Source organism: Plecotus auritus, assembly GCF_963455305.1.
Source record: "Plecotus auritus genome assembly, chromosome: 13".
Classification (NCBI taxonomy): domain Eukaryota; kingdom Metazoa; phylum Chordata; class Mammalia; order Chiroptera; family Vespertilionidae; genus Plecotus; species Plecotus auritus.
In genome coordinates, this window is record NC_137779.1 from 11179372 (window position 1) to 11461466 (window position 282095).

The following is a 282095-nucleotide window of genomic DNA, read 5'->3' on the forward strand; positions in this document are numbered from 1 at the left end:
AAGGTTTATGTCAATCAGTGTTGAATATTGATGAAATATAACAAATAGTTTCAACTTTCGTTCAGGGAGGATTTATTATTGCCAGACAGTGGGCACCACGCATTGTGACTGGTGTTTTATTTTCATTGAGTTTTTATTTTATTTATTTATTTACTTACTTACTTTTGACAGACAACTGTTTAGTTTTTATTTCATAATCATAAACTTAACTCTGCAATCCAGCTAGACTGGGAAGGGGTAAGGAAATTATGTAACCCAATAAACTGGCAAGAGCACAAAGATTATGGAACATTCCAAGCAAACTGGACTGAAGGGGTGCTCTCCTGAGCGACAGAGGAATGGTCAGGTGGTAAAGATAAAACACAAGTCAAATTTATTAGAGTTGTCCACAGTCAGCAATGGTGTCTTCTTGCTGGTCTTGCCATTCCTGGACCCAAAGCGCTACATGGCTGTCACAATATCCAGGTCTTCTGTCACCTGGCCGGAGACCACGTGCTTGCCATCCAACCACTCAGTCTTGGCAGTGCAGATGAAAAACTGGGAGCCGTTTGTGTTAGGCCCAGCATTTGCCATGGACAGGATGCCAGGGCCTGTATGTTTCAGGATGAAGTTCCCGTCCTCAAATTTCTCCCCGTAGATGGACTTGCCGCCAGTGCCATTATGGCGTGTGAAGTCACCACCGTGGCACATAAATCCCGGAATAATTCTGTGAAAGCAGGAACCTTTATAACTGTGCTCAGAGCATGGAAGTTTTCTGCTGTCTTTGGAACTTTGTCTGCAAACAACTTGAAGGAGACGTGGCCCAAGGGCTCGCCATCGACAGCGATGTCGAAGAACATGGTAGGGTTCACCATGGCTGGTCACGGGCAGCTTCAGAGTGGCGGTGTCTGCAAAGCCTTTATTGAGATTTTATTTTTAATTTAATAAATCTTTATTGTTCAGATTATTACAATTGTTCCTCTTTTTTTCCCCCCATAGCTCCCTCCACCCGGTTCCCACCCCACCCTCTGCCCTTACCCCCACAACACTGTCCTCATCCATAGGTGTACGACTTTTGTCCAGTCTCTTCCCGCACCTCCCACTCCCTTTCTATGCCTCTAATTCTATTATATTCACCAGTTTATTCTGTTCATCAGATTTTTTATTCACTTGTTGATAGACATGTATTTGTTGTTCAAATTTTTATCTTTACCTTTTTTTCTTCCTCTTCTTAAAGAATACCCTTCAGCCCTGACCAGTTTGGCTCAGTGGATAGAGCATCGGCCTGCAGACTGAAGGGTCCCAGGTTCGATTCCGGTCAAGGGCATGTACCTCGGTTGCAGGCACATCCCTAGTAGGGAGTGTGCAGGAGGCAGCTGAATCGATGTTTCTCTCTCATCGATGTTTCTAACTCTCTATCCCTCTCCTTTCCTCTCTGTAAAAAATCAATAAAATATATTAAAAAAAAAAAAAAAAGAATACCCTTCAGCATTTCATATAATACTGGTTTGGCGGTGATGAACTCCTTTAGCTTTTTTCTTATCTGTGAAGCTCTTTATTTGACCTTCAATTCCGAATGATGGCTTTGCTGGGTAGAGTAATCTTGGTTGTAGGTTCTTGCTATTCATCACTTTGAATATCTCTTGCCACTCCCGTCTGGCCTGCACAGTTTCTGTTGAGAAATCAGCTGACAATCGTATGGGTGCTCCCTTGTAGGTAACTAACTGTTTTGTTTTGTTTTTAATATATTTTATTTATTTTTTACAGAGAGGAAGGGAGAGGGTAGAGAGCTAGAAACATCGATGAGAGAGAAACATCGATCAGCTGCCTCCTGCACACGCCCCATCGGGGATGTGCCCACAACCAAGGTACATGCCCTTGACCAGAATCGAACCTGGGACCCCTTAGTCTGCAGGCCGACGCTCTATCCACTGAGCCAAACCAGTCAGGGCAGTAACTAACTGTTTTTCTCTTGGTGCTTTTAATATTCTTTGTCTTTTGCTCTTGGCATTTTAATTATGATGTGTCTTGATGTGGTCTTCTTTGGATTCCTTTTGTTTGGTGTTCTGTGCGCTTCCTGGACTTGTAAGTCTATTTCTTTCACCAGGTGGGGGAAGTTTTCTGTCATTATTTCTTCAAATAGGTTTTCAGTATCTTGCTCTCACTCTTCTTCTGGCACCCCCATAATTCGGATGTTGGTATGCTTGAGGTTGTCCCAGAGGCTCCTTACACTATCTTCAAATTTTTGGATTCTTTTTTCTTTTTGCTTTTCCGGCTGAGTATTTTTTGCTTCTTTGTATTTCAAATCTTTGACTTGATTCTTGCAGTCCTCTAGTCTGCTGTTAGGTCTCTGTATAATATTTTTTTATTTCAGTCAGTGTATGTTTAATTTCTAGTTGGTCCTTTTTCATATCCTTGAGGGTCTCGCTAAATTTATCGGCCTTTTCTAGAAAATTCTTGAAAAACCTTATAACCGTGTTTTTGAACTCTATATCCAGTCGTTTGTTTTCCTCCATTTCTTTCATTTGTGATCTGTTTCTTTGTCTCTGCATTTTCGCTGCTTCCCTGAGTTGATAGAGTAGCTTTGTGTGGTAGGTGTCCTCTAGGGCCCAGTGGCTCAGCCTCCCCAGTTACCTGAGGTGGACACTCTTGGTACACACCTTGGTGGACTGTGTGCTCAGCCTTGTTGTAGTTAAGTCTTGATTATTGTTGGTATCACTGGGAGAAATTGACCTCCAGGCCATTTGGCTGTGAGGATCAGCTGTGTGTATGCTGGGAGAACTTCTGTGCTGGAGACAGCCTTATGAGACAAGACTTGCAAAATTGCAAAAGCCTCTGTGCTCAGCTTGGATGGGGCGGAGTCTCAGGGCTGAGTAGAAGCTTTGTCCTCCCATCAGCCCTGCCCTATGAGGCCCCTGGGTCTCAGTGTCCCTTGGTAATCGCTGCAAGCACCTCTGAGAGAAAGCCGCCCTCGAGTTTCGCCTGCTGCCAGACAGTCCAGTTTCTCCCCGAATGAGTCGGGGTTCCCAGAAACTTGCCTGGAACTGGAGTTCAGCGCAGTTGGGAGCTTCCTTCTCCCTCCCGCTTTAGAAAGCCGCCTGTGCACATAGCCGCCCATCCTCTCCACGGGCTTGTGCGTCTCCGTACCTCAGCCTTTTGCAGCTCCTCTGATTCTCAATGCGCTTTCCTCTTTTCTTCTAGTTGTAGAATTTCCACTCAGCCAGCTTTCCCGTGGTTTTGGATGGTGTCCGTTTTGTCTTTTAGTTGTAGTTTTGATATTGTTGTGCGAGGCAGCAGTTTAGGTGTTTACCTATGCCGCCATCTTGGTTTCTCCCTCATTGAGATTTTTTTAAAAAGATATAGTTTTATTGATTTCAGAGAGGAAGAGAGAGTTAGAAACATCAATGATGAGAGAGAATCACCAATCGGCTGCCTTGGGCACGACCCCCACTAGGGATGAGCCGGCAACCTGGGCATGTGCCCCTGATTGGAATAGAACCCAAGAGCCTTCAGTCCACAGGCCAACGCTGTATCCACTGAACCAAACCATCAGGGCTTTCATTGAGTTTTGAGTGCTAGACTTTTTAGTAAGTATGAAGCACCTACTGTGCGGTTCTACCAAGGGCTTATGAACAAGTTTGCAGCGCCTACTCTGCGCCTTGTTTTTTGCATATATCACATTTAAAGGTGAAAGCAGGGAGTGAATCTAAATGTTCTGTGGGAGCTCTAGTCTGAGTGAGGGGTGCACACCTGAGTTGGGAGAGAAGAGAAGGCGGAAGCCTCTTCCCCAGGTGGACTGCAGACCCCGGGCGCCCCCAAATGGCTCGGGCAAGAAGGGGAGGGAGGTCAGTCTGAGAGCAAGATGGATTGAAGGCGATGTGAAGTGCCCCAGACCCCGGCTCCCAGGGCTGCGGGGCGGTGGGCGGGGCCAGCGGTGGGCCGGGCCCGTATTGTCCGCTCCGCGGGGCATGCCGGGAGCCCCGCCCCCAACATGGCGTCTCACTGACAGTTGGCTGCCGAGCGCCAGAGGCGGATCCTGCTTCTCAGGGCGGCGGCGGCGGCGGCGGCGGCAGCAGCGGCGACGGGGCCGGGGTCTCCAGAGCGAGGGGCTGGAAGGATGGCGGCTCGGACCGCCTAGGGCGGAGCTGCACGGACGAGACGGCGAGCGGGGCGTTGCAGGAGGGCGCGCCTGCTGCTGCCATGGACTGGTGAGCGCGGCGACTCCTGCTCGCGTCTCCCCGGGCCGGGCGACTGCTCTTCTCCGTCAACACCTCAGCCGGGGCCATGGGCTCGTCGGCGGCCGCGGCAGCTGCTGCGGCGGCGGCCGCGGACTCGGCGCAGTGGCTCTCGGTGAAGGAAGAGACCATCTTTCTGCATGACGGGCTCATCCGCGTCACCGACCTGGCCGAGCTGCCCAGTGAGATCCTCGGGGCCCCGGAGGCCGCCGATACCGACTTGGAGGTGAGCGCGGCTGCCCCCTCCTCTCCGCCGTCAGAGGAGCCCATCCGCCCGCACCCCTGGGGTCGGCTCTCACCGCAGCCCCGAGCCCCCGGGGGCTGCCCGGGCAGGTGGGAGAGCGCGCCCGCAGCGCTGCAGACCGACCGCCTCCCTCCCTCGCTCCTCGGATCCCAGGCCCGCCGGGGATTGCATTTGTGTATTCATTTTGACACCAGCATTTTATTAGGCTATCACCCGGCACGGCCTTCACGCCCTGGAGGAGCCACTGCCGCCTCCCCAGCCTTTTCTCTCCTCCCCCCACCACGGACCCCAGGACTCACTTCACGGGCACACCCAGGCTGCTTAGCTTTGGGGACATTTTCATTTTAATGTCATTTCATTTAATGTCACCCCTCTTTCCTTACCCAGTTCTGTGTTGATTTTCTTTTCTTTTCTTTCTTTCTTTCTTTCTTTTTTTTTTTTTTTAACCACGGTGGAGGTTAGTGGCTGCTGCCGGTCCGCGATGGGCAATCCAGCAACTGTGTGTCATGCCTCTGATTGACACGGGGCCTTTGTCAGGGAAGCGGACGGTGTGGACCGCGAGGGGATGCTACTGCGGCCCTCCGTGCGCTCTCCGCCCAGGGTCACGGGCGCTTTAGGCCGCAAGGCCTTTTTGTGAGCGCGCGGGTCGCCGCAAAACCCAGGCGTAGGAGCCCTGGCAGGTGCAAAAGCAAATCTCAGCAATTGTGCTCCTGCTTTGGGGGCAGAAGGAAACCAAATATGCTTGGGTGATGGGAACTTTCCATCGACTTCCCTTGGCTTCGCCTTACCCAGAGGTGGGAATGCGGGCCGAATCGCTTCTTCGAGGCCACCGATGCTGACACTGCTCCCCCTTCACTGTGTGGGATAACATTCTGACGTGTAGGTAGCACGGGGTGTCATGAAATTCTTATTGACAGCAAAAAAGGCTCTGTGGGGTAGGGCGCAGAGAGGATAGCCTGCCTTCAGGCTATAAACGGAATGCGAGGAATCTTTGTGTTTTTCGGGTTTGCATGCACTTTGGCTTTGGGCACAAGGAACATTTATGGAAATGGATTAAAACCCATTACTGCCCCTTTCTGGAAACGGCAGTGATCGGATCGCGTTGGCTGAGACCTTTCTTTGGACGTGCCTGAGATGCGAAAACGGTCCACTGTATTTTTCTGTCTGGATTTGAGGTTGAGGTTGCAGCATTCTCATTGTGAACTCTTAATTGATTTATTTTACAGTTTGGCCACCAAAACAGAGGAAGATACGAGTTGCTAGGGAATTCCTAACATTGAATCGTAGTTTTATTGTGTCTCATTTGGGCTTGCTCTATAAAAAGTAAGGTGTGTCTGAGTGTCTTATCTGCTTGAAAACTCAGAGAGGTAATATGCTGTGATGGTGGAATCTTTTAATTTAATTGGTTCTATTGTTCGAGATATGGGAAGTGGATGCTCTTTGTTCCTTAGAGACCAATCTAACTTCACAGGTCCAAAAAATGTATATATGCAATTTATTTATTTTTTTAGGATTAAAAAGAGCAGTAGTTAAAAATACTTTAACTGTTAAGTTGGTTTTCCTAAGATGTTTACTGTATAAATGTGTTGAATGAATTTGTCAGCCGTTTCTACAGAAGAATGATTTTAAAAAGAAAGAACATCTCTGGCCTGATAGATTAAAAAAGAAAAAACACCTTGAAAAATTTATGGTTTGACCCCTCAGAAACCAATATGTGTAAGGGTGATAAACATTTATGACTGGCAGTTGTAAAGAACTTTTTTCATTTCTTTACATGTTATATAGGCTACATAGTATCAGTAGAAGTGGGTAGCTAAGAATGTTTTTGTAGCTATTAGATTTGTATTTGTGTGGGTGTGTTCATATTTAATTATTTAATTATGATAATAGGGATTAAGTGAATCCTTTGTGTCTGGCCTCATCTTACTAAATTCTCAAAAGGATCCTAGTAGCTACATGTTGTTACTCATTATAACAATTGTAAATATTGCACCCATTGTACAGAAAAGGCAAGAAAAGTGAAGAGTAGGTATGTGACTTGCTCAAGATCACACACAGAGAAGAGCACCTGGACCAGCCGTGGGCAAACCACGGCCCGTTCGGCTCTTTTATCCAGCCCGCGGAGCCGAAAGAGCGGAGGGTTCTCTTGCTCTCCCCTCCACTCCTTTACTTTGAATTTATATTAGTTCACACAAACACTCCATCCATGCTTTTGTTCCCGTCCTCCGGTCCAGTTTAAGAACCCATTGTGGCCCTCTAGTCAAAAAGTTTGCCCATCCCTGAGACATTAACCTCAGGTCTGTTGGTCTCAAACACATCTGCTCCTGATCATAATATTCTACTACCTTCATGCATATATGATATTCATATTTGTAACTACTTAAAATTTCACAATTGGCTGAAGATAGGGTAGTAAACAGATACCTTAATTTCCTTTCTAGTAACATTCTTTTTTAAATTTTATTTTTCAATTACAGTTTGCATTCAATATTTCTATTAGTTTTAGGTGTGCAGTATAGTGGTTAGATAATCATGCTTTTTACAAAGTGATCTCCCCAATATTTCAAATAACCACCTGGCACCTTACTTATTACAATATTACTGACTATATTCCCTATGCTGTAATTTACATCCCTGTGACTATTATTTAAAATAAATATATTTTTATTGATTTTAGAAAGGGAGGGAGAGAGATAGAAACATCAGTGATGAGAGAGAATCATTGATCGGCTGCCTCCTGCACGTCCCCTACTGGAGATTGAGCCTCAAATATGGGCATGTGCCCTGACTGGGTATCGAATCAGGACCTGTTTTATAGGTCGACCCTCAACCATTGAGCCACATGGGCCAGGCCCCATGACTATTTTGTAACTACCAATTTTTACTTCTTCTCAATCTCTTCACCTTTTTCACCCAGTCTCCAAACCTCCCTTCCATCTGGCAACCCTTAGTCTGTTCTCTGCATCTGAGTCAGTATTTATTTTGTTTTTTAGATTCCACATATAAGTGAAATCATATGGTATTTATTTTTCTCTGTCTGACTTATTTCACTGAGCACAATACCCTCTTGGTTCATCCGTGCTTTTGCGAATGGTAAGATTTCATTCTTTTTTTATGGTCAAGTAATAGTCCATTGTACATACAGTATGTACCTCAACTTTTTTATGCACTCCTCCATTATAGGGCTCTGGTAACATTATTTTTTAACATTTGAGAAAGATTAGAGGTTCATCAACCTTTTAAAGACTAACTTTTGAAATGCTACCACCCCTATGAATTACTCTCTTTCATGCCTCTTTTTCCAGTGGACATTTAGATGAACAATGGCCATGTGTTGTGTTTTTTTAAAACAGCCACTTTAAAAAAATTTATTTTAGAGAGAGAGGAAGGGGAGGGGAGAGAGAGAAAGAGAGAGAGGAAAAGAGAGAAAGAAAGAAAGTGGGAGAGAGAGAGACTTGTTTTTCCACTTATTGATGCACTCTTTTGTTGATTCTTTTTTTAATTATTTTTTATTTATTTCAGAGAGGAAGGAAGAGGGAGAGAGAGATAGAAACATCAATGATGAGAGAGTGTCATTGATTGGCTGCCTCCTGCATGTCCCCTACTGGGGATTGAGCGCGCAACCTGAGCACGTGCCCTTGACTGGAATGGAACTCAGGACTCTCCAGTCTGCAGTCCTATGCTCTATCATTTGAGCCAAACCGCCTAGGGCCATTGGTTGATTCTTGTATGTGCCTTGACCGGGGAATGAACTCACAACTGATGCTCTAACCAACTGAGCTACTTAGCCAGGGGCAATGGCCAAATTTCCACTGGGGTTTTAGAGTTCTATAGAATCCTTCAGTTAACAATTTTGCATTTTGGGAGGTGAGACTCAAACTAAGCCAACTAATATATGGTTGTCAACATTAATGTATAAGACTGCACTAGCAAGCTTTTGTGATCTTGCTTCCCAGCAACTGTCATCAGCCTGTCTCAAATAAATTCTTCTTCTTCTTTTTTTTTTTGGTTAATCCTCACCCGAGGAATATTTTTCCATGGATTTTTAGAGAGAGTGGAAGGGAGAGGAAGAGACACAAAGAGAGAAACATTGATGTGAGAGAGATACATTGATTGGTTGCCTTCCACATGCACCCTGACCAGGGGTTGAGCCTGCAACCTACATACGTGCCTTTGACTGGAATTGAACCTGGGACCCTTCAGTCCACAGGCCCAATGCTCTATCCACTGAGCCAAAGTGGTTAGGGTTCAAATGAATTCTTACAAAAATTTAAAAATAAAAAAGACTGCACTAGCTGAAATACAGTTGCAGAATTTTAGAGCAAGAAGATGATTAGCAATAATTTCTTTCCTTTTAGAGAGAAGTTATCTGAGATTAGGAGAGATTATGACTTGGTCCCTGTAGTGTAGCTAGTTAAGGAAGAGCAAAGGATTAGACCCTTGCTTTCCTGCCTTTGAATTCCAGTGTTCTTTTCACTCTGTAAGTGCTGCTCAAAGTTAAATGTTAATATGAAAAAAGAACCCATCCTGAGAAGTAGATCAGCATTAACTTAGCATTTTAATTTAAGCAAAAGATGAACATTTGAATTAAGAGTTTTTCCTCAGTAAATTATAAAGGAAGGTGTGTATATATATATATTGATTTCAGAGAGAAAGGGAGAGGGAGAGAGAGACAGAAACATCAGTGATGAGAGAGAATCACTGATCAGCTGTGGGGATCAAACCCACAAACCAGGCATGTGCCCCTGACCAGAATCAAACCACAGGCCGATGCTCTATCCACTGAGCCAAACTGGCCAGAGCTAACGGAAGGTATTTTGTTTTTGTTTTTTAAATCAAATAGTGTTTAATCAACAAATTTATTCAATGAGTACTTGTGGAATTCAGGAGTGAAATAGGCCCTCTCTCCGAGTGTTAGGGGAATAGCAGGGGATAAAAAAATTCTTAGTCCTAGCTGGTTTGGCTCAGTGGATAGAGCATTGGCCTGCAGACCAAAGAGTCCTGGGTTCGATTCCAGTCAAGGGCACATATCTAGGTTGCAGGCTCTTCCCTGGCCCTGGTTGGGGTGTGCAGGAGGCAACTAATCGATGTGTTTCTCTGATACCGTCTTTCTCTCTCTTGTCCACTCTCCCTAAAAATCAGTCGAAAAATATCCTCGGGCCCTAACCGGTTTGGCTCAGTGGATAGACTGAAAGGTCCCAGGTTCGATTCCGGTCAAGGGCATGTACCTTGGTTGCGGGCACATCCCAGTAGGGGGTGTGCAGGAAGCAGCTGATCGATGTTCCTCTCTCATCGATGTTTCTAACTCTTTATCCCTCTCCCTTCCTCTCTGTAAAAAATCAATAAAATATATTTAAAAAAAATAAAATACATTTTTTAAAAAAAAGAAAAATATCCTCGGGTGAGGATTAACAAACACACACACATGCTTTTATTTTAGTGGGAGGATATAGACAATAACGAATAATCAAATATACAATATACATATACTCTACATAAATGTCAAATGATAAGTGCGGTGGAGAAAAGTATAGCTGTTTTACAGTGAGTGTGGGTAGGAAAGGAAAGCCCAGGATGGCATTTGAGCAGAGACCTGAAGGAAGTGAGAGAGTGCCATATGGCTACTGGGGAAAGCTCCTTCCAGACAGGACAGCAAGCCAAGTCCCTGAGAGGGAAGCATCCTGAGCATCCTTAGCTTGGAGCTCTGAGCCCAGTAAGCAGAGGGAAGAGGATAGTGATAGGAGATGGGGGTATGGGTGATGCAGATAAGGTAGGGCCTTGTAGATAAGGACTTGGGCTTACTTCGTATGAATTAAGAGTGAGGCTTTTTCTTGGCCTTAAAAATAGTTATCTGTATTCAATTTTACATTGCTGGCAAAAGCAAAGAGCATGTAGGAAATTATTTTTAAGTGTTGAAATAAATATACATTTAAGAGAAATAAAAAAACAACAGTAGTCCTAACCGGTTTGGCTCAGTGGATAGAGCGTCGGCCTGCAGACTCAAGGGTCCCAGGTTCAGTTCTGGTCAGGGGCATGTACCTTGGTTGTGGGCACATCCCCGGTAGGGGGTGTTCAGGAGGCAGCTGATTGATGTTTCTCTCTCATCGATGTTTCTAACTCTCCCTCTTCCTTTCTCTCTGTAAAAAATCAATAAAATATATATTTTAAAAAAATAACAGTAGCTCAAAAATGCCCACTCAGATATTGAATTTTGCATTATATTTTATAGGACATTAGTCTTTTTTTAAATGAAGAATTTATAAGGGAAAAGCAACACAATAGCTCATTTGTGAAAGTTTCTGCTTTCTATCGCATTTTTCTTTACAAATTCCAGGTGGGGACAGGCATCATACATATGGATGTTGACAGAGATACTAATTGACTTGCTCAATGTGGCCAAGGTATTCTTTACCCCATAGTAAAAATTAGATTAATTTTGAACCCAGGCATTTTGGTTAGTGTTTCTCATTTTCCATTGTGTGTGTTTATAAGTACACCTTCCCCTGCCTCTGCCACACATACCATTAAAGGACTTGAACATGAATGTTCATGGCAGCTTTATTTCTGTTTGCCCAAAACTGTTCACCGAAAGGTGAGTGGATAAACAAGTGTGGTATATCCGTATGGTACCACTCAGCAATAAAAAGAAATGAACTGTTGATATTCACAACATAGATTTATGCTGAGTGCAAGAACCCAGTCAAACACCATAAGATTTCATGTATATGGAAATAATAGGAAATGCAAACTAATCGGTAGTGACAGAAAGCCGATCAGTGTTGACTGGAGATGGAGGCAGGCAGGAAGGGATCCTTGAAGGGATTGCAAAGGAGCATGAGGAGACTTTCAGGGTGACGGGTAGGTTTCCTATTTTGGTTGTGGTGATGGTTTCATGGTTCTATGGTTGTATGTTTCATGTGTCAAAATTTATCAAATTGTACACTTTATATGTTTGCCGTTTATTTTATGCCAGTTACACCTCAATAAACAAATAAACAAAACCCACACAGGCCTAGAATGCTTTCCTGATATTTAGGAAATGAAAAAAGGCTCAGCAGGGCTTTCTGTTTCTTTCTTGTTTGTTTGTTTGTTTTTTGTTGTTGTTTTTTGCCATGTCAGGAAGGGAGGTTTGGTTTTGGACCTGATCAACTGAAATAGTCAAGGCTTTGAATACTTAGGATATACTTAACTGAAATGTTTGAGACACTATTTAGATCTATAAATGTTGATCTGTTCTCTAGGAGGATACTACTAGCCTGTTTATCTTTGGTCAGAATTCTTTGGAAAGTGTTTGTGTACTTTTATTGAATTCTAAATTCTAGATTTAGAAATGTTAGTGAATAAATGAATAAACTACCTTTGTTCACCAGTAAATTGACCACCATGTAATTAATGAGCACTGGAAAAAGAGTTACTGAATCTTGGTGCAGTGTTCTGTGAGCTTGGGCAAATGGTTTGAAAGCTCTGAGGCTTGGCTGGCTAGATGTCAAGTTAGAATGAAGTATCTGAGGACTGTGGGAGGCAGTATTGTCGGGAGGTCAAAGTCAGGTTTAAAGAGCCAGATTGGGGTTGAAATTCTAGCTCTGCCCCTCACTAGCCGTGTGACTTTGGGCAAATTCCATACCTTTAGTAATCCTTGGTTTCTTTTTCCACTGCAGCTTCTTTGTCATAATTGTCACCATCTCTACCATGGCCATGACAACAGTGTCAGCATATTGTGTCCCAGACTCAGTGCTAAGCACTTCCCATGCATTAACTCATTTGGTCCTCACAAAAACTTTATGAGTATGAGGTTGATAGTATTGTTATCCTTATTTTACAAGTGAGGAAACTGTGGCACAGAAGTGGAGTAATTTGACAAAGGTCATACTCTTTAGTAGCAAAACTGAGACTGAAAGAGATCTGAGTCAGGGCCAGGGTGCAGGCTCTAAAACCATTGTGCTAGGCTGCCTCATCATCTGTAAGAGGTGGACAGTAATAGGGTTAATATAAGGGTTAGCTGTGGAGGAATGTGATTATGTATGCTCAGTGTGTGGACTCTCTATATGGTGCTCTGTTGCTGAAAGGTTAGTTTGTGCTTTTTCAGTCAGTGCTTATTGTATATGAAAGCAAACGATCCCATCAACAGCATTTTTTTCTCTCTAGTAGTGGGTAGTGGAGGTAGTGGTGTGTGTGTGTGTGTGTGTGTGTGTGTGTGTGTGTGTGTGTGTGTATGAAAGAGAAAGAGAGAGAGAGATCCTTCTGGAATTTGCTTTTCAATTTATTTGCAATATGGCTAGGTAGATAATAGATAGTCTTCACTTCACTTTTCCTCTAATTGTATGTCTAAGGTCTTGCTAAATAAATCAGTTTTGATTATTATCTGTCTTCTTGGCTTCCATATTGACTGTCACAAATAATACCTGTTGGCCAGGACTACTGGATAGATTGTCATCCACCTGTTCTTTCCCAAGTCATAAGGTGTTTGTGGTGATAATTACGGAAGGACTGTCAACATTCTTGAAAATGCCCTATGCTTTCTCCTCCCCGCTCCTCCCTCTTTCCATCTTGTTTTACAATGGTGGTTGTGGGTGAACACAAGGAGTGTGATCTGCTTTGCAAGATGTTTAGTTAATACTTGTAGACATGTAAATAACAGCAGGTGATCAATTATGGGACAAATGGATAGTTATTTCAGAAGGAGAGAAGACAGCAGAAATAGTAAAACTTTTACTTTGATCATACATTTTTAACATACCTTATGTATCTATTACATTTTTAGAAACTAATACATGAATACATTCTTAAAAAATGGAAGCAACAGATGAAACTGAAGTTCCTTTTTGACTACCATCCCTATTCCTTGTCTCCATCTACTCCCCACCCAAGTTAAATCAGGGAGAAAATTGTTTGTATATTCTTCAAGACTATTTTTGAATATGTATGTTTATGTGTGTGAATATACAACACTTTGTGATGCTAGACCTGTCTTCCTGTAACTTGCTTCTTTAAAAAACTCAATGCTCTGTTTTGGTTTTTCTATGTCTTTATGTATAGATCTACCACCTTTTTTAAGTGTTGCACAAGACTCCAGAAATACCATAGTTTATTTAGCCATTGTTCTATTGATGGGCGTCTTGGTTTCCTGTTGCTGTGCTAACAAAGTATCAACAACTTAATGACTTAAAACAACACAAACTTATTCTTTTACATTTTTGGAGATCAGAAGTCAGAAATGATTCACATTATGTTCATGTGAAGTGTTGGCAGATCTGGTTCCTCCTGGAGACGCTAGGGGAAAATCTTTTCCCTTGCCTTTTCTCAGCTCTAGCGCCCTCCTGTATTCCTTGGCTTGTGGCTCTTTCCTCCATCTTCAAAATCCATCACCCTATTTTATGATCTGTCATCATTCCTTCTTCTCTGACTGACTCCTCTCACATCCTTTTCCCTAGGACCCTTGTGATTACATTCAGAGCCCAATAATCCAGCTTTCTCCATCTTGAGATCTTTAATCGCATCTGCAAAGTCTCCTTTGCCATCTACAGTCACATCCATGGGCTCCAGGGATTAGGACATCTTTCAGGAATTCTTCATACTGCCATAGCAAGTATTTTGGTTGGTTTCAGTTTTTCACTGTTAAAAATGGTCCTTTTGTGCATATTTTTGAATGCTTGTTTGTACACATATGGGAGTATTTCTCTAGAGTAGTCCCTGAGAAGTAGAATTATTGGGTCATGCATGGGTGACCATTTTAAATTTTAATAGATACTGCCCAGTTGCTCTCCAAATGACCATACCAGTTCATACTCCCAAGTAACATTGCTTGATAGGACTTCTTTTCCTCAAATCCCCATAGAGATGACTTTAGAATTCATGGATTTGCTTAAATTTCTCATTTGTTTAAGCCGATAGCTTGCACTTCAAAAATGAGTCCAGTAGGTGTAATTGGGCACCTGGAAATGCAGGCTGGCCAGCCGAAAGGAGCCAGAGTTTTCTGTTCCTACTGCCTAGCTGTTATCACATCCCTGCAGAGCACTTCTCTTGTGGTGTGATCTCCTTGGACTCCTGGCATATACTCATTTTGGTCAGTAATCCAGTTAATACAGACCATGTCCATATATAGACAGGAGAGAACAACAGCTTCTTATTCTGATAGTCTGGGTTTGCTGCCAGAGGCCCACAGAGCGAGGGAGCTGCCCACTCTGGGAAGAGATGCACTGGCCCCTAGAGTGTGTTCAGAGTGTACAGCAGTTGTTACACAGACTATTTCAACTCAAATCCTCTTAAATCTTCTCTTTTACATGCCAATATAAGGAGCAATTTTTTGGTTTTGACCTATATGAAAAATAACTGATATTAAATTGATTGTATTTTAATGCTATGCAAAACTTAAAAAAAAATAATTTAGCCCAGCCAGTGTGGCTCAGTGGTTGAACATCAGCCTGTGAATTAGGAGGAGGTCACAGTTGATTCCTGGTTGGGGCACATGACCAGGTTGTGGGCTCAATCTCCAGTATGAGCATGTAGGAGGTGGCCAATTAATGATTCTTTCTCATTATTGATGTTTCTCTATCTCTTCCTCTCTGAAACCAATAAAAATATATTTAGAAAAAAAGGACATTTTAAAAATAAAAAAATATATATTTTATATTTTATTGATTTTTTTACAGAGAGGAAGGGAGAGGGATAGAGAGTTAGAAACATCGATGAGAGAGAAACATTGATCAGCTGCCTCCTGCACACCCGCTGCTGGGGTTGTGCCCGCAACCAAGGTACATGCCCTTGACCGGAATCGAACCTGGGACCTTTCAGTCCACAGGCCGACGCTCTATCCACTGAGCCAAACCGGTTAGGGCTAAAAATAAAATATTTTTATTGATTTTTAGTGAGAGAGGAAGGGAGAGGGAGAGAGAGAGAAATAAACATCGATGGGTGAGCACAACATCGATTGAATCAGCTGCCTCTTGCACACCCCCGACCTGGGATCGAGCCTGGAACCCAGGCATTGACCCTGGATTCTGGGCATGTGCCCCCACTGGGAATCGAACCAGCAACCCTTCAGTACATAGGATGATGCCCAATCAACTGAACACTCTGGCCAGGGCTATGCAAAACTTTTTTGATTTTAAAGAAGTAATGCATGAATGTTGCAGAAAATAGAGAAAATACTTAAAAGAGTAAGAGGGAAAAGAAATATGCTTTTTAAAAAAATATACATTTTATTGATTTTTTACAGAGAGGAAGGAAGAGGGATAGATAGTTAGAAACATCGATGAGAGAGAAACATTGATCAGTTGCCTCCTGCACACTCCCTACTGGGGATGTGCCCACAACCAAGGTACATGCCCTTGACCGGAATCGAACCTGGGACCCTTGAGTCTGCAGGCTGACGCTCTATCCACTGAGCCAAACCGGTTAGAGCGAAAAGAAATATTCTTTGATTGCACTACGGTCACATCTGTAGGTTCCAGGGATTAGGACATCTTGGTTGGTTTCAGTTTTTCACTGTTAGAAATGATTCTTTAGTGCATATCATTGCATGCCTATTTGTGCATACATGGGCGGGGTTCTCTAGAGCAGTGGTCACCAATCAGTGGTTCGCAGACCACTGGTGGTTGGTGAGGTCCGAAAGGTTGGCAACCGCTGCTCTAGAGTAGTTCCTGAGAAGGAGAATTGTTGGGTCATGGGTGACCTTTTAAAATTTTTACTATACAAAACTTTATTTATTTATTTAAATATATTTTTATTGACTTTTTACAAAGAAGAAGGGAGAGGAATAGAGAGTTAGAAACATCAGTGAGAAACATCGATCAGCTGCCTCCTGCATGCCCCCTACTGGTGATGTGCCCGAAACCAAGGTACATGCCTGCCCTTGACTGGAATCAAACCCGAGACCCTTCAGTCCGCAGGCCGACGCTCTATCCACTAAGCCAACCCGACCAGGGCCAAAACAATTTTTTACTATATTAATTAGTTTTTACTATTTTTTTTTCTTTAAATTAAAAAGTGTTTTTATTGTGACAGTTGACATTCAGTATCTTATATAATAAAAGGCTAATATGCAAATAGTCCCCTCAACCAGGAGTTCAACTGGGAGTTCGACCAGGGGGTGGGGCCGGCCCGCCAACCACCCGAGGCCCCTCCCCATCTGCCCTGGCCCGATCTGCCCCCATCACCGGGGCGGACCCCACCCATGCATGAATTCATGCACTGGGCCTCTAGTTATTTTATATTAGTTTCAGGTTCTGTTTTCTTTATATATAATTGGGATTATATGCTTTTTGCAGTTTTGTATTCTTTAATCACTTATTGGAACCATTTTGTCAAATAACTTAAAAACATAATTTTTATGGTTGTATAGTAATTTATGGATATACTATAATTGTTTTGCTGCACATTACTGCCTTTTTTAAACATCTGTTTTAAAGATAACTTAAGCTTATAGGAGGCTAAAAGATTTTTAGCATTTAGAGTGTTATTTGTTTGATGAAGTTTGATAAATTATAAATTTGTAGTAATTATTAAAGTGTGTTTCTGCAACCCGGTACTATTGACAGTTTATAATTTAAAGGGATGTTTATAGTGCTAAATTATTTCTCTCCAGATTATGTAGAATATTTGTGTGGAGCTTTGAGTTTCTAAAGTGCTATTAAGCACAATTGTGGAATAATTAATGTTCCACAATGAGATACTTGGAGTACACACTTGAATCCCTAGTGTTTTTTGCTGAAACCTGAAGATGACTGAATTACTAGGTCATAGCACAGTGTATAGCAATGTTAGATTAACAGTAAGGAGATTCATCATTTGCAAATTGTTTTATGCAAATTATAGGTTTAGTAATGCTAATAACTACAGATGTAGCATTCAAATAGTGGTTTTACACCAACAAAATATTAACGTTTAGCTTGTACTAGTATTTGTAACGAATCTGATCCTGTTTGCTTTGTGCTCTGTAGTTTGCATTACTGATTTCAGAACAACAAAGTCTAATATAATAGATATAGCTATTCACAGAACAGACTGGAAAACCTGGATCTCCTATCTCTATTGATACGTTTGCTTTTCCTTACTGTTGAAATAAAATAATTAAGAATGTTAAAGGATACTCTGTGTCAATGCATTTTCATCAAAACAGTGGTACATAATAGAATTACCCTCTTTATTTCATGATACTGATTCCTTCCTGATCATTTAGGTGTGGGACAGCTGAAAGACATCAACTGGTTTATTTAATTTAGAAAGGAGCAAAATGGCCCTGCCTAGTGTAGCTCGGTTGATTGAGCATCATCCCATGCGCCAAAAGGTCAATGGTTCAATTCCCAGTCAGGGCACATGCCTAGGTTATAGGTTCAATCCCCGGGTCAGGAGGCATCTCATTGATGTTTCTCTCACATTGATGTTTTTCTCTCTCTCCCTCTCCCTCTCTAAAATAAATAAAAACATTTAAAAAATATATTTTTTATTGTTGATAGTATTACAAATATCTCCTGTTTTCCCCCTTTACCTTTCTCCTCCCAGCCCCTATCCATCCACCCAGGTCTTCAATGCCCTCCTGCCCATGTCCATGGTAAAAACATTAAAGAAAATGGGTAGAGAGGTAAAAATACATTTGGGGAACTTTGAAGAAAGCACTATTTTTAAAAATATTTTTATTGATTTCAGAGAGGAAGGAAGAGGGGGAGAGTGAGATAGAAACATCAATGATGAGAGAGAGTCATTGATTGGCTGGCTCCTGCACGACCCCACTGGGGATCAAGCACACAACCCAGGCATGTGCCCTTGACCGGAATCAAACCTGGGACCCTTCAGTCTGTAGGCCGATGCTCTATCCACTGAGCCAAACCAGTTAGGGCTAAGAAGAAAGCACTTTTTGGATGAGCTTATAATAAAGCAGCATTTCCTTTCCCTCAGAGGTTCTGAATCTGACTAAGGATCCATAGGCTCCCCAGATAGAATTCAGAGGGTGTGTGAACTTGGGTGAGATAATTAAATCTTTAATTAAACCAGCTTTTTTTATTCAAAAAGCACTGAGTTCCGCCCGACCTGTGTGGTTAGTGGTTGAGCTTTGACCTATGAACCAGGAGGTCACAGTTCGATTCCTGGTCAGGGCACTTGCCCAGGTTGTGGGCTTGGTCCCCAGTAGGGAGTGAGCAGGAGGCAGCCCATCAGTGATTCTCTCTCATCATTGATGTTTCTATCTTTCTCCCTCTCCCTTCCTCTCTGAAATCAATAAAAATATATTTTTAAAAAGACATTGAGTTCCTTTAGCCTGTTGTCACTACTAAGAACTTGGAGACTTTTAAAATTACTTGGGTAAACTAAATACAGCATGGCTACTCAAAGTGTGCTCCATATACCATAACTGTCTGTTGCCTGTAATGACAAGATAAGCACAGAAATGGAGAGTAGTAAGTATTTAGAAATTTCATCACAGTTGCTAGACTAATTTTATACCTGCTGAACTTAATTATAGAACTTTGGACTTACAGCTTGTGTCCCTTTTTCTTATTTATTTATTTTTTTAAAAAATATATTTTATTGATTTTTTACAGAGAGGAAGAGAGAGGGATAGAAAGCTAGAAACATCGATGAGAGAGAAACATCGATAAGCTGCCTCCTGCACACCCCCTACTGGGGATGTGCCCGCAACCAAGGTACATGCCCTTGACTGGAATCGAACCTGGGACCCTTCAGTCTGCAGGCTGACACTCTATCCACTGAGCCAAACTGGTTAGGGCTAAATATATTTTTATTGATATCAGAGAGAAAGGGAGAGGGAGAAAGAGATAGAAACATCAATGATGAGAGAGAATCATTGATTGGCTGCCTCCTGCACACACCCTACTGGGGATCGAGCCCGCAACCTGGGCATGTGCCCTTGACCGGAGTCAAACCAGGACCTTTGAGTCCACAGGCCAACGCTCTTTTCACCCAGTCAAACCGACTGGGACTTCACTTTATATTTGTAATAATTGATTTTCATTCTATTTTACAAAAGTTTTGTTCTCCAGTGGATCAGAAAGAAACTCAACTGGTTCTTCACCATAGATAGTTTGAGAAGCACTGATGCAAAATATCTAATACAGTGTTTGGCACATAGTAGGCTCTCAAAAACCAATAGCTTCCTTGTGTCTTAAAAGTCTACATTTATTTTGGATGGAGTAGCAGATGAATGAAACATTCTTTTCTAGAAATAAGATAATTGAAATTGGCATGCTGGTTTTTAAACACAAGTAGCTCAGTTTTTTTCCTAGCCTATGATTTAAAGAAAGATTCACATGTAGTAGACATGGGAGGCACATTTGTATTGATTTATGTAGCTACTTTATACCATTTAACATATTGCTAGACCCTCAGCTCAGCAAGGCTGAAGGAACTTAAAACTTCTTGGTAGTTAGCCATATCCATAAATATTTGAATATATCATAGCAGATTTTATATATTGTTTTATTGGCTAAGAGAAAGAAAAGATCTAGTGAGAAGCAATGGGACTTTTGTCAGTTTTATCACGCCATTCAGCTTTTGAAAAGTATAGGAATGATATTATTTAGCCTTCCCATTTTGATGCAATTTAGTGCACATGCAGTGACCCTTATAATTTTAGTGATCTTTGGCTATTCCTTGGAATTAGAGTCATCTTGTCTTGATTTTTTAAATTGAATCAAAATGTAGTTGAGTTTATGTATGATACAATACATATAGACAACCAAAAGCTGTTAGTTTACTGTGGTGTTTACAGGTTTGAGGGACATATTTTGCATACTAGTCAGGATCATGAAATGCCAACTCCCTATTTAAAGATAAAAAAATGTCAGTGACTGAGCCAAGTGACACAAATGTCACACCTTTCAACATTCTGTTTATAATCTAAGAATCTTTGAATCTTTAGAAATGAGATCTCTTGGACTTCTTAGGTCTCATTTTGGCACATTTAAAAAATTATCTGAATGTTGAGAAACCTGACTGCATAGCTTTTTTGTTGGCGATACCATCCATCTCTGTCATAACCATACACATAATGTAAGAGGAGAAATCTTTACTCACGTGATGAAATGGAGTGACACATTACATATTTTTTAAAATTCCGTTTGGAACATCCTTAATCTTATGCTTAGTTAAATATAGAATAAATATTTGTTCTGTAGGGCAGCGTTTCTCTTTGTTTTGGACCTTATTTTTATTTGTATAGGCTCACATTCTTTTTTTTTTTTTTTTTTTAAATATATTTTTTATTGATTTTTTACAGAGAGGAAGGGAGAGGGATAGAGAGCCAGAAACATCGATGAGAGAGAAACATCGATCAGCTGCCTCCTGCACACCTCCCACTGGGGATGTGCCTGCAACCAAGGTACATGCCCTTGACCGGAATCGAACCCGGGACCCTTCAGTCCGCAGGCCGACGCTCTATCCACTGAGCCAAACCGGTTTTGGCAAGGCTCACATTCTTAATATTTGCAGTGTTTGAAACTGAAGTAGGACTTGAAATAACCAGCAAATACCATGGTGGAGAGTAGTTTTGTAGTGATGACTCAAAATAATTTGAGATTTAGGTGTCGTTTCTGGTTTTAATAGGAGCATTTGAGTAACACTCTGGTGCCCCCCCCCCCCTTTCTGTCTCTTTTAGGAGCCAGACTAAAGAACAGAAAAAAGAACAACCATTATTAATCCTCTCTTGCACATATTACATTTTGGCAAATGTTGGCTGATGGGATTAAGATTATCCTTCACATTTAAAAAGTTATATTTCTGTAATATTATTAGCAAGCAGGTGGATCCTAGCGGGGGCAGGACATGGAGATGTAGTCTAAAGTTTAGAATTTATATTGGGATTTTGCTTTGAGACATGAGAGGATCTGGTTGTAGTTTCTTAAAATAACGCAGTTTATCTCTGTTCAGCAGTCATTGTTGAACCCCAAGGAAAAGCCACCTTTGGGGAAATATGAAAGACAAGAAACTGGCACTTTTTTAATGGCATAATAATGTTTTTCTGCGAGAGAGATGATAAAAACAGTCTGTAGGCAGGTTAATTTCAGAGCCTTTTCTCTCAGGTAGCATGGTTAGAGTTTAGGGAAATAGTACAAGTTTGACAAAATACCCATTTGCCTAGAAAGGTACCAGGTAAGAATTCCTCACCTGTTCTTAAATCGCCCCTTGACTGTCACGAAGCCGTGTGCTTGTTCTTGGAACTTTAGAGCTGTCGAAATAACTTTGCTAGAGAGATCAGCATAGTTTTAACCTGGGATTGGTGGCTATCTAGTCAGGTTCTTAGCTCTTAGGAAATCCTCCTATTAGTTCCCACGGAGTTGTCATTCTGTTTTGGTCTGGGCTAACGCAAGGACTTCATCCTTGTCACGGATGTTTGCTAAATGAAAACCATGGTGCTTCCAGCCTTTAACAACTGCCTGTCTTATAGAAATTCGGAGGTTTCCTTCATTGCAGACAAGGTCTTACTTATCGAGCAACACACCAGTTTCTGCTGTTGGGTTTTTGAGGATCAATTAAAGTTATGCTCTGTGAGTTTAAAACTCGGGTTGATAGCTGAAAAATTCCCCCTTTGCTTCCTGTATTTTCAAGTGCCTAAATAGAACCGATAAATTTTTTGTTACATGGCTATGCCATTTCCTGCCCAGCTCTGAGGCCTCTGGTCTTCCATTTGCTTCAGACAATCTTTTTCTAGGTTTTTGTTTCTTCATGAAATGAGTTTTCTTTATATAAGAGCTTTGCTTTTCCTTATTATGGTCTAAAAGCTTTTTTCAATGTTTTAGAGAATCCTTCAAAAGCAGAGTTGGTTTTTTTAAAATGAAAGAAAGCTCTATTTCTCTTCTTTATGATAGCATACTGATGTGATTCTAGTCAGAAGGTGCTTCATGTGCTTTTTCACATTATAGCTCAATTTCTTGTTCTCCAAAAGACAAACGGAGTTTCAGTCTCTGAGAAGGAAAAATCCAGTCATGGCCTCCTGGTTCATAGGTTGATGCTCAACCACTGGGCCACACTGGCCAGGCTTGTTTTGAGAATTTTATAAACCTGCTTCCAGGTAATGGAGGAAAGATGGGTGTTCTTGCTCTAAGTCAGTGGTCGGCAAACTCATTAGTCAACAGAGCCAAATATCAACAGTACAACGATTGAAATTTCTTTTGAGAGCCAAATTTTTTAAACTTAAACTTCTAACGCCACTTCTTCAAAATAGACTCGCCCAGGCCGTGGTATTTTGTGGAAGAGCCACACTCAAGGGGCCAAAGAGCCGCATGTGGCTTGCGAGCCGCAGTTTGCCGACCACAGCTCTAAGGCATAATTTGGCAGCTCAGAGATTTATGATGGTCCTTACTATTTCCTCTCATCCTTTCATCAGCTTCTCATTGTTATTCTAACATTTGAATGAATGCAAGTAAATAGAAACAAATCAAGAAGTAAAGTCCAGCCCTAACCGGTTTGGCTCAGTGGATAGAGCTTCGGCCTGCGGACTCAAGGGTCCCAGGTTCGATTCTGGTCAAGGGCATGTACCTTGGTTGCGGGCACATCCCCAGTAGGAGGTGTTCAGGAGGCAGCTGATCAATGTTTCTAACTCTCTATCCCTCTCCCTTCCTCTCTGTAAAAAATCAATAAAAATATATTTAAAAAAAAAAAAAAGAAGTAAAGTCCAGCTCAAAAATAGCTTTATCATTAAGTGCAGCTTCTGTTTGTATAGGAACTGTATAGTGCTATATTATCTAAAAAAAAAAAAAAATCCTCAGCAACTTCATGAAGTAAAATCTATCCCCCAAAAAACATAATTACAAGTTTTTACTTTTCTATGTAATGTAATATTCAGTGACAATAATTCACTCATATAACAGAGTAAGTTTTCTCCTTAGATTCTTCTGTTCCAGCCCTGCTAGTCTTAGGCTTTTTCATTACTTAGGAAGATGATAGTGAATAATATGTTTAAATAGTTAAACTCCTAGGCTAGCAAGGATTGTACCTAGTGGTCTTGTTTTGGGTTATTTTTTGTTTTTCCATGTTTTTACTTTTAAGGGACTTAATGTGACCCAAACTAAATAGATGTCTAATGTTTATTGATGATTTTCTTGTTCCCAAGTCATATTGAAACTATGGCATTTACTCCGAAATATTTAAAAAGTGAGGCATTCTGTAAATTAAAACAAAACAAAAAACTTCTAAATGGGAAAAATTCTCAATTTCCCCATAACTGCATGTGCATTTGAGGATGAGAGCTCCTCCTCCTTCTTACTACCCACAGTGTGGTATGTTTACTGAATATTTGTGTGTGTGTGTGTGTGTGTGTGTGTTTTAATATTTATTGATTTCAGAGAGGAAGGGAGAGGGAGAGAGAGATAGAAACATTAATGATGAGAGAGAATCATGGATTGGCTGCCTCCTGCATGCCTCCCCTACAGGGGACCAAGCCCGCAACCTGGGCATGTGCCCTTGACCAGAATTGAACCGGGACCCTGTGGTCTGCAGGCCAACGCTATGCACCGAACCAAACCAGCTAGGGCTGTTTACTGTATATTTGTAAATTGAATGAAAACCAGCATATTCGCGAGAATGGGCATGCTAGGCATGTACCTTCTTTATTCACATTTCTGAGAGGTATCTAGGTATGGGTCATTCTGTTTTTATTTTAAAGACTAGGAAATCAGAGGAACGAAAAGATTAGTGACTGACATAGCATGGAAATTTTTGTCTCTTAAACACATTGAGCAGTAGTTTATTTGTTAAGCTATGTTACTAAGTAGGTACATATGATGTCCTTGGTAATGAAACATTTCTTGCATTGCCACAATTTAAGTCAGGCAACATAAAGTAAAACTATGTAAAAATACTGTGATGATTTTCTGTGACTTATTAACGGGGGGTGGGTGGGCAGAGGGGTGTTGAAACAACTAAATACACTAAATTAGAACCTTTCACTTTTACCCTCTTGCCTGGAAATTAAATTTCTGTTTATTAAAGGAGGAGATTCATTGGAATCTGTCCAGCCACTATGAATGGTTTATAGACAGATCTAGAAATCTCAAGTTGTCTCTGTAGTCCTCTTTCCTAAAACACTCACCTAGGTTTTTACTATTAAAAGATGATTAAATTGGTTACCTAGAGAAGACCTTCGTGATGTTAAGCTGAATTCTGAGGGCCAGCTGTGCCCCCTTATCTGCGTCCTTGCAGACTCTGAACACACCCCACCTGGCATATTTGGCGAGAGGTGATAGTGTGTCGGAGCTGATGTTGAGCCCTGCCCCTTCAACTTCTGCTCTTACAGTAAGCTTATATTACTTAGAAGTGAGAGATTGGAATTCTATGTAAACACAAATAAAGCAAATCAGGGGCGGGGCGGGGGGAAGGAGGGAGGTGAGCAAGGGCTGCCTACTTGATGCATCTACACAGAAAGCTGGGTTCAAGATCGTTTAGATCTGCAAGAGAGAGAAAATAAGCCCTTACCCGAACTGAGCTGATGGCTAGACTGGGAAATGAAGTGGGTGATCAGTGAAGGTGATGACTTATCTGCCATTCATACCCAGTTGGATTTCTGTCACAGAAGTGAGCTCTTTCTTAGGGAAACTAAAAAGCCCTTAATGTAGATTGAACCACAACTTGGTATTTGGTTCTAGTATGACTAAGCTGCCATGCTAGCCAAGGGTTGATCCAGCCCTCACACAGAAAGATCTAATACCTGGGAGGATAAAGGGTGGTGTGACGTGTGGCCAAAAGCATTAGCATCATAAATCAGAGCAGACAGTACAGCATGTAGAGAATGAAATTGAGGGTGTGTCTTGCTGACAGCCTTAGCTTTTTATATTGGATTTTTTTTCTAATGAAATAAAGTCTTATTCACTTGAGGGTACACTAAAGATGTTTGCTTCTTTTGAAGCCTAGAAAAATGAATTCTTCCAAGAGCACTAAAGCATAAAGTTCATTAGATAGAAATGCACTGAGAGCCCTAGCTAGTTTGGCTCACTAGATAGAGTGTCCACCTGCGGACTGAAGGGTCTGGGTTCCATTCTGGTCAAGGGCACATGCCAGGATTGCAGCTCCATCCCGGGTGTGGGGTGTGCAGGAGGCAGCTGATCAATGAAAATTCTCTCTCTCATCAATGATGTTTCTAGCTCTCTCTCCCACTCCCTTCCTCTCTGAAATCAATAAAAATATATTAAAATATATATATACTGAGAGATTAGGAAGGACCTCTTTTACTTCATTGACTTCATATCCTTAATAAAGAAAAACCAAATAGGCACTTTAAACCTCTAAGAATGAGAAGTACTGCTCTCAAAATCAGTGAAATCAAAGCATGAAGTTATACAAAATAATATTTTTCCCTAATAGCATACACTATTTCTTCCAAAATGATTATTACTTTCTTCCTGTGAGAATGGCATGTTTATTTTGGGGTTTGAGTCTAAAAAAGATTTGACACCCAAATAAAAAGTGCTGTATTTTTATTACCATTAGCCTTTCCAAATTTTTTTTTCAGAAATACTAAAATTGTCCTGCTGGTTTGGCTCAGTGGATACAGCATTGGCCTGCAGACTGAAAGGTCCCAGATTCGAATGCCTGGGTTGTGGGCTCGATCCCCAGTGCGGGGAGTGCATGAGGCGCCGGTCGATGATTCTCTTTCATCATTGGTGTTTCTATCTCTCTCTCCCTCTCCCTTCCTCTTTGAAATCAATAAAAAAAAAATATATAAAATATTAAAATTATTCAAGGTATTCCCAACATACTCTATTGCTTTTCTAGAATAAATAGGCTTTTTTCATCAAATTCACTTTCCTCCTTTGCCCTCAGCCCTTGCCAAAGAAAAGTCCTTCTATACTTGTTCCCCCTTTTTTACTGCATAACACTCCAGGTACTGTTTCTAGGAAAAGATTAAGATGAATACTTATTTCCCGTTGACCACCATGTTTATACTACCACAGCTGAATTCTGGAACAGTTTCTTTTGCCATCTGTTCTCAGCATGGATAAGTTGAGATTCGTATAACCAGAGAGAAGTGAAATTAGATGTTTCCTTTGATTTCATCTTTCCCAAGAAGCATGGCTTATCTTTGCCAATTTGACTCTTCACTGGAGAATAACTTAACATGGAAATACCACTTCAACAGATTTATTTATTTTGGGATCTATTTAAAAAAATAATTATTTATTGTTGAAAGTATTACACATGTTTTTCCTTTTCTCCCATTGGCCCCCTCCAGCCCGTCCCTGCCCCCCACCTCCACCCCGGGCCTTCACCACCCTATTTTCTGGCCATGGGTTATGGATATATGCATATAAGGTCTTTGGTTGATTACCTCCTACCCACCTACCCTCCCCTACCTTCCCTCCATGATTCCACACTCTTTTCCATACTTCCATGTCTCTGGATCCACTCCGTTCATCAGTATATTTTTTTACTTAGATTCCACATAAAAGTGAGCTCAAGTGATACTTGTCTTTCTCTGACTGACTTATTTCACTTAGCATGATACTCTCTAGGTCCCTTAAAGGGTAAAAGATTCTTTTTTACTGCTGCATAGTATTCCACAGTGTAAATGTTCCACAGCTTTTTTATCCACTCATCTACGATGGGCACTTGGGCTGTTTTCAGATCTTAGCTATTATAAATTATGCTGCCATGAACATAGGGGTGCATACATTCTTTCTGATTGGTGTTTTTGGGTTTCTTAGGATATATTTCTAGAAGTGGGATCGCTGGGTCAAATGGAAGTTCCATATTTAATTTTTTGAGGAAACAACATACTGTTTCCATAATGGCTGCACCAGTCTGCATTCCCACCAGCAGCGCATGAGGATTCCCCTTTCTCCACATCCTCCCTAGCACTTGTCATTTGTTGATCTGTTGATGTTAGCCATTCTGACAGTGTGAGGTAATACCTCATTGTCGTTTTTTATTTGCATCTTTCTAATGATCAGTGACTCTGAGCATTTTTTTGTCTCTTGGCCATCTGTATGTCCATTTTGGAGAAGTGTCTATTTAGGTCCTTTGCCCATTTTTTAATTGGATTGTTTGTCTTCCTTTTGTTAAGTTGTGTGAGTTCCTTATATTTTTTGGATATTAACCCATTATCAGATGTATCATTGCCAAATATGTTCTCCCATACAGTGGGCTTTCTTGTTGTTTTGTTGATGGTTTCTTTTGCTGTGCAGAAGCTTTTTATTTTGATGTAGTTCCATTTGTTTATTTTCTCCTTAGTTTCCTTTGCCCTAGGACAGTGGTCGGCAAACTCATTCGTCAACAGAGCAGCAAACCGCGGCTTGCGAGCTGCAGTTTGCTGACCACTGCCTTAGGAGATGTATCCGTAAACATATTGCTATGAGAGATGTCTGAGATTTTGCTCCCTGTGGTTTCTTCTAGGATTTTTATGATTTCCCGTCTTACATTCGAGTCCTTTAGCCATTTTGAGTTTGTTTTTGTGTACGGTGTAAGTTGGTGATCTAGTTTCTTTCTTTTTTTTTTTTTTTGCATGTATCTGTCCAATTTTCCCAGAACCATTTATTAAAGAGGCTGTTTTGACTCTATTGTATGCTCTTGCCTTCTTTGTCAAATATTAATTGAGCATAATGGCTTTGGTAGATTTCTGGGGTCTCTGTTCTGTTCCATTTGTCTATATACCACTTCAACATATTTTTAAAATGTTGATTTGGGGGTATTTTCTTCTAGGTTTCTTTCTTTATAATTTTTAAGTACTAAATATAGTTTAATCATTTTCCCCACGATGTTATATCCGTTCTCCCACTCACACCCCACTTCCAATTCAAAGACAATTTGTGCTTATTGTACACAACTTAGAAAATAAAGATAAGAAAACAAGAGGATTATAATCAACTGTAATTTCTTTACGGTTAAGATTTTGAACCTGTTTCTCTTCTTTCCAAACCCCTCTTTCTATAAATGCACAGTATATACACACACCTGCATTTATGTATAAACCAACACATATGCACAATTTCAAAGATAGGATTATGCTCTACCTAATATTTTAGTGACTATAAGTTTTTGGTCCACAGTTTTGTGTGATACAACTTTCAGAATAATCATAAAGCCTATTTCCAGGACATCCTAGAGTCTACATAATGAAGCTTATTTTTCTGAACCATAAAATTGATTCGTTCTCTAACTCTTGCTTTAGAGGTTACTCTGAAAAATAGATTAATTATGCTCACCCAGATAAAATATATAGTCCAGTGACTTGAATAAAGTTTTTCCACCTGCAATTTGAATGCTTGGCCTTTAAAAACATTCAACCTTTATGTTCACTGGGCTTTACTTTTTAAAAAATATATATTTTATTGATTTTTTACAGAGAGGAAGGGAGAGGGATAGAGTGTTAGCAACATCGATGAGAAAGAAACATCGATCAGCTGCTTCCTGCACACCCCATCCTGGGGATGTGCCCGCAACCAAGGTACATGCCCTTGACCGGAATCGAACCTGGGACCCTTGAGTCCGCAGGCTGATGCTCTGTCCACTGAGCCAAACCAGTTAGGGCTGGACTTTACTTTTATATCTCCATGATCTGTCCAAGCTAATAAGTGAACTATTTTGCCCTAGCTGGTTTGGCTCAATGGATAGAGTGTCAGCCTGCGGATTGAAGGGTACTGGGATGAAGGATTCCGGTAGGGCACATGCTAGGGTTGCGGGCTCAATCCCCAGTAGGGGTTGTGCAGGAGGCAGACAATCAATGATTCACTCTCATCATTGATGTTTCTATCTCTCTCTTCCTCTCCCTTCCTCTTTGAAATCAATACAAATATATTTTTTTTAAAAAAAGAAGTGATCTATTTCTGCCCAGAGGATTATAATCAACTGGGACAGGGACCTGGCAGAACCACTTAGGTCGACAGCCTGAAAAAGCTCAAGCAGGGAGTTCTGTGTATTGTCCTGTTACACGTCATCCATTTAAATGGAATGTGTTTATAGTTCATATGGCAAACAATTGGCATGAGAGCAAACACAGCTTGGGCCAACATACTGTCCTTATGTTCTAAATCAGCAGTTCCTAACACCTGCCTCGGGGCCCCCTCTCCTTCTGCCCTGCACATTGCTGCATTGGGAGAGCACAGTGACTGGGGAGAGGTGCTGTTTCTCAGCTATGGTGGAACAGAAGGATGTTTGTGAATCATAGCTCCAAGTTCTGTCCATGAGGGGGCCAATATTATTCCTAATAGCTGATGGTTAGTGGTAGGTAACTGACGTGCAGGTAAATTCATTTTACATGATTTGTATTTAAATCACTAGGTTATTCCCAATACTGGAGTTTCATTTTTCAAAAGGAACTACTTCCGACGCTAACTAATTTTTCATCAGAGATTTTTTTTAGCTTTATTTGTGCACCAGAGGCCTGGTGCACAAATTCGTGCACCGGTGGGGTCCCTTGGCCTGGCCTGCGGGTTCGGGTGGGATCAGGTGGAAACCTGCTCTCCGACATCCCCCGAGAGGTCCTGGATTGCAAGAGGGCGCAGGCCAGGCCGAGGGACCCCACCGGTGCACGACCGGGGCAGGGAGGGACGCAGGAGGTTGGCCAGCCAGGGAGGGACTGCGGGAGGGCTCCAGGGCATGTCTGGCCTGTCTCACTCAGTCCCGATCATCTGGACTCCAGCAGCAAGCTAACCTACCGGTCGACTGTCTGCCCCCTGGTGGTCAGTGCGAGCGGTTGAGTGGCCTTAGCATATCATTAGCATATTACGCTTCATTTGGTTGAACAGCCAACTGGACACTTAGCATGTTAGGCTTTTATTATATAGGATAACTAGCAAGAGATTTTAAAATTCAACATTTGTCACCCCATGAAATATATAAATATATATTTTATGTAATAAATACATAGGTTTATGAAAAAATAAGATGTAAAAAATTTAGGTCCATAGGATTGCAAACTATCGTCAGAGGTCAAATTCAACCCACAGAGGTTTTGTTTGGCATGTAGAATTTCAAAAGTACTTGAATTTGAGTGCCTCTAGAAGGTACATGCATTTTCCAGTTTACTGTGGACCTCACTGTTTTTGTTTTTGGTGTATGTTTTTATTGATTTCAGAGAGGAAGAGAGAGGGAGAGAGAGAAACATCAATGATGATAGAGAATCATTGATCTGCTGCCTCTTGCACACCCCCTACTGGGAATCGAGCTTCAGCTCAAGCATGTGCCCTTGACTGGAATTGAACCACAACCCTTCAGCCCGCAGGCTGACACTATTCACTAAGCCAAACTGGCTGGGGCCCTCACAGTTTTCTGTATTTATGTGTATATGAAATACTAATCCAAATAATTGATAACCTGTTTCTCCTAGGAAAGCTCTTATTTAGGAATATGAAATTCCATGTCTCCTTTTCTCCTGATTTTAAAAATGAGAGCAACTGAGTGTGGCTGTCATTGAGCACATTCCCCTGCTCCCTTCTCCTTTCCCCAGACTCTGAATTCATGGTTGGGGAAAATAAGCTGCCAGTAACTCTCAGAGCAGTTATGGAGACTGTAGAAATTCAGGAGACATGGCAGCCTCAACACAAAAGCTTTAGCTCCTGCTTCATGGAGTGCTCATTTCTCTCTCTCTGGAAACCCAAGAGTCTCTTCAACCAATAGATTGTTTTGATTTTATTTTGTGTGTTTTTTGTTTTTGGAAAGTGTAGAACCTGTCATTTAAACGAGGGACAATTTATATTCAGTAATAGGTTTCATCCCAAACGAAATTTTGGGTGGCAGTGGAGAGAGGGTGGACAGGGTTTTCTAAGTCATATTTGATAAGAATCACTGGGCTATTACTTATACAGATTCCTACGCCCTCCGATGGAAGGTGTAGGGTATGGGGATATAGTATGTTTCTCTAACCAGTGTGTAAGGTGATTTTTAAAAAATATATTTTTATTGATTTCAGAGAGGAAGAGGGAGAGAGAGAGACAGAAACATCAATGATGAGAGAGAATCATTGATTGGCTGCCTCTTGCATACCCCACACTCACTGGGGTTCGAGCCCACAACCCAGGCATGTACCGTGACCTCCCGGTTTGTAGGTCATCACTCAACCACTGAGCCACACTGTCTGGGCCCTAAGGTGATTCTTAGCATGTGTGGGAAACACTGCTGGTGTGCTTCAGAATTGAGCTCTGAGTTTAGAGATTGCCTTTTAATCCTAGTTCACCGTTTACTAATTATGTGACCTTAGCCATTGGCTTAATTTTCTAAGCCAGCTGTTTTCTTATTGTAAAACTAGAGGCCTGTTGCACAAAATTCGTGCATGGGTAGGGTCCCTAGGCCTAGCCAGCGATCAGGGCTAATCTGCAGAGTGACCGGCGGGGTGATCAGGGGGCCCCTGCTGGCACCCGCCTTGGCTGGCCTGGCACTGCCCACTCGCTGGCCCTGCCCCTGCAACTGCCCCTGGTTGCCTCCCTCTGCAGGGCGACTGGCGGGGCGATTGGGGGGCCCCCCCACTGCCACCTGCTTTGGCTGGCCTGGGGCCTGTGGGCTGGGGGCAGCTCCTGCATTGAGCATCTGCCCCCTGGTGGTCAGTTCGCCTCATAGTGACCAGTCGTTCTGCCAGTCGTTCCGCCATTCAGTTGATTTGCATATTAGGCTTTTATTATATAGGATGAGCACAACACTGCTACTTACCTATCTTATGCTATGATTTTCCAGATAAGGAAAATGGAAATGGAAGCTTCAGCATAGCTTCTGGCACATAAACATTGTAAATGCAGCTCCCTCACTACCAGGCTTCCTGTGTGCTCTAGAGCCTATAGGAAAGACTATTTGCTTTCTAGTCTTTCTAAAATAACTTCTTACAAAAGTTGTACATGTTCTCTGGAGAAAATTAAAAGAAAAATATAAATTATTTGTACTTTTTTCATGAAATTACTTCCACTTTCTGTAGATAAATGTTATAATGTGATTAATATATAGTCAGTAATTTTCTTTTGTAAAATACTTAATTGTCCTCAAATTGCTTATTTTGCTATTTATCTTTGTGTTTATTATATTTTTAAGGTTTGCTTTTATTGCTTGATTTGTTTTTGTTTGTGCTTATAGATAAGGTGTAGAGGCTTGCTTATTGTTTTTGTGTTGTTCTTGATTTTTTTCTTGATACAAAACTTTTGTATGCAGTAGGGAAATCTCGAGACCGTTCAGAGATCTACTGCCAGATTTGTTTCCAGTCTCCTGTGCTTTCTATTAGCACCTGTGTGCCTCTGCTATTTTCAGCTTTTTAGAGTTTAGCTAGTTTTGGAATTTGTTTTTTGGACAGAGGTATTTTTTTAAATTGTGAGACAGGACCTATAGCTAAGCAGTGAATGCTATATTTTTCAGATATCGAAGGTGAAGCTATAGGTTATGAGCCAGTTTAGGTTTCTAATGTTTAAATGAGAGGGAAACAAATGGATGAGTAAAACTTTAGGGTTGATAGTCACGTGTAATTACTTTGGGTGAGCAATATTTGACATGTGTTAATTTCATCAGAAAGTTTTGCCTTTTGATATAAACCCATTTTAGCCAGTAATTTCTGGATTTGTCCCTGATTTCTAAGGTGTGAGTTGAATATCTAAATATTTAATGTGGTTAAGCTTTATGTTACCTTCTTTTTAGTGATTTATTGTTGCACTCCTTGTTCCCAGTCTCCAACGGTATATTAAATCTTAGCTAGTGTGGCGAGCCGGCACAGCCATGGCATACTCAGCCCCACTCAGCCTTATGTGCCGTACCAGCTCAGCCAGGTTCGGTGAGCCTGAGTGGGGGCAGTGAAGGATTGAGAAAAGACAGACAAGAGAATAAAAGCTGGGTGTGGGTGGGTCGCTTTCCTCTCTGATGGAGTGCTAGCGACAGAGCCACGGCCTGTAAGTCGTCTCTTTATTTCATAGCCAGATTCCACGAGGCAAAGTAAGGGCTTGGTTTCAACGTTCTCCTGGGTTTCAAAGCTACTCAATTACATGCACCTGAATTCTGTCAAGCCCACATCACTCAGCCACATGGGGCCACGTGTTCAGACCATAGGTTCAAGCTTACAACTACAGCTGTTGGCTATAATTGTGCTGGGAGGGCTCTGCCCTCCAAGCTGGGACTTGCATGTGGCAATGAAGGACTGTGCCCTCTTATTAGTCCGAGGCTTGAACCTGTCCAAATACTGTAGCCGCTCCCCACAAGCTAGAAAAGGTACATTTAATTTTAGCTAGTTGGTTAGTTTTTCTGAACATTCGTTCTTTGCAGACTGAGGAAGACAGATGGATTTGAATTCTAAAGTGGAATCTTGATTAAGTAGAAGAAATAACCGGTAAAGTGATAGATGAGGTTTCCAGGCAGTTTTAATTAGTCAGGCACAGCTGTGAGTGGGAATTGATGAGAAAGGCAAGATTCAGTGGCATGAAAGATGCAGCATTTCTCATGTTTCTTAGATGTGGTTAGGGGTCAGCCATGGTGATCGGTAATTTTTATTGAATAGTCACTGGGTGCATATTCATGTCCAGCCAAACAGTTACCAGCCGTGGGTTTAGAACTCATGCACCGATCTTATCATCAGTGTATGAAAGATACTGACTTCAGCTTTCTTGTTCATGTTGTCTAGAAGGTGAGGTTGGGAGTCTCAGGCAGAAGTTGTGCTGATCTGGGGGTGCATTAGGATTTGGTGCCTCATTGTGCCTCTTGCATTCTGTTGTTCTGTTTCTTTGGGGGGCATGCAAGTGCACTCCTGGGTAGCGTTTTTAGTCATTCACTCATTCAATAAATATTTATTGAGCATCTATTTTGTGCCAGGTTTTCTGATGCTTGGGATATCTTAGGGGGAAAATTGACAAAGTTGTAAGCTATATTGCTAGAATTTGAAATAAATTTGAATTTGAAAAAGATTTTTTTCAAGTAATATTAACTGAAGTGATGAGTGCTCACTACATGCCAGGTGCTGTGCTCTGTGTCTTTTTTTTTTTTTAATATATTTTATTGATATTTCACAGAGAGGAAGGGAGAGGAACAGAGAGTGAGAAACATCGATGAGAGAGAAACATAGATCAGCTGCCTCCTGCACACCTCCTACTGTGGATGTGCCCGCAACCAAGGTACGTGCCCCTGACTGGAATCGAACCTGGGACCCTTCAGTCCACAGGCCGATGCTCTATCCACCGAGCCAAACCAGTTTTGGCTGTGCTCTGTGTCTTATTTCAGGAGAAACAAATCAAAGCATACTGAGATTTTCAGTGCAGAAGATGTAAAGATGAATGAATCAAAGTCTGCACCTTTGAGGAGTTTACAATCTATCAGAAGCCTTCTTTCACATAATACTTATCCATAAAACTTGTATTCTAGCCCTAGCCGGTTTGGCTCAGTGGATAGAGCATCGGCCTGTGGACCAAAGAAGCCTGGGTTCGATTAAGGTCAAGGGCACGTGCCTCGGTTGCAGGCTCCTCCCTGACCCGGGCCCTGGTTGGGGCTCGTGCAGGAGGCAACCAATTGATGTGTTTCTCTCACACTGATATTTCTCTCTGTCTTTTCCTCTCTCTTCCACTCAGTGGAAAAATATCCCCGTGTGAGGATTAAAAAAAAGAAAAAAACCTTATATTTTAATTGAGAATATGATTAGACTCCCTTCTGTGCACAATTCTAAGGATCAACAAACTTTACAAACTAGGGCTCTCTCTATCCTATGGGAGATTGGGTCACCACAATTAATGTCAGATGGGCTTCCTGAATGCTCTCAATCAAGTGGGTACACAGAACAGTTTTCTCAATATCAGCCGGATGATTTATGTTGTGAGGGCTTCCTGTGCATTGAGGATGTTCCGTAGCATCCCTGACCTTTAAGAGTAGCACCTCTATACTTGTGACAACCAAATGTTATATCCTCTGGGAGGCAGTCTTTGTCCACCCTCCTACTCCTGCCACCTTTTAAGAGTCTCTACCGTCCTAGACATTAGTCTCCCTAGACAACCAACAGCTCCTTCCAGAGGCAGATGCAACTATAGCATCATTGAGAGCTAAGCTTGTGCATCAGCTCATGCTGTTCCTAAAAATAAGAAGCCCTTGAGCTATGGATACCTTATACTGGTAATACTTTCATTTTACAGTGATGCCATCTCTAGAGAAACCACTAAGTGCTAGTCAACACTGGATATAATTATCTTGGTCTGCTTTATAGGGCTGGAATAATAATAGGAATTACAACATTTTTTACTAATATATAATATATATTCAAACATATATATGTAAGGTATATATATCTTTTGGGAAGAACTTTTGAATATATATTCCCCAAAAATGTATACACACACTTTGAATAATTATAAAGTAATTGTTTATTAAAATACATTTCATTTTCAAAATTGAGCTATCAGCTGATAAAGTGTGTATACATTTTGGGGGACACCCTGTATATATATTCTGTGATCCCATCACCCAGTTAAGAAATAAATGGATTCTTAACTAGTACCTTTAAAGCCCTGTGTGTTCTATAATTTAACCATCCTTTCCATGTAAGAAACCACTATCCTGAATTTTGTTTTTCTTTTCTTCGTTGTTTTTTAAAAAAATATTTTTATTGTTTTTAGACAGAAAGGGAGAGGGAGAGAGAAATAGAAACATCAATGATGAGAGAGAATCATTGATTGGCTGCCTCCTGCATGCCCCACACTGGGGATCGAGCCCACAACCCAGGCTTGTGCCCTGACCAGGAATCAAACCATGACCTCCTGGTTCATAGTTTGATGCTCAACCACTGAGTCAAGCCAGCCAGGCATCAAGAATCTTTACTTTTTTTTAAAAGTAAATACATCCAGGAATTCTGATAAATACTGAATTTTCATCAAAGTTCCCTATTGTGCTGTGCATCCCAGTAACGTCCTATTTTTGCTTCTTGAGCAATAATGTCATCCTTTTCCCCGTAGCAGCCCTTCAGTCTTACGAAGGCACTCATCTCTTTTCTAGGCCACACATCCTCAGTTTCTTAACCGTTTCTAATGTGACACGATTACCAGGTTAGTCAAATCATCCTCTCCTGGACACACTCGAGTCTCTTAATGACATCTTAAAATGAGGTACTCTGGACTGAACAGGATATTCCAGTTATAGTTTGACCATTGCAGAATATAAATGGGATTATTACCTCCCTTGCTACAGACAATGGAATTCTACTAATGCATTTTAAGATTGCATTAGCATTGTTTTAAACAGTGTTGGCTCAAAAGAAGCACGTGTTAAATTCAAATCTCCTTTACCGCACCCCCAGCCCTTCAGCTTTCATCTAGTCAAGTCTTCCTTCTTGTAGGGTTATCCAGAAAAATTCCTTTCTTGGTGGTAATCGCTCTAAAATAAGGAAGTATCTGTAATGTTCTAACAATCGTTTAGCGGTTTCCACTTTTTCAGAGCAATCCTTGTACATCATTTCCTTTGATCTTAACAGTGATGTAAAATAGAAACAGGTGTTACCTGTTTTACAGATGTAGAAATACAGACTGAGAAGATTTAAGTAAAATGACTGCGGGAAACAGTTATTTGCAGAGGCTGGGCTTCACCTAGTCCCCCTAACTCAGTGGTCGCCAAACTCATTAGTCAACAGAGCCAAGTATAACGATTGAAATTTCTTTTGAGAGCCGAAAACCGACTTCTGCTCATGGGCCATGAAGTTTCAACCGCACTGTACATGCGCACCTGCACGTGGTATTTTGTGGAAGAGCCACACTCAAGGGGCCAAAGAGCCGCATGTGGCTCTCGAGCCGCAGTTTGCTGACCACTTCCCTAACTCAGTGGTTTGCAATCTTGGCTGCACACTGCTTTCACCTCTGGAGTTAAAAAAAGAAAGAAAGGGCTGAAACCGGTTTGGCTCAGTGGATAGAGCGTCGGCCTGCGGACTGAAAGGTCCCGGGTTCGATTCCGGTCAAGGGCATGTACCTTGGTTGCGGGCACATCCTCAGTGGAAGGTGTGCAGGAGGCAGCTGATCGATGTTTCTCTCTCATCGATGTTTCTAGCTCTCTATCCCTCTCCCTTCCTCTCTGTGAAATATCAATAAAATATATTAAAAAAAAAAGAAAGAAAGAAAGAAAGGAGGGAGGGAGGGGAGGAGGGAGGAAAAGCCTAGGTCCTCTCCCCAGATAATCAGACTAGGATGGGGCCCACTCATTAGTACTGTTTGTTGTTTTTTATTACAATTGACATACAGTATTACATTAATTTCAGGTATACAACATAGTGATTAAACATTTATAGACCTTATGAAGGCTCATCCTGAGAAGCCCAGTACCCATTTGACAGCATACATAGTTATTACTATATCATTGAACTATATTCCCTGTGCTGTATGTTACATCCCCATGACTGTTTTTATAACAGGCGATTTGTACTTCTTAAACCCTTCCTCTGTTTCACTCATCCGCCCAGCCCCGTTAGAATTATGAAAAAGCTCTCAAAGCAATTCTAATATTCAGCCAGGCTGAGGACCACTGCCCTAACTCATATTCTGGTGTCCCCTTCTTCTAGCGCATGTGTTTTCTTCATCGAATTAAAAGGCTCTTGTGTGGAAGAGAATAGTATTTTTCCGTTGCTCCAGAATGCAGAAGTATAATCAATCCAAGTGAGGAGTGTTATTCAGATATACAGTGGGAACCAGCTGTATGTCCTAAGATAATTATTCTTGGAATTTATGTATCTTCTCATTAATTTATCAAATGTTTATGTGGCCAGACGCAGTGCTAAGCTCTGCTGATACAAATATGAATAAGATATGGTTTTCCCCTTTCAGTACTCACAGTTAAAAGAGGGGTGCACACTGTAAATAAACACAATTATAGTAGAGTGTGGTGTTACACATATTGGACTTGTATAATTTCTTTACTTTTTTACATTTTTATTTAAAAACTGTCAACAGTGATTTTTTCTTACTAAAACATGTTTATGCTAAGTATTTGAATATATCACACCATGGTAGTCTTTATGTTGTGATGTAATTCAAGTAATTAACAGATAAAGTTGGTTTTGGAAATACCTTTTTTCTTTAAACACTCCAAGTAACATTTATAATAGTATTAAAACCATTTTGAGGAGTTTATTCTTCATCTTTTTCCAAATTTTATTCTGTTGATTATAAACATAGGAAGATGATCTGTATTGGTTCTGCCATGAATTATATTGGTGAAAAAATGACTTGATAACATGAAAAGATTTTGATGCCCTGGATCAACTTTCAATTTTGAACATTACTCCCTACATCTCCTTAATGTACATCCTTTATTAAAAACAGCAGACATTTTTTTCACATAGTTTGTTGCTGATATGCTGATAGAGGTATGTGCTAGATACTATGGAAACATGGAGAAGCTAATTCTGGAAAGGGAAAGAGGGAGAAAGAAGAAATCAGTTTCTCAAAGTAGGTGGCAGAGCTGCATTTTGAAAGATAGGTTGGATTTTAGACTGACAAAAGATGAAAGTTGGGAAAAGGCCAGGACAAGATGGAACTTTCATGCAAAAGTTTGAATGGTGACTTCTTATATGTTGAATCCTTACAGTTGTAACAATCCTGCTATCAATAGCAGTTATAGAAAGGTCTGGGAAAAATCACCATTTCTTGGAGAAAGTTTGTCAGAGCTGAGCCAAATAATCTGTAACAAATCAGGGTCTATTTCTAGTTTTGGCATCAAGCTATGGGCTTAAATTTATGAATTAAAGTGTGAAACTTAATCCTGGTTATCAGTTAAGTTAAAGACCCTTTTTAAAAAGTTGTTGAAAGAGAATGTGAATGAACATATATTTCCAAGCTTGGATAAAGTCATGTAACTTCAGGGTCTAATTTAATGGATAAGGGATCCACTCTTGATATAGGCTTTCATATCAGAGATGGAATTTCATCTCATTTTACTTGGTTCACATGAGAACTTTCTGATCTTCTTTGAATTACCATATGCAATTCAATTTGGCCATGATTGCCATCTATATAATGTGAAAAATGGTAGGAAAATCTGTAACAGGGTTTAAAAATTCACTCCAACATTTGAAAATGAAATGTATTTTAATAAACTTTATTTAAAAGTTTTGTTTTGAGGTTGCAAGTCTGGCCAGTTGGTCTGCTTTGAAATAATCCAGGTGTAAAAGCCTTTTATGCTGACAGGTTCATATAATGAATTGAATGGGTTAATGTACCATACTAGGTAGTTTAGTAATATAATTCATCTATTTGGAGCCTGAGTGATCCTGAGATTTATTTAATATATTTTTATTGATTTTAGAGAGGAAGAAAGAGATAGAAACATCAATGATGAGAGAGAATCATTGATTGGCTGCCTCCTATATGCCCCCTACTGGGAATCGAGCCTGCAACCCGGGCATGTGCCCCTGGCTGGAATCGAACCTGGGACCCTTCAGTCCACAGGCCAATGCTCTATCCACCAAGCCAGACTGGCTAGGGCCTGAGTTTTATTTTTTATTATTTTTATTTTTTAAAAAAAATATATTTTATTGATATTTTACAGAGAGGAAGGGAGAGGGATAGAGAGCTAGAAACATCGATGAGAGAGAAACATCGATCAGCTGCCTCCTGCACACCTCCCACTGGGGATGTGCCCGCAACCCAGGTACATGCCCTTGACCGGAATCGAACCCGGGACCCTTCAGTCCGCAGGCCGACGCTCTATCCACTGAGCCAAACCGGTTTTGGCGAGGGCCTGAGTTTTAAATACAATTTACTCTTGGAGAGTGAGAGGTTTTATTGTTCATTGATAGTTCCCACCATCTATGGTGGTCTTACCCATCCCACCCACTACCCAGCCTTTCTTCCTAATCAGGAATATAATCAATCCTATGTTGAGATAAACTGCTTCCAAAGTACAACAGATGGAACTAAGAAGTGATTTAAGAGCCCTAGCTGGTTTGTCACAGTGGATAGGGTGTCAGCCTGCTGACGGAAGGGTCCCAGGTTTGATTCCAGTCAAGGGCACATGGCTGGGTTTCGGGCTCGATCCCCAGTAGGGGACATACAGGAGGCAGTTGATCAGTGATTCTCTCTCATCATTGATGTTTCTGACTCTTTTCCTTCCTCTCTGAAATCAGTAAAAAATATGTATTTTTAAAAAGTGATTAAGTACCATTTTCTTCGGTACTTGTGATTATACTTTGTCAGATATGTCCCCCAAACTGTAAATATATCTATTGTAGCACTATCTGATTACCAGTTATTTAAAGACTAGTGGCCCAGTGCATGAAATTCGTACATGGGGGGGGGTGTCCCTTAGCCCGCCCGGCACCCTCTCCAATCTAGGACCCCTTGGGGGTTGTCTAACTGCCGGTTTAGGCCTGATCCCTGTGCAATCTGGGACCTCTGGCTCCTAACCGCCCCCAACTGCTCCCCCCATCCCTGCTGGCCTACTCACTCCCAACTGCCCCCCCTCCTGCCAGCCTGCTCGCCCCCAACTGCCCTCCCCTCCTGGCCTGATCGCCCCTAACCTCCTCGGCCCCACCACCATGGCTTTGTCCTGAAGGTCTTCGGCCTAATTAGCATATTACCCTTTTATTAGTATAGATAGTATTTGCTTGTGAAAAACATCAGCTTGTTATGACTGCCTTTTAAAAAAATTGATTTGGGAAAGAAGAAAGAGAAACATCAATTTGTTGTTCCACTTATTTATGCATTTATTGGTTGATTCTTATATGTGCCCTGACCGGGGAATTAAACCTGCAACCTGGGTATTATGGGACGATGCTCTAAACCAGTGGTCAGCAAACTCATTAGTCAACAGAGCGGCAAACCGTGGCTCTAAATTACAGAGCTACCCAGCCAGGCGTGGGCCATGACTGCTTTTTTAAAAATATAAACTATTTAACGTATCACTATCGTTTCTTTTTTTTTTTTTTAAATAGGGACCCCCACTCCCATGATTCTATTACCATAATTACCAGTGACATTTCAAACTTGAACAAGCATGTTTTACATAGTCCTATTATAGGGTATATACAGTTTTATACTGCTTTTTGTTGCTGTATGGCTAAGATTTTTCATTATTGCATAATATTCCATTGTGATGCATTATAATTTAATCAAACACTTCTCTTTTGGACATTGAGATGGCTTCTACTTTTTCCACTATAATAAGACCCAATGAACATCTTTGTACATTTTTTATTTCTGTAACATTTCTTCAGGGTAAATTTTTAGAAATTGGATTACTTTCTATTTCTCCCAGAAGTAGGCTTAATATATCTTTTAGCTTTTTACTTACCCTTTTTGGGGAATTTTATCTCTGCTCTTCTATATCTCAGATTTGGCTGGCAAAGAATATTTTGCCTACCTTTTATTAGCTCTCCAGATGATTGTTGTTGTTTTAGCTTAAAAACACATGTCACGTATGATAAAATTACAGTGAGGGTATGAGTTACTTTGAAAGTTATTCCCTTAATTGAGGTGACTTGAGCATTATCTCCAAAGTACAGTTAGTGACCCTTCCTTCTGATTAAGGGTGACAGGGATCTTCCCTTTTTCTTAAAGAACTCTTCTCTCTTTTAAAGAAAAGAATATTAATTTTCTAATGACATTTTGGTATTTTATCTTCTTGGCGAAGAGCTGTTACTGAGGGCGGTGGTTTTATATGAGAACAAATCATTTAATATTCATAAGGACCAGAATAGATCCTCCAGACTGACTTACTAAAACCCTAAGGTATGATATCTTTATAAAATGATTTTAGGCCATGACCTTCAAACTTTAGAAATTCTTAAAAAATGGCAGCATAGCGGACAGTTCTTAGTGTTCTAAAAGGGCCATTGAAATGCTGAGAAGTCTAATGGATTTCTGAAAGCAGTGTGTGTGTGTTAGGTACTGCTAAATCAATACACATAACAGTCACTTAAGTGTGTATATTATATAATATTTGGTTAATTATATTATAACTCATATTGTTTCAGAATGTCTTTCAAGTGGAATGCTAAAAATAAGCTGAAGTACTTATAAAAATAGAACCATCAGAAAAATGCAGAAGTATATTATATAGTTTTTTTCAGTTACTCTTAATATTTGAAGTTAGCCATGGACTCTGTCATACACATTATTTTATGAACAAGGAAATACCACATTTCAGAAGCTCTTATGTTTGAGATTGATAAAAAAAGAATAGCTGGGTTTAATGTTACCAAGTTGTTCTTTGATTCTTTTTATTTGTTATTTATTTTTAATTTTTAAAAATGTTTTCATTTGTCTCCTTTTAATCTTTTTTCTTATGAAATTTGGATCATATGTTTTATCTGTTGTCATATAATATCATATAGTTAATTATCCTTTGTAATGTTGCATGTGGCTATTAGTATTCCACCCGTGTTATATTTTAAATGTTCTCCTATTATAATTTGTTAGAAGTAATGCTACAGTGAACATTCTTGCATTTTATTTTTCTTTAAATGTATCTTTGTGAGATGTTTCTAGGAGTAATGTTACTTACCAAAATACAAGAATATTCTCTCAGACTTAAGAAATTTGCCAAGATTATTATTTTATTTAGTTGCTGTGTATTTTTAAATGTGCTTCGATTCTTGAGTCTAATAAAAGCCTGTATTGCATTTTTTAGTAGTTGCTTCATATAACGTAAGTAGAATGTCAGTGTACCTTAAGTAAAAATATATATGGAGCACATGAATTTTATATCAAAGAGTTGTATTGTATGAAAATCACATAACCAATGTTGGAAAGTTTTTTAAAAAATGCAACTTTTTTTTTGCTTAGATGTTCATAACTGGGAAGGTAATACAATTTAAAGTTGTGATTTTTTTTTTTTACATCATTCAATCTTTGGTTGTTGATCATCATGGTGGAAGCTGATTGCTGATTTTTTGAAAAAAGAAAAAAGGGCCCAGCCGGTGTAGCTCAGTGGATTGAGTGTTAACCTTGGATCGATTCCAGGTCAGGGCACATGCCTGGGTTGTGGGCTTGATCCCCAGTGTGGGGTGTGCAGGAGGCATCCGATCAATGGTTCTCTCTCATCATTGATGTTTCTATCTCTCTCTCCCTCTCACTTCCTCCCTGAAATCAATAAAAATATATTTTTTTTTAAAAAAAAGGAAAAAAGGGCATTCTAATTTCCTTGGATATGAAACAGCTTTAAGGTATATGATTGCCCTTGAAAAGTGATAATTTTTTAAGGAACTTGTGTTATTTTATCAATTGCCAGGTGAAAAATAACCAAAAGGGTAATTTGTATTTGATGAATCTCGATAAAAGGTAGGGAAATCGTTTTGTATGACTTGATGGTAAAGAACATTTAATCATTATTTGCATGGCTCTAGCTGGGTGGTTGGGTGTCATCCGTACAGTAAGGTTGCAGGTTCCATTCCTGGTCAGGGCACATATGGGAGGCAACCAATCCATAGATGAAAGCAACAGTGAAAGCAGTACATAACTTTTTCTCTATTGTTTCTTTTTTTAGATTTTAACATTTGAGACCAAGAACCCGATGGAATTAGCAGAACGTTTGCGCTCTGTCTGTGGGAATCAGAGTAATGCCTATGCCCGCCTGCTGGAATACCGCCTGAATGCCTTGCGAGGACTGTGGAATGCCCAGCGCCAGCTGGCCTTGGAAGAACAGCATGAAAGGGAAAGTTCGGGTGATGAAGAAACGTTGGCCCTGCTCAAACGCCAGGGCTTGTTGCAGCAACCCGAGCAAGCTCCCTTCACATCCCGGATGGGGCTCCTGCTGGTCTTCCCCCTTATTCAGTCCCAGAGTAGAACAGACCCCTCTCTCTGTAACATTACTGCTGAGGTGCTATTGAACTGCCTTCGCGACTGCCAGCCTTTGAGCTTGACCAAGGAGCCTGCTGACTGTCTCAATGGAATTGAAACTTTGCTGTGCTCTTGGCTAGAGGAAACTTCTGACACAGGCCGACACATCCCTCATAAGCAAAAAGAAAATGCTGCTGCTGCCCTGGTGGCTTTGGCATGTGCCAGGTAAGGAAAATCAAATGTACCACTTGGTGACCTTGTGACTGCTGCCACTGCCTGGGTTGGGTGAGTGAATCAGAGAGCAAGCATATTTGATGGGAGTCTTAGCATTCAGAAGGCCTCCTCTGTCTTCAGTATTGAATTTCATGGCCTTGACAGTACATAAGATGCTTTCTCACCAAAACTTGGCACTAGCAGCCTGAGCTGGAACCTAAGTTCAAGTTTTTGCTTTCTGCTATACCATGATAACAGCTTGAACAGCTTGAAATGGAGAATCAACCCTTGCCATTATCTACTCACCCCTGAGATGATTAGTATTTTCCATCAGGTAGTTTGTGGAAGGTGTTCTATCTGTGTTTCTTCTGGAAGGGCAGTTAAAAAGTTTATAGATCTTTAAAAATTTTTTATGTGTATTTATAACAAGTGCATTAGCAGGTGAGTGGGTTTTTACTTACCTGGACTCAGTCACACTGACTTGGTCACAAATTATATTTTTGGACCCTGATGTTGCCTCCATCATTTAATTGAAAGATCTCTCTGTATATATATCAAGATTTAATAGTGTGCTGTTCTTTGTATGTAAGTTGATGTTATTGATCCACTGTCAATAGGAAAAGTGCTTGGAGTTACTTTTCTGGGAGAAGATTTCTACATTCTCCTGCCCAGTATCCTGTATGATCACTGGCACACATTTGTGAGAAAAAAGATTCACTACCCTTGCTTTCCTCGAAGCTAGTTGTCTAGAGACCAATGGTCTGACAGATTAGTGTCACTATTTGTCCTTCTTCTTCAGAATTTTTTTGATTGGGTTCTCTTCTTTTTTTTTTTTTTTAAATATATTTTATTGATATTTTACAGAGAGGAAGGGAGAGGGATAGAGAGTTAGAAACATCGATGAGAGAGAAACATCAATCAGCTGCCTCCTGCACACCTCCTACTGGGGATGTGCCCGCAACCAAGGTACGTGCCCTTGACCGGAATCGAACCTGGGACCTTTCAGTCTGCAGGCTGACGCTCTATCCACTGAGCCAAACCGGTTTCGGCTCTCTTCTTTTTTTTAAAGCCAAGGGTATGTGAGAAAATTCTTCTTGGAGAATTATGAAGTTCTTAGCAAAGTTTACATGAGAGTGAGAGTGAGAGGGGCAGACAGCTAGCAACAAATACATGTATAAGAAAATTTCAGAGAGGGATAGTCACTGTAAGTGAACAAATCAGGTTATTTTGATAGAGAATGGCTAAGTGGAGGTGGGGACAGCATTAGCTAATGATACCAGGGAAGGACTGCTGGAAAGGTGACATTTGAACTGAGGCCTGCATGATGAGGAAGAGTCAGCCACGCAACAAAGCCAGTGACGGAGTTCCAGGCAAGAGGAGCAACAGTGGCATGACTCTGATGCTCCTTCTGTGCTTCGGGGAGTGAGGGACAGCAAAGTCAGCAGGGTAGCTGGAAGGCAATGGTAGAAGGAGAGGAGCAGGAGATGAGGTTTGCAGATCACGTAATGGCTTAGGAGCCACGGGAGGAATTTTTTCTTAAAATCTGATTTGAGTCCAGCAAGTAAATAATGCCTTAAAGCTGGTTTAAATGTTCCAGTGTGCTTTTGCCCTTTTATTTTTTTAAAAATATTTTATTGAGTTTTTACAGAGAGGAAGGGAGAGGGAGAGAGAGTTAGAAACATCGATGAGAGAGAAACATCGATCAGCTGCCTCCTGCACACCCCCTACTGGGGATGTGCCCGCAACCAAGGTACATGCCCTTGACTGGAATCGAACCTGAGACCCTTCAGTCCGGAGGCCAATGCTCTATCCACCGAGCCAAACCAGTTAGGACTGCCCTTTTATTTTTTTAACCTCATTACACCCTAGGAAGGTATCCTGCCCTATTGGACAGATGAAGCAGTAAAAATCCATAGGAGTTAGGTGACAGAACTGAGATGGAATAGTAAGTGAGTCAAAGCCAGATTTCAGATCCATGTGTCCTGACTCCTAACTTGTGTTTTTACATTCCACTAGAGGGCCAATGCACAAAATTCATGCAAGAGTAGGCCTTCCTTCCCCCGGCTGCTGGCACTGGCTTCCCTCTGGCACCCAGGACCTGGGCTTCCCTTGCAGCCCCCGCTTCAGCTTCGTCTGAAAGGTGGTCCGGAAGGATGTCCAGCCTAATTAGCATATTATGCTTTTATTATTATAGATCTGCTGCCTCCCTGTCTTATACTGGTCTTTGGTTTTGATTCTTTGGTTTTATACTCTATCTGCTGCCTCCCTGTCTTATACTAGTCTTTGTTTTTGTTTTAATTTTTTTAAAATATATTTTTATTGATTTCAGAGAGGAAAGGAGAGGGAGAGAGAGATAGAAACATCAATGATGAAAGAGTCATTGATCAGCTGTCTCCTGCACGCCCCCCACTGAGGATTGAGCCCACATCCTGGGCATGTGCCCTTGACTGGAATCGAACCTGGAACCTTTCAGTCCACAGGCCGACACTCTATCCACTGAGCCAAACTGGCTAGGGCTAGTCTTTGGTTTCGATTCTTTGGTTTTATACTCTATCTGCTGCCTCTCTGTCTTATACTGGTTTTGGGTTTTGATTCTTTTGATAGTGAAAGGGGCAATTAAGAGGAGGACTCTAGGCCTACTCAGTCCATTAGGTATTCCATTTCTTTGGGGTTTAGGCATGTGATACCTAGCAATTAAAGCCTTGGCTAAGAGAATAAGGCAGCAGTCCGAAGTCACCCATCTGATACAGGCGATCATTTAGATCAGGAAATGTTCTTGTGCTGATTTATACTTGGGCTTTAGCCAAGTAAGTCTTGGGCATCTTAATAGCACCTTCTTTTAGATCCTGCTGATCGTATTATGGACTTCCCAGAGCCTCCAGCCTTGGGAATCAAAAGGAAATCAGGTAGTGGTGACCTCTGAAGTATTATAGTCCCAGCGAGGGAAGCTCTCAGTATAAAGTAGTAATTATTTGAATATATTCCTTTTTTGATATGATGGGCTTCAGTGAGATGTATGTAAAATGGATGAACCTAACAAAGATATTAAAAAGTTAATCCTGGAAATACAGTTAGACTTTAAATATAACCTGCTCCTATGAAATCTCTCCCCTAGACTAGAGAATGACTTGATGAAAATAGTATCCAAGAATAATAGTCACATGGCCTTTGTACTGAGCCTTATGTTTTGAACTTTTGTGTTAGGGGAAATTATCTACCTTTACAAATGCAAGAACATATAATTGACTGTTCAGATGGTGCCACTCACATACTAAGCAAGTATACTTTATACAACACATATGGTTGGCATAAGCAGATAGACACATTTGGAACTTTTCTCATTTGGTTAATAAATTTAACATCAACAACCTTCTTATTTGACTTTTCAATTTTGATGATTTTCTGTTCCTTCCTTTTATTTTTAGGGGATCATTGAAAACTTTTGTCCATACAGTTCATCTGTTACAGAAACAGACTGATCTAGGGTACCTGCCTGTAGCTGATGTGCTGTATAGGTAAGTTGTCACTTTGGATCCTTACCCTCCTTCTACACAAGGGAGATTATTTATAAGATCTCTTTTAATAAGTAGATTGCTAGACTCTTATCAATTAACGATTCATATATTTTTTGTGGCTTTGTTTTTAATTATCTTAAGCCTTATAATGACATAATTTACAATTTTGTGTTGATGATCTGTTCTCTACTTTAATCCTAATAAGCTGGCAAAATCACACACATATATAGTAAATGGATAGCTGTTCAAGACAATCCTGAATTATAACTTAGTCTGACTTAAAGGATTCACAAAGTTTGCTGCTATATCTTGTCAAGCACCTGACCTTAAAGATCATCTATAATATGTAGACATGTTAAGTACTTTTTATTTGATATTATACATAAACCATACTAAAATGCTTTTCATTCAGTAAAAGGCAACAGTTTAGATACAGGGAATTTTATTAAATTGGCATAGTTGGGGCCAAAAAGACAAAATGGTCACTGCCAGCTTATCTGCAGCCTTTGCCTTTAACAGGCTGATGAACACAACTTGAAACACAAGCAAGTCTTGCAGATCTAAGGGACAGTGAAGGGATTTCCTCAGAATTTAAACGTATTAGTACGACCAGTCATATCAATCTAAATCTAAATCAGTCTCCTACAGGTTCTGAGATGACACTCACCGCCTCTGTGAAAAGTTGAATACTACGAATCAAGTCCAATCATATTTTTAGAAGAGAGGACAGTGATAATGCTTGCTGAACCAAAATTACCATTGAAGCTCAAAAAGCTGACTATATCATTTAACCACAAGCCAATCTTATTTAAATCAGGACTACACAAAAGAAATGTTCTATTGGCCATTCATGATCTGAATTCTGGTGTATGAGATCAATTTAAATATGGTACACATAAAAATGTCATGAGCGATTTGTAATAAATAAGGTAGTGACCAACTGTTAGTCATTAGTAGCTTTTTTGAGATAAGCTACCAAGTCTGCCCTTTCTGCACTCTTCTTAATGCCAGTGAAGATCACTTTTGTTCAAGGGATGTACTTCTTGGGATTCTCCAACTATTCCATCAGTTTAGCCTCTCCCCAGGTGATACCTTTGTTCTTGTTGGCATCCATGTAAGAAAATCCAGGGCCCTGGCTTTCTGGCCTATCTTTCACCCAACTAGACCATGGAGATTTGGCCCTGTCTTGTGCTTGCCTCCCATTTCTATAGTATGGCACTGGGCACACTTCTGAACAAAACTCTTCTTGCCTTTCTCAAAATCACCCATTTTTAAATCGCTTGTTATTCTCACCGGACATGGAGGTTCCCACTTGCAAGCCGGACATCCAGGACACATCCCACCACACCCACGTCCGATTCATATATTTTTACATTACAGTTTACATTCAGTCCTTGTTTGTATTAGTTTTAGGTGAATAGCATAGTGATTACACAATCATGTACTTTACAAAGCGATCCTCCCAAGTAGACTGGCACAATACTTAGTTATTACAATATTATTGACTATATTCTTTATGCTATACCTTACATTCCTATGACTATTTCATAACTACCAATGTGTACTTCTTAATTCCTTCACTTTTTTCACCCAGTCTTCCAACCTTCCCTCTGGCAGGCATCAGTCTGTTCTCTATGAGTCTGTTTCTATTTTGTTTGTTCATTTATATTGTTCTTTAAGCTTCCACATATAAATGAAATGATTCATATTTTTAAATAAGTATATTATCATATTTATCTCTTGGAGAATTTTGTCTTCTTTGAAAGTGTTCCTAGAGTATGTTATTTATTTAATTTTTTAAAATATATTTTTTTATTGATTTCAGAGAGGAAGGGAGAGGGAGACAGAGATAGAAACATTAATGATGAGAGAGAATCATTGATCGGCTGCCTCCTGCATGACCCCTACTGGAATCGAACCTGGGACCCTTCAGTTCACAGGCCAACACTCTAACCACTGAGCCAAACCGTCTAGGGCATGTTATTTTTTCATTTTTGTGGGCTTAAAAAAAAATTGCAGTAGCTTGTAATTAATTCTTATTGTAGATTTTGAGGTGATATGTTAAGGTGTAGAGAAGAAAGATAAAATCATAATCTTTTAAATATATATATATATATATATATATATATATATATATACTTTTTATTGATTTCAGAGATGAAGAGAGAGTGGGAGAGACAGAAACATCAATGGTGAGAGAGAATCACTGATCAGCTGCCTCCTGCATGCCCCCTACTGGGGATCAAGCATGCAACCTAAGATATGTGCCCTTGACCGGAATTGAACCCAGGACCCTTCAGTCCGCAGGCTGACACTCTATCTACTGAGCCAAAGCAGCTAGGGCTCATTCATAATCTTATTACCCAAAGATAACCACTCCTAATGCTTTGGTATTCGTGTTTCCCAATTCATCTCTCTCTCTCTCTCTCTCTCTCTCTCTCTCTCTCTCTCTCTCTCTCTCTCATATATATATAAAATATATACATTTTACATACAGCTGTAATTTTATCATAACATTTCTAAAAGCACTGCTTTGTAAATTTTCAGTATATAAAATATATTGTGAATTTCATTTCAGATGTATAATGTCTTTGTAAACCTATTATAGCTTTCTGCTTTTTGAGATGGAAGGTGGCCTTTTATTTTCTTGCCAAAATGGATAGTTTTGGTGTGTTTGTGATTCTCCATTTCCCTTTTTAGGCTGTTGCTTTTGGAAGGGGGGCCTGGATCTCCCTCCTGTTTGCTTGGTGGCAAACACATAGTGTCATGGGGATATGAAGACATGTTGCCTGCACCAGATAGTAACACTGGCTCCAGTTCTGAAAATAAAGGTAATGTAAGGGTTTTGGTCCTCTGATTGAAATTAATATGTGAAAAGAATGGTTTAAGATAATTGTGGCAAACAGTTTAGATATAAGTCTGTGTTCCTTTTAATTAAAGAGCTCAGGATTCCTATACAATGTGTTCATTGTCTGCTTTATCGGTCACAGTATAATACAAGCTGATATTCAGTGAGGTAAGAAAATGGATAGGTTTTATTAGTGCCAGGAAAAGGTATCATCCATACACTTCTGCAAAGAGCCATGAATTACTTAAATTGGTTCCTGGGTATTTGAGTTCGGGCATGGGAGCCTTAAGTTGAATTTTTATGTCCATGAATAGAGTATCAGGTCTTTCTGCCTGATACTGTTTCTTTTAGTAATTTATTGTGTGTGTGTTGATGGTGAACCCTCTCATCCTAAAAGCAAAACGATGAGATTGTTCAAGGGAGCATGAATTGCTAAGTATATTTTTAAACAAAGTAGGCTGGATTAAAATGTTTTTACAGTTTCACAAGTATTACATATCAGTTTATTCTGTGACCTCAGTGAAAATGGCAGAAGCTCTCTTAATTGACTGCACCTAACTGACTTGCCGTTGAATTCAGCCTCTCTGTTAGCTGGGTAGACATGCTGTCCAGTGCCCTGGCACACCCATGCTGCTCTCCGGTAGAGTTTCAGGCCTGTCAGGAGTCCACCTTACTCCCAGACCTGTTTGTTATTGTAATAGGTACTTGTTATTATGATTATATCGTTAAATATTACCTTACCGATGAAATAGGAGCTTTAAAAATGATTACCCACTTTAACTCTTTGTTTTTTGAGGAACCACTAGGTACAAATTACACTTGTCTCAGGTTTAGTATACTGATTTTTAAAGATAACAGCGTACTCGGTACTACTTTGAGTGCAGTGACATTGGATTCCCCTAAAATGACAAGTAGTAGACAAACTCCACTTATACATAGTGAGTGGAATGATTATGAAAATAAATACTGAAGGGCTTATTTATACGCTTTTTTAAAGACTCTCTTTATAAGTTAGTAAAACATTTACTATCATATAGAGATACAGTGTTTATCTTAGGGGAAGATATAGCTAAGGGGAAACATAGTTGCTGTTTTTATTTATTTTTTTATTATTATTTTTTTAAATATATTTTATTGTTTTTTTACAGAGAGGAAGGGAGAGAGATAGAGAGTCAGAAACATCGATGAGAGAGAAACATCGATCAGCTGCCTCCTGCACACCTCCTACTGGGGATGTGCCCGCAACCCAGGTACATGCCCTTGACCGGAATCGAACCTGGGACCTTTCAGTCCACAGGCTGACGCTCTATCCACTGAGCCAAACCGGTTTCGGCTATAGTTGCTGTTTTTAAATAGAAGAGCACTTTTGTGCTGTGTTGCTCCAGAAATTAAAATTAGGATCTCTGGATGGAAAATCCAAAGAAGCAGATTTTAGTTGAATGTATATTATTAGTATGTGAGAATAATATCATTTACCATTATGGAACACTGGCTTTGAACTTGAGTGCAATATGGGTGTTAACCTGTGTTATCTCATTTAACCTTCATAGTAATTCTTGAGGTACACATTATCCTCATTTTATGGATGAAGAAATGAAGTTCAAAGAGGCCCAAGGTCAACTAATAAGTGCCTAGAACTCTTAAAAGCTCACGCCTTTTTTACTATAAAATCATATCGTATTTTTTTAAATATTTCTTTATTGATCTTTTTTTATTTTTTTTAAATATATATTTTATTGATTTTTTACAGAGAGGAAGGAAGAGGGATAGATAGTCAGAAACATCGATGAGAGAGAAACATCGATTAGCTGCCTCCTGCACACCCCCCACTGGGGATGTGCCCGCAACCAAGTTACATGCCCTTGACTGGAATCGAACCTGGGACCTTTCAGTCCGCAGGCTGACGCTCTGTCCACTGAGCCAAACCGGTTTTGGCTCTTTATTGATTTTTAAGAGAGGAAGAGAGAGAGAGAAACATCAATGATGAGAGAGAACCATCAATTGGCTGCCTCCTGCACAGCCTCCACTGGGGATCAAGCCCACAACCCGGGCTTGTGCCCTTGGCCGGAATCGAACCTGGGACCCTTCGGTCCGAAGGCTGACGCTCTATCCACCGAGCCAAACCGGCCAGGGCTCATATCATATTCTTAGTCATTTCAGATTAGAATTAGGAATGTGTAAATTGGACTCAATATTTTTGCTATTCCAAAAAAGAAAAAACATTGGCAGGCAGAACCAGGTTGTCCTGCTAGTAACTATCTGACCTCCTTCTCTGATCTTGGTCCCTGACCCTACATGCATTTTGGATGTTTGCTGTGGGGGTTCTAGCCATCTTCCCTGGAAGTCACATAGAAGCACTTATTTTAGAAGTGGGAGATTATCTTTCACTCAACTTCCTCTAAAGAGAAAGCACGTTTATAATCTTATTAGAAAAGCATTTAGCCCTAGCTGGTTGGGCTCAGTGGATAGAGCGTCGGCCTATGGACCAAAGGATCCCAGGTTCAATTCCGGTCAAGGGCACATACCTTGGCTGCAGGCTTCTCCTGGCCTGAGCCCTGGTCAGGGTGTGTGCAGGAGGCAACCAGTCAATGTGTTTCACTCACATCGATGTTTCTCTCTGTCTTTCCCTCTCTTTTCCACTCTCTGTAAAAGATCAATGGAGCCCTGGCTGGTTTGGCTCAGTGGATAGAGCGTCGGCCTGCGGACTGAGGGGTCCCAGGTTCGAGTCCAGTCAGGGGCATGTACCTTGGTTGCGGGCACATCCCCAGTGGGGGGTGTGCAGGAGGCAGCTGATCGATGTTTCTCTCTCATCAATGTTTCTAGCTCTCTATCCCTCTCCCTTCTTCTCTGTAAAAAATCAATAAAATATATATAAAAAAAAAAAAAAGATCAATGGAAAAATATCCTCGGGTGAGGATTAACAAAAAGACAAAAAAAAAAAAAAAGAAAAAGAAAAGCATTTATATAACTTACTTATAAAAAATGTTTCAGATGCTGACTTGGGACGCTGTCTCACTGCAGACGGTCTTTACCTGTATACCACTAACTCAGTTGGAAGAGGAGTAAGCAAACTGGGCTCTGGATTACATGGTACTCTCAGGTGAGTTGCATGGAATTTGCTGAATTATTTGGCTGGAACATTTCCTCCTTATGTAATCCTCTGTGAAGAAAACATGAGGGTGCATGCTGACTCTCCATAGACTGACTGATAATAAGTCTGAACACATTCATGTGATTCTGGTTTTCCACTATTGTCACCCACCCCTCTCATTCTGCTAGTGCAGTGGTTGGCAAACGGCGGCTCGTGAGCCGCGGTTTGCTGCTCTGTTGACTAATGAGTTTGCCGACCACTGACCTAGACTCTCGATTCCAATAATTACAGGCTGTTGTTGTTCCTTGTGATTAAGCCCCTATCCCAGTGGTCGGCAAACTCATTAGTCAACAGAGCGGCAAACCGCTGCTCACGAGCCGCATGTGGCTCGCGAGCCGCTGTTTGCTGACCACTGTGCTAGTGCATTTCAGCTTTGTTTTGGCTCTAAAGAGTCTGATAGCCCTAGGATCATTGTTTTAACCAGATGTTCCTCTATGATTAGAATTACTATAATATTAGTTTTTTCTCCATGTTGATAGATGGACATTTTTTCTAGTTTAGTTTCTTTGTCCTTGGATTTGATCTTGGCTTAGCAGTGATTTTCAGTTGGGATGTAAGATCTATGAATTGCTGACAAAAGAAACCACAGTTTGAGATCCTTTTATATATTTAACTAGGGGCCCAGTGCACGAAATCGTGCACCTTGAAAGGAACTGTGGGCTGCGAGGCTGCGGTGGGCACAGAGGTGGGTCTTGGCCCATCCTCTGCGCCCCCGCCCAGCCCCTCCTGCCATGGCCCCCACTCCTCTCTCTGCTGACAGCCCTGCTCCCACCACTGCCACTCCCATGTGCTGCCAGCTCCGGCCCCGGCCCCGCTCGCACCCACTGACAGCGCAGAGTGATTGGGGCCTGCGCCAGCAGCAGGTGCGAGCAGGACCGGCGCCATCAACGGGTGCAAGTGGTGGCTGCTGCTCCGATCACCCCTCAGGAGCAGGGGGAGGTGGAGAAGCCCTTAGGGGTATTTGGGGCTGGCAACCGCTGCTTGCACCCGCTGACGACACCAAGCGATTGGGACCAGTGCCAGGTGCCGGCCAGCAGGTGCAAGTGGGGCCGGTGCTGGCAGCGGGTGCAAGCGCCAGGCATGACCATGGCGCACGGGAGCAAGGAATTTTCAGTAACCACCAGAGGCTTTCCCCGATGACAGCAACTGGCACTCACCTGCTCCACCATCCCACCGTGGCCAACGCCCACATGTTCCACCCTCTGCTGCCTGCTGCTGATGCCTGCCATGTTCCACGCACACCCCCTGGTGGTCAGCGCATGTCATAGCAACCGGTGTTTGGTTGTTCAGTTGTTCCGCTGTTCAGTCTATTTGCATATTAGGGTTTTATATATACAGGTTAGACCTTTTCCCCAACTTTTTTTTCTCTTCGCGAGTTTGTTGTGAAAAGTTAATATTTGCCCTAGTTTTTCAGTCCAAAAGCTAATGTAATATATTCACTCGCCTTCAAATTGTTTGCATAGTTAGCCATTTAAAAACATTAGGCTTTTAAAACATTAAACGTTTAGGAAAATTTTTTTGTCTGTTGTGGCTTCAGACCCAGCCGGGCAACCCAACTTAAGTATCTTTCTTTTCCTACAGAGGTTTTGTATACTGCCGGAACGAGGAGCTGGAACCGGGATGGGTTGCTTTTGGCAATGGCAGTCTTCTCCACCGGCCTGTATCTTTTGATAATAAACCTCACTCCCTTTTCCAGGTCATTGACCAGAATACCCTTCAGGTAAACAGAAAACCAAGGCATTGTCTTTACGTTTCGGAGACAGTAAGGGAAGTTCTTCAGAAGTAATAACACAATTGATGTAGTTTCCTGCCAGAGTGCATCCTTTGAATTGTCATTGTCTGGGCATTCTGTTTTGTTTTGTTTTGTTTTGTTTTTGTCTAGTGTCTAGACTTTCTCACATGGTTTGAGTGAATGTGTTCCCTAAGAGTTTATAAAGCCAGCAACAAATTTTTATTATTAAAAAATTTTTCTAGAGAATCAGAGATGATATAAATGCCAGCTGCTGCTTCTCCGCCTTCTCCTCCTCTTCCTCCTCCTCCTCTTCTTCTTTCTCCTCTTCTTCCTCCTCCTTGTTCTTCTTTTTCCTTTTCTCCTTTTTTTCCTTATTATTATTGCCAGATCTGTTCTGGGAAGACATCATTTCCCTATTCAATTAGTTCTAAACAACCTTTCTGAGAGAATGGGAGCTTTAAAATGAGTTTAGATAGAGTCATTGTGTGAGATGGGTTAAGAGCTCATCTTTACTGCTCTAATAGCACTCTAGCAAAGCACTTGCTGCATCATACCGAAATTACCTGCTCTTGTGTCTAATCCTCCCCAAGACCGTGCACACCTTTAGGTCCAGAGAGAGCCTGTCTTATTCATCTTTGTGTCCCTAGAATGTAGTATGTGTGCCTAGCATGTGATTGATGATGATAAAGTACAATGTCTGTATACCAGGCCCCGATCTAGGCAATTTACATACACTTGTGAGGTGTAATTATGGCAGTTTCATCATAAACATAAGGCAAATGATGCTAAGCACATTGCAAGTAGTGTTTATTGTTGAATGGAGGAATGTAGCTCACAGAGGTTAAGTATTTGCCAAAGGCCATACAATTATGGCAACATGAGAACTTGAATGCATGGTTCTCAGCTCTAAAATTTTAGTTCTTTGTGCTATAACTTTCAACCAAAATTGAACTGGATGTTTAGAGTTATCATCTGTGGAGTGGTTGCCCTGACAGTAGTTACATCCAGAATTTAAGTGGGATGTTGCATCTCTCTGTCACTCAATTGTGTCTTTCCTGGAGAGCAGAGACTGAATCTTATTCACCACTGTGTCTCCAAAGCACATAGTAGGTGCTTAATAATTGTTAGATGAGTAAAGTGAACACATTAACAAATAGATGCCCAATTGCCTTTGTTTCTTATCGCTAATGCAGACAGATAAGAATATCTCCTATATTTGTTTGAAATAAGGTTATAAGCCTGGAAATTAAACAGATGTTAAATCTTGGAACATGGTTCACATTTGAAGTGATGTCAGTTTCCCCTGTGTTGTTGCAAAAACTCAATATCCTATCTAATAAAGAGGGAATATGCTAATTGACCATCACTCCGTCACAAAGATGGCTGCACCCACAGCTGAGGCCAAGTTTCCATAAGGAGCCTTAACGAGCAATCAGCAGGGACCTGAGGCTACGCCCTCCCCTACCTGGCAGGGCTTGACAGGGGACCTCAGGCTTTGCCCCCCGCCTGGCAGGGCTTGACAGGGGACCTCAGGCCTTGCCCCCCACCCGGCAGGGCTTGACAGGGGACCTCAGGCCGCACCCCCACCCCGCAGGGCTTGACAGGGGACCTCAGGCCGCAACCCCCACCTGGCAGGGCTTGACAGTGGACCTCAGGCCATGCCCCCCACCCGGCAGGGCTTGACAGGGGACCTCAGGCCGCACCTCCCGCCCCAGTGCTAGGCCAGGGGACCTCAGGCCACACCCCCCACCCGGCGTGGCTTGACAGGGGACCTCAAGGTGCGCTTCCCATCCTGGTGCTGGGCTAGGGGACCTCAGGCTGCTCCCCCCGCCCCAGCGCCAAGCCGGTGGACCTCAGGTCACGCCCCCCGCCCCAGCACCAGGCCAGGGGACCTGAGGCTGCGCCCCCCTGCCTGGCTGGGTTGACAGGGGACCTCAAGCTGTACCCCCCACCCAGTGGGGCTTGACGGGGGACCTCAAGGTGCACCCCCAGTGCTGGGTCGGGGGAACTCAGGCCGCGCCCCTGCCCAGCGGGGCTTGACAGGGGACCTGAGGCTGTGCCCCTTTCCCAGTGCTGGGCTGGGGGACCTGAGGCTGCAACCCCTGCTGATGGGGCTTGACGGGGGACCTGAGGCTGTGCCCCCTCCCAGTGCCAGGCCGGGGGATCTGAGGCTGCACCCCCCTGCCTGGTGAGGCTTGATGGGGGACCTCAGGCAATGCCCCCCACCTGGCGGGGCTTGACAGGGGATCTCAGGCCATGCCCCCCGTCCTGGCGCCAGGCCAGGGGACCTGAGTCTATGTCCCCTGCCCAGCAGGGTTTGACAAGGGTGGGACTGGCTAGGTCTGGATCCAGCCCAGTGGGGTGGGGGGACGGCCGGGTCTAGGTCTCACGCAATTTTGAGGCTCATGTGGGTGGGCGGGGACTTGACTCTGGGTCCCATGGTGTGCCCCAGACTCTGACAGGAGGAAGGTTTTCATATACATTTTATTAATTTTCTTTCATCTCTGACACTTCTATTATAGAGAAAGGGCAAATAGCAATATTAAATTATTTCCTCTAATTAATCCCCTTTTAATGTGTACGGATTTTGTGCACCAGGCTACTAGTTATCCAAGAAAGCAGTGTTGTCATTAACTAGATACGTGCATCAGAGCAATTTGGGGATAGCTTAGGCCAATCAGTAGCTGTCAGCTTTCTAAATTTCCTGGCACAATAAGTTTCAAAGTGTGGTTACAGCAATTGAATGACTGTAACTTTTGACGTAGACAAAACAGATCTGGAAAAAATTCATATGAAATTAGTTCAGGGTTCAAAAGTAATCTTAGGAAAACTAGTGACTCACCCAGAGGTGGAGCAACTGAAAATTGTTCTTACTATACCCTGAAGGCATCTGACCTCTAATTATGTTTATTTTGGGATTTTCAGTTCTGTTCCTACTCTTGGATTTTTAAAAAACCAAGTCAGCAGTTTTCTTAGTTCTCATTTTCTCTCATATTAAATGCTTTTCTCTGGCAGTAAAAATTAGTATGTAACTTCACATTTAATGTGAAATAATGCAAAACTATTCATTATGCTGAAACCAAAGATGTTTACTAGGTGGTATTAGAAACACATGCCTTCATGTCTGACATAGAGTACTGGTGTTTGTCTCCTCTGGATGGACTTGGTGAATTTCAGTAGCCCTCATGTGCTAAGTTAGGATTTCGCATGTGCCTTCATTATTTTAAAGCTTTTTTTTCTCTTTCCCCCTTCTCCCTATTCTCTGCTTTCCCTTTTGCCTTTTCTTCCTTCCATATTTATTAAATAACTTTAAGCTAGACTTTGAATTAGGTGCTAAAGATATAAAGATGAATAAGATATAGTTCATGTCCTTTAAGTATAATTAATAGTCTTAAATTCATTTACTAAGAACATTTCAGAAAGTACTATTTTTCTGAAATTTTGTGTTTTTTAATTTTATTTATTTATTTTTTATATCTTTTATTGATTTCAGAGAGGGAAAGAGAGGGAAAGAGATAGAAACATCAATGGTGAGAGAGAATCATTGATTCGCTGCCTCCTGCACACCCCCTACTGGGGATCAAGCCCGCAACCCAGGCATGTGCCCTTGACCGGAATCGAACCTGGGACCCTTCAGTCCACAGGCTGATGCTCTATCCCAGTGGTCAGCAAACTCATTAGTCAACAGAGCCAGCTATCAACAGTACAACGATTGAAATTTCTTTTGAGAGCCAAATTTTTTAAACTTCAACTTCTTCTAATGCCACTTCTTCAAAATAGACTCGCCCAGGCTGTGGTATTTTGTGGAAGAACCACACTCAAGGGGCCAAAGAGCCGCATGTGGCTCACGAGTCGCAGTTTGCCAACCACGGCTCTATCCACTGAGCCAAACCAGCTAGGGCTGAAACTTTGTTTTTAATAAATGTTTGATAAAACACATATAGCAGAGTCAAAGTGTTTAGTAAGTACATTTTAAAAAAATGTAATTTGAATTAATCTCAAGCATCTTTTTATCTGTTGCATGGCCAGTTGTATGAGCTTTTATGTTTTTGTCATGTAATTTTCATATATTATTCTTAGAGATAAATATTGGGTTTATTTTGCCCAGAAAGCCTATTGAATTCTCATCTTGGAATTAATAATATTAATGATGAACTGATAGAATTAATCAGAATTTATGTCATATTGATGAAGTTTTCCTTCTTTTTGTGTCCAGGTATGTCAGATGGTACCAATGCCAGCTAATCATCTCCCTGTTGGCAGCACTATGAGCACCGTGCACCTTTCTTCAGATGGTACTTATTTCTATTGGATCTGGTCTCCTGCCAGTCTGAATGAGAAAACACCTAAGGGACATTCTGTTTTCATGGACATATTTGAACTTGTGGTAAGTTTTACTTTCTCACTTTGTGTATTGAGAGACATTTCTGTTTGCTTTCTTTTTATATTGGTTGACAAAGGACCTAAGAAACTTGGAGTATGTACAATGTGTTTACTCTTGCCTCAAAATTGATTTTTCTCTTGGATATTTTGAAGGTTTCTTTGTTTGGACCTGTATGGCCAAATAAAGTCTAGCTTTCTGAAGGCCAATTTGGCAAGAGAATGGAGATAACAGTACTTAAAGTGTAGATAGTGGAGTTTTTAAGTAGAAATGATCAGGGGGCTTGTTGGAAATGTGGAACTAAACTGCAATAATAAGATTGGGTCTATTGATAGGTTTTGGAAGTCCCTGAAAAAGATGACAATTAAAATTGTGAGAAGACAATTATTTATTCATTAGATATTAGCAGGCTGCCTGAGAGCCAGGCAGTGTTTTATCTGGATGGTGGGAATTCAGTGATGGGCAAGGTGGATAGGATCCTTGCTCAAATGGAACTTGTATTCTGGCTGGTTGGGTGGGTTGGGATAGTGATGGTGGAAAGAAAAAAAAAAGACAAAAACTATAAACAAGTGAGCAAATAAGTAGATAAGATAATTTTAGGTGGTGAAGAAAAAGTTGTAGTTAACCAGATGAAGAAGTTCAGTAGAAGGGTAGGGAACATTCAAGGAAGAGGAGACCACAAGTGCAAAGGCCCTGTGGCAGGAGTGAGCATGCATGTTTCAGGAAATGACAGTGAGCTAGAGTGGTTGGGATGCAGAGAGGAGAGCTTGGAGCAAGAAGAGGCTGGGGGCCATGGCAGATATGCACTGTCCAGTGTGGTAGCCTGTAGCCACACTGGCTGTTTAAATCTGTATTAATCAGAATTAAATAAATTTAAAACTTTAGTTGCTCAGTTGCATTAACCACATTTTTAGTATTCAGTAGCCATTGCGACTGGCTAGTGGTCACCATATCGAGCAGCAAAGACATAGAACATTTCCATCATCAAAGACAGTTTTATTGGACAGTACTTATCTAGATTGTATTTGCAAAGACTTGTAAAGGAAAAATTGCCCAAGCCAGGTCTGTGACCAAACCTTTTTTCATGATGTGATTTACAGCCTCCTTCTGGGAAGAAATTAGCATTCCTGAAAATAAAACAAACATTGAAGCCATTTTTCTAATGAATTTCAATAGGGTTAAAACTTGTTCTGGGAAACCAGTCATCCATCCTGCCAGCTAACAGTCAGTCAGGAACCTAGTAACCTTTCACTAGACATGCTTTTCCAACTGGTTTCTCAGTATTCTCTAATCATTCATTATCTTTTCTTGTCAAATGTCTCTGCCAGAGTGAAAGTCTGCATTGATCTGCTAGAGATTGTACTACTTGAACCTGTGTTCAGAATTAAATTGTCAGAAAATCTGTTTCGTTTTGTCTTGCTTGTTTTTAAACACACTTACGAGCTGGTTAAAGGACTTAGGTTTTATCCTAAGTGTAATGGGAACACATTGAAGAATTCTCCCTTTCCCTGACATGCTTTTGTTAAATTAAAAGAAAAAATTGTACAAAGAAGTACGTGTGCATGGATTTAAACTTTGGGTAGCATATCCAGGTTCATACTGAGAAGTGAGAATCCCTTACCCCATCCCCTTGCCAGCGCTGGTTACAGTTTTTTGTTCTTTGTATCTCCAAGTAAATGGCTTACATTGCTGTTTCTTGACTATGAACTCCATGTATTGTATGTTGATTTCTTTTTGCTGTGATAGATGAGGATTTGGCTTAGTTTTTACTCTTTTCTTATTCTTCCTAATGTATTTACTTCATTCATTTTTAAAAATATGTATTTTTATTTATTTCAGAGTGGAAGGGAGAGGGAGAGAGAGATAGAAACATCAGTGATGAGAGAGAATCATTGATTGGCTGCCTCCTGCACCCTCCCACACTGGTGATTGAACCCACAACCCCAGCATGTGCCCTGATCAGGAATCCAACCATGACCTCCTGGTTCATAGGTTGATGCCCAACCACTGAGCAACATGGCCAGGCTTTATTTCATTCATTTTAATTCCTCTTTCAGTTGTGTTTGTAGCTTATAATTAAACCTTTATTTCTTGTTCCTCAGCTCTAGGCAGTATCTCTTATGCGTTTACTTTAGAAGATGGAGGTGGAGTGTCCCTTCTTATCTTCAGTGTGGGAAAAGCCAAAACTAAAAGTGTGTTCAGGGGGATCCCAAGAAGAAGAGAGTTGCTTAGAACTTTGGGATTGGAGGCGTCAGGTGTGGTGCTGTGCCGCTGGGAGATGGGGTTGTAGGTTAAAGTTGATAAAAGGAACTGCCCCGCCCTGCCAGTGTGGATCAGTGGATTGGTGCCATCCTATGCACTGAAAGGTTGCTGATTTGATTCCCAGTCAGGGTACATGCTTAGGTTTCAGGATCGATCCCAGGTAGGGGGCATGCAGGAGGCAGCTGATTGATGTATGGCTCTCACATTGATTCCCCCCCCCTCCCTTCCTCTTTCTCTAAAATTCAATAAAAATATATTTTTTAAAAAAGCCAAGAATGTCAAACGAAGGACACTGGTCCAGATTAATGAAGAATGCCCACACCATGGCACATCATCCTGAAACTTCAGATTATCAAGTATAAAGAGAGGATTCCAAAGCTTCCAGAAATAAAATAGAATCTTATACAAATGATATAGAGTTAGAAAAGCACCATGTTATTCAATAGTATTACTGGATATAAAAATGGAGCAGGGCTTTCAAAATTCTGAGGGAAATCATTAGTCAACAACCAAAGTATCAATCAAGTGTAAAGACAACATAAAGGTATTTTTAGATGTATAGCCGTACGATCAAAAGCCCATAACTGCTCTGGAGGAAACAGAGCAACCAAAATAGCCCCTCCCAGTGGCATGAAATACAAAGGGGGGGGAGAAGGAGCCTGCTGTAGATGAAGAGAACAACCTTTGAATCACCTTTGGAGTCTGAATCCAACCAACAAACTGTAAATTAAAAAAACACCTTTGGAGACTATTTGGAACTTGAATATAAATTGAGTATTCGATGAAACCATGGGGTTATTCTTAATTTTTTAAAAAATAAGTTTTTATTGATTTTAGAGAAAGAGGAAGGGAGAGGGAAAGAGCAAAACATTGATTGGGTTGCCTCCCATATGCACCCCATCCGGGGACTGACCCCACAACCTGGGCATGCGCTCTGACCAGAAATCAAACTAGTGACCTTTTGGTGCACAGGATGATGCTCAACCAACTAACTGAACTACACCAGCCAGGACTCTTAATTTATTTTTAAAGTATAATAATGGTATTGTGGTTCTATGAGAAAATACCTATTTTGAGAGATGTGTAGTAAAATATTCAGAAGTGGAATTACATGATGTCTGGGATATGTTTTAAGATGCATGAGCAACAAAAGAGGCAGATAAGTTAAACAGGTGTGGCAATATCTAGATTATAGTTGAATCTGGATGATGGGTATATAGAAATTCTTTATACTACACTCTGTTTTTGCATATGTTTGAATTTTTTCCTCATTAAATAAAAATTTTTAACTACCACTAGTTTAGAAGCTTCTAAAATGCTGACTTGAGAAGCTAAACGTAGCTATCTGGCTTACTGCCTATGATACTTTCACATCATGAAACACTGTGTAGCCATTAAAAAGTATGAGGCAGATCTGCATAGACTGAAGTAGATTGATTTCCAAGTGACATTGTTTTGTACAAAAAAAGGCTGTATTTGCTGCCTGCTGTGTATTGAAAGTTGGGGTAGGGAGGCTGGTTCTTTCTGCTATTGTCCTCCTATATTAGTGGCTTTCCTCTCTCAATGGACCACTTACTACAGCATACAGATATGTGAGAGCAGTGGTCGCCAACTGGTGGTCTGGTCCGCGAGGTCCAGAAGTTTGGCGTCTGCTGCGTTGGAGGATATCCTGTCTTTAAAAAACAACTCCCTTGACCCACACCTGCCTCCACTCCCCTATTTCTGGTGTCCCTTTACAGCAATGCTCTTCAAAGAGTTATTCCTACTGTTTTTATGTCCTTTCCTCTCTATTCTCTCTTGAACCCACTTTATTCAGTCTTGTATCCTTATCACACCACCAAAACAGCTCTTCTCAAATCCACCAGGGACTTCCTCATTAATAAATTCAAGGTCAACTCTTAATTTGACTTGACCTTTTAGGAGTTTTTAATGCGGTTTACCGCTCCCACATTCTTGAAATTGTTTTCATTTGCCTTGTGGGACACCCCATAGGACTTCTATCACTGGTTGTTCTACTCAGTCTCATCTTTCTTCCTTTTCAACAATCACATGTGCCAGAACCTATTTTCAGGGCCCCTGCTATTTCTCTAACTTGCTCATTGATCTCATCCTGTCTTATAGTTTTAAACACCTCTATAAACTGATGATGCTCCTATTTGCTTCTCAGCCAAAGCCTGTCCCCAGAACTCTAGATGGGTATCGATGTGGGTGTTTATTTGTATATGCATAGAATATGAGACTTTCCCTGCCCCTCCCATGGGTTTTCCTGTTTCATTTAACGGTATCTGTGACCTGCCAGTGCTGGCCAGAGACCTTTGGTGTCACTCTTGATTCCGCTTTTTTTCCTTCTCAAATTCTATGTCCAGTCAGCAGATGCTCCTGCTCTACCTTCAAAGTGTATCTCAAATCTTACTACCTCTGTAAAGGTGCTGCATGATTTGGGCCCCCTCTTCACCTATCACTCTACACCAACCACACTCCTGCTCTCATGCCACTCTAGCCACAACTGGCCTCCTTGCTGACATGCCAAAATACCCAGTGTGCTCCCATCTGGGGACATTTGTACTGGAACCCTACAGATAACCACATGGCATATTCTCTCACTTTTTAGGTCTCTGCTCAAATATCACCTTATCAGAAAGACCTTTCTTACCAATCTGTATAAAATATTTCATGTAAAATAAAATCATGTCTCTTTTTATCTTTTTTGCCCTGTTTTATTTTTCTCATGGCTCTTATTTTACCCGTTATTTGCTTACTTCTTCACTGTCTCCCTTGCCTAGAATGTCAGCTCCAGGAGGGTAGGGATTTTGGTCTCTTTTGTGTACTGCTGTGTTCCTAGGTCCTAGAACACTGCCCAGCACACAGTAGGTGCTACTCTGCACACCTCCTTCCTGGCTATGCTCCTGAGTTTGCTTGCTTTCTCTTGCCTCTTCTGTTACCAAATTTTTACTTTGGATTGCTTTGCTTTTTATTTGCTTCTTATAAGCCTTGCCACTTTGTACTCCTATTCCCTTTTATCTCTATACCCCACAGCTGCAGGCCAGCCGTGGCCACCTTTATTGGTGGCACCAGTTTCTGAGTCTCCAGCCAGATCCAGGAGCCTAGGTCTGGAAGGGGCGTGGGATGCAGAGCAGCATGAGATATATGTGAGAAATTGGACAGCAAATGGAAGTGGAGAAAAGGGATGGTATTGCCATGGGCCACCAAGCTTGTGTTTAAGATCTAGAAACCTGTGAATATTTGAAACCAGTAAGTTAATAGAGAGGGAGATACTGGCAATGAAGGAGCAGACAAAATTAAGGGAACAGTTAGAGAGGAGGCAGAGCTGGAAGACTTAACCTTAAATGACATGAAGTGAAGTGCTTCTTCCTCTGAATTAAGAGGAAACGAACAATAATGAGGCTGAAAACAAAGATTCTGAGTTGGAAGAGAGATGAGTGTGAGCAGCTTACAGTAAGTGGTCTGGATCTTCGTTGCAATAAAGATTGCCAAGTGGTCTGCTTAAAGTCAAGCTCAAAATTGGTAAAGGAATTTTGAAATCACCACTCCAGGGATTTTGCTGGGGAATAATCAAGTGATGAATGAGGACCTGCCAAGCACCAGCAAGGATCCAGTTGATGTTGGCATATATTTTTAGCAAACAAAGTCTGCCTTTCTCTAGGACTGCTCCTCCACTGCCCAAGCAGCTGGGGCTAATGTTAACTGCTGTTAATGCAGAGTTTGGGTTTTAGCCACTAATTCAATTTCAAGAAGACATTACCCTCCTAGTTGTACTTCATATTAATAGTAAATCAAAAACTGATTTGTTTTCCTCTCGGTGTACTTGTACCTGTCAGATGCTTGTAATTAGTGAGAGCTGCCTGAGGAATTCAATAGAAGGAATTTTAATCAACGACCTTTTGTAGAATTTATTAAACTCGGCTCATTACTTTTAGAAACTGGGCTATTATGAAGAATGAAAGCTCTCAAACTTAGCATGGCCTTTCCTTTGTTCTCAGTAGTTTCTGTGGAGCACTTAGGCTTTGAGGTTTACCCCTACTCAGGTACAATTTTTGGAAATGGTTTTGCGCAACTAGATAATGCAATTCTCAAATAGAAACTTGCTAACTACATGGAAATAGATGTCATTTAAGGACCTCTTTTTTTTTTTAAATATTAGGTTGAAAATGGTGTGTATGTTGCCAGTCCACTTCAGGAACGCACAATTCTAATGAGAAAAGAGGGTGAGTCTGCGAAAAGCATTAATGAGATGCTTCTTAGCAGACTTTCCCGCTACAGAGCTTCCCCATCCGCTACGCTGGCCGCCCTCACTGGCTCCACCATTTCCAACACACTGAAAGAGGACCAAGCAGGTATGCTGCCCTTCGCTTACCACCTGTTAGCTTGGATAGCTCCATTCAGCTAGATATCTATAATTTAAGATTATTTTTTAGAGCAGTTCTAGGTTCACAGCAAGCTTGAGAGAAAGGGACTAATATTTCCCATATACCGCCTGCCCCAACACATGCATAGTCTCCCTCATCAACATCCTGCAGCAGATGGTATAGTTGTTACAACTGATGGACCTATGTGGACAAATCGTCATCACCCAAAGTCCATCATTACCTCAGGTTACATTCTTTGGGTTTGGACAAATGCATAAGGATAGGTAGCCATCATTATAGTGTCATAGAGAGTAGTTTCACTGCCCTAAAAATCCTTCGTTCTCTGCCTACTTATTCATCCCTCCCCATCCCCAAATGCTGGCCATCCCTGATTTCTTTTATTATCTTCATATTTTTCCAGAATGTCATATAGTTGGAATGATACAGTATGTAGACTTTTCAGATTGGCTTCTTTCACTTAGTAAGATGCATGAAATTTCCTCCATGTCTTTTCTTGGCTTGATGAATAATTAGTGAGAGCTGCCTGTGGATTCAGGCAATAGATATATTTTTTTAATTTTGTAAGTCTGCTTGAGCCAGACTGACGACTCATGCCAGGGAGCAAGACCTCAAATGCTCCCCAGGCAGCACTTTTTATTGAGCACTTGCAGTGCACCATACAAAAGCACTTTGCTTTACATAATTCACCTTTTTGTCTCTTTCCAATCATTGCCCATTTTTTTAAATTCCAAGCTTATACATGTTGTTGGCTATGGATATGAATTAGCATGAATCTGTAATAATTTAAAACAGCTTTATCTTTAACTCTAAACACCTTCTCATCAATTGATTTTATGTTTAGCACATGCTTCATAAATGTAAAAAGCTCATATTTAACATTGTCTCCACCAAATACAATCTTGACCAAGCAAGTAAGAGGCAAACCTCCCACAGCAGAGATTACTTTTTCTAGAATTTCATTTAGTGTTTGTACTTTAATATTTCAGAATGGATGATACATTTATAGAGTTTGAAAAGTAAAGACAACATAAAAAGTTATATGTAGAGAAATCTTGGTGTATTCTATATTTTGCCCCCAACCTGCCCCCTATAAGTAACTATATTAATCTTAATCTTTACAGACTTCTTTATGCAAATAAAATTAAAGACAAATTTGTGTTCTTCTTTTCCTCCTATTCTTAATAAAAGGTCACCTACTAAACACACTGTTCTATACTTTTAAAGCAGGCGTTCTTAACTGGGTGGAATAAACAATCTCCCCCATGGTTTTAAATAACGTATGTATCCATCATAATTTTCATCAAATTTTTGAGGTTATCTATAGCCCAGAAAAGATTAAGAACCATTATTCTTGAAGAGTTTACAAATTACATACCCAGCTATGTGAATTTATACCAAATCATCAACTGAAGTAAAAAATAAGGGTAGAAAAAAAATGAATCTGGATTAATGTGTTTAATGAATTTTATGCAATTTTATGCTTTAATTCTTTTATATATTGAAATGTTAGGAAGAGAAAATATTTGTGATTAATTCATTATGAGACTATCAAATTAAATACTTACTAGTTTATATTAGAATTTAAGAAGGATACTATTTTATTTCCACAAGTTTCAGGAGGCTTGAAGCCAGGCTAGGGAGCCAGAAGATCATTCTTTTTTCCTTAGCTTGTTACTTCCTGTTTTATTTTCTGAATTTGGATATATTCTTGTATGAATTTGGGGACCCCTTATTATCTTCTGATCTGTTTTGCTAACCAAATTAATGTGTGTAAAATATTTCTACTTACCACTTTCATTCTTCTCATCAGCAAATACTAGCTGTGGGCTACCCCTAAAAATGCTTCGGAAGACGCCCATATATACCTGTGGCACATACTTGGTGATGCTGGTCCCACCTCCAGGGGGATCAGGCAGCTCCGCCACCCGGTCTCTTTTTGGTGGAACAAGTGGTTTGTCGTCTTTAAAAAGTAAGTGAATTTTATTTTTGACATTTCTTCTGTTTTGTTGTCAACTTTGTTGACATTTGGGTTGTTTATACTTTTTGGCTATTTTGAACAATGCTAACATTCATGTACAGGTTTTTGTTTTTATTTCTCTTGGGTTTATACTTTGGAGTTGAATTCTGGGTTAAATGGTAACTGTATGGTTACCCTCTGGAGGGACTGCCAAACTGTTCCCAAGGGGACTTCACTATTTTCCATTTCATCAGCAATATATAATGGCTCCAATTTCCCTATATCCTTACCAACATTTGTTATTTTCCCTTTTTTTTTTTTTTTTAATTATAGCCATCCTAGTGGGTATGAAGTGTATCTCATTGTGGTTTTGATTTCTATTTCCCTAATGACTAATGATGTTAAACATCTTTTCTTGTGCTTATTGGCCATTTGTATATCTTCTTTGGAGAAATACCTATTCAAGTCCTTTGGACATTTTATTTATTTATTTATTTTAAATACATTTTATTGATTTTTTACAGAGGGAGGGAGAGGGATAGAGAGTTAGAAACATCCATGAGAGAGAAACATCGATTCAGCTGCCTCCTGCACACCCCCTACTGGGGATGTGCCCGCAACCAAGGTACATGCCCTTAACCGGAATCGAACCCGGGACCCTTGAGTCCGCAGGCTGATGCTCTATCCACTGAGCCAAACTGGCTAGGGCCCTTTGGACATTTTAAAATTGGGTTGTCTTTTTATTGACTATTATTAGTCTTATGAAACTCTTTTTAGTCTTCTTGACATGGCTTTTTCTCTCAATTGAAATTGGCCCTGTTTGATTTAAAGGAGGTCTTCACTGGGCTATTTTTTCGCTAGGATATAGCTTACACAGGGAGTCTATTTTAGACCAACAAATCAATAAATACTGAAATTCCTTCTGTGTCCTCTTCCACATTGGTCACTGGGGCGGGCGGGGGCAGGGGGAGGGTTACTCAGCAAGTAGAAGTGGTGCTAGCCTTGAGGAGCTCATAGTCTGGTTGGGAGAAATGATGTAGTTGTGAGAAACAACTGGAAAATGATATCGATGGTGTATCAGTGCCTGGACTGTGGGTAGCTGATAAAAGTGCTGCGGAATCAGAAAAAAAGGGTCATTGAGGGGTGGGGTGGAAGGGAGTGACTAAATGAGGTCTTGAGTTTAAGTTATGAAAAACGGGTATTATTCATATAACTGGCCAAGTGGGGGGAAAGGCATATGCATGGTGAACATAGGTATAATGAAAAAGATTTGGGGAAGATCATTTTGAGCTGTGCAGGACAGAACAGTAGAAAATAGAACAGAAACAAAGGGCATAGTCAGGCATGATGAGGATCTGGATTCCTAGGGTGATGGGAACAAGAAAAACAAGCTCAAGTGACACGGCTCGAATTTTATGTTTGAAAGCGGGGGAGAAAATAATATCAATAGCAGCTAGTGCATATGAGCTGGTATAGAGCCTGGACATATTTTAACTTGTTTATTCTTCACAAGAACTGTATAAGATTGGTACTTTAATTACCTTCACTTTGCACATGAGGAAACTGAGAGGTTTAGTAAATTTCCCAGGATCACACAGAAGTGGCAGAGCTGTAATTCAAACCCAGACACCTAGAGCCATACTTGTCGCCACTACATTATCCAGTGTGAAGGGAAAAGGCCAAAGCGTCTCCGAGTTTTAGAGTCCCTGCCTGGAAGGACGGCAACCGAGCTGTTTGTGTCCACTACCCTTTATTGAGCACCGACTATATGGAAAGAATTTCTTGTAAATGTTACCTTGTGGTGTTAATGATCATAACTCCTTTTGCTAACCTGTATTGAAAAAAGCCTTTAGGCAAAAGTGGCCATTTAAAAACCACTTTCAAAAATATGGTTCACTATTTAGGAATATATTTTGTCACAGTTTTCTTTTTGTGGTCTTAATGTGTATATTCTGTCTCCTCATTGTTACCATCAATAGACAACAAAAAGGGGTGATTTTTATGACAGTCTGGTTAAGAGTCTCAAGTTTAAACTTTGAAAGTATACTGACCACCATTTTAAGGCTTATTAAACAGCTTAATGTTTGTTTCCGAAGTCCTAGCCTCTAGCTTGGTGTATAACATTTCGGATGGTCAGTTCACAAGTCGGGCCGATCTCATAGATGCCGCTGGAAGCTCACTGGGGCGTGGTGCTCTTGTACCAGGACTGGGTAAGAACTAAATGCCCACATCTTCTTGGAAAATTCAGAGTTTTAGCAGTATCTCTCAAAAAATCTTGCCAATTTCCTGTGGTATTCCAGTTTCCTGGAAGGAAAGATTTTTTTATACTACTGTTTAATGGGGGTTAATATAAGAAATTGCCATGTGAAATTCCTCTGCATAAGTTGCTGTTGAAGATATTGTCCATTAGGTTGCGTAATGATGCCTATAACAAACTCTTCAAAGTTCATGCAATTAAAAGGTTTATTTCCTGTGAGGAATTGGTATACTTCTTATTGTTCGAAAATGAGCATTATGTAATATTTTTCTCTTTGCCTTGGCTCCTAGGAAGCTCATATCTTAAGTTTTGGGCTTAGTTACTAAGGCTTTTATTGGGTGTTACATTAACTAGTCCTATTAACTAGTCCAGATTTTAATGTAAGCCATTTAGATATTTTTTAAAAAATATATTCTATTGATTTTTCACAGAGAGGAAGGGAGAGGGATAGAGAGTTAGAAACATCGATGAGAGAGAGAGACATTGATCAGCTGCCTCCTGCACACCCCCCACTGGGGATGTGCCCGCAACCAAGGTACATGCCCTTGACCGGAATCGAACCCAGGACCCCTCAGTCCCCAGGCCGATGCTCTAGCCACTGAGCCAAACCGGTTAGGGCCATTTAGATCTTTTTGGGAATGAAAAAGGTCACTCATAAGTCAGTTACTGAGAACTGTCTCTTCCATGAGACTTATTCATTTTTCACATAGGAGTTAAGCAAAATAGAAATTGAATCCTGCCTTTTTGTTGAGCCCCAGTCTAATGCTTTGCCAAGTAAATATATGGGAGTAGGTGTGGATTGTCAGCATTGGGGAGAACCCTGGCCTTACCATTCTTTGGCAGTGCTTATGAGAACTTTGTATACAGCAGGGGATGACATGACAGTTGAATAAAGAATGCTGTTTTTGCAGGTGCCTGTTACGATACAGTGAACAACATGCTGTGGACCTGCTCGAATGACTATATCGATCAGTGGTGCAATCCCGGGAATCAGGCCTTCCATTACGTCTGCCAGAGACTCGGAGTCAGCCACATCATCCCTGAGCCCAGAGGTGAGGCGCACTCAGTCTTATAGGAAGAGATTTTCCCTATAAAATAGCAGAGGACAGCAGCAGAGGAAGTGAGAACATGGCCCAGGCAACAAAATGGGTCAACAGCCTTCCCTCTTGGAACTTAGAAATCTATCCTTGCTATCTGATTGGTTTATGATTAAGGAAATAAGTGTATAAATAATCGAGCTTTTGAGGTAGTCCATAGACTTTTTTACAGGAAAATTACGTTTTTTCTGCAATTGTCAGAACTTTGGCATAAAAATTGCTTCTTTATTTGTACTTGGCATGGGATTATATGCTCTTATAATGTTTTATATATTTTTTTTCTAGTGACTATGCTTTTATTTTATTTTTATTATTTTTGGTTTTTTAATTTTTTTAAATTTATTTTAATAAATCTTTATTCAGATTATTACAATTGTTTCTCCTTTTTCCCCCCATAGCTCCCCTCCACCCAGTTCCCACCCCATCTTCTGCCCTTACCTCCCCCCCACTGTCCTCATCCATAGGTGTATGATTTTTGTCCAGTCTCTTCATGAACCCCCCATATCCCTTTCCCCCTGAGAATTATCAGTCCACTCCCTTTCTATGCCCCTGATTCTATTATATTCACCAGATTATTCTGTTCCTCAGGTTTTTAATTCACTTGATTTTTAGGTTCACTTGTTGGTAGATATGTATTTGTTGTTCATCATTTTTATCTTTACTTTTTTTCTTCTTCCTCTTCTTTAAGAATACCTTTCAGCATTTCATATAATACTGGTTTGGTGGTGATGAACTCCTTTAGCTTTTCCTTATCTGTGAAGCTCTTTATCTGCCCTTCAATTCTGAATGATAGCTTTGCTGGGTAGAGTAATCTTGGTTGTAGGTTCTTGCTATTCATCACTTTGAATATTTCTTGCCACTCCCATCTGGCCTGCATAGTTTCTGTTGAGAAATCATCTGACAGTCGTATGGGTGCTCCCTTGTAGGTAACTAACTGTTTTTCTCTTGCTGCTTTTAATATTCTCTCTTTGTCTTTTGCTCTTGGCATTTTAATTATGATGTGTCTTGGTGTGGTCCTCTTTGGATTCCTTTTGTTTGGGGTTCTGTGCGCTTCCTGGACTTGTAAGTCTATTTCTTTCACCAGGTGGGGGAAGTTTTCGGTCATTATTTCTTCAAATAGGTTTTCAGTATCCTGCTCTCTCTCTTCTTCTGGCACCCCCATAATTCTGATGTTGGTACGCTTGAAGTTGTCCCAGAGTCTTCTTACACTATCTTCAACTTTTTGGGTTTTTTTTTTGCTTTTTGCTTTTTGCTTTTTCGGTTGAGTGTTTTTTGCTTCTTTGTATTTCAATTCTTTGACTTGATTTTTGTGTTCCTCTTGTCTGTTTTTGGGTCTCTGTATAATATTTTTTATTTCAGTCAGTGTATGTTTAATTTCTAGTTGGTCCTTTTTCATATCTTCGAGGGTCTCGTTATATTTATCGGCCTTTTCTAGGATATTCTTGAAAAGCCTTATAACCGTGGTTTTGAATTCTATATCCAGTCGTTTGTTTTCCTCCATTTCTTTCGTTTGTGATCTGATTCTTTGACGCCGCGTTTTCACTGCTTCCCTGAGTTGGTAAGGTAGATTTGTGTGCTAGGTTTCCAATATGGCCCAGTGAGTCGGCCTCCACAGTTAACCTGAGGTGGACACTCTTGGTACACCCCTTTGTGGACTGTGTGTACAGCCTTGTTGTAATTAAGTCTTGATTGTTGTTGGTATCACTGGGAAGAATTGACCTCCAGGCCAGTTGGCTGTAAGGATCAGCTGTGTCTATGCTGGGAGAAGTTCGGTGCTGGAGACAGCCTTATAGGATTAGACTTGCCAAATTGCAATAGCCTCTGTGCTCAGCTTGGATGGGGTAGAGTCTCAGTCTTGGCTTCCCGTCAGCCTTGCCCTTGCGCGCACGTGCGCGCCTTCAGTCCTCCGCCTTCCCCGGCTCCCGAGTCTCCGCCAGAGAGTCCAGACTCCCCCACAAGCGTGTGGGTCCCCAGGGGCTCGCCTGGAACTGGGGTTCAGTGCAGTCAGAACTGGGGCCCAGTGCAGTCAGGAGCCTCTGACTCCCTTCCACTAGGGAAAGCCTGTGGCAACCTCTGCAGCCTTTGTGCGCACTGGCACGCGCGCGCCTTCAGACTTCTGCCTTCCCCAGCTCCCGAGTCTCTGCCCGAGAGTCCAGACTCCCCCCGTAAGAGCGTGGGTCCCCAGGGGCTCGCCCGGAACTGGGGTTCAGTGCAGTCAGAACTGGGGTTCAGTGCGGTCGGGGGCTTCCTTCCCCCTTCCGCCAGAGAAAGTCAGCCAGGCTCTCAGCCACCCTTTCTCTCTGCGCGCACAAAGACCCTTTGCCGTATCTCCAATTCTCTGTGAGCTTTTCTTTTTCCTTCTAGTTGTAGAATTTCCACTCAGCCAGCTTTCCTGTTGTTCTGGATGGTATCCGATCTGTCTTTTAGTTGTAGTTTTGAAATTGTTGTGCGAGGCAGCAGTTTAGGTGCTTACCTATGCCGCCATCTTGGTTTCTCCTCTATAACGTTTTATATTGATAACTTATTTATACATAAGCTTATAATTAGATAGAATTATCAATAAAGGATCTTTATATTTCTTAATATTAAAATTTCCCCCCCAAAATGTGTTTATTGGCGTGGTTTCCCCCTCATCTTGATCTGGGGTGCTTTCAGTGCTGCTTTTCCTCCTGTTGGCTAACAGGACAGTGGAGCAGCCAGCACACAAAACCACCGTTTGTGCTCGGCTAAAGAGGGTGGTGATTTCATGGGTTCTGGGCATTTCCCATCCGTGAGGTAGGAATTGGGCTCTGCACCTGGCCCGTGTGTTTCCTCTGCTTCTCTTCTGGAAAGGGATGGAGGTGATCCTTAGCGAGAGGCATGTTGTCGAGAGGCATGTTGTCATGGGGAGGTGTCACTGCCAGAAAGCAAAATTAAGTTAATAAGTACTTAAAATCTCCTGGCATTGAAGTCAGCTCTAGTGGTATGGAGGGGTGAGTAGCTCAGCAAATTCTCTCCCTATAAAGCAATAATAAAACTGACAAAGTGTCAAAAACAACTATTTCTAGGCTCTGGAAATTGACAAAGGCATACACCAAACCGAGAAGTGGGTATTCATTTAAAAACAAACAAAACCTGAACTCTGTGGTGGAAGTCTGTGGTGTCCTTAACTGAGGATGCTCCCATCTCCCACCTCAAGCTTGATCAGCTCAATAATTCCAACAGGTTGGGGCAGATTGTGTAAACCAGCATCTTTGTGGCCAGAGGGGGCTGACTTGATTTGGAGCAGAGCATGGGGAAAACACATGCCCGCAGCACTCTCAGTAAAGACTAATAGTATGAACTTGAATTCTATTGTTGTAAGATCAGGGACTCAAAAGACACAGGATCCGTGGGCCCCAGTCTGGTGTTAGGATTAACACTTAATCGAAAAGTTTAGTTTTGGCAAAGTTTACCTTCTCTTCAGTTTCCTTGAGTCCTTTTCTCATAGTTCCCAGTGCCCACAACCCTTTTGCAGCTGTAAGGTTCCCCCACCCAGGCCTGCCTCTCCAAGATTACCTGCTTTCCTGTTCTTTTTAGGCAGTTCATTTCAGCTGTTTTAGCAGAAAAAAAGCAATCTTTTTTTTTTTTGGTACTTTGCCTATTTGAATTTTCACCTCCATTTCCTGAATTTGTTATTATATAAGATGCTTGTCAACCCTCACAAGGTTGGATCAAAGGCTGTTTAGGCTGTGGTGACTAAAGGAGGTAAAAACGTTGAAGTGTTGTGGATCAGGGAAAGATGGTGAGTTCTACCATAGAGGAGCCATAGAAGACGGAGAGATTTTATTAAGATGATTACCAGCATGGGCTCTGAGCTGAAATGGCCTGAATTCAAGTCCCAGCTTTACCACTCAATAGCTGTGTGACCTAGAGTGAGTTACTTAACCCCCCTGACTCTTGATTTACTCCTTTACAAAACGGGGCTAAAATAGTCTAAGTTTATAATGATGTTGTAAGGTAATGCATGCAAAGCATTTAGCTGATTTTTAAGATATAGAAAGGGTGGTAGCTACTTATGCTCTAAAAAAAAAGAAAATTCCCAAGTGTTGTCACTCCAGGACTTTGGCAGAAAGAAAGATTCTCTAGCAGTAGCTGAAGAGACTGGAACCAAGATACTCTCTCCTAGTGTGTGTGTGTGTGTGTGTGTGTGTGTGTGTGTGTGTGTGTGCACGCACACCTTTTGTAGGTCAAAAGACTGCTCCTTGGGGACTGCCCACAGAGGTGTCTTTTCTCACTGAGTTTCCTTTTTATTTTCTAGGAGAGGCTATAACCACGAATGAGGTTATAAACCAATTATTGCACCACGTTGGTGCGATGTGCATACACCAACTCAATCTTCTTGCTACCAATCCAAATCTTCCAATCACAAGTGTCCTGGGCAAACAGCATCCGATCGAAGCTCACCATCTCAGCAGTATTTGTGACATTATGGAGAAGGCCATGGTTAATGGAGACACCTGTATCATACGCTGCATTCTTGTTGTCTTTCAGGTAAACACACTGTTTTGAGATAAGATATTAGAGAAAAAAACACACACCTTGGCTTCAGCCAGCTAATTTCTACCAGAAGAAAATTTAATAACATTCCTGTTTTGCATCTTACCACATCCTAATCCTAGGACTAGGATTATCATCATATTCATTGCACAGCAGTTAATGGAGTATTGCTATATGTAGTTCATTGTCACTTATCTATGTACAATATTTACTGTAATTATACCATTACACAATAGAAGAGATTGTGGTTAAAAATCTATTCATAAGAATATCTACATGTACTTTCTCTAGAGGGATAATTTTATCCCCAGTAGAATGAGCACTTTTAGACATGCCCTTTATGTTTCTGTAGGTGGTATTTAAATTTTTCTTCAGCCCACAAACTGAAAGGAATCGAGACATCATTCGACGGTCAGGATTGCTTCTTTGGCAGCTGTTGATGGCACCAAAAGATCAAATTTGCCCTGAAATTCAGAAGGAAGTCTGCCTTGCCATCAGGTAATCAGCAAGTAATTTTCATAGTGCTCTTTTCAAAATGCTTCCCTTGCGTTGCATCATGATCTTCCCGGCCAGCTGGTAGCATAGACATCTCTTCCCCTATCCCATCCATTACCCTCATGAACAGAGGATAATTCAACTGGACAGAGGCTATGGCCCCACTCCCAGAGGACCCATGCCATCTAGCAGAGTGTACCTAGCAGAGTTTATGGACCATTTTCTAACATCATCATTGGATCGTAAAAAAAAAAAAGACACACAAAAAAACCCTTTAAGTGGATGTTTTGATGGTTTATAAGTGGATGTTTATCTCACTTGAGAGAAAGTATGGCAGGTTGGTTAAGAAGCCGGCTTTGGCAGCAGGCAGATCTGGGTTCTAGTCTTTGCTCTGCCATTTACTGGCTATAACCTTAAGTCTTCTGTTTGCTCAGTTATGAGTATAAAAATAGGTTTGTGAGATTTTAATAAGATAAGGCCTGACACAAAGTAAGTGCTCAACAATGTTAACCTTTTAAAAATCTACTTAAAACCTTGTTAGTCAAGAGGGCAGAGTTTATGGACCATTTTCTATTGTCATTTAATATACACATTAGTACAATGAGCTTTTATCCAGGAATATAGCCTTATTATGACCAAATATAATTTAGTGACCAAGAGAGAACTAAATGCTTGGTCTGGAAGTACCATATGACAGGGGTGAGCAAAGGGGGAGGGCAGTTTTTCCTTCCATAGTAGATCATGCTTTGGGTCTCTTTTTGTTGGCCATTAAGGCAAAAACTAAAATCTAGTGCCACAAGACAGCTTCTGGGGCTGATGGTTATTACCTTTCACTATCTTAATGATGGTGATGTTTTCATGGGTATATACATAGGTTAAAACTTACCAATTGTATACTTATTATATGTTAAATCTCATTAAAAAAATAAAAAATTCTGGTGTATTTGCAATACCATTTTTGGGAAAAGCTGAGAATTAGAAAGTCCCCTTCTCAAAAAGTATTTTGGAGGGCACAATCTGCATATATAGCAGCTTTGACTCCATTGATTTTTTTTTTTTATAGTTCAATTCTCTTTAACTAGTTCTGCATCTGGCCTCATTGAAGTTATTACTTTGGTAACTCACAGACAAGAGAAAAATAGGGAAACCATCAGTGGACTATATCACAACATGAATTTAGATTCAGCTGCTTTTTAGTGATGAATTGTCCCTCAGAGTGCTATGTAACCAAACTGGCATGTTTATAAAAATAAAAATTTAAATAGAGTTTGGGTTTTCTAGAACATTTGTCTAAAAGCATTTGACTTTTCTGTCATTTCAGCTCTGGTTTAAATATCTTGTACCCAGGTGAAACTGAAATCAATAACTTACTTAAGCTGGTCTTAACAGAAGGTGAGAATTATTATTCTTTAATTATCCTTGAACTACCATCTTTTTTTGTCCCTAAGGAAACAACTGGATAGTAAGATAATAGATTTTTTTCCCTTAATATCTGTTAGTCAGCATTAATTTTTAAAATGTATCTGCACATATGCCAACACTTCAACTGGATTGGAAACAGAAACCATGTTTTATGTTCCTTCAAGCTCTAAAAACCTTTCTCTCTCCTCTGCTTAGAAACTGTACCTGCTTGTAGATTTTTAATGAACATTAAAGATAATGACTTCTTGGGGATCTCTAAGCCAGTTTTTTTCCACATATTAAAATGCAACTTCAGTCCTAGCTGGTTTGGCTCAGTGGATAGAGAGTGGGCCTGTGGACTGAAGGGTCCCAGGTTCGATTCGGACACATGCCTGGGTTGCAGGCTCAATCCCCAGTAGGGGTGTGCAGGAGGCAGCCAATCAATGATTCTCTCTCATCATTGATGTTTCTATCTCTCTCTCCCTCTCCCTTCCTCTCTGAAATCAATAAAAATATTCTTTTAAAAAATGCAACTTCAAAGTTAGACTGAACAACAAAATTCACCATGCCAAAGATACTGCATTTATAAGCAACATTAATTTAAGGAGTTAGAAGTCACACTTTATGATATATCAGTGGGGTAACTCCACTTAAATCAGGATGCACCAGTTAAATAAGTCACATTGGCTGTGATGTGTTCTTGCTTCTTGCTTGTGTAAGGTAAGTACAGGTGTTGGGTGCTAGGTTATCGATAATCTGCTTGTTAAAAAAAACTTTTTTTTTTTTAATAAATCCTTTTCTAAGTGTAAGTACCAGGGTTGTTTATGGAGCTTTGTTCTGTGTTAGGAGAGAGAAACAGTGGCCTCTCCCAGCTGCGGGATGTGATCCTAACCAATTTAGCTGAGCAGCTTCAAAACAACCGATTTGGCAGCGAGGACGATGATCATTACAGGTGACACCAGTTATCTTAGTCACTGCTAGCTCTTTGTGTTTTTCTCAGTAATAAATTTACACTTAAATGTGATCAACTTTAGTCTCCTATAATATCTAGTACAGTTAGCATGTTAAGTTTAAACCATAGATCAGTCATAAGACAATCTAACAGTTGCCATTTAGCACATTTCAGTTTTATCAGTGATGTAACTTGGGCCTAGGGAAATTTATCATTGTTTCCCAAATTGCTGGTTTGTGAGAGGGTGAGGGTGTGGTTAGAACTAGTGAGAGGAGAAAGGTGTTGGTTTTCTTTGCTGTTTATAAGATACTTGGATTAGGTGCTTGGGTACCATTTTGTTCCTATTCGTTTGATTTAGATAATATACCCAGCGGTTAGCATCATTAGTAAGATGATTTGCTTCCAGAACCAATTAGCTTTGTATCTTCTATTTATCATCTTATGCCAGTTATATAAAATGTATCATTTTATTACTAAACCATCAGTATCTTATTGTTACATTTTCCTGCATTTCAAGACTAAATGATGAACTTTTACACTACATTCTGAAGATTGTTGTACGAGAATCCTGTATCTTAATCACCAAGTGCCAAACTGTTTCTAAAGATGATTTTCAAAAGCTCCTTTCAACTGTGCCTGTAAGTGAAAATGTATTTATCCAGTTTGATTGTTCTAGAATTTAGTTGTAATTTTGATGCCGTGGGAGGAGGTGAGTGCAGTGTCCACCTACTCCACCATCTTGACCAGATCTCAGCAAAAATGTTTTTAATGAAAGTAAAATTGAACCCAGTGTTTCTGTTTTCATTTTACTATGTTGAGGTGTGTGCATACAGGGTGGACATAACTGATGAAGGTCCATGGATGGCTGTGCTTGTCCTGGCAATGTAGAGCTAGACAAATGCTCTGACATACTTTCTGTAAAGATGATGCCTCCTGCTTTAAGTGTCTTGTTTTTGTTCTGTTTAAAATAGTGAGGATTTTTTCCCAGTTAATTTGAAATTTAGCATTGTTTTCTAAACTGCCAGTGTTTTACAGAGACTGATAAAAACCAAAAATTCTCTTAAGGATTTTGGTAGAGTCTTCTCAAATGAAGGGGAATGAGGGTGGGGAAGAAAAGTATTAAGAGGCAAAAATTCAAGTTTGTGAGTGATTAGTGAGAATTAGGCAGAAAGTCATGATAATTGTATTAAATTATGTATCAAAAGCCAAGTGGAAAAAATCACCTGAGAAACTAACTTAGTCTGTTTTCTGTACTCTCTCTTTTGCTTCCCTTGTGGAAATGTTTTAAAAACATGTGGATCACATGATCCCTTCTTTCAGTAGGATCTAGATCATTTAAATGCCCTTATTTGTATTGAAGGCTGCATCCTCCTGCCTGCGTTATCTGATGGCAGTTCAGAACCACCTTCTCAGTAACACTATTTTGATTAAACCTGATGAGAATGATGACAGTGACAACTCCTTGCAGGGAGAGACATTGAAGGTACAGGTAAACACCAAGCTTTATTCTAACGATGCTTTCTACCCAGCGTGTAAAGCACAGCTTAATTGGCTAAATCTGTTTATTATGATGTCGGATTTCACCATGTAGCTTATATTTTTGTGAGAGGTTTTATTGAGCCACTCATTTCATAGATTTTTATGTCATTCCACAGTGGTTACCATATTTGTGACACTCTCATAATGTGTCATTCCATGTGCTCCTGTCAGTCTTTTCATGCCTTTGTTCATTTTTATCTTTTTTAAAGAACTATGAAATATGGCTCTTACAAGTGATCTCATACACACCTGAAAGTTTTATTTATATATATAGAAATATAAGTAAATCCAGGGGCATAACATTTTAAACAACTTTGACATTTTGGCTGGTTTATTATATTCTCTTGATTCAAATAACTTTAAAAAGATGATAATTTTCTCACTATCTTCATATTGAAGAATTTTGAACCTTATATAGTTCATTTCATTTTCAGTAATTATTTTTAAGTTAGCTTCTGTGTAAATTCAATGATTTGTTTGCACATGGCAATTTATAGCAGTCCAACAATTTTTAATAGCGTTGTTATAATTTTAACAGATGCTCAAGGCTGTATTTGCATTGTTCTTCAGAATTTCATCTTTGTGGGACAATTAGAGAAATCAGTAAAAAATTGCTTCTTCCCTAAAGTGTTGACCAAACACACTGAAAAATTAACCAAGGAAGCCATAGTTAAAGATAAAATTCATTACACTTTGCCCTTTTCTTACTCCTTGATGTATATGTACTATGTAAATCATACACGTGCTAGTTCATATTTATGAGTTTATCTCATTATATAATCAGTTTTTAAATAGGCAGAAATGCATGAATAAACCATTTAACTTGCTGATACTATTCATTACCTTCTCTTGCCTCAGTTTCCTAATCAGTAAAAAAGGACAATAACATCTCTGTTGTAAGGTTGCTGTGAGCATTAGAGACGAGACATGTAAAATACCTGGCACTGTGCTACCGCCAGGTGTGCAGTCAGCAGATGACGGCTCAGATGGTCAGTACCACTTAAATGACGCTTTATCTCGTCTGGTCAGTTCAGAGTTCTCTTTCTCTTAATAACACCAAAAAAAGAAAGAAAAAGACCCCACAAAATTCCGCAATGAACACCAGTGTTTTCTATTTGAAAGGCTAAAGTTTATAAATTCTTAACCCATGGAAAGAAATAATCTTGGTAAAGGCAGAATAGACTGGGTTGTTTAGTATTTCTGGGAAAAATAAAAAACACAGATTTCATCTAATGGGTTAGTTTGGTTATATTTTTTTAATAGAAAATAATTGTAAACTAAACATTCCTATGATCTTAACTAGAGTTTCTTACATTATTTAGTATTTGTACTCCCATGAACTCTCTAATAATTATTTTTAATGCTTAATAGCCTGATACTTTAATTGAATTTTTAGCTCAAGTGTAATGGTTTAAAACATTAAGGGAAAAGGTCACTTGTACTGTTTCAGAATGTTGTGTTTTTGTCTCATTTTACTCACCGCCTCTACATGCACCTTTTACTGTTCTGTTTTTCTCTTTAGCTATCCTCATACTACCCAAGGCACTCTTCCACGGGACAGTTTCTGGGCTGGCCACCGGGAGCTCCCTTGTGCTGGAGGGGATGGGAGAAATGCCTTTCTCCTGGGGACTCGTGTGCTTCCCCCCTCCCCCCCGCCCCCGCCCCCGGGAAATACTGCCTATTTCTGTCAGCACTCCCGACCTTAGCCTCCTCCCAAATCAAATTGCCACTTGCCATCCTAGCGTAACTTACTGCTTTGGGCTTATTCTGGCCACCTCATCATTTAATTTGGAAATGCATCATAAAATACGTCATTTCATGTTGTCATTGTGAGTGCATGTTCACCACAGAGCTTAAAAATGACACTGTGGTATTTCTACCTAGGAGCTCAAGGTCAGTATTCTGGCTCTTGCCACCCAGATCCTGACTGGATGTGATGAAGTGTTGGAAATGCTACAGCAGGTCACAACCGCCCTCATAAATAGTGACATACCTGACCGTGAGCAGAGGTGAGGAAATGGACTGTGAACTGTGACCTGCTGCTCTTCAGGAAGAAGAACTTGCTTATGAAAGTGAAATCTTTTATCAGCTACTCAGTTAATATTCAAGGTTTTTGTGAGAATAAGTTGAAAGGGCAGGTGTTTCAAAGCCAAGTGCAATCGAACTCTTTAATGGTGCTTATAGGTATGATTGGGCTAACAGCCATGAATTAAGGGTAGCAAGGTTGTGGGGGCAGCATCGTCTCTGACCTTCAGATCATGTACCTTCATTAGTCCCCAGCTCAGCATCATGTGCACTTCGTTTCTTATGATAAGTACCTTAGGGAGGTAGCAGTGACTTAGTGATGCAGACAATTAACTGCTATGCAAAGGATAACACTGACATGATATCTCAGATTTTACTGTAATTTTACTGTTCCAGACATATGAGTGACCTATATAGAGGATAATCATCTCATTCCCAGGAATAAAGCTTTTTCCCAGTCCTTCCCATTAAAATTTCTGCTGTGGTTTGCTGTTAAAGATGACTTACATACCGTGAGTGTTGATGGTTTTAATGTTAGAGATGCTGCTCTAGAACAATCCTGCAGTGTAACTTTTCCTCCGGGCACCCATCTGTCCCCACGTGCCTGATTCTGAGCCTCTCCCAGAGAGTAGGTGGGCAGGTTGGAACTGAGCACAGTGTTGCATTTGGGCTTGTTAAGGCATGTAGGGTCCATTGCTGGCACGTGGTGCAGATCTGCCCTGGGAGGAGGCACAATCTGAGAGCCTGCGAGATCTGAGCTCTGTTTCTCGTTCCAGTCCCAATATCCTAAGTAGTCTTAGAGAACTTACCTCACCCATATCTTTCTTTGGGTAAGTCACATATCTTAATTCTTCTAGCAGAAGATTAGGATGTTAAGAATATGACTAGGTGCCCTAGATGGTTTGGCTCAATGGATAGAGTGTTGGCCTGCGGACTGAAGGGTTCCAGGTTCAATTCCGGTCAAGGGCACATTGCCCGGATTGTGGGATTGATCCCCAGTTGGGGGTGTACAGGAGGCAGCTAATCAATGATTCTCTCTCATCATTGATGTTTCTATTTCTCTCTCCCTCTCCCTTCCTCTCTGAACTCAATAAAAATATATTTTTTTAAAAAAGAGGCATTGCTAATTCTTTAAAAAAATGTGTCTAGGTAATCATTTCACAATATACAGATATGTCAAGTCATTACATTGTTCACTTTAAATTTATACAATTTTATATGTCAATTGGATACCAATAAAATGGGGGGGGGGGAATGTGATTTTAAAGTCAAATGAAAAATCTGCCTGCCTCTGCACCCCACACAAGCCAGTTTCTCTAGGCAAAAGTGGGGATTACTTCTGTGGGCAGGTGAACTGGTGGTGTAGCCACTCATTTTCTTGCTGTCAGAGACTCAGGGCAGCCCCAGAGCCAAGGGCGCTCTGCAGATGGTAGCTGCCTAAAGTAGCCATTTGCCTACCTAGAGGACCCGCTTATAAAGCGCTTCAGAGGTGCTATGAAATTCACCATGTACACATTTTTTGTGTATGAAAAATCATAGGTTGAAGATGAAATCTATTATGAGATTTCTGTTTCCTCCCTCAGTAGAAGATGGGAAATTTGTGGATTGAATTGCTGTCAACTATAAGTGCTTCACTAATTCAAGAGAATTTGTCAGATAAAGATGATGTTAGTTGCTTTTTCACATGCTGGAGATTACATAAGCAGTGTGTTTTCTTGAAATTTTTGTAGGTTAAAAGGCTTGGAACAAGTTACTAAAGCTACCATGCTTGGTCACCTTCTTCCAGTGCTACTGACTTCCCTGATGCATCCAAATTTGCAGACTCTGATCATGGCTGACGCCCTGATGCCTCAGCTAGTGCAGCTGGTACTCTATACCAGTCAGGTACGATCCTTGGTGTGCCAGCGTGAACTGTTCTGCGGCTGTGTGCATTTGCTGAAGCAGAATAAATATAACCATGTTTCTCAGAAGCCAAGGGAACTAACGATGGAATGAAGAAAAACATCGTGTCTTAAAAGTAAACTGAAACATAAAGGGAAAACATTTTATTTGTTTGACTAAATTACTTACTGCAATCTTTTAGCAAATACTAATTGCTGGTCAGCTGTAAAAGTGCTAATCTACAATGCTACTGAGATCCTGCCATGATATTTCGTCTTCTGAGTTCTTGGTGGCTATCAGTAACCAATATAAATATGTTCCATTCCAGCGTTAATTAAAATGATGTTAAGTGGTCTAAGTAGCAAAGCATTTTTTAGTGAAAGAGGGCAGACTAGGATTGCAAAAAGATGATTTAAGTGATAATTCTAAGTTTGGCTCTGGTACCATCCAGATAACTGACGTAAGCACTTTAAGACATGATGATGGTTTTGTGTTTCAGACGGCTTTGCTGCTTAAAACCCAGTGTCCAGTTTTTGCCGAGGTGGGCTGTTCCCCATGTGGTGCATCCGACCAGAAGGGCAGGCTGTTCCCTGATGAGAGGTGAGCGATGCTGCTTCCTCGCAGGAACCCCTGCCTTGTTTTCTTCTGGTGAAAGCCTAGTGCTTCTTTTACAACAGTGATTTTTAGCGAGGATCATCTAACTGAAAAAAGAAAGAGAATTCAGGGACAAAATTTTACAGATAATTATAGAATTGCTGTGTAGTCTTATAGGAGCAGGTTAGAATAAATTTCCCCACAGATCAAGAGATTAGTTCAAAATTGACAAATTGTCAAATATTAATGATGAGGATGTAAAACATTATGACTTTGGCAAACAGTTTGACAATTTCTTAAAAAGTTAAACTTATACCAACCATATGACCCAGCTATTTCACTTCTAGAGAAAAGAAAGCATAGATTCTGACAAAGACTTGTATATGAAGTTCATAACAGCTTTAGTTAGAATAGCCCCAAAACAAGAAACACCCCTAATGTCCATCAACAAGTGAGGGGATATATGCACACAGTGGTGTAAGCATACAATGAAATCCTACTCAGCAATAAAAAGGAATGAACTATAGATATGTTCAACAACATGGATGAATCTTAGACTACTTATGCTGAGTGAAAGAAGCCAGACCCTCACAAAAGGTATCCTAGATAATAAAAGGCCAATATGCAAATCAACCGAACGGTGGAACGACCAGTCGCTATGATGCGCATTGACCACCAGGGGACAGATGCTCAATGCAGGAGCTGCCCCTAGTGGTCAGGGAGCACTGCTCAGCCAGAAGCCGGGCTCACAGCTGGCGAGTGCAGTGGTGGTGGCAGGAGCCTCTCCCGCCTCCACAGCAATCGGACATCCCCCGAGGGCTCCAGACGGTGAGAGGGCGCACACTGGGGCTGAGGGCCGCCCCCCCAAGTGCACGAATTTCATGCACCAGGCCTCTAGTATACTATATAATGCTATTTATATAAAACTCTGAAAAATGCAAGCTAATTTCCAGTGACAGAAAGCAAAGAAGTGGTCTCCTGGATTATCAAGAAGAAGGAGGAAATTTCACAGGTGTGTCCATATGTCCGAACTTACCAAGTTGTACACTTTAAATTAGTGCAATTTATTATATGTAATTACATCTCACTAAAGCTGTCTTTAAAAGCAATGAGCAGAAAGGAAGGACTTCTGGGTTTCTCTAGAGCAGTATGCTATCCAAGTGAGCTTTGTGCAGTAATGAAAATGTGTATTTTTGTTGTCTAGTACTGTTGACGACAGCCACATGCTGTTATCGAGTGTTTGCAATGTAACTAATGTGACCAAGAAATTGAATTTTAAATTGTATTTAATTTAGATTCAATTTAAGTAGCCATATTTGACTAAGTAACTACCATATTGGATAGCACAGAGCTGAAAGAGAAGAGAATTCCACAGCAGCTGAGTGCAGGATTGGGAATTTGTATCCCACAACCTGGGGCTGTGATGTCCTTGAGAGTTCAATTACAATAGATAAGAGGAACTTGGAAGGTACTTTTCTTTAGTAAAAATTTCAGTACAAAGTAGTTGCATAGACTTACAGAGTTTTCAGCAATTGATGTTCAGATATCAACAAAAGAAACCTTTATAGGATGCTGGTCCTGTGGGATTTGGAAACTGGCCAATTTAAATGCTTACAGTATCTTCTTCTTTTTATTTTTTATTTTTTCTGAGTAACTTTAAATGAGAGTTGGTGAGGTGTCCTCTTGGGTATGATTTGGACTTCCGCCTTGAAAAAGAGAGGGAAACGCAAATATATTGTATAACAACAACAAAAGAAAAGAACCTTATATGTAGGATTTTTAAAAATGTTTCTGATCGCCCCTGATATCAAGCATTCAAAAGCCACAATGTTGTCATGCTGCATGCTGTGGAAAATTAAAGTGACATTTCTTAACCTTTTATATTTCACTGTGTTAATTTTCTTCTTCATGTCCTTGCTGCTAAACTCAGTCATGTTCTCTTTGTCTGGTTTTAGAATGCTGGAAGAGAAGGAAGAGCCAGGCTTTCTCACTGGTTTAAAGATTCCTGCTCCATGGGCTGCTGGCAAGACTGTGGAAACAGTCCATCCTGTCAGAGACAACTATAAATTTAAAGAGACTGTCCACATCCCAGGAGCTCGCTGCCTGTATCTTAGATTCGATAGCAGATGCTCTTCACAATATGACTATGACAAAGTAAGCAAGAACTGCTTTAGAATTGATTCCACTGCTAATAAGCTGATTGTCTTTATATGCTTCTTATTTTTCTTTGCTGCTTGTCATCATTCTTGACTTATTTCTGTCTGCAGATATCTCTTAGAACTTACCTAAGATAATGCCTTGAAGGTAGTGATTGGGGAGTCAAAAAGCCAGCACCTCTGTGTTCTAAGAACAGTGTTTTAATGACATGTTGAAAGTGGGCTTTTGTAAGCTTTCGAAGTTTAGATCCGAGTCAAAGGAAACTTTTCTTTCCGTTCTGCTTACTTCCTGCCTCCCTCTGTGCTTGGAATTCCTGTAGATGTGTGTCCATTCATCTAGAAAGGTCTTACTGCCCAATTCTTGGGGCTTCTCATGTATCTTTTGGGGAGAAGGTGTCCTTTTAGAAGGGTTTCAGGTGTGTTAAGGCTTGTCTGTGTTTAGGTTATTCTTTGCCATTGTCTCAGGAGACTACACCTCCACATAGACTTCGAGGAGGTATCGTTTCCAACCTGGTGGCCAAACCAAATTATAAGTAAAAGGAAGTGTTTGGGGCTTGAAATGTTTCTTCTGTTTATAATTGTTACATTATAAACCATTATGCTGAATTTATGAGGAAAAGCTAATGAAATCATGAATGTAACATATAAAAGAACAACTGAAGGATTATCTAATAGCTTTGTACTTACACATGTAGATTGTTAGCTATCTGTTATATCTCCTCCCTTGACTGTGTAAGGGCAATTGGTCTTACATCCCAGGGGATACTTAGGTTAAGAATAAAAGACTTCTTAACTGTACATACAGTGAAATGGTAAAACACACTACTGGCAAATTATAGAATCCTCTTTCCTATTATCTTTAGACTAGTGAAGATTCCCAGATGTCAGGAGGGACTTAAGACTTGCCCCCAAACTCACCGTAGCTGCAAGGAAGAGAATTTAGAAAATAGTCTTTGGTGGGCCATTCAAAAATTAGATTTTAAAAAAAGGTGGCATCAGTCTACACCACTTCATAGCCCCTGGCATCAGCTACCCCCATGTTTTAGATTCAAACGATAATGACTATTTAAAACAGAAATGGAAGAGTTGCCGTTTTAGTTGGTGTCATTAAGTTTCTCCATTAAAAGCCAGTAATTTGCATCTTCTGATGGATGCTGACCTGCACCTGCACTAGATACTAGGGTTAAATGTGGAGATACAGGGATGCTCACTACATGGATAGAAGAAACATATACTTTTCTAGTGGTCCCGCTGGTGTCAGGAGGGTACAAAGTCACAAAATGATAAGTGTCCAGGACTAAAAGTACAGCTTTTAGATCCAAAGTGATCTCTCTGATGCAGTCAGAGGCTGTCATGGTACACGCTGGAAGACAGGATTTGGTATTCTCAGGAGCCAGAGCCTTATTCTTCCTGTGAGAGTATTTGAATGCCACATGACCTGTAAATTAGAAAGGTGGTTAATTGGATATCAGCGAAGAGCCTTTATTGAAGAAAAGTGTTGATACATGAAAACTGACCCAAGAAGCAGCCCCTTTCTGCCCAAATCAGTGTCATTTTCTTTTTATACCATGAAGCAACATTCTAAGAATATATGGCTTATTTTCAATTTGTTGCATTTTTTCAAATCCTCATTCATTGAGGTTTTTGGGTTGTTTTCTTTTTTGCCTTTATTTTGATGTTGTATGAGATATAACCATCTTTTTACCTGTATTTGCTCACTTTATCAATTTTGGGGAGGGCTTAAGGGGGCAAACTGTACCTTTTATTAATGAATTATATGTAGTTGTTTAGGATTAAAATAGCTATTTAAAAAAATATATATGTTAACTGAGTATAACTATTTTAATGTGAAGTGCCCAAGTCAATTAAATTGTGGTAATATTTGTTATTCTGTAGCTGCCCTGTAAATACCAATGGTCAATTGCATTCAAACTAATATCAGTTGTACCTTTAAAAAAAAATCAGGGAATATTAGTTATACTATGACTCCAGTGCCTGGTTATAAATGTGTTTTTAAACAAACATTTTCTGCAGCCTTTTTATTTGTAGATGTTGTTTTTGTTTTTCTTTTACAGTCTAACAGTATATTTTCTGTTTTGAAGTTGGTGATATACGCGGGGCCTAACACAAACAGTAGGAAGGTTGCTGAGTATGGAGGCAATACACTGGGATATGGCAGCCGTAGTGTCTTAGGAACTGGTTGGCCGAAAGACTTGGTGAAGGTATGGTATACAGTCACATTCACTTCATAGAAAAGAAAAATGAACTTATATTCCTCTAGTATATTAAGTAGAAATCCAAAAAAATTTGCAAGGGGGCTTTTTAAGGTGGGGCTACCTTGCCAGGCCTGTGAAGTCACTACTTCTTTCAAAATGACCCTCCTTTCCCTTGCAGGGCATCAGACCCCTGTCCACTCCAGAGCCTGTCACACAGGTTACTGCATGGACTGAGGTGGTCACAGCATTTCCTTCCCTGGCCACTAACAGGACTGCTAGTTCTTCCAGCTCACTTCTTCTCTGGGATAGGAGACCCTTATAGTGGCTCTCCTGGAACCACAGGGCCATTGAAGTTTAAAAATGTGGAATCTATGTTTGCAGATGAATTTGGGCCTTAGGAGCAAAAATGATGATCCATTCTCAGGCTGATAAGATTTGAGCCATGCTCTGTGATCTACCTAGAACATGAATATGAACTGAAAAACCCATTAAGACCCCCAAACCTTTCCCAAGGGTGTTCCCAGAGCCTTTATCTCATATACATTATGTACCCTCTCTAATTCAGTCACAGACAACGAGTTTCCTCTAGAGGGCTAGTCCCGAGCATCCGACGCCAGGTCAGCACAGCACTTTTAGCTGTTCTCTTTTTCTTTCTGATTCTCATTCGCCGTGTTGGTTCTGCCACACAGAGCAGGCTCCCCCAGCACTGCCTCTGTGTTCTGCACGACACTGGCCACTTGCTGGCCTTATTGGCACAGTGAGGTGGTGGTGTGAAGAGGGGGGAGGAGGGCAGGAGGAATAGAAATTTGAGGTATTTATTAAAATTATGCTTAAGATTTGATTCATCTTTACTCTGATCCTGCTATTGGGCAGTTGTGATTCACTTCACAGATGCCTCGTCCCAAAAGCCACCTGGATAGGAGAGACACCTGAAAGGTTGATGTCCAAATGAGAGGGGATGGAATTTGAATTTAAAAAGCAAGTGAGGAAAGGAGTGAAGTATTGCAGTGGTCCTTTTGAAAGTAAATCTCTGAAATTCATTGCTCTCTTGAAAACTGTCTGTCTCGTTTTTAAAGTGCATTTTCCCCCCTTAAATTTTAAGGTGGAAGGAGATACAGTCACCTTCTCCTTTGAAATGAGAAGTGGCCGTGAACACAACACTCCTGACAAAGCCATGTGGGGCTTTGCTTGCACAGTTCGAGCTCAGGTACTTGACTAACCTCTGCTGTGGACATAGTACTTTCTCCTTTGTGCCTTGATTACATACATCATATTTGCCTTGGAAGCGGGGCAGAATATGAGTCACTGTTTCATCCATCTCTTCCATTTGAAAGGAGTAGACTACTGATAGTAAGTAGGGGTTTTATGGAATAAAACCAGCTGTGACCTCAGATCCATTTAGCAGCACAGAGAACCATGCGCAGGGCTCTGTCTTCGAAGCCGGGAAGAGATGATCTACCTCCAGAGTCTTTCCATAGGACGAAGAAAGCTTAGACACTAAGCGTTTGAACTCTGGGTTTTAAGAGTAGTAGGGTCAGATTATTTCCATTCTAGTCCCAAAGGCTCTTCTTGCTAGACTAGGCCTGTCTCTGATTAATTATTTGTGTTATACTCTGTGTACAGGTTTAATCTACTCTTTTTTTTTTTTTTTTTTTTTAAATATATTTTATTTATTTTTTACAGAGAGGAAGGGAGAGGGATAGAGAGTTAGAAACATCGATGAGAGAGAAACATCGATCAGTTGCCTCCTGCACACCTCCTACTGGGGATGTGCCCGCAACCAAGGTACATGCCCTTGACCGGAATCGAACCTGGGACCCTTCAGTCCGCAGGCTGACGCTCTATCCACTGAGCCAAACCGGTTTCGGCTAATCTACTCTTTTTAGCAGTGCATAATAGTTATTCCCCACCTCCCTCTGCCCCCGGAATCTATGTAAAAAAATTATTTTCCCACCTGAAAAAAAGGAGAGGGATGAATAGGAGTTTACTAGCCCCTCAAGGTGCCTGGTTTGTACAGTGTATTTTAGATTGGGGGGTCACTTACGTTTAAGCAAGCTAAGACTCTCTGGAGTGAAATTCTCTGCTAGAACATAAGCGCTGAGAGAGCAGGCACTTTGGTTTGTTCTCTGCTGCATCTCAAGCTCCTAGAGCAATGGCTGGTACACAGGAGGCACTCAGTAAATATTTACTGAATGAATGCTCTGTCATCATTGACACATATTGGTGTGAGCACAGGATGGAGGTGACAGAACGAAATAGTGACTTACACCCAGGTAGGCACGGCAGAGGAGTTACCCAAACAGTCATGCATGGGATCTGTGCAGTTTCTAATATGGAGTCTTATTGGCTCTTCTCTCTCCAGAACTGTGTTGAGACTTCACTCTGTGGTCATTCCAGTGCCACCATCTCTCTGCTCATGGTGTTGGGTGCTGTCCCTGTGTCCCATAGCAATGGTACTTGATGCTGCTCTGTGAGCCCTGTGGTTGGGGACAGTGCAGTGTGGTGAGTGCAGGTGGAAGGGCTCTGCCATGTGCACTGACCAGTGTGGTTTGCCCCCGTCTGCGTTGTAGGAGTCTTCGGAGGATGTGTCAGGAGGCTTGCCCTTTCTGGTAGACCTGGCTTTAGGGCTGTCTGTGTTAGCTTGTTCCATGTTAAGAATCCTGTACAATGGACCAGAAATTACCAAAGAAGAAGAAGCCTGTCAGGAGCTATTGCGGTCCAAACTTTTACAAAGGTAACAAAGGGCTCAAATTGGGCTGGTTTTGCTCACAAAGGAGAAATGACTTGATGTGGAAAACTGCTTTTAGTGTTTCCCAGCTGATCGTGCCTACTGCCTGACAGTCCTGTGGGTGTCATTGTGTAATTAAATTAAAGGATCCCCAAAAGAATGGGTAGATGGGTGATAAAGCAAGTAGGGCAAAATATTTATTTGAGAATCTAGGCGATGGGTATATGGCTGATAACCATGTAATTTTTTTCAGCTTTTAAAATATTTTAAAGTTTTCATAATAAAAAGTTAGGAAGGAGGTAGATTTCCAAAGATGTGGTTTTGTATAATATGCTCATTTTCTTTAGAGCATATTTAAATAGTGAATAAATACTCAATGCATAATGTGATCCTTCATGTTTTATTTGTCTGCGAACTTTAAGTAGCTTTCCAGATAGAAGAGGAAGTGAAGAACCTCTTTTCTGTCTGTTCAGGTGCCAGTGGCAGGTGGAAGCCAATGGCGTGATCTCCCCTGCCCTTACTCCAAGCCCGTCTCCATTGCCTCTGACCATTGAGGAAGACAGAGAATTCACCTACCCCTCTGACGTCCTCGTGCCTCCAGTTGGAAGCTACTTTGACCTGCCCCGGATCAGGCTGCCTCCAGGAATCATGATAAAGCTCAGGGAAATTTCTGGGCGTGCTAGACCTCAATTTAGACCAAGTATAAAGTATGTTTCTACATAGCATTTCATTTTCCCCAATGGAAAAACATGTTTAAATAGTTGAAGGGGGATAACTTTCTTATAGTCTAGCAAGTGAACCTTTAATTTAATGATTGTTAACCAAGTATCTCAGGTGGTATTCTGTTGTGGGCTTGTAGTCAGCAGTTAGCATCACCTAGGAACTTGTTAGTTCTTGGGCCCCATTTTACACCTGCTGAATCAGGACCTCTGAGGATGGGGCCCAATAATCTGTTTTCACAAATTTTCCATTTGATTCTGTTGCATGCTACAGTTTGACAAGTTCTAGGTTTTCCTCGGGTGGCTTTATCTTTTACTTTCATTTCCATAGAGTCTAGAGGTATTTCGTTGTTTTTGATGCCTAGAGAGATGGTGAGGGCGGGGTCTTTATTTTGAAGTCTTGCAGTTACAGATGTCTTCATGGTATTCTTGTTTAAAGTGAACCCTATTTTGCAGGCCTCTGCTCTGCCTAATGAGGCAAGATTGCCTATTTCAGAGGAAAATATAAAGAATAGATGACATTTAAAATGAAAAACAAAAAACAGAAGCACCATTGCTTTCAATCCTACATCTGTACACATGAAATACTACAAGTCACAAACTGCATAAAATTAATTGGCAGATAAATGGTGCCAAAGGTCTTTTTTGATCCTGACACCTCTTCCAGCTCTAATGTGACTAGAGCTTGAAATGTATGAATCACAGAAAGTGAAGTATCACTAATTTTGATTTTCAGCTTTATCAGCCAATGTTAGTTTTATCAGTTAAATATATTTAATTATTACCAACTTGATAGGAAAGCCATCACATAATGTTCATGCCTCTTTATTGGAAGAAGGTGTGGTAAATATTTAATATATTTAAATCAAAGCCTATGTTCTTTAACCTGTAAGAACGTATTGGTAAGTTGAGCACATGGCATATCCTTGACCATTTTCCATTGTAATCACAGAGAGGTAATTCAACCAGATGTGATGGAGGAGATGGTGGTATCATGTGTTATTAAGCACTTGAACTTGGTTGATGCACTGCAGTCTCTAATAAATTTCCAGTATCAAGAAGAACATGCTGAGGAATATGACTTATTGTGTAAAATTATGGGAGAGACCTTTAAGAAACTCAATGCCATGGAGAGACAGCTGCAGGTAAGGGAAAGCTAAAACACCAATATTTCTCTTATAACAGTTGGAAATAATTTCATTCCTAGAAATGTAATGAAGTTTACAAAGTGATCTGAATTTTAAAAAATTATTACGGCTAAAATTTCAGAATTTATAGATTGCACTTGTTTTTATTTTGCATTCATTTTCACATTTTTTTATATTTTAATGTATCAGAGTGTTGCAGAACTGGAACAGAAATGGCAGAGTGAGGTGGACGATGCCATGCAGGGGAAACTGGAGAACAACATGCCTTTCTTCTATGACTATCATTTCAATGAGGTGAGCGAATATATGCCGTGTGTATAGAGATAAAATAATGTCACTTCTTAAAATGTTGCACACCCCAAAATGTACCCATTCTTTAAAAGGGTTAAATAAAATTTATTAGACCAACATATCAGTAATCCTATCTAATAAAGAGGGAATATGCTAATTGACCCTCATGCTGCTGCAAAGGTGGCAGCACCCACAGCCAATGAGGAGGAAATATGCTAATTGACTGCCCCACCCTCAAATATGGCAGCACCCACAGCCAATAAGGAGGGAATATGCTAACTGACTGTCACTCCCTCAAAGATGGCAGCACCCACAGCCACAAGATGGCGGCTCCCAGTTCTCTCAACCCCCCGGCCGCCCAGGGCTGGCCCAAGGCACAGGCAAGCCTTGGATGGCAGCTGCCCAGCCGCCCAGGGCCACCCGAGGCTTATGCTGCCGGCAGTGGCAGCAGCAGAGGTGTGATGGGGGCGTCGCCTTCCCCTGATCACCAGGTCACCTCCTGCCCCTGAGTGCTCCCGGACTGTGAGAGGGGGCAGGCCAGGCTGAGGGACCCCTCCTCCAGTTCATGAATTTTCATGCACCGGGCCTCTAGTACAAATAATAAATTACTTGTTAAGTTTTATTTTTATGGGAATGCACATGTTGACTCCTTTTTAAAAAATATATATTTTTATTGATTTCAGAGCGAAAGGGAGAGTGAGAGAGAGATAGAAACATCAGTGATAAAAGAGAATCATTGATTGACTGCCTCCTGCACGGGGTCTCCTACTGTGGATTGAACCTGCAAAGTGAGCACGTGCCCTTGATCAGAATCAAACCTGAGACCCTTTAGTCCGCAGGCTAATGCTCTAGCCACTGAGCCAAACCAGCTAGGGATTAAGTTGTTTTTTAAATGATTAATAGTGTTATAAAGAAGCTAGCATCATTATCAAATTTTGCTTTCAATCCTTAAAAAAACAAATCAATGGCAAAGTTACAAGCACTGAAAAAAAAAAAAATCCCCAGAAAGTGGCCAATACCATTTTTAATCACTGAAGTATCAAATGATAATTTACAAATGTGCTTCTGGCATAGAAATATGGACCAAAGAGGGTGTTTTTCCCCCTGAAATTTTCTTTTTTTTTTTAAAGATATTTTTCTTATTATTTAATTACTTTATTTTTTTTTAATTTAATAAATCTTTATTGTTCAGATTATTACAATTGTTCCTCTTTTTTCCCCCCATAGCTCCCCTCCACCCGGTTCCTACCCCACCCTCTGCACTTACCTCCCCCACACTGTCTTCATCCAAGGTCCAGTCTCTTCCCGCACCTCCCACACCCCTTTCCCCCCAAGAATTGTCAGTCCACTCCCTTTCTGTGCCCCTGATCTATTATATTCACCAGTTTATTCTGTTCATCAGATTTTTTATTCACTTGATTTTTAGATTCACTTGTTGATAGACATGTATTTGTTGTTCATAATTTTTATCTTTACCTTTTTCTTCTTCTTCCTCTTCTTAAAGAATACCTTTCAGCATTTCATATAATACTGGTTTGGCGGTGATGAACCCCTTTAGCTTTTTCTTATCTGTGAAGCTCTTTATCTGCCCTTCAATTCTGAATGATAGCTTTGCTGGGTAGAGTAATCTTGGTTGTAGGTTCTTGCTATTCATCACTTTGAATATTTCTTGCCACTCCCTTCTGGCCTGCATAGTTTCTGTTGAGAAATCAGCTGACAGTCGTATGGGTGCTCCCTTGTAGGTAACTAACTGTTTTTCTCTTGCTGCTTTTAATATTCTCTCTTTGTCTTTTGCTCTTGGCATTTTAATTATGATGTGTCTTGGTGTGGTCCTCTTTGGATTCCTTTTGTTTGGGGTTCTGTGCGCTTCCTGGTCTTGTAAGTCTATTTCTTTCACCAGGTGGGGGAAGTTTTCTGTCATTATTCCTTCAAATAGGTTTTCAGTATCTTGCTCTCGCTCTTCTTCTGGCACCCCCATAATTCAGATGTTGGTACGCTTGTGGTTGTCCCAGAGGCTCCTTACACTATCTTCAAATTTTTGGATTCCTTTTTCTTTTTGTTTTTCTGGTTGTGTGTTTTTTGCTTCTTTGTATTTCAATTCTTTGACTTGATTCTTGCAGTCCTCTAGTCTGCTGTTAGGTCTCTGTATAATATTTTTTATTTCAGTCAGTGTATGTTTAATTTCTAATTGGTCCTTTTTCATATCCTCGAGGGTCTTGCTAAATTTATTGGCCTTTTTTAGAAAATTCTTGAAAAACCTTATAACCGTGGTTTTGAACTCTATATCCAGTCATTTGTTTTCCTCCATTTCTTTCATTTGTGACCTGTTTCTTTGTCTCCGCATTTTCGTTGCTTCCCTGAGTAGGTAGAGTAGCTTTGTGTGGTAGGTGTCCTCTAGGGCCCAGTGGCTCAGCCTCCCCAGTTACCTGAGGTGGACACTCTTGGTGCACCCCTTTGTGGACTGTGTGCTCAGCCTTGTTGTAGTTAAGTCTTGATTGTTGTTGGTATCACTGGGAGGAATTGACCTCCAGGCCAATTGGCTGTGAGGATCAGCTGTGTCTACGCTGGGGAAACTTCTGTGCTGGAGACACTCTTATGAGACAAGACTTGCAAAATTGCAAAAGCCTCTGTGCTCAGCTTGGATGGGGCGTAGTTTCAGGGCATAGCAGACAGCCTTGGTTTCCCATCAGCCCTGCCCTATGAGGCCCCTGGGTCTCAGTGTCCCTCGGTAATTGCTGCAAGCACATCTGAGAGACAGCTGCCCTCGAGTTTCGCCCGCTGCCAGACAGTCCAGTTTCTCCCCAAATGAGTCAGGGTTCCCAGAATCTTGCCCAGAACTGGAGTTCAGCGCAGTCGGGAGCTTCTGTCTCCCTCCTGCTTTAGAAAGCCAGCCATGCACTCAGCCTCCTGTGCATTCAGCAGTTAGTCCTGTCTGCGCGCGCGCACCTCCAACCTCTGCCTTCCGCAGCTCCCGAGTCTCAGTGTGCTTTCTCTTCTCCTGACAGTCCATATTCCCCCCAAATGAGTCTGGTTTCCCAGCGTCTCACCCAGGACTGGTGTTCAGTGCAGTCGGGAGCTTCCTTCTCCCTCCCACTTTAGAAAGCCAGCCGCGCACTCAACCGCCCGTGCACACAGCTGCCCGTCCTCTCCGCGTGCGAGTCTCCGTACCTCAGCCTTTTGCAGCTCCTCTGAGTCTCAATGTGCTTTCTTCTTTTCTTCTAGTTGTAGAATTTCCACTCAGCCAGCTTTCCTTTGGTTCTGGATGGTGTCCGTTTTGTCTTTTAGTTGTAGTTTTGATATTGTTGTGCGAGGCAGCTGTTTAGGTATTTACCTATGCCTCCATCTCAGTTTCCCCCCCCCTGAAATTTTCTATTCCTTTTAACACATGCAGAAAAACTCAGTCTTTGCAGATCCTGCATACCATCTTTTCTTGATTTTTCCTTCTTTAGAACAAAGTGAAAGAACTAGAACTTTTGTGTTCAATGAAGGAAGTCTCCTTTGATGGAAATGATCTTGAAAACATGGTCCTATCACTGAGGTTAGTGATGTTAATAACTATGCAAAGCTAATTTATTCCCTTGGTGCTTAAAAATGTGAAGATCTTGTCTCAACAGATATTTTATAAAATAGTGTGTATTCATGAAATACTTTAGACTTGTGAATTTTTTAAAAATATATTTTTATTGATTTCAGAGAGGAAGAGGGAGAGAGAGATAGAAGCATCCATAATGAAAATCATGGATCGGCTGCCTCCTGCAAGTCCCCCACTGGGGATCGAGCCCACAACCCAGGCATGTGCCCTTGACCGGAATTGAACCTGGGACCTTTCAGCTCTCAGGCTGGTGTTATATCCACTGAGCCAAACTGGCTAGGGCTAGACTTGTGAATTTTTATTTTAACCTTCAAAAATTAGCACCATGGCATTTGAAACTGGGTAAAAATAACTAAAACTGACCACAGTTTTATGGCACTGCTCCCCTCTGATGGGGAAAAGGGGAGGTGAGCAATATTTATCAGTTGACTTTTGCTTAGTTTCCCGTCAACTCATATTTTTTGTAATGAAAAAAACTTTGGATTTGGTAAACTAGAGAACAACTAAATGCACCTGAGCCTTTCTTTATAGGGAGAAGTTCCTACAAGAAGTGAATTCTCTTATTCAGAAACCCTCGCACCCACTGGCTAAAACGAAGACGTTAGTGAAGAGCTTAATGAACCGAGCTGAACTCTTGCTGCATGTCACCATTGCGGCCCATTCTGGCCTCACCAGAAGCATCTCGGGAACCCCTGCAGAGACACCGGGTACTGCTCCAAGCCAGCCCTGCACAAGCTCTTTGCACTAGCCGGCTCACAAAATGTGCATCAGCTACTTTTTAAAAAATCACTCTTGTGTACTCTCAGAAAGGAAGAAAAAGGAAATTTTAACATTTTTATTTTGCCTTTTACTTTTTCCAGCCAAAAAATGCTTTTCATTGAATTCATGTGGTGTTTTGTGAGTCAGCTGAGCACCAGGGATGCTTCCTTGCCTGCCTCTTCCATTTTTCTTGCGAGCATCTAAGAAGCCCAATGACATGTATTTTTATAATTCCATGCCCCTTATTTTTAGTTGATGGTTTGCCATTTTCATAGTAACAAATATAATTAGATAGTCAATATTGTGAATCTTTTTTAAAAAATATGTTATTGATTTCAGGGAGGAAAAGAGAGGGAAAGAGAGATAGAAACATCAATGATGAGAGAGAACTGTTGATCGGCTGCCTCCTGCATGCCCCACACTGGGGATCGAGCCAGCCACCCGGGCATGTGCCCTGACCAGGAATTGAATTGTGACCTCCTGGTTTAAAGGTAGATGCTCAACCACTGAGCCATGCTAGCTGGGCAATATTGTGAATCTTGTAATGCATCATATTTTCCTCTTGAAATTGAGTTTGCATTTCATCTTTTAATAGGTGGAATCTTCTAGCATGAATTTCCACTATTAAATTTTTTCCCCTGATCCCATTCTAATTGTTAGCGTGAAAACGTGTTTCTCAGGGACATTAATGAGTCTTCTTACTTAAGCGGGATCACAACTTTGGGCATAGTCCAAAATAACAAATGTTAATTCTTCTCCTGAAAACACAAGTTGAGTAAACATATTCTTAAATGAAAGACTCCATGTATTCCAGCCCATTATCTGATGGAAACTATTCAGCAGTTTGCAGTCAGCTGATTGCCTAGGGCTCTCTCACTTGGGAGAGAAGTCTAGGCTGACTCCCAGGTTTCTGACCCTCCCATAGGCTACCGCTCCCTGAGAACATCAGGGGAAGTGTGCCAAGTGTGCGGCAAGATCGCATGCCAGGGTGGTCCGCTACATAACGTCCCTGGCCCCGTTAGCCCGAGTTATTTAAAGTTCCCATAGAAAGACAACGACTCACTAAGGCTGGGGATGCTACCCAAGAGGCTCTTACATTAAACTGTTCCTTTATAAAGCAACTATTTTCTTGGATAGGGTTAAGGAGTATATCTTATAGGAAGGGGCTGGTCAGATTCTAGCTCAAGTGTGATATTTACTCTTACTGTGATCAAAACAGAGGTGTCGCAAAATGGTAGTAAGTTAGTTAAACAAATCCAGGATTAAAGGGGAACAAAAGCCATCTCTGGGAGATAAAAAGGGTCTGGATTTACTTGAATAAATAAATTTTTGCTCCCAGAAATCACTTTATTCTCTCTTGCTTTTTGAAATGCTATACTAAAGTGGACATTGATAGTCAGATAAATTAAATGAATTTTTGAGCCTTTCTTTGGAAACCCAATTTGGTGATGTGAATCTTTTGGTGAGAAGATCTTAGTTTTCCAAGCTAAGATTATTTTTAACCCAATATCCAGGCTTTAAAAATGGGCCTAAAAGTATTAGTTGTGCTTTGCTTGCTGGTTTGGTGGTTTAAGGCTCATAGAAAGCAAAGCTCTCTGGTGGTTCCAGGCTACTGCCATCCTTACAAATGGGATAGCAGACATGTGAACCCTTTTATTCCGCTCTGTTCCAGCTTGTAAATCAGCTTCTGAAACAAAGGTGATATCTCATGCTGTGCGGCAGCCTGTTTTTCTTCGTAGCATGTCGGCTCCTTCTGACCTGGAAATGATTGGTAATGAAGATTTGGAATTTACTAGAGCAAATCAGAGGTAAATGGCTAATGGCCAAGGTTGGATTCCCACACGCAGTTGAATGCTTTTCAATAAAAAACCACACTCCCTGGGGGTCTCTTGTTTTTCTGAGCCAACAGTTTTCTTTTCCGTAGGCGGCGCCACGTGACCAGCCACCGGAGCAGCTCCTTTACGCTTCTGCAGTCATTGGCCATTGAGGACAGCAGGGACAAGCCCACCTACAGTGTCCTGCTGGGGCAGCTGTTTGCTTTCATCGGCACCAATCCTGACCAAGCTGTATGTCACGTATTGCCGACCATAGATAAATAGCACTGAAAAGCACAGAGGGCCTGTGACAGCCAGAATCAGGTGCACTTCCTTCTCATGCATTTCAGGTGTCCAGCAGCAGCTTCCTTTTGGCTGCCCAGACACGGTGGAGGCGGGGAAACACTCGCAAGCAGGCCCTGGTACACATGCGCGAACTGTTGACTGCAGCTGTGCGAGTTGGGGGAGTGACGCATCTTGTGGGTCCAGTGACAATGGTTCTTCAGGGAGGACCCAGGTCAGTTGTTTCTGTTGGTTTATACTGTCCTGTCTGGAATGGGCAAAACCCTCCCAAAGATTATTCTTGGGGCCAAATCATAGACTGTGGTTTTGCTTATGTTTCCTCCTAAAATATTATATTTTTATAAAAGCAGTTCATGATTTTGTAAACATTCAGCATATATAGAAAATAAGTCTCTTTACTCACTTTTTCCTCTTAAATTCCACTGTTCATTAACAGCTTGTTGTATCAAGTACACATACATAAATATCTGTTTAATTCTCTTTGTACACATAAGTGTGTATGTGTGTGATTTTTTAAAACTTAATACCTATTGTACAATACATGCCTTACTGTAATCTGAGTTGTTTTGCTTTGTATATCTTGGATCTATCTTTTCATGTCACTGCATATAGATCTGCTTTACAGTTTCTAAGAACTTGGTGGACCTCCATTGTATGGATGTCTAAATTTTATATTATTTAACTCATCCCCTGCTGATGGACACATCGGTTCATTCTTCCTTCTCTCTCTTCCTCTTCCTCCCTCCCTTCTGTTCGTTCTTCCTTTTTTCTGTTTTGTTTGTTTTTGCATTAACAATAGTGCTTTATCAACATCCTTATAGTTGTATTTTTGTATACTTTTATGCTTATTTACTGTATTAATTTCTAAAAACATAATTGTAGATACTAACTTAGAAGAAGGTTTTGTAACTGATTTGTGAGGAATTTGGCATTACTAGTTTCCCACTGTGCTTCAAAGATCTTCAGAGAGAAATAGAAAAGGCCTTTCTCTCCCAGTCCTGGGCCGGGACTGCTGGAGGCTGCCTGTGCCTCCTGGCAACTCTCTGGAGAACTGTGGCCAACGAGGGAGGGCAGTGGCTGGAGGAAAATGCGTTAAACAGGAGCTCATGTGAATATCTTGAGAAATTTCTGTCAATCGGGAGGCTGTTATTCTTCAGAAGCAAACAACTCCAAAATCTCGGTGGTTTAAGCAAAATTTTAGTTCTTGCTCATGCCCATCACAGGTCCATCTTGGCTCATGGTAGTCACTCAAGGAGCCCAGGACAGAGAGGAGACCACCATCTCAAAAGCCGTCGGTCCCCCTTGTCAGAGCTCTGGTCATTGGCCAGACTAGTCACATGCCCACCCAACCACAGGGGTGCCCTGAAAGCTTAGTGAGTAACACTAACAATACCACAACTTACTTCCAGAATAATTTCTCCCTAATGTTTCCCTCAATTACTAATGTCACATGTCAAACATTTGAAAAACTGCAAAAAATCCCGAAGTGTAAAATCACCTGTAAATCTAGTATCTTAAAATAAAACTTAACATTTTAGTGTATTCTGTCTTTATTCTAACCATAGATCTCATCTCTTATAATGTTATTAGTGGTTGTATAGCACTGTATCATGTTGCTGAACCTTTATTAAGCCAACTCCCTATTTTTAAACCTTAGGATTTATTTTTGCTATTATAAACAATATTACATTGCTTATCTTTGTCGGTAAATCTAGATAGTTCCAGTTCTAAACTAATAGCAGTTGCTATAGAATCTAGCCCAAGTTGTGTTTTTACACTGGGGAAGTCTTACTTCAGTCAGCTAGATTATCCTTCTCTGCTAATAGAGTGTGAACTTGAAAAGGACACTTAGCTGATCTGGGCCTTGGCTTTCTCATTAGTACAATTACATTTACAGCATTCATTGCTGCATGGGACACTGTAGGTGTGTCTCAAATAAGTAATTTTCATTATTAAATATATTTGGGAAATTTTGGGTATCATTTCTTGCTCTTAGACAGACTATGGACTTTAACTTTATAAGGCTCTGAGAAGTCCTGCAGTAGGGAGCCTGCTTAACTTTACCTAACCTAGGATTCCTTGTACTGTTCTTGAATGTGTGGCATTATCTTGGAGGCACACTTAGAAATCCTGCCCAACGGTCTCCTGTGGTCCTGCAGTCAGGGTAACACCAGTGATCTCCAAGATCCCTTCAGTTCTAAATTCATTAGACACTCAGGTTTCTCAGAAGAAATCTCTTGCCCTCATGTTCACTATCACTGTTCTTGACTGAGTTTTGGCTTTGTTTCCTAGAATTGAAGAACTAACCTGTGGTGGGATGGTTGAGCAGGTCCAGGAAGCCTTTGGCGAGACCATGACCTCTGTCGTGTCTTTGTGTGCTCGTTACCCTATTGCATGTGCAAATAGCATTGGACTCTTGTGTACCATACCTTACACCAGGTAAGCAAGGAAATGCTTTTTATTGTATATAAATTATACCACATTGTAGTTAATTCAATAAAAATATTTTTAATTTAAAAAATTGGATTTTGCCCTGACCGGTTTGGCTCAGTGGATAGTGTCGGCCTGCGGACTGAAAGGTCTCGGGTTTGATTCTGGTCAAGGGCATGTACCTTGGTTTTGGGCACATCCCCAGTAGGAGGTGTGCAGGAGGCAGCTGATAGATGTTTCTCTCTCATCGATGTTTCTAGCTCTCTATCCCTCTTCCTTCCTCTCTGTAAAAAATCAATAAAATATATTAAAAATAAAAAATAAAAAATTGGATTTTTTTTGCCTTGATTATCCAATGATACCATTCTGATTAAATGAGCTTGCCTCCTGACGCCTGACGTTACTATGTAAATTCCTTATTGTTGAGTTCCTACATGATCAAATGTGGCCATTAGAGATTATATTACATTGCGAGAATGGAGAGGTTTGAAGAAAAGAAAAAGGTCCTTAGGAAATTACTTATAATTTTGTTAAAAAATTTTTTTGCATGTGCACATCTATTTCCTTTCTTAGTCACTCAGTTAATAGTTTGAAGATGTCAGTCACTCATGAAGTCATTCTTTGAATCCCCTTATGATAAAAACAAATTTTTTTTCTGTTATAGCAACCTTGAGTTCATGCCATCAATTTTTAACTTTGCTGTTCTGTATGAGCAAACCAGAACTTGAAGTTCCTTATTAATGAAGGAAATCCTCATTCTATAAAAACATTTCTGTGTTCAGTTATACTTTGGAGTATTCTAAGTGGTAAACAAAGACCTATCCCGGCATGTTTTTTGTCCCTTTGATAACCTGAGTCTTAAGTGAGAGATTCTTGAGGGCTGGTCAGTTATGTTTGTTCTGTATAACCCTTGCCACCTGGCCCAGGAGTGAAGAGAAGTGCCTGGTGCGCAGTGGCCTCGTTCAGCTCATGGATCGGCTGTGTAGCCTGAGCAGTCAGACCGAGTCCAGCTCCAGTGAGAAACAAACCAAGAAACAGAAGGTGGCCACCATGGCCTGGGCAGCCTTCCAGGTGCTTGCCAACCGCTGTGTTGAATGGGAAAAAGAAGAAGGTAAGAAGCAGGATTCCTCTCCCTCCCTTCCTCTCTCTCTAAAATCAATTTTAAAAAAAGATACAGTCTAGTGGGGAAAGTTGACCAGTGAACATATAATTACAGGGTGGCCAATGCCATAATCAAGGTGAATACAAAGTGATGTGCGGTCATAGAGGTTTGTATAGACCAGCTGTGCTAGGGATCAGCCAGAGCTTACCAAAGAAGGTGACATGTCAGTAACTCTTGAAGGGATAATAAAGACTTCCAAGCAGAATAAACAGTGCACATAGACACCGGGATCCAGGAAATCATGGGAAGTTCAGGAAAAGACAAAAAATTTTTGTGGCTTTCATAAGAGACTAGAGGCCCAGTGCACAAAATTCATACTCTTGGGAAGGGGGTTCCCTCAGCCCGGCCTGCGCCCTCTCGCAGTCCGGGAGCCCTTTGGGGCTCCCCACGGGCCTAAGCCATCAGTCAGACATCATTAGCGCTGCTGTGGAGGCGGGAGAGGCTCCCGCCACTGTCACTGCACTCGCCAGCCATGAGCCCGGCTTGTGGCTGAGCGGAGCTCCTCCTGTGGGAGCGCACTGACCACCATGGGGCAGCTCCTGCGTTGAGCGTCTGCCCCTGGTAGTCAGTGCGCATCATAGCAACCGTTCGGTCGATTTGCATATTAGCCTTTTATTATATAGGATGCTTGGGAGCGGGGGTTGGGGAGGCTCTGAAACTACAGTGAAAATGGAGCTCCAAAAAACTCTTTTATTTTTGAGAAGAGGTAGGGTGTAGGTTAAAATTAATGTTTTCATTGCAGTAAAATGGTGATTCTTCCCTGCCAATCACAGTCTGTTTTGTTATGTTTTTTTATGGATTAATTATATTCAGTTTTAATTAAGAATAGTGTCTTTTCTCAACATTGAATCATTTTTCAAGTTGCTATTACCTTTTTATATGCAAATGTTATCTAATGAGGAGATGCTAATTGGATAGCTAATGAAATGCTGAGCAAGTTCAGAAAAAATTGGGCAAGAGGGGAGGGCTTTAACAGGAGGCCAAGGGGGAGGACTTGCGAACCTGCAGGCTCGCCATGGCTTCTTAGGGTTTCACCAGGCTTTTTCTCTCTTTAACTCTGAAGGCGGCTCCACAGAGGCTGTGCACTCAGGTCTGGCCCGTCAGGTGTCCAGCCTTCTTACTAATCATCTTGCCCGAGCGACTGAGTGCTGTGGTAACCAGGCTGCAGGGAACGATGCTCTCCAGGACGTCCTCAGTCTCCTCAATGATCTCTCGAGGTATGGCAGGCCCGCCAAGCCCTGGGAGCAGGCTGCTTGCCTCTTGAATGATTGGGGTTCCTTTGGTTGGCCTTATATTTTCAACCATGTAAATTACTAGGCTGTTCTGACATACTCCTGCCTCAAAAATAGTAGAAAATAAAGTCATTGAAAAATAGTATTTCATTCCAAAATGTGAGGATTATTCAGGTGAATATCCACATCATAAAATAGTATAGTTTGCTTCAATACTTTGCTGGTAACATCTGCTTGCCTTTCAAGTTTATGCATTTATATTCAATAACCAAAAATCCTTACCCCCTTTATAACAAGATTAAGGAATAATCAGTCAGGACCTATCATTAACTCACTTTCTCATGCTGTGTCTTTTTAAATTTTATTTATTGACTTTGAGAGAGAGAGAAACATTGATTCATTGTTCCATTTATTTATGCATTCAATGGTTAATTCTTGTATGTGCCCTGACTGGGAGTTGAACCTGGAACCTTGGCATATTGGGACAATGCTCTAACGAACTTAGCTACCCAGGCAGGGCCTCATGCTGTGTCTTTAAAAGAAGATTTCTGTGGAAGTTTGGGGCCATCGTGTTGAGCCATGAGGCCCACGAGAGCTTGTCCGCACAGGCTGCTTGTTGTGTGGCTCCTGGTGGACTCGAAGCTTCCTCCTCAGTGACAGCCGTGGCCGATCGCAGACTGGTGAGGCCTGCCCAGCACTGCAGGATGCCTCGTGTCTGAGGTTCTCCCTAAAAAGGCCTGAAAGATGAACTGTGAGGCTCCTCGGTTGGGTTTCTAAGTCGGGGTGCTCTGTGAGTCATGCTGAACTACAGGATCTCATGTAAGTGAGTGAGCATCAGGAATCAGGAAATATTAAAAAATCTTTCTTTTTAAGTATTATTGGTGAATTCTGAGCTTTCATCAGATAATTACAAAAAAACCTCAATTCTCCACCATCAAAGCACAGTTCCAAATCCAGGTCTTCCTCATGAAATCTGAAGTGATCCGTTGGTTTAATCTCAGGTAGGGACCTCTTGCTTCTAAATTTCTATAGATTAACATTCCCAGCATCATGTACCTTTTATTCCTTCTTTTTCAGGAGTCACATAGGTAAAGCCATTCTAAGCCAGCCAGCTTGTGTGTCCAAACTCCTCTCCCTGCTGCTTGACCAACGCCCATCTCCGAAGCTGGTCCTTATCATCCTTCAGCTGTGCCGGGCGGCACTCCCACTAATGAGCGTAGAAGACTGTGGGAACGTGGAGCTCCCGCCGTGGAGCTACTCTGTTCCCTCCCTAAACAGTGAGCAGGAGGATCCCAGCGACCCCGCATCCAAGATCGCTTCGTTGCTCTTAGCAAAGCTGGCAGATTATGTGGTCCCAGGTGAGCAACTTTGGGACGGGAAAATTGGCACTGCCATTGTGGACACTCACACGAGCTTTCACTTGTCCCCAGTGGCAGCTGTGCTTTGTGATAAAAGAGATGAAGAAGGGAGAAGGGACACGGGGAGAGAGGGAGGAAGAGATTCCAAAACCAGTGTTCTCACTGCACAAACAACTTTGCAATTTTTCTGTTTGCTTAAAGGATGTCAGACAGTTCTTTCTCCAACCGCTTCTGAACCTGACACCACATTGACAAAAACCAGTCCCAAGAATTCCTTAAAAGGAGATAAAGATCCTGGAGAAGAGAGTGAAGCAGTGGATGGCAAGCTCTCTATCTTTATCCATAAGCGGGAGGACCAGTCATCCCATGAAGTTCTCCAGCCATTACTAAGGTAACAGTGACTTAATAGCTACATGTCATCAAGCACTAACCATGTCGCAGGCCCTGTGCTGAGTAAGCCCCTTACATATGTTAACTGTCTCAGCCCTCTTAGCAATTCTAAGACGTAATCACTGCTACTGTCATCCCTGTCGTTACCCATGGAAAAACAGGCTGAGCTGAAAGGCAGATGCAGGGTCTCTATAAACAACTGACCACAGCTCACTTCTGTCTCTCCAAACCCAACAGAGCAAAAGCCCTGTTGACAATGTATTGTTTGTATTCGATGGAGAATTTACTGTGTGACCTGGGCTTTGAGAAGGAATAATGCAAACAGCGTTATTGGCATCCTTCAGCCATCAGTAAATTGGAAGATGCCATTGACTGTGGGGTGGAGATGTAAGATAAACTATTTTGAGGTTTTATTCATTGAAGTCTGAATGGTATGATTGCTCAAAGAAATAGAAATATGTCATTATTGTCCAATGACCACAAGCCCTTGGGGCCCTGTTAGTGGGATCCAGGACATCGGAAGGCCTGCCATAGAGCACAAGGGCCTGTAGAACAGGTGTTTATGTCTCAGGTGAAGAGTCATAAACACCTGCTCTACATGATTTGGTGACGGTTTCATCTTCATAATTGGGTTCCTTGTCTGCCATCGTGGCAACTGAAAACACTAATGGGCTGCTGGCATAAACTAAGCAGGTTCAGGGCAGGTCAGTGCTTATGAAGAAATCTCTATAAGAAACATCTTGAGCATTGCAAAACGTCATAGTATAAGTTTGGTGGCAGAGGAAGCTGAATTATTAAAAAGGGAGATCCATTCATTCACAGCAAGGCACTGAATCCATGCTGTTGTTAAAATTCCCCTCACTTGGGGATTCAGATCACTTACTGAGTGTCTCCGTGTGCTCGGCCCTCTTTATTGCAGGTTTAGACTCTCAGTTTCATTCAACCCTTTAGTCTGTACATCATTTTCACATAGGTTTTTAATTATCCTTAAACTCTAAAAACAACTGTTTTAATTCATTCAAGTCTATAATTAAGCAACATAAGATCATTTCCTTTAGGAAAAATTGAGTCTTAACAGTACATTTTAAAAACCTGTAATGGTGGCCTGACCATTGCTGGATGGCCCCACAGTATGCAGCCCCACCTTTGACTGAGCCGGTAATATTGGTGCCTCTCTCCCCTTCCCTTTTCAGTAGCTCAGAAGGACGGCCCTTCCGACTTGGTACTGGTGCCAACATGGAGAAAGTTGTGAAAATGGATCGAGACATGACCAAGGTAACCCTAATATGCAGACACCTGCTCTGACAAGGCCCACAGTTAAAGCACATTTGCTGTGCTTCAGGTTTTCACAAGACTTTTTTTTTTTTTAATTTAAGTTCCCACAAAGAGGCAGGGTGAGAAATTGAAGTCAGTGGCTTAACTGAGGCCATTTTCAAGAGAAGCAGTCAAAACCAATTTGTCATTAATGTTAAAATGTAAAAGAGAAGCCTTGGTTTTGACCTACAAATTTTTTCTTAGCTTTGTTAAAAAAAGTTTTACAACCTAAAAATACTTTAAAAGTGATAATAGATGAATAGCCCATCAAAATATAAAAATATGCCCAGGCTCACAAATCACATCCTCCTATATAATTAAAGGCTAATATGCAAATTGACCATATGGCCGAACAACCAGTCGCTATGATGCGCACTGACTGCCAGGGGGCAGATGCTCAATGCAGGAGCTGCCCCCTGGTGGTCAGTGCGCTCCCGCAAGGGGAGCACTGCTCGGCCAGAAGCCCTGAGCTGGGCTCACAACTGGCAAGTGCGGCAGCGGTGGCGGGAGCCTCCCCTGCCTCCACAGCAGTGCTAAGGATGTCTGAATGATGGCAGTCGGCCATCCCCCAAGGGCTCCTGGACTGCAAGAGGGCACAGGCTGGCTAAGTACACGCTCCCCCTCCCAGTACACGAATTTCGTGCATTGGGCCTCTAGTAATATATAAATAAAGGAATAAAAACAGTAATGTGTCATTTTTGCCTGGCTGATGGGAAAGTTAAGAATGTTGGATAATGCCCATTATTGTCAAGGTGAGGATACAAAGGCATTCTCCAGTATCCAGAGAAAATCATGCTCTTCACAGTTCTGTTTGTAAATAACAAATAGGATCTGTGTACACATACATACGGGATTGGTTGAAGAAGTTGAGTTGTTATATGTCAATTATACCTCAATTCTTTAAATTATTTTTTAATACATATTTTATTGATTTTTTCACAGAGAGGAAGGGAGAGGGATAGAGAGTTAGAAACATCAATGAAAGAGAAACATTGATCAGTTGCCTCCTGCATACCCCCTACTGGGGATGTGCCTACAACCAAGGTACAAGCCCTTGACCGGAATCAAACCTGGGGCCTTTCAGTCCTCAGGCCGACACTCTATCTACTGAGCCAACCAGTTAAGGCTATACCTCAATTCTCTAAATCAGTGGTCGCCAACCTTTCAGACCTCATGGACCATCAGTGGTCCACGGACCACTGGTTGACAACCACTGCTTTAAATTATAAAAATTTTAAAAATTGTTATATTCATATGATAAAATACTGTACAACTCTCAAAAAGAGTCAGATAACTCTCTATACCAATATAGGTATATATTCATGATACTAGAGGCCTGGTGCATGGATTCATGCACTGGTGGGGTCCCTTGGCTTGGCCTGTGGGTATCAGCCCAAAACCAGCTCTCTGACATCCCCAGGGGTCCCGAATTGCAAGAGGGTGGTTCTCGGGTGATGCACCCTGGAATCGGGCTCCTTCCTCTCTGTTTCCAGGTACGTCACTGGAGAACCACAGCTGTCAAGTCACCTCAGCTCAGCAGCTCCTGCGTTGAGCGTCTGCCCCCTGGTGGTCAGTGCGCATCATAGCTGCTGTGACCGGTCAGACAGTCACTTAGGCTTTTATATATAGAGATTTTGATAACTGATAGAAATAAATGGAAAAACTGCGTGTAGAGTGATCCATGATAATGTGAGAATGTGCATGGAAAACATCTAGAAGACTAATAGTTTTCTCTCTCTAGGTGAGGACACAGGATGTTTTGGGGAATTTCCCTTCCTCTAAATAATATGTTAATATGTGAAGTTTTGAAAACGAGTCTGGGTTGGTTTGGTAGTTGGGCACACAGATTTCACAGAGTTTAGTAATGAGAGGAGTGACATGGATCTCGAGAGCATCTTCCATGCCCTGCAGGGTGGCTGCTGCGAGGTGGTCACAGAAGAGGCCACAGCTGCTCTCCGAAAAGCAACCAAGTGGGCACAGTCAGGCCTCATCGTCAGTGTTGGGCCACCTGTGGAGTCGGTCAACCCAGAGACTGTGAGTGGACTGTCCACAGGGGACAAAAAGAAAACTGCCCAGACCTCCATTTGCCGAGAGAGGAACTCAGAGCTTGCGAGGTAAGTCCTTTCATAGGGTCGAGCCTGTCCACTCTCTTTTCACATTTACCTTGTGGTGGGTTTGTTTTTAGGGTTTTAATTTTATATCATCCATTGACCTGCTGGAAATGGGGACTGGGGGCTTAAAATACCTGCCTGAGGTGGTGATGGACAAACAGGGAGGCACTCCTGATTGAAAGGACACCTATAACCAGAGGCTTGTTGTTGTTGTTTTAATGTGTTTTTACTTATTTTAGAGAGAGGAGGGGAGAGGGAGAGAAACATCAATCGGCTGCCTCCCATACTCACCCTGACCTGGAGTTGAACCCGAAACCTGGGTATGTGCCCTGACCGGGAATTGAACCGGCGACCTTTCGGTGCACAGGATGATGCTTGACCAACTGAGCCTTACCAGCCAGGGCACATTTATTTTTTTCAGAGGCTTGTTGTTCTGAGAAAGGCCACAAACACAAACACCAGCTACAGTTTTGAGTGTTAGTGAACTCTGGCCTTGCTGCCTTTACTTCTTCCAAACAATCCTTCCCACCATCCCTGCTGTACACATAAGCTACTTACTGGGAGCGGAGTGGGTGAATTGCATTTGCCAGGTGTTCCATGCTTGCGAGCAGTGCAGGTACAGGTGGTCTCCTCGATCCTACGGCTTGCACAATCAAAATCAGAGGTTCATTGTTTCAGAGGAGTCTTAGTTACCAAAACAATTTCTTCCTAGTGATAACTTTGTTCTTCTCAGTCAGTGAATTCTGATGCCAACACTAAAAGCCACTTCTTGACATTCTTAACCATGGCACTGGGCACTGACAATGTTCCCTGTTGGCACTTGCAGGACCGACCCTGTCCGACCCTTCATCAGTGGGCATGTGGCAAACAGCATGGCTGCGGAAGTGATCGCCCTGCTGCACAGCTTGCTAATGGCCCCTGAATCAAATGCCGCTCAGATATGGACCACAACAGCAGAAAAGGTCAGTGCGGTGTTGCTGCTGAACTGAGGAAGGAAACAAGTGTTCTTTTCGATTCATTCCTAGCAAGGGACATTTTTAGAAAAGCGAGATTTCCCATATTGGCCAGTTATACTCGTTCCCTGTTTCCCCCCTCAAATTTGCTTTGATTTAGTAGTTTCAATTCTGTTCACCAGTTCTAATCTTGGAGAAGACAGGACAGAATTCTCAGGGAAAGAATGGCACCCCTTGATTCTCCTTCTTGCTTGTGTTTGAGTGGTGCCAATATTAGGAAATCGTGCAGCCTTGTTTATTGCATTTGTGAAGGTACTTGCTAAGTCTTACCGTGGCCTCTGTGTGATTTATACTCCCTGAGTGCTCTGTCAGTAACACATCTTTACCAATGTAGCTAGAGCTCTGTGATCACTTCCCCTTTCCCATAGTCATTCTTCAAGTGCCGCTATGTACCATGTCCTAAAGGTAGTTGGGAGTGAGATGTAGGCAGTATGCTCTGACAGTTTTCCTTCAGATAAATTTTTGCTTTATTTTAGGGTTTTTATTAATACAACTAGAGGCCTGGTACACGAAATTCATGCACAGGGTGTGTGTCTCTCAGCCCAGCCTGCACCCTCTCCAATCTGGGACATCTCTCTCACAATCCAGGACTGCTGGCTTCCAACTGCTTGCCTGCCTGCCTTCCTGATTGCCCCTAACTGCTTCTGCCTGACAGCCTGATCACCCCCTAACCACTCCCCTGCCAGCCTGTTTTCCCCTAACTTCCCTCCCCTGCAGGCCTGGTCACCCCTAAGTGCCCTCCCCTGCAGGCCTGGTCACCCCTAACTGCCCTCCCCTGTAGACCTGGTTCTCCCTCCCCCAACTGCTCTCCCCTGCAGGCCTGGGTCCCCCCCCAACTGCCCTTCCCTGCAGGTCCGGTCGCCCCAAACTTCCCTCCTCTGCCGGCCTGGTCACCCTTAACTGTCCTCCCCTGCTGGCCTGATCGCCCACAACTGCCCTCCCTTGCAGGCCTGGTCCCTCCCAACTGCCCTCCCCTGCTGGCCATCTTGTGGCGGCCATCTTGTGTCCACATGGGAGCAGTCATCTTTGACCACATGAGGGCAGCCATCTTGTGTGTTGGAGTGATGGTCAATTTGCATATTATTCTTTTATTAGATAGGATTAGATAGGATAGAGGCCTGGTGCATGGGTGGGGGCCAGCTGGTTTTCCCTAAAGGGTGTCCTGGATCAGGGTGGGGGTTCCCTTGGGGCGTGGGGCAGCCTGGGCGAGGGGCCTGTGGTGGTTTGCAGGCTGGCCACCCCCCCCCCCGGGCGACCCAAGCGGAGGCCCTGGTATCTGGAATTTATTTATCTTCTATAATTGAAACTTTGTAGCCTTGAGCGGAGCCAAGCCTTCTGCTTGCTCTGTGGCTGCAGCCATTTTTGTTGGGATTTATTTATCTTCTATAATTGAAACTTTGTAGCCTTGAGCAGAGGCTTGGGCCTACCAGGGCAGGTGAAAAGCTTGGCTTCCTCCATTGTCGGGGGCATCCCAAGCCTCCTGCTCTCTCCGTGGCTGCAGCCATCTTGGTTGGGTCAATTTGCATACTCACTCCTGGTTGGCTGGTGGGTGTGGCTTGTGGATATAGCGGAGGTACGGTCAATTTGCATATTACTCTTTTATTAGATAGGATATTTGTTTCTCCCATATTTTGAGGTTGTGTATTTCTAGTTCTGTCCAACTACCTAAGGCAAATAATGGCAGGAATGTCAGGGGTCTTACCTAATAGTTATTTCATGCCTCCCATACCCACAGTTACTTCAGTACATGAAACCCAGTTACTGTTGTAGACTCTTCATCACCCTTAGTATCAAAACGACCAAAGCTCCAGCTCCTCCTACATAGACTGCTTCTTATATTTAGGTCCTGTCTCGTGCACTGATGTACATTCCACAATTGGGGAAATATGCAGAAAGCATTCTGGAAAATGGAAGCAGTAGTGGTAGAAAACTCGCCAAACTTCAAAGAATTGCCCGCCAGGCCGTCGCCGCACTGTGTGCACTTGGAGGCTTCAAAGAGACAATCAAGATAGGGTCCGAGGTTCAGGTAACCAGCCACCATTTCCCCATATTATTGTTTTGCTCTGCATATAAGCATCCATTGATTAATTGACCATCTGTACAGACAAGTGTTGTCCACCTGTTAGATAAAATCTTTGGTCCTTCAAGCTAAATAAGGAATCTGAGAAATGCATTCTAATTCACACTGTGTTGCAGACTGAATATTAGAACATTATTGTATGTTGTTAACTGTGATGCTGTAATACTTATGTCCTGTGGTGTCTTTAGTATTGGCAGTATTTTACAATTGAAATTTTGAGATTTAATTGAGATTAAATCATACTGTGACCACCTTGACATAAGATTTTAGGGCCTATTATTTTAACTCATGTTTAGGACTTAGTATGATAATAACTGCTGATATTATATGATATCAGCATTATAATCAACTGTTACTGTAATGCCCTAATGACAGCTGTAAATTTACTCTTCCCACTTGTCACATGTAGAGTTACTTCCACTATCGGAGCTGGTAGGTGGTGCTGATCCATCTGTGTCTCTAGGTTTTAGGCAGAGGAATATCAGGAAGCATCGGAGTAGTGGCTTCTATCAATGAACAGGAAGGTATAGCTACAGTCAGATTCCCACCCATAGACTGTAGAAAGACTTCGCAAGCATCAGACACACTGACTATTCCATTGTCTAGACTTTGTGTTCCAAGATCAGAGGTAAGGTGATTTTTAAATGCATTATAAAATGTCACTGCAAATGGTAACCGTACTATAATGAATAATGTGCACAGTACAGAAGTGCAAATACTTGATTATCTTGAATTTTACTCGCGATGTGTATTTTTATATTGGGGATAATTATTTAATAGTCACATTTGTGTGAAATTTGTTAACTTGATGCCAAAATTCAATTCTTTGATTAGAAATATTTCATTGTGTTATATTTTTTATTGTTTTGGTCTAGTTTGTAATTTTCTGTATGGTAATTTTATTTTTTTAACTGATATTTTGAGAATTAACTCCAGATAATAACACCCTCATTTCTTATAAACTAACTACTTGAATTTAACTTTTTGCCATGCCCCCCCACCACCACCATCAGGCATTGCCTCTTCATAAACTGTCCATTACTGAGAAGGTAGTACAGGCAGTCCAGTCCATGTTGCTTCCTCAGGAGGGAAGTCTCTCTATTCATACCTCACTTCCTGCAACAGGAGATGGGTCAGCTCCTGTGATGGCAGTTGTTCGGCTCCTGGCTGAAATAAGAACAAGGTGAGCACCTTCCAAAGATCCCCTAACATGCCAAGGTGGTGTAGGCTGCAGAGGCAAGGTCCTCGGTGAGCTCCTGCACTCCAGGCTTGGCGGGTCCCGTTTCTGCACTTTGAAATAAAGTTTAGCTGTTCCCTTGAAAAAATAAAAAATAATCACAATGTGATATGTGGAATGAAGGCTCCACTGATTTGCTTTGGTAAAAGAACTTTGTTCTCTCACAGGAATTCCTCTGTCACTTTGCCTTTTTTAAATGGTACAAGTCTCCTTAGTTCATATCTAGTTCATCATTGTCCAGACTGATAATGAGAAAGCTAGGGAATGCGCACAAGTGTTGGTGTTGGAAAGAAAAGCAGTCTTTTCCTGCAAATACATCTATTTACCATTAAGCAACAGAAACAAGTTTCGCTTTTGATAATGAGACTTCTCAGAAAGCTTTCATATGTACTTTGATTCAGGTGAGAATCAGAAAAATAGAGATATTCCAAGCGTTAGGATTTCTCTTGTTCCCAGAACACTAAAGTTGCCCATGCAGCGCAGTTTAGGGAATGCTTTTTGGAGACAACTCTAATTTCTCACCTGGCACTTTGTGTCTCCATTTAATGGAGGTGACAACCATTTTTCCCTTTTCTGATTGTCCATGCAGTATCAGCAGTTACCATGTGGGAAAACATAAATTACTTATGTATTTCCAAACCAATCCAGCTCAGAAAAAATGCAAGAGGAAGGGGGAGTTTGAACCTTGTAAATTAGGGGACAAAATTGATTGAAATGTTTTTCACAGTTGACTTTTTAGAGAATGAACATTGATGACTTTGAAATATTGTAAATCTTTTAACATTAAGAGCATGCCTGGTCATGGCCCAGCTTTTAGAAGACAGCTTATTTTGTGAAGAATTCATACAACAGTGCCCAGCAGCTGTTGAAGTTCTTAACCTAGTAGCCCAGGAATGCAGTGCTGGTGAGTACCTGTTATGGAAAGTATTTATCTTATTGAGTCTTGTCAGCACATTACTTGATAATGGAAATTAAACAGTTTTCATACACACAGCCGTCAAACAGTTGAATTCTACAGACAATACTTATCACAATTCACTTTCATCCCAGATCTAGAAATGGAAATAAAAAGCTTTCAGTGTATACCAAATAGGAAATCAGCATTTTTCAGTTTAACTTTAGGGCCATGTCAAAGTAGATTTTTTTCTCCATTCATATGAATTCATTGCCTTTATTTCCCTATTAGAACTATTTATGAATGGTTCTTTGGGCTGCACATACTTTATGACTATTGTGATTGGCTACATTTGAATTCAAAATCAGGAGTTTGCACTAACATCCATCTTTGTGTGTGTGTGTGTGTGTGTGTGTGTGTGTGTGTGTGTGTGTGTTTATGAAAAAGTTTAAATAGGTACAAAAATAGGAAGGTTAATATAATGAACCCTCATGTTCTCATCACCTTGTTTCAATAGTTATCACCTGTAGCCAACCCTGTTTCATCTATGCTGTACCCTCCTGATTGTTTTAAAGCAAATTCTTAGGTATTATTTTTTCCATAAATATTTTAGTATGTATCTCTAAAATAATAAGGACTCTTAAAAAAATAACCACGATACCATGATCACATCTAAAAAATTAACAGTAATTCTTTTAATATTATTAAATATCTAGTCAGTGTTCAACTTTTTAATTCTCTCAAAAAGTCATACTTGTTTTTACATATGTTTATTTGAATCATGATTCAAGCAAAGTTCATATACTGTAATTTATTGCTATGTCTTTTAAATTTCTTTTAAAATATTGATTCCCCTTAGTATCTTTTTCCCCTTTGCAATTTATTTGTTGAAAGGTTTCCCACAGTCTGGATTTTGCCGATTGTATCCTTGTGGTGTCATTTAATATGTCCCTTTGTCCTCAAATTTCCTGTAAATTGGTAGTTGGCCTGGGTGTTTTTAAGTGAAAGTTTATGCTTGTCCCCAAGGATATAACTGGATCCTGTATGAAATTGTTCACAATTAGATTGGCATTCATTCTTCAGTTTTGTAGTGCTAGCATTCTCATGAACTATAAGGAAGAAATTAATCTTTAACTTCCTTAATAGTTCTTTTTATAGTTTTAGTTTATGCTTTTTTAGCCATTTTTATTCATATCATTTACTTTTCCTCATTTCATTTGCTTTTTCAGTAACTGTCTAATCTTGTTTCTGTCCTTGAATTTTTGTCTTTTTTCACATTTGACTTTGACTGGTTTGTTTCTGCTTTTTAATTAGTCTTCGTTCTGTATCTGTTTTACTTCTCAAATCTCCTTTCTCTAATAAGCATAGTGCTGTGGAGGCAGGGACTGTTGTTAAAATTCAGAGAGAGTCCTAGCTGGTTTGGCTCAGTGGATAGAGCATCGACCTGTGGACTGAAGGGTCTCAGGTTCGATTCCGGTCAAGGGCATATGCCTGGGTTACGGGCTTGATCCCCAGTAGGGGGCGTGCAGGAGGCAACCAGTCAGTGATTCTCTCTCCTCAGTGATGTTTCTGTCTCTCCCTCTCCCTTCCTCTCTGAAATCAATAAAAATATATTTTAAAAAAACTCAGAGAGACCCTGAGAATAGAGAAATAGAATAGAAGAAAGGAGTTTGCTAGACTTCTTGGGTGAAATTACTTGTGACTAATTTTTGCCCATAATTTTGTGTTATACTAAATTTAGGTCCTTAGTTCCCTGCCTCTCTTTTTTAACATTCTCCGTTTAGGTTGCATATAGGACATTTTTAAATGATTTTAGCAAGCATATAACTTGCTGAATTAATCGCTTGCTTTTCTATAGGGCTCTTTGAGTATCCTCTTTTATATATTTTATGAAATAAAGAGGTCTCATTCTGTGAAATTAATTTTGGTACTTAATGCACAGGCTAGAAAGTATAATAATTTAGAGCAGTGATCTCAAATGGTTTTACTAATAACCACCTAACCCTTTTTTCCTAGTGGAAAATAACTCTGTGGTAACAGAGGGTTGGAAAGAAACGTATGAGAAGTACTGATTAATTACTACAAAAGAGAAGACTAATAGCTTATCGATTTATATTCTAAAATAGCACCCTATGTCGTAAAATATTAAGTTGCTGACTTCTTAGTCACTTACCTATAAAAAACAACTCTTCCCATCCCTAGCATCTGGGTTACTTTGCAACACAACAGGGGATTCTCACATCCTACAAGGAGTCATAGACTGTGCTTAGAAGAAATGATGTTTAATAAAGAGGATTCAAGGTGATGGGTAGAGAGAAAATTCTTTGATTTTGATTTTTAACTAGAGGCCCGATGCACGAAATTCGTGCAGGGGGCTCAGCCCTCGCAGCCCCGGCTGCCTCGCAGCCCCACGGCCCCTGTCCACTGGTTGTTCCGGAAGGTTGTTCTGGAAGGTCATTCACCATCCAGTCTAATTAACATATTAGCTCTTCATTATATAGGATTACATAGAATGTGTTGATATTTTTTTATTTCATATATGAAAATGTTATAACATTTACAGGCAGTAATATATTGAGTCTCTAAAATGAAAAAAAAATTTTTTTTTTTTTGCAAGACATATTACAAACAAGTGTATTTTGGGAGATTCTTTCAAAACAGTAAATCACTAACTTTGGCTCATAGTCTGTTGTATGAACTTCAGTACCAAACAAGAGGCAGTTGGAGTTACTGTCAACAACAGAAGCAGTACAGAAGAAAGTCAAAATTTTTTAAAGAAAACCTCCTGTACATTTATACTGTAGGAATATGTCTTTTTTTTTTTACATTTTATTTATTTTTTTTAATTAATTTATTTTTTTAATTGTTTGAAGTATTACAAATAGTAGTACATATGTCTCTTTTTTTTTTTCCCCATTGACCTCCCCGCAGCCTCCCCTTCCCCCCAGTACATGCCTTTACCTGCCCGCCCCCCAGTGTCTTTTATCCATTGGTTATGCTTATATGCATGCGTACAAGTCCTTCAGTTGATCTCTTACGGCCCCCCCCAAAACCTCCTCTGCCTTCCCGCTGTAGTTTAACAGTCTGTTCAATGCTTCTTTGCTTCTGTATCTATTTTTTCCCCTTTTCTTTCCTTTAAAAAATCTTGCCTCTGCAGACTAGAAATAAACATATAATAACAAAAAATGTTTGAGTCCCAATTTCAATGTCCAACAGTTCTGAGTCCCCGTTTCAATGTCAAACAGTTCCTTATGTGTACATGTCAGCAATGATATCTGGATGGTGGGCACATGGTGGCAATGCAGGTCCAACCCTCTCTGGTTGGTCCTGGGCAACCTGCTGCGTCGTACAGCTTCTGACTGCTAGCGTGGCACGGCGTCGTCAGCGTCTCCCATCTCTGGACTGTTTCTCCTCTTATCTTCGTGGTTGGAGCAGACCTGTCAATTCCTCTCTGTTGCAGGAATCCACATGGTCTTGGAGTTGTTTTCTGAAAATATACAAACATATTCTCGATCAAAAGTTAATAAAGGAATCTTTTCTATATAATTGATTTGGGATCCTTTTTATTTTTGCCCAAACGATTTTCCTTTGTCTTATTTAGACACCATGTGTGTTTTTCATGGGCGTCTTGCTGTTAGCATTACAAATGAAAATTAATTTTGTAAAGTAAAAATTTTCTAGATGTAATTTACTTATAGGATATTTTTCCTTACATGATATTACCCTACTATCCCCTCTTTTTTGATTAATGGAGGCTTTTGTAAATTTTATAATGCAGTCTTGATAACTTTAAATTTTAATTTTTTGCACAAAAATATGACTGCTTTAGTTTCATTGCATGTTCAGGAATTTTACCATGAGATGAACTACCAATAGAAATTTTAGTTAACACTTTAGGAACAGCTTTTTGTCCAGTACAATTAAATTTTCTTGAATATTCACTTATTTGAATTAGCCTATTTAATTTAATCTGACAACTTGATTATTATTTTACTGTCAAATTTAATACTCTACCAACAATCTTAGTTTACCCTGTAAATATTAGTGGAAAGGATTATTTGCATTCTTGAGTAGGCCCTGAGCATTCCTGGTGCTAGGCTGGATTTAGATATAAGGCAGCTGCTGTCAGCCAAGTCTCTGTCTGTTACCTGGGTCCCAAAAAATTTTAAATGAATTCCTTCTATTATTTTACTTTATCTGGGATGAATTAAGCAGCAGATTTGCCATTATATTAACTAAGTCATATCAAAATTGTATAGCTTCTTTGATGCAAGGAAAGAGTATCTGATTCCATCTGATCTAGGAAGATAGCACTACAGAACTTTTTCCCATGAAGCAATATTCCTGAGAAGTTAACTTGATCCCTTGGTTGAAGTAGCATAGGGAACAAATTTTAAAACTGAAAAAAAAGGCTTATAGAAACGAAAAAAAGTCCTCAGGTCTAATTTGTACTCTTACAGAAGCCAGAATCTCTCAGGTTCAGCTGCTTCTTCTTCCTAAATACACACATTTCCTGAGCCAAAGGTTTTCCTCAAACTTTGAAAGTTCATAGGAACCCTGGAAGCATGTTAAAATGCTGTCCAAGCTCTAACCAAAAGTCACAATTGTTAGTTGTGGGTGGACCTCAGGCCTCACTTGAAGGAACAGTGCTCTGAATCCCCTGACCCACCTTCTCAACCTGCCTCTCCTGTGCTGACAGGCTTCTTTGTGGGCAGTCCTTCCTGAGACCCAGGCCTGGCAGCTTATCACAAAGTGCTTATCAAAAATAGCTAGGCTCTTATGACTAATTAGTTTACATTTATGTACTGGACTCCATGAATCCTTTAACTACATAGTTTCCTTCTTTGACTTGTCTAGTGGGAAACAGATCTGGACTTGTGCCTTCCAGGTGTAGAAAAGGACAGTGCACACACACCTCGTGGCCTGGCCTCACTCCTGCCTCCACTTTGACTCTTGTGTCTTGGCCTCAACTTTTCTTCCACTTTCTAATCCAAATCGAATTCCATCTTCCATTGTGTTGGTGTCTGTAGCTGTGGTACAAGTCAATGAATCTTTCTTGCTATTATCCTAAACAATTCTGTTTTACTTTTATTGGACTACATTTTATTCCTCCTAAGACATCTTTTTTTTAAATTGAGTTATAATTCACATACCATACATTTTATCAGTTAAAAGTGTACAGTTCGGAGGGTTTTAATATATTCACAGAGGTGTGCCACCATTACCACCGTCTAATTCCAGAACATTTCCATCCTCCCTCCCAAAAAAACCTTGTACCCATTACGCAGTCATTCCTCATTATCCCACACTGCTCTGCTGCTAAGCTATGTGTACTAGGCAAAGATGTCTCAGGGTATTTGCTCTTTTGTTAGGATTTGAATCATCTCTGCAAGCATTATTTTGCTTTGACCCTTCTCCAAAAAAGGTGGAGCAGTTTTGGGGGTTGTAAGACTTGTTTTCACTTATTCAATGTATTCCCTCCAGGAGAGCGACTGGCAGTTGTGGAGGTGCAGTGTGAACGGCTGAGGATGCTCTACCGGGACTGTGCTAGGCCCCCACCGCCACCACTGCAGGCCGACCGGAGACAGGTGAGCCCTCTGCAGCACCACACCTCCTGCCTGACTGCAGCACTGGACATTGAAAAATGCCAGCTAGCACTTCAATAGAATTTAGAATGAGCGTTTAAAAGCCATTTGGAGGCGTATATTCTGCAGGGACATGCTATCATCTTTGAATGTGAAAGCATATTGTTTTGTCATTCTGAATATGGAGAAATGACAGTAGAGGAGCAGAGCTCATTAACTTGTACATTTTCATGTCATCAACAACAGAAAAAGAACACTTTTTCAAAAATGTTAGATCTATAGCCAATCTCATAAAAATAAGACTATGTAGAGAGAGAATAAGAGAGAGATTAAAAAGCAGAAGTTGCGCCGAAACCGGTTTGGCTCAGTGGATAGAGCGTCGGCCTGTGGATTGAAGGGTCCCAGGTTCGATTCCGGTCAAGGGCATGTACCTTGGTTGCGGGCACATCCCCAGTAGGGGGTGTGCAGGAGGCAGCTGATCGATGTTTCTCTCTCATCGATGTTTCTAACTCTCTGTCCCTCTCCCTTCCTCTCTGTAAAATATCAATAAAATATATTTTAAAAAAAAAAAGCAGAAGTTGCAAAATATTAACAATTACTATATCTTGACTTTCTAGCAGCACTATTCATAATAGCCCAAAAGGTGAAAACAACCTAAATGTCCATTAACTAATGAATGAATGCATAAAATGTGATGTATCCATATAGTGGAATATTATGCAGCCTTAAAAAGTAATGCTGCAGTAATACATGCTATAATATGGGTAAACCTTGACATTATGCTAGGCAAAAGTAGCCGGTCACAAAAGACCACATGTTGTATGATTCCATATGAAATGCCCAGAATAAGCAAATTCATAGACACAGAAAGCAGACTGATGGTTGTCAGGGGCTGGGGGGAGGGTTGGATGGGGAGTGACTACAAATGGGCAAAGGGGGGACAAAAATTTTCTAAAATTAAGTTGTAGCGATGGTAGCACACCTCTGTGAATATCCTAAAATAACATTGAATTGTACACTTTAAAAGGATAAATTATATGTTATTTGAATTATATTTCAAAAAAATCAATGCATCTTAGTAAGAGTATATAAAAATTATAGTAGTAATGTGAGTGTGAAATTATTTCAAAATCAAAAGTTTAAAAAATATAAAAAGTAATGTCACCTGAATTACTTATTGCCTATAATTTCTCCCGTTGCCTATAATTTGTATTTAACAAAAAAGGGCTTCTGCAGTCCATTCAGTTTTGTGTCTAGCTTTTCCCTTTCCATAGATGAGTACCTTTCCACATCAGCTAATAAAAACTGAATAGTCCAGCATATACTTGTGCATCAGTTTACTTACTCAAGCTCTTCTTGTTGCAAATCCACATTGTTTCCAGTTTTTGCTCTAATAGTGATCTTCATGTCCTTCAAGCTCATCTTCACATGAATCTTATTTCTTTCTTTAGAATAAAAGTGAAATGGAGGGGTTTTAAAAAATATGCTTTCATCTGATAGAGAAGCTTGGAATTCTATGATTAGATTTATTAAAACTATGAAAGTGAAAAAATGAGGCAATTAATCTAACCAAGAAGAAAGGGAGTATAACCATAGAACTCCTTTTTTTATTTGAGCTGAATATTAAGACCTAAGTGATAGAAATTCTGATTACTGGAGAAACCAAGATGGCGGCATAGGTAAACACCTGAACTTGCTGCCTTGCACAACCACTTCAAAACTACAACTAAAAGACAAAATGGACTTCATCCAAAACCACAGGAAGGCTGGCTAAGTGGAAATTCTACAACTAGAAGGGAAGAGAAAAGCACACTGAGACTCAGAGGAGGTGCGGAAGTAAAGTGCAGAGGTACGGAGGTGCACGTGCAGAGAGGGCTGGCAACTGAGTACGCAGCTGTCTTTTTCAATCCAGAGGGAGACACAAACTCCTGACTGCTCTGAACTCCGGTTCGGGGAGAGACACTGGGGACCCAGACTCATACAGGGAGAAACTGGACTGTCTGGAAGGGGGCGGAACTCGAGGGCGGCTTTCCCTCAGAGGTGCTTGCAGCGATTACCAAGGGACATTGAGACCCGAGGGCCTCTTAGGGCAGGGCTGACAGGAAGCCATTGCTGTTTGTTCCGCCCTGAGACTCCGCCCCACCCAAGTTGTGCACAGAGGCTTTTGCATATGAATGGCCTGTTCCTTTGAAATCTAAACTTACCTAACAAACTGCAACTGAGTCAGAGAGACCCAGAACATCCAAAAGAAGGCCCAAGGCCCCACAGCAGCTTGCATTGCTTCACAGCTGGGCCTCATCTGGGCACCTCCAAACCCAAACAAAGAAGAGGAATCTGCAGATCTCTCCGTAGCTTCTGCTGGGTGGCCTCAGACAGAGGCTAAATTAGCACCTCCTTGGAGATCCAAGAGCCAGTGTACCCAGGGGTCAGAGTAGGACCATCCAGATTACAACTCCTCAGATCCATAAGGGACATACTTGGGGGCAGACTCAATGAGCACCAAAGCCCCACTGAAGCAAGTCTTGCCTCATAAGGGTGTCTCCAGCACAGAAGTTCTCCCATCTTAGACACAGCTGATCCTCACAGCCAATTGGCCTGGAGGTCAATTCCCCCCAGTCATACCAACAACAATCACGACTTAACTACAACAAGACTGTGCACACAGCCTACAAAGGGGTGCACCAAGAGTGTCCACCTCAGGTAACTGGGGAGGCTGAGCCACTGGGCCCTATAGGACACCTACCACACAAAGCTACTCTACCTACTCAGGGAAGCAGCGAAAATGCGGAGACAAAGAAACAGGTCACAAATGAAAGAAATGGAGGAAAACAAATGACTGGATATAGAGTTCAAAAACATGGTTATAAGGTTTTTCAAGAATTTTCTAGAAAAGGCCGATAAATTTAGTGAGACCCTCAAGGATATGAAAAAGGACCAACTAGAAATTAAGCATACACTGACTGAAATAAAGAATATTATAAAGAGATCCAATAGCAGACTAGAGGATCACAAGAATCAAGTCAAAGATTTGAAATACAAAGAAACAAAAAACACCCAACCGGAAAATCAAAAAGAAAAAAGAATAAAAAAATATGAAGATAGTGTAAGGAGCCTCTGGGACAACTTCAAGTGTACCAACATCCGAATTATGGGGGTACCAGAAGAAGAGAGAGAGCAAGATACTGAAAACCTATTTGAAGAAATAATGACAGAAAACTTCCCCCACCTGGTGAAAGAAATAGACTTACAAGTCCAGAAGCGCAGAGAACCCTAACAAAAGGAATCCAGAGAGGACCACACCAAGACACATCATAATTAAAATGCCAAGAGCAAAAGACAAAGCAAGAATATTAAAAGCAGCAAGAGAAAAACAGTTAATTACCTACAAGGGAGCACCCATACGATTGTCAGCTGATTTCTCAACAGAAACTATGCAGGCCAGATGGGAGTGGCAAGAGATAATCAAAGTGATGAATAGCAAGAACCTACAACCAAGATTACTGTACCCAGCAAAGCTATCATTCAGAATTGAAGGGCAGATAAAGAGCTTCACAGATAAGAAAAAGCTAAAGGGGTTCATCACCACCAAACCAGTATTATATGAAATGCTGAAAGGTATTCTTTAAGAAGAAGAATAAGATAAAGATAAAAATTATGAACAACAAATACATATCTATCAACAAGTGAATCTAAAAATCAAGTGAATAAAAAATCTGATGAACAGAATAAACTGGTGAATATAATAGAATCAGGGGCATAGAAAGGGAGTGGACTGACAATTCTCGGGGGGAAAGGTGAGTGGGGGGGTGCGGGAAGAGACTGGACAAAAATCATACACCTATGGATGAGGACAGTGCGGGGGGTAAGGGCATGGGGTGGGATGGGAACCGGGTGGAGGGGAGCTATGGGGGTAAAAAAGAGGAACAACTGTAATAATCTGAACAATGAAGATTCAATTAAAAAAAAAAAAGAAATTCTGATTACCGATTGAACCAGAATTTGTCCTATGACTGCACTGGGAGGATGAGGGGTGAAGACCTGTGTATGTACATGTGTGTCAGGAGAAGTAGGTCCGTGGGAATTGAAACCTCTTTGTCATAATAAAGGATAAATGATGTCTTAACAGGATATTAAATATAGTGTCATAAGCATAGAAGGAGAAATATAGAGGTAAGATCAGAATTAGCAGTTAAAAGAGTTAAGAGTGATTATTTTGAGAGAGCAGGACTGGGCATAGGGAAGGAGACTGACTGCCTTTTCTTAAATAAAGAAAAGTTTCCTTTGATTAAAAAAAGATACGTTATTTAATGAATATTATTTTTCTTCTTTGAGAGAGTGAAAGGATTTGTATTTGCAGTTCTATTGAATGAGAGTTTTTCCCCAATGTAGCCCAAAGAGATAACTTGGAGCGCCTCAAGAGTGTTCCCACCTGTTCGAGCCTGCATGTTCTCATCGCACCTTACATCCGTCACCTTCCTGGCTGACCCCAGCGCTGGGGGCGGTCTGCCCCGGGGCACCTTTATCTATGCCACCTCACCACTGCCAGTTCAGGTGAGAAATCATATGATATACTGGCTTTTGCCTCTTTCTTTCAAATTTGAGAGAAAAAGCAAGTTCAGCTCTCTGATTGTCTGCCCACTTCTGGTGTTTCTTCAGGCCCCATCTTTTTACTGGGAAATAGAAATTGTTTCCTATGGAGACACTGATGACGACACTGGACCAATAGTTTCCTTTGGTTTTGCTACAGAAGCAGAGAAACGAGATGGGGCTTGGACTAATCCAGTGGGCACTTGTCTTTTCCACAAGTAAGTGGCTACTATTGCTGTTACTTAAAAAAAAAAAAAGTAGTGGGATGGGTGCTTTAATACTAAAGTAATATCACTTTAATCTCTAACCCCCAAAATGTATAAAATTCTGATTGGAAATACGTTCATGTTTGGGGAAAGAGAATGGCTCCTAGGATTTCTCTACTAATTACTATCATGCCACTGAACCCCCTCCACCTGTTCCCTACCTCCCCGCCTCCGTGTTGGCGGGTTAGCCTTGTCTTTGACTCCCCTTGTTTTTCCACAGCAATGGCCGGGCTGTGCACTACAATGGCTCCAGTTTATTGCAGTGGAAGAGCGTTCGCTTAGATGTGACTCTCTCTCCCGGTGAGTGCAGCAGGAGCTTTTTTTCCCACCCTCTGTAGGTCTGAAATTAAATAAACTTAGCAACTGGAAGCAATTTTTCTTGTAGTGAAAAGGATATACTTGTCATTGTTGTTCTCTAGTGTACACCAACCCTATCATTTTATAGGGCCATTATCATCTAGAGCAGCCGTGGGCAAACTACGGCCCGCGGGCTGGATCCGGCTGTTCTATCCGGTTCTCTTGCTCTCCCCTCTGCTCCTTTACTTTGAATTTATATTAGTTCACACAAACACTCCATCCATGCTTTTGTTCCAGCCCTCCGGTCCAGTTTAAGAACCCATTGTGGCCCTCAAGTCAAAAAGTTTGCCCACCCCTGGCCTAGAGCCTCCATTTGGTAACTTAGGAGTCACATTTACTTTTGTTCCTCCATCATGAGCAAATTCTGAGATTTCGCTTTTCGCTGAAGTTTGGTCTTTCATCAGCTTGTTATTGATGAGCAGATAAATAGCTTCAGAAAAAGAAAACTTGCTGAGTCGGCATTGCTTAGTGGTTGAGCATCGACATATGAATCAGGAGATCACGGTTCAATTCCTGGTCAGGACACATGTCTGAGTTGCAGACTTAATCCCCAGTGTGGGGTGTGCAGGAGGGAGCCAATCAGTGATTCTCTGTCATCATTGATATTTTTATCTTTCCCTCTCCCTTCCTCTCTGAAATCAATAATATATACATATATATACATACATATACGTGTGTGTGTGTATATACACTGAGTGGCCAGATTATTATGATCTCTGAATGCATAATAATCTGGCCACTCAGTGTACTTCTCTTGAGAACCTCATTTATTTGATATCAAAGATACTATAAATCGTGCACCTGATCAGTTTTCCCCTTTGCACTGGCTGATAGAAAGCTCAGGGCAAATAGGTGGTGGATCTCCAGCAAAAGTCTAGAATACTTTTGGTACCCATTTTAGATACAAATACACTGAGTGGCCAGATTATTATGCGTTCAGAGATCATAATAATCTGGCCACCAAGTGTGTGTGTGTGTGTGTGTGTGTGTGTGTGTGTGTATACACACACACACACATATATACATATATATGTATATGTGTATATATATGTACACATACATATATATCCTATCTAATAAAGAGGGAATGTGCTAATTAACCCTCACGCCATCGCAAAAGATGGCACACCCACAGCCAATAAGGATGGAATATGCTAATGTACTGTCCTGCCTTCAAAGATGGCGGTGCCCACAACCGCAAGATAGTGGCACCCAGTCCCCTCAGCCCCGCCGGGGTGACAGGCGCATGGCAAGGCCCACCTTAGGGCGGGCCCCGCCACTCCATACACCTGCCTCCAGAGTCCCCCAGTCCCCTTAGCCTCCCAGCTACCCTGGGCCAGCCTGAGGCACAGGCAAGCCTCGGATGGCAGCTGCCCAGCCACCCAGGCCTGCCCGAGGCTCAGATAACCAGGGCCAGCCAAGGCTTGCGCTCCTGGCAGTGGCAACAGCAGAGGTATGATGGAGCGTCACCTTCCCCTGATCGTCGGGTCACCTCCCGCTCCTGAGGGCTCCTGGACTGTGAGAGGGGGCAGGCTGGGCTGGGGGGTTGAGGGGCCTGGGCACTGCCATCTTATGTCTGTGGGTGCCACCATCTTTCAGGGCGTGGCAGCCAATTAGCATATTCCCTCTTTATTGGCTGTGGGCGCCGCCATCTTTGGGAGCGGGGCAGTCAATTAGCATATTCCCTCCTTATTAACTGTGGGCGCCTCCATCTTTTCGATGGCATGAGGGTCAATTAGCATATTCCCTCTTTATTAGATAGGATTAGAGGCCTGGTGCACAAATTCGTGCATGGGTGGGGTCCCTCAGCCTGGCTGGCAATTGGGGCTGATTGGGGAGTCTCACCCAGTCCCGATCGGGGCCAATCGGGGCTGGCCGGCCTGGGGGATGGGCTCGGGAGGTTGGCCGGATGTGGGGTGAGGGGCTGCAGGAGATTGGCCACCTGGCAGGGGGCGGGGCAGCAGGAGGTTGGTCAGCTGTGGGAGGTTGGCTGGGGGAGCACACTGACCACCAGGGGCAGCTCCTGCATTGAGCCTCTGCCCCCTGGTGGTCAGCGTGCATCATAGCAACCAGTCTTTCTGGTCATTCTGCTGTAATGGTTTCTTAGGCTTTTATTATATACTAGAGGCCCAGTACACGAAATTCGTGCATGGGGGGGGGGTCGTCCCTCAGCCCAGCATGCACCCTCTCCAATCTGGGACCCGTCAAGGGATGTCCGACTGCCCGCTTAGGCCCAATCCTACTGGGATCGGGCCTAAGCGGGCAGTCAGACATTCCTCTCACAATCCAGAACTGCTGGCTCCCAACTGCTTGCCTGCCTGCCTTCCTGATTGCCCCTAACTGCTTCTGCCTGACAGCCTGATCACCCCCTAACCACTCCCTTGCCAGCCTGATTGCCCCTAACTGCCCTCCCCTGCAGGCCTGGTCACCCCTAACTACCCTCCCCTGCAGGCCTGCTCCCCCCCAACTCATCTCCCCTGCAGGCCTGGGTCCCCCTCCAACTGCCCTTCCCTGCAGGCCCAGTTGCCCCCAACTTCCCTCCTCTGCCGGCCTGGTCACCCCTAACTACCCTCCCCTACAGGCTTGATTGCCCCCAACTGCCCTCCCTTGGAGGCCTGATCCCTCCCAACTGCCCTCCCCTGCTGGCCTGATCGCCCACAACTGCCCTCCCCTGCTGGCCTGAACCCTCCCAACTGCCCTCCCCTGCTGGCCATCTTGTGGTGGCCATCTTGTGTCCACATGGGGGCAGCCATCTTTGACCACATGGGGGTGGCCATCTTGTGTGTTGGAGTGATGTTCAATTTGCATATTACTCTTTTATTAGATAGGTTTTTTTGTTGTTGTTTTTAAAGGAGAACTCCACTACTAGCCATGAGGCATTTGTGAAATATATTATACAGTAAATGTAGACTTTGCTCTTGGTAGCCTGAACATCTGGTCCAGTTTTAACAAATATTCTGCCCAGATGTTTCAGTCACATAGATAGTCAATTCAATTAAAAACCAATCTTTTCCCCCCTCCTTTTTTTGGCCTCCATGTAAGTAATAATCTGTGTAGTAATGAATTGGGATCAGTCCTACCTGCTCCAGCAGTAGCAAAATATAGGCATTCTTCTCACATTAGAAGCAGCCAAACATGTTGGCTATGTATTTTCAGACAGGACATCTTAGCATCATCTCTGATTAATCTGACTATTCCCTGACTACTGGGAAGCTAGTCCTAGTGTATCTAAAACATATGAGGCCCTGTGATGAAAAATAGAATCACAGAACTTCAAGCACTTATTGGAGAGTTTGCAACAATAGGTTAGTTAGAACGCTCCTGTGCTAGCAGTTTCTCTGGAAGTGGGAGTGCGGATGTAGTGGACACGCTCTTCTTGGGTCTCTAAGTTCTATCCCAGTATCCAGGAACCTCATGAGAAAACAACAGGGCTTCTATTATCTTAGCATCCTGCAAAAATGCCTTAAATACATATAAGTAAGGGGCGCTTTAATGGAGTACCTTTAGGTTACATTGTGGGTTGAGTTTTCAATTATTTTAAGATCATCTCTTAAGTCTTCTACAACTTTATTAAGAAATTACCTTTTTACCTTTATGCCATAAGTAATCTTCCACATATAAAAAGAAAAAAACTTACATTCCTCCATTTAAAAATCATACCCACTGTTTTCCATTTTTGTCTTGGCTGCCAGGAAAAGGCTAAATTTAATGTATAATTGTGGTAGCTAACCTAACTCAGACACTAGGCGTTTTGCTTCTCCTAAACATTTTCTTTTTAAAATTGTTTATTTCTACAGTAACTTTATGTTTCTTTAAATACAATCGGTTACTTCATGTATTTTTCACATGTAACCAATGCATAAATAAATAAAACAAAGATAGTCAGTGATATGTGGCCTTGTCACACTGGTTGCAATTCGGAAGTTTATTTAATAGTAAGAGGGGAAAACATGTTGTTTCCTTCCTGTTCTCTGCCACAGGCGATGTGGCAGGAATTGGCTGGGAGAGAACAGAGGGGACTCCACCTCCTCCGGGGCAGCCAGCCAAGGGCCGGGTGTACTTCACGTACTGTGGGCAGCGCCTCTCGCCTTATCTCGAGGACGTCTCTGGTGGCATGTGGCCTGTGGTTCACATTCAGAAAAAGGTAGGTTATCTTGTTGGGATGGAAAACAAATTCTGCTAGTAATTTGGATGATGCTCAACCACATTGGAGGGGGAAGTCTACTTTACCGAGTCCACAGGTTCAAATGGTAATCTCACCTGGAAGCTCCCTCACAGACACGTCCAGAAAGAATGTCTAATCTGGGCACCCATGGCCACCAGGCAAGCTGCCACATAGACTGATCCTCACAGTGCACGTGCACATTGTAGACTTGATGAAAGCAGTGCCAAGCAAACCTGATCGTGTCTCCATTACCCTGAGGAAGTATATATATTCCGCAAATGCCTTACTGGGCAAAATTGGAAGAAAGTATGTTCCAGGTGAAGGGAACAGCATATGCAGTAACATCAAGTAGAAGGGAGCATATTAGAAACAAGAAAGGTCACTGTGGCCCTGACGGGTTTGGCTCAGTGGATAGAGCGTCGGCCTGCGGACTGAAGGGTCCCAGGTTCGATTCCGGTCAAAGGCACGTACGTTGGTTGCGGGCACATCCCCAGTAGGAGGTGTACAAGAGGCAGCTGATTGATGTTTCTCTCTCATCGATGTTTCTAACTCTCTATCCTTCTCCCTTCCTCTCTGTAAAAAATCAATAAAATATATTTTTAAAAAAGAAAAGGAAAGGTCACCGTGTGTAGCAAAGAGCATGAGAGTGCAAGGTGAGGGTAGGCAGGGCTGGCTTCTACAGAGCTCTAGTGCCAGGTACACAGTTATACCAGCCCCTTGGCCTAGTTTCACTTGCTGTCCCAAAGCTGGGGCCATTTTTATGGTTTGACATTTAGTGAGGGTTAAATAAATTAAAAATAAATAAATAAGCCTAAGTCCTTTCAAATCCTTTATTTGCTGTCCTTTCCAGAACACCAAGACTCGAGCTAACTTTGGCTCCCGCCCATTCGCCTATGCCGAAGGGCAGGCCCACCGCAACGCTGCTGACCTGTGCACTGACCTAGCAGAGGAGATCAGTGCTAACTTCGAGGCCCTGCCCTTTGCCATGGCATCTGACAGTGACAACGATGCTGGCACCAGTGTTGCATCAGACCCAGGCACTCATGGGCCACCGTGCAGGATTGCCGCTGTGGCCACCCCTCAGCAGCGTAAGCCACCTCCTCTCAGGGCCCCACTGCATTCTGGGAATGCAAATCCTGTTAGTCAGTTTAACTTGGGCTTGTTCTGGTACCCGTGGGAATGGGGTAACTGGCCCAATGAAAGGAAATGGGGATAAGGAGGAAGCAAGGCAGACTTGAAAGTGAACCCCCCCAATATAGGAAACTTGCTACCACTCAGTGCCACGTGGAATGTGGCCACGTGAAAGTGCAAGCCTGCAAAGTTGTCCATTTTTTATGAGAGAAACCCCAGAATTTTTTATGAAATCTCATTTAAAAATGTTAATCATTTCTTCGAATTGTTTTAAAACTGAGGTCATCAAAGAATAAAAAGCTGATTGTGGAAGCTTTCTATTATTTGAAAATTTTCATAATCAAATTGAATAAAACTGAGCTTTCTGAACTAAAGATGTCTGCAAGTCATATTAGGCCGTTAGGATACTGGTTTGCAAACTGTCTTAAGTATCTTTTTAATTTTTATAGTGAACAACTTTTCAGATTCTTCCCTGAGTTGAATCATACCCATTAAACCTATAGCAGGATGCCGAAACCGGTTTGGCTCAGTGGATAGAGCGTCGGCCTGCGGACTGAAGGGTCCCGGGTTCGATTCCGGTCAAGGGCATGTACCTTGGTTGCGGGCACATCCCCAGTGGGGGGGGGGTGCAGGAGGCAGCTGATCGATGTTTCTCTCTCATCGATGTTTCTAATTTTCTGTCCCTCTCCCTTCCTCTCTGTAAAAATATCAATAAAATACATTTAAAAAAAAAAAAAACCTATAGCAGGACTCAGGGTAATTATAAATAATTAGTTATTTCTTGGCTCTGCACTTAAAATCCCTACAAATACTAGGAGCCTTTCTATCACATACATTAAGAGAATCCAAATTGTTCATGGTGAGAAGTGCATGATTTCTCCAGCCTGCTCTTGCCTGGAACTCACTGCCATTGTGCTTTGTTACAGAATATGACAGTGACACATCCTGTCATTACAAAGTAGAGCTCAGCTATGAGAATTTCATCACCTCTGGCCCAGACCCCCACCCACCTCCCATTGCAGATGATGAAAGTGATGATGATGACGATGACGACATCCCACAGGTAAGAGACCTGCAGCATCCACTTAGCTGGCTGGTGCCCAGGACAGGCCACGAGGAATGATTTTGATCTGAGCGTACAAGACTGGAATTGCTACACTTTGAATGACGTCATTGGGTTTCAACAGTGTCTTTGCAGTGTTTGTTTTTCTAAACTACACAATAGCAATGCCTGTTGGGCTCTTTTGCCCAATACTGATCTAGAGGTGTTAGAGAAATGAAGTTTTTGATAGTAATCCAGCAGGAAAGTTGGCTTTAGAGAGAAGGAAGTCTAGCTGTTGCCTCCCCTGGCATCCGAGGTATAGTGAGTTGTGGTCCACACAGTGTGTTTCCATTACTGGCCTGTGAGGGGTGAGAGTTGTACGTTAGAGCAGGACTGATGACTGCATGAAGCATTCTCTCTGATCATGAGTTTGCCTTCCTCCAGGAGGACCACTATGCCCTGCTGGTGAAAGCGTGGGAGACCAAGGTGTTCCCTACTATTCGAAGACGCTTCCGCAATGAAGCAGAGCGGAAGTCGGGCCTGGACCAGATCAAGGGTGCTCTACAGCTAGGTCAGTGCTTTACGTTCTCCTATGGAGGTCACTTCTTGATTAGAAGAGATGTGTTTAGGTGACACTCAGAGTGTAAATCAGGAAAGAGGGTTCATCTAGATGTGGGCCGGACCGCACAGTGTCTTCACTGTACCTTTACTGAGCTCTGCAGCCCTGGCTTTCATGGCCAGGCTCTTCTCTCCTTGTCATTTTCACTCAGTGTTTTTCAGTTGATGGACTACTGAAGTGAAGTGGCCTGGTTATACCAGGAAGCTGCGTGGGTAGTAGCGTGGGCTCTGAAGTCACAGCTGTGCTATTTACCAGATGTGTGACCTTGGGAAGGTTACTTAACCTTTTTGAACTTTCCTTACCTTTTTTTTTTTTTTTTTAATATATTTTATTGATTTTTTACAGAGAGGAAGGGAGAGGGATAGAGAGCCAGAAACATCGATGAGAGAGAAACATCGATCAGCTGCCTCCTGCACACTCCCCACTGGGGATGTGCCTGCAACCAAGGTACATGCCCTTGACCGGAATCGAATCTGGGACCCCTCAGTCCGCAGGCCGACGCTCTATTCACTGAGCCAAACCAGTCCGGGCAAACTTTCTTTACCTTTAAAATGGAGTCAGTAATGATAACCGCCTCACATGTATATGAGAAAGAAGTGAGTGAGTACAGATAAAGTTTCTAAAAACAGTGCCTAGCACATAGTAAGTATTCCGTTAATATAGTTCTAAATGTCACAGTGATTCACGAAGGTAAGATTTTTTTTCTCCCCTGGCTACGACTTCTCCAGCAAAGAATGGTACAGGGTGTGGCCCCAGACGGTGGATCATTCCTGAATCTTAAGTGCTTTTCCTCATTTTGTGAAACATGCTTTTTGAGATGCAGAAATGCCTTTTCCCATTAGGCATCACGGTCCTCCTGTGGAACATTGGTTTGGTTTTCTGTCGTCATTGCAGCAGAGATGGTATAAAAAGTTAGTTATTGTCCCCGTGTTAGCAACCTTTCTCCTCTTTTGTCCTGAGATTAGGACCAAATAAAAAGAAAAGCCACCAGAAGACCTTTATTTTTCTTAGGAACTTCTATGGTGAGTCCCTGATTTCCAGTGATAGATGAGCAATTCCTTTTTCTCCTTGGTGCCAGGACTTATCAGAGAGAAAGAGTGTGTGTGTGTTTCTCCATGTTTCCACCCCAAAGTTTAGACCATGACAGTGGAATGATCTTGTTTAGACGTAACCTGTGAGAATATTCACGCATCTTGTGACATAGTGTGAAAGCTTCCTGCTCTTATGAGAGCCCTACGTCAGCTGCTGACCTAAATTCCAGGACAGATTCGTTATAGTCTTCTCTTTTCTTCTGTGTTAAGAGTTTTGGGCAGAGAGAGCACCATTAGAAAGATCCTCGGGTGGGAGTGAGCATGGGAGGGGACAGCAATAAGGCCGAGCCCAGCGAGCCAAAGCGGACAAGGTGAGGGAGGAGCAGCAAGAAATGAACGAGCGGGAGCAGGGAGCAGTGTCAGCCTTGGCAAGGACTGCGGATTTTATTCTGTGTCAAATGGGAAGCCATTGAGGGTGGTAAGCAAAGGAGCAACATAATCTGATATAGTAGGTCCTACAGATAAAAAGATAATTTATTATTCCTCGTTCATTCTCAACATCTGAACGAAACACCGTATCTGTGTTATATCAACCACAGAACAGCTCTTACCTTGCTTTCAGAGGACTTTCACTTAATAAAGGTAATGCCAAGTTCCCGCCTGGCAGCCTTGAAGCAGCAGCACTGGTCATCGGTTTTCCCAGTGAGGAGGGCTTTGTTTAAGTTGCATTTTTTTAAAAATATATTTTATTGATTTTTTACAGAGAGGAAGAGAGAGGGATAGAAAGTTAGAAACATCAATGAGAGAGAGACATCCATCAGCTGCCTCCTGCACGCCCCCTACTGGGGATGTGCCCGCAACCCAGGTACATGCCCTTGACCAGAATCAAACCTGGGACCCTTCAGTCTGCAGGCTGACGCTCTATCCACTGAGCCAAACCGGTTAGGGCTGTTTAAGTTGCATTTTTATTGTCATTGATTCATTCACATATCTGTCCATGCATGCATGTGCCTCCCAGTGCTGGACCCTGTGCTAGGGAATAAAGAATCCTCTGTGAACAAGATCGAGATGGTCCCTTCTCTCAGAGCTTACATCCTTGTAGAAACAAGTAATGAAACAACAAACTGCATTGTCATAAGGACAGACCAGGAAGCCACAGCATAGGTGCCATGGGCAGCCCAGTCCAGCATGGCTCCTCTGCCAACATGGGATTTAAGCTGAGACCTGGAGCTAATTTGACAACCGCAGGGTTAAGTTTAGAAAAATGAAGCACTATTTGTTCACGAAGCCTGGTGCCTCTTAATGTTTGGGGAGAGGGGAAGTGGGGAGAGAGACTTTACAGTACGTATAGGATCTTTTTTATTTTATTTTTACCATTTGTTCCTGGACCATCCTGAATGGCAGTAGCCAAGTGTGCCTTCTCCTCCTCTGCTCCCAGTTCAGAGGAGGGAAAGTATAGGCAGCACAGCAGAAAGTGTGATTATCCACGGGCAGCTGCTGGACCAGAGCCAGACCAGTGACTCCGGCCTGTGACTCACCCGGAGTGCCTCTGGGCCCTTACACATCTTGCTCAAGCATTCTCTTGGGATTCATCTGTATAACCATGGCCAACAGCTGAACTATATTAATTTAAACTTAAAACATTTACCTGCCAAATACAACAGCATTCAATATAGCAGTGGCAAAAAGCCGAAGGAGGATGGGAAGGATAGGGAGATGGCTCATGGTGCCCAAAAGACCACCCCTGAGAGGGTGAACCCATGGGAGGTTAATGAAATCATCTCTTTATTGTTCTAGTTTCATTTGGCCTTCTCCCCAGTCCCCGGATTCCTGTGTAGTAGATAGCAGAGTCTTTTCCGCCTACCTTCTATTCCTTTGTAAAATGTGACAAAAGTTATTTTTCCATAATTTTCTAATATCAGGCCCATTCCTTGTTTATTCTGTCTGATACATCGTTCTCTGAGCATCCTTCTCTAATTTCAGCCCCCTTCTAAAGTGTGCTCAGAAAATGCTGCTCCTTTTCATTACAGCAAGGCCAATAAGTAAAGGAATGGTAGATACATGTGATGGCAATAAGGCTTATTTAAAAGCAGATGCTGTCGGCACCCACTCTTTCACCCACAACTTCTTGAGCAGTATGGGAGCTAAGGCGGCTACAGCAAAGGGATACCCTTGTCCCCACCCCTGTCCTCCCTACAGTGTGATTGTCTTCAGGGCTCTGGTCATTTATTTATTTGGTTTATTATTTAACTAGAGGCCCAGTGTACCAATCCATGCACCAGTGGGGTCCCTTGGCCTGGCCTGTGGGATCGGCCAAAACTGGCTCTCCGGCATCCCCTGAGGGGTCCCGGATTGCTAGAGGGTGCAAGCCAGGCTGAGGGACCCCACTGGTGTACGATCGGGGCTGGAGAGGGATGTGGGAGGTTGGCCAGCTAGGGAGGGACCATGGAAGGGCTCCAGGGCATGTCCGGCCTGTCTCACTCAGTCCCGATTGGCCAGACCCCAGCAGCAAGCTAACCTACCAGTTGGAGCATCTGCCCCCTGGTGGTCAGTGCACATCATAGCGACTGGTCAACCGGTCAACTGTCTGCCCCCTGGTGGTCAGTGCACGTCATAGCAAGCAGTTGAGTGGCCGTAGCATATCATTAGCATATTACACTTTGATTGTTTGAACAGCCAACCAGATGACTGGACACTTAGCATATTAGGCTTTTATTATATAGGATAGTGGCTGTGCTATTGAACATAATGATATGTTCTCCCCAGGGAAGGAAGACAGAGCAGATTCCAGTACTGGATAGAAGTTATGTAGCTCTCTGTCTCTCTTCACTAAGCAACATGTGTTTATTGTAGTAAAAATCAAACTCACGCCCAACTGGCATGGTTCAGTGGTTGAGCATTGACCTATGAACCAGGAGGTCATTGTTTGATTCCCAGTCAGAGCACATACCTGGGTTGCAGGCTCAATCCTCGGTGTGGGGTGTGCAGGAGGCAGCCCGTCAGTGATTCTGTCTCATCATTGATGTATCTCTTTCTCCCTCTCCCTTCCTCTCTTAAATTAATAAAAATGTATTTTTTAAAAAAAATCAAATTCATACAAAAATGAGGGGGGAAAACGTTACCCTTACTTTCTTCTTACTCTCCATTTATCCTAGTTTGTTCTTTTGACTTAACTAAAGTGAAATGACTGCATAATGACCTATCATTTTTAATCGTGCTGTGTTCATGACTATTTTTGTTATTTCCATTGTTTCTTTATAAGCAATGCTGCACAGAGTGTTCTTTGCACACTAGTGTGTGTGTTTCTGGGGAGTTTAATATTAGAGAGATTCCTGGAAGAAAGGCATTAAGTACTTTCAATTTGGTAGACTCTTCATAATTACCTTCCCCAAAAGGCAGCATATTCCCACCAACAGTGGTTTTGTTTTGTTTTTGTTTTAATATATATATATATTTAATATATTTCTTATTGCTTTCAGAGAGGAAGGGAGAGGGAGATAGAAACATCAATGATGAGAGAGAATCATTGATCGGCTACCTCTTGCACACCCCCTACTTGGGATCGAGCCTGCAGCCCAGGCAGGTGCCCTTGACCGGAGTCGAAACTGGGACCCTTCAGTCCGCAGGCTGACGCTCTATCCACTGAGCCAAACTGCCTAGGACTGTTTTAATATATTTTTATTGATTTCAGAGAGGAAGGGAGAGAGAGATAGAAACATCAATGACGAGAGAATCATTGATCAGCTGCCTCCTGCATGCCCCCCACTGGGATCAAGCTGCAACCCCGGCATTTGCCCTTGACCGGAATCAAATCTGTAGGCCCTTGCTCTATCCACTGAGCCAAACCAGCTAGGGCACCACCAATAGTGTTGAAAGATTCTCTTATTGTTTCATTCTAGAAATAAGTCAGTGTCATGGTTGGCCTGAAGATCATGTGCTCTTTGGGGAGTTATCAGTGCTGTTCTATTTTTTAGGCATGGTGGACATTGCCCGACAGACGGTTGAATTCCTCTACGAGGAGAATGGTGGCATCCCAAGAGACCTTTACCTTCCTACCATTGAAGACATTAAAGATGAAGCGAACAAATTCACAATTGATAAAGTTCGAAAAGGTTTTGCTTTCTCCCTTACTTCACCTATGAAACATCCTATGAAATGAGAAGTTGAGTTTTCCAAGCATGAGTGTGAGCCAAGCAGCTGCTGGCTCTCCTAGGGTGATTCTCCTTACTCTGAGTGACATGACCTCTTCCTGGCTCTCCCATGTAAGGCCCTAAAGTTCCTGGTGGGGCACAAGTAGACACCTGTCTGGCCTCTGGTGGCCTCTCGCACATGCTCAGGGCTCACTAACATGAGCAGGGTGAGACAGGGCAGTGGTACAGAGAGAGGAGTTGGGGGGTGGGGGGTAGCGGGTTCTCAGGCTTAGTCCTGGCAACTGAGCTAATAAACCAGGAATATGTGGTTGTATTGTGCTTTTTAGAATTTTCATAGAATGAGTTTAAACTTTTGATTCAAAATCTATGACACATTTTGAGGAAATGAAAATATGAAAAAGCACAAAAAAGAGAATTTAAAACCACTCATTAGACCTTCACAAAACTATTTGAACATCATGGGCAGGGGCAGGAATATATATTTATTTTTCTTTTTCTTCTGATTTGAGACCTAATTCATATACCATAAAGTTTACCTTTTTAAAGCATACAATCTAGCAGTTCTTAGTGTATTCACAAAGTTGAACAATCATCAAACCATTACCTCTAATTCAAGAACATCTTCATCTCCCAAAAAGGAATTCTGTACTCTTACTCCTCCCCATTCCTCTCTCCCTTAGCCTCTGGCAACTATTAATCTACTTTCTGTCTCTGTAGATTTGCCTGTTCTGGAAAGTTCATATACTGTAAATGGAATCATACAACATGTGATCTTTTGAGTCTGGCCTCTCATACAACATAATGTTTCAAGTTTCATCCATGTTGTAGCACATGTTGGTACTTCATTCCTTTTTATGACAAAATAATATTTCATTGTATGGATAATACCTTATTTTGTTTATTCATCAGATGATGGGCATTTGGGTTGTTTCTACCTTTTGGCTATGAACATTTGTATACAAATTTGTATGTGAATATGTATTTTTATTTCTATATATAGGAGTGGAATTGCTGGGTCATATGGTAGCTTTATGTTTAACTTTTTTAAGAAGTATATATATATTTCTTTATTGATTTCAGAGAGGAAAGGGGAGAGAGAGAGATAGAAACATCAATGATGAGAGAGAATCACTGATTGGCTGCTTCCTGCATGCCCCCTACTAGGGACGAGCCCGCAACCCAGGCATGTGCCCTTGGCTGGAATTGAACCTGGGACCCTTCAGTCCATAGGCCAACGCTCTATCCACTGAGCAAAACCAGCCAGGGCTATTTTTAACTTTTTGAGGAAATGCCAGATTATTTTCCAAAATGATTGCACCATTTTACATTTCCACCAACAATGTATGAAGGTTCTAATTTCGCCACATCCTTGCCAACACTTACTATTGTCTGGATTTTTTATTATAGCCACCCCAGTGGGTGTGAAGTGGCTTTGACTTGCATTTCCCTAATGACTAATGATGTTGAATACCTTTTCATTTCTCTTTGGAGAAATTTTTATTCAAAACCTTTGCCCATTTTTAATTGGCTTCTTTGTCTTGTTGAATTGTGAGATTCTTACAACACTTTGTTGTATTATCTTCCAGACCACGCTGTGTTCCTTTTTTGGCTACAACTAAACCAAGGGCACTGCCTGCTCATTGCTGTAGAGATATCTTAGACCCTGACAGAGAGGCTCCCAAGGTGGTGAGGATACTTGCTCCTGAACAAAACTTCTCTCTCTGCCCTCCTTAGGTCTCACGGTGGTAACCCGCTCTCCGGACAGCAATAATGTAGCCAGCAGTGCTGTTGGAACTGCTCTGCCAAAATTTGCCATCCGAGGGATGCTGAAAACCTTTGGGCTTCATGGAGTAGTCTTAGATGTGGATTCGGTGAGTACACAGCCTTTTCTAGACACTGAGACTTTCATGCTCAGACTCCATGTACCTTAAAAAGGGATGGATTCCTCTTCAGGTTAGGGGTGAAGAAACCAAACTAACTGCTGTCATATCAGATGACCTTGCTGAGATGAGCACAGATTAGGGAGGAGGGTTTATAAACTCTCTCCTCTCAGCACGTCAGCTCCTTCAGACCTGCCTTTGCCATTATTTTCCGTCAGCCATGTTCAGACTGTCCCTACATGCTGTCTACCCAAGTTCAAAGAGAAATTCCCCCATTGTACTTGACGAATGGCTGATCTGTCATAGTCATGATTGTTACAGACACAGAACAAAGAAACAGTTTGATGTCTGCCCTTCGGGACTGGCTTGGGCTACTGGGATCTAGGCTGAGGTTTTAGGGGCTAGTCTCCGCTCTTCGGAACTAGTGTCAGCCCTTTGGGACTAGATCCAGCTCTTAGGCCTTGGCTGGGCCATCCCGGGCTAAGTCCGTTAAAATCAAATGGACCCGGCCATGGGGAAGCCCCGTCCCCACAAGACTGCCTTAGAGGAGCGGACCCTTAAGTGAGCACACTTGGCCTGGGAGCCAGAGATTAAAGGGCTGCTGACTGTCCAGGGGGAGGTGCCTGTGGAAGTCACTGGGACACACTGAGGCTGGCTCCCGGGGCCTCTGGAGGAGGGGGTGCTGCTTAGGGACTAGATGAGGCTCTTCAGGGCTTGGCTGGGCTCTTAGGGGTGAGGTTCTGCCCTTGAGGACTGAGTTTGGCTGTTGGGGTCTGAACTTACTCTTCCGGGCTAGGCTCCACCTTTCCAGATTGGCTTTGGCTGTTGGGGTCAAGGTTGGAGTCTTAGGGACTAGTCTCGGCTCCTTGCAAGTATGTGAGCCCGCTGGGACTGGATTGGGCTCTTAGTTCTTGGCTGGGCCATCCGAGGCTAGGCTCCAGCTTTCAGGGCTAGAGAAAAAAACAACCACCAGTTTTGTGATTTTGATCACATCGTCTCACTGGTTGTCTCAGCCTCAATTTCCCGCATATAAAATAAGTGTATTAAATTAGATTGTCGTTTTCTTGTCCATTTTGACGGGCCCTCTCCTGTGGCTTAGCACGGATTTTGGGGAGGGGAGAAGGAACAGAAGAGAGTGAGGGAGGCAAACTTGAAGCTTTCTTTTGAAAATGAGGCCCTATTTGAAAGCCACGACTCTGCCATCCTGAGGTGGCGTGCACGTGCTTGCATTTAAGATGTTTCCCATGCAAGAAAAACCGATGAAATAATGTATAGTTTAAACCCAAGAGTCCTGAAAAAGTATCTGTCACCACTTAAGTAAGCTTTAGTATCTGTCTAGGTAGAGAAAGATAATGTTAGGTACCATTAATGATTTGAAATGGAAAGTTTCACATCTTCAACCAACTCCTTTTTACTGGTTGGTGGTTTACTAAGGTGAACTTTCAAGTAGAAAATTCTAGCAGTAGTACTATTAATCTCCTACTGCTTTTGGGTACAAACTTCTGACTCCAGTTATCAGAAAGCATAGAACTAACAATACTTTCAGCAATGGAAATGTATGAAAATAAAAATCAGAATTTTTGTTAAAGTAATAATTATTGTTTCTCAAACAGTTTTATTCCCTGTTTTAATAATGACACCAAAGCAAAAAAAAATTATCTTGGTATTTGAATCCAGAATGCATATACATGAGTTTCCTTTTAATTTTCCTAGTAATGAAATAGAGCTATCAGACATCAAAGCAATGAACAGAAAATTTACCTGTCAACAATATGCATTGAACTGTTACTGAAATATAGCACTATTCTTTTTAAATTTCTGACTCATAATTACATTGAAACTCTTATTTTACTAATAAAAATTTGCTAACTGGTATAAAAAACGAAACACACTGTTAATGCAATACTAACCAAATGTCTTTGAACTTTTAGACTCAGTGACATGCAGCTAGCATTTACTGCTTTAAGACTTTGGTTTTATATGTATTTTAAAACTAGGGGTAAAGTTAGTGTAGAAAAACAAATAGACATTTCCTTTTACTATTGTAGGTAAATGAATTGGTGCAGGTAGAAACATACCTGCGGAGTGAAGGTGTGCTGGTTCGATACTGGTATCCTATTGACATGTTGGAAAGGCCCCCAGCAGGCTACCGAAGGACTGCCACCAATGGACTGGTCACACTGGACAACACCAACCTTCAAATTCATAGGTAAAATTGAGCCCTCTTTTCTAGTCACAGAAATCCACTTACTGTGTTTTACCACATGTGCCATTCATCGTTGACAACAAGGGTTTTCCTTCAAAGCAAGGAGTTAGGAGAAGGCAACCAGTAAAGATAATAGCACAGTTGCAGGAGTTGGGAAGAAAAGTTGAGAGCAAGAGGTAAGGGGACAGGTAAGGGTATGTAGTATCACCTGGCCTGTGCCACAGGTGCTCTGCTGTGAGGTGGAGGGGTTGAGAGGTTGTCCTAGACAATTTCAAATGACCCCTGGTGGCTCCGAGTGGGTATTAAACCTAAACTTTTTTAAAAAAAAATTTTTTTTATTTTTATTGATTTCAGAGGAAAGGAGAGGGAGAGGGAGATAGAAACATCAATGATGGGAGAGAATCATTGATCGGCTGCCTCCTGCAAGCCCCCTATTGGGGATCAAGCCCACAACCCAGGCATATGCCCTTGACCGGAATCGAACCCAGGACCCTTCAGTCCACAGGCCGATGCTCTATCCACTGAGCCAAACCAACTAGGGCTTAAACCTAAACTTGATAGAAACATCAGGGCTGCTTCTAACTTTCCTTTTTAAAGTGCTTGATACCAGGAGAATGTTTCATTATGGTGACTGGCTACTAAAATGCAGTGAGTCTTCCCTATGCTGGTATTAGCTAGATTAGATTTTTTACAAGAGAAGGGACCTACTTAGTTACTAATGAGCCATTATTTAAGGTGCATGCCTATTTATAAATCCAGCACATTAAAAATTCCCACAGCGAAATTTTTAATAGCTTTATTGAGATATAATTTACATACTATACAGTTCACTCATTTAAAGTAGACAAGTCAATGGTTTTTAGTATATTCACAAACTTTGCAACCATCACCAGTCAATTCTAGAACATTTGTATCACCCCAAGAAGAAACCCTATACCCATTATAGTCAGTTTGCACTCTCCCATACCCTAGCTCAGTGGTCAGCAAACTCATTAGTCAACAGAGCCAAATATCAACAGTACGACGATTGAAATTTCTTTTGAGAGCCAAATTTTTTAAACTTAAACTTCTTCTAACACCACTTCTTCAAAATAGACTCGCCCAGGCCGTGATATTTTGTGGAAGAGCCACACTCAAGGGGCCAAAGAGCCGCGTGTGGCTCGCAAGCCGCAGTTTGCCAACCACTGCCCTAGCTCAACCACCAATCTATTTCCATGGGTTTGCTTAATTCTGCCCAATCTGTAAAAATGATATGCAATATGCGGCCCTTGTGTCTGGCTCCGTCACTCAGCATTATGTTTTCAGGGTTTATCCATGTTGTGACATGTATCGTCAGTACTTCATTCCTTTTTATGGCTGAATAGTATTGCATTGTACAGATTTACCGTTACTCGGTTGATGGACATTTGGGTTGATCCACTCTTTGTCTACTATGCAAAACACTGCTGTGAACGTATATGTGTAAGTTTTTGTGTGGACCTAAGTTTTCATTATTTTTTTAAATATATTTTTTTTTATTGATTTCAGAGAGGAAGGGAGAGGGAGAGAGAGATAGAAACATCAATGATGAGAATCATTGATTGGCTGCCTCCTGCACACCGCCCACTGGGGATCGAGCCCGCAACCTGGGCATATGCCCTGACCAGGAATCGAACCGGTGACCTCTTGGTTTCTGGGTCAGCACTCAACTGCTGAACTACACCCGGCTGGGTAGTTTTCATTATTTTTCCACAGTGATTTTTGAGTTGGGAAAAAGCAAACATAACTAAATGTACCTTTTTTGCCTAAACATGAGTGACTGACTTGGAGGACAGACCGTGGGCCAGAAGAGAAACCTGAGTTGTGGTCTTTTCCCTTGGGAGGCCTGTGGCTCAGTCCAGCGCGGGGCTGGAGCGGAGGCGCCTAGTGATCTCCCTGCCTTTTGCCCTGCAGAGAGCTGCTGCGGTGTGAGGCTGCGCTGGCCAGGCTGTACTGCCGCATGGCCCTGCTCAATATCTTCGCCCCCAAGCTGCCTCACTTGTTCACCCGCCTCTTCCACATCCCTGCCATCCGAGACATTACCCTGGAGCACCTGCAGCTGCTATCCAATCAGCTCCTCGCTCCTCCACTCCCAGGTAAAGCTTGGCTTTGCTGCTGGCACTGCTGCTGTCAGCATGGGGAGGAATAGTCCTGAGAGTGTGTACGCATTGTCCATGGTGGGGGAGCGATTTGAGCACAGTACCTTCGGACTAGTAGAGATAACCGCACTAAGCCAAATGGTCTTGGCAGTGCTTTCTCACTCTTTGAAAAATATGAAGTAAGTATATCGCTCACTTTAGTCATTGATCTGTTAAGCATTCATAGAGCTTCCCAAACTAATTGTGGATCAAGGACAATTAAATAATGTTTATGAAGTCTGGTCACTATAATGTCGCCACAGACTTTCTGTCTGGCTTTGTGAAGAAAGGAATATGTTCCTGTGATCAGACTCCTCCAAAGCAGACCTACTGATTCATTGTGCCTTCAGGCAGCTTGTGTTTTAATGGGCCAGCTTGTGTGTGTCTGCTGACCTCGGGCGCTTGGGGTGAGAGCTGATGCTGTGTGTTGGCTGCTCTGGTACATGCTAAGTGATGAACCTCTTAGTCCAGTCTTCCTTGGGTACTTCGGCCTTCTGCCTGCTGCCCTTGACCTCTGAGCCACTAGTGTGAGAGCAAGAGGTGAGGGGACAGGTGGCACTCTAAGTCTAGAGGGCATTTCACGGTTGTGGTGCCCCAGCCAGTCTGAGCTGCATCTCTTCCAGCTCCTTTAGTGCCTGAGGCCCACTGCCCCACCTGGTAACCTAGAGCTTCAAAACATGCCTGGGAAGCTCCAGAGTGTTTGTGGAAGTGTTTTTTTCCATGATGAACTCACACTTGCTTTACAGACTCCATTCTGAGCCACCCTAGCAGTTCCTCAGTGTAGCTCGGGGTGGGCCAGGGCAGCCCAGCAGGTCAGACAGGCTCTGGGAAGCCCCGAACCCAAGCTGCTCCACCTGTGTTTGGGCCTCCACTTCAGATTTTATTTGAGGAAATAGTTTTGCTGCTTAAAAGAAAACAAAATTTAAAGAGCACTGATCCTGGGACCCCCCCTCCCCCCCCCCGACCACCACCACCACCTCCCTGCCCGGGATCATCATTATGTCTGTTATCCCAGACATCCTGTCCAAGCTAACTCAGCCCGGCTACTGGACAGTCTGGTCACAGTTACTTAAAATCTCACCACCATTGGCTGTTGTGGTTCTGGCAAACTGTGGTTCCTTCCTGTCCCCAGATGGCACCATCAGCTCCAGCTCAATCCTCCTGGCCCAGTCTCTGCAGCACTGCGTCCACTCCCAGAACTGCTCGGCCACAGACCTCTTCTACCAGGGCAGCTCCCAGACAGTGAGAGAGTGGCTCCACGTGGCCATCACACGGACCCTGCACCAGGGCGAAGAGAGCCTTTTGGAGCTGACAAAGCAGATCTGCTCTTTCCTGCAGGTAAAAGTCCAAGCTCTAGGATCCCTGAACGGGGCCCCAATTTTTATTGGATGTCTTGTGGATTTCCTAGAAATGACCCTCTTTCTTCTCCAAACCCACCTCCACCCATCGCCCAACCCCACATTGATGTCCTCACTTCCACACTTTGCTGCCTTGTCCTGTCTGTAGTGTCCTTCCTCCGAAGGGCTTTCCTGTCCTCCTGAACCTGAGACAGCGAGCGGGGTGGCCCTGCCCTTTGCCTGGGAGCTGGGAAGATGAAGAGCTCTCCTGCTGAGCTTGTGCCTTTCCTTGTTAAATGTCCCTCTGCAGACAGCACCAGAACAGTTCCCCTCCGAAGAATTTCCCATCTCTGAGTCCAAAGTCAGCATGGATGTTAATTTCCCTGGAGCCGCGTTTGTCGTGGTATCTTGCAAAGAAAGTCAGTCTGGATTCCGCAAAGAGTAAGTTTTCTCCCAACGGTGATGGGGAGAGAGAAATAAAATGGATTCAGGGGAAATTGACAGAAGAAAAACTCAAAAATTTTCTTTATTGCTTAACTATATTTGGAAATAATTTACAGTTCCTGCGTGTTTTAGAAATTAGTCTTTATAAAGAATGACCTCTGAAATGTGGTGGGAATGACTTACGAGTGCCCAGTTCTCCCTTTCCTCCTTCATGACAAAGCACCTGCTGGCTCCCTCACTCCCATCCCTCCTCCTCAGCTCCTCTCTGTACAAGGCGCCGTGGGCACGTGTGCTGGTGTATGGGCTCGGCCACAAGGTCAAGCGGAATGGGCAGCTGAACCTCATCGAGGCCGTCTGTTACCCACGGGATGCATCTCCGGCCAACACCGGGCTCACGCCTCCACCCACCACCAACCAGTACCCTTCCGTGATCCTGTCCACAGACAAGGTCCACATCAAGCTGGGTGAGTGCCATTAGCGCACGGTAATAAGGACAGCCGGAAGTTTTCCCTGCTTTCCTTCTCTTTGACCATGGAAAGGGTTTTGTACCTTGCTCTGTCCCAGTTTCTTTTCGGTAAAGAACAGAACTGCTTGGGGCACTGCATTGTTGAGGCAGGAAATTAAAAGCTCCCTTTCCTGCCTGGGGAAGGCCTGGCAGATGCTGCCCAGACTAAGTGGGGATTCACTTTCCTTTCTCAGCGAGTGCTGGGATGCCTGCGATTTAGAATGACCCCTACAGAGCAGTCTCGTGTCGGCCTGTAATAATCCCAGCTGCCTTTCATCAAGTGCTCATTAAAAGCGGCATCTCTCGGGTGTAATGTGGCTCCCTGGGGCATGGGCCTCCGTGAGCCTCGTTCCCCATCTAAGTGGTAACAGCCCGGTGACCAGGCTGGAAGGCCTGGTTGGTCTCGTCTCCCTGGCATCTTTTGTTAAGCTTCCAGGGAGCGCTCCATCTCTGTAAATCTTGAAGCTGTCGCTGACCAGGTGCATTATGTACCACAGCCCGCTGACTGTGCCTGAGGCAAGGATAACCTAGGCTTAGAGTTCCTGGCACTTCCTTGGTGTGTTTGACAAGAAAAGACTGACACTGTCTGGCTTGCTAGAGACAGTTATAAGATACTTTTGAACTTTCAGTCCCCAAAAATGAACCTTAGCTTCTCTGCAGCCCCAGTCCTGGAGCTATTCCATCTGCAGGGAATGAAATAAAAGGATGTTTCTCAAGTGATTTGGTCATTGCTAAGTAACTTTATAGTCTCTTTATGAGAGTCTGTTTTTTCATAGTATTTTGCCTACACTAGCTGTTATTACAACTTTTTAATTAAACACAGAAGATCTCTGTCTTGCCTATTATGCCCAAGTAAACCTTCCCATGTAAACCTCACCCCAAAGTGCAGGCCCGTCAACACGGTCTTCTGACTTGGCCAGGACCCGATTCCCTGCTTACGTCTGACAGTGGGCATGGGGGTAGGTGCAGCGCACGTGAGGGCATCAGGCCTCAGCCTTTTCCTCTCACTGTAGGCAGCTGTGGTCCCATCCAGGCCATGGCAATGACAGAAGATAATAAAAGAGAATCAAAGCCCGTGGTCCTGGTAACTCTCTCTCTACACCTACTATAAACTTAATGCTCTTATAGGATTGCAGCTACCAAAGGGCTGATTCTTTCTGTACCAACTTGGGACCATTCCAATGAAGCATCTTTTAAAACCTGACTTACTGTTTCCGTGCTGGGTCATCTTCCTGACTGGGGAATGTTATCCTTCCCTCTTCCCATTGCTGCCATTTGTCCTGTTGTCACACAGATAAGTGGACTCCTTGGAAGGATGTCCCCTGCCTCCTCCTGCCTTCAGCAGATGAGTGGCCAGGTTTCTGGCCCTGTTTCTCCACAGACACCTGGGAGGCCTTTTTCTGAGGCTTATTTTGATCAGGTCCTGCCAATCACAAGCTGTCTCTGGGGCCCTTGTTTTAGGAGTGTCTCCACCTCCTGGAGCTGTGCTGGTGTTACATTCCCTGCCCCTGGAATTCCCACTGGCCATGGCCTTCGCAGAGCAGCTGCTGTCCTGGAAGTCAGAGGATGGCGAGGGGAAATCGGAAGATGAGCCCGACACCGTGCCGACATCCGTCCTCCTGCAAGTGGTGGGGCTGCTGGGTGAGGCTCACTCTCCCTCAGGGTCGGGTGGGGGGCTCTGTTGGCCCGAGGAAGGAGCTTGCCAGATGGGTGGGGGAGTGACCATAGGTAGCCCAGCAGGGACAGCCTCCTGTCAGGTTACTGCCATTGAAGTGAACAGAGTGTAAGAGGTAGCCTAGGCCCATGGTCGGCAAACTGTGGCTCGCGAGCCACATGCGGCTCTTTGGCCCCTTGAGTGTGGCTCTTCCACAAAATACCATGGCCTGGGCGAATCTATTTTGAAGAAGTGGCGTTAGAAGAAGTTGAAGTTTAAAAAATTTGGCTCTCAAAAGAAATTTCAATCGTTGTCCTGTTGATATTTGGCTCTGTTGACTAATGAGTTTGCCGACCACTGGCCTAGGCTTCCAAATCTGTGATCTGCAGGGGATTTCCATTGTTTTGAGGGGTGGCAACTAATCATGCAAGAAAGATTAATTTTATCATCCTTTCCTTTAAAACATAAATATAGCCCTGCCGGTGTGGCTCAATGGTTGAGTGTCGACCCATGAACCAAGAGGTCACTGGTTCGATTCCTGATCAGGGCACATGCCCAGGTTGTGGGCCCGATCCCCAGTGAGGGATGTGCAGGAGGCAGCCAGTTAATGATTCTGTCTCATCGATGTTTCTAATCTCTGCATCCCTCTCCCTTCCTCTCTCTCTCAAATCAATAAAAACATTTTTTTTAAAACAAATATATGCCATTATTATAACTTTGGAGGTGAAAGCTGTTGTAAAGTTAACGGCATGGAATTGAGTGATGTTGCAAAATCAAACATTATGACTTCATAACTCCTAAAAGGTTAAAAAGGGGTTGCGTTTTTGGGAAACTAATGGAACGGTAAACTTTAGAGTTGTGCATTTACCATATGTGAATTTACCTAAAAAATTTCTGAATAAATATTCAACTTTAATTAACATGTCTGCTTAAGTGTTTAGGGATAAAACAAAATATCTGCAGCTTATTTTGAAATAATCAAGAACTAATGAGTTTATGGATGAACCTCTACAGGGACAGATGGATAGATATGTAATAAAGCAAGTACAGCAAAGTGTTCTGGTGGGCATGCACATTTTCACTGTATAAGTCTTGATTTTTCTATTTTTTAATTTTTTTTATAATATGTTGGAGAGAAAGAAAAAGTTACAGATTCAGAGGCCTTCCGGGGCCAGGCAGATGATGAAAGCAGAGAAATGAAAGAGGAAAGTGGGCCTCAGGACTTCAGTGAACTGAGGGCATGCGCCCTGTGGGGGCAGCCCCTGGGCCCTGCAGCTCAACGCTACATAGTTGTTTCTCTCTTTCTAAAATCAATTTTTAAAAAAAGATGGTTACAGTTATGAAATTCTGGCTAAATATCATTCCCTGTGGGAGGCTCTTGGTCTGTGGCCCACTCTCTGTGCAGAACAGACAACTCCAAGAAGGCTTTCTTGTTGACAAAATGAGGACTGGAAGCAGCTAGATAAGGGATGATTTTTCATGTGTGTTTCTGTGCTGTGTGGTGAAATTGGACTGTACGCCCCCAGTACTAAACATCCCACAGTTCAGGAAACATTGTTCTAATGACTTGTCACTGATTTGATAACCTTACGAGAAAGAAAACAATGATTTTTGTGGCATGTGATCACACAGAAGCCAGCTCCATGCAATCATGTGCCATAGGGGGTTACGGCCACAGCCTCTGGAGCCAGCCTGCCCAGCTGTCCCGTTAGTAGCTGTGACCTTGGGCAAGTTCCTCAGCTCTTGAGCCTCTGTTTCTTCACCTGTGAGATGGGGATGGAGGGTGGATATAGAAGTACTTGTCTCACAGGGTTTCTGTGAGAGTTGCACCCGTTGAAGTGCTTAAAACAGAGCCTAGCACGTAGTGAGTGCTCTATGAGTAACTGTTATTGCTTTGTATTTGCTTCAGGAAACTTCCTGTGGACCACGGACATGGCGGCCTGCGTGAAGGAACTTGTTTTCCATCTCCTGGCAGAGCTGCTGCGTACGGTGCACGCGCTGGAGCAGAGGAAGCACCCGGCCGGCCTGTCCTCCTCCATTGCCCTGCAGCTGAACCCCTGTCTGGCCATGCTGATGGCCCTGCAGTCCGAGCTGCACAAGCTGTACGACGAGGAGACCCAGAGCTGGGTCTCGGGCAGCTCCTGTGGAGGCTCAGGGACAACGGTGGCCACCGACCAGGGCAGGTTCTCCACATATTTTCATGCACTCATGGAAGGCTGCCTGGCAGTGGCCGAAGTGACCCTGCCTACCAACATGAGTGTCACGGCCAGCGGAGTAACCTCAACAACCACCCCAAACCTCAGTGACTCGTCCTCTTCCTCCTCGTCCTCCCCAGGACAGACACCACAGAGCCCCAGCCTCCTGTCCAAGAGGAAGAAAGTCAAGATGAAGCGGGAAAAGGCCTCCTCTTCTGGGAAGCGCCAGTCGTCGCGCTCCGTGGACTCCGACTCCACCCTGCTCAGCATCGGGGGCAGCAAGCCCGAGGACATGCTGTGGTTCCATAGAGCCCTTACCTTGCTCATCATTCTCCGGCACCTCACCAGGAAGGACCCACAGGGGCTGGGCGTGACGAGCGACGCTATTGCTGACGCCTGCCAGGCCCTGGTAGGCCCAACTGCCCACAGCCGCTTGCTGGTGATCTCCGGAATCCCTACCCACCTGGACGAGGGCATCGTCAGAGGTGCCATCCGCAAGGCCTGCAATGCCCATGGCGGGGTCTTTAAAGATGAGATCTACATTCCCCTGCAGGAAGAAGACCCCAAGAAGACGAAAGACAAGGCCGAGGGCAGTGATGGGAAAGCCGAGCCAGAGAAGACCCTCGGCTTCCCCAGCACAGACAGCTTGGAAGTCAGCACGTCCAGCAGCCTGACCCCTGCCATGAGCATCAGTGCATCTGCCTCCACCAGTCAGGCCTCCATCTGCAGCTCCCAGGGCATCTCGCAGACAGTCAGCGACCTGTCTATGGATCTGTTGCCTGCAGGCCTGGAGCTGCCCATCCCTCCTGGCTTGTTGGAGCCCCAGGTGGTGTCCAGCCAGGAGAGCCTGGACATCTCCTTGTGCAGCACCGGCAGCCTGGGCAGCCTGGGCAGCCTGGGGGAGCCGCTGGACAACGCAGAGGCAGCCTCAGCGTCAGACATGGGCTCCATGTACACAGTCACGTCCCTGGACAACCAGCCGCTCATGGCGCGCCCCATCAAAGGCTTCGCAGTCGTGGAGGTAACTGTTCTCACGCCTAGGCAACCACTAAAATCATGAACACTTTGAATCCCTCGAGCCTCTTTAAGGCTCCCAGTATTGTGTCCTAGGGACTTAGGGGCTCCCTGGGGCAGCTTTTGGAAACAAGGATTTGTTAGGCTGATTGCCTGAGTTTAAGGTCACAGCTCTGAGAGTTCTGTCCAGTCTGATGTCAAAAGTAAACCAGCTCATTGCGAGTGAGAGGAGGCAGAGGGCTTAAGGGGCTGACCTTGCCTGACAGTGGGCTCTATCAAGTGCACTCCAACTCAGGCTCCACTGGTGTTGCCATCACAGGAGGGAGCTCAGTGAGCAGTGAGGACAGGCTCTCGCCTTGTCTGAGGTGATGCTGAGTTGCAGGTGATACACAGGGTACCAGCTCTCATTTCCACTTCAGGATGTCACCTGTGTCTTGGGCCTCCTTGTTTAGAAACCCTGCATCCTGTGACATCCTGCATCCCTGGCTCAGAACAAAAACTGTCCTCCCTCATCAGGTATAGAGGGAGTGCTGGGAAGAGCGTTCTCACGACCTTCCTGAAAAGAGCCTCACGGGTCTAGTGTTCGGTCGGTGTGCTCCTTAGAGTCACATCTTTAACCTAGCTGCCTTCCTCCTGAGGACTTGCTCTGAGGCCGGCAAGGACTCCAGTCCCCTGGGCTTTGGGTAAAGCCACAGACCTGGCCAGAGTTGAAGTGTTTCCCTAAAGGTAGTGCTGTCGGAGGATGGGCCGCTTGCCCAACACTGAAGATGAGGAGAGAGTCCAAGGGAGGGCAGATAGGAGGCCAAGGTCATTCCTTTTGAAGGAGGTCACTCTCTACTCCAGTCCTGACCCTTTTCTTTGTTCACACAGATAAGATCCCGAGCCAAAATCGAGAAAATCCGAGCAAGTTTATTTAACAATAATGATTTGATTGGTTTATCAAGTTTGGACGGTGAAGACGAATTGATGGAAATGTCAACGGAAGAGATTCTCACTGTGTCTGTAGTAAATCAGAGTTTGTTTGACACTCAGGGAAGCCCAGGGTTAGAAGATTATTTCAATGACAAGTCAGTTAAAGGTGGGTTATGGGTTTTTTAAATGAATATTCTTTTTTTTTTGAGCAGTTTCAAATTTACAGGAAAAATGGAATGAAAATTATCCCCCTTCCCCATTGCCAATGTGCCCTATTTTTAACATCTCATAGAGGAACTCTGGGGGCACTCCTGGGATTTGCAGACTTAAGAAGTGATCCGGGGAGTTGGGGAGACGGACAAGAGGCTCATCACGTGACTGATGGAGGATTCATTGCGTGCATCTTCATAGGCAGAGAGAGCGCTCCACCCTGTCCACGCTGTCAGGGCTGGAGGGCCGGAGGGCAGCGAAAGGACCCCAGGAATGGCACCGCCACAGCCGGCTTCAGACCTGCGTGTGGGCTTGCAGTCAAGTCGTGTTTCTTTTTACCCAGCCAGGCACCCCCTTGTTCAACTTCACGTGTGTTTATTTTGTTCTGTCCTCGAGCGAGAACGTACCCGTGACATTGCTGGCGATCGATCGTTTGGTCGTGGGCTTGAGGACAGGGAATGCCTCACCCTGTGAAACTCATTATTGGGGAAGAAACAGTTCCAGCTCCTTTTTCACAAGTCCTCTTTGTTGTTCTGGCGGCTCTGAGGCATGGGGATGCTCTCGGCTGCCCACTCCTTTTGTGCACCCAGGACCCGGCCTCTGCCGGGGGCCCCAGAGCTGAATCAGCAGAAGGCCCGCAGGAGCCAGCCGCTCGGCCGAGCTGCACTCCCGAAGCGGCAGCGATTTGTCTTCTTTCATTTTGTCATTACAGTTCTTTGTGTTCTTGTTTGTATTTCATACTAGTCTCTCAACTTTTAATCATGGTCTTTTTTCTAAATCTTTAATGTTGTTAGAAATTTCATAATAGGGTTATTGAGTTTGTTTTGGTTTTTGTGTACAAAAATATAATCCTGAGTATGGATTTTGTTGTGACTGTTTGAGATTTTATTCCCCAGTCATGAAATTTTGAAATGTTCCCTCAGCATTGGGACTAGGGTTAGGTAAGGCCTTGGGCACAACATTTAATGGGGCTCCCAAAAAGTTAATAATCTGGATAAATAACATTTTAATGAAATGTTGATGAAAGTCAAATTTAATGTATAATGAACAAGATGTTAACATTTTACAGGATTTGCAGACTTAAATATTTCTGATTTTTCCTTTTGCATCAGGCTTTAATATGGCTCAGTACAGTACTGTTAATATTTTGCTCATCATGGATTTTGGTAGTAATTTTAATTTTTAAAATACTGCATTAAAATATGTATCACTGAGTTCGGGGGAATTTTGTGCCTGAGAGGCCTGGGGCGCTGTCCTGCTCTCCTCGCCCGCTCTCGGGCCTGTTTCCTCGTTGGTGGATATTGCGCCCCTTCAGCTGCCCACCTGGGAAGTGTCAGATCTGTGGGAAGCCTGAGGTCTTTTTCTGCCATAATTAGTGCTTTCCCAGTCTTTTCGTATTTTGAATCTGAATTTAGTTCTAGTTCCCGATTCTGTTAGAGTCAAACCTTCCACATAAGGTACTGTTTTTGGTGATGCATTTGCCTTGTTCCTGCCGCATGCGTTTTCTCAATATTCTTTAAGTTGTGGTTCTGCTAACTCAGCTCTTAGGGCCCGACTACCTCTTCCTCACACCTGTCCCTCCACCCTCAGCCCAGATGCCTGCAAGGCCTTCGTGCCCTGGTTCTCCTAGCTGGGCCCGACCTGCGTGTGGCTCTGTGTCACACCCCCAGAGAGAAAGGATAAGGGGGACGGCTGGGGGAAGAAACCAGTCAGCTCTTCAGGGGGCCTTGGCCACGGGAGGCATGCAAACGGGTCCCTGCAAGAAAGGGGAGAGAACCTTTTGGTGCACTTGTTTGGGGACAAAAAAATAAGTATTTTCTCTGTGCTCATATCAGAAAACCCTGCTCAGTGTGTCAATTTTAAAACATGTTCTCTAATAAGTAATAACTGTTTAACAGCTTGTACTTTGCACTAAACATGGCTCAAACCCAGTGGAAGTTATGTCTTCCACATGTAAGAGTCCAGGGTGAGCGCTGAGGTCTGCCACCCAGGAGGCTTGTCATTTGCATGCAGCCGGCGAGGGGACGAGGGCAGAGGAGTGGCTACCGTCCCAGGTTACAGGGCCACACCTTACAGCAAGGAAGTCTGGGCGTGGAGCTGAGGTGTGTTCCCACAAAGGGGACATGAAGCTTCGGTGGGCTCATCATCACCACTGAATGTCTCTTTCCCACTCTTAAAAGTAAATGGTTTATGAAAAATAAATAAAATGCTTCGGGGTACATCCTGACCTGGTACGCTCACGGCAGAATTGTTTTGCCCTCCCTCATTCTGTGACAGGTGAGAAGCTGGTGCCCGGGGCCCGAGAGGTGCTGACGGAGATATTTAAGAGCTGTGCCCATTCAGAGCAGATGCTGAGCCTGACCCCGGCAAAGCCCATCAAAGTGTCTGACATTTATCTCAGCAAAGAGCAGATCAACTCCCAGACACCAGGCAACCTTCTCCACCTCTTCTTCACCAATGTCCGGCCTCCGAAGAAGGTGCTGGAGGACCAGCTCACCCAGGTAGCTGCCCCTCTCCGTCGTGCATGTGCCTGTACCGAGCCTAGGGTGTGCTTCAGGGGGAGCCTGAGGACCCTGACCCCTTTGGTGCCCCACAGATCCTGAGGAAATACGGCGTGCCGAAGCCCAAGTTCGACAAGAGCAAGTACAGCAAAGCGGGGAAGGAGCAGCACCCCGTGAAGGTGGTGAGCACCAAGCGGCCCATCACCAAGCCGCCCACAAAGGACAAGGCCGTGCTCAACAGTGTCAGGTGGGCTCCCTCGTTGCCCAGGAGATGGGCCGCGCAAGGGGACACAGGGCCCACCTCCTGGCAGGTTCCTGGGAGGCCTCACATCCTGGCCCTTCTCTGCTGCTGGGGCGCTTTTAGTCCTCGACTTGTCAACTGAGAGAGCATTTCATTTTATTCACAAGAATAGTAGCACTCCAGTCTAAACAATAAAACATTTAAGATGTACAGACCTAAAAAAAAAAAAAAGAAAAAGAAAAAAGAAATTAAGATGTACAGACTTATTCAAAACTCCTAACCTCTGTTAACTACACAAATAATGTGTAGTTATTGTGCAAAGACTATAAAATGAATATGTGCATTTTTAAAAAATATATTTTTATTGCTTTCAGAGAGGAAGGGAGAGGGAGAGATAGAAACATCAATGATGACAGAGTATCATTGATCGGCTGCCCCCTGCAGGCCCTCCACCAGGGATCGAGCCTGCAACCCGGGCACATGCCCCTGCCCAGAATGGAACCCAGGACCCTTCAGTCCACAGGCCGATGCTCTATCCACTGAGCCAAACTAGCTAGGGCTGAGTACGTGCATATTGAAAAAAATTGAACTACCCACGCATAGTGACTGCTTTTAATTAACATTTAAGTACATAACTTTGTGTTTATGCATATCTATTCTCTTCTTACATGTTAAACAGCTAAAATAGTACAAAATTTCCAAGTATATGCAGTGAAAAGCCACCCTTCTATCCATCCATCTTCAAGCCTCCCAGCCCTTGAGACGGCCAGTGTTACTTCTGTAGCCTTCCAGAACTCTCTACACACAAGCAAATGCATACATGCCCAAAGGGGGGAGCTGTGCTCACTGCCAGTCCTTGCTGTTTCCCTTTACTAATTTTGCACAAAAAGAAATTCCTCATTCCTTTTTTCTTTTTAATATGGTTTTTATTTATTTTAGAGAAAGGAAGGGAGAGAGATAAATAGAAACTTCAATGATTAGAAAGGTTGAGAACCACTGCTCTAGAGGAATTGTTTAAATAATCAGAAAATACAGGGTCTTTTTATTAATTATAAATCATGCTTTTAAGTCAGTTCCGTCCGCTAGAACTTCTTGTGGGTCTGGAGCTGTGCTGTTTCCCGGCTGGGCCATTCCAGATGTGGCCACACGCGAGCACCCGAAACGTGTGGGAACAGCCAAGGAACTGAACTTGTGATTTTATTTTACTAATTTAAACATAAGGAGCTACATGTGGCTCATGGTTTCTTCCTGGAACCATACCTGAAAAGTGTTTTATTCAACGTTTTTCATATTTGACAATATCATTTGTCCTGATAATTTGCTCAGTAAACTATTCTGGGTCAGAACAAAGCTAATCTCAAACCCAGCCCCGTCTGAACCCTAAGCCGTAGTTGGGGGTGTGAGCTAATGCATAGGGGAGGCACCATGTTCCTTTCAGGAGGAGGGGTGGCGCAGGCATTCTGATTCCGGTGCTTTGGTCTACAGCAGATCTGCTTTAAGTGAGAAGAAGCCAACTGTGAAGCCCAAGTCCCCGGAAAAGAGCAAGCCAGATGAAAAGGACCCAGAAAAGTCACCCACCAAAAAGCAAGAAGGTGAGTGAGTGCCGTGGGGCCCATGCAGGCTTGGGAGCGGCTTCCTCCTGGGGGTGGGCGGGCCACCGGGAACCAACCTCTTTACTTTTGCCTGACCAGCTGGGCGCCCTTGGCTTTAGTTTAGGCAGGGGCAGCATTTCCAAAGACACCGGGGCAACATACCTGGCCCAGAATGCTGCTTTGATGACCGTGAACTTAAGGAGGTCAAAATAGCAGCTCCAGAAATCTCTATTATAAAAATCCCTTGGTCGTAATCTCGTCATGCCTTAACGACTGAACACTGGTCACCAGGAGGCTGAGTGCGCCAGGCTGGTGGGGACTTGATGCAGGAACGGGTGGGCGGGGCTGCGAGCTCAGCAGCAGCAGCAGCAGCAGCAGCAGCAGTGGCAGGTGGGTGGGCAATGAGCGCAGGTGGGCGGGGCCATGCGATTTCACACGCTGGGCTTCTAGTATCATATATCCAGGGCAAAGACTAGATGACTGTAACTGAAAGTAAAATCTGGACATCTGCTTGGGAATTCTCTTCCAGAAGGTTCTTACTTGGAACGTTAGAATTTTAGCCTCCTAAAGGCCCCGGCAGAGTTGGAGAAATCCGTTCTCCTTGTCACAAACTTAGTCGGGAGTGTTTGAGATGAGAGAGGGGGGACTGTCGGAAAAGCGCCGCACCACTTGGTGACCAGACAGGTGACATGAGGCTGCGGCTTGGGGACCCCATAAGGTCAGGTGATGCATGTAGGTAGCAGTGGGTGGAGGTGGCTGCAGTGACAGGAGACAGAAGGGGACTAGATAGATTGGCCCTGAAAGAGGATGCAACCAGAGCATGTTGTGCGGCCCCACTGTGTGCAGTTCTCACCAAGTTCCTAACACAGACACTGTCCATCAGTCCCAGAGGAAAAGTATCTGACCTTGGAAGGATTTCACAAGTTTGTTGTTGACCGAGCCAAGCAAGACATCCGTAGTGTCTGGAGGGCGATTTTATCCTGTGGTTACGATCTCCACTTCGAGAGGTAAGAGGGCCCTCAGCCCCTCTAAGAAGGGTTTTCAGCCCCTCGGTGCCTCCCCAAGAAAATACTTCCTGTGAAGCCATTCTCTCTGCCATTTTTAATGCCTGTTGATTTACTTTCTAATTTTTCATATGGTAAAGTGGGTTTCCATACCCATTTGACAACAAGCCCCGTTCTACACAACAGAAATTCATTTTCTCCCCGTTCTGGAGGCTGGACGTCCACGATCAGGGTGGAGCAGCGTTGGTTTCTCCTGTGGCTTCTCCTTGGCTCGCAAATGGTCCTCCGTGCGAGGGCATCCCTGCGGTCTGTCCCTCTTTGTAAGGGCCCCAGTCCCACTAGATTAGGGTCCATCCTATGACCTCATTTAACGACCTCTTTAGAGACCCTGTCTCCAAATACAGTCATAGTGGGTTTCAGCATATGAGTGGGGGAGGGAAGGGAAGAAACACATTTCAGTCCCTAATAAGGACGGTTTCTTATTCCAAAGAACCTTTTCCCTGAGTCTTTCATTCCCTCTATACCTGTCAGGCACAGCAAGGTCACTGCTCTTGAGTCTTCATGGTCAGACACATCTGCTTTCCCCTTTCTAGTTCTAAGTGAGCCCCAAGCAGACGAGGGGTTTGCAAACCAAAACAGTCTCCTTGCCCTCTCCCTCCGGCTCCCTCACCCCAGCAGGAGGTGCTGGGCATGGAGAAGGGACGGCTGCGAGAAGAACGCTTTTTTATGCGTCTGTTCTCAGAGTGCAGAAACGGCTTTGTACCTTCCTTGAGGCGCAGAGGTGATCGCAGTTGGGCCTGGGCTTCAAGGGGCAGCAACACGTTTTCTGACTTGTTTTAAAAACCAGTGAACAGATGAGGTTGGGGATTTTGTTGAAAGGGGAATCACCCACTTTGGATGAGAAACTGTATTTTAAGAGGGAAGGGAACAAATTGGACAGCTAACTAATTCTAAAGCAACATGTCTGTAATAGCTAGAAGGGCTCGCTCCTGTGTGTCATGGGCTCTGGAGGGCAGAAGCCCCTGCCCCACCGCGCCCTTCTGCCCCCTAGGTGCGCCTGCATCGATGTCCGCCACGCGCACAAGGCCTCACGGAAGTGGACCCTGGAGATGGACGTGGCGCTCGTGCAGTACATTAACCGGCTGTGCCGCCACCTGGCCATCACGCCCGCGCGGCTCCACCCACACGAGGTGTATCTGGACCCCGCAGACACCACCGACCCCAGAGTGGCCTGTCTCTTGAGTATGTGGCCCTGGAGAAATGCCTTTCTGGACACCCGCCGTGTGCACTGCCCTGCCCTGTTGGGGAGCCCCCAGGACAGTACCAGGAACACACACAAATAATGCGCACAGGAAAAGGATGTTCTCTATAGGCCCAGGAAAATGACCGCTGTCACATGTTGGCAGATGGGCCCGGGCTTGTTTCTGTGCCTGTCCCCACGTGTACCCCAGGCTGCTGCTGCGCCTGCACACCCACACAGCCACACTCAGCTCTCTCCTGGATGCTGTGAAGGAAATCGTGGGCAAGGAATTGTCCCAACATCTGCCTCTCCCAGATGGAGAGGAGACAGGTGTGAGGACAGACAAAGGATAGTGTGCCAGAAGCCCTGTTTCCTGGGTTAGATCTCACATTGGGGGGAAGGTACACAGGACTCTGCACTGTGGTTGCAACTCCCTATAAGTTGGTAGTTATTTCAAAATTAAAAGTTTAAAAATATAATACACAGTCAACCCAGGGCCTCCCGCTGGCCTGCCTGGGCCTTGCCCTTTGTCTCGGGCACTTTGGGGGATGAAATCCACTGTGGGCAAGGACCACCTGAGTTTGTTCACAAATGGAGTCTCAGCCTCGCTCTGCTGAGACCGCGGCCTAACTGCCCCCCTTGCCCCACAGACGTGCCCATCGAGAGCCTGCGCCTGCGCTTCGCCCTGCTCCAGTCCCTGAACACCACGCTGGAGACCTTCTTCCTGCCCCTGGTGGAGCTGCGCCCGACGCCCATGTACACCCACAGCATCGCGGCCCTGCTGAAGGAGGCCAAAGGTCAGTGCCTGGGACCTCCAGGGCCAGCTGACAGTGTCATGTCATGTCACGTGGCCATTGCCCACATCCAGGCCACTGCCCAGGATGACACCCCCACGCCCAGCCGTACTCTTGACATGCAGCGCTCCTCCACAGCAGCTGGCCCACCCGAGAGCAGTGACTCGGTGCTCTGCAAACACACCCAGGTTAAAGCTCTGAACTCCTGTCTGCTTCCCGGAGGTGGCCGTGAACAGACGAGTGTCCTTCCAGATGTTTCACATACAAATAGACCCGTTTTTGTCTTATTTTTAAAATCCGAATGTGTATTATGCATTCTGTTCTGCAATTCCACTTCCTGTTTGGTAAGCTGCCTCCGAGACCTCTGTGGGCATCCACAGAACCGCCTCACCTTACAGACCGCCTGTCGGCGCTCACAGTTTATTCACAGCCTTTCTCTATTGATAGACACTGGGGTGGTTTTATTTTTGCTGTTTCAGGAAATGCTACAGCAAACCTCTCTGTTCGCTATGTGTTTGGGTTTGTATTTCCACCAATGGGTGTCTCCTGGGCGTGACAGAGTCCACAGGTTTGTGAGTTAACATTCAGGTAGATCCTAACAAATTGTCTTGCATCAAGACCATTGAGGCCCCCACCCAGGGCCTGAACGAAGGGCGTCCAGAAGGACACAGCGTGGCCTCCACCGGGCCTGGTAACAGGGAAGGAAAGAAGCAGCCCCACCCCAGCCTCTCCAATTCCTCCCGTCAGGGCTGATCTTCTATGACACGAAGGTGACTGTCATGAACCGGGTGCTGAATGCCACCGTGCAGAGGACCGCTGACCACGCGGCGCCTGAGATCACTCTGGACCCCCTGGAAATTGTGGGAGGTAAGACTAGCTACACAGATCAGAACGTGCAACAGCAGCGCTTGCATTCACAAACAAGTGAGTTCGCACACATAAAAGCCTCCAGAGGAAGGAAATCCAGGGCTGGGGACAGTCCTCATTCACGTGGCTTCCAGCTCTGCGCTCCAGGCAGCAGGAGGAAGGGGGACCCTTTCCTTACATCTCGCCCTGGCCACACCTACTGCAGGGGAGGGTGGGACGTGTAGACTTCATTCTGGTTGGCCAGGGACCTGCTAACATCGGGTTTCTGGCACCAGAGAGGGGCCTGGGTGGGGGTGACCTCCCCAGGCGACAAAAGGAGGGACCAGAGGGGCCGACACTTAGAAAACCGGGGGTGACCCCACCAGGGCACCACTGGAGAGAAGTGAAGATGTCTCAGAGCAGAGAGAAGACAAGGGGCCTGTCGAGGGGGCAGGGTGAGGGCTGAGAAGCAGGCAGAGATGGGGAAGGGCCCAACACTGCCACGGGGTTGGCGGGTGTTCTCAGTTCCTCTCCTTCCAGGGGAGATCAGAGCATCTGAAAACTCCTACTTCTGCCAAGCTGCCAGGCAGCTGGCCTCCGTGCCATCGTCTCAGCTTTGTGTCAAACTGGCCAGTGGCGGCGACCCCACCTATGCCTTCAACATCCGCTTCACCGGGGAGGAGGTCCATGGCACCAGTAAGTGGTAGCCCCATCAAACCCCACCCACCCAGTCGAGGGAGGAGCCGTGTCTAGAGTACATTTCCTGTGCTGATTTTTAGCCTAAACGGCCAGGAGTTCCCCCATTAGCAAGAGTCAAAGCCACATCCTCCTCCTCTGCTCTGCAGAAGCCAGGACTGCCCCCACGTGGGAACTGTCAGCCAGGGCCGGGCTCGGACGCACCTCTGCTGTTGCTGTTACTGCGCCGGGCAGCATGTCCTCGGTGCGGACTGGCCTCCGCCCCAGGGGCGCCCCTGGCTGAGGGTTGGTTGGGCTGAGAGCTTACAAGTGCTCCGTGAGAGAGAGGTCATTTGGAGCCCCTGACGGAAATGGGACTTTCTGTCCTTTCACTCTGTGAGGATGAGGAAAAGCAACTCGGAAAATGTTCCCTCATGGTCCTTCCGGTCACTTTTAGCCCCAAACAGTGAGGAAATGTCTCCACTGTGGATGGGAGAAACCCAGCTCTTCACCTGGGTGCTGGGGCAGCTCCGTCTCCCTCCCCACTGTCCTGGGAGCACCGTCCCAGCAGCTCTGGGTGTCCTCTGGCACCTCCCCGACCCCCCAGTGCTCAGAATGTGTCAGGCCCCGGCCCAACCCCCTACACTCCTTAGAGCACAAGGGGCCAGCATTGCCCCACTTCGCAGACCGGGGCCACCTCAAAGTTAAGTAGCTTCCCCACGGTCAGGAACTGGGGTTCAGCCCAGGTCTGTCCTATTCCAAAGCCCCGCCCTTGGACTTGGTGGCTTCAGCAGGCAAATCTGCCTCTTCGTGGAAGTTGAGTGAGGGCCAGGCCCTGACAACTGTCCCCAAGCAGATCTCCACATGGCTCTGGTCAAGCATGCACAGTTGTCCTCAGCTTCCTGACTGTGGGGCACTGACCAGGAGCACACGGGGGAGGGGCGGCCCAGCCACAGAGAGGAATTTTGCAAGAAACCCAAAGGCACCTGGAGTGGCAGCCACGGGAAGCTGGTCACCGCCCAGTGCTCTTTGCATGTGTTCACGCATCATCCATTCACTTTTGCGTTCACTGAACACTGAGCACCCGGGCCTTGGCGGGAGCAGGGCTGAGTAACACAGGTGGCCTGCTCTTGGCACAGAAGGTGGACATGGAGCCAACAAGCCCCCAAATCAGTGTGAGCTTGCAGCTGTGAGAGCTGCCTACAGAGGGCCTGCGTTTGATTTCTTGATACTGGCCTGTGAGGTCGGCAGAATTCCTGTTCCCCTCTGATAGTGATGGAGGCCACCCAGCTAGCAGGTGACATGGCAGGATTTGACCCCAGTCTCCTGCCCAGCCCGCAGGCAAGTTTCCTTTCCACCCCACCTGCTGCGGTCGGCTGGCCAGTGAGTGCTTTTCCCAGTGCAGACAGGGCGTGCTGGGCAGGGGAGGCTGGCGCAGTCCCGGTGCTGATAGGGCTCTGTCTGTCCCTCCCGCAGGCGGTTCTTTCCGCCACTTCCTGTGGCAGGTGTGTAAAGAGCTGCAGAGCTCCTCGCTGTCCCTCCTGCTGCTGTGCCCCAGCTCAGCCGTCAACAAGAACAAGGTAAGGCACCCGAGGGGCAGTGGCTCAGGGTTTGTCCTCATCAGCTCTGCCTTTCACAGGCTTTGCTACCTGGCTGGGCCAGCTCTGGGACACGTTTCCCAGCCCACTCAGTCACCCCATCTCTGCCTCCACGTGCAGGGCAAGTACATCCTGACCCCCAGCCCCATCACCTATGGGGAGGAGCAGCTGCTGCACTTCCTGGGGCAGCTGCTGGGAATCGCAATTCGAGCAGATGTCCCTCTGCCCCTGGACCTCTTGCCCTCCTTCTGGAAGACACTGGTAGGGGAGCCCCTGGACCCTGACCAAGACCTGCAGGAAGCAGACATACTCACTTACAACTACGTCAAGAAATTCGAAAGTGTAAGTGAAAAGCACGTTTATTCTGGGAGACAGCAGGGCCCCAGAGCAGTGCCCTGGACCCTCCCTTATTGCCACCTCTATGGCCCCAACTAAAGGCCGGTGGGATCTCCCAGGGAGCATTAGGAACGCCTGCCATCTCTGGCCGCAAGGCTTCCCTCCCTGACGACAGCAGTCGCTGCGGGTGACCTGACCAGCCCTGCTAGGCCTCCCAGGGACACAGGGTGGAGAGTTCACTGAGTGAGCAGCGGGGTTGGGTGGGAAGTACTACAAGCAGACCAGTTTCACTTGAAAGAGCTCACCGAGAGCACAACTCAGTTCTGGGGCCTCCTGAGATTAGAGGGAAGGCAGAGGGAATGGAGCTCTTAGTCCCTCCCCTGGTGCAGTGGACGAGAGACAGCAGGGACACAGCCGTGTCTGACCATCCCTCTCTGCACACAGACCAGCGCCCCGGTGCCCAGGCTCTGGTTGAGCCTGTGGGAGCCACTCAGGGCCGTCCGTGCATTCAGCAGGCATGAGATAGGTCTGCCTTGGGCTCACGGCCAATCCTCAGGGAGCTCCAGGGCTGCTGGAGGGCTGTCCTCAGACTTCCTCCCACAGGCCAGGGGAGAAATAAGGCCCAGAGAGGGGAGCTGGCTGGAACGAGGGTACCAGTTGGGCCCAGGTCTGTCCACTGACAGGGGCCCTCTCTCCTCACCCCTCTCCTCAGGTTAGAGACGGTCGGTGGTGTGGCCGAGGCCTCCAACCTAGCCCCTCTCCTTGAGGCCAGCTGCCTGTGCTGCAGGGGAGCTGGCCTTGTGCCTGTCCATGGGGTCCTCAGCTGAGGGAGGTTGTCAGCTGATTCTGGCCCAAAACTTGAGGGGCCCTCTGAGGGCCTCTTTGCCAGGCTCTCTGTAGTCGTCCCCTTAGCCACCACTTGAGGGCAGACTGCTCCAGGGAGCAGCAAAGCCCAGATCCTGGATGGCAGTTGGCTTGTCAGCAGAAAAAGGGAGGATGGATCGTCCAGACGGTCAAAGCAGATTCCCCATGATCTGGGCATTTGTGAGTGCCCACCAGGCACTGCTCTGAGAAGTCCTCTGGGGCTGTGGGTGGCAGCCTGGGCCTGGGGCAGGCAGGGGTGTAAGAGGTGTCCAGGCAGATAGTCCAGCAAGGCTTCTGTCTGAAGGGGCTGGGCAAGGCCACCAGGAACACCAGAACTACAGGGGGCGGGGGAGCGGGGAGGGGGAGGCACACGACCCAGGAAGAAACGCTCTCAGCTTCTGCCGGGCTGCCTGCAGCCTTCACCACCCAGAGGAGCGGTTTATTCTCCGCTGGGTCAGATCCTGTCATCTCAGTAGCCCAGTGTGCACATCGCTATCTTTTGAAACATAATTTTGATGTGCCAAATGGTGGAGAAGCCCATATATCGTCCACAGAGGGGATTAAGTCAGGGCTCTCTGCTGGCAAGTGATAGAAAACCCAACTCAAACCAGCTTAGGAAAAAAAATTTTTTTAATGACTTGCTATTAAAACTAAATGTACACAGCCCTAACCGGTTTGGTTCAGTGGACAGAGTGTCAGCCTGCGGCTTCAAACCAAATCCAGGTGCTCAAATGACAGCATCAGTACCTGGTCTGAAGGTGACCCCAGCAAGACAAGGTGATCCCTCTCACGATCATGTCCACATCCGTGAATGAGGCTGCTGCTTCCAAACAGAAATAGGACAAGCCCTGCAGTTGGGGTCTCACAGGCCCAACCCTGAACTGATGGCAGGCTCTGATTGGCCAGGTCCATGCCACGTGCCATTCATGATGGCCCAGGGTAGCCCCCACCCAAACTGTGCCTGCTCTTTGCCCATCGGAGGTCTAGGCTGTCTTCCTGGGGGCCTGGGAGCGGGCGGGCAGTTAGCCTCTGTCTGCCTCTGCCTCCAGATCAACGACGAGATCGAGCTGGAGGCCTTGTGCGCCGAGATCGCCTCCCAGCACCTGGCCACTGAGAGCCCTGACAGCCCCAACAAGCCCTGCTGCCGGTTCACCTACCTGACCATGACGGGCGAGGAGGTGGAGCTGTGCAGCCGTGGCCGGCACATCCCTGTGGCGTGAGTGTGTGTGCACGGAGGGGACTGGCCAAGCTGGCTGGCTGGGGTCTAACAGCGGCACAAGCGTCCTGGTTAGGTGACAGGCAGCTTTTCACCAGCGGGAGGGAAATGAGGCGGGACGCTGGGCATCAAGAAGGATGGTGGACTGTCTTCAGCAGAAGGACGTTTATATTAGGAAATACCAGCTGAGATGGGTGACACCAGAGGTGGGATAGGAAGAGTTCATTGAGCTGCCAAGACTGGGAAACCTGGGTAACTGGGCACCTAGGAGCAACCCCATCAGCTGCCTCGGCCTCCTCCCTGACCGGTGTCCCCCTGACCCCACAGGTGGGAGAACAAGGACATCTACGCAGCCGCCATCCGGAGCCTGCGGTTGCGGGAGCTGCAGAATGACGAGTGCACCACAGCCGTGCGGGCGGGCCTGGGCTCCATTGTGCCCCTGCAGCTGCTCACCACGCTCAGCCCTCTGGAGATGGAGCTGCGGACTTGCGGCCTCCCATACATCAACCTCGAGTTCCTGAAGGTCAGTGCTGGCGCTGGGCGGGCAGGCAGGGCCTGTCCCAGCACTTCCTGTGCCCCAGCACCCTCCTCGCATGTGGGAGAAGCTTTGCTCAACCCTATCTCACAGCTGAATAACCTAAAGCTAAGAGATAAGTCACTTGCCCAACTTCACACAGCCAGCAAGTGGCAGAGTCAAACTTTGTACCCAGATCACCTGCTTCCAGAGCCCAGGCCTTAAGCCACCATTCTGAGCTGATGGACTGTTCTTGCCAGCTTTCCTCAACCGGGCCCTGTGTCCCAGGGTTGCTTCTTCCTACTTGAGAGACCTTGCCCAGGTGACTTCACCTCTAGTGGGAACGGTGACAGGACCTGCCCAGTGAGGTCAGAGTGGTAACATGTATAAGCCCTGCTGCCAGGTCTGGTGCCCAGGCCACAGTCACACAAACCAGCACTGATACAACTAACTTCGCAGTCACTGTCAACATAGTCCTCGCCCTGGGTCCTGCGCCATCGTTTCCCCGCTGCACTCTGTCCTGGGATTGGCCTGCCCTGGGGAGGCCCTGGGTCAGCAGAGGCCAAGTCTGCTCACATCTGGGGGTCTTTCTTCCCAGGCCCACACCATGTACCAGGTGGGGCTGATGGAGACGGACCAGCACATCGAGTTCTTCTGGGGGGCCCTGGAGATGTTCGCCCAGGAGGAGCTGTGCAAGTTCATCAAGTTTGCCTGCAACCAGGAACGCATCCCGTTCACCTGCCCCTGCAAGGACGGGGGCCCCGACACAGCCCATGTGCCCCCGTACCCCATGAAGATCGCCCCCCCAGATGGCACAGCAGGTACTGCCCTCCCTGGTCACGTGCCAAGTGGGGAGAAGGCCCTTCTCTGATTAGAATGGGGTCCTGCATGAGGGAGGGAGAACAACAGATCAGGGACCCCAAACACTAAAGCCCAGATATAAGTGGGGGAAAGGCCAAGGGTAACATGCCTTTCAAACCTGACCTTCACCAAGTAACAGTACAGGTCCATGTTGATATATTTTCCAATATTTGTAAAAGCTAAAAATCTAGACATGTTTTAATCTTTCAACTTCTAAATGCAGCAAAATAGCCCTAGCTGGTTTGGCTCAGTGGATAGAGCATCAGCCTGAGGACTGAAGGGTCCTGGGTTTGATTCCAGTCAAGGGCATGTACCTCAGTTGCAGGCTCCCGGCCCTGGTTGGGGGTATGCGGGAGGCAACCAATCTATGTGTCTCTCTCACATCAGTGTTTTTCTTTGTCTCTCCCTCTCCTATTCACTCTAAAAATCAATGGGAAAGAAGATAAAAACAAATAAACAAAAATCAATGGAAAAAATATCCTCAGATGAGGATTAAAAATTATTTTTGAAAAAATAAATGCAGCAAAATGATTTAGTTAAAAAACAAACCCTTTGCTGTCTGCAGTAAGATTCCCTCTCAGGTCAGCAGTCTGGTGCCTGTACTGGACAGCAGTGGTGTGTCTGCCTTTTCTCCTCCAGAATCTTCTCCTGCACCACCTCTCATGCCATGTGAGGGCCAGCCAGGCCTAGGTCTCCCTGGGATCCCAGCCCAGCCTCTAACACTGACCCCGTTTTTCCCATAGGTTCCCCAGACTCTCGCTACATCCGCGTGGAGACATGCATGTTCATGATCAAGCTTCCCCAGTACTCCTCTCTGGAAATCATGCTGGAGAAACTGCGTTGTGCCATTCACTACCGCGAAGACCCCCTAAGTGGCTGAAGGGAGGGAGCTCCAGAGTTAGGCTGTCACCGAGGCACTGCTCTGCCGGCTTGGGAAGCCTGCCACTGCGGGCATGTCCCTCCAGGGAGGGCCCTGCGTGAGGAGTTGGCAAAATTTTGCTTTTCTGAACTTTTGTCCATATTCCAGGGCCTCCTGGAAGACTTAACTTTTTGTATTTGTACGTTTTGTGATGGGTTGGTTCTTTTGCTACCGTTCATGGTGTTTGTAGGGTAGTTTAGTTCCCAGTTTGTGTCTCATTTGATCTTCCTGGACACTGTCCTTCGTGGCCACCAGATTCTGATACCCTAGGGCCCCAGATGGTTCCACATCACAGAACCACCCAGCAGGAAGTTGGCGATGAGACGCCATTGACCACTCAGAGTCCTATTCCTTCTGAGAACACATCCACAAACAAGCCTATGGCCAGGCCTGCCCCACCTACCTGGAGCCAGAGTTTCTCCTGGACACGGCTCCTGCAGGCCTTCTTCCATGGTTGGACCAGTTACCCAAACATGGGAGGTGTATGTGTTAATCTTCAGAGCCTTGTTAATGGTCTGGGTTTTTCTGAGGAAAAGTCCACAGTGGTCCCCCCTGTCCCTTCCCAGACTATCTCTGCTCTCCCGTCAGTTCTGGGACCCTGGTCTGTGTTTTCCCGAGTGCTTCTCGGGAGCAGGCGACCAAAGGGTTCATTCCCGACGTTGGTTCACAGAGCCAGGCGGTGCGTCCCAGCTCCAGGAGTTGAGAGGGACAGTGCTTGAGACGGACTGAATAGGAAAACAAGTGTTGCAAGCCTTCCCCACTCCTGTGCTCAGAAACGGCCCTTCCTCGCTGCGGTGGGATGTGAGGAGCTGAGGAAAGGGTTCCACGCCCACTTTAAAGAGCTGTCCGAGGTGCTCTGCTCAATTCGGGTCTGCTTCAGTGACTAAGACCTTCCAGTCCAGATGGAGACGCAAGGGAGGTCCTTCTGCCCCTCTGGCTGGGCCCACCCAGCAACCCCCTCGCTGCCCCATGTGTGTGCCAGGGCTGGGCTGCCCCAGCTCACCCACTGCCCCTGCATTTGTGCCCCACCTGGGTCTTTGTCCAGTGGTACTTTGTTGAAGAGCAGCATATGCCATCTTGTTGGACCGTCATTCAGGCCTTGCCAGTTCTCACAGAATTCATCACTGTATTTATTGTATAATATTGTGAATAGTGGAAGTTCTGAGTGAGTGCTGAGGTGGTTTTGGAGTGTGAATGCTGGTGAGAGGAGGATGTGCTCCTCCTTCCTCTACCTGTTGGAAACGTGGATTTTTGAGCCGTTAGCATCCATCTCCTCCCTATTATTCCTGGGAACTGCATTAAGGACCATTGTAGAAAAGATCCCCTCCCCTAAGGAAAAGATAAACTTGGGTTAACTGTCCAGTTGCATCACTTATATTTGATGCGGGATCAGTGTCTGGAGGTGAGTGCCTGCAGTATCCCCGTCTGGAGAATGTGGTTGGCCACTGCCTCATGTGGCCACAGCCCCCTAGACTGGAGGTCACAGCAGGATGTAGTCCTGACAAGGATCCTGTTTCATTTCTGCATAATGAAAGAGCCTTTGGATTTATTAGAAGTTGTTTTTCCTCCTGTATTTTTATTTATTTTTTTTGTGTTTTTTTTTTCCCTCCTGTATTTTTAAATTCTTAGTTCCCTCTAACCCTTCCCATCCCTTGAATGAACTCAGAATTCCGTCAGCTACCTCCCCACGAGGGGGTTGGGAAGCTTCTGTTGGCCAATCACTTGATTAGATGATAGCTGTGAGTTACCTGCTGCTAACATGACTGCTTCTCCCAGAGAGCACATTGAGGTCCAGACAGATCTAAACCTTGGCCCTAAAACACGTGTGCTGTAAAGTTACTTGATGTGTATTTATTATAATTATTTATGGTTGCATTTAACAAACTTTTCATTCAATTCGATGCTATTTACACCATTGCTGTGTAAAGAAAGCTCACTACAGGAACAAAGTCTCACCAATAAATAATCTTCATCTAATTTTGATTTTCCCTAAGAATTGTGTGATCATCTACTCTTTTTAAAAAATTTTTAATTTTCAGTTACAGTTGACATTCAATATTATTAGTTTCAGGTGTACAACATAGTGATCAGACATTTACATCTTATGAAGTGATCACACAGATCTAGTATCCACCTATACCATAATTATATTGACTATATTTCCTATACTACTTTTTACAACCCATTTGACTGTTTTTATAAGTGGCTATTTGTACATCCTAACCCCTTTACCCTTTTCACTCATCCTCCCAAACCCCCTCCCATCTAACCATCCATTTGTTCTCTGAAGAGTTTCTTCATTAGGTCCATCTATGTTGCCGCAAATGGCAATATTTCATTTTTTATGGCTGAGTAATATTCTATTATACATTTACACCATATCTTCTTTATCCATGTCTACCGACAGACACTTAAGTTGCTTCCATGTCTTGGGTAATGTAAGTAATGCTGCAATGAATATAAGGGTACCCCTATCTTTTCAAATGAGTGTTTCAGATTTCTTCGGATCAATACCCAAAAGTGGGATTGCAGGACCATATGGTAGTTCTATTTAATTTTTTGAAGAATCTCCTTAATGTTTTCCATGGTGGCTCTGAGAAGGAGCTCACCCTGGATCAGCCAGGGTTCCAGGAAACAGAAAGCCTAGTCCTGCTCACCTTCCCCCACACTCCCTGAGGTCTCCAGAGTGCACAGGAGAAGGAACCACAAGACTCAGGTAAACTTTAAGTACAAACTTTATTTCTAGTGCAAGGATGTTAATAATTATAATAATAATAAAATAAAAAGAGGGAGATGGGGGCTCTGATACTTGGTTTAGAGTTAAGTCACAGAGCTTAGGGCAAGGCCCTGGCAGGGACAGGAAGTCCCTCACTGTCTCCATCAGAAGGCAGTAAAGAAAAAGGAGCCATTTCCCCACCAAAACAGAAGGCAGTGATGCCAAATGCCAAAGAAGCAGAATAAAACAAAGCCGGAGTCCATTCTAGTTCAACTCATCTCCAAAAGCCTGTTCCTAACTTATACTGCAACTGACCTGAACACTCCAGGGCTGCTCCACACACAACAGGCCCAGTTCTGGATTGGGGAGGGGCAGCACACAGGAGGTTACCCAAAAGTTCCCAGATTTAGGCCCCTGTGGGGAAAAAGAATCAGGTTTCCACAACCCTCTCCTCTCTCCACCAGGACCACACAGCACCAAGAAACAGTGGTGACAGTATGTCAAAAGATGGAGCCCTGGTGGGCTGAGAGGCCATAAGTTGTATTTTTGTGCTGCCAAAAGGCAGCAGCTAAAACTGAAACATTTCTTAACAGCCTCCCTGCTAGCCCTCCCTCCACCCCCCAAACTCCCACATCACAATCTCAAAAGACACAAAATGGTCATTTCTTAGAAAAAGGTAAATCTAAAATCTCCCCTGCCCACAGAGCCCAAAAGGCAGGGCCTGCACTGCGGCTGCGCAGAGAAGATGGAACCCTGTGCAGGTTCTCTCAGACACCATTACTCCTCCTCTTCCTCCTCGGCATCACCAGCTCCCTGTTGCTTGGGGGGTTTTGCCTATTGAAAACAGAACACAAACAAAAGCCCACATAGAAAGTGAAAATTCAGACAGTATACCTTCAGCGCTCTGAAAACGTCAAGCTTCCATAGAAACCTCTTCATCAAAAGACAAACGAACAGCCCTTCAGCCACAAGCGGCATGTTGCCCAGCTCCTCTGACTTCAAGAACCATACCTACCACACCCACCCGCTCCCGAGTCCTCGCTGAGCATTTCGAGGCTGGATTCCCCCATTACCTTTGCAGTCCTATTGCGAAAGCTGGCAGTTGTGGCAGTGACCCTTGAGTTCCTGGCACCTTCACTCCTACCACTGAAAGAGAAAGATTGGAAACTAGTTTCTAAGATGCCCCTGAGCAAATGTCAGACAACTCAGCAAACAAACAGCTGGAACCAGACACAGCAGCGTTCTGTGAGCAGACAACACAAACCAACAACAAAAAGCAAGAGGACATTTTGGAATCAGGCCATAGCACAACAAAGTCCACACTCTCATAGTCTCCTGAGCTACTCAAAAGCTCCACTCCTGAGCTGCTGATTACCTTGACCCATGTCTCCCTGAAGGCCCACGGGGGAAAGAGGGCGCAAGGTTTTCTGGGTAGAGATTTCGAACAGAGCGAATCACTGGAACGTGCCCAGTAGCCATAGCCCCATTATGGCTGTTTCGATTCCGCCCCCGAATGTCCTGGCTGTCTAAGTTGTTGAGCTTCATTACGCTGGGCTGGGAACCAGATTTAGGGCTTGATGTGGATGTTGACACACGGTTACAGGTAGCCATCATATTGTTAATGGGTCTGCTAGGGGGAAGAGGGTAGGTGGGCACTTTAGTCGTTTCCTGCTTAATATCATCCATGTAACCAGAAGACAGGTCTCCTGCAAAGAGAAGAGAGAACCAGTTTTAGGCAAAAGACTGCTCTTGCTATTAGTGCTAGAGTTGGAGCAGGAACATAAAGATTCTGGGTAGAACACAACTGCCTCTCCTCTAAAGGCTGCTGAAACCCAAGTCTCCAAACAGTTGGGAACAACTTTGTCCACACTATATACTTATTACTTGAGTCCTCATATAACTAACCAACAATCATGTGTAAGCAAACCTTGAAAAATAATGTCTAACTGGCTTTGTAGTGAGTTTCAAAAACAGTTTACTTGCTTAGTCCCTGAGACTCTTTAATAATAATAATAATGATAATGATTGAATACTCTAAGCAAATTTCAACTAGAGGTAGGAGCCCAGGGCAGCCACAGTAAGGTCTAAAAATTAGCTCCAAATAGTCCACTGAGAAAACTATAGCTGAGTAATCACTACCAAGCCAGTACCCTATAAACCTACACTCAAGACCGCTCAGTCTAACATGGGACCACAACTGCTAGTAGTGAGATCCTACTGTGCTTGGTTCAGGATTCAGGGAACCCCCATGTTAGAGTAGCGGATGAGAAACGGTAAACAGGCCCGAGTCAGCAGCAGACCTGCAGCTTTGGCTCAGCCCTGGCTAATACCCTGGTGTCTGACACGCCTCTTGGGCAACTCTGGTGAGGTCTCTCGAGACTGGAAATCCTGTCTAGGAATATCCTCCGTCACATGGTTGTTTGCTGTGGCTGGGCGTTGGTCACACTGGTCCTAACAAAACAAAACAAAAAATTAGTACCTCTGGACTGAGTCATTTCTTGGAGAGGGAGCAGTGGGAAGAAAGGAAGGAGCAGCAGGTTAGGGGAACACACCTTATCCGGGGTCTTTGACAACCACTGAGGAAGGGCCTGAGACTAAGGAAACATCTAGAAAGGAGCAATCATTCCTATTAGCACCCAAGGCACTGAAGAAGCACTGCCTGATTTGTGCAGGGATTAAGGAAGGGCTGGTGTCGAGAGCCCTAAAAAGTATACTACCTAGCCCTGGCCGGCTTGGCTCAGTGGATAGAGTGTCAGCCTGCGGACTGAAGGGTCCCAGGTTCGATTCCAGCCAAGGGCACATACATGCCTGGGTTGTGGGCTCCATCCCCAGTGGGGGGTGTGCAAGAGGCAGCCAATCAATGATTCTCTCTCATCACTGATGTTTCTATCTCTCTCCTCCCTTCCTCTCTGAAATCAATAAAGAAATATATTTTTAAAACAAAAGTATACTACCTATACTTTGACCACAGAGTATTTGCATAGTTGCTTATTTCAGAGTCTCCTGTAGGAGACAACCAGCAGTCATTTACCTACTGCTTGATCTAAAAGCAGAAGTCTTTATTTACACGAATGAAATGTGTGGTGTTCTAGCAACAGCTATATGGCATCAACTACAGAAATGATCCTGAACACACCTGGAGTGTTAGCTCCCTATAACAAACAGGGATTGGGCAGAAAATTGTATTCCCTATTAACAGATCTGAATCCTACAAAAGCTGAGAAAGGACTTGTCTAGTCTAACTCCTTCATTTACAGATATCCCCAGGGAGGAAACAGGATCTACCCCATGGTCAATAGTAGAACTAGCCCCCAGGTCTCCTGAAATGCCTCAAATACCACCACAACAGGAAGAATCTGCCTGGTCAAAAGTAGAATATGTTAGTGACATCAGGAGAGCTCTCATCTCAACCATGCTGACAAGTCCTCCACACCTGCACAGAGTCCTGACTCCATGGTCCTTAGCTAGTGACATGATGGCTTCAGTTGCCAGATGGTAAAGAAAGCTCACAAAACAGGGCATGTCCGGTAGCCAAGTCAGGTACGCATGCAACTTAACCACTAAAGAAGCGTTCTCAGCCCTGAAAGCCCCAGGTTCACGCACGGGATCAGCATGGAGTGAAGTAGACTGGTCCTTCAGGGACTCTTACCTGGTGATGGAACAGCACCTCCTCTTCCAGCTGGACCCCACAGAATTCACATGGGATGATGATGCTGCCCTCCACAGAGGGTGTATTGCTCAGGCCCATCAAAGAGTTGAACTGGTTACTTGTAGCCTGCTGCAGAAACCTCTGGAAGATGACATCAGGGTCCTCCACCACCTCTTTGGGGGAAGTGCTACCCATGTTAAATGAAGGTAAGGCACGGGAAGGGTTACAGCTTGTCTGTCTCAAAAAAAAAAGGGGGGGGGAGGTTTAAAAAAGGTTAAGGGAAAAAATACATTACTAAAACATTTTCTAGGAGTCACAAAATTTTAATAAGGCTTAATACTGAGGAGAGGAACTAGAAAGGGTCAGGAAATGCAGATGGAATGCTCACTTTTAAACATTTCTGTGCTTTTTTTCCTTTTTACTGTGTTCATGTGATTATTCTTTTTAAACTAATTGAAAAAGATTCAAGATTCTTCTCACAACCACATAGCAAGAGAGGACCCAAATATTCTTTCTTATCCTGTTAGTGGATATTCTTATGCTGCTCCCAAACCAAAAACTAGGTTTATTCAAATATGTATTATTCCACTTATGGGGTTGCTTATGTTTTGGAAATGCTAGACTAGGCCAATCCAAATCAGACAGAGCAAGAGTGTTGAGGGAAAAAGTAGTTCCCTCCACTAAGCAATCCTAAAACAAAGTCTATTATTCTCTAATCATTCCTAAATGGCTCAAGAACGTTCATTTAAGAAATATCTGACACCTTTCATATACCAGGTATTAAGATTCAGAAACTAGGAAAACCCAGAATCTGTCCTCAAGGAACTCAGCCAATGGTGCAGACGAACGGGGATCAGGAGACCACATCACAGGGTAACAGACTAAAAGAGAAGTGGGCACAGAACTTTTAGGGTGCACATAGGTGGGACCTCTGACCTAGTCTTCAGAGCGTCACTCAGGATAGTTTCTTGCAGGTTGTGTCTGAACCAAGTCTACAAGTAAGGGGTCTGTTGATGAGGCAGGGGTGGAAGGCCACATCGCTTCCAGGCAGAAAAAGTTAAGTGCAAGAAGGACCTCTGACCCTTCCAGGGAACTGCAAGGACTTCAATACAGCTCCAATAAATAAAATGTGGCATGAGATGAGACCAGATTACATATGGTCAGTAGAGACAGAGTAGTCACCACATGGAGGGAGCAAACTGGGCCTGCTGGAATGAGCAATACTTTTTCCAAGAGTGAACAAGACTAAGTTCTCATAGCCATATGTCAGCCACATCATGGTAAAACACAGTTGCTACTCCTACAACAGGCCTATTAAAATAATTTGCTCGCCCTAACTGGTTTGGCTCAGTGGATAGAACATCGGCCTGCGGACTGAAGGTGTCCCAGGTTCGATTCTGGTCAAGGGCATGTACCTTGGTTGCGGGCACATCCCCAGTAGGGGGTGTGCAGGAGGCAGCTGATCAATGTTTCTCTCTCATCGATGTTTCTAACTCTCTATTCCTCTCCCTTCCTCTCTGTAAAAAATCAATAAAATATGTATTTTTTTAAAAATTTGCTCAAGACCTCATGTAGCCTGCAACACCAACCATGGCCTGCACACATTCCTACTTAAAACTCTCCAGTAATTCACAACACACCTGATGGTCGATCAGCAATTCCTCTGGGTAGAGCTCCTCACAAAATTCACAAGGCAACATGGTCTCATCAGCTGCACCTGGGTATCAGAGGCCACACAGATGCCAATGAACAAAACTTGATTCAACCTGTTATTCCCCTGGTGGGGTTTTAATTAAAAGTGTGACTCCCTTTGACATTTCAGAGATGGAGCAATTTGTGGGGCTGTAAATCCTCTCAGGGAAACTGCCCAAGAGACAAACCCCAAGCAAAAACTGCCACTATGGAAAAAGACTTACTGGCCACCATTCCCTAAGTAGCTAATATTAGTCACCCACTACTCTCATTAAGAAAGAAGTTTAAATGTGCAATAACTCTAGGCACTAATCAGCCTTCTGTGCATTATTTCAATCCTCAGGAAAGACTTATGAAGCCTGGCCAGTGTTGCTCAGTGGTTGGAGTTCAATTCCTGGTCAGGGAACATGCCCAGGTTTCAGGCTCAATCCCCAATAGGAGCCTGCAAGAGGCAGCCGATTGATGATTCTCCCTCATCATTGATGTTTCTATCTCTCTCCTTCTCCCTTCCTCTCTCTGACTTAAAAAAATTTTTTTTCTTAAAAGTAACTAAGAGTTACAAATATTATTGAGTTTGGCCTTTACATGGATCTGAGTCCAAAATCTACATTTATGATTTTTAAAAACCCAAGCCAAAAAATTCAGTTTAAAACTGTCCCCATCAATAGTATCCCCAGGTGCCTGCTAGAAGCATCTATACTCTGAGGAACACATCAGAAAACTCAAGGCTAACTCTTGTGAGTGCATTTAGAAAGAGAGGCAGCAAGCCACCATGAGTGAAAAAACGAAGACCAAAAGGAGTTTGATATATTTTCAGACACAATATAAAAATAACACATTTAAATATGTTAAAAAGGGAATTGTAATATGACTAAGGCATAAGAGGTTATTTTGAAAATGAGACACACTGAAGAAAAATGAAAAACATATATAATGTTATGTGCATTTACTTAGAATGCCCTGTTCTTGAAATATACATCCTGAAGTATATAGAGGTAAAATGTTATATCTGCAGCTTATTCTCAAATAGCTCAAGGGGAAAAATTATAAAGATCAAAGAAAAATACTAGAAATGGTGAATAAAGATGAGGGGTATATAAGATATTTGCTATACTATTTTCTGACAGTTTTTTAAAAATAAAAAGTTGGAAAAGCAATGAACAAACAAAAAAGGCAAATTTTATCTCATGAAAAACTTTCATTTTTAAAATAAATTGTATAATGTAAGAAAACACACAACTGTGGAGACAGAGGCTAGTGAAGATTAAACAAACCTACCCTTTATGTCATTCAGAGCACTGGGACCTCCAAGGGACTGCTCTGCCTCACACACAGCCCTCCAGAAGTCCTGCTCTGCCAACTTGGGGGCCTGGCCTTCGTTTTGCAGACTTAAGGCCAACATGAAGTCCAAGTTTGAACTGTCTTCACCGCCCTCTATGGGGGACTGTTGGCTTCTATTCCTTTCTTGTTCTTCCACTGGGGGGCGAAAAAAGTAAACTGGTTCTCAAGATACATTAGAAATGCCATGCTTTAGCTCAAGTCCATGCCTACAAATATTCCAGGTTTATAGGCATCTATGTAGGAATAAAAGAGGCCCAGCCCTCCAGTTCTCACAGGACTCCAAATATTAAGTATGCCATGATAAAAGGTTCCAATACTATTTTAATTGTTTTGAGACAGGCACTGTGCTAAACACTTTATGTGTGTTTTGTGCATTGTAGAATGGTTTACAGCATGGGGTCAGATTGCCTGAATTCAAATCTCCGCTCTACCACTTACTTACCTACCCTCATGAGACTCCTGTGAGAATTAAACAGATTTTTATAACCTTCTAATCCCAAACACAACTCACATAGATTATTCTGAATTGGAAACTGGGTTGTCATGTTCCTTTGGTTGGTAGTCCTACTATGGGAAAGTTCCGATTCTGAGGCTCTCAGGGACCTTGGAGGTAGCCTCATGGGTGGATCCAGAGACTCAATTTGTCTGAGGAGTTGGGATGCAATCCATATTCCATCTTGACCCCAAGACACATCATACGCATTAGGAGGCATGGCAACCTCATCTCTCTTTTTCTCCCCATCTCTCCTACAAACTTCTGGGTGAGTCTTCAGATCTTTCACCAGGACGTTACGTCCACAATTGCCACATAACTCTGTCCGGGCACCACAGTAATCTTCATGGTCCTTCAGTTTGAGAACAGAAAGTTCCAAATCACAGTGTTGGCAAAGGGCAAGCCGCAGAGGACACTCAGTCTCCTACAACACAGAGTAATGAAGCAGTTAATATGCAAATCTAAGAGAGGCCATGTTTTAGTACAGGGCAAGGAAAGCAAAAAAGTATTTACTTCAATATTCTCTTCCAACCCTAGCTTCACCTGCCTGCCATGTTTTTCTATGAATTTAAGAGTCAGGGCTTCTCGCTTTGTCCCTGCCACCAGGTTCTACAAAGGGAAGAAAACTTTAGAAGGAACCTACTCACTCAACTACCCTGACTTATTTTGTGCACACATTACAAAGTAATCCAAAATCAGCCAGATAAGCCCAGGAGCAAGAGTAAAAACATAACAATTCGGAAAGGTTTGTCAAAGTTCCACCAGCCCAATTTCCCCTTACCATTCCAATTTGTCTTAAGATCTGTTAAAGAGACTGTCTGTTAGAAAGACACTGATTTGTCTAATCTGCATATTTGTATTATAGCACTGACTTTATATTGACCAAATAAGCCAAGAATCACCAGTGAATATACTGTACTCAGAAAATGAAGGACATGTCACAGATTTAAGTTACTCAACAGCAAAAGAGCAAATAATCACTGGCACTTACTAGATAATATAGTAAATATTTTAACAACTCTAAAAAGTGCTAGTAACTCACCAGAACAGCATAGAAAGTAAAAACTTTTTTTAAAGGAAAAAAATTTCAGACTCTTTAATCTCTGGCCCACACTGTCATAGTTTTACTTGCAGGAATGTTAGGAAATAATCTGTACTCAAATCTTTAAAATGACTGCTATATCACCAATGTGAACCCCAGAAATAGCTGAAGAGAAGCCAGAAGAGGGGGCAGTTGATTGAAGGTTGTTTATGTAGCAGGTAGATGTTAGATCCAAAGAAATACTTATTATTATTGTTAATGTGACCTCAATCATAGGTCAAATGCTTAGAAAAAATAATGAAGGTAATAAGAGTGCCAAAGTATTTGTGAGACATTTATCTCTACGCTGTAGGGTTACAAGTGATTCTTGTTTTTTTTATATCTTTTCTAATTTTCTTCCTTGAATATAAATTACCCTTTAAAATTATAAATTAACAAGTTGTTAATTTATTTGAGACAGAATGAAATGCACGAATCTTAAGTTGCAAACCTTGATAAATTTTTCAACAATGGACAGTTTTATCTCAACTAGGGACCAAATGATACTATGTTCTCTCTCACCAAATGCTCTCTGAGAAATTTCTTTAGGTGTCAACACCACGCTATCCAGATGATCAAGTCAAAATGAAATTATAAGATGTAAGGCAGGTTGTGGACTAAAGGAGGTCGTACCACATTGGCAACCCCCAATTTGGATTAGCACTCAGTGAGGCTGCAAGTAGCCAAATCTGGAATGAGAATGACAGACTCAGTTCCAAAGGGACAGACTTTGAGGCCTGAGCATGGGGCACAACAGCCATGCAATGGATCTGGCAACAGTCAGTCCGTCAGTCAGAGCCTCAAACAGGCTTTGAGAGGCATTGTGCACAAATCTTGTAGAGCACAGACAACCAAACTAGCTTTCTGTTCTGCATGTGGCTCTGTAATCTCACACTTGGCCCCACAATAACTCACTCCCTTCTTTGTACAGGAAAACTAACCTCATGATTCTGCAACTGCCTCTTCTCCAACTTCTTATTACATTTGCAGGTTACCTAGGGTAAGAAGTGAAAAACAATAAATTGGCTTTGTGATAACTTGCTCACTTGCTATTGCACAATAGCAAGTATAATACATTAATGAACATTTGAGTCCTTACTGGTTTACCTGACAGTGTTCTGTAGCCATGTGAGTCTCCATGCCAGATTTGGGAAATGGTTCCTTGCAGATAGGGCACACACCAATGTTCCTTTGACAATGGATCTCATGGATGGTAAAGTTACACAAAGGAATTTCCCTTTTGCTACAGAATTAGATCAAAGAAAAAGGCAAGCATTACTGACTGATCTAGTCACAGTTGTAATCATGTGAAAATCTGTCTTGTCCAATCTTTATTCTCCATTATTTCTCTTGAGCGAATATCTCGTCTATTGGCTATTACTGTTACTACCCCTGCCTTTCAAGAATTAACTCCTGAAGGTTTGAGTCTTCTGTGCAACACTCTGAATTATCACTGCTATACACTATTCTAAAAGCTCAACCTCACTTTCTAGATGTCAGAGTTGATCACAACCAACAACATGAAGTCAGACAGTCAGGTGCCAAAAAGAGCTGAGTTAGGCTTTTCCAAAACCATCCATGCCCCAAAACACAATTATATTAAAAAAATAAAATAAAAAAAGCCTACCATTTATTTTCACTCTCAGTCTGAGATTAGATTTATTCCACTAAAGGTCAAGCCAGGCTGTTGGAGCTACTGCATCAACCTCTACGTTTGATCATTTGCAATGTCAGGCTTTGATAACTTACACAGGGTTTTCTATCAGAGAGGTCACAACATCAATGACCAATAGCAGCAGTCCTATGATTGTGGAAGGCCCCACAGTCTGCTGGCTATGACTACTCAGAGCAAGGGCAATTTGTCCCTCCAGACATGATGCAACCACAACACTGGGCAGATTTTCCAGCCAACTTAGGCATATAGTCCAACTACACCTCAGCCATTCGATGGAAACAACTCTGAGGATGGGCCACTTTTAGTACAAGAATTAGGTATCAATTCTGACAACATCTGGCAAAAAACACTAACAGTGTTAAATCCATTCAAAGTAGCACATGGGCCCTAGCCAGTTTGGCTCAGTGGATAGAGCGTTGGCCTGGGGACCGAAGGGTCCTGGGTTCAATTCTGGTCAAGGGCACATACCTCGGTTGCAGGCTCCTCCTCGGCCCTCGGCCAGGACCCTGGTTAGGGCACATGCAGGAGGCAACCAATCAATGTGTTTCTCTCACATCGATATTTCTGTCTTTCCCTCTCTCTAACAATCAATGGAAAAATATCCTCAGGTGAGGATTAAAAACAAAGTAGCACTTGGAAGCATCATAAATAAGAATGATCTGGCAGGACCAATGTTTTCTTGGCCCTGTCTTTGGAGCCACATGTTACTGCCTGACAAAATTCAGTAGGCCATGCTTATGGATGGGATCAGTGCAACTGAATGTCTAGATATGTTTTGTGTAGTTTTTTAAAGTGTGTTTTTATTGATTTCAGAGAGGAAGGGAGAGATAGAGAAACATCAAGGATGAGAGAGAATCACTGATTGACTGCCTCTTGCATGCCCTCTACTGGGGATGGAGCCCACAACTGGGCATGTGCCCTTGTCTGGAATGGAACCCAGGACTCTTCAGTCCACAAGCCAACACTTTATCCACTGAGCCAAACCGGCTAGGGTGAAATGTTTTGTTTTTTAAACTTAATGAGTTTGACACGTGTTTCATTTGGTTGTGTGGCAAGTATCCTGGATATCTTCTTCCAACAATCCTACTTTCCAGCTTTGCAGAGATTTTTTTTTTTTTTTTTTTTTTTTTAGCAGGATGGTATAGGAATCATCTCACTGCTCAAATTATTAGATGGTATAGTTTTTCTGCTTCCAAAATTTTTATTTCTGCATTAAGGCTTATTGTGATGAACACTTTATAAGGTATATAAATGTTGAATCACTGTGTAGTATACCTGAAACTAATACATTTTGTTAACTGTAATTTAAAAATAAAAAATAAATTTAATGCCCTAACTGGTTTGGCTCGGTGGATAGAGCGTCGGCCTGCGGACTGAGAGGTCCCAGGTTCGATTCCAGTCAAGGGCATGTACCTTGGTTGCGGGCACATTCCCAGTAGGGAATATGCAGGAGGCGGCTGATCGATGTTTCTCTCTCATTGATGTTTTTAACTCTCTATCACTCTCCCTTCCTCTCTGTAAAAAATCAATAAAATATATTGAAAAAAAAAAATAAAAATAAATTTAACAGGAATATATATACATTCAAACAAGAGGCACATAGTATTCAAAGGCCTAACCTTTTACTCATTTGGATGTGACAATTAGAAAACTCCAATTTCACAGGCTAGCTAAAGATTGTATTAAAAGAATGTGCCTATAAGTGTGTCATCCAGAATAAAATCGCAAACAATATACTTGCTTCCTACCTACAGATAAAATAAAGATGTTTCAAAGTGAGATAAATGAGAACACAATTCTATATATCGATAGAACTGCTAAAAACCCCAAGGTAGAACTAGCAAGTTAAAGATAAAATTTCATTTTAGATAGAAATGATTGAAAGGCAAACCAAGACTTCATGAAAAATTCCCAGCCCTGGCTCGTTTTGCTCAGTGGATAGAGCCTTGGCTTAGGGAACTGAGGGTCCTGGGTTCAATTCTAGTTAAGGGCACATGCTTGGGTTGCAGACTCAATCCCCAGTAGGTATGCAGGAGACAGCCAATCAAGGATTCTCTCTCATTATTGATGTTTCTATCTCTCCCTCTCCCTTTCCCTTCCTCTCTGAAATAAAGAATATATTTTTTAAAAAAAAGAAAAATTCCCAGTAGCCTCCCAAACAATAAACATAACAAGCCAGAAACCAATCCTTTAACACATGCAAAAATTAAAAGCTGAAGGAAGCTTCTGTTCTCTAGAACCACTCTCCTCCCAATCAGAAGACACCTTAAGAAAGAGTTAATATGCAAAAAACTCTTTTCTAATCACAACAAACTACTCTTCTTCTTTTTTAATATTTTTTTATTAATTTCAGAGAGGAAGGGAGAGGGAGAGAAACATCCACAATGAGAGAGAATCATCAATCTGCTGCCTCCTGCAAGTCCCCACTGCGGATCGGGCCTACAACCCGGGCACCTGCCCTTGACCAGAAGTGAACCTGGGACCTTTCAGTTCACAGGCCAACACTCTATCCACTGAGCCAAACTGGGTAGGGCCAAACTACTCTTTTTACTGGTCTAATGGCAGCTCATATTTTAAAGAGTACCTTAATTTTTCTTAGAGAATAGGAATATGGCTCTAAAGACAAAATTTTAAAACCCGGAATTTAGACAGGGTTACTTAGATGGGAGGTCTGTGCTGGCTTAGTCAGCCACCCATGCTAATCTGCTCTTTTCTTTAAATAAATTGCTTTCACTTTTTTTTTTTTTTAAATATATTTTATTGATATTTTACAGAGAGGAAGGGAGAGGAATAGAGAGCTAGAAACATCGATGAGAGAGAAACATTGATCAGCTGCCTCCTGCACACCCCCTACTGGGGATGTGCCCGCAACTAGGTACATGCCCTTGACCGGAATTGAACCCGGGACCCTTCAGTCCGCAGGCCGACGCTCTATCCACTGAGCCAAACACTCTATCCACTGAGCCAAACGCTCTATCCACTGAGCCAAACCGGTTTCGGCAAATTGCTTTCACTTTGAATAACCTTGTTTTCATTAGCTTTCCATTAACTACCTCTCCCCTCCCCCTTTTTTAAAATTCCTTTGGCATAGTTATTTATAGATTGTTCTAGGTTTGAGATTCCTTGGACTGATAAAATGAGATTATCTCACCAGGCCAGTGTGGTTCAGTTGATTGGGTGTCCTGTACACCAAAGATTTCTGGTTGGATTCCCAGTCAGGGCACATGCCTGGGTTTCATGCTCAATCCCCTGTAGAGGGCGTATAGGAGGCAGCCAATTGATGTTTCACTCTCATATCCCTCTTCCTTCCTCTCTAAGTCAATTTTTTAAAAAAATATATTTTATTGATTTTTTTACAGAGAGGAAGGGAGAGGGATAGAGAGTTAGAAACATCAATGAGAGAAACATTGATCAGCTGCCTCCTGCACACCCCCCACTGGGGATGTGCCCGCAACCAAGGTACATGCCCTTGACTGGAATCGAACCCGGGACCCTTCAGTCCGCAGGCCGACGCTCTATCCACTGAGCCAAACCAGTCAGGGCTATAAGTCAATTTTTAAAATATTTTTTAAAAAAGAGTACCTTACCTGATGCTAAAGTCATATATATGTTTTCTTATAAAACCACAGTGATGTTTGCTTGTAATTATTTATATCATTGATTACTTTGTATTAGTAACAGTATATATAAAACTCAAACAAAGCTAAAATACAAATTTGTTTTTAAGAAATGAAATCTTAATTCCATTCAGGGAAAGGATATTGTGACCAACAGTTGCTCTGATTATATCCTAATTCTGCCAAAAGACTGAGAAGAAAAAGGCAACAACAACAAAAAAAAATTGCTTTTTGACTTGAACCTTTCATCAATCTACATCAAACTATTTCCCTTATTAAATATCTCTATCCTGCCCTAACCGGTTTGGCTCAGTGGACAGAGCATCAGCCTGCGACTCAAGGGTCCCAGGTTCGATTCCAGTCAAGGGCATGTACCTTGGTTGCGGGCACATTCCCAGTAGGGAATATTCAGGAGGCGGCTGATTGATGTTTTTAACTCTCTATCACTCTCCCTTCCTCTCTGTAAAAAAATCAATAAAATATATTTAAAAATATATATATCTCTTTCCTCCTGCCACAATTTGGTAAGTTAACACAGGCACTTTTGCTTTCTTTAGCTTTTAGTAAGAGCACTTGTATATCACAAAAATATACAAGTGCTCTTGAGAAATCCCAATCAAGAATCAGATTAGCTGCACTCCTAAGTTTCACTTTAGCAGAGTTGCTCTTTCTTGTCATTCACGTGAGTTAAAAACTCCAAAATAGAAAGCTCATCATTGCAGACTACGCCCAGTCTTCACTTAACAGCTCTGGAATCATGAAATGATAATGATTAATCTGGACTGCCAGAAGACTTTAGACTTTTTTTCTTTTTTCTTTTTAAATATATTTTACTGATATTTCACAGAGAGGAAGGGAGAGGGATAGAGAGCTAGAAACATCGATGAGAGAGAAACATCGATGAGCTGCCTCCTGCACACCTCCCACTGAGGATGTGCCCGCAACCAAGGTACATGCCCCCGACCGGAATCGAACCCGGGACCCCTCAGTCCGCAGGCCGACGCTCTATCCACTGAGCCAAACCGGTTTCGGCTAGACTTTTTTTTTTTTTTTTTTTTAAAGCAATTGAACATTCTTCCAGCAAAATTCTTTATAAAAATAGTTCAACTACACTGGTTCAACTGCTCTCTCACTACTATATATAGAGCCAAGATCATTAACCCTTGCTCCCAATCAACCCAAAGACAACCAGCCACTGTAGCCACTCAGGTAAATCCTTGCAACATACTTGAAAACAAAACAACAAACAAAAAAACCACATTAACCACCCTAGCCAGTTGGGCTCAGTGGGTAGAGCGTCGGCCTGTGGACTGAAGGGTCCTGGGTTCGATTCCAGTCAGGGGCATGTGCCTGGGTTGCAGGCTAGATCCCCAGTAGGGGGCTGTGCAGGAGGCAGCTGATCAATGATTCTCATCACCGATGTTTCTCTCTCTCTCTTCCTCTCTTTCCCTCGCTAAAATCAATAAAAACATATTTTTTTTAAAAAATTAACCTAGTCCAACATTTTTATTATGTACATATTTTTTAATATACTTTTATTGATTTCAGAGAGGAAAGAAGGAAAGAGATAGAAACATCAATGATGAAGAGAGGGGAAAATCAAGATGGCGGCATAGGTAAACACCTAAACTGCTGCCTCACACAACAATTTCAAAACTACAACTAAAAGACAAAATGTCTATCACCCAGAACCACTGGAAAGCTGGCTGAGTGGAAGTTCTACAACTAGAAGGAAAGAGAAAAGAGCATTGAGACGTGCACAAGCACTGAAAAGCTGAGGTAAGGAGGCGTGTAAATCGGGCTGGCGGCGGGCGACTGGGTGCGCTGCTTCTTTCAACCCGAAGGGAGACCAGCTCCCGATTACTCTGAACTCGTTTCTGGGGAGACGCTGGGGACCCAAACTCCTATGGGGAGAAGCTGGACTGTCTGCCATCGGGTCGGAAAGTGAGGGTGGCTTTCTTGCAGAGGTGCGCGCAGCAATCATAGTTTACTGCGCTGGGGCGCGGGGACTTGGAAACGGGGAGACACAGAGCCGGCTGACTGGCAGCCATCGCTGTTTGCCACACCCTAGCCTAGTGACTCCCTGAGACCCCGCCCTGCACAATCTACAAACCCACCCAAGCTCCATGCAGCGGCTTTTGCATATAAATGGCCTGCCCTATCGCAGCTTAACCTAACAAACTGTAGCTCTGGTCAGACAGCTCTAAAACCTCCAAACCCCAAGCAAAGAAGAGAAAACTGTAGTTCTCGCTATAGCTCCTGCTGGGTGGCCTCAGACAGTAGCTGACCTGCACCCCAATGGAGATCCAGAAGCCAGTGTACCTAGTGGTCAGTGTGAGACGACACCAGATTTCAACTACTCACATCCATAAGTGACACATTCAAGAGGCAGACTCAGTGAGCACCAAAGCCCCACTGAAGCAAGTCCTGCCCCATAAGCGTGTCTCCAGCACAGCAGTTCTTCCATTATAGACACAGCAGGTCCTCACAGCCAATTGGCCTGGAGGTCAATTCCCCCCAGTGTACCAACAGCAATCAAGGCTTAACTACACCAAGACTTTGCACTCAGCCCACAAAGGGGTGCACCAAGAGTGTCCACCTCAGGTGATAGGGGAGGCTGAGCCACTGGTCACCTACCACAGAAAACCACTCCATCAACACAGGGAAGCAACAAAATGCGGAGACAAAGAAACATGTCATGAATGAAAGAAATAGAGGAAAGCAAACTATTGGACAGAGTTCAAAACCACATTTATAAGGTTACTCAAGAATCTTCTAAAAATCGTGGAGAAACTTGATGAGACCTTCTGAGGAGCTTAGTGAGACCTTCAAAGACCTTAATGAGAATGCCAAAAAAATGGAAAAGGACCAGTCAGAAATTAAGCATACACTGTCTGAAATAAAGAATATACAGAAATTCAACTGTAGATCAAAAGACCCCAAGAATCAAACCAAAGATCTGAAATATGAGGAAACAAAAAACACGCAACCAGAAAAACAAAAAGAAAAAAGAATCCAAAAATATGGCCCTGGCTGGTTTGGCTCAGTGGATAGAGCATTGGCCTGCAGACTCAGGGGTCCCGGGTTTGATTCCGGTCAAGGGCATGTACCTTGGTTGTGGGCACATCCCCCGTCGGGGGTGTGCAGGAGGCAGCTGATTGATGTTTCTCTCTCATCAATGTTTCTGGCTCTCTATCCCTCTCCCTTCCTCTCTGTAAAAAACCAATAAAATATATTAAAAAAAAAAAAAAAAAAAGCCTATCAAAAATATGAAGATAGTGTAGCCCTAACCGGTTTGGCTCAGTGGATGGAGCGTTGGCCTGTGGACTGAAGGGTCCCAGGTTCGATTCTGGTCAGGGGCATGTACCTTGGTTGCGGGCACATCCCCAGTGGGAGGTGTGCAGGAGGCAGCTGATCGATGTTTCTCTCTCATCGATGTTTCTGGCTCTCTATTCCTCTCCCTTCCTCTCTGTAAAAAATCAATAAAATATATTTAAAAAAAAAAAAAAATGAAGATAGTGTAAGGAGCCCCTGGGACAACTTTAAGTGTACCAACATCCGAATTATTGGGGTGCCAGAAGAAGAGAGAGAGCAAAATATTGAAAACCTATTAGAAGAAATAATGACAGAAAACTTTCCCTACCTGGTGAAAGAAATAGACTTACAAGTCCAGGAAGCGCACAGAAACCCAAACAAGAGGAATCCAAAGAGGACCACACCAAGACACATCATAATTAAAATGCCAAGAGCAAAAGACAAAGAGAGAATCTTGAAAACAGCAAGAGAAAAACAGTTAGTTACCTACAAGGGAGTACCCATACGACTGTCAGCTGATTTCTCAACAGAAACTATGCAGGCCAGCAGGAGTGGCAAGAAATATTCAAAGTGATGAACAGCAAGAACCTACAGCCAAGATTACTCTATCCAGCAAAGCTATCATTCAGAATTGAAGGTCAGATAAAGAGCTTCACAGACAAGAAAAAGCTAAAGGAGTTCATAACCACCAAACCAGGATTATATGAAATGGCTGAAGGGTATTCTTTAAGAAGAGGAAGAAGAAGAAAAAGGTAAAGATAAAAATTATGAACAGCCCTAACCAGTTTGGCTCAATGGATAGAGCGTCGCCCTGCGGACTGAAGGGTCCCAGGTTCGATTCCGGTCAAGGGCATGTACCTTGGTTGCTGGCACATCCCCAGTAGGGCGTGTGCAGGAGGCAGCTGATTGATGTTTCTAACTCTCTATCCCTTTCCCTTCCTCTCTGTAAAAATCAATAAAATATAATTTAAAAAAAAAATTATGAACAACAAAATGACAACAAATACATACCTACCAACAAGTGAATCTAAAAATCAAGTGAATGGAAAATCTGATGAACAGAATGGACTGATGAATATAATAGAATCAGGGACACAGAAAGGGAGTGGACTGACAATTCTCAGGAGGAAGGGGCTGTGAGGGGTTCGGGAAGAGATTGGACAAAAATCTTACACCTATGGATGAAGACAGTGGTGGGGGGGAGGGGCGGTAAGGGTATGGGGTGGAGTGGGGAATCAGGTGGAGGGGAGCTATGGGGAAAAAAAAGAGGAACACCTGTAATAATCTGAACAATAAAGATTTATTTTAAAAAAAATTATGAAGAATCATTGATCAACTGCCTCCAGCACACCCCCTACTGGGAGATTGAGCCTGCAACCCGGGCATGTGCCCTTGACCAGAATCGAACCCAGGACCTTTCAGTCTGCAGGCTGACACTCTATCCACTGAGCCAAACCAGCTAGGGCAGTGGTCGGCAAACTGCGGCTCGCGAGCCACATGCGGCTCTTTGGCCCCTTGAGTGTGGCTCTTCCACAAAATACCACGGCCTGGACAAGTCTATTTTGAAGAAGTGGTGTTAAAAGAAGTTTATGTTTAAAAAATTTGGCTCTCAAAAGAAATTTCAATCGTTGTACTGTTGATATTTGGCTCTGTTGACTAATGAGTTTGCCGACCTCGGAGCTAGGGCTTATGATATTTTTAGTACCTTTTTAAAAAACATATGATGATATTTTTCAGAAAGGCAAAAAAATAAATTCCCTTATTTATAGGTCAGAAAAGTGAGGCCCAAAGCAGTCAGTGACTTGCCAAAAGTCATTAACTAATTAAAAGCAGGAACCAGAGCCCTGAAGCCCAGCTTCATCCTATCACTAGTCTCTCACTACACCACACTATGATAGCTACACCAACCATCTTGTCAAATTACCAAAATAGGCAACTTTATCTAAAATTGTCATAAAGGCTTTAGACCTATATATTTGCGGGACAAATTATATGATTCTAATTTTTACCTGCCAATAAATAAACCAACCCTTTACAGAAGTTAGTTTATCCTCATTCCAATAACATTTCTTAGATTAATTTCTTACCAGTTGTCACACAGTTGAGTGTCCTGGTCATCTAGAAATTCAGCCATCTTTAGCTCTTCCGGAAAACTGCAAAAGTAGAAGTGAGAACTTACTTTCAATTTCATTTCTGCTTTAAGGATGACAAGCAAAACACACACACACACAAAAAAAAAACAGTGCACAGAATAGGTCACAAAAACTAGTGCATTTAAAGCATTTTATTTAATACCCAACACATGGGTTTCACCTTTTTATTTTTAACTTTCACTTTAAAATAATTTGACTTACAAAAAAAAGCACAAAGAACTCCCATATACTTCTCACCCAAATAACCCATAGTAAAATTATCAAATGTAGGAAACTAACACTAATACAATACTAGCAACTAATCAATAGATCTTCAAATTTCACAAATACCCTTTTTCTGGTTCAGGATCAAATCCAGGGTCACATACTGCATTTTATTTCTCCTTAATCTTCTTTGACCAGGGATATTTTTTGTTTCTTCATCTCTCATAACCTCGTTAAGTGTATTGGCTATTCTGTAGCATGTCCTTAGTTTGGGTTTGATGTTTTCTCATGATTAATACATATCTGGCAAGAATACCACAGAAGTGATGCTGTGTTCACCTTGGTGCATTATATCAGAGAGCATATTATGTCAACAGGCTTATTATTACAGGTGATGTTAACTTTGATCACTCGGAGCGTCAAGTTTCTCCACTGTAAAGTTTTTCCTTCTTTTTTTTTTTTATTGTTTAAAGTATTACATGTCTCCTTTTTCCCCAGTTAATCCCCTCCCACCTCCCACCACTCCTACCCCCAGTTTTTCCTTCTTTTTAAACAAGATATCAATGCAGAAAGCAAAGTGCTGGCAATTTTATTACCAAAATTTACTTTAGATTATGCCTTTCCATGACACAAAAATGGTCTTAAATGCTGCCTCCCAAAACAGCTCCTTAATGGTTTTGACATTTCCAAAGGAACTCACTTTTCAAAACACATTCATTCACTCAACATGTTAAGACCCTGTGTGCCAGACGCTGTGCCCTGGCATTAAGAATACTTGACAAATTAAAGATAGTGTCTTGCCCTAGCTGGTTTGGCGCAGTGGATAGAGCGTCGGCCTGCGGACTGAAGGGTCCCAGGTTCGATTCCGGCTAAGGGCACATGCCTGGGTTGCGGGCTCTATTCCCAGTAAGGGACGGGCAGGAGGCAGCCAATCAATGATTCTCTCTCATCGTTGATGTTTCTATCTCTCTCTCCCTCTCCCTTCCTCTCTAAAATCAATAAAATATATAAAAAAATAAATATAGTGTCTAGCCCAATAAATCAATTTAGTGAAACAGAAAAATAAGCCAGAGAAATAGATACACCTTAAGATGAGTATTTTGATGGATAAGTACATAGACAAAGGGAGATGGGAGTGGAGAGAATCTACGTTAGATAAGGATGGTGAAGAACTTTTTGAGATGACATTTAAACTAAGATAGCGGATGAGAATTCGGAAAAACCCATTAAGGCAGTGGGCCTAAAAGACAATGAAGGAAAAAGTAAACATAGATCTGGAAGAACGTAAATAAAAAGGAGAATGATTCAAGGAGCCTTCTCATGAAGGACAGAAAGGATACTGAATATTCCAGACTGGATGGGATTACGGAGTGACAAGATTCAAGATATCCACCCAGCTCTGAAATGTAAGCTAGGGATAGGAAGCACCTACCTGTGAAAATAAATCACGTTCCCAACAGGGGGAAGCCTAGGTACCTTTCTCAGGGCTGATTCTAGCTGTGACCTAGTCTAGTCCTCTAAACCCAGGGCGGAGTCTCGGACGAGGGAAGTACCCGGGTTTCTAACTGCAAGGGGCTTGAGGGCGGCATTCAGGGCTCAGGGTCGGCCTCTCGGAGGGTCGATTCTGGTCCTGCCCCTCGGTAGCTGAGGGATTTAACCTCTCTGGGCCTCCAATTCCTCACGCAGACAACTGACAATATTTCCCAGGGTCGCTGTGAGGAGTGAATGGGCGAAGGCACGAGGTTTTGGTGCAGGCTTCGACGTGAGAAGTCCGGCTGGGGGACTTCAGAGGCCGCCCCTCCGCCCGAGGGGGCGGAGCTACCACTTCCGGGGAAGCGAGGCCCAACGGTCCCTCCCCCAGCGACGTCGGAGGTGGGACCCGGGGGAGAGGGCCCCAGCCTCGGAAACAGTAGCAGTTAACATTTATTGTAACCGTTTCCCACGGAAAATCATTATCATCCGGACCACGACCCTACCAGGTGAAAGTCATCCCCACTTCAGAGACCGCGAAAGCCGAAGTCCAGGGAGACAGTTACCCGCCACAAAGTGGGCTGAGTGGGGACTCGAACCGGCGTCCGTCGGCCGAGACCGCACTAGGCCACCGCGACCCCCACCCTCCGCCGGCAGCTCGAGGCCCAGGCCCAGCTCCGACTGGGGCGCGGTGGCCCAGCGGCGCTCGGGACGACGCCCGCTCCCCAGCCGCTGGGGCCAAGGCCGGGAAGGGGCGGCGGCGGCGCCGGGGTCGGTCGAGGCTCCGGTTCCCTGAGGAGAAAGCGCCGACTCCACCAACGGCCTGAGGGGACGCTGCGGCGCGGGTATCTCGCCCCCAGCGGCCGCGACCCCCGGGCCTACAGCTCTCTCGTCCCCACTTCCCGCCCTCGGGTACCGGCCTCTTCCCGAATTGGAAGCCGCGGGAAGCTCCCCAGGAGCGGGCCGCCGCTGAACTCACCTAGGATCAGGAGGACGTCGGGCTGACACGGCAACCCGGGCACCGCAACCTCTTGAGTCAAACCCTGCACCGAACAACGGCCCCCAAAACCGCCTCACCATTTCCGAGGTCGCGGAGGAGCGCGTCCATTGGCTAGAGGCGGCCCCGCCTGTACACCCATTGGATAGCACCGCTGTCGCTCCCAGGGCCCCGCCTTCTGTGTGCCGATTGGCTCCTCAGAGCTCTACGGGGGCGGATCCGTCCAAGTCCCAGCCCCTGCACAACTGGAATGAGAAACAGAGACCTAACCAGTTCTGGGCCCATCAACTGCCTGTGGCACAGGCTAATAATATTTGCATGAATAGTACTGTACAAACATTACTAAGACGCCTAATATATTAAGGTAATTGTCTTTTGTCCTCAAGTCATTAATACTTATTAGTCACTCCTTTTGCTATTACAGTGCCCTCTGGCAAGCAAGAGATCTGCAAGGTTCTGCCCATATTTGAGCACTTTGCTTTTTGCGGTGGAAGAGTGAGCGGCTGAGGCAGAGGAATGAGTCCCAGTTTCACTCCTTGCTACTACTGTATGGATTATCTGAACTCCTCTTCCTTCATGAATAAAAAATAAATAAGTAAACATTTAAATATAACCAAGAACATCCTATATAAAATACAGCAATTTCAAATCATGATTTTATTGTAAGTACTTGCAAATATTATGAGATAGTGCTAAGAAGGAAAAGCAGGTTACAAATTATTTATTTGTAACAGGACAGGATATTTTTAAAATACTGTATATTTTTGTTTATTTTATTTGTTTTATTTTTTAACGGGTGACCTGGTGCACGGATTCATGCACATGGAAAGGAAATTAATTAGAAGGTGGTCAGCGGGGCAGGACTGGGCCAGACACGCCCTGGAGCCAACATCCCATGGACTCTGCCGGCTAGCCACACCTGGGGTGATGACATCGCTCAAAGGGCATCTGAGGAGTGAGCGGGGTCCCTCCGGCAGGTGGGGTCCCTTGGCCTGGCCTGTGGGGGTTGGGCCAAAACTGGCTCTCCGACATCCCCTGAGGGGTCCTGGAGTGCAAGAGGGCACTCTGCAAAGTTTCTGTCATATAGGGTGTGGAATGCAAACACAAGTGTGCAGTAAACCAGATTTGGGACCAACAGTGCCCCAGCAACATCATAACCCACAGTCGAAGGTGGAATTATGCAGCCCCGCAAGGAATTGGGCTCCCTCCTCTCTGGTTTCGGGGTGCGTCACCCGAGAACCGCTGCTGCCAAGTCACTGCAGCTCGGCAGCTCCTGCATTGAGCCTCTGCCCCCGGGTGATTAGTGCACAACATAGCTACTGGTCGGATGGATACTTAGCATATTAGCCTTTTATATATATACTAGAGGCCCGGTGCACAAAATTTGTGCATGGGTGGGTGGTCCCTCAGCCTGGCCTCCACCCTCTTGCAATCTGGGACCACTGGCTCCTAACCACTCACCTGCCTGCCTGCCTCATTGCCCCTAACCACTCGCCTGTCTGCCTGATTGCCCCTAACTGCCTCTGTTCAGTCTAACTAGCATATTACACTTTTATTATTATAGATATAGATATATATATATTATTTTATTCCAGAGAGGAAGGGAGAGGGAGAGAGAGATAGAAACATCAATGATGAGAGAGAATCATTGATCAACTGCCAGCTGCACACCCCACATTGGGTATCACTGCCTCCTGCACATCCCCACAACCAAGGCCTGTGCCCTGACCAGCATCAAACCATGACCCCCTGGTTCATAGGTCGACACTCAACCACTGAGCCATGCCAACTGGGCTGGGACAGAATATTTAGTGTAAATAGGCAGTATAGTCTGTGTGGTTCCAAGAGTTATAAAGTTTTAAAAAAACAGGCAATATTAATTCAAGGTGAGAGAAGTCAGAATAATGGTTCCATTTGAAGGCTGTGGACTACAAGGGAATATGAGAAAGTTCCCAACATTATATAGCTCAATCTACAGAGTGGAAACACAGATGTATTAGTAAGTAGTCACTAAGCTATACACTTAAGATTTAAACACTTTACATTGTGTGCTTAAATGTTTTTTTCAAATTATTTTTATTTATTGATTTGAGAGAGAGAGAGGAAAGAAGAGAGAGAAACATCGACCTGCTGTTTCACTCATCCATGCACCCATTGGTTGACTCCGGTATGTGCCCTGACCAAGAATGAACCTGCAATCTTGGGGTATGGGGACAATGCTCTAGTCCAGTGGTCGGCAAACTCATTAGTCAACAGAGCCAAATATCAACAGTACAACGATTGAAATTTCTTTTGAGAGCCAAATTTTTTACACTTCAACTTCTTCTAATGCCACTTCTTCAAAATAGACTCGCCCAGGCCGTGGTATTTTGTGGAAGAGCCACACTCAAGGGGCCAAAGAGCCACATGTGGCTCGCGAGCTGCAGTTTGCCGACCACTGCTCTAGTCTAACCAACCGAGCTACCCAGCCAGAGCATTACATTGTATGTTAACGAGAACGTACCACTCAATATTACATCTTTTTTAAAATATATTTTTATTGCCCTAACCAGTTTGGCTCAGTGGATAAAGCGTCGGCCTGCGGACTCAAGGGTCCCAGGTTCGATTCCAGTCAAGGGCATGTACCTTGGTTGCGGGCACATCCCCAGTAGGGGCTGTGCAGGAGGCAGCTGATCGATATTTCTCTCCCATCGATGTTTCTAGCTCTCTATCCCTTTCCCTTCCTCTCTGTAAAAAATCAATAAAATATATTAAAAATATATATATATATTTTTTTTTTATTGATTTCAGAGAAAAAGGGAGAGAAAGAGAGAGGAACATCAATGATGAGAGAGAATCATTGATCAGCTACCTCCTGCATGCCCCACATGGAAGATCAAGCCCGCAAGACCAGCATAGGCCCTAATCAGGAATCAACTAGTGACCTCTTGGTTCCTGAGTCGACATTCAACCGCTGAGCCACACCCAGCCAGGCTGTTCTATCTTTTTATTCTACATAATCTCTTGGCGATCTATTCAATATTAGCATATCTATCTAGAGCACATATTTTTCTATTTCTTTTTTTAAATATATTTTTATTGATTTCAGAGAGGAAGAGGGAGGGAGAGATAGAAACAGCAATGATGAAAGAGAATTATTGCTGAAACTGGTTTGGCTCAGTGGATAGAGGTCGGCCTGCGGACTGGGGGGTCCCGGGTTCGATTCCGGTCAAGGGCATGTACCTTGGTTGCGGGCACATCCCCAGTGGGAGGTGTGCAGGAGGCAGCTGATCGATGTTTCTCTCTCATCTATGTTTCTAGCTCTCTATCCCTCTCCCTTCCTCTCTGTAAAATATCAATAAAATATATTTTTTTTTTAAAAAAAAGAAAGAGAATTATTGATTGGCTGCTTCCCACATGGGGTTAAGCCCGAAATCTGGGTATGTGCCCTGACTGGGAATCGAATGGCGACCTTTTGGTTTATAGGTCCAAAGCTCAACTACTGAGCCACACTTGCCAGGCTATATTTTTCTATTTCAATAGTAAATCTATTGTCTGGATATAATTTATTCAACCAATTTGCTATTTTTAATGCCAAAACCGGTTTGCTCAGTGGATAGAGAGTCGGCCTGCGGACTGGGGGGTCCCAGGTTCGATTCCAGTCAAGGGCATGTACCTTGGTTGCGGGCACATCCCCAGTGGGAGGTGTGCAGGAGGCAGCTGATCGATGTTTCTCTCTCATCGATGTTTCTAACTCTCTGTCCCTCTCCCTTCCTCTCTGTGAAAAATCAATAAAATATATTTTTAAATAAATAAATAAATAAATAAATAAATAAATAAAATATAACCAACACATGAAGTCCAGAACTTCAGCACCAGCCTCACTGATTTGCTCAGCAAATGTAGAGTGCTCCCTATGCGACAGGCCCCAGATAAAAAACTGGAGCTTCAGTGGCAAACAACAGGACAAGCTCCTGCCTTCGCAATAGTTTGCCAGGGAGACAGGCACAATGGTAATGATAACAGGTGCGGTACATGCTGTGATGTAATAAAGAATATACAGGTTTACCCGCTGCCGAAAGTAGAGCATTCCTGTGAAACCTTTCATAGATGGAACGGTGCAGATCAAAGAAGCTATTCCCTTAGGACACGTCTTGCTAACAAGTCCACAAAGTAAGTTGAGATAGAGCACAGATGCTCACAGACACAGTTCTAAGCTAGAGCAGCTTGATGCTGAGTGCAGTTCCTGGGGAAGGAGCTTGGTGATGCCACTCTTGGGGCTCCCGGTGTGCACTGCCTCTACAATCACTTGCTGCAAAGCCTTCCATTGTGTACAGTCCCTGGGAGCACCCTTCTAGTCGCTAAATCGGATGCTGCCAACTCATGAATCACTTGATAGGGCCTATTAAAACTCCAAGTTAACTCAGGTGGATTTTGTTTTTTAACAGTATGAGTCTTTGGGTCACAATATTCACGTGTAGTTTCTACCTGCAGTGAATTTAGGTTATTTGTAAACAGGTTTCTGAACTTTGGAACAGATTTTCCTATAGAAGTGTTATAGTGGTGATTCCAATCTCAAGCTGATCAATAAGTGTTATTCAATTTATAACAAAATCTTAGATCAATCTTGTGAACTAAATAGAATCCTTCAAAAAAAAATCCCCTTTCCCTATCCATATATCCTGCAGCAGAAAGGGAATAATTTTTTCTTCCTTAAAAGTGCTATGCCCGCCGAAACCGGTTTGGCTCAGTGGATAGAGCGTCGGCCTGCGGACTGAAGGGTCCCGGGTTCGATTCCGGTCAAGGGCATGTACCTTGGTTGCGGGCACATCCCCAGTGGGGGGTGTGCAGGAGGCAGCTGATCGATGTCTCTCTCTCATCGATGTTTCTGACTCTCTCTCCCTCTCCCTCCCTCTCTGTAAAAAATCAATAAAATATATTTAAAAAAAAAAAAGTGCTATGCCCTTTGTGCTGGCCAGTGTGGCTCAGTTGGTTGAGCATAGTCCCATGCACCAAGAGGTTGCTGGTTAGATTCTCAGTCACACATGCTTGGATTGTGGGCTGGATCCCCAGTAGGGGGCATGCAGAAGGGAGCTGATTGATGTTTCACTCATCAATGTTTCTCCCTCTCCTTCACCATTCCTCTCTCTCTACATTCAATAGAAAACATATATTAGAAAAAAAAACAACAAACAGCCGAAACCGGTTTGGCTCAGTGGATAGAGCGTTGGCCTGCGGACTGAAGGGTCCCAGGTTCGATTCCGGTCAAGGGCATGTACCTTGGTTGCAGGCACATTCCCAGTAGGGGGTGTGCAGGAGGCGGCTGATTGATGTTTCTCTCTCATCGATGTTTCTAACTTTCTATCCCTCTCCCTTCCTCTCTGTAAAAAAATCAATAAAATATATTTTAAAAAAAACCAAAAAACTGTTATGCCTTGTGGCCAAGCAACTTGACCATGAAACTTCTAGGAAGCCAAGTTATATCTGAAATACTGATGCTGTGTAATTACAAAGGTGTCTATTACTGTTTTTAGGGGTGAAAAATAGCAACAAATAGTCCTCAAAAGGAGACCAGTTAAATAAATTATACTTCAATAAAACTATACAAAAGGTAAAAAAAGAATTAAGTATGGAAAGAGATGCAAAATAAATTGTCTTATGAAAAAGTCGAAAAACCAAACATATTCATAGGATTTAATAGGATTTTATCTTTGTAAACTTTGGTATTTAATAGGACAAATATAAAATCTTATTAATATGTTCGGTTTTCTATTTGTAAATAATATTACAAATAGTATTAATAATCGTAAACTAATAATATCTGTTAGAATAAGCTTAGAAATAAGCTGGAAGAAGAATCCATTCCCAGTGGTGGCCTCTGAAAGATTGGGTTTACAAGGACATTCACTTCCTACATTGAATAATCTTGCAAGTAAGCAAGAAAAAAATAAAGAATCCATATTTCTCCCTGTACTCCTTACTGTACACAATGTATTGATGAGAGCCGGAACCGGTTTGGCTCAGTGGATGGGGCGTCGGCCTGCGGACTGAAGGGTCCCGGGTTCGATTCCGGTCAAGGGCATGTGCCTTGGCTGCGGGCACATCCCCAGTGGGAGGTGTGCAGGAGGCAGCTGATCGATGTTTCTCTCTCATCGATGTTTCTGGCTCTCTATCCCTCTCCCTTCCTCTCTGTAAAATATCAATAAAATATATTTAAAAAAACAAAAACAAAAACAAAAACAAAAACAACAATGTATTGATGAGAGAATGATGAACCGGATTTTTAGATTTGCTGACTGCTTTGTATGACTTCTTGGTTGAATAATCTATGGCATAAAGTATTTTTTATTTTTTACCCTATTTTTTCAATTTTATTGAAGCATAATTTACAAACAATGAAGCCCCAATTTCAAATGCACAGTACAATGTATTTGACATATGAAACTATGACTATATCTAGATATAGACTATTTTGATCTTTCATCTGTCAATCCCCACCCCTCACCCAGCCCTTGGCAGCCCCTAATATGCTCTTACTGCAGAGTGGAGTTCCATCTAAGTGGAACCACACAGTATGTCCACTTCTGTGTCAGTTTTCTTCCACTTGGCATGTGGTTGGGGTCCATCCCTGCTATTGATTGATCATATGACCATATCAATAATTCAGTCCCTTTTACTGCATGGTATCTTTCCACTCTATGGATGTACCACAATTTGCATTGATAGATGTGAGAGTTGATTCCAGTTTTTGGCTAATATGGATAAGGCTGCTATGAACATTCTGTACAAGTCTTTTGAGAGGACATATATTTTTATTTCTCTTGGATAAACACTGAGGAATGGAATTGCTGAATCACATGGTAAGTCTATGCTTTAATTTTACAAGAAGCTACCAAACTGTTTTCCAAAGTAATTGTACCATTTAACATTCCCACCAGCAGTGTAGGAGAGTTCCAGTTGTTCCACTCACTCGCCAACTTGGTATAAATACATTTTGAATAAATAAATAGAAGAATAGTGACCCTGTCTCCCGGGATCAACGGTGACTCAGAAATTTTGAATGCAGAGTTTACAGTGGGATACAGCATGGGCCAGGGGAGCAAGGAATAAAGGAGAAATAATGACCAGTTCAGACTTCACTTAACCCCTTAGGGTGCCTTTTTGTCCTGGCCTGTATCCAGCAGCAGAAATTTTAAAAGTTTACCAACATATTGTTTCTGACCAAATAGCAGAAAAGGTTTAGGCTCGACTTGAGAAGGTTACTAGGAGACCACTTGTAAAAGATTAGCTGCAGTTCCCCTTAGCGGTGTTTCTCCAACTAAAATTTAAGAAACACCCCACCCTCACCCCCTGGCACAGAATCATTTGAGAGCTTGTTAAAGATTTAAATTTCTGCAGGGATGTAATAAAGTACAGCACAGGAAACACAGTCAATAATATTGTAATAACTATGGTGCCGGATGCGTATGGGAAATATTGGGGGGATTACTTTGTAAGTAATATAAAGTCTAACTACTGTACTATACACCTGAAACTGATATAATATTGAATGTCAACTGTAATTGAAAAATTAAACAAAATAAAAAATAAAACTAAAAAAATTTTAATTTCAGGACCTGGACACCTTCCATTCGTCATACCTGCAAACACAACCCAAATTTACTGAATCTAATTTGGGGGAGCATGGCCAGAACTTCCCTTCCTGGTTCAGGCAGAGTCAGCATCAACTGCCTTGGAATGTTGATAAAGGCCCTGGGATAGGTTTGCCTTGCCCTTCCCTGTTCTGTCAAATTAAGGTCCTATCCAGGTTGGGATGGGGGAAGGGAATTATTCTCCTCTAGCCAAAGCTGTCATTACCAAGCCTGAAAAGCCACCATGAACTTCCCCCTCCCCAACACTTCCTCACAGCCCCAATTCACACACACACACACACACACACACACACACACACACACACCACCATCATCATCATCATCTCCCCCTCTCCCCCAGCCTCAGCCTTAAATCTCTAACAGAATATGTACTTAATGCAGCTTTTCCTTGAATCTCTAGTGCCAACCGCTTCCCTTCCTCCCACATTTACTTACCAGCAGCTGCCTAGAGTCACATATTCCTGGCCTTGTGCCCAACACAGACTCAGACACATAGAAGGCACTCAATTCCTACTTGCAAAATTACATCACACTTTCTTTATGTCCTGATTTATAATAAACATTAAAAGGTACTTCCTTGGAGGGGCAATGGGGTAAAAGGGGACATATGTAATACTTTCAACAAAGATTTAAAAGAAAAAATAATGACGGGTACTTCCTTGGCCCTGGCTGAGTGGCTCAGTCAGTTGGCATGTCTTCCCACACACTAAAAGGTTGTGGGTTCAATCCCCTATTGGGCATGTACCTGAGACAACCAATAGACGTCTCTCTCACTTTCTCTCTGTCTAAAAATCAATTAAAAAACCATATCTACTAATCTATTTATCTACTTCTGTCAATACCACACTGTCTTGATGACTGTAGTTTTATGGTAAGTCTTGAGATCTGATCATGTAAGTCCTCTTTTTAAAGAATTTTTGTGAGTTGCCCTAAACCAGTTTGGCTCAGTGGATGGAGCTTCGGCCTGTGGACTGAAGGGTCCCAGGTTTGATTCTGGTCAAGGGCATGTAACTTGGTTGCGGGCACATCCCCAGTAGGGGGTGTGCAGGAGGCGGCTGATCGATGTTTCTCTCTCATCGATGTTTCCAGCTCTCTATCCCTCTCCCTCCCTCTCTGTAAAAAATCAATAAAATATATTTAAAAAAATAAAATATATAAAAAAATTTTTTTGTGAGTTTATTTGAGCCAAACTGTCGACAATTGCTGGGAAGCAGAACCTCAATGGACTGAGATAATGCTCCGGAGAAATGGCAGGTTTTCCTCTATTTTTATACATTGCAATCAAAGGTGGGTTATGTGAAATCCATTGGTGATAGACTAGAGAGGCGGGAGAAAGCAAAGAGGGGGAGGGAGAAACCTCTGGGATTGGATAAAAAGTAAAATGATAGACACATGCTTAGGTGGGTGCAGGAACAATTAACATGATAATGAAGGAATTTGTGGTATCTGTCCTGGCTCCCAGACACATTAGGTCGTGTCCCAAAGGGTTTGGAAAAAGGGAAGGTACAAGTTACCCAGACATTTCAAGGATATGTTATCATAGGTGCAAAAAGACAGGCTCAGTTAGCCGAAACCGGTTTGGCTCAGTGGATAGAGCGTTGGCCTGCGGACTGAAGGGTCCCGGGTTCGATTCTGGTCAAGGGCATGTACCTTGGTTGCGGGCACATCCCCAGTGGGGGGTGTGCAGGAGGCAGCTGATCGATGTTTCTCTCTCATCGATGTTTCTAGCTTTCTATCCCTCTCCTTTCCTCTCTGTAAAATATCAATAAAATATATTTAAAAAAAAAAAAAAAAAAAAGACAGGCTCAGTTAAGGTAAAGGTTGACTTTGTCAGTGAAGATACTGGCCTAGGAGGTGACTACACACCATCACTGCTTTTAGTTAAAGTTTAATTTCATCCTCTGTGGTTCCTTTAGGTCTCTGAGTTTGCAAGACCACCATGCAGGCCTCCCCTGAGCTGGTCAGGTTCGCATGTGACCTCTTTCGTCCACAATTCTCTCTTCTCTTCTTCCTAATAGCCTTAACTTGGAATAAGATATGATCACGCTTCCTGAAGTACGGTGACCTCCCTCACGGAGGTCTGGGAGGAGACTGGACTCTGAGCAGAAGTCCCTGCAATGTCCTGAGGCAACAGGTGGAGCGACTGTCAGAGCCGTTTTGGGGGCGGGGGGAGAGGGGAGGAAATAGGTGAAACATTTCCTCTTCTGGGATGAGCACCGTCAGCATGAGAACGCGAAAACCCTTGTGGCAAGCCTCTCCTGTGTTCTTGCTGCCGGGAGCAAGTTCCACCGACACATGCCTTAGCAATGAGGAAGCTGGGCACGAATACCCTGCTCGGTTGCTCCTGCTCCCACCTCCAGTGCCTGTGTGGACTCCTCATCACTCTACTCAGACTTCCAATGTAAGTCCTCTTATTCTGTTCCTCTTTTTCAAGATTTTTTTGGCTATTCTAGAGCAGTGGTCGGCAAACTCATTAGCCAACAGAGCCAAATATCAACAGTACAACCACTGAAATTTCTTTTGAGAGTCAAAATTTTAAACTTAAACTTCTTCTAATGCCACTTCTTCAAAATAGACTCGCCCAGGCAGTAGTATTTTGTGGAAGAGCCACACTCAAGGGGCCAAAGAGCCGCACGTGGCTCGCGAGCCGCAGTTTGCCGACCACGGTTCTAGGGCATTTGTATTTGCATATAAAATTTAGAGTTTGCTTGTGATTTGAATTTCCTGACTGGTTGTAATCTCTTATCTCATGCTTTTTCTTTCTTTCTTTTTTTTTTTAAATATATTTTATTGTTTTTTTTACAGAGAGGAAGGGAGAACGATAGAGAGCTAGAAACATCGATAAGAGAGAAACATCAATAAGCCGCCTCCTGCACACCTACTGGGGATGTGCCCGCAACCAAGGCACATGCCCCTGACCGGAATCGTACCAGGGACCCTTCAGTCCTCAGGCCGACGCTCTATCCACTGAGCCAAACCGGCTAGGGCCTCATGCTTTTTCTTACCAGAGAACTGACCACACAGCAACACTACCTCCCAGAGTCTCCTTCATTCAAAATTAAGGGTCCATTTTTGGCCCTGGCTGGGTAGCTCAGTTGATTAGAGCATCGTCCCAATACACCAAGGTTGTAGATTTGATCCCTGGTCAGGGCACATACTACAAAAATCAACCAATGAATGCATAAATAAGTGGAGCAACAAGTCTATGTTTCTCTTTCTCACCTTCCTCTCTCTCTCTCTCTCTCTCTCTCTCTCTCTCAAATAAATAAAAAACATTAAAAAATAAAGTAAAAAGATAAATAGTTATTGTTTTGAAACTCTGGATAAATACCATTACCTGTCAGAGGCTCTGGGTCTGTGGCCCACTCTCTGTCCAAATATCAAATATACTAGAGGCCCGGTGCATGAAATTTGTGCAGGGGGGGGGTGTTCCCTTAGCCCAGATTGCAAGAGGGTGCAGGCCAGGCCAAGGGACCCTACCAGTGCAGGATCGGGGCCGAGGAGGGATGCGGGAGGTTGGCCAGCCAGAGAGGGACTGAGGGAGGGCTCCAGGGCATGTCTGGCCTGTATCTGCCGGACCCCAGCAGCAAGCTAACCTACTGGTAGGAGCATCTTCTCCCTGGTGGTCAGTGCACGTCATAGCGAGCAGTTGAGAGACCTTAGCATATCATTAGCATATTACACTTCGATTGGTTGAATGGCCAACCAGACACTTAGTTTTTATTACATAGGATGATAATGGAAGAAGATTTGACTTTGGGTGGTGGGCAACAATGCAATATACAGATGATGTATCATAGAATTGTACACTTGAAACCTATATAATCTTATTAACCAATGTCACTCCAATAAGTTAAATTAAAAAAAAATCTATGCTTGTAAAATATTAACATTTGTTAAATCTGCGTGATATGTAAATGTGGGTATTATTCTCTTTACTTTTACAGATTTTGAAACATTTCATAACTTTTTAAATTACAGCTTATAAAGCAATATTATTTGGCTGATGAAATGTTCTAAAATTGGATTATTTCAATGGTTGCCGAACTCTGCAAAATGTACTAAAAATCATTGAATTGTGCACTTAAAATGGATGAATTTTATGGTATGTAAATAATACCTCAACAGCCCTAGCCAGTTTGGCTCAGTGGATGGAGCGTTGGCCTGCAGACTGAAGTGTCCCAGGTTCCATTCTGGTCAAGGGCACATTCCCTGGGTTGTGGGCTTGATCCCCAGTCAGGGGCGTGCAGGAGGCAGCTGATCAATGATTCTCTTTCATCATTGATGCTTCTATCTCTCCCTCTCCCTTCCTCTCTGAAATAAGTAACAATAAAAAAACCTTAATAAACTTGAGTATGAAAATTATAAAGAAAAAGGGGACATCTGTAATACTTTCAATAGTAAAGATAAGTTAAAAATTATAGAGATAGCTGACAAATATTTCATATTTGGTATGTCTTTTAAAAAATTAATTACATTCAGATCATTTCTGATTTGGAAAGTAGCCTGGGCAATTTGGCATTCATATGCCACCTAGTGGAAATAATTGAAAGTGCTAGGGTGGACGACATAGGAGCGCTTGAGGGGTAGAGGGGACTGAGAATCCACCGTCTCTTTTTCTGATGGGGAAAATGAGACCCAGGATCACAATGTCAATTGTAGGACAAACTAAGATCATAACCTTGGCTCTCCTGAACTCTTAGCTCCCAGTTCTATGTTTCTCTGCCTTGTCTACCTTTAATTCTGCACTTGGTTCTTTTGGCTTACTTTATGCTAAGTGTTATGGAGATTCCAAGGTATTACTCCTACAAGGAGACACATCAGATGGGAAAAAAGTCCTTCCTTGGTGTCCCGAAGTATCAGGAGGTGATTTTTTGTAATTTAAATTCTTTATTGTTTAAAGTATTACATATGTCTCCTCCCCGCATTGACCTCTCCCCGGCCGCCCCCACCCCTCCAGCACATGCCTTCACCACCCACCCCCATCTGTGTCCATTGGTTATGCTTATAGGCATGCATACAAGTCCTTTGGTTGATCTCTTACCCCTTCACCACACCACCCCCCCCTGCCAGCCTTCCCTCATAGGTTGAACAGTCTGTTGGATGCTTCTATGACTCTAGTCCTATTTTTGTTCATCAGTTTATGTTGTTCATTATATTTCACAAATGAGTGAGATCATGTGATATTTATCTTTCTCTGACTGGCTTATTTCACTTAGCATAATGCTCTCCAGTTCCATCCATGCTGTTGCAAATGGTAAGAATTCCTTCTTTTTTTTTTTTTTACAGCAGTGTAGTATTCCACTGTGTAGATGTACCACAGTTTTCTAATCCACTCACCTGTTGATGGGCACTTAGGCTGTTTCCAAATCTTAGCTATTGTAAATTGTGCTGCTATGAACATAGGGGTGCACATATCCTTTCTGATTGGTGTTTCTAGTTTCTTGGAATATATTCCTAGAAGTGGGATCACTGGGTCAAATGGCAGTTCCAGTTTTAATTTTTTGAGGAAACGCCATACTGTTTTCCACAGTGGCTGCATCAGTCTGCATTCCCACCAGCAGTGCAAGAGGGTTCCTTTTTCTCCGCATCCTTGCCAGCACTTGTTGTATGTTGATTTGTCAGGAGGTGATTTCTGCAGTTTTAAGAGAAGGGAGTAATAATATTATTACTAATATTAAAAATAGTAATAGTATGTAACTATTGTTGAGTGCTTTCTTTCTGCTTGTTTCTTTTCATAAACCACAGAATTTATTCCTCATATCAACCTTATGAGGTAGATCCTTTTAGTATCATAATTTTACAAATGCAGAAACTAAGGCTCAGAGATGTTCAGTCACTTGCTTAGGATCACACAGTTGATACATATCAGTGTCCAGATTTTGATCTAAGTCTGGTTTGATTTCAGAGTCAGAGTTGCTGTTTATATTACTGTCAAAAGTGCAGGAAATCAGTTATAAAAACTATGAAACATGCAGTGATCTGTTTATTCTTAGGAGGATTACTAAGATTAGATAGGAACATATGCAGAAGATGGGAAAGAAAAACAAAAACTAGAAAAGTCATCGGGTGGAGATACCCACACTCACTCTATCCAAGTAATGCAGTACCCGCCCTGAGTCCCCAGCTATTTAGGCACAATGCACCTATGGGTGCCACTGCCCTTGAAAGAGAGGGTTTTTCGCCAGAGCAAATCTGCCACCAAACAGGACAAGAATGAAGGGCGTGCCCCCGTTCTAAGTCAATAAATTGGAAAGCATCATTTAATGAGCACCTACTGTATGCCAAGCATTTTCCCATGTCAGCTCTCATTGTTCTGAGTTCTGAATTGTACAGCAAGAAAAATGGGTTTTTTGGCTTCCTGGGGTGGGGTGGGATCATCTCACTTGTTACCCGAAATGATTCATGCCTGCCAAAGGGTGTGGAAGCTGTCTCTCAGGGAGCAGGTAAGGACAGGCCCGGAGCCAGGTCACTGCTTCAGCCTTAGGCTCTGAGGACAAGGGGTAGGAATGGGAAAAGAAAAAGGCCAATTCATCCTAGTTGGATGCCAAACAGGCTTTCAGGGTGGAGAGAAATATATTCCACCCAGAAGGGTGACTCAAATATCTAGAGGCCTCTGTTAGGTAGGTCCATAATGCACTGGCCCTGCCAAATTAGGGAACCGGGTGCTGAGCCTGTCAGCATTCCTCAGGGGGCCAGACCAACAAAGGTAACCTAAGAACCTAGCTGAGTAACCACAATCCTGGCCAGGAGCCCCCTTCGGCCCCCTTGTAGGTGCTGTATTTTTCCATTCTGGGAAACTTTTGAAACTCAGGTGACTCACTGGCTCTTTCATTTGCCCCAACGATGAACAAGTATTGTTCCTCTTAACCCAACCTGAGCCTGGTCTCCTCCCTCCTCTCCCTTTTGCAAGCTCAACCTGAGCCTGGTCATACCTGGCCACATCCATCTCCAAGTGATCCTGGGGTCAGCTTACCTGAGGCTCCTGACCTTCATTATTCTTTCTTTAAAGAAAAAAAAAGTGTTTTTTAAAATTGATTTGAGAGAGAAAGGGAGAGGTAGAGAGAGAGAGAGGAGACATGCAGTTTGTGATTATCACAATAGCCTTATTAACTCGCGTACTCACAATTGTAAAGCTACTTTTGCCCACCTGTACATCTATTTTACTCATTTAATTGTCTGTCTTCCCCATTATAAGTAAAACTCCAGAAAAGATTGACTATTTGTTTATTGATGTATCCTTCGTGCCTACAACAGAGCATGCCACATAACAGGGACTCAATAACTATATGTATGAATAAACCCACTGATAAAAAAAAAAGGAAGATAATAATATCTACCTCCTAGGAAGATACGAGGGTTTTTATGAGTATTAAAGAGATAATATATTTAAAGTGCTTGCAATGCATACTGGCTGAGTTACTTTTTCTCTCCAGCTTTATTGAAGTATAATTGACTGGATTACTATTCATCTAAGATGCTTCTTAGTTGGCTGAACCCCGAGAAAGGGGTGAAGGGGTCTGGAACTCATTCTCCCAGAGGATTTCCTGGTTCCTCAACAATTAATCAAAGACAAGTCTAACTGGTCCTTCAGCATAGAGGATAAATAGGATAAGCAGGAGCGGCTGAGCCCTAACTTTCACCAAGAGTTTCTCCCCTCCTGTCCTCACGCCCCAGTAGGTGACTCGGAAGGGATTTCAACAGCAACAGCCGCCTCTGCTAGCTAGGTTGATTCCACCGTCAAAAAGGAGAGAACGTTTCTATTGAACAGGCAATTCTTCAAACAGGGGTGCGAGGTATCAGCGCTTTCCGCGCAGGTGCGTTTGGTCGCAACCCATCGCGATAGACAAGCGAGATCAGCACTGGCCCTTTAACAGCCCCTTCCTGGAGGCCTGCCCCGCGCGTGCGCACTGTGGTTCTGCGCTTGTCATCATGGCGACACGGGGCCATGTGCAGGACCCTAACGACAGGCGCCTCCGGCCCATTTACGGTGAGTGCTGTGGCCAGCCTGGTCGCCGCCCGGAAGCGCCGAGGGCTGCCGAGGGATACCGAGACCGGGGCAAAGGCCCAGAAGGGGCGCTGAGACTCCGGGAGCGGGGCCCGCGGGCGCCGGGGGCGGGCCGCGCGGGCCTCTAGGCCGCAGCCACGGGCCTCGCGTAGGCGCCCGCGGGCCTTCCTGAGCCCTGAGGTGGCAGCGGCTCGGTCGGGGCAGCGGCGGGTCGGCAGAGCGGAGACACTTCCTCTCGCTGAGACCTGCGCTGCCCGTAGGCTGCCTCTGTTAGGGCCACACAAGGGAGTCCCGAGATCTCCCCGCAGGTGGAAGCTGAGGGAATATTCCTCACTAAAGATTTTTTAATTGCGGGAACCAGGCCTAGGGGGTTGTCTAACTAGCTGTGCTGGGTGTACATGGAGAAAGAGGTCCAAAGAGGGGAAGGGTCTGACACAAGGTCACCCAGATCGAATCAGAACAGGCCTGATTCGAGGTTCCCAATTGCGAGGTCTTTGGTGGAGAAACAGCTGCTCTGGGCACACGTGGGCGGCGAGGGGGTTTGGGGTGGGGGGGTGTCTTGGGCCCAAAATAGCGGCGAAGAGACTGGTAGTTCACGATGGAGGGTCTTGCAGGGCTGCTGCAAGGGCATTTCCTTTCTGCAGCCTTGCTGGTTTTCTCTGCAGCTTGCCTTCGCGCGCTAGGTGGATCCCCTCCATCCTTACCGCCTACCTCAGCCCACAGGCTTTAAGACCTTGATGTCATCCTGCCACCCCAGTTGTGAAAAGTCACAGGTTTGAGTCAGGGAGAAACACCTTTTCAATAACGGAGATGTTCTGTAATTGGGCAATAGTCCCTTTTGTATTTCCTTTCCTTAGATGGTTGTATGGTCTTGGCCTATCTCAGTTAATGGTGAAGAAGGCTTCAAGGTCAGTGGTTTTTGCAAAATCAGACCGTGTTTTTAGCGTGGATGTTACTAAATGGAGGCTTCTCCGAATGGCCGAGATCATTTAACTTTTTGGGGGATGGGGTAACAATGTTTCTGGCACAATTGGTTTTGCTTTTATTTTTGTAATTTGTATGATGCTTTACTCTCACATCTCATTTGATTCCAAAAACAATCCTGTGAGATAAGTAATAATAGCTAATGTGTGTAGACTACTAATTATGTCAGTCACTGCCCTTGGCTTTTTATATGGGTTATCTTATTTAATCTTCACACACTCTTATGAGGTGGGTAGTTTTTTTTTCCACCCACCCCCCCCTTTTTTTTTTTTTAATAAATGAGGAAATTGGGCTTTACTGATGTGCTAATATGTCTGAAGTCATACAGCTAACATTTGGTGGAGCTAGGACCTGAACCCTGTGGATGTTCCCATGCTCACCCTCGTAACCATTGTGCTAGAAACCACCTCACTTTGAGCTGAAGATACTGACTTGCCACAGGTCACACAGGTGGTGTGAGTGGCAAAGACAGGACTCTGATTTTCACTTCCCCAGGGCTGCATCCTCTCAAGCCCTCCAGTATAAATTTTCAGAGGGCAAGGATGAAATATACAAGGGTGATTGAGGGCAAGAACTGAATCCAGGGTTTGCAGTAAGTGGCTCATTACAGTTCTGTGCAGTGGCTGCTTTTATATTTTTTAACTAAAAAGATTCAACACTTTTTTGGTATATAGTCATCGTTATTGTAATTCATAAGTTATTATAATACATTAGAAATGGCTGTCTTTAATAAAAGACATGTAGGTTTTCATGGGCTTCTATTTTCTGTTCATTCAGTTATGTAGTTAGAAAACACACTTTGAGAATGATGAAAAAGGCCAAGTAACATCTTAGTTTCATTGTGACAGTTTTCCACCTCATAGGCATTCTGAAAGGGTCTCTGGTCTCTCAGGTTCAAGACCATACTGTCTTAATAAACCTGCCCATCTCAGCCTTCTGCAATTCCTTATAAGTTTCAATGGGGCCATCTTGCCAGTGGAACATTCTGTTACTCTACCAGTTCTTAAGACAGATCTGGGGCTATGTGTCTGAGAATTTGCATTTCTCTCCCCGTCTCCTGTCCCCCTGTTCTCTAAAGGGCAGTTATCTTCCAAAAATAGTATTATCACTCACTTTAGCAACTCCTTGCCAATTAAAGGAACCAGAAGCATTGTTAATTGCCAAACTAAAGCCTCTTCTCTCCCAAATCAAGTTATTTGGAATGTTGAGTGAAGGCAAATGATGCGAACGCACAGTGAAAGTCTTCCCCCAAAAGCAAGATTCAATATTTTTAAGAATAATTGGATTTCCACAATTGTTCTTGAGGACCAAAGAAAATGCCTTTGGTGCCCCATAAGTTATTTAGAATTAATAGTGTTTTGAGCTGTCCAAGAAGAAAAACCTTGTCCATTTCACTTTGATAAACATCAGGATATGTTAACCAGAAGTGACATGTCATATTCTTAAAAGTGAAGATAAAATTAGTAGCATTTGTTACAGTTATGTGGGAAGAAGATTAGAAGAGGCTTTTTAGGAATTCCAAGGCGATTTATATAAACTGATAGGAATAGGAAAAGAAAGGGTGCAGACTGTTGTTGACTTTTGACCTACAGCCCCTGCTTTTGTGTTTAAATCCATTAGTACCCCAAACCACTATCATTCCTTGAATTCAGACATTTCATTAGCGGACAGATGAACAAGCTCACTCAAGGTGGTGCTTGCCCACCATCCAAAAGTTCAAGGGCTGTCAGCATTGAGTGCTTATTTGTGTGCTATCCTACTAGGTAGGTAAGATTATTGTGGTTATGAACTGAAGGCCAGAGATTAGCTTTACTCAGAGCTGGGATTTGAACGAAGGCATTCTCACAGGAGAGTCCAGCCCTTTATAGATTTCAGATTCAGCAACATCACTATCTTTGTATAGCATTTGTATTGCCAAGGATTTAGGATTTTACAACTGTTGAACTCTCTTCAGCTCTTGCTGAATATTGTTTGGGGTAGAAGTGGACAGGGCTGTAAGGGTGAATAATTGTGAAATTGTGGTGGGATGAGATGTGGGGAGTTTACATTCTATTTTCAGTATCTATGTTTATAATAGTTTTTCTCTGCATAAATGCGATTAGTTGAAACATCTTTAGGATGCATCTTATTACTCATAAATTGGCAAGTTTGGGTATTGCATTTTTGGTTTTTGAAAATCACCCATGGCCTTACTAGAACACCTGCTTTATTATTCATTCTCCTTTTGCTAAAATGATTCTCATGTGCTATGTGGTTCACAACCGATTTTGTACTCTGGTATGACTTGGTGGGCACCAGGGCTTTCTTCTACCATTATTAGTAGTTTTACAATGTCTTTAGTGGTTAGGGGGAAGGGAGTGGTAGGATTGATGGTCTGAATATAGGAATTGCTGGGTCAGCAATTACAAAATAGAAACAGAGAAATGTGAAAGAGAAAATATTCCCAGTTTTTAGGATTCTTTCTCTTTTACTTTTCTGGTACAAGATCTTTGTTCTAAACTGTTTTACTAGTTTGCAGTCTTCCTGTAGTCTGGATCAGGTGTAACATATTTACCAGCTGTGTTTCTTTCTTTTTTTTTTTTTTTAAATACATTCCATTGATTTTTTACAGAGAGGAAGGGAGAGGGATAGAGAGTCAGAAACATCAATGAGAGAGAAACATCGATCAGCTGCCTCCTGCACACCTCCCACTGGGGATGTGCCCGCAACCAAGGTACGTGCCCTTGACCGGAATTGAACCTGGGACCTTTCAGTCCGCAGGCTGACGCTCTATCCACCGAGCCAAACCGGTTTCGGCTACCAGCTGTGTTTCTTGATTGATAATCACTTCTTTGGTGAGTTAGGACATTTTTCCAGATAGAAAAGCATGGAGAGAGTGAGTGTATAAAAGAAGCTTGTACCATGTGAGGATCTAAGGATTTGGAAATTTATTTTAAAGATAGCTCTGAATACTGTGTGGAGAAATAACTTAAATGGGGGGCAAATGTAGGGTGTGAGATGATCAATTAGGAGGCATTATTTATTTTTGAAATTCAACATCCCCCTCCTCATCTTGCACATTTAATTAAAGGCTTGTTGACTGAAAGTATGTTTCACCTACCATTTGTATTCTTGGTAAAAGCTAGGATCCTATTCATAAACACTTAGGATTTTTAAGCAAAGGACATTGTAATTTAACTATGGAGCTATTTTGTATTCAGTCTTTTTCTAAATTGGAGCAATGTCTTTATTAGTCTCTGAAGCTCTTGTAGGAAGTGGAAACTCTGCAGGTTGTCATTTCAGTTGCTCTGGAAACTTTCACGGCAGCTGCAAGAACATAGAACTTAAAGCCTTTCCTTTTTTATTTGCAAGACTGATCCCTTTCCTACTGTCAGTATCCCTAAGTAGGATTGGACAAATTATTCCTAGGGCCTCTTCAGGGCAAGTAGACAGTAAGCAGCATGTGTCAGGTCCTGCAGCTGTCTGTCTGTATCTGCACGGAAGAGGAGCTTCTGTTGGAAGTGTTACCGAGGAAAGTGGCTTGCTCACTCAATTTGATAGTCTGTTACCAATGACTTGACACAATGTTTCCCAAATTTCTATCATTCTTTTACCTTATTTGATTATTTTAGCTTTATTATAGTATTATCTATATCTGTATTATTATTTATGTAATATTTTTCACTAAATAGATTTTTTAACTTAAATTTATTTAAAAAAAAATCTAAACCATTGCCATTAATGGGAAACCTGTCACTTGCCCTGAGACAACAAAGCCATAAAAATAAGTACATGAGCCCTAGCTGGTTTGGCTTGGTGGATAGAGCGTGGACCAAAGGGTCCCAGGTTCGATTCCAATCAAGGACACATACCTTGGTTGCAGGCTCCTCCCCTGGTCAGGGCTCAGGCAGGAAGCAACTAATTGATGTGTTTCTCTCACATCGATATTCCTCTCTGCCTTTCCCTTTCTCTTCCATTCTCCCTAAAAATCAATGGAAAAGTATCCTCAGCTGAGGATTAACCAAAAAAAGAAAAAAAAAAAAAGTACAATGTAAACAAAAACAGAACTAAAAGTCTTAACTGGAGCCTGATACTTGTGGAACTGAATCTAAGACCTGTTCCTTCCTTGTGAACAAAAGACATTAGCAAGTATTAAAGAAGTAGCAGGCTGACACCAGACTGAGACTATCTCCTTAATATAAAGGAAATATTAGAACAGAAATCAACTTTCTCATTGTATTATCTAGTGCTGTCTGCAAGGACCACCTAAAAAGATTTCAGTTGTGTTGGTACCTATGCTTTGGAAAACATTGCTTTAACTGATCTATCATCTTACTGTTTCCCCTGCATGATTTGTGTATGGCTGATTTTGGTTTACTCTTTTTTTTTTTAAATATATTTTTATTGATTTCGGAGAGGAAGGGAGAGGGAGAGAGAGATAGAAACATCAATGATGAGAGTCACTGATTGTCTCCTGCATGACCCCTACTGGGGATCGAGCCTGCAACCCGGGCATGTGCCCCTGACCGGAATAGAACCCAGGACCCTCCAGTCCGCAGGCCGATGCTCTAGCCACTGAACCAAACCATATAGGGCTGATTTTGGTTTACTCTTGTTATTAAGGGAACACCACCAATCTCTATGGTCAAATCACAGTTACCCTTAAGTTAGTTTTAAAAAGATTTACTAAAAAAAAAAAAAAAAAAGACTTACATATTATATTTATTGGCCTGTTTTCTCCAAGGGGTACATAATTTATATTCTAGAGTCAGTAATGTAAAATGAAAATAAACTTTTCCCAAAAGATTCAACAACCTCCCTAAGAGAGGCATCCAGGAAAAGGGAGCCTGACAGCAGGCTAAATGTGCTGGAGTGTCTTAGTTAAAACTTTCAGGTGCAAGGAACAGAAACCCACTGATACCAACTCAGGTAAAGGGGGGTTGCCATAAACCCTTGTGGGAGCCCAGGGCAGGAATGTAGTGATTCAGGGTCTCATGGAAACTGGAAAGCTGTTAGGATCTGAAGCTTCTTTTTCAGATGCTCATGTCTGCTTCTATATGTGTGTCTATTCTTTTCTCTGCTTGGTTCTTCAGGCTGTTTTTTATTTTTATTTTTTCGCTGCTTATTAATTTACCCAGGGCCCAGCATGTTGGCTCTGTGGCCATACCAAGCTGTGACTAGAGCTTACAATCAGTGCTGCCTTTCCCCTCCCCAGATTTTTTGATAAAGATAATTGAAAATTTTTAATTCTTTTTAAAAAAATATTTTAAATGTATTTTTATTGTTTTCAGAGACAAAGGGAGAGGGAGAGAGAGATAGAAACATCAATGATGAGATTCATTGGTCAGCTGCCTCCTGCATGCCCCTCTACTGGGGATCGAGCCTGAAACCTGGGCATGTGCCCTTGACCGGAATCAAACCAGAGACCCTTCAGTCCACAAGTCGACGCTCTATCCACCGAGCCAAACCAGTGAGGGCGAATTTTTTTATTCTTTTATAAATGTTATGTGAATGAAGAATCAAGAGAGAACTCCTTTTCTTCACTCCCCATCAACTAACTTGCATCTCTAACTAAGGCTCCTTCAAAAACAGAAATTCCTGAGCTGCTACTGGTAATCTCAGACTCATATTTATTGCTTTCCAAATGAGCTTTAGCTTTCCCCAGAGCATTCTGACTCCAGCTTTCAGTGCTGCAGTTTCAGATTATCAGGAAGAAACCTGATTTATCCAGCTTGGGTCAAATGTCCATCCCATTGGGCTACAATTACATGGTCTAGACATGGTCATCCAGCCCTACCCCTTCAGCAGAGGGCAGTAGAAACTATTTCCAGAGGAGAGGGCAAGGGCAGGTAGGGACAGCAATTTCAGAGCCTTGTCAATGATAGAGGGAAAAGTTCAGTGTCCTTATAGTCCTGACTCTGGCTTGATCCATTTATGGGCAGATCTCAGATATGGCGTCTCATCAAAGATGTCTACTCTTTGAGAAAGCTTCAGGATATGTTCTGTAAACCTGGAATCTTTTAGGACTGAGACAGGAGTAACTTAGAACTGACTCAGCATGAGGTCAGCATCAAGTATTTAGGAAGAACTGTCATTTATTGAGCTGAAGTATCTCTGTCATATTTTGTAAAGGACAAATGAAGGCTTATTAGCTGAGCTAAGGATTTAAGAAAACTGGTATTACATATCTGGGTATTCAGGCCAAGATTGTATGCTTTTAGAGTTCTTTGATTCTCCAATCTCTCTACCTGACTATTAAGTCTTTGATCTTCCTTTATAGGTTGTGATTCCATTCACAATAAGACTCTTTTTGACCTTTTTTTCTTACATTGTGATTTCCTCCCGAGTAAGGCTTCTTTTTAATCTTCTTACCTAGCATTATTGATGCTCATCAATATTAAGTGCATTGAGCACTAAATAGGTGAAACTCATGTATTTATATGGCTGTCAAAAGTATTAGTAATGTATTTATTGGAGAAAAATTGAAACCATTAGGTAAAACGATAGTCTATTTCTGTTTTTTGGAGCACTCTAGGCCACCAGGACCATAGATTATTTTGAGTTGTCTATGCCTTCTCTATCCCTATGCTGATTTGGGACCTGATTTGATGAACAGTGAGGAACTAGTAGTGGTAATTAAGAACTGCTTTGTGTTCAGTTATATTTCTATATTTAGAATTGACAACTACCACCCTATATCCCACTTATAACATTTCTCATTTTCCTTCTCTGGAAGTGAATCTATGCTTTTATTATTTTTAAATTTATTATTTATTATTAAATTTATTTTGTATTAATAAACTATTTTTTAGAGCAGTTTTAGGTTTACAGAAAAATAAGCAGAAAGTAGAGAGTTCCTATATTTCCCCACTCTCCTCCCCTCTACTCCTTTCTTCTGTTATTAAAATCTTGTATTAGCGTGGTATATTTGTTAAAGTAGCCGAGTCAATGGCTTATTAATAATTAAAGTATATGGTTTACTATTTTACATTATGGTTCATTCTTTTATATATATACTAGAGGCCCAGTGCATAAAATTCATGCACTGGGGGGGGGGGGATGAGGGGGTGTGTGGGGTGGTCCCTCAGTCTGGCCTGTGCCCTCTTGCAGTCTGGGACCCCTCGGGGGATAGCCGGCAGTCAGACATCCCTCTCACAGTCTGGGGCTCTTGCAGTCCGGGACTCCTTGCTCCTTACTGCCCGCCTGCAGCAGAGGCGGGAGAGGCTCCCACCACCACTGCTATGCTCGCCAGCCTTGATCCAGCTTCTGACTAAGGGGTGCTCCCCCTGTGGGAGCGCATTGACTACCAGGGACAGCTCCTGTGTTGAGCGTCTGCCCCTTGGTGGTCAGTGCACATCATAGCGACTGGTCGTTCTGTCAGCTGTTCTGCTGTTCGGTCGATTTGCATCTTAGGGTTTTATTATATAGGATATTTCAGAGAGGAAGGAAGAGAGAAAGAGAGAGAAAAACATTAATGATGAGAGAGAATAATTGATTGGCTGCCTCCTGCATGCCCCCGTACTGGGAATCAAACCCACAACCCGGGCATGTGCCTGACCGGGAATCGAACCGTGACCTCTTGGTTCATAGATTGACACTCAACCACTGAGCCACGCCAGCTGGGCTATGGTTCATTCTTTGTGTTGTACATTTTATGGGTTTTGGCAAATGTATGATGACATGTATCCATCATCACAGTATCATACAGAACAGTGTCACTGCCTTAAATATCCCCTGTGCTCCACATATTCATTCCTCTTTCAGTCCCTGGCAACCACTCATTGTATAATTTTTGCCTTTTCTAGAATGTCACATAGTTGGAATTATATAGTATGTGGCCTTTATAGCTTTTATAGATTGGACTTTAAAATTTTTATTTATCAATTTGAGAGAAAGAGAGAGAAACACCAATTTGTTGTTTCACTTATTTATGCATTTATTGGTTGATTATTTTATGTGCCTTCTACTGGTAATTGAACCTGCAACCCCAGTGTATTGGGACAATAGTCCAACCAACTGAGCTACCTGGCCAAGGCCAGATTGGCTTTTTTCACTTAGCAATATGCATTTATGTTTTTTATGTGACTTGATAGCTCCTTTTTTTTTTATTGCCAAGTAATATTCCATCATATGGATGTACCACTGTTTGTTTATCCATTAGCCTATTGAAGGTCATCTTGGTTGCTTCTAAGTTTTAACAATTATGAATAAAGCTGCTATAAACATTTCTGTTCAGGTTTTTATGTGGAAATAAGTTTTCAGCTCATTTGGGTAGATACTAAGGAGCACAATTTTTGGATCATATGGGAAGAGTATGTTTAGTTTTTAAATAAACCACCAAACTGTCTTTCAAAGTGGCTGTACCAGTTTGCATTCCCACCAGCAATGAATGAGAGTTGCTGTTGCTCTCTCATTGTTGCAAAATAGGTTATTTTGAGTTATCTTTGCCTCATCCTCTGCCTCTATGCTGATATGGGACCTTGATATGCAAAGAGGGACCTGAAATTAGTATAGTAGGTTGTGGTTGGCCTATGTTTAGTCATTCTATACTTAGAATTGACAGCTACCACCATTTCCCATTTAAAATACCTCTCATTTTCTTGTAGTTCTCATCTGGAAATAAACTTAGCTTTTGTTAGACTTTTGAATGATAACAGATTGCTCTTTTCCCCTTAGCACAATTTTATAATAGGTCCCCATATTCCTTAAGATTAGGAATGGATACATAGCTTATGGAACCTAGATGTCAGTTGTTCTTCAAAGTCATTGCTAGTTTCAGTTTCAAACAGTATTTGAAAGTGCTTTTCTTCCTGCATCCTTGCCCACTCCTGATATTATTGGACTTTATCTCTTCCATTTCCCCCCACTTCCCATAGGTAAAACTTTCTCTTATTTTCTAACTCAGAATTATACTTTGTGGTAAAGTAAGTACTTATTAAACATTTTATTGAAGGAACATTGTCTATTTGGTAAATTTAAAACTTGGATACTAGAAAGGATTCTTTTTTAAAAAACATTTTTAATTTTTGGGTGACTAAACCTGTTTATCATTGGTAAAAATATAATTAATGTCATCTATCATATAAATATGTTTTGAATCTTCATTAAGGACTAATATAACTGATTATAGTGCTTTTGGATGAGAGATGGCTGTAGGGATATAAAGTGGTATTTTGGAACATCCTAGTCATTTAGAGTGAAAATGAGCTCTATGATTTTTTTTTTTTTTTATTGGCTTTAGAGAGAGAGGAAGGGAAAGGGAGAGAGAGAAATATCAGTTGGTTGCCTCCTGCATGCCTCCCCACTGGGGATCATGCCCGAAACCTTGGCATATGTCCTGAATGGTGACCTCTCGGTGCAGGGGATGATGCTCAACCAACTGAACCATACCTGCCAGGGCCATTGGTTGATCCTTGTATGTGCCTTGACCAAGGATCGATCCCACAACCTTGGCATATGGGGATGCAGCTCTAACCAACTGAGCTACCCGGCCAGAGCTCCATGATGTGTGTGTGTATGTTTTTCCATGATGCTTTTATTTTTTATTTATTTTTTAATTTAATAAATCTTTATTGTTCAGATTATTACAATTGCTCCTCTTTTCCCCCGCCCCCCCATAGCTCCCCTCCACCCGATTCCCACCCCACCCTCTGCCCTTACCTCCCCCCCACTGTCCTCATCTATAGGTGTAAGATTTTTGTCCAGTCTCTTCCCGCACCCCCCCCCCACCCCTTTCCCCCTGAGAATTGTCAGTCCACTCCCTTTCTATGCCCCTGATTCTATTATATTCACCAGTTTATTCTGTTCATCAGATTTTTTATTCACTTGATTTTTAGATTCACTTGTTGATAGATATGTATTTGTAGTTCATAATTTTTATCTTTACCTTTTTCTTCTTCTTCCTCTTCTTAAAGAGTACCTTTCAGCATTTCGTATAATACTGGTTTGGTGTTGATGAACTCCTTTAGCTTTTTCTTATCTGTGAAGCTCTTTATCTGATCTTCAATTCTGAATGATAGCTTTGCTGGGTAGAGTAATCTTGGTTGTAGGTTCTTGCTATTCATCACTTTGAATATTTCTTGTCACTCCCATCTGGCCTGCATAGTTTCTGTTGAGAAATCAGCTGACAGTCGTATAGGTGCTCCCTTGTAGGTAATTAACTGTTTTTCTCTTGCTGCTTTCAAGATTCTCTCTTTGTCTTTTGCTCTTGGCATTTTAATTATGATGTGTCTTGGTGTGGTCCTCTTTGGATTCCTTTTGTTTGGGGTTCTGTGCGCTTCCTGGACTTGTAAGTCTATTTCTTTCACCAGGTGGGGGAAGTTTTCAGTCATTATTTCTTCAAATAGGTTTTCAGTATCTTGCTTTCTCTCTTCTTCTGGGACCCCCATAATTCGGATGTTGGTACGCTTGAAGTTGTCCCAGAGGCTCCTTACACTGTCTTCAAATTTTTGGATTCTTTTTTCTTTTTGCTTTTCTGGCTGAGTATTTTTTGCTTCTTTGTATTTCAAATCTTTGACTTGATTCTTGCAGTCCTCTAGTCTGTTGTTGGGTCTCTGTATAATATTTTTTATTTCAGTCAGTGTATGTTTAATTTCTAGTTGGTCCTTTTTCATATCCTCGAGGGTCTCGCTAAATTTATTGACCTTTTCTAGGAAATTCTTGAAAAACCTTATAACCGTGGTTTTGAACTCTGTCCAGTCGTTTGCTTTCCTCCAGTTCTTTCGTTTGTGATCTGTTTCTTTGTCTCCGCATTTTCGTTGCTTCCCTGAGTTGGTAGAGTAGCTTTGTGTGCTAGGTGTCCTATTTGGCCCAGTGCCTCAGCCTCCCCAGTTACCTGAGGTGGACACTCTTGGTGCACCCCTTTGTGGACTGTGTGTACAGCCTTGTTGTAGTTAAGTCTTTTTTTTTTTAAATATATTTTATTGATTTTTTACAGAGAAGAAAGGAGAGGGATAGAGAGTTAGAAACATCGATGAGAGAGAAACATCAATCAGCTGCCTCCTGCACACATCCTACTGGGGATGTGCCCGCAACCAAGTTACATGCCCTTGACCGGAATCGAACCCGGGACCTTTCAGTCCGCAGGCCGATGCTCTATCTACTGAGCCAAACCGGTTTTGGCTGTAGTTAAGTCTTGATTGTTGTTGGTATCACTGGGAGGAATTGACCTCCAGGCCAATTGGCTGTGAGGATCAGCTGTGTCTACACTGGGAGATTTTTGGTGCTGGAGACAGCCTTATGAGACAAGACTTGCAAAATTGCAAAAGCCTCTGTGCTCAGCTTGGATGGGGCAGAGTCTCAGGGCTGAGTAGACAGCTTTGGCTTCCCGTCAGCCCTGCCCTATGAGGCCCCTGGGTCTCAGTGTCCCTCGGTAATCGCTGCAAGCACCTCTGGGAGAAAGCCGCCCTCGAGTTTCGCCTGCTGCCAGACAGTCCAGTTTCTCCCCCAATGAATCTGGATTCCCAGATTCTCGCCTGGAACTGGAGTTCAGCGCAGTTGGGAGCTTCCGTCTTTCCCCGCTAGAGAAAGCCAGCGGCACACTCAGCAGTCAATCCTCTCTGCGCACTCTCGCGCGTGCGTCTCCAGATCTCTGCCTTTCGCGGCTCCCCTGAATTTCCGTGCGCTCCTCTCTTTTCCCGACAGTCCAGACTCCCCCCGTATGAGTCTGGGGCCCCAGGGTCTCGCCTGGAACTGGGGTTCAGTGCAGTTGGAACTGGGGTTCAGTGCAGTTGGGAGCTTCCATCTCTCTCCCGCTAGGGAAAGCTAGCCAGGCACTCAGCCGCCCGTCCTCTCTGCGCGTGTGTCTCCGTACCTCAGTCTTTTGCAGCTTCTCTGAGTCTCTGTGTGCCCCTCTCTTTCCTTCTAGTTGTAGAATTTCCACTCAGCCAGCTTTCCTGTGGTTTTGGATTATGTCCGTTCTGTCTTTTAGCTGTAGTTTTGAAATTGTTGTGCGAGGCAGCAGTTTAGGTGTTCACCTATGCTGCCATCTTGGTTTCTCCCCGCGATGCTTTTAATATGGAATTATTATACTTTCTGAAATATTTGATACCAGCCTATCCATTTTTCATATTTGTTGTTGAAGGAATAAACTATCATAATTTCTGTTTTTATAGATTATCTTGATAATGGTAATAATAAAATGGCAATTCAACAAGCAGATAAATTATTGAAGAAACATAAGGATCTTCATTGTGCTAAGGTAAGTTCATTTGTCCTTAAACTTAGATTTGTTGGGTTATATATTGTAATTTTGACTTTAAAGGAGAAAGATGTTTAATTAATCTCTTCAGTAATTTTCAGAGTATTTTCTTGATCACTTAAATGCCATGAGTAATATTGAGTTAGAAGCTAGCTATTTAATTCTTTGAGCATAACTTATCTAATTTAATTATTTTATTTTCACAGTCTTTTAAGCAATGTTTTGCATTCTTTCTTTCTCTCTCTAATCCTCACCTGAGGATATTTTCCCATTGATTTTTTATTTTATTTTTATTTTTTTTAATTATATATTTTTAAAAATATATTTTATTGATTTTTTACAGAGAGGAAGGGAGAGGGATAGAGAGTTAGAAACATCGATGAGAGAGAAACATCCATCAGCTGCCTCCTGCACACCCCCTACTGGGGATGTGCCCGCAACCAAGGTACATGCCCTTGACCGGAATCGAACCTGGGACCCTTCAGTCCGCAGGCCGACGCTCTATCCACTGAGCCACACCGGTCAGGGCTTCCCATTGATTTTTTAGAGAGAGTGGAAGAGAGAGGGAAAATAGAGAGAAATATCAATGTGAGAGAGACACATTGATTGGTTGCCTCCTGCACCCGCCCCTACCAGGGCTGGGCTCATGAGGAGCCTGCAACCAAGTTATGTGCCCTTAACCAGAATCTGGGACCCTTCTGTCCACAGGCCGACACTCTATCCACTGAGCCAAACTGACTAAGGCTCTCTTACTCTTTTTTAATCTTCTTCCGAGGACATGCTTATTGATTTTTGAGAGAGAGAGAGAAAGAAAGAGAAACATTGATTCGTTGTTCCACCTATTCATTCATTCATTCATTCATTAGTTGCCTCTTGTATTTTCCCCTACCAGGGATTGAACCCAAAACCTTGGCCTATTGGAATGACGGTCTATCCAACTGAGCCTCCTGGCCAGGGCTTGCATTCTTAATATGGCTGAAATAGGAAAGAATCTTGATCTGTTCATATAAACCATTTTTAGTAAAATGGTTTAGTTGATTAACAATCTAGGTATACCTTACGACTTATCTTGTGCTTTCAAATTGGCTTTCTATGGTTCCTTTTCAGTTCTTTTTAACCTGATTAGTCTTTTCTTTCTGTCAGGTGTTAAAGGCCATTGGATTACAGAGAACTGGGAAGCAAGAGGAAGCCTTTACCTTGGCACAGGAGGTGGCAGCCCTTGAACCCACAGATGATAACTCGCTGCAGGCACTGACTATTCTTTACCGGGAGATGCATCGTCGTATGTTTCTTTCTTTTCCTTGGTTTTAAACCTGAGCTTAAGTTTTTGGTTATTTCTGGTTGAGTTCTCTATTTGTCTCATTTGCTTATCACTCATGATTTTAGTGGATGGCAAAGGTAAAATGATGCATTAACCATGATTTCTGAAGACTGTAGACAGAAAGGATTTTTTTTTTCTGTGTATTAGGATCCTTGTATTGAAATGAGCACTTGAGTTTCATTTGTGGCATTTGATTTGCTAAGTGGGAGAGTTACCCTTTTTTCACCTTTTTTTTTTTTAAAAGTAAAATTTTTAAATATCTATTTTTATTGATTTCAGAGAGGAAGGAAGAGGGAGAGAGAGATAGAAACATCAATGATGAGAGAGAATCATTGATCAGCTGCCTCCTGCCCACCCCACACTGGGGATTGAGTTTGCATCCTGGGCATGTGCCCTGACCAGGAATTGAACCATGACCTCCTGGTTCATAGGTTGACACTCATCCACTGAGCCACATTGGCTGGGCTGACTTTTTTTTTTAAATATATATTTTTTATTGATTGATTGGTGCTTTTTTTTTTAAAGGAAGGGAAAGAGAGAGAAATATCCATCTGAGTGTAACATCCATTGGCTGCCCCCTTTATGCCCCCTGCTGGGTCAAGCCTGAAATCTGGGCATGCTCCCTGACCATGAATCTAACTGGCACATCCCCGCCCCCCCACGCACAGGAGGAAGCCCAACCAACTGAGCCACACTGCCTAGGGCCACTTTCTTCACTTTTTAATATAGAAAAATTCAAATATAGACAAAAACAGAGAGTAGCATAATAAATCCCATTGTATTCATTACCGAACTTCAGTGATGATTGATACATGATCAATTTTATCTATACTCCTCCCCTTGCTAAATTATTTCTAAGCATATTCTAGATGATCTGCCATTTCATCTGTAAGAAAGCTTTTTATTGTTGATAGCTTGAATATTTTATTGTGAAATAATAGTTGTTTTTCTTAATACATATTATAGAAGAATATATTTGATGTAACACTAGACAGTTTGATGTGGAATAATGAACATTCATGAACTTACTGCCCAACTTAAGAAATAGAGTATTATCAATACTAAGAATATTTCCTGTGTGTTCCTCATCCATCTCATGTCCTCCTTTATCTTCCAAGAGATACTTGCTGTCCTGAATATTTTTTATTCTCTTTTTTTTCTTTACATCTTTACCATATTTGTTTATCTGAGTAATGAATGATTAGTTTTGCTCGGTGTTGAACTTAATATAAAAAATTAAATGCTGTTAAGATTTAAGTTATACTTCAGTAATGAAAGAAAATCTTATTGCTCTTTATCTTAGCGGAGTTAGTTACAAAACTTTATGAGGCAGCTGTGAAGAAAGTTCCCAGTAGTGAGGAATATCACTCTCACCTCTTCATGGCCTATGCCAGAGTGGGCGAATACAAGAAAATGCAACAGGTAACTTGATCTCCTAACCTCCTGGGCTGCAGGATTTGCTCTTAGGGGTCAAAGTCTCTTTAATGTGATTTAACTGCAGTGGTGTGTGTACATGCACATGTGCGCATTTACATATATCTGTAGAACTGAATTATGTATTTGTGTGTAGAGATCAGCCAATTATTTTCTTTGTGTTTTTTAAAGATAAGCTGTTATTTAAGTTTTAAAAATGTTTCCTTTGGGGGAAATTTGGTTGTTCCTCTTTTGTGGCCTGATGGTATATGTTTTGTCTGGTTCTGGTAAGTTGGCTTCAACTTCCCCTGCAACAGATTGCTATACAGTTTCAGAAAATGGGCAGAAATCTCAGGGCAAAAAATGAACAGAACATAGAAAAATTAACTTTAAAGTTTACATCTAATTTGTAATTATTTATAGCCTGATGAGATTTTTAAATCCACTGGTGATTGGTGAGGGGGTGGGGTGGAGAGGAGGGAATCCCCATTGCTTGGGATACTTGTTATTTTTTTTGCCAGTTAGAACATTTTAGGTGTCCCTTGTATTCCTGTGAAGGAGCCTCATTTGTGCACGTTTGGACTAATGAGTGGGTAAAGCTGACATCTCCGGGAAATGAGACCTACACTGATAAACCCATGCATAGAGAGTTATGATGTCAAGCTAGTACTTTTTTTTTCTTCTTTTTTTATGAATTTACATGCTTTGCTTTTTATTCCAAGCTAGTATTTCTTTTAAAAATGCTTTGTTTGTGGGTGTAATGTTTTCTGAAGGCAGAGATTTATTGTTTTTGTTTGTTTTATTCTTTAAATATCAAGTTACAATAATAAATCAGGGAGGGTGGAAGATACTATATTAATATAAATCCTTCTTAAAATTAATCTTTTATGTGCTTATGTTTTTAAATATATATATATATATATATATATATATATATATATATATTTCTTAATCCTCACCTGAGGACATGTTTTTATTGATTTTTGAGAGAGAGGAAGAAAGGAGAGAGAACATCGATGTGAGAATGAAACATCGAATGGGTTGCTTCCCGTACATGCCCTGATGGGGAATCCAACCTGTAACCTAGGCATATGCCCTGCCTGGAAATCAAACCCCAGGCTGTTTGGTGTATGGGACAATCCTCAACCAATTGAGTCACCTGGTTAGGCAGTTTGTATCTTGATTTTTGGAGATATTGCTCCGATGTGGCTTAACAATTACAATTTCTTTTTTAATTTTTTAAAATTTTCAGAATCTAGGCAAATTATTTATTTAAATTGATTGGAGAGAGAAAGAAAGAGAGAAACATCGATTTGTTGTTCCACTTATTTTTTTTTTTTAATATATTTTATTGATTTTTTACAGAGAGGAAGGCAGAGGGATAGAGAGTTAGAAACATTGATGGGAGAGAAACATCAATCAGCTGCCTCTTGCACACCTCCTACTGGGGATGTGCCCGCAACCAAGGTACATGCCCTTGACCGGAATCGAACCTGGGACCCTTCAGTCCGCAGGCCGATGCTCTATCCATTGAGCCAAACCAGTCAGGGCTGTTGTTCCACTTATTTATGCATTCATTGGTTAATTCTTTTATGTGCCCTGACTGGGGATCGAACACGCAACCTTGGCATATCAGGACTATATTCTAACCATCTAAGCTACCTGCCCAGGTTAGCAGCTACAGTTCTTTAATATGTTTTACCTATATCTTGCTTTTGCATTATTCCAGTTTCATGTATTGGAAGAATGGAGTACTCTAGTATTAAATGTTTTAGAATGGAACACTTAATTTTTATTCTACCTATGTTGCTGTTTATGGTAGTTATAGTTTTTTAGCTTATATATATATGTTTATTTTGAAAGTGGTATGTCAGTCTGAGGTAATAGGTATTTTACAAATTAAATGTCATGCGTCATGAGGGTGAGGGCTCTTGTTTTTTTTTTTTAAATATATTTTTTTATTGATTTTTTACAGAGAGGAAGGAAGAGTGATAGATAGTCAGAAACATCGATGAGAGAGAAACATCGATAAGCTGCCTCTTGCACACCTCCTACTGGGGATGTGCCCGCAACCAAGTTACATGCCCTTGACCGGAATCGAACCTGGGACCTTTCAGTCCGCAGGCTGACGCTCTATCCACTGAGCCAAACCGGTTTTGGCAAGGGCTCTTGTTTTGTTTACTGCTGAATCCTCAGCTCCTCGAATAGCATCTGCACAATAAATATTTGCTAAATAAGTGAATGATTTTCATAAACTGGTGGAGATAAGGGAGGAAGCCATAGAATCAGAAAACGTCTACTTCCCCAGTGACATCTCTGGCAGGTACTTTTTAAAACCCCCTTGAATGAAGAGTTTCTAGTCATTCACATTGTGATTAGACTTTCCTTTTTATGTAAATGACATTTTGGTTCTCTGCGCCACCAGTTTACAGCCATGGTTTTCAGACTCGTCCATTTTCAAAAGTTTTGTGTATCAGCAGAATATTAGTGTCTGTAAGATAGTAGGGTGTGGACATGACATTTTTGTCTTTTATTAAAAATTTATATTTTATATTCTATTTCTTTTTATTTTTGCGTGTCATTATAAAAATGTTTTCTTTCGCCCTAACCGGTTTGGCTCAGTGGATAGAGCGTCGGCTTGTGGACTGAAATGTCCCAGGTTCGATTCTGGTCAAGGGCATGTACCTTGGTTGCGGGCACATCCCCAGTAGGGGGTGTGCAGGAGGCAGCTGATAGATGTTTCTCTCTCATCAATGTTTCTAACTATCCCTTTCCCTTCCTCTCTGTAAAAAAATCAATAAAATATATATTAAAAAAAATGTTTTTTTTCCTCAAATTATCAGGCAAAATTAACACTTTACATTCCATTCCTACTGAGTTTGGTGTTGGAAGTAGGGACCTCAAACCATCTTAGATTCTCCTTCTACTCTATGTATCAGTTTTGTCTCCAGGTCATCTTGATTCTACCTCCACACTGTCTTTGAGGTCTCTTTCCTATTTTATTTACTTCATCTTGGTTTAGTTCCTCATTACCTCACCTCTTCTGTCTTCCTATTTTTTTTTTTCCACTGCTAAAATACTCTTCCGAGAAGAGTATAGATTTATACACATTAGTCCCTTACTCCTTCAGACTCCTTTTGAATGCCTTACAACAAAGGTACCTCAGTCTACCTTTTAATCATTTTCCCTACTATTCACTCTTCTTAATCCTTTTGTTTAGCCAGATGTCCTATTTGTTCGTGTCAGCATGTTTTTCTTTGATTTATGCTTTTAATCAGACTAATTTGTTCCTACCTAGAATTGATTCATTCATCCAGATATTTGCCCAAATATTTGTATTTGTATATATCTCCTTATCCTCCATCTTTGCCTATAGACATTCTATTTAAAACTCATTGGTTGATTTTTTTTTTTTTTTCCCCTTAGGCAGGGAGAAACAATTTGTTGTTCTACTTGTTTATGCGTTCATTGGTTGTGACTTGTATGTACCCTGACCAGGGATTGAACCAGCAACGTTGGTGTATTGGGATGATGCTCTATCCAACTGAGCTATCTGGCCAGGGCTTATTTCCCTAGCTTTTAAGTGCCTTTGAGACTGGGACACAATCTTTGTATCCTTGGCAGGAATAGGCATTTCCTTTATAGAAGCTCCATGAAATTTTCAAAGTGGATTAAAGATAGTCAAAAGTGGATTGAAGATAGTCAAAAGATTTTTTAAAAAAGTAACTGATCATTAGCTGACGGAGTTCATAGCATTGATTACTACTTGGCTAATTATGGATAGATCCTCCATTACTTATTAATAGATCTATTTTCCTCTTTTTTTTTTTTTTTAATATATTTTGATTTCAGAGAGGAAACGCCAGGGAGAGAGAGATAGAAACATCAATGATGAGAGAGAATCATTGATTGGCTGCCTCCTGCATGGCCCCCACTGGGGATTGAGCCAGCAACCCAGGCATGTGCCCTGATCGGGAATCGAACTATGACCTCCTGGTTCATAGGTCAATGTTCAAGCACTGAGCCACACCATCCAGGCACTCTTTCTTTTTATGTTCCTGCTTTTAAGTACAGTATTTGTATACTGTGCATTTCACAATGAAAGGGTTCAGTTCTAATTAATGGTGTCTTGAAAGAACCTGATTATTTTCCTAACCTAAGAAAATTTTCAGTTATGTCGGTAATCTTTTCTAATTTTTAATTTAATTTAATTTAATTTTAATTTTTATTTATTTTTTTAAAATATATTTTATTGATTTTTTACAGAGAGGAAGAGAGAGGGATAGAGGGTTAGAAACATCGATGAGAGAGAGACATCGATCAGCTGCCTCCTGCATGCTCCCCACTGGGGATGTGCTCGCAACCCAGGTACATGCCCTTGACCGGAATCGAACCTGGGACCCTTGAGTCCGCAGGCCGACGCTCTATCCATTGAGCCAAACCGGTTAGGGCATCTAATTTTTAATTTTAAATATACTGTCTAGATTTCTTTATTTGTTTTACTATAACTGGTTAGTGTCTTGTCTTCAGTAAAGTTTGTTTACTGATGTACATTCATAATCCAAATTTTGTGTTTGCTTTGGTGTTCTATTCGGACTATGTTGTTTTGCAGTATTTTCTAGAAATACTAGGTTTTATTTTACTTTATTTATTTTTTTAAATACATTTTTATTGATTTCAGAGAGGAAGGGAGAGGGAGAGAGAGATAGAAGCATCAATGAGAGAGTATCATTGATTGGCTCCCTCCTGCATGCCCCCTACTGGGGATCAAGCCCGCAACCCAAGCATGTGCCCCTGACTGGAATTGAACCCGGGACCTTCCAGTCCACAGTCCAATGCTCTATCCACTGAGCCAAACTAGCTAGGGCTAGAAATACTGGGTTTTAATTTAAGAAAATATGTTTCAAAGGTGAAATATTCCTGATGTAAAAGTTCACACTTGTGATTACCTATATTGCTAGGCAATATAGAATATCCATCAAGTCTCCAAGCACTTACAGGACCTGGGCTATGTAAATGTGTTGTTATTCTCCTGGATATCTCGCCACATATCTAGATCATTAATTGCCCTCTGTATGATCTTTTCTAAATTAAGTATTTATGGCTCTCTGTCTTTCAGGCTGGCATGACTCTATATAAGATTGTCCCCAAAAACCCTTACTACTTTTGGTCTGTGATGAGCTTAATTATGCAAGTGAGTATGGCTTTCACAATGGGATTGAGATTTGTTTTTATACTTGTATATAGTTATTGTCCTTAAGGTATCTTGTGAACGTCTTGGGTAGTCATGTGTTGTAGCATGTCTCAAACAGGGACTTTCCATATTGTCAGTTGACTTTTTGAGTTGGGGAGTTTTGGTATTCTTTATGAGTTGGTATATTGGTTTATTTGTGTGTAGCACAGACTGTATTTCCCCTGAATTTTAGATCCATTACTGGGTTATTTGATCAAGTATGAACCCTGAGATGTTAGATATTTTGACCTGAGGTTTGTCTTTAAGACAATATTGTTGGTTAGTACATAGGTTATTGACTTGTTTTGTCACTTTATCTTTCTGAGCCTCAGTTTGCTCTTTTACAGAATGGAGATGCTTATCTCCCAGAGCTACTGTAAGGACTGAAATGAGATATGTTGTAGGAGAGGATGGGGAGATAGGAGTTAAAATGTAGCAGTTAAGAACAGAGAGTCTCTGGGTTTAGACAAATCTGCGTTCAAATATTGGTTTCACCTCATGTCTTGGAGTGCAGTTGGGAATCTCAACATCATTTTATCTGTAAAATAAGCATAATAGCTACCTGAAAGGTTGTTTACAGGGGATAAATGAGCTCTGAGCAGAATCTGGCAGTGTTAAAATTATTAATATCATTCATTGATTTTAATTACCAATCTAAGGTAATTGTGACTAATAGTAAGCTGTATAAACCATTGGCATTTCTCTTCTAATGTATGAACATCTCAAAAAAACATCTGAAAGGCTTTTCAAACACTTGGTGATACTCTTTGTATATAATAAACAGTATAGGCATACTCCCTCTTAACATACTTCTAGAAAAATGTGTGAATAATCTATTTAAAAGTTAGGTCATGTTGTGGAAACTCAGCATTTCAAGATTGCATAGGATAATGAATTTTTAATAAAGAAACCTCTTGTAAAGCAAACCACTTTAGTGTATCTTTTTGGCAGGTTCAAATTAGGCCTGATATTTGACATAGTATAATGATAATTATGTGCTGGAGTCATAGTATAATGGCCTGCATGGTAATATAAATAGTGCAGGCAGCGAGAAATTAGAATGAAACATTTATTATTTTCTCTTTTAGTCTATATCAGCACAGGATGAAAACCTCTCAAAAACGATGTTTCTGCCCCTTGCTGAGAGAATGGTAGAAAAAATGGTGAAAGAGGACAAGATAGAAGCGGAGGCTGAAGTGAGTAATTTAAGCCCTACTTTTGTATTTGTATGATTTTGATATTGCTTCAATAAATATTATGATATTAAGAACTGTTGTTTTATTCTAGTTAAGAGAGCAGGGTCTTCACTCTTGCCCTTTGTGTAATTGTGAAGCTTTGGAAACCCCAGCTTAGACATAATGAACATGGAGCTGTTTCAGCAAGTCTGAGATATATATAGATAGGGAAGACTCTGTTGTCTGATTCTTACTGTTAATTTCATCTCATTTGAGAATAGTGTTCTTTTTTATTAGATAACTTATTAAAAATGTACAAATGACTATTTTTTCTTTTTTAATTACAGTTGAGATTCAATATTTTATATTAGTTGCAGGTGTATAGCATAGTGGTTAGACATTTATGTAATTTATGAAGTTATCCCCCCCGGTAAGTCTAATATCCATCTGGCACAATACATAGTTATTACAGTATTAGTGTACTGTATTCCCTGTGCTGTACTTTACATCCTCATGGCTGTCTTTTTATTATTGAAAAGTTTCAGTGGTTGCACTTGTTATTTTTTCTGTAAGGTTGAACTTTATTATATGATCCTGGAGCGTTTGGGAAAGTACCAGGAAGCCTTAGATGTCATCAGAGGAAAATTAGGAGGTAATTTTGAAAGTTTTAAAGTATTTTTTCCTGTTTAAACTTGAAAAATGTTTACTGTGGAAAATTTCTTCTCATACAGAAACAGAAAGATATAAAGACACAAAAAAGTCACTTGTGATCATTTTATGTTCTTCCAGACTTTTCTGTGTTGTACATTTATTTATTTATTTTTAAAGTATATTTTTAATTGAATTTATTGGGGTGACATTGGTTAATAAAATATTTAGATTTCAGGTGTATAGTTTTATAATACATAATCTCTGTTTTGTATTGTGTGATCTCCACCCCAAGTCAAGTCTCCTTCCATCTCCATTTATCCCTCTTTTATCCTCTTCTACCTTCCCCCACCCCCCTTTTCCTCTGGTAATCACCATACTGTTGTCTGTGTCTGTGAGTGTTTTTGTTTATTTGTTTTAAAAAAACGATGTTAGAGAAACACTTTGGGGAATGAATTGGCAACCCAGGTATGTGCCTTGACCAGGAGTTGAATCTTTTCATTTACAGGACAATTCTCCAACCTACTGAGCCACCTGGTCAGGGAGTGACAAAGATTTTTGGTTCCTATTTAAACATGTGTGATGATTTCCTTAGGAGAAATTCTTAGAAATGCAGTTATTGCCTCAGTAAACCTGGCTGGTTTTTTTTTGTTTGTTTGTTTTAAAATATATTTTAATTGATTTCAGGGAGGGAGGGAGACAACCCCTACTGGGGATCGAGCCTGTAATCTGGGCATGTGCCCTGACTGGGAATCGAACCCTGACCTAGTTCATAGGTCGACACACAACCACTGAGCCACACTGGCAGGGCTAAACCTGGTTTTTTAATTGTGCTTTTAGAGTCTTTGGGATTAACTAAACTATAGATGAATAACGTCAGTTCTCTCATTTGGTAGTCATTAAAAATCTTTGTTTCATGCAAATATGTAATATCTTTTATTAGACTGTAGTCATAAAACTGTTACACTAAATGATAGTTAACTACTTTAGTTATATAAAATGTAGCAGGAGTGTGTGTGTGTGTGTGTGTGTGTGTGTGTGTGTAACATTACTTAACTCTCTTAACTTCAGCCTCCTTGCAGATGAGTACAAGTCAGCTTTTCTGTTTCTATTCATCTAGATTGTATTTCTGCATGTAGTTTAAATTTAGATTCTCTATAGGAAATTCATAATAATTGTCAGTATCCTTAATCTGCTAATCTGTTAGAAAGGACAGGGCAAATTTAATTTGGTCAGAAATACAGTTGTAGTTTTCCTCCTGTCAGCTGTTGGAGTTTGATTCATCTTTATTCATTTTTTATCTTTCTCCTAACATCTCTGTCACCTTGCTCATTCCATTCCAGTCTAAGCTTATTCAGTGTTTTGGAACTGTATGGATGGGAAATCTGTCTGTGGACTAAATATATCAGTCCCTAGATTCCATTGGGGCTTTATACGTGTATCCCATATACTAGAGCCTCAACTCAATACATTCTGGATCCTTGTCTTTTATTATTTATTTATTTATTTATTTATTTATTTATTTATTTATTTCCTTGTCTTTTACAGAAAAAAAAATATTGTAAAAGTTTACTATCAGAAATGTACTTTTTTTCCTCTTCAGTAAAATATTTTTTAATAAGATAATAGTTTGTATCTAATGGTGCCTCCGTTTTCTGAAAGAGGGAAAATGTGCTATTTTCCTTTTTCTGTTTGGACTTTATTTTGGTTTCTGAACAGAAATGAAACTAGCTTATCAATATTATAACTTTTAATTGTAGATAAGTTGACTAGTGAGATTCAGAGTCGGGAAAATAAATGCATGGCTATGTACAAGAAGCTGAGCAGGTGGCCAGAGTGCAATGCCCTTTCCCGGCGCCTCTTATTGAAAAAGTGAGTAGATGCTTCTTTTTGGACTATATGACTAGAATGCGGTTTTCAGGTGTCATTATTGATGTGTTTTGTCTATGTCTTTTGAGATTTTTGGGCATAAAGTATGTCCCAAAAACTTTAAAATAAAATAAAAAGTTTTTGATGAACTATCATCTTTTAGTAAAGAGTTATTAGGTCTTTAAAATGAACACTGCAAATCATTTGTCAAATTTAATATTAGCCTAACCTTCTTCCCTTCTCCCCCATTTAGGAAGTGCTAATGTGGGGAGTTTTCTGTTAAGAATATTAATTTTCTAGATCTGGTCATTTTATTGAAGGAAAGAGTAGTATCTGAAAAGTTTTTTTACTTTTTTTTTAATGCATCCATTTTATTTATTTTTTTAATATATTTTATTGATTTTTTTACAGAGAGGAAGGGAGAGGGAGAGAGAGTTAGAAACATCGACAAGAGAGAAACATCAATCAGCTGCCTCCTGCACACCCCCTACTGGGGGTGTGCCCGCAACCAAGGTACATGCCCTTGACCGGAATCGAACCTGGGACCCTTGAGTCCGCAGGCCAATGCTCTATCCACTGAGCCAAACCGGTTAGGGCAAGTTGTTTTAATTTTTTTTTTTTTTAAATATATTTTATTGATATTTCACAGAGAGGAAGGGAGAGGGATAGAGAGCTAGAAACATCGATGAGAGAGAGACATCGATCAGCTGCCTCCTGCACACCCCCCACTGGGGATGTGCCCGCAACCAAGGTACATGCCCTTGACCGGAATCGAACCCGGGACCCTTCAGTCCACAGGCCGACGCTCTATCCACTGAGCCAAACCGGTTTTGGCAAGTTGTTTTACTTTTAAAATGCCTCTGGAGTGCTGTGATTTTGGGGCTGTGGAGGAAACCCAGAGGAAAGGGTGGGCTTCTAGTAAGGACTAAAATATAACTTAGAAATAAGTTGAATATCATGATTCCTAAGGCAGATTTGTCACAACTTGTGTTTAATCCTGTGTGTACCATTCAATCTGATTTTTAGCTCAGATGACTGGCAGTTCTATCTGACTTATTTCGATTCTGTCTTTCGACTGATTGAAGAGGCCTGGACTCCTCCTGCTGAAGGTGAACAGTAAGTTGTCTTCTTTACTGAATTATAGTGGCACTGTTTTTGTTGTTGTTGCTTTGTTTTGCTATTTTTTGCTTTTATTTTACAATGGCACTTTTAAGTATATTGTAGCAAAAACATTTCATTGTAAGCCTAATTGAATTCTCTTTTCCTGTCTCAATAATTTTATCACTTGCAAAGTAGGATTTTTTTCTCCATTTTTTAAAATTATAAAGTAAAAAAATGTTTAAAAAATATATTTGTATTGATTTCAGAGAGGGAAGGAGAGGGATATTGAGATAGAAACATCAATGATGAGAGAGAATCATTGATCGGCTGCCTCCTGCACGTCCCTTACTGGGGATTGAGCTCGCAACCTGGGCATATGCCCTTTACCAGAATCGAACCTGGGACCCTTCAGTCCGCAGGCCTACACTCTATCCACTGAGCCAAACCAGCTAGGGCTAAAGTAAAACTTATTGCAAAAATTATCCTTTTTTTAAAATTAAAAAAGAGGTAGAGTTGGTTAATCACTCAGTAGTAATCAAATGCCACAATTGGAGTAATCATATGCCATATTATCTGCCAGAATATGCTTACAGCTCTTTTATTCTCTTTGTATCCTATATAATTAAAGGATAATATGCATATTGTTCCCTCCACCCGGAGTTTGACCCAAATTCAACCAGGGGTGGGGGCCGGCCCGCCAACTGCCCGGGACCCCTTCCCCAGGTCGGCCCTGCCCCTGATCGGCCCCCTGATCAGCCCCCCAACCCTTGTTTGCGTGTGGGGTCGGCCAGCCAACCTCCCATGTCCCCTACCCCAAGCCAGCCCACCCCATCGGCCCCGATTGGGGCGGGGCAGCCAGACCCCACCGGGCCTCTAGTTGTTTTATAATTATCAAAATGCTTTGTTTTATTTTTTTATATGTTTCTTCAAATCAGTGTGGCTTTAACTTTTGGAATGGACAGTAGAGGCACAAAAATATATTTTTCGTGTGTTTATACCCAGCTCTTTAGAAGGAGAAGTACATTATTCTGCAGAAGAAGCTGTGAAGTTTATAGAAGGTCGGATAACAGAAGAATCTAAAAGTTCTCGCCATCTTCGAGGACCACATCTAGCTAAACTGGAGCTGATTAGACGTTTACGACGTCAAGGTTTTAATGATGAGTACAAACTAGGTAAGAAACTGTAGTGATATTTGGGAACCCTGGAGAAGGTACAGGGAAGCCCTTAATACCCAAGTGCAGTATTCATTTGAAGCCTACAATAACAGAGTCATGTGTAGGAAGCAAATGTCTCCATAACCTGAAAATATTTACTAATGAATGGATCACTTACAAAATTAGCTCTCAATCTCTCCCTTATCCATCAGAGTCTTTGTCAGACATTTTCTTTTTGCTGATCAATAATAATATCAAAATCAATTTCAAAGTAAAATAGCCAGTTTCATAAAAGTTTCAGAATTTCTTGAAGTGTATGAAAGTTTTATTGAAAATCTGCTCCCAGCACTTACATTGATGAAAGACTGTCTAGCAGAGTTATGGCAATTAACGAAGATAAAGTTTATAAGGATAATGACATGTGGGAGAAAATAACTGTTTGGCTAGTGAAGCATTAAGAGAGGCCTTCAGGAACTTTGATGAAGCATTTAGGTGTTTTTATAAAATGAATGTTTTAGCTTATTGCACAAGAAGTGAAGGGTGTCATATTGTGTTAGTTTATAATTTTGTTGGAAAAATGGCATTCCTTCTCCCCCAAAACAGTAATTCTTTGTTAATACTAAGTGTTAGCTTATAATAATAATGCCCTAAATTTTGTTATGTTTAAGATAATAAGCTTTTAAAACTTTTCAATTTTATTTTTTTAAGATAAAGCTCCAAAGAAATCTTTTTCCTCCATTCATTGTTATGGAAATCTTGTTCTCAGTGGAAGTTTATAAAGTTTAAGAGGGATTTTTTTAGGGACCAGTTGTCCTGGGATGATGAACACTTCTAATATCTTTGTCCTAGAATATCTTTGTTCATTTTAATCATCTAATTAATGTTCTTTGTAGCTCCTTCTAAAATGAACTGTGAACTTCTCTCTGTCATTCCCTCTGTAGATTACTCACAATCAATTTTGAATTCCATGTTAACTTCTTTCTTGGGTCTACCTCAATAATCTGTGTATGTTAGTTCCAGAATTGCAAATGAAAATTTTCTCATGACCTTTAGTAAAATATTATTAAAATAGATTCCAGATAATTGTTTTCTCTACAAAGCTGGATATAAAAGTTTTTGGCTCTGCTTTGACACTTAATATATTTATCTTCTATCTTTCTCTTCCTTATTGCCAGCCCACATCTTACAAATTAGTGAATTTGTGTAGTCTCCACAATTAAAAAAAACTTTTTTTTTTTTTTTTTTTTTTTTTTTTACCAGACCAGTGAGTGATTCTCAGTCTCTTTGGGATCACAGAGTCCTGTGAAAATCTGGTTAGAGGGAGCTCTGTTCCCAGAGACATGTGAATAGGAAGCGGGACCTAAACTCTTACAGAACTCCGTGGTTAGAATCTCCGCTTCTTAAATCTAGTTCAATTTGAGAACATTTTATTTTTATTTTTTGTTTTTAATTTGAGGAAAAAATAAAATGAACTGGTAGCTTTCTGCATTTCCAGGTTTAAATTTTTTAATAGTGGGTGATCTTGCTGGAGTTATTGGCTTGTGGTTCTTCCCATTTATTTTCTCTTCTGTTGGTGTGGCTATTAACCAACATTACCTTTCATTTAATTAACATTTATTTGATACTTCTGCAGTAGTTCAGGAATTGTTGTAGAGAGAAGCATGTTTGTTTAATGTTTGCATGTAAACTTAACTCATTAAAATTTAATGAAAACTTTTTAATTGAATGAAAAGCTTCACATTTCCTAAGTGTATTAATAGGTAAACTGAATGTAAAATTCTACTCCTTTTAAAAGTATTTTTATTTTTAACTACTCAAGCCACTTCCAGCCCTCATTGTCATTCTCATTCACACTTAATCAAGCATTCAAACAAAATTTTAATTTAATGAAATAAAGATTTTTCAAATCAGACCTTTACTTAAATTAGAAATTTCTTCAGTCCATAAATTATTTATTTATTTATTTATTTATTTATTTATTTTTTTAAATATATTTTATTGATTTTTTACAGAGAGGAAGGGAGAGGGATAGAGAGTTAGAAACATCGATGAGAGAGAAACATCCATCAGCTGCCTCCTGCACACCCCCTACTGGGGATGTGCCCGCAACCAAGGTACATGCCCTTGACCGGAATCGAACCTGGGACCCTTCAGTCCGCAGGCCGACGCTCTATCCACTGAGCCAAACCGGTTTCGGCAATTTATTTATTTTTTTAAAAAATATATTTTATTGATATTTCACAGAGAGTAAGGTAGAGGGATAGAGAGCTAGAAACATCGATGAGAGAGAAATATCGATCAGCTGCCTCCTGCACACCTCCCACTGGGGATGTGCCCGCAACCAAGGTACATGCCCTTGACCGGATCGAACCCGGGACCCTTCAGTCCGCAGGCTGACGCTCTATCCACTGAGCCAAACCGGTTTCGACAGTCCATGAATAATTTAGTGGTTTTTATTTTTCTCTCTTAGGTGACCCAGAAGAATTAATGTTTCAGTATTTTAAAAAGTTTGGGGATAAACCTTGCTGTTTTACAGACCTCAAGGTGTTTGTTGATCTCTTGCCTGCTGCACAGTGTACAAAAGTAAGTACTATTTGGAATTCTGTTGGGTGCCTGTATTTGTTGTAACTAGGTTAAGTGTTTGGGCTTCCTTTCTAAAATGTGAGAGAGTGGTGAACATGAGATATCAAGATAACTGCTCTATCAAGCCAAGTACTCTAGGGGCTATCAGATTAAAGGCATGATTTCTTGTTAAGTTAAGCCACAATGAGAATAAGCCCTTTGTAGATAGATTCTCCTTTTTTGTTTTTATGTGTGTGTTTTTGAGATAATTGTAAATTTATATGCAGTTAAAAGAGAAACAATGCAGAGAACACTGTATACCCATCACCCATTTTGCTCTAATGCTAACATAGTGCATAATTATAGCATAATTAGGAAATTGATATTGATACAATCCACTGACCTTATTCGAATTTCCCCAGTTTCGTATGCATTCATTTGTGAGTGTGGTGTTTTTTTGTTTGTTTATTTTTATTGATTTCAGAGAGGAAGGATAGAGGGAGAGAGAGAGATAGAAACATCAATGATGAAAGAGAATCATTGATCGGTTGCCTCCTGCATGCCCCCTACATGTGCCCTTGACTGGAATCGAACCTGGGACCCTTCAGTCCACAGGCCGACGCTCTGTCCATTGACAAAACCAGCTGCGGCTGTTTTTGTGTTTTTAGTACAGTATGTAATACACGTGGATTATGTGACCACCACCACCATCAAGATACAGAGCAGTTCACTACTAGGATCCCATGTGCTACTCTTTTTTACCCCCAGACACCTCCCTGAACCTCCCCCTTTCCTCACCCCTACCCTCTGGCAACAACTAATGTTTTCTATTTCTACAATTTTGTCATTTTAAGAATTTGATATAATGGAATCATATTATGTATAACCTTTTGAGATTGGCTTTTTTCACTCAGCATAATACCCTGGAGATTCATGCATTTGTTACATGTATCAGTAGTTCATTCTTTTTTATTGTAGAATAGTATTCCATGTTACTTACTTTCTCATATTTGAAAGCTCTCTTGTAGGAAAGGGATGAGAACCAGGACCAAACCTTTCTCTTCCACTCAACCAGCAAATTGTTACAGGGAATTCAGAATTTATTGAGAAAAAGATCTTGTTAATGGCCAGAATTCTCTAAAAATAGTGTTTGAGTTTCATGTTACTGAAGGGATTTAAGCAGACTATGGAACCAGGTGGGAGAGATTCATTCAGTGTTTGTAGCACTTAACTATGCTAAGGGCTAAGGTAGGGAACAACTGATCATGTCTTATAGTGCTTACCATCTTGTAAGTTGAAGCATCAAATGATGGGGATGCAGAGGAACACTTATATTGTCATCAACTGAGATTCATAAAGGTTTGCCAGTACGAATCTGGTACCAGCCCCTTGGCTTTGCTGGTATGTTTGAAAACCCTAGGTCATCTCACGGGATCCCATCATAGTGATATAGTGAGAGGAACCCTCTAGAAATGCTGGAATACTAGCAATGATAAGGTAGTCATTGTTCTGTGACACAAAGGATTTAAAGCTGCTGCAATGAGTTGTGTAGTTCTATGTAAATTTTTCATTGAGAGGGGTAATTTTGCTGCCACAACCATTTAAATGTGGGATTCTGCTGCTCAGCAGTTTGTAAGAGGATTGGAAACTGCCCTGTAAGGTTCAAACTGAGAACTGTTGTTCCAATGAATTAGGAGCCAAATTCTTTTAAAATGGGACTAACCTCTAATTGAAGAAAATAAAATAGCATAGAGTCAAAGTTGTTAGGATGTCTAATATATTTCATTATTTTATTCAATTTTATTGCTCATAATTATATTCACATACATAATCTATGCAGTGGTTTTCAACCTTTCTAATGCCACGACCCTTTAATACAGTTCCTCATGTTGTGGTGACCCCCAACCATAAAATTATTTTCGTTGCTACTTCATAACTGTAATTTTGCTACTGGTAATGAATCGTAATGTAAATATCTGTGTTTTGTGATGATCTAAGGCGACCCACAGGTTGAGAACCACTAGCAGGGTTGCCTAAGATCATCGGAAAACACAGATGTTTACATTACGATTCATAACAGTAGCAAAATTACAGTTATGAAGTAGCAACGAAAATAATTTTATGGTTGGGGGTCACCACAACATGAGGAACTGTATTAAAGGGTCGCGGCATTAGAAAGGTTGAGAACCACTGTACTAGAGGCCTGGTGCATGAAATTCTTGCACTGGGTGGAGGTGGGGAGTCCCTCAGCCCGGCCTGCGCCCTCTTGCAGTCTGGGAGCCCTTGGGGGATGTCTGACTGCCAGCAGGGAGCGGGCCTAAGCCAGCAGTCGGACATCCTTAGCGCTGCCATGGAGGTGGGAGAGGCTCCCACCTCTGCCACTGTGCTCGCCAGCTGTGAGCCTGGCTTCTGGCTGAGTGGCACTCCCCTTGTGGGAGCGCACTGACCACCAGGGGCCAGCTCCTGCGTTGAGCGTCTACCCCCTGGTGGTCAGTGCGTGTCATAGCGACCGGTTGTTCTGCTGTTCAGTTGATTTGCATATTAGCCTTTTATTATATAGGATAAAAGCCAAGCGACTGGAACGTTGGACTGACTGGAACGACCAGTTGCTATGACATGCACTGCAGTGGCCAACCTACCTGATTGGGGCCCCCTCCCCCCAACCTCTCGTGGTCCCTCTCCCCGGCTAGTCTCGTCCCCGATCATCCCCCCCCCCATTGGGGGTGGGGCCGGCCAATCTCACACATCCCCTTCCCCCTGCTGCCCGGCCCGATGAGCCCCCATCATGGCAGGCTGGCCAGACCCCACCCATGCACGAATTTGTGCACCGGGCCTCTAGTCTGTATATAGCTTTATAGGTGTGGGGTGTACATTATATTTAAATATATAATTATTTAGATACCTGATAAAATTAAACATTGACTTTAACTTTAAAATATAATTAACACTGTCAACATATCAAATAAAACTATATTTTATTTCATTACTCTAAAATATTGTTTGGTGAATAAAAATGGTATAGTAAAGGGGTTTTAATTTTTATTTTTTCTTGATTGATGTCTTTTTCTAGATCATTTCAGAATTTTTTATTATTTTTTTTATTTTTTTATTTTTTATTTTTTTATTTTTTTTATAAATAATTTTTATTAGTAAGGAAATTTCGCATGAATTGAATTTTTGGTTGTGTGTGCTGTGGGAACTTTTCTTTCTTTCTTTTTTTTTTTTTTTTTAAATATATTTTATTGATTTTTTACAGAGAGGAAGAGAGAGGGATAGAGAGTTAGAAACATCGATGGGAGAGAGACATCGATCAGCTGCCTCCTGCACGCCCCCTACTGGGGATGTGCCCGCAACCCAGGTACATGCCCTTGACCGGAATCGAACCTGGGACCCTTCAGTCCGCAGGCCGACGCTCTATCCACTGAGCCAAACCGGTTAGGGCCATTTCAGTATTTTTTAATTATGGCCTACTGAAAACTAGATCTGTTTTGAGACCTGTCCTCCTTTTTTTCCCACTCTGCAGTTTATTAATCAGTTACTTGGAGTTGTTCCTTTGTCGACACCAACAGAGGATAAGCTGGCACTGCCTGCTGACATCAGAGCTCTGCAGCAGCATTTGTGTGTGGTGCAGCTGACGAGGTTACTAGGCTTGTACCACACGATGGATAAAAATCAGAAATTGAGTGTGGTCAGAGAACTGATGTTAAGATACCAGCATGGACTGGAATTTGGTGAGTAACCTTTCAAAATGTGCAGTTGTTCTCTGATAAGCTAAGACTTAGAAATTAGTTTTGTTTTGAATCACTCACAGCATCCTGTTTTAATGAGATTGGCAAAGAGAATATTTTGTCAAGTGGCAAGACTACCCAAGTAATAAAATGCAAAGCCTTTCTAAAGCTTGGAATTTTATTATATTACTATTTTCTTCCACATTTCATTTCTTAAAAATTTAAGTAGAGTCAGCACACAGTGTTAGATAACTTGGAGTTTTAACTAATTATATTGTTCATATTCTTCCCGATATGGTGAGCTCATATGAATTGCATAGTTTATGATAATTGTCACATTTTCTGCTTATATTCCTACACAAGTGAACAAAAAGAATGTTGTAAATTGTGAGGTATTTAGAAGTAGAAGATCTTCAGATTGCTAGGTGTGATAAAATATCTGATTAGATGATATCAGTATTTCTTTAATAGCATTCTAAAAATTTAGGTGAAGTAATGAGCATAACATTACTTTAGTTATACATGGCCTTGGCTTCTGTGCTTCACCTAAAGCCTTTCAAATCTTGCTGCTTTCCCTGTTGGACCATTTTGGATACCACCTCTGTTCTGGAACCCTACTGCTCCAGCTGAGACTAGTCCAGGGGTGGGCAAACTTTTTGACTCGAGGGCCACAATGGGTTCTTAAACTGGACCGGAGGGCCGGAACAAAAGCATGGATGGAGTGTTTGTGTGAACTAATATAAATTCAAAGTAAAGGAGTGGAGGGGAGAGCAAGAGAACCCTCCGCTCTTTCGGCTCCGCGGGCCCGATGGAACAGCCGAACGGGCCGGATTCGGCCTGCGGGCCATAGTTTGCCCACGGCTGGTAGTCTCACCATTTGAATCCTTTGGTTCATGGCTTACATTTTCTTTTGGTATTTACCGTTCTTCTTATTTTCTTTCCCCCCTCTCTTCTTTCCTTCTTCTCACTGTGCCTGCTCTACAAAACTTCTTTGGAGCAGTAATAGTTAAATAAATGTTAAATACAGATGATTTTTTCCCCCCTGTAGGGAAATCCTGTTTGAAAACCGAATTGCAGTTTTCAGACTATTACTGTCTCCTTGCTGTCCATGTGCTTATTGATATATGGAGAGAAACAGGTAAGGAGCAATCGTTTCAGTTTGATATTATTATTTTTTTTAATTGACTATAAATTCATGGACTAATTACATAATCTAAGAATTTGATTTATGCTTTTAGATTTTTCTTCCTTGCCCTTCTCTAGGGTGCTTCTAGAAGAACCTAAGTCTCCATGTATCCCCCTCACTGCAATCAGGAAAATCTTAAATCAGTGGATATCTGTTCTTTTTAAAAATATTTATGAATAGTGAGTAATGACTGTAGAGAACTTATTACAATGCCACAATAATTAAAATACAGAGAAACTGATTCAGAGATGGCTGTATAGGCGCATGGAATGGAATAGCCTCTTTATTCACTTAAAAAAATTATATATAGCAAAATTACCAGTTTCTTTCCATGTTTGCTTTTATACTCTAATTCTAATAAAATTAAGACATTTTTTCTTATAAAAAATTACAGGAAAATGCACTCTTTTTGGAATACAGTTCTGATTAGCCCATTTAAGACAAAAATATAATATATGGTAAAGTATGATTCAGCAAATGGCATTGAGATTGCCTTTTCTTTTTTTTTTTTTTTTAATATATTTTATTGATTTTTTTACAGAGAGGGATAGAGAGCTAGAAACATCGATGAGAGAGAAACATCAATCAGCTGCCTCCTGCACACTCCCTACTGGGGATGTGCCTGCAACCAAGGTACATGCCCTTGACCGGAATCGAACCTGGGACCCTTCAGTCCGCAGGCCGACGCTCTATCCACTGAGCCAAACGGGTCAGGGCCCTTTTCTTTTTTTTAAAAAATATATTTTCATTGATTTCAGAGAGGAAGGGAGAGGGAGAGAAAGATAGAAACATCAATGATGAGAGAAAAATAATTGATCGGCTGCCTCCTGCTGGTGATCGAGCCTGCAACCCGGGTATGTGCCCTTGACCAGAATGGAACCAGGGACTCTTCAGGCCATAGGCCAACACTCTATCACTGAGCCAAACCAGCTAGGGCTGAGATTGCCTTTTCTTCAGATTGCATCCCCCTAACATTCTCTCTTATTAGCAGGATTTTTTAAAAAAAATATATCTTTTATTGATTTCAGATAAGGGAGAAGAGAGATATAGAAACATCAATGATGAGAGAATCATTGATTGGCTGCCTCCTGCATGTCCCCTACTGGGGATCAAGTCCTCAACCTGGGCATGTGCCCTTGACCGGAACCGAATCTGGGACCCTTCAGTCCACACGCTGATGCTCTATCCCCTAAGCCAAACTGGCTAGGACTCTTATTAGCAGTTTTTAGGAAAAAATAACTTCAGATACTTATTGCATATTATTCACCAGAATAAACTATAGAAGAAACAAAGGGCTGGGGAGGGAGTGGTGTGTAAGACAGACACAACCCCTGTCCTCATAGATCATTTCACAAAGTACTCAATTTTGATATTGTTATCCTCATGCTTAAAATTCTCCAGAGGTGCCCTATTTTCCTGAGGATAAAGGCCAACCTTTTCAGGGTAATTTACAATGCCTTTTTAAAATCCAGCTTCTGCTTGCATCTCCAGATTCTTATGTACGTACAGTCTTGAATCTACCTTTTTTTTTTTTTTTTGCTGCTATCACTGAACATCGTATTGCCTCTCTTAGAAAAAACTTTCTTACCTCCTTCCTCTAACTTCTACTCAAACAGTACTTCTGACAAGCTGGTCTTGATTTCACCCCCTCCCACATTGGATTTCATGCCTCTTCTGAACTTTTTGTAGGACATTATATGTACCCATATGATACTTGTTATACTGTATTATACTGGGATTTAAGATTAAATCATTTTTATTAGAGTATTTTTTATCCGAACCCCAGATTCATGAGGTTGCATAGGGCTGTAAAAGTCACCCTAATGTAAAAATCATTGATGAACTATTTAGCAAATTCATCCCTGCTCCAATACCTTTCCCCACTTACCTCTAACATGCAGTCTTGCTCATACTGACTATGGCTTTGTTAATTTCTTGTTTTTTTGAGCAAAGGTATCTGGCCATCTGACAGTAACAGCTAACATTTTTTGGTCATCAGGCACTTAAAATATTACACATGAATTAGCTAATTTAAACCTCAGAATAATACAGTTAAGGTTATTACAGTTTTATAGATGCGGGAAATACAGGGCAGAGAGAAAGGAGTTAGGTAAGTTGTCCAAAGTCATACAGTACAAGTGCATGGGAAATTGCAGATATTATAAAGATACAAGTTTTTAAAAAAATATATTTTTATTAGTTTCAGAGAGGAAGAGAGAGAGAAAGAGACAGATGAGAGATAGAAACATCAATGATGAGAAAGAATCATTGATTGGCTACCTCCTGCATGCCCCCTTCTGGGGATCAAGCCTACAACCCGGGCATGTGCCCCTGACTGGAATTGAACCCAGGACCCTTCAGTCCGCAGGCTGCCGCTCTGTTCACTGAGCCAAACCAGCTAGGGCCAAGTTGTTTTTTATTAAAGTCAGCGAAAGTGATGTTGAAGTGCTCTAATCATAGGCATAGTCATTATTCATGGAGGATCTGGCGGAAAATTGAAATTTATAGAAAATTGGTAAGAATGTTGAAAGAGACTAATTTGAATATGAAAGGACTTAAGACAGTTGCTTTAGGAAATTGGTGATGCTCTCAAATGTTTTTGCAAAATGGCATATCTTTATAGTTATGCTGCAAAAATAAAAGGGGCAGTGAAGGATGTCATTTTCCCCTCAGTTTTATTGAGATATAATTGATACGTTGATTTGACATATGTATAGATTGTGAAATGATTGCCACAATAAGTTTAGTTAACGTCTATCCCACACAGCTATAAAATTTTTCTTACTATGAGAACTATTAAGTCTACGCTCTTAGCAACTTGCAATATAGTATTAACTATAATTACCATTCTGTACATTATGTCCCCAGAACTTATGTCATTTTGTTATATTATAAAATTTTGTTAGGAAAATTTTGTCCCTCAAAAAGACCTCATCAGTCTTTGATGCTCTTTTTTTTTTTTTTTTTTTTAAATATATTTTATTGATGTTTTTACAGAGAGGAAGGGAGAGGGAGAGAGAGTTAGAAACATTGATGAGAGAGAAACATCAATCAGCTGCCTCCTGCCCACCCCCCACTGGGGATGTGCCCACAACCAAGGTACATGCCCTTGACTGGAATCGAACCTGGGACCCTTGAGTCCGCAGGCCGACACTCTATCCACTGAGCCAAACCGGTCAGGGCTTTGATGCTCTTTTTGATTTAGTAAGAATTTGTGTGGAGTTGTAGTTATATGCTAAAATTTGCAAAATAAAATGATACATGTTTTCATAATATTTGGTTCATTAGTTCCGAAAGAAGTATGAATTAAACCTTTTTTTTTCTCTTTGAAATTTTGTTTCTATTTTAAAGAGATCTTTAAGAAGATTTGTGTTTTTTCTGATACTAGTTATCCTTGAGCAACTAGAATTTCTTAAAATTTTCTGTTCTCTGTAATTGTTCAACTCTCTTTTTTATTAGAATAATTATATATATGTGTATATATATACACACACACTAATAAAAAAGATGCAAATTGACCATACCTTCATGACACCCACCAGCCAATCAGGAGTGAGTATGCAAATTAACCCAACAAAGATGGAAGGTTATTTTGCATATGCGAGCGCTGAGCGTTCAGGGGGCGGAGCGGGACGCTTGCATTGTTGCCATGGTAATGATGCAGGCATTCCACACAGCCCCATCAGTTCCAGGCCTCTGGGCAGCATGGGATGGTGGAAAGGCGGCTCCAGGCCAGAGTGAAGGTGATGCTGGCAGCCAGGGGAAGGAAGGCCCATTCTTGCACGAATCTTCGTGCATCGGGCCTCTAGTATATATATATAATTGATTTCAGAGAGGAAGGGAGAGGGAAAGATAGAAACATCAATGATGCAAATCATGGTTCGGCTGCCTTCTGCACAACCCTTATTGGGGATTGAGCCTGAAACCCAGGCATGTGCTCTTGACTGGAATCAAATCCGGGATCCTTCAGTCCACAGACTGACGCTCTATCCACTGAGCCAAACCACCTAGGGCTCAACTCTCTTTTTTATTCAGTTCTGAGCCTCTTGAGGCTAGGAACCACCCATGACTCTTTATCTTCAGATCGTATATCTAGTGTTGCTCAAATGTAGGCCAGTGAGTGTTTATAATCATAAGTAAAATTATGATTATAAACACCAGGTAGCAACATGAGAAAACACAATTAAAAGAGCAGAATGCAAAATTGGATACATGCTATGACGACTACTACTGTGTAAAGTAATTATAGTTCAGAAGCATTATATTAAAATGGTAGTTTAAATAGATTATGTGTAGTTCGCATAGTTTGGGTAGGATTATAGATATTTATCTAGAACTTCAGTTTTTTTATTGTTTATTTTTTCTTGGAAAAAAGCATATACAATATAATTTTAAAAGCTTAATAGATAGAGCTTTTACTTTAGCTGTTTTTTTTTGTTTTGTTTGTTTTTTTCCTGATTATAAAAGTAGCATATAAAAATTTTGGAAAGCAATTTATTTTAATCTCACTTTTCCTGCTCCCACAGGCAGTCTAAGATTTTACACATTTCCTTTTTCCTTCCTCTGCATATTTTTTAGACTGAAGATGAACTCTTCATGCTAATTTGAATTTTCTGTATGTGTTTTACTGATAATTATTACAAAAGTATTTACCCTTGTTATTAAAAAGTCTTCGTTAACATCAAATGGCTGTATGATGTTTCCATGGGTGGGTGTTACTGTAATTTATTCAATCACCCCCATTTATTAGTACAATGAATATATATATTTTTAAATATATTTTATTAATTTTTTACAGAGAGGAAGGGAGAGGGATAAAGAGTTAGAAACATCGATGAGAGAGAAACATCGCTCAGCTGCCTCCTGCACACCTCCTACTGGGGATGTGCCTGCAACCAAGGCACATGCCCTTGACCAGAAGTGAGCCTGGGACCCTTCAGTCCGCAGGCCGACGCTCTATCCACTGAGCCAAACCGGTTAGGGCTACAATAAATATTTTTGTAAATAAAGCTTTATCTGCATTTCATGTTATTTCTTTAGATAGATTCTTTTTTTTAGAAAAAAAAAAATATTTTTACTGATTTCAGAGAGAAAAGGAGAGGGAGAGAGAAATAGAAACATCAATGATGAGAGAGAATCATTGATTGGCTACCTCCTGCACCCCACTCTGGAGATCGAGTCTGCAACCTGGGCATGTGCCCTGACTGGGAATCGAACTGTGACCTCTTGGTTCATACTTGGACGCTCACCACTGAGCCATGCAGGCTGGGCTAGGTAGATTTTATTTTTTGTTTTTTAAAAGGATTCCTCTGCTTTTTTAAAAATACATTTTTATTGATTTCAGAGAGGAAGAGAGAGGGAGAGAGAGATAGAAACATCAATTATAAGAGAGAATCATTGATCAGCTGTCTCCTGCATAGCCCCTACTGGGGATCGAGCCAGCAACCCGGACATGTGCCCTTGACTGGAACCGAACCTAGGACTCTTCAGTCCGCAGGCTGACACTCTATCCACGGAACCAAACCGGCGAGGGCTAGGTAGATTCTTAAAAGAGAATTTACTTAATCTTTAATACTACAGTTACATGTGAACTGAGTTTTGGTGGCTCAAAATGTGCATCGCTTTATTTTGATTATGAATGAGCAATTTTTAAAAAAATATTATTTGATATCCTATTGGTTGAGTTACATATACAAGAAAAAAAATGACGTTTAGAGAAAGCATCTGGGTCTTGTAGAGAAAATCCTGAACTGGAAAGGTTGGTGACACCAGTTCTCCTTCAAAGTTCGTCTCTTCTCGGAATCTAGGGTTCTCTGAGATTCCATAACTTCCCTCTAGAAGACCTGGCAGCTTAAAGTTTGGGTCAGTTTTATAGATGCATATTTAAGAATTGAGATAACTATTCAGGGAAATCCCCTGTTTTGCTTACAGGTGTGTATCTAAAATGTATTCTCTGCCATCTAAACTCATTCTTAGAATAATTAGGGGAGGTGATGATGTAAGTTTTTGTTTTTGAGAACCCTATATTTGCTGTCAAGATCTGTGGGTAATGCTATTATATTTTGGTTCCAGGTGACGAGACTGCTGTGTGGCAGGCCCTGACTTTGCTGGAAGAGGGATTAATCCATAGCCCTTCCAATGCTCAATTCAAATTGCTGCTTGTTCGAATCTACTGTATGCTGGGAGCATTTGAACCTGTGTTGGATCTGTACTCCAGCCTTGATGCTAAGCATATCCAGCATGATACCATTGGGTTGGTAGTATATACTCTGAATAATGAGCAGTCAGCTACACCAGTGTGGGGCTCTGATACATGAAACTTGAACATTTTGATTTTAGCAGTAAAGTTGTTCCTGGTATTAAGCTTTTTAGATGAAATAATCACATATCATGACCCATTGTAAGAATTTATATTTGCCAGCATTTTGTAGTAATGTTAAAAATTGCAGTTTAGAAGTGGTAAGAAAGTTTTCATCCACGACAATGCATGGCTATATACTTTGAACCCTTTTTCTTAGCATACATGGTTTTGAAGTCTTTACTTTTGGCTTGGACTTGAGGTTGACACCTGTACTTCATTTGTTGTCCTCAGAGAGTCTTTGAATTTGCGTTGGAACTATTCTTTTTTTTTAATTTTATTTACTTTTATTTTTTTTTAATTGTTTGAAGTATTACAAATAGTAGTACATATGTCTCCTTTTTTTTTTTTCCCCATTGACCTCCCCCCGGACTCCCCTTCCCCCCAGTGGAACTATTCTTTGTGAGGAATTGGGGTATTTTCTCTATTCCCTGTAGACCTGTTTTAGGAAGACAGTATTCTGTTCTTTCATAATCTGTGCTCCATTGATTATCTGAGTATAAGAAAGCATGGCATTGAACTTAGAGCTTCCCCCAAACTGAATTAACTTTGTTCTTTTTAAAAATTTGATTCGGTAAATTAGATTTCTGTTGCAAGATGTTTTAAATTTTCCATATGCTTACTATTTCTCTGCCAAAATAATTTGAAGTATAGTATATGATATTATAGGTGGGTAAGTATAACGTTTTTTTCTCTTTGCTTCCGATCTAGATATCTTTTGACCCGATACGCTGAATCCCTAGGTCAGTATGCTGCTGCATCCCAATCCTGTAACTTCGCACTCAGGTTTTTCCACTCCAACCAGAAAGATGTAAGTGAAAAAAATAATTTTTTTTTATGGTCTTGCCTGCTGAATGCACATGATTCAGAGAGCATCTTCCCCATGTCACAGGTACACTTGTTAGGGTGTACCTTGCTGTATTTGCAAGTGCCTGTATGACATAGCTTACTGGCCAAGGCTGATAGGTATAGGTGAAGTTATTTGTCGTTGATAGAATGGGCTTGTTTAATAGGATCCATACAAAGGTGTTAAAACTGGGTATTAACAGAATAGGAAGTTTTATGCTCTTAGGTTGGTATATTAATCTCTTAGAGATTTTTTCCAAGGGCATGAGATGCCGTGTAAGATTCTGCGATAGCAGCTGCGCTCGGTTACCTTGATTTATTTCTGAAGTCTATAACCACTGTGCTCTTTGTTAACAGTAAATGCACTTACGTTTTCTTAGAATGATAAAATTGACCAATTAAAGGTCATTTCATCAATGAATAAGATAGAGCTTTTATGTGCCATAATGAAAGGATGGGATTTGCACCATATTTTTCATTGCAAGCAGACTTGGTCTCCACTTGTCAGTTAAGCAGTTGTTTTTGTGGAAAAGCCATATATATGGTCTCTACTCAGTCGACCAACTATGCAAAACTACCCAGGAACATGTGTGAAGATAAGGCATGTCTTCTAGGATGGTCACTGCCAACTTGGTTCTCATGTGCTTCTAAGACTCATCGCCTGGAATTGGGCCGTTCCAGATATCTGCCCATAGCTCTCCATTTTCTTCTCTAATAGCAACCAAGAAACTGGGCCAGGAAGCTGGTTTCCGGGGTTCTTCATGACAACACTCATGAGGATTAAAAAAAAAAAAGTGTTTTGCAACTATAACAGCTTTGGCTAATCTATCTGCTAGACCCAGGGCAGGGCTGAAGCATTCCTGAACAATAAAATATAGGTTTGTTGTTCTCAGCTTGTAATAATTATGTCCTGACAAGTTTCAGGGCATGGCCTGAAGGACTGGTGTTCTTCATTTATTGGCTTTTGAGCCCTATTTTCCTCCCCTTTAACCTCTCTCCCCTACAGTGGTTGGTATCTCTGTTCAGATTCCATTTTGTGCCATAGCTCCTGACCAGGGAGAGAGGGAAGTAGGCATCAGCATTTGAACATATTGCTCAGAAGGTACTGGCCTGGCTTAGAGGTCAGGGAGTATCTCTTGGACCTTGGATTTCTAAAATTTCTTAGCACGAGTGGGCAGTTATAAATCTCTTGAGTTTTCACTGTGCATTCAATTATCTGTGCTTTGCCTTCTGTTTTCAAGTAGTTTTACTAACAAGAAAAAACCGTGTTCCTTAAATCTCATTCTGGCTCTCATTTCCATATTTTAAGGAAGAGGTTAATTAAACATTTGATTTACTGAAGAATTCTTTTCAAAGTTTTGTTTCTCAGATAGATTTGAAGTGGGAGTTGGGGTAAATAAGGGGTTAATTTGAGCCTGGTGGCTGGTTTTACTTGTTTCCAGTCATTTAACAATCTTAAAGAGCCATGTTGTTCATGACTTGGCCAACAAAGGTACATTATTTACGCTATAGTTAAGCTTTAATTATTCCCCCACAAAAATTGTGTCTGAAGAGTTGTTTTGAACACACACACCAAATAAAAGTATTGTAGTAGGGAAAGGAGATCCCCAGGAGTGATTAGAGAGGACATTTTGTCCTCAGTGGCTTTTTGTATCTTTGGTGTTTTGCTGATGGCTGTATGTGGCAGGAGTGACAATTCATCTCAATGCTTGTGATGCCGAACCTGATAAAATTATAGTGTTTTATTGATCTGGAACTAGGATGTTCTACTTGACACATTTGTTTTTATTACTACTAACTGGGAAGACAGAAATTACTTAATCATAGATAATCTTTGAGGATTCTGGAGGCAAAAGCAAACACAATATAGCAAGGAAAACACACCTTAAACCTTAGTGCTTAGCCCTAGTCCCAAAATATGAAAATGGAGACTGGTGTGGATGTTTCTTGTAGGAATTTGAGGCTGAGAAAGATCATGGTTGTAGTGTTGGTACTATATGTGTTAAATCTTCTGGTGTAGTATTAGAAATATCTCTCTGGAAACAAAAACTCTATGCTCTATATCCTTTATTCTTGGTAGCTTTTAGTGTCTCCATTTGGTGTTTCCTTGAGTGACTGATGTATTTCAATTCCCAACTAGCTCTTTGAAAGAACACTTTTACTCCTAAATGGAAAGTCTGGTTTTCTGCTTTTGAAGGCTTTGTGCTGTGGAATTGAAAGTTATATTTGGAAGGTCTGCATAGGAATTTTCTCTCTAAGAAGGTCATTGTCTGCTGTCATCATTACTTGGGAATAGATTGTTACAATGTGAGAATTAGTGCTAGATTTTCATATCTTCAAAAGTTACTTATATATTTATACTTTAAAAATTTCCCTTTAAAAGTCTTTATTTTGGATATCCATAGATACTATTATTCAGGGGTTTGATGTCCATGTATTATGCAAATTTTTAGTGACCAGGGTTCATTTCAGGAATCCAAATGGGATCTAAATAGCTTCAATGGTTCATACATGAATAGGCATAGGTACGGACAACATTCTCTGATATTCAGAAGGCTTTAAAGTGCCGGTGGCTTCCCGTTTTGCCTGCAGTTCTCATAGGGGGTGTTTCTTCAAATTGTAGTCCTTTCCCAGCTTTTGTCCTGTTGGTAGCTGCTCGAGCCCTTTCCTAGTTCTGCAGTGACAGTTTACCACGGCATTAAAGGAGGACTATCGTCAAAAGAGCAACCAGAGAACTAGAGTTACCTTCTCAGTTTGGTAAAGGACTACATTCCCTCTTTGTTGCCCCCATTTTCTCTTTCTAAAGCTGTTGCCTTTTTCTAAAGTGGTAGTCCATGGACCACTTCAAATTAAAACTGCTTCTACACTCAGTAAGGCTGGGTTCTTCCTTTTAAACATATCATATTTTGGATCTGTAATTGATAAATTTGATTGGAATCACCAAAGTCATATTTTATCCTGATTAATTTCTGGATCATATGTTCCTAACCAGCTGTTTTTTTTTCAACTTCTAAGTTTCTATTGCAAGGGCTGCTGGCAAACCTTGCTATGTTTTCCAAGCCAAGTGGCCATCGGATAGGCATATGTGTTTAGAGTGTACTGGCCTCTTCTTATAGGGCCTATCACTGTCCTTTAATCAGGCTAGAAGGTACACTTGAGCTTTTTCAGATAGTCCTTCTTTAAACCTGCAGGATCACAAGTAATCTTTTTAATTTTCTTGTGTCCGTCCGTCTTTAATTTCTCCAGATACTGCAGGCAAACAGCTCGCCGAGGTGTCCCATGGGGGTTTAAAAGCCGCATCGAATGCAGTTGAATTAGCGCCCGTGGCGCAATCCCGCGGCCTGAAATGAACCCTGCGAGGCTGTGTATCAGAGGGTATGTTAACTATTGGCCTATTTTCCTATTGGGCAGATAATTGGAACGTTATAGAGATGGGGGTAAAACTGATTGAGGTTATGCCAAAAAGACTGGAAAGGATCTAGAAAGGATTTTTTAGGGCAGACATCAGCTTTGAACTTCACACTTTCCTTGGTCCAAAGGGGTGCCCTCCTGACTTCTAATCCTGATGGCATAGGTCCACCTATGAAATGTTCTTCCCTGAGATTTTGTTCTGTTGTGCCAGAATTTCTGTTGAGAATTCTTTATCTTGCCTCTGTTTACAGTGTTTCATCTGTAAATGTGTATTAATCTAAATTAAAGCAGATGTGGTGAGTGTTGCCTTCACTTACTTGTTTATGGAATTTTCCAGCAGAGGTCTTAGGTAGTTTGGATGGACAAGTAGCCTGGTTCTTGAAGTCTTTCTGTTCTCAGAACAGATTATGACATGAGTTTTTATAGGTCTTTTGTTTGGCGCCTTATTTCTATCCTGATATAACACATGTCCTATGTTTGTGATATTGTATTTAGAAATAAACAAAACCGAGCAGCAGCCTTTTTTTTCTGAAGGAGAGTGATTTTTTTTTGGGGGGGTGGTGGTGTTGGTAGGGTGGTTATATTATTCTAGTGTTTTGGAACCTTTGTATAAAACAGTTTGTCTTATATGCAGAAAAACATGGAGTAATATCCCTTCCACAATGGCACAAACCAAATTTTTGACTGATGTGGTGTAACAAACCTCCAGTCCTGTTGAACTGAAAGACAAAACTGCAAAGAAAAAGTTTGTGTGGTGGCAGCAGCAGCTGGGTATTACCAGTGGTAATATTAATAAAGAAGACATTTGACTCTGGTATAGGAAAGAAGGAAAATGATATTTTAAGAAGCCGATAATCTACTTGGTGATCAAGGCCTTTAAAGATTAGATTCAACATCTTACTTAATTTTAGTTTGAGGGTTTATTGTTGCTTTTTTAATTTTGGCTGGCATTGTTTGACTTCATTGTCTGACCTGTGAAATATTTATACCAAGGTAATGTCTTTCCTTCCCAGACCTCAGAATATATTATTCAAGCTTACAAATATGGTGCATTTGAGAAGATCCCAGAGTTTATCGCTTTTAGGAACAGGCTGAATAATTCTCTTCATTTTGCACAAGTCCGTACTGAACGGATGTTGTTAGACCTTCTACTTGAAGCAAATATGTAAGTACTAGAGGCCTGGTGCATGAACTCGTGTATGAGTGGGGTCCCTTGGGGTGGCCTGTGGGGATCAGGCCCCAGCTAGTGCCCCCAGCACCGCAGCCCCACCTGGCACCCCGCTGTGGCCTGGCACCGCCCCCTTACCTGCTCCACCATCCCACCTATGGGGCAATTGATTGGGACCAGGCACCCTGCCCAACTCCTTCTGCGCCTAGAAGCCGGGCGGCGGCCCCGCTGCTGTCTGCGGGGTGGTCAGTGGGGTGATTGGCAGGGCAATTGAGCCCCTGTTCGCACCTGCCTTGGCCTGGCACCACCTGCTCACCTGCTTTACCATCCTGCCGTGGTCCTGCTCTTATCGGGGCCCATCCAGGCCGGCAGCACCTCCACTCGCGCCCACTGCCAGCACTGCGACCCGATGCCTGCCATGACGCCTGTCATGTTCCACACTGCCCCCTGGTGGTCAGAGCACGTCATAGTGAGCAGTCGAACTCCTGTTCGAACAATTTGCATATTAGGCTTTTATTATATAGGATTGCATAAGAGCTAAGGGATAAGGAACTAAGGGATAAGATCAAATGCTGAGAGCCTTTAATGGGCTCATGGGTGACATTAGCAGGTTTAAGCTAAGGAAAATGGGGGGTAAAGGAGTAAATAGGAGGTGGTGCAGGAAAGAAAGGGGAAGAAAACTTGATATATGTCATGAGAATGAGAGAGTACTGCCAGGTTCCATACAGAAGCCAGCTAGGTTGTGGGCAATATTGTATTTATGAGGATCCCTGCACACATGGGATTTTAGGAATCCACTTTGTTTTGGTTGGGCTTCCAGACTCAGGCTGGCATGATCTGTGCTTGGTTCTCTTTCACCTTCTGTGAGCCTTTACTACTACTACTTTTATTTTTTAAATATATTTTTATCAACTTCAGAGAGGGAAGGAGAGTGAAAGATAGAAACATCATTGAGAGAGAATCATTGATTGGCTGCCTCCTGCATGCTCCCTACTGGGGATTGAGCCCAAAACCCGGGCATATGCTCTTGACCGAATCGACCCCAGGACCCTTCAGTCCGCAGGCTGATGCTATATCCACTGAGCCAAATGAGGTAGGGCGAGCCTTTACTTCTTAATAGTAAATCCTTCCTTTCTAATAAAACAAAGTCCCAGCTAATAGGTTTTTATGGCTGGTTTATAACTTAAATAATACATAAATATATTTTCTGTATCACAGATCAGTCAGCTTAGCAGAAAGTATAAAGTCAATGAATCTTCGGCCAGAAGAAGACGACATTCCATGGGAAGCCTTACGAGACAACAGAGACTTAAATGTTTTCTTCAACTGGGATCCAAAAGATAGGTAACTGGAAGTACCCCCCCAAGCAATTTAAAGAATTAGAATGAATCTAAGAATTTTTTTTTAAACCTTTTTTACACAAATATAATAACACTACGGCCTGGTGCACAAATTCGTACACTGGTGGGTGGGGATGGGGTCCCTCAACCCAGCCTGCACCCTCTCATAGTCTGGGAGCCCTTGGGGGATGTCCGACTGATGGCTTAGGCCCACTCCCCACCAACTGTCCAACTGCCAGCTGTGAGCCTGGCTTCTGGCTGAGCAGCACTCCCCCTGTGGGAGCACACTGACCACCAGGGGGCAACTCCTGCATTGAGTGTCTGCCTCCTGGTGGTCAGTGTGTGTCATAGCGACTGGTCATTCTGTCATTCAGTTGATTTGCATATTAGCCTTTTATTATATAGGATGTTTATTGTAGGAATCAGAATATATAAGTAAACCAAAGGAAGAAAATAAATCTCACCCCTATGTTGGGATTAAAAGTTCGATTCTTCATAGCATCCGTGCAAACAGACTCCAGATAGATTAAAGATTATGTTAAAACTCCTTAGAAATTCTAGAAGAAAATATAAAATAAAAATGGTTGGGGAAAGCCTTCCTTAGCATTACATCAAATATAGAAGTAAAGGTCTAAGGATATGTGGTAAGTTGGTAAATTTTTTCATATATATTTATCAGCTTACCAGAAAATATTTAACAAAATATATATTTTTGTTAATCCTCACCTGAGGATATTTTTTTCATTGAGTTTTTTTTTAGAGAGAGTGGAAGGGAGGGGGGAGGGGCAGAGAAAGAGGAGGGAGAGAGTATGAAACACCTATGTGATACAGACACATCGATTGGCTGCCTCCTTCATGCACCCTGACTGAGGTCTGGGATAGAACCTGCAAACCATGACCCTCTGGTGTGTTGCCCGATGCTTTAACCCCTAGGTTATGAAGATCAGGGCTCTTTATATATATTAATAGTCTTCATATATAGAGAGAACTGAGAAGAAGATAACAAAAAAACTAATTGGGTAAATGGCTTAACAGGAAATTCAAAGAAATGTATCTTACAGTAATAAAAAATGTTTTAACCTGTCAGATAAAGATAAAAAGGATTAATACTATGCTCAGCAAGGTGGTGGGAAAATCGTTTACATGGGGGTGAAACTTTATATAACCTTCCCTAACCAGGAATTTTAGTGATATGTATATGTATCAAGATTGAAAAATCCATATACTATTTTTAGTTCAGCAGATCTGCTTCTAGGAAAGTGGAATCTAAAGAAATAGGTCGTGCAGAGATATGTCTATGAGGTGTAGTTCTGAATATACTGTGACTTGGGGATTGCCAAGAACACGTTTAGTGATTGGCAAGGACTCATGGGGCTCAATATATCCTTGCTCTCACAGCTAAGGTTTATTATAATAAAAGCATACATGATAGAATCAGCAAGGGAAAAAACATACAGGTGGAGTCTGGAGAATTCCATGCAGACTTCCAGTACCCTCTCCCTTCTGGGAGGTGCCCTGTCACACACGCTCCTTTCTCTAGCTACGGAAAATACAGTAATGAGTGTGCAATATTTCTGCTTAGAGAAGCCCATTAGAGAGTTGGTGCCCAAGGTTTCTAGCAGCTAGTTACATAGGTATACTCTGTGTAGCATGTACCAACATTCTAGACACTCAGAAGGAAAACAGGTGTCACCATAAACAATAGGTTTGTACAGTCTAGGCACAGTGAGCCATTCTTGTCAATTTGAGAATGGTTGGAGTACCAAGTTTCCAGACATCAGCGAAGAGCTACCCTTATAAGCAGGCTCTTCTAAATTAATAGCCTCAGGCTTGCTATGTTAATCTTTTCTACACATTCTGTTATAAATAGAATACCAGTTTGGAAAATGGTATGACTATTGTGAACCTGTGTTATTTGCTTAAAATAAATTGTATAAATACTTTTAGTTGCACACTTTTAGTACCTCTGTATTGCAGAAATCTGAAATCTGTAACTTCGTTAATATGGTGGATGCTTGGTTATCAGGGCATTTTCCTTCTGCTTTTTACTTTTCTGTCATTTGAATTGTATTATCAGAAAAGTCTCAGTTAAGGGGAAATAACCTGTTAGGTAGGTTGTCATTCCTGTTTATGGATACCTAAATGGGGACTTGGATGATTTTGGTTTGTCTAAGATCATTCAGCTAGTAAATGAAAGCTGGGACCACTCAAAGGCATCTTGTCTGATGAAAGTTAACTTCGAAAGATTTAAAGGCAACACATTTAGTAAAAGGGATGGTTTGGGGATTTTTTTAAAGGGATGTTTCTGAAGAGCATAAGAAACTTTCCTTGGAGGAGGAGACCATGTGGTTAAGAATCCGTTCCTTAACATTGAGGCTGATCAGTGGACTCCCAAGTCTTAACCACCCTGTGGAACCAAAGAACTCGGAGAAGACCACTGAGAACGGTGTAGCCTCCAGGGTTGATATTCTTCGTTTGCTCCTTCAACAGCTGGAATCGGCCCTGGAGAAAGGAAAGCGATTTATTGAGAAGGAAATTCAGGTATATACTATCAAAACTTCAGTAATTTATGACTATCTTTTTAATAAGATGAATTTGGGGGGGTGAATCATAAGAAACAGAATTTTGTCCCAGTTTATGACATTTGTAGGAAAAAGGCAAATATTACAAACTTGGAAGGTTGTAGAGGCTGTCTCGATATCCAAACTGGAAAGTGAGGGAAAGCAAAATAGTTTTTTTTGGTGATAGTAAATTATTTTTTAATCCTTACCCGAGGACATATTCGTTTATATTTAGAGAGAAGGGGGAAGGAGGGCAAGAGAGACAGAAATAGACATCAATGTGAGAAATATCGATGTGTTGCCTCCCCTATGGGCCCTGACTGGGGATAGAACCTGCCATCCAGTAGATATGTGTCCTGATCAGGAATCGAACCCTTTCGGTGTATGGGACAATGCTCCAACCAACTGGGCCACACTGGGCCACACTGGCCAGGGCTGTGATGGTAAACTTTAAAAAATATATATTTTTATTGATTTCAGAGAGGAAGGGAGAGGGAGAGAGAGAGATAGAAACATCAATGATGAGAGAGAATCATTGATTGGCTGCTTCCTGCACACCCCCTACTGGGGATCGATCCCGAAATCTGAGCATGTGCCCTGACCGGGAATTGAACCCTGACCTCCTGGTTTATAGGTTGACGTTCAACCACTGAGCCATGCCATCGGGCAAGGTGATGGTACATTTTTTTTTAAAAAATATATTTTATTGATTTTTTACAGAGAGGAAGGGAGAGAAATAGAGAGTTAGAAACATCAATGAGAGAGAAACATCGATCAGCTGCCTCTTGCACACCCCCTACTGGGGATGTGCCCGCAACCAAGGTACATGCCCTTGACCGGAATCGAACCTGCGACCTTTCAGTCCGCAGGCTGACGCTCTATCCATTGAGCCAAACTGGTTTTGGCGGTGATGGTAAATTTTTAATAGTTATCTATTTTCTCTATAATGATTTAGTTGTTAACATAGTCCCCTTTTACTCCTCGTTATGCTTTCCACAGTTACGGTTGGTTACCTGCAGTTACACACAGTCTGAAAATATTAAATGGAAATTTCTAGAAATAAACAATTTATAAATTTTAAATTGCTTGCTGTTCTGAATAGCACACTTACACTGTCTTGCTCTATCCCGCTCCATCCTACCTGGAATGTGAATCATCCCTTTGTCCAGCATTTTCACACTGTATACACTACCTGCCCTTTGGTCACTTAGTAGCTGCCTTGGTTATCAGGGCATGGCACTGCTTGTTTTTAAGTCACCCTATTTTACTTAATAGTCCCAAAGCACACAGTAGTGATGCCGGCAATTTGGATATGCCAAAGAGAAGCCATAAAGTGCTTCCTTTTAAGTGAAAAGATGAAAGTTCACAATTAAGTAAAGAAAAAAAGTCTTGCCGAAACCGGTTTGGCTCAGTGGATAGAGCGTCGGCCTGTGGACTGAAGGGTCCCAGGTTCGATTCCGGTCAAGGGCATGTACCTTGGTTGCGGGCACATCCCCAGTGGGAGGTGTGCAGGAGGCAGCTGATCGATGTTTCTCTCTCATCGATGTTTCTAGCTCTCTATCCCTCTCCCTTCCTCTCTGTAAAATATCAATAAAATATATTAAAAAAAAAAAAAAAAGAAAGAAAAAAAGTCTAATGTTGAGGTTGCTAAAATCTACAGTAAGAACCAATCTTCTATCCATAAAATTGTGGGGTGGAAAAAAAGAAATTTGTGCAGCCAAAACCGGTTTGGCTCAGTGCATAGAGCGTCAGCCTGTGGACTGAAAGGTCCCAGGTTCGATTCCGGTCAAGGGCACGTAACTTGGTTGCGGGCACATCCCCAGTAGGGGGTGTGCAAGAGGCAGCTGATCGATGTTTCTAACTCTCTATCCCTCTTCCTTCCTCTCTGTAAAAAATCAATAAAATATATATATATATAAAAAAAAAAGAAATTTGTGCTATTTTTCTGTTGTACATCAAATTGCAAAAGTTATGACCACAGTGTGTGATAAGTGCTTAGTTAAGGTAGAAAAGGCTTAAATTTATGGGTAGAAGACATAAGCACAATACATGTTTTGATTGCTGGCAATATGTTGCTCCCAAAAGCACTGAGCTTATACTAAGACCTCAGCAAGGAGTTCCTTGAAACAAGTGACCACATTCACTTACTTTCATTATGGTATACTAGAGGCCCGGTGCACGAAATTCTTCTGCTGGGGGTGTCCCTCAGCCCAGCCTGCACCCTCTCCAATCTGGGATCCCTCTCACAATCCAGGACTGCTGGCTCCCAACCGTTCGCCTGCCTGCCTGATTGTCCCTAACCGCTTCTGCCTGCCAGCCTGATCACCCCCTAACCACTCCCCTGCCAGCCTGATCGATGCCTAACTGCTCCCCTGCGGCCCGATTGCCCCTAACTGCCCTCCCCTGCTGGCCTGGTCGCCCCCAACTGCCCTCCCCTGCCAGCCTGGTCTCCCCAAACTGCCCTCCCCTGCAGGCCTGGTCCCCCCCAACTGCTCTCCCCTGCCAGCGTGGTTGCCCCTAACTGCCCTCCCCTGCTGGCCTGGTCGCCCCCAACTGCCCTCCCCTACAGGCCTGGTCCCCCCCCCCCAACTGCCCTCCCCTGCAGGCCTGGGTCCTCCCCAACTGCCCTCCCCTGCAGGCCATCTTGTGGTGGCCATCTTGTGTCCACATGGGGTGTCCATCTTTGACCACATGGGGGCGGCCATCTTGTGTGTTGGAGTGATGGTCAATTTGCATATTATAGCTTTATTATATAGGATTGTTATAATTCTGTTTTATTTTAGTTATTAATCTCTTGTCTGATTTATAATTAAACTTTATCATAGGTATGTATGTGTAGGAAAAAAATAGTATATACAGGGTTTGATAGTATCTACAGTTTCAGGCATCCACTGGGGTCTTGGAATGTATTCCCTGCAGATAAAGAGGGTGGGGGGGCTACTATAGTTTGCTGACCAGTGGCATGTAAATTAATCACTAAGATAGATTTTTATCCATTAGTTACAGCCATTTGTTTTCTTATTTTGTATGAAATTAGATGAATTTAAAGAACATCACTTTATTCCTTTCTTTTTCAGTATCCTTTCCTTGGTCCTGTGCCTACCAGAATGGGTGGATTCCTTAATTCTGGCTGTTCTCAGTGTCAGACCAGTTCTTTTTATCTTGTTTGTGATATTTATGAGCTGGATACCAATGGTTTAGGTAAGTGTATGTTTGCATGAGTCTATTTAGTGGGTCTTTGTCATTGCAACATTGCACTTAGTAAATGCAACAGAATATCTATAACTCACTATTTGGAAAACTTTAAAGGAAATGGAAGCTGGAAGCTGTTCTGGAAATGCCTGGTTTATAGGGAAATACATTAAAAGGTTACAAAGTAATGTTTTAGAAGTTTAAGTCCTTTCCATATTTGAAATCTTATTAGGTTCAAAAGTTGAATAAATTCTTAATTTGTTACACTATTTTTAGATTTCAGATTGAATTCTTTATTTAAAAATGGAGCCCTTAACCCTTAGCCCTTAGCCCTGTGGTTCCGTTGGTTGGGCATCATCCTGTGCAGTAGGAGGTTGCCTATTCGATTCCCAGTCAAGGGTTCATCCTGGGTGTGGGCTCAATCCCTGGTAGGGGCATACAGGAGGCAGCCAATCGATGTTGCATTCTCACACTGGTGTTTCTTTCTCCCTCTCCCTTTTCTCTTTAAAAATCGATAAACTATTATATATATATTTTATATATATATATATATATATATATATATATATATATATATATATATATTTTTTTTTTTAAATGATTTCAGAGAGGAAGGGGGGGGGGAGAGAGAGAGAGAGAGAGAGAGAGAGAGAGAGAGAGAGAGAGAGAGATCAATGATGAGAGAGAATCATCCATCAGGCTGCCTCCCCGCATACCCTACACTGGGATCGAGCTTGCAACCTGGGCATGTGCTCTTGAGACTGGGAACTGTGACCTCCTGGTACATAGGTTGCTGCTCAACCACGGAGCCATGTTGGCTGCACAATAAACTATTCTTTAAAAAAGAAAAATGAAGTTTTTAACTTTGTGGAGAAGAGTTTCTTTCTAAGCTTTAAAACCAATTGCGAATCACAAATATTCTATAGGCTGTGGTGGTTTTTTTCCCTTCTGAATCATAAGGTTTGTACATCTTGTCCTGTCATTTAGAGTATTTGAAACACATAGATTTTTAGTCCTCCTCGACTAGAAATCTTTTCCTTTATCTTTTCTCAGTTTTTTCTTTTTTTTCTCTTTCATCTTTCTCTGTCTCTCTGTCTTTTTTTTTTTTTTTTAATATATTTTATTGATTTTTTACAGAGAGGAAGGGAGAGGGATAGAGAGTTAGAAACATCGATGAGAGAGAGACATCGATCAGCTGCCTCCTGCACACCTCCTATTGGGGATGTGCCTGCAACCAAGGTACATGCCCTTGACCAGAATCGAACCTGGGACCTTTCAGTCCGCAGGCTGACGCTCTAGCCACTGAGCCAAACCGCTTAGGGCTGTCTCTCTGTATCTTAAAGAGAAAAGAAAATGTCTGCTTACGTGTGGCTTGCTAAAAAAAAAAAATTAATGTTTTTCATTGTTTTTCAATTTTAGAGGATACAGTAGAGATCCAGGAGCGAGTAGAGAATATTCTTAAGTCTTTACTAGAACAGTTAAAAGGTAAGCATTCTTACTTAGGTGTCCCCTTTTGTATCTGATTGTCTGATAATAGCTCATTTTTTTAAGTCCAAACTTGCAAGAGGATTTGAAAGTAATGCATACTTTTGTTATGTTTAAGATTTGCTTTTAACTTTAAAAGGTTTTATTACAAAAGCCATAGATACCTATTATATAAATAGTACACAGCTATGTATGGTCTTTTCCTTTGCCAGCCCCATTCCCTCAGAGTAAGAACTGTTGACGCTTTGGAGTCTATATGCCTAGAAACCACCCAAACTGCCCATACATGTGTATATGGAAATACATAGTAGTAATTGTTTTTAACATATGAAAAGGTATATAATATATGCTTTTCTGACTGTAATTTGATATTATCTTGGATATCTTACCATTTCAGTTACATGAACACTCCATTCATTTTAAAGACTGCATAATATTCTACATTTTTTAATCATTGTACCAAATTTGTTTATGCTTCCCTCCATTGAATACATAATATACACTTGAGTTATTTATAGCAGTATTTTTAACAGCATATATATAACAATGCTGAAATGAACATCTTGAGACACAAGTGTTTGGGGACTTATTTGAGTATTTTCTTGTAATTAAATTCCTAGAAATGGAATTATTTGATAAAAAGGATACACATAAGCATTTTAAATCTATAAGGGACTTTCTCCTCAGGATTCTAAACAGTTTTAATTTTATTGCCCAAATGAAGAATGAGAATTAAAAGATGACCAAGATTATAAGAATTAAATGTGGTATTTATTTATGAAGGTGCATCTCTCCCATGCCCTTAATGGCACAAGTTCTTCTAAATTATTCACTGGGAATCTTAATTTTATTGTGCCAATGGCCTATTTGTGAAAAGGCTCAGACACTGGAATATGTAATTTATAAAGCCACCTTTTATAGTTTAAAGACAATAGAGCAATAGTCATGTGGCTTTTAAAAGAGCTTAACATAGATATTCTTTGGTATTTGGTTTATTGTGTGTGGATGGGAGGCTTTCTTGATTAAGCTTTAATATTTGTTTATTCTTTAGTAGATTGTACATTGTGCTCCTAAGAATAACATTGAAACAGGGATGAATGAAACCATGAAATATTTTTCTGTTTTTAGATGTCTTCAGTAAATGTAAAGGTGATCTGTTAGAAGTTAAAGATGGTAACTTGAAAACACACCCTACTCTTTTAGAAAATCTAGTCTTCTTTGTTGAGGTATGTTTTGTTTTTTTCCTGAAAAACTAGATTGTTCTCTATTGTCTGAAGTATTAATTTTTCAAAAATGAACACTGAATAGGCACCCTAGACCTGTAATTTAATCCCTCACCCCTGCCTTTTGTTAATTGAAAAACAGTGGATTCATCTTTAAAGATTTCTGATCCACTCCAAATCTAGCTGTTTTCTGTTCATTTTCCTTGTTGACTCAGCTATTATGTAGTTTAAATCAATCCCTCCAGCTTCTTTTATTATTGCTGTTCTTTAATTACTGAGATTCTGCATCATGAAGGATGATCCAGGAGCTGATATATCAAAACTCTCCTTCTTTTAGCAGAGAGGAGGATGTATCACAAACACTGATAACTTCTCTTTAATTTCTGTGGCATATTTTTTTCTTCTCCTACTAGTCTGTAAACTTCCTGAGGGTATTATTCTCTGTTCCGATGACTGGCACATTATAAGTGCCTATAATACACTTAATGAATGAATAATAATTGCATGTATATGAACATGTGTGCACTATAGTGTAGAAGAAGACATATAAACCCCTAACAAACAGGATATATGTGACCAACTGGGCAGATTCTCCATATATATTTAAGTTAAGGTTTGCAGATAAGGTAGTATCTTACTTGGCTAAAGAGGTGGGTGGGAAGAGATATATTGTAAAGAACCTTTGGATTCCATGTTTAGGAATTTGGACTTCTCACTTGAGTGAAAAGGATGCTGATAGATCCTCACTTTCAATAGGCAAGAGAAAGGAAATAGGATCAATTGGAGCCTGAAGAAAGGATAAAGATTTAAGCTGTTAGAGTATTTAAGCCGGAGATGAGATGATGAAGGCCTGGATTAATGTGGTGACCATAAAACTTAGAGAGTGGCGAGTTGGAGGAGAAATTGAAGGGATTTGTGTAGAACAACTGTCAATTTATTTGTTTAATCCATTACATTTAACTGTTCCTGATTGATATCTTGAGTGTAATCATTATTCATGAATTTGTAATTTTCCCTCTTTCAGACTATTTCTATTATTCTGTGGGTGTCCAGTTACTGTGAGAGTGTCCTGCGACCATACAAACTAAATTTACAGAAAAAGAAAAAGAAGAAAAAAGAAACCAGCATCATCATGGTAATAACAGAAAATACAAGTAATAATCTGGCTGCATGCTGCTTTTTGTTTTCCTGCATGTTGTTGAGACCTTAGGGTCCTTATATGCATTTATTTTCTTTCCCCACCTTCTAAAAAAATTACACACCTACAGGAAAGTTGAAATACGAGTATAATGACACCCAAATAGCCTTACCTAGTCTCACCATTTTAACAGTTGGCACATTTGTTTTGTTTTGCTCTCTCATCTCCCCCGCCCCTTCATTCACTGTGTCTAAGATAATTTAACAGTCATGAATACAAAGTCTGAAAGGATAGATCAGAGTTGCTCTGTTACTCTCTGTTAATGGAGGCCTACACTCCTAGAACTTGTTAAATGGCTTTTTGGTATTTGGGTTTTCTAGTTGTTGCTTTTTTAATTCCAAAAATAAAAATAACTTTCCTATTTTTATGATTATCTAAATAACCTAAAGGAGTAAATAAACTGAAGATCATCCACATTCCCACTAAGCAGTGACAGCCACTGCAAACAAACCAGAATCATGCTCTGTAGGTTTTGCAACTATTAGTTTGTTTTTTATTTAATGACATTTACTGACATCTCATTTCAGTTAATATATATGTATCTCATTACCTTTAATGGTTATATACTATCCTGTTGTATTAATATACCACCATAACTTATTCCCATTGATGAATATTTGGTTGGTTCTAATTTGTAAATATTATAAATTATGCTGTTATTAAAATATGGATATACACAAAGATGAATTTATAATATTTCCTTATGATATCTCATAGATCTAAAGTTACTATTTATGTACATTTTTACATTCGTACATTTTTACATTCCACAACATGTTGAGTGTGTCTGTATCCTTACCCATCTGATAGGCAAACATTACTATTCCTTTTTTTCTTTTTTTAAAAAAAATATATATTTTATTGATTTTTTACAGAGAGGAAGGGAGAGGGATAGAGAGTTAGAAACATCGATGAGAGAGAAACATCGATCAGCTGCCTCCTGCACACCTCCTACTGGGGATGTGCCCGCAACCAAGGTACGTGCCCTTGACCGGAATCGAACCTGGGACCTTTCAGTCCGCAGGCTGACGCTCTATCCACTGAGCCAAACCGGTTTCGGCACTATTCCTTTTTTTCTAATTTGCATTTAAAAATTTCTATTGATGTTGAACCTTCAAAGAAGACTTCTTGAGTGAAAAGCTGGTTTATTACTTGATTGGCTAGTTTTCTTGCATTTATCTGTGTTTTAAATTGTATGATATATTGCTGGGATTTCTTTGCTATATTTTTTGTTTTATTGTTGCCCAAGTTTCCTATTGTGGTAGTAATGTTTTACCTTTTGATATAGTCTGACCTGTTGGACTCTTAATACTATAATAGTGTTATTAATCCTTTATCATAGATGATTCTGTTTCTTCCAGTTTGTCATTGTTCTTTTTTTATTTAAATATTTTTTTAAATTCATTTTAGAGAGGAAGGGAGAGGGAGAGAGAGATAGAAACATCAATGATGAGAGAGAATCATTGATCGGCTGCCTCCTGCACACCCCCTATTAGGGATTGAGCGCCCAACCCAGGCATGTGCCCTTGACCGGAATTAAACCCGGGACCCTTTAGTCCACAGGCCGATGCTCTATTCACTGAGCCAAACCAGCTAGGGCAGAATTTTCTTGACTGTAGTCTCCCATCATTTTTCTATCAGAACTTAGAATATTCTCTTTATGTTATTAACATTAGAGGAAATTTCAAAGACATAAAGAGAAGAAATGAAGTCTTGGGGTCCTCTCATCTCATTTAGTGTCCCAGGAGATTCTCAATTCAAAGTTGAGTAATGGCCAAGATATTTTTCTATTGGAATTTCATCTCTAGTTCACCAGGGTGAATTAAAATCTCTTTTAAAGAATGCTTAAGTCATTGTTGCTGAGTTAGCATTATTTGGTGGCAATTAAGTATACTATGGTTTTCAAGACTGTGTTAATATCAAAACTATCCATTCCTATTACTGTTAATAGCATTAAGTAATGCTATAGTATGAAATTAGTATAGCTTAAATGATGTAAGCATAAGAAATATGTTTGATAATCTTTCAACTATTGAAAAATTTTTTTCAGCCACCTGTCTTTACCAGTTTTCAAGACTATGTTACTGGGCTTCAGACTTTAATTTCCAATGTTGTGGATCATATTAAAGGGCTTGAAACACATCTAATTACACTTAAACTTGAAGAACTTATTTTAGAAGACACTTCTCTCTCATTGGTAAGAGAATGTAGGCAATCAGCAATAAGTTACAAAGAAATATTCAAATATTCTCTATCATAAGGACATGTTAATTTTTAATTCATCATTCTGCCCTTACAGGAATTCTGATTAGAAGGTGCCTGCAGTAGTAGTTTGTTGTATCGGTGGGCGAGGGAGTGTGGGTGGTGCATTTCCCCTCCTTTATTTCCAACCCCTTTGTCCCCCAGTCCCCAGCCTCCTATCAGTCCCAGTCCCACTATCCAGAACCATTCCCACCTCTCCCTCTTCTGTGTTTCTATGACACATTTGTATCTGCCATTAGACTTTAAGACTTCCAGGCACTTGGGAACTCAGTGAAGGCCTAGAAATTGAATCTAAAGAAGTAGGTACATCCCAGATAGGATTCTTGCCTCCTTTCTCCCACTTGAGAAGAGAGACACTTGCTGTCCTTTTGGTATACTTTTACATATAAGGAAATATGGTAATTTATAGTTACAGATTTGGAACTGTTTAATTTTTTACTTTTTAGACCAAATCCAAACTCTCTATTTGAAACTCACAACCCCTTTTCTGAATAATATAGAAAAACAAAAACTCAAAATTACAGTACCTATTCTTAAAACAACTAAAAAATCTTAAAAGATTGCACACTTGAATGAATGTCACATTGCTTTATGTTGTTGGGCTTTGCTGGGTATCTTTGGGTTTTTTATTTATTTTATTTAAATATATATTTTTATTTATTTCAGAGAGGAAGGGAGAGGGAGAGAGAGAGATAGAAACATCAATGATGAGAGAGAATCATTGATTGGCTGTCTCTTGCACATCCCCCACTGGGGACCAAGCCTGCAACCCTGGGCATGTGCCTTTTTTGGGAATTGAACCGTGACTTCCTGGTTCATAGGTTGATACTCAACAACTGAGTCACACCAGCTGGGCATCTTTGAGATTTTTAATAAGTAGATATAAATTTATTGATTTTGCTGTTGTGCTAAAGGCTTTATAAGTGATCAGAGACCTGGCTGTGGAGAGATGCATACAAATGAATTTGGAAATAAGGTATAGGTACAAAAATCTGAGCTAGTCAAAAAGAGTCTTACCAGGGAGGGGACATTTGAGGATTAATAAGTTTTCACCAGGCAGATAGAAATGGATGAAAGGAATTCCAAACAGAAGGAAACAGACAAAAACATGGTGGCAGGAAAGTGAACTGTGTGGGGAGTCAGGCAGTTGGCAGAGCCCAGAACACATAGTATGTGGGAAGGACTGTCGGGTGTGAAGGTGACAGGCACAACGGCCCTGCTGTTGTGACTGTGAGTGGTTGTTTTTGTTTAAAGATCTGTTTGTCTCCTAAAACAAGGAATAAGATTCCTCTCTTTGCGTATTCTAGAGGTTATCCTTAACTTTGGGCTACTCTCTAGATTTTTTAAGCCCTGGGTCAAAACTTTAGGAAAGTCACTTAACCTTTGGGTCTCAATTTTTTTTTCTTTTTTATTTTATTTTATTTTTTTATTGATTTCAGAGAGGAAGGGAGAGGGAGAGAGAGATAGAAACATCATTGATGAGAGAGAATCATTGATCGGCTGCCTCCTGCACATCCCACACTGGGGTTCGAGCCCACAACCCAGGCATGTGCCCTCGGCCGGAATTGAACCCGGGACCCTTCAATCCACCGGCCGGCGCTCTATCCACTGAGCCAAACTGGCTAGGGCTCAATTTCTTTATAAAATGGAAATCATATTAATACCTACTTTTTAGGATTATAGTGAGGATTAAATAAATCAACAATGGCCTTTTATTACTTACTTTTGTTAAAATTGTTCTACATTACTGAGCAGCACCAGCCACGAAATATGGGATCCATATAGTGCTGGGTACTTGTCTTCTGAGTTTAAAAAAATTTTTTTTCAATTCAGTTTCCTTTAGGTTACTTCTCCCCGCCCCCCCTTTTTCCCCCCCATCCTTTCTAAACTGGAAACATATTCTAGAAGGCCTCTGGACTACCACTGCCAGTCCTGGTCGCCTTTCCTTCTTCCTAGGAGTATCTGCTGAAACTGGTTGTGTGCCAGATTGTTTTTTTTCCTTCTTCTGCTTTCATTTATATTCATAGAGAAAATACACAGTATTACATGTATCTTTTTAAAATCATCTGGTTTTAATATAAACTTAAAATGTACTCTACTATCTGTTAGGTTTTCAAAATAAATGGTTCACTCTATTTTACTCTGAAGCTGGGCTTTTTTTTCATTCAATCTTATATTCATGAGATCTGTTCAGGCTAATGCATATAGGCCAATCTTGTTCTTCCAAACAGCTGTTTAGTATTCAAAATATGAATGCACCACAGCCATTGGCTATTTCAGGTTATTCTATAACTGACTTTTACATACAGTACTGAATGAAATGTATTTGTACATACTTTCTTATGCACATTTGTGTTTCTGAGATTAGATCTCAATTAGTAGTATTGTTGGGTCATAAGATGTGCTTCCCTGGTTTCTTCTAGGCTTTGGAATACTGCCAACTTCATGTAAACCTAACCAGTTCTTAGTCAACCTCCTTTCTGTGTTTGAATACTCCCGTCCCCTTTGTTTTTTATATTCTCTACCACAAGTCAAATGAGCAGCAAATATTTAACCCACACATCTGAGTAGGCTGGGGAAAGCTTTGCTCATTTTTTAGTTATTTGGCTCCTAGAACCCATGGACTTTTCAATATGGAGAGAGACTTGATTATAACTAAAATTGATACTATTAAATTTGATGCCTGTATTATATATAAGCATAACTCTCCCTCTCCTCCCTCTCTCTTCCTCTCCCTCTGTTCCTCTCTCTAAGCATGTCCCCGGGTTACGATTAAAATAATAATAATAATAATAAAAAAATAATAAAATTTCTACATTTTTTTCTGATGAAATTAATCAGAAATCTCAATTTTTCCACCTTATATAGCTCATAAAAAATTAGTGATTTTGTGTCCAAGTTAGTAACAATTTTTTACTTTTGTTGATGGAAGCTTCTCATTAGAAATGTTAGTTTTTTTACTTCATATAACTAATGACAAAGACTACTTGAAATAAAGAATGTCTCAGTGAAAAATCACATGGAAAAATATATATCTGTAATGAGCTTTAGCCTTTGCATTTTATGAAATTGAAAATGACACTCTATTCTGATGGAGTTTCCAGTCAGACAAAGGTAATGGTAATTTTAATTTATAGCTGAGGAACTGTAATCTGGGGGAATGCTTTCTGAGCAGGACCACTAATTCTTGTCTCCTTTGTAGGAAGAGAGAAAGTTTTCAAAGACTGTGCAAGGGAAGGTGCAAAGCAGTTATCTGCACTCACTGCTGGAAATTGGGGAGCTGCTGAAAAAAAGACTTGAGACCACAAAGAAACTAAAAATTTAAGGAGGTATGAACCACAGGCACTAATGACGCTATGGCAGAAAATGATATCATCTTCCCAGGCAAAAATCTATATGGTTGACCATCATTTGAATCCAGAACTTCCTCATAAAATGCATGAAGGACTTTGATCGTGAATTAATTTTTTAGGTATTAAATGTATACAACTGATTAAATTATTGTACATATACCGGAAGCAGGACCCTCATCTGGGTTTGACCACTTTTTATACATATTCATATGCATTTGACAGCCACAAGAGAACCCCACTTTTCTTCTGCCCTTCTCTCACCAGAAACACCTGGTGGAGGAGGGTCCTGTAAAAGCAGTGATAGAAATTAAGCATAAAGTGTCGATGTCAGAGCAGCTGAATGGCCCTGCCATTACAGCAGTGGACATTTTGGTTGGGTCTTTGAGCCTGTCGGAAGCAGAAAGGAGAAGTATAGGGGGACCATAACTAGGAGCAGGCCCTCTTTCAACATTAGCAGTTTGTTGTTGAGGCTCCCTCAGCTGCTTGGCTCCTGCAGAACCCAAGGCAGGTACCCAAAGGGCCTCAGATGAAATTTGGCATAAGCATCTGCCACTGAAGGGCACCACTCAGACAACTACAGGTGCTCATTTTCTGGCTGAATAGTCCTGTTAGTCAAGGCATCCCCATCCTAGCTCAGGTGAGAGTTAGATCGCAGATAGGCTTCTAAGGCTTCTGTTACCTTGCAGCTGTTTGGAGGGGAAAGCAGTGCAGACCACTTATAAGCCTGCTGAGGACTAGCTTGTCTTTTATCTCTTTGGGAAAGATGGGAATCACTTTTAAAGAAGAGAAGTGTACATAATTTATGCAGGCAAGTGTAATACCAATGTCATTGGTTTTGTGAGATATATATATATATATATATATATATATATATATATATATATGCTTTTACATATATATGTATATTTTCAAGCATATGTGTGTGTGTGTGTGTGTATGTATATATACATACACACACACACACACACACACATATATATATGCTTGAAAATATAATACTTCAGTGTTTTTTTTTAAGTGGAGGGTTTGAGAAGGGAGGACTTAACCTAGGCTTTAAGTTTTAGGCTGGCAAAGGAAATGTTCTTCATTGTTTGGAGGTTCAGTTTACTACAAACTTGAGAATTACACCAGGATGGTGTACGAGTTGTTCACCTGGAGCTCCCGAAGACGACAGCTTCTGAAGTAGGTCTGACAGAAAAGATAAACATTGCTCTTGAAAATGTTATACAGTTTATATAATTCCTTTGGTAACTTTTTTGTATTTGAACCTGTGCTTCTGTTTTTGGTCTTTGTTACCTAAATACTGTTAAAGTCAGTAATTTTGTAAGAGCAAAGAAATGAATTTGATGAGGAAATTCAAGCATCCGGTGGAGGTTTGGTCTTGAAGACCTTAAATGTCCTTTCAACTCACTTCTGTGAAATGTGATACTTTTTTCTTCCAAAAGCAACTGAATGAGAGCTTGGGAAGTCTCTGTATGCAACACAATTGTATTTTGTCTCCTCATCTTGACTTTCTTAGACTTACAGTTTGATAGGGTGATTAATAACTGTTTAAACCCAAAGGAAATTTCTAAGAAAATTACTGCATTACTACATTACTCGTTTAAAATAAGACTTGTTGGAAATCTTAGTCCATCAAGTAATTTCAAAATACTGTTTTTGATGTCAGTTGGTAGCCACAGCTGTCACACCTCATTCCCAAAGGAAGAACTGATCAACAAGATGAATTGAAAATATTGATTCCAAATGTAATTTAATGACAACATATCATAATTTCATAAAACAATGGCCTGTTAGATGGAATTTTGTGTGTGTATAGGGGTGGGGGGGTATGTGTGTATGGCATGTGTTTTTGAAATGATGTTTCTTTGAATATCCAAAAATACTGTACATAAAAGTAGAAATGTTCTTTGAAACGTCTTCAACTGACCTTGATCAATCTAGCATGTGTGTGTTCAGGGGGCTGGCCTTGGTCCTCAGGGACAGTGTGTGACTCCAGTGTCTACCTAACTAGTCTCTTGCTTGGGACCTCTACTAAAAACTCAAACGGTGGGTTTTAGGGGCAATGTTAAGTTGAGGTTATGTTTCCTTTGTTACTTGCTGATTTTCCTACTAAACGTAGCATTTCAATTAGAGCCAACCTCTTGCGTTTTGAGAAAATTGTAAAAAGAATGAAATTATGCAGAAATGGCCAATATCTTTTATTAATCTGTTCTTTTGGAAACTGTCATGCACTATAAATTGTGTACAGTTAAATATATATATATATATATATATTCTTACATGAGTAAAAAGCAACCTCTCCAGCAATCGTATGTCATTGGTATTTGAAGAGAATTCTTAAATAACCCACTGCTGCTGCTGCTGCTGTTTTTTGGTTTGTATGGGTTTTTTGTTTTGTTTTTGTGTGGTAAATTTCTATTTAAAAAAAAAAAAAGGAAAGGAGAAAAACACGACTACTGTTTACAGACTGAAAAATTACTGCTTTTTATACTACTGAGAATCCTAAGTTAAAACTCTTCAAAGCAAACATTTGGTTTAAATCATTTATCTGATGTGGATTAAAGGTAGATAAATTTTTAGTGTTCTCCAAACAGTGAAAAATGTACAAATGCCTAGCTGTGTTGCCCATCAATTTTGTATATTTTCATAATTTTAATTGTTCAAATTGCATTATATTTTGCAATCACTATGTTCAATCTGGATTTGTCTTTCATTTTAACTTTTAATATAAAAAGGGGTTTCAATGTATCTACGGCCTTGTTATTGAAACTCTTCCTACTTATTTGATGTGATTTATTAAAATGGGAAGTATATTCTTCCTTTTTCAGAATTAAGCATAGGAAAACTACTTTAAACTGGATGGGTTAATTTATATACACAACTTGAAGTTGGCATTTCTGCCTTGTTCATTTTTATTCAGATTCCTAGAAGCTACCTTTTATTTTTTTCTACCTTTTACATGGTATTAATTCACCTCAATTTTGTACTCAGTGTTAACGTTCCTCAGCAAAATTGTAATATTTGTGAATTTAAACTTTATTTTCCAAGGCCATTAGTCTTTTTCTTTAAAAGTAGTGCCTTGCATGCTAGCATTCAATAATTCAATATATGTATATATTGCGCACTTATTTTACTACATGCCACATTGCATTTTAGGCTCTGCTGATATAATGGTGAGACCGTATATCCTAGTTAGTGGCTAAAGTGAGAAAAGTAACAAGAAATATTAGCTTATAATTAAGTTGTTTAATAAAATAAATCAGGGTATATGATAAACTGGGTCATGAGAGGATGCTTTGAGTGCCGCCTTCTGATTTGAATGAGGAAGAGTCAGCCATGGAAAAAGGAATGCAAGTGCAGAGACCCCAAGGCAGCAAACAGCTAAGCATATTCCAGTGACTGGGGAAAGAAAAGGGCTCAAGTAGCTGGGACTTAATGGAAAGAGAGAGGTAGGGTTTGAGTAGAGTGGGGATCAGAGCAATAAGGACTTTGAGGCCAGGGGCAGGAATGTGATTCCAGATTTGGTGGGAAGTTAACGATGTTTGCAGACACGTTGACATGACATCCAAGAGGACGTGAATCCACAGGTGAAGACCTAGTTTATTCAGCCACACTGACAACACAGTGGAAAGGAGCTGTTTGTTTTTCCTCAAGTTTCCTTTTTGTCTGTCCTGTGATTATTAAGTGCTCTTATTTGAGCCCTGAGAAGTCAGTTTTTGCCTGCTTCCATCCACTGTTATTTTCCTTTAGCAAAAGGTGAGTGCTTGGATATACTTCAGTGCCATTTTTAACTTTTCCTAAAAGGTGGGCTCAGGGTTATATTTTTTTCATGTTCCCTGTTTTTTTAGATGCTATCACTGTGTAATGCAGACATGTACCAGTATGTCATACAAGTGGAGGGTAAGCAACTGTGAGCCAGATGCTTATAAAAAATTATTTGTGGGATGCCTAACGTACTTTAGTTTATGCTTCAGGAGCACAGAACTTTTTTGTAACTTCCAGCTTCCACATATCCCGGTTAAAGTGGGTCCCAGGTAAGGTACAATGGGAAAAGTAGTTACTGCATATGAGATTACTATTTAAGACCACCCAGTGGGGTAAGGGTTGAATAAGATTAAACATCTGAATCTTGGATGAAATTAGCTAAAATCCAGACACACACACACACACACACACACACACACACCATCTCACATTCTTAGTCTTTTTTTTTTTTTTTTAAATTTTGCTTTTTTTTTTTTTAATATATTTTATTGATATTTCACAGAGAGGAAGGGAGAGGGATAGAGAGCTAGAAACATCGATGAGAGAGAAACATCGATCAGCTGCCTCCTGCACACCTCCCACTGAGGATGTGCTCGCAACCAAGGTACATGCCCTTGACCGGAATCGAACCCGGGACCTTTCAGTCCGCAGGCCGACGCTCTATCCACTGAGCCAAACCGGTTTTGGCATCACATTCTTAGTCTTGATGGCCATGTTCAAATTCCCATTCTATCTTGGTTCTCTACTGAATAACCAATCTTTACTGATATGATTCTAATGCCAATGTTTTGTGGCATCAAATGCCAAGGACTATTTGTAAATTAAAAATATTCTTAGTAATAATTGAGATAACTTGTAAGTTCCCTAGGATGGGATTGTTTGTGTTGGGTTCAAGGTCTCATCTGCTTCAGGTAATCTGGAAATTCCCTAAAAGTTATATATACTTGCTTTATTCTGGGAAGCCATAGCCTTCATTACAGATAAGCAGCATTTGAGCCATATATTATTTAATGAGATGCTAAGAAAAGGGAGGAATCCATATTATTCAATTAAATGCTAAGTAGAAGGAAGTGCCAGGGAAGATTGGATTTTATGTGGCATATGCAAATCTGTTCAAATTCTAAACTAGAAACAAAGCCCATCTTTAGTGAAAAAGATTTGATACAAAGAGCCTCTGATGTATGATAGTCTAGTCCTGTCCAACAGTCCATGTTTCTTCAACTCAAGACTCATGGTATATAATGATATCCCATTGGACCCATCCAATGAAGTACCCTGGATGTGTTACCACCTTTATTCCTTTCACATTGAGATGAAACCACATTCAGGGATGTTTGAAAAATTTAGTTTTAGAGTTCTTTCCCTACCAGTCATTTGTCTTACTCTTATTTCCATGACAGTGAATACTTAGTTCTTTGGAAATGACTGTTTTAGGTAGATTAAAAAAACAAATTAGAATAAGCTAAAGTAAGTTTACCAGTGAGAAGTATCCAACAAAAGATCTCAAGGTTTTCATTTAGAAATGAAGGAAAATACTGAAATTGTTGGGCTATGTGCTATATTCTTTTGTCAATGTTGAGAGTATCTGGCAGGCATTTAGGTTGAGCATCTTTTACTTAATGGAGTTGTTAGCCCTTTAAGCTACCACAGTTGTTTTTGTTCCATCAACTTCAACACATAGGTTTTCCTGCATTTTTGTTTCCAGTGAGTTTAAATACCATTGTGGCTAAAATGAAGGAACAATTTTATTTGCCTTCTTTGTTCAACTTAATTTCTTTGGGTGCAATTTCAGGAGCTGTAGTCTGATAATTTTCAAACAGTAAATATAAAAATGGGGATGTTAATGACGTTTACCATTGCAGATACTACTCACCCAGAGAACAAATTTCAAAGTTAGTATAATGCTCCTCCCTCTGTTTAAAAAATTTTTTTTTGATTTGAAAGAGACACATAGATTTGTTATTCCACTTATTTATGCATTCTTTGGTAGATTCCTGTATGTGCCCTGACCGGGGATCAAACCCACAACCTTGGCATATTGGGATGAGGCTCTAACCAACAGAGTGACCTGGCCAGGGCTCCCCTGCTTTTTAAAAAAAGTTGGTACTTACTGAGTAACTGAGAGTGAGAAAGTAACTTAGATGGCAAACAACCCCTTTTCCTTTCAAACTCCCACATTGGACTGAATTGTATTATTTAGCTATCTAAAATTGAAATAGAAAAAAACACCTCTATCAGATTATATCAGCAAAACTAAGAATTTCCTACACATATATTATGAAGTATGGAAAATAATTACACTGAGGTTTATTAATGTTGCCATTCAGTTTTAAAGACAAGAAAATGTGGACAATGCAATTTACCACCCAGAACCAGTCCCCTTGAGTCTGAAAACTGGAGGAAAGTAATCAAGGCAGGCTTTGAACTGGGACAGAACAGCTTCTACATTGTTACTCTGGTAGACTGGAATCCATACCCGTCAAGGGCATGTACCATGCTTGCGGGCACATCCCCAGTAGGGGGTGTTGCAGGAGGCAGCTGATCGACGTTTCTAACTCTCTATCCCTTTCCCTTCCTCTCTGTAAAAAAAATCAATAAAATATATTTTAAAAATAAAGTCAAAGGAGAAAGCAGGTCATAGTCCAAAGTATAATTTGTGAAAGAAAACTGAATGGCTTAAGGTCCACTCAACCAAAACATGGAAACTTTAATTGGATTAGAATTACACCTTTTAAGAATGTGGGCAGTACATTCTTTATAGCACCAATTCCTTCTGAGGAGGAAATTCATAAGCCATTTGAGTAAGTGTTCTAGCTGTACCTGGACTAGTTATAGAGATGTCCCAAGCATGGTCATATCAGCATCAATGTCTGGGCATGCTCAAATTTCTTATATCCCCGAAAGGTCTCACAGCCAGCAGGAAACTCTTCCCTCCCCACCCACACCAAACTCTGGAAAACCCTAGAGTCCCTTTTTAGAGCTCCTCCTTCTCGGCCCCTTTCTTCTGGAAGGCAGTCAAGATGTTTAAGCTCTTCTGGAGCTCTTCCTTCTTCCCGTCGCTCATTTTGTTCTTCTCAATCAGCTTGGTGATCCGGGTCATCTCTGATGTTGGGAAGTCCTCACCTTGGTCTAAGACCTTCCCCATGATCTTCAGGTACTGCTCAGCCCACTTCTTCTCAGTCTCTTTCACATTTGCCAGGTTGTCCTGCCCTCGTTTCAAGAGGGCCTGGCGGGCCTCCACGCCAGAGGCCCTGATGAACTCCCCAGCAAGGGCATCGTATGTAGGCAGGCAACCAGGCATACCTAGGTAGATCCCTTGCCCCTTTAGCCAGCGCTGGATGGCTCCAACCTTAACCGGCCCACTGTATAGGATTGGGTTCTCAAAGTCCCCATCCCGGAAGAGGTAAAAGACTGGGTAGTTCTCTTTGTCCAACTTGTATTTCTCACTTAGCTCCATATTCAGCTTGTCACCATAATCTGTGAACAGAAACCAGATATGAGGAGCAAGACCAAGAAGAATGTGGGGCAGAAGATTGTTATGAGGCCTATCTGAGCTGAGAGGAAGAAGCATGTTGGTTGTGTCTGAATTCCTCCTTGCTACTTCCTAGCCATGTGGCATTAGTCAAACCACATTTAACTTCTCTGTACTCCATTTTCCTCATCTGAAAAATAGTACTTCTGAGTATCTGAGATGCCCACTATATGCCAGGTACTGTTCTAAGTGCTGGAGATCTAGTTGTGATTAAGAGTATAAAGCTCTCTGACCTCAAGGAGCTCATATTCTTCTAAGAGTGAGAAGAAAGATGATAAACAAATGAACATAAAATGATTAGTGCCACGATGAAAATAAAATGGAGGTGTGAGCGTAGTGGGGGCTGAGGCATTCCAGCTGGGAGGAAACGGAGAGTGAAGAACCCACTGCACTTGGGAATAAATACTTAGGTTGAGTTCTGGATGAGCCATTCCTCCCCCACAGCCTGGAGCTTCAGTATAACAGGTAGACAATATGTCTTGCTTTTCAAGTGGGATTCAAGAGAAGTTTAAAAATGCAATGTCTATACGTCTTTACAGAATGTAAACTGCTAATCGTTGGCCACTATTATTATTAAAGCTGCCACTGTGGTTGACAGCTGCCCTTGGTTTAGTGGCAACTCTGGTTGTTTTGAGCTGAAGCGAGGATAGAAGAATGGACTATGCTGTCCCGTAGGAGGCATGGCACTCCCTCTGACCACAGTCCCCTGCAAGAGCTCCAAGTTCTCATAGTAAATTTAATGTCAGTGGAGGTTGGAGGGTGAAGAATGGTGGATTCCCTTCCCTAAGGCACCCATGAGGCTGAGCAGAGGTTCTGCGGTCACAGAATCTGCTCAAGAGAAGCTTGCCATGATTTCTTGAGAGGTCATGACCCCATTTTTACGTAGTGTGTGACTCAGAAAGGTGCTGGGTATTCCCTCTACAAGCAGGGAAATAATTCTTAGCTTCCTCCCCCTCTGCCCTTCCCAGTCGCCTGGACTTGTTCATACCTGAAATTCCCACCTCTGCCACCAAGAGATCATCACTGGAGGCTGAGTTTTCAGCCAGACGCTTGAACTCATCCTGCTTCTCACCGTAGGGGTACTGGGTGTCGAACTTCACCAAGACGAACTTGCTTTTGGGAATGACCTGAAGGTGTATAGAATTGAGTGGGTAGGGGGTTCCAGGAATTGTTGGGGCTAACTGCCTTTCCCAACAGACTCCTGGTTAAGAAACAGAGTGGAAACCAAGCCCACAAAGGAGACAAGATCTCAATTACTAATATTCATTCATCCACCTATTGATTCATTTAACAATTTATATGCTGGGTACCCCATTAGATGCTTATTCACACAAATCAAAGAAATACAACCCTGTCTAGAATAAGCAAAGCTATAGAGATACTAAGGCCTTCTCCTCCAGTGGCCCTTTGGTAAGGTCATGGAGACCCTTAGCACACAATACATTAGCCCCTGTCATGCCCATCATCCCAGGGTTGGGGGGTGGGGGGAGGGCTTTCTCAGGAAACATTGAACCAAAAAATCTGACCAAAAAAAAAGCCAACTAACCATCTATAAAGGAGTTGGCACCATGGAGGACACTTTGGCTAGGGAGCCCACAGTTTGAACTCTGCAATTTCAGGGCTCAAGAGAAGTGGCTGAGAGTCCAGGGTTGGGACAATATCCCTTCCCTAGACCACAGTTCCCTCTGACTAGATCTCTAGGTACTAAACTGGTAGGGCCAAAATTTTTATTTTAATTGTAAAATTCGCTTCACTGGGATATTGTAAAATTCAGTGGGATTTTTAGTACATTAACATTGTTGCACAATCCTGCTGACTATGCAAAAACCCCCACAACAATGTGCAATCATCATTAATATATAGTTCCAGAATATTTTCAACCTGAAAAGGAACCACATACCCATTAAGCAGCCATTCCCCAGTCCTCCTTTCCCCCGATCCCTATCATCCACTAATCTACTTTGTCTCTATGATTTGTCTACTCTGATGGAATTATACAATGTGGCCTTTTGTGACTTCCCTCTTTCACTTAGCATGTTTTCAAAGTTCATCCATGCTGTAGCATGCATCGATATTTCATTTATTTTTGTGGCCAAATAAATATTCCATTGTATAAATAGACCAATTTGCTTAGCCATTCATCAGTTGATGGACATTTGGGATGTTTCAACCTTTTGGCTATTTGTGAATATCTGTTAGAAACATTCATGTAAACATTTTTGTTTTTATACCTGTCTTCATTTCTTTGGGGTATATACTTAGGAGTGGAACTGAGGGGTCATGTGGTAATTCTACATTTGACGTATGGAAGGATCCAAGGACTTCTTTTGATGGTTTCTTCCAATGCATATATTTGATCTAACAAACTGTCTTTGATCAGTAATACTGCCTTCTCTTTCTCCAACAAAATTTTTTCTAATCAAAGTGATCATTTCGTCAGTGTTTCATTGCAGGCAATCACTGTCCTTTATTAAGTCAAACCGACATCATTCCAGTTTTTGTTAGCCTTGTTCCTTATTGTGTGTTGGTGTGGTGTCTGTTTAGTTTTAGGTTTTAAAAATATTTCACACTGCCTAGGGGGGACAAGGGAAGAGGGAGAAGCCACCAGAACAGGTCATCTTTAAGTGGTGACTGACCCCCAAAATTCTGAGCTCTGGGGGCCTACAAGCAAGGAAGACTTAAAATGTAAATCAGATCACATCCCTCTGGCTCAGCTAGCCTTATTTCAATTCAATACACCGAACTCATTCCCACTTAGGGCCTTTTCATTTTCTCTCTGGCTGGATTGCCCTTTCCCTAGTTTTTTCTATGATTCTCTATCATTCAAAGTTCCGTTCATATATCCCCTCCTAACGGAGGCCCCCTCAACTCATACCACACTCTATCTCTTACCCTGCTCTACTTTCTTTGCT

The 282095-nt window shown here is 42.1% G+C and overlaps 4 protein-coding genes and 2 pseudogenes across 10 annotated transcripts in view; 2 read left to right on the top strand and 4 right to left on the bottom strand.

Moving 5' to 3' along the window:
- Positions 1-376: 376 nt before the first annotated feature.
- On the bottom strand, positions 377-854 carry LOC308238617 (peptidyl-prolyl cis-trans isomerase A-like; annotated as a pseudogene). The gene has a single exon. The product of its transcript is annotated as a peptidyl-prolyl cis-trans isomerase A-like (transcript).
- A 3107-nt stretch (positions 855-3961) lies between these two features.
- HECTD4 (HECT domain E3 ubiquitin protein ligase 4) lies at positions 3962-170883 on the top strand. Of its 5 annotated transcripts, none has more exons than XM_080650565.1 (76): positions 3962-4440; positions 43798-44315; positions 47729-47818; positions 50519-50649; positions 53658-53766; positions 55399-55537; positions 59766-59936; positions 66355-66547; positions 68391-68549; positions 70634-70747; positions 71706-71846; positions 76171-76403; positions 76762-76907; positions 78226-78296; positions 79152-79257; positions 79775-79895; positions 80618-80746; positions 82681-82805; positions 84552-84705; positions 85202-85302; positions 87252-87450; positions 89528-89674; positions 90771-90875; positions 92239-92402; positions 92870-93103; positions 94068-94260; positions 94453-94557; positions 98004-98092; positions 98678-98853; positions 100578-100713; positions 100830-100971; positions 101070-101236; positions 103315-103461; positions 104379-104563; positions 105678-105831; positions 106924-107204; positions 107406-107595; positions 108788-108869; positions 110820-111022; positions 111846-111981; positions 113876-114058; positions 114576-114740; positions 115126-115295; positions 116138-116253; positions 121729-121832; positions 126219-126380; positions 126486-126634; positions 126903-126982; positions 131020-131183; positions 132055-132292; positions 133262-133398; positions 133822-133948; positions 139002-139139; positions 140913-141049; positions 143107-143267; positions 145197-145378; positions 146553-146758; positions 147068-147198; positions 147460-147665; positions 149168-149347; positions 151270-152576; positions 153440-153647; positions 155969-156192; positions 156288-156439; positions 157919-158025; positions 158909-159032; positions 160081-160271; positions 160920-161066; positions 161811-161930; positions 162450-162605; positions 164061-164164; positions 164303-164524; positions 166432-166598; positions 166926-167121; positions 167711-167933; positions 168717-170883. In XM_080650565.1, exons 1-76 carry the CDS (start codon positions 4264-4266, stop codon positions 168851-168853), a joined length of 13284 nt encoding a protein of 4427 aa, XP_080506691.1. In that variant the 5' UTR covers positions 3962-4263; the 3' UTR covers positions 168854-170883. The 5 variants fall into 5 exon arrangements, with proteins under 5 accessions (XP_080506691.1, XP_080506692.1, XP_080506694.1 ...); XM_080650566.1 differs by having other exon boundaries at positions 157922-158025; XM_080650568.1 differs by having other exon boundaries at positions 89555-89674.
- LOC308238182 (cytochrome c-like) lies at positions 48762-49087 on the bottom strand (annotated as a pseudogene). Its single transcript has one exon. The product of its transcript is annotated as a cytochrome c-like (transcript).
- A 726-nt stretch (positions 170884-171609) lies between the features above and the next one.
- Positions 171610-193403, bottom strand: TRAFD1 (TRAF-type zinc finger domain containing 1). The gene is made up of 12 exons (XM_080650601.1): positions 193278-193403; positions 190559-190624; positions 180972-181107; positions 180806-180859; positions 178802-179207; positions 178228-178425; positions 176898-176974; positions 175258-175491; positions 173939-174059; positions 172984-173314; positions 172682-172754; positions 171610-172442 (listed from the first exon to the last, which is right to left on the bottom strand). The coding sequence occupies exons 1-12, from the start codon at positions 193376-193378 to the stop codon at positions 172386-172388; spliced, it is 1854 nt and encodes a 617-aa protein (XP_080506727.1). The 5' UTR covers positions 193379-193403; the 3' UTR covers positions 171610-172385.
- Positions 193404-208827: 15424 nt separating this feature from the next.
- NAA25 (N-alpha-acetyltransferase 25, NatB auxiliary subunit) lies at positions 208828-272040 on the top strand. The gene is made up of 24 exons (XM_080649517.1): positions 208828-208916; positions 222011-222096; positions 223240-223378; positions 224721-224839; positions 229950-230024; positions 231152-231259; positions 231812-231890; positions 233647-233758; positions 234782-234871; positions 235859-236028; positions 238481-238593; positions 242096-242303; positions 243349-243438; positions 249559-249739; positions 250556-250655; positions 255115-255266; positions 256488-256613; positions 258907-259150; positions 262248-262371; positions 263782-263847; positions 264976-265073; positions 266095-266205; positions 268319-268465; positions 271733-272040. Exons 1-24 carry the CDS (start codon positions 208859-208861, stop codon positions 271853-271855), a joined length of 2919 nt encoding a protein of 972 aa, XP_080505643.1. The 5' UTR covers positions 208828-208858; the 3' UTR covers positions 271856-272040.
- A 5903-nt stretch (positions 272041-277943) lies between these two features.
- Positions 277944-282095, bottom strand: part of ERP29 (endoplasmic reticulum protein 29) — a 6869-nt gene continuing 2717 nt past the window's right edge. Inside the window, exons 2-3 of the mRNA XM_080649518.1 lie at positions 280172-280310; positions 277944-279128 (exon numbers count right to left, since the gene is read on the bottom strand). Of these exons, the coding sequence (XP_080505644.1) occupies positions 278626-279128; positions 280172-280310 (642 nt within the window). The 3' untranslated portion in view covers positions 277944-278625. The remainder of the gene's footprint in view (positions 279129-280171; positions 280311-282095) is intronic.

Coding starts and splice junctions, on each gene's coding strand:
- HECTD4 (XM_080650565.1), top strand. CDS start 4,264: ATGGGCTCGTCGGCGGCCGCGGCAGCTGCTGCGGCGGCGGCCGCGGAC. Junction 126,635..126,902: donor GGCACTTGTCTTTTCCACAA/GTAAGTGGCTAC, acceptor GTTTTTCCACAG/CAATGGCCGGGCTGTGCACT. Junction 131,184..132,054: donor TGGTTCACATTCAGAAAAAG/GTAGGTTATCTT, acceptor TGTCCTTTCCAG/AACACCAAGACTCGAGCTAA.
- TRAFD1 (XM_080650601.1), bottom strand. CDS start 193,378: ATGGTGAGGCGGTTTTGGGGGCCGTTGTTCGGTGCAGGGTTTGACTCA. Junction 179,208..180,805: donor GGCAGTTGCAGAATCATGAG/GTTAGTTTTCCT, acceptor TCTGTGTTGTAG/GAGACTGAGTGTCCTCTGCG. Junction 174,060..175,257: donor AGGTGCTGTTCCATCACCAG/GTAAGAGTCCCT, acceptor TTGTTTTGTTAG/GACCAGTGTGACCAACGCCC.
- NAA25 (XM_080649517.1), top strand. CDS start 208,859: ATGGCGACACGGGGCCATGTGCAGGACCCTAACGACAGGCGCCTCCGG. Junction 250,656..255,114: donor TCCACTCCAACCAGAAAGAT/GTAAGTGAAAAA, acceptor TTTCCTTCCCAG/ACCTCAGAATATATTATTCA. Junction 266,206..268,318: donor AAGAAACCAGCATCATCATG/GTAATAACAGAA, acceptor AATTTTTTTCAG/CCACCTGTCTTTACCAGTTT.